Consider the following 220,544-nt stretch of genomic DNA (forward strand, 5'->3'; position numbering starts at 1 on the left):
CTGGGAATAAATCCCGCATCTTGGTGCAAAGATGCTCTCAGCAGTGGGAAGGCTGGGGTGGCGGGCGGAGGGAGGAGGGTCTCTTTTTTTTTTTTTTTTTTTGTATCTCCAGTCTGGGTGGGAAAGAGGGGTCCTCTTGCTTCCCTCTCTCTCCCTTCGGTCCCTTTTTCCTGTCTTCCTAGTGGTTATAAATCTTCCTTATTAAGGAGAACAGATCCTAGGCGGGCTGCTCTCGGTTCCGTGCTCAGCCCGGATTTAAAGAGACAGGAACTGCGTAATGTGGAGACTCCCAGAACAGAGCTCTCCCACCAGACGCTTAACCCACTACCTCCTTGGACACAGCAGGCTTATCTCACAAAACAGGCGGCGGGGTTAGCCTGCAGCAGGGTGTTTATTCATGGCAGGCTAGGATCTGTCAGCACAGAACCTAGAGGAAAAACAAACCCTCGGCCTTGTCTCCTTTATTTATTTGTTTATGTATTGCTGCCTCTACATTCCTCCCCTACCCTCCTCCCCAGATTTAATTGCTGGCTAGTCTGTACTTCTTGGACCCTGTTTAAAATAAAGGAGAGTCGATTTATCTTAACGTTACAGGGCCAGACATGTTGTTAACTCCCCACTGCAAAGTCTTGGGGCAAAAACTGCCTTTTGTACAGGGCCAAGCACACTGATAGTGCAAAAAGATATTATTAATTAGCTATCGGTTGTTATTGTTTAATGCAGACACCAGAGTCTGGGCTGTATTAATAAACCATCTGCCCTTCTGTTCAATTCATATTAAAGTTGTCTCTCTCCTAAACCCCATTTTACTTCATGACCATCCTTGCCCAATAAAAATGTGCACGAGAGCAAAGAACCAGCAACAAACACCAGGCACTTGTGGAATTCTTACAGGCTAGAAAACGTAAACATACTGTAGCTAGTCAAGACCATGCTCAGTGGAGCTGTAGTCACAGCAGCAGTGAATTCAGATCACACAAGGCTCTAATCCTGAAAAAGCATGTGCTTAATTTAAGTACCTGAGTATTCCTACTGGAGATACGTGCTTAAGTGTTGGCAGGATCAAGGTTTATGTTTTCATGGATTAAAAGCGGGCCTTTCAATTTCAGAAAATATATATATATATATTAATATTGTTCACATGAGCTGGAGCCTGGCAAAGCAGAATCTGGGAAGTGGGAGGGGGGGCAAGTGGAGGAGATCAGCCTCCTTCAGAAAATGTTTGCGATTTTGTTGACTCCCAGCCACATGCTTGAGTAATTGCATAGTCTTTCCACTCCTGCATTATTATTATTGTTTTATTTATTATTATTTTATGTATGTTATTCTTAATAATTAGTGATGGACCCCAGGCAAGATGCTGTTTGGATCTGGACTCAGATCTGATGCCCCAGTTCAGCAAAAAATGTAAGCATCTGCTTAACTTTAAACAAGTGTTTAAAGTCTCATTCAAATCTGTAGGATTTAGTGGCACATGTTCAAAGACAAGTAAATGCTTAAGTGCTCTGCTGAACAGAGATGGATTGCTGAACTGAGACCTGAGTCTATATTTGCCCAAGCTTGGGGAGGTTTCAGATGTAGGACTCCCATTTGGGTCCATCTTTATTAGTAATTTTTCACCCTATTCAGTATAGTAATATATTTTAATCTTTATTACATTCTAGTCTGTAAGAATATGTTTGGTAACCTTTAGCCTCTCATTCCTAATTATTCTAAGTTACTCCTTTGCATTAGAGTAGCATTTAGAGGCCTCAGCTAAGATCAAGGCCATATTGTGTTGGGCACTGTACAGACACACAACAAGAGACAGTCCCTGCAGCGAAGAACTTGCAGACTAACTGGATAAAGGGTTGGAGAAAGAGATTCAACCAGTGCAGATGGAACAATTTCTACTGAAACAGTTTTTTGATGGAAAATTGTTTGTTCAGCAAATTGGAAATTTTCACAAAAGAAATGCCTCTTTTCATCAACACTCTGTGGGTTTCCATCAAAAATGCAGAACCTGGAAAATAATTCAGTTTTTGGCAACCAAAAGATCAAACTTTTTGTTTTATTTCCAACAAGAACCCCAGAACAATTCCAAGGCCATTTTTGAGGAAAATGAAATTGGTTTACACTTTGTCACAAATTTTCAAGGGGAAAAAGGGATTTCCCTGCCAGCTCCAGATACAATATAAAAGCAGAGTGATGCCTGGCATGCATCACATCACTTCCACTTTTTCCTCCACCACGTTAAAGTATCTTCTGTGTATTTTCACATGTTAGCCTCCTACTTTTTAAATGTGAGAAGCCACTATTCCATTCCACCAGCTGATTCTAATGAGTCCCATACTCTATAGAAATCACCTGCCAGAGTATGCTCATCCACCCCAAAAGCCATGCGTAGCACAATCACTGAATAAATTCACTCTAAACAACATGTACGTAAGAACAGCCATACTGGGTCAGTCCATCTAGCCCAGTATCCTGTTTTCTGACAGTGGCCAATGCCAGGTGCCCCAGAGGGAATGAACAGAACAGGTAATCATCAGATGATCCATTCCTGCCCATCATAGCTAATGGCCACTGATGGATCAATCCTCCATTAACTTATCTAGTTCTTTTTTGAACCTGTTATAGTGTTGGTCTTCACAACATCCTCTGGCAAGAAGTTCCATAGGTTGACTGTGTATTGTATGAAAAAATACTTCCTTTTGTTTGTTTTAATCCTGCTGCCTATTAATTACATTTGGTGACCCCTGGTTCTTGTGTTACGAGAAGGAGTAAATAACATTTCCTTATTTACTTTCTCCACACCAATCATGATTTTATAGACCTCTATCATACCCCCCCCACCCTTAGTCGTCTCTTTTCTAAGCTGAAAAGTCCCAGTCTTATTAAACTCTCGTTATATGGCAGCTGTTCCATATTCCTAATCATTTTTGTTTCCCTTTTCTGAACCTTTTCCAGTCCAAAGAGATTTTTTTCTGAGATGGGGCAACCACATCTGCATGCAGTATTCAAGATGTTGGCATACTATGGATTTATATAGCGGCAATATGCTATTTCTGTCTTTTTTTCATCTTTCTCTTTAATGATTCCCAACATTCTGTTAGATTTTTTGAGTGCTGCTGCACATTGAGTGGATGTTTTTAGATAACTATCCACAGTGACTTCAAGATCTCTTTCTTGAGTGGTAACCTGTTAGGTTCACACCCTCTGGGGCACCTGGCATTGGCCACTGTCGGTAGACAGGATACTGGGCTGGATGGACCTTTGATCTGACCCAGTATGGCCATTCTTATGTTCTAATTTAGACCCCACAATTTTATATGTATAGCTGGGATTAAAAAACATTTAATGAAACCTTGTTTTAAAAAAATCAAGTTGGAATTTCTTTTAAAAAGTAATCAGTAATCTATTAATACTGCACTCAGACAAATTTAGGCCAAATAAATATTGCAGGGAGTTTATAGGTGTGAGGTTTAGTGATGGGGTTGTTTCTGTAGCTGGGCCATTTGGCATGCTTTCTGATTTTAAAACTGAATATTATTTTAGGTGCAGCACCCCAGTGGCCTCAGTGCTAGGGGCAATTTCTACCTTAATTTATTTCCCTGTCATTCTAAATCTATAGTTGCAGAACATGAGGCCAATGGGAAGGGCATTGGGTAAATGTTTTATTTCCATATTTTGATATCATTGGTCACTGCTTTTACTTGTTGGTACCATTGGATGAGCAGCGCATACTGCTAAGTAGTTTCTTTTGGGACGTGGCATCGTTAAAGAATGACAAATGCTCATTTCATGGCCATTTCTGCCGCACATCTGTTAGCACATCACTCTGTAGCTGATGAAGATCAGTGACACATCTACACAATGAAACTTCTCTTGCTCATTAACCCTATGGTGGATTTAGACTAAATGAAGTCCAGATCCAGTCCATGGAAAGCTCGCCCCCATGCAACCCATGCCTCTTGCTAAATTGCTTACAACACTCCTGACTCCCTATCCTGTGCATGCTGCGTCTGGCTCCCCTTCCTTTGACTTTATGGGTCCAAATGCCCCGTCCTAGTACAAGGCCCTGACCTGTGGAGGCTTCCTTAATCCACCTTATCTTGAAGCTAGCAGAAGGGAAGTAGAAAGCCTGGAAGGCAGTGTAACCATGGAGGGGCTGTCGGTTGGAAGGCAGGGGTTCCACCAATGGGGAGATGGCCTCTTTGCAAATTTCTTCACAGCTCCTCCCCAGGAGCTGGGGAGATGTGGCTGGTGTGGGTGCATTACTGCCAGGGGCGGCTCTGTTTTTTGCTGCCCTAAGCACGGCAGGCAGGCGGCTTTCGGCAGCACACCTGCAGGCGGTCCGCTGGTAACGCGGATTCGGCGGCATGCCTACAGGAGGTCCGCCGATGCCGTGCCATCAGCGTTCCTGCCACCAAATTGCCACCGAAGCCCTGGGACCAACGGACCTCCCGCAGGCGCACCACCAAAAGCCCTCTGCCTGTTGCCCTCACAGCGACTGGTAGGCTGCCCCCCGCGGCTTGCTGCCCCAGGCACGCGCTTGCTGTACTGGTGCCTGGAGCCACCCCTGATTACTGCATGGGTCCGCTGGTCAAAAGAACGCATGAGGGCAGGGCACAGCTGCAGCTTCTGTTTGTGGCCTTGAATCTCTGTGACCTGGGGAAGAGGGTTCAGGCATCCTTATTGGCCCAGAAAAGCCATGGCAAAGCCTGCTTACTCAGGTTTCGCTCAGTGGTTTAGCATGGAGAAAATGCTCACACTGAGCATGATCCCCTGCCCTCCTAATTACCTCTCAGGACCTCTCTGCCTGTCAGCTTCAGGCATTCTGGCTTCATTGGGTTGGGGGAGGTGCAGAAAGGAGTCATTGAAGCCTCTTTCTGTTGGATCACTTCCCACTTTCAGCCATCTACAGTTCGTGTAAGATGATGACTGATCTGGCCATCTTGGGGGGGGGTAGCAAACCTACCACTGAAGTTAATTAGGGAGGGTGAGTGAGATAATATCTTTTATTAGCCCAACTTCTGCTGGAGAGAGAAGCTTTCAAGCCACAGCTGTGTGTGCTCAAAAACTGTCTCTCTCACCAACAGAAGTTGGTCCAATAAAGTGTATTACTTCACCCACCTTGTCTCTCTAATATCCTGGGACCAACACAGCTACAACTACACTGCAGGCTGAAGTCAACGTCAGTTTCACCTGCCTAAATGCTGCCATATCAGGCCAACAGTGGGTATATTTCTTGAATACCAGGAATTATTTTGGGTGAGGTAATATCTTTTATTGGATCAACTTCTGTTGGTGAAAGAGACATGCTTTTGAACTCCACAGAGCTTTTCTCCAGGTTTGGGAAAGGTAGTCAGAGTGTAACTTGAAAGCTCATCTCTTTCACCAACAGAAGTTGCTCCAATAAAAAAATACCTCACCCACCTTGTGTCTCTGGGACCAACAGAGCTGCGGCAACACTGCAAACAGGAATTATTTTGGAATTTATTTGGTCAAATCTTGATACATTTCCCCAGTATATTAAAGGGGACTGTTACTGACTGAGCCTTAACTCAAGTTAGTGGGTTTCCACTTAACACTAATCATCTTATCTCGGATTACTAAACTACTAAATAAATAAAAATGAAATAGAATAATATAACACAACAAATAGCCAACAAATGTGTGATAATAACCAGCATCCAATGGATCAACCTGCTGAGCAGGGGTAAGGGGAGACTACCCAATGCTCAGACAGGATGTAAAATGCAAAAAGCAAAACCCACAGCAGTAAAGGATCGCCTGCCTCTGTTGTGCCATGTTTACAAATGACATGGGGCTCCTATCGTGCTGGGACGAGGCGTGTTTCACATCATTTCAGTGCTGTTCTTTGTGTGTATGGAGCCAGCATGGCATCTGTAAATAACAACATGTGAACAGAGGAGAAATCATTCTGCAGCTTGCTCTTGCTTTTGGCAAACAGGCTTTGTGGCATCGGAGTTGGTTCTCATCTGTCATTATAAGCTTTCCGTTACCAATCAGTTAGAGGTAATGCAGTTACACCTCTGCAAATGGGAAAATATCTTTCATTTAATTTCATGCGAGCAACAGCCAGTGTGATGTTGTATTGACTGAATACTGGAAAAAAAAAAACAAACCCAAACAGTATCTTATTCAGACTCATAAATTCTGAAGCTGGAAGGGATCACTGAGAAAATCCACTGTGACTCCTGCATAACACAAGCCATAGAACTGCCTCAAATTACTTCCTGTTTTAACTAGAGCAGATCTTTCAGAAGGACATCTAATCTAGATTTTCAAATCGCCAGTGATGGAGAATCTTTCTAATATCTGTTCTGTCACTGATATCTTCAAACCATTAGCATCATTTGTGCCTTGTGGAAAATATTAGAAGACATGTTGTTGTTTTAGAAACAGATCCTCAGATGTATTATATTTTCTGTGTTTTCTTGTGTTCCCAGTAACTGGGAAATCTTTAGCGTGTGATCCTACACTTAAAAGTGGCTCTATAAGGACAGCATTGTGGCGATCCGTGTTGACTGTGTCTCAAATGCTACAGATCAGATTTGCTGGCCTTAAAAGTGAAAGTATTTTTTTCTAACTTCATACTGCTGCTGGGATCTGAAAATCAAGCTGGAGTCTTTCCTTCTCACCCTCTGAAATACAGATTCTGTGAGCCAACTTCTGTTCTCCGTTATCCCTGTGGAACTCCATTGTCTTCAGATTGCACCCTCTGTTATGTGTGTGCAACACCAGTATATTTAGTGGGGTTACACAGTTGTAACTAATTGTAAGCAAGGTCCTCATTCACCTTCAGCGTATGTTTATATGGGAACAATGGGGTGTGCTTGCAGCTCAAGTAGTTCTACCTGAGCTAGCTTTCATCTAGCTAGCACAGGTACTGGAGCAGAGAAGCCGTTGCAATGCATACTGCAGCATGGGCTGTACAAACCCACCTGGAACCCTGGGTGACTATTTGTGGGACAGGCCCACACTGAAGTGTGCTGCTGTGGCTTTGCTGTTCAGGTATCTGAGCTAGCTAAATTAAAGATAGCATGGGCATGGCTACTCGAGCTGCAGTGACGCCCCAACACTGCAGTATAGACCAACTCTGATTTGGGAACCCTTTACACTTCCTGCTTTTTGATCCATAGAGTGCAGATCTCTATAGTATATTAAGCCCTTGCTCTGCAGGTGAAGTTCCCACTAATGTCTACGACCCAAGTGCATGGAATGGGCATTAGATATACACATTGTGGATCAGAGTTATCCATGGGGGAAGGGCGCAGGGAGTTTTGCTCTTTACATTCAAGGCAAAGTTCTGTCCATAGGCACTCTCCATTTAAAAACAAAACCCAAACCCAACCTTCCCCAGCAGCAGGGGCACAGAGTAGAAGTTAGTTGTCCCTCTTCTGCTCACCACAGATCTTCAGGGTGGTTGTTCTGTTGGCTTTCAGCCATAGGAGCTATGGGGAAGCATTCTGGAATGAGATAAGGAATGCCATGTGTTTATGCACTTGGACACAATCGCTGACAGATTGTGCAGACCCCCATCTGCATGGGGGGTCCATGAATAGTCTGCTGCCACTCACAAGACAGGTGCATATTAAAGTTACTTATGCAACATACAGGCCTGATTCCTTTCATTTACACCATAATTAGGAGTAACACTAGTGAAGCCAATGAAGCTACACCAGTGTCATACAGATGTCTGAGGGGCCTCTGGGTACATCCTTTTGAGGACTGCTTGGGCTACATATCCCACCCTGGCTAGAATGTGTCTGATAGCAATTCCCTAGCATAGATCAGTCTTGAATTACCTATGTTTTACCAGTTCTAATGACATCAGAATGGAAAAATATCTCTCCAGAGACTTGATTGCTTTTCATTTTAACTTTCTCTCCTCTTTCCCTGTCCCCAGTTAATAGTGTTTCATTAGATTAAAGTCAGCTGGAGTAGTCCCCAGGCTTTCCCTTATCTCTCTGGTCTCTAACTAATCTACCCCAAAAGACAACAGAATGATATTGTAACAAGCAGGATTGTTGCTAATCTCCCAGTAAATTACAGGTTATGAAAGCGATTTGAAATGATTGGAAATTTTATTATTGAAGGAGGTCCACATATGAGTCACAAGTCGCATTTTTCTGTCTTAATGTGTAACCACTTCAGTGCTAGTAATCTCTTCCCCAGGTCAAGATCTGAGTTAACCAGAAAAAGAAACTCTTGCATGTATTTGGGTTAATACTAGTTTGCTATGAGCTGTACAGAAAATGGGGAAATGTTTTACACTCCTTGTCCCTCCCGGAAATGTGTTTGGGGATAGAGAGTTAATGGCCGTGCTACATGTGTACAATAAATTAGCTTGATTGTTTTCTTTGTGCTGGGCCTGGGCTAAGTACATTTGCTGGTCACTGAATGTATCCCATTAGCTTGCTGTGCACAGTGTGCATCTGTTTATCCAGCCAATCACTGCAAATCTGATCTGCTTTATCCGGGTAAAAATAGAGCCAGTTTCTGTGAAGAAATCAAGAGGCACAAAAAACGGCAGCAAAGAAGCTGATCCCGATCAGCTGAGTGCAGAGAGGGCAGGAAGCTTTCTGCTGGTAATTGGAAGTATTTCGAAAGCTTGGTGTTTGTTTTGTTTTGAACATATGACAGAACGAATTGTTTTTCCTTAGGTCTTTGCTCAAGCCGGTACCCTTCATGCACACTTTGATAAATTGAGTAGGAGAGGGCTGGGAATGGAATGCAGAGCAGTAGAGACCTCATCTGGGCACTGATGTTTCATGCAATTTCAGAAGTGCCTCGTTTTATTGCAAGTGCCTGCCCTGGGTGAATGCCAGGCCAGTATAAAAAGCTAGTGGCTGTATTACAGTAGTTGTAAGAGGAAACATGATCTTGAGATTAAGGCACTAGACTGGGACTCGAGATCTGTATTCAGTTCCTGGCTCTTCCGCACACTGTGTGACCTTAGGCAAACTATTTAATCTCTCTTTGCCTCAGTTTCTTACTCTATATACTGGGAATAAGAGCAATTTCCTACCTCATAGGGATGGGGTGAGGATAAAGTCACTGTAGACTAGGAGGTGCCCATATGCTCTATTGATGGGCTCCGTATAAATACCAAGATGGACAGCCGTGTATTGTAAGGAAAGTAGGCAGTAAAATGGGTACATTTGGATAGTTATACCCAGAATGCCCTTTCAGCTCCTAGCTATTGCATTGAACTCTATGAACCAACCAAAAGGTTTGAGGGACATATGCAATGGCTCTTTATTTTGTGCGGCCAACAATTTACTAAGCAGCTCCTGAATGTAAAGTGATTCATATTAACTGTGTGCCACCACCATTGGAGAGAGCCTTAAAGGATCGTAGTGAAGTTGTTTAGGGAAAAAATTCAGGTCTTCTTTCACAAAACTCAAGTCTAAAGAGAGATTAGAATGATTTTAAAGAGAGAGGTTTTAAAGGGCAGTTTTTCATAAGTGTAGTTTTACTTCTATATGGGAGGGTTGTGCTCCAGTCAGGCCAATGGGCCAAATGTGTGCGTGAGGGGCAAATTTCACACTGTCTGAGGCTTATAGTTTGGAGGGGCAACACCCTCTCTTCCCCCCCCCATACTACGCCCATGTTTTTCATATATATTTAAATGCTGTCTTGCAGCATTGATCTTCAACCCATCAGAACAGTGCCAGTGCGAGACACCAAGTGCCTGGGTGTCCTGACTCATGTTTCTCCCTGCTTTAACCATTAGACCACACCACTTCTTTCTCTTGGCTGCCAGCAGTCAGGCTGGGAATATTGTGGGCTGATGTTCCCATGCTCTGTCTGTGGAGGGAGAGCAGCATTGCTCTTACAGCAGTTCCTGATCAATGCATTGATCCCAGACAGAGATGCCTTTCCACCATTCGGGAGTAAAGCATCAGATACTGACAGCATCTAGTAAGGCAGGGGATAGAATACAAGGACTGCATGAGCAGGAGAGAACTAGAAGAAAGTACCATGGTATTATCCTGACTTATGTGACCCAGATCTAGGATTTTTTGCAGGTCCCACCTCTCTCTCAAACCCACTCTGGTCAAAGTATTCACACAGCAAATCCTATACTTCCATATTAAGGGACTGATTCTGCAGTCTTCACATGGGAAATGTTCCCAGTGAATGTAGGATGGAGACATGCATTTAGGACTGGCTCCCAAAGTGCCAACTGATGTCTGCATGCTGGATGTGGGTGTCACACCTCCAAAAGTTGATCAGGGTATTACTGAACTGCTTGGAGAGGGAAAATTAAAAAGGTGTGGGGGTTGATTACATTCAAGTCACTATCTGAAATACTAACCTACTACAGCCACCGTCTTTCTCTAATACCCTTGAGCTGGTTTAGTTTATGTGGATATCTCCCAGCACTAAATCAGAGCACCGGCCCCCTCTCTTTCCCCCAAGCTGAGCATTACCACCCCTTGGGATATAGGGTGTCATATCTCAACCTTTCGCTTCCCCTCTCCTGTCTGTGATGGGGAAATGTTACTTCTGCTGATCCTACAATGCTGGATCTATCAGTCTCCTGATCCAGGCCACCATCCCCTGCCCAGCCTGACCACATGGGCGGAACAGGGAGAGGAGCCCAAGATGGGATTCAGGTGCAGTACAACAGGGCATGGCCTGTGAATTAGCTCTAAGGTGTAGAATGTCTTGGGAGTTGGGGATATGGCTGGTCAGGAGGAGATCTATTACAATACCTGTCTCTCTTCCAACCCTTATGACCTTTGCTAGGAATTGTCCCTTCAGGGTCTATCTGGACAGACTTAGGGTCCAGATTGTCCAGTTCAGAGTGCATGCCACAGGTTGTGGGGGCAGGCCCTGAAAGTCTGCAGGGAAGGGCTGTCACCAGCTTTATATCCCTACTTCCCTCTTTTGTGACACTTCCTTGGGGTATCCAGAAGCATAAGTCAACCCTTACCATAAGAGGGGTGTCTTGGTGCCATACTGTGTAGCAGCTCCCTGCCAGCCAAACAACTCCCTTAGAATTCTTCCAGTCCTGACCTTGCTTTGCAGATTAACCCTTGGTGTATGCGATGGATTGTCCACCCCACCTGAAGGAGCTAATGGAGGCCAGATGGGACAAATAACTTATTAGGCTGAAGGCTGAGTGGAAAGCCATAATTAGGGGAAGCTCACCTGTACGGGAACAGGTGAGGCTTCTGTAAAGCCAAGGAGCTGCTAGCAGAAAGGAGGAAGGTGTGTTTGGGACTATGGAGGGTGGTCCACAGTTACTCCCTGAGAGGAGGGAGTTGAGAGGCTGGCAAACCCAGAGAATGGGAGAGAGCCAGAAAAGTAGGAAAGGCTCAGGGGGAAAGCAGGAAGGTAGGACATTGCAGGCCTTGGCTGATGATTAGAGGGCCCATGAGCTGGAACCTGGAATAGAGGGTGGGCCTGGGTTCCCCTGCCAGCCACTGAGGACATGGCATAGACCACACAAAGGACAGATGACTGCCTGGGATGATTTGTTCCAGAAACACTTTGTTACCCACTCCTCCTCCCCACCCACCTCCACCCCAGAAGGGGGAACAACATAGTGACCTGGCCAGAGGGCCAAGTCACAAAGAGGAGGTTGCAGTTCCTGGAGAGAGAGGACAATGGGTAGGGTCAGAGGAGGGCAGCACCTCACAGAGCTAATCCCCAGGATGGCCAGGAGGAGGCACCACTAGTGGTTTCATATATCAGTATGGAGATGAACTGATAATAAAACAAGAAGATCTTTATTAATAAAGAACAGAGATGTAAGTGATACCAAGCAGAGAAAAAAGAAAACAAAAATGGTTACAAATAAAACCAAAAGTATAACATTCCCAAGAGTCCACATAGAAACTTAGCAGGCTCCAAGGTTTGTCTAAAGCAGTTTCTCACCTACAGCTGCTTCTCATCATCACCAACCCACATGGCTGGGGATCCACCATTCATAAATGCAAAGAGTGCCGACTTCTCTGTTCCCTCAGGGATGGATAACCAAAACATCTCTTGCTTCTCCTTATATTCCCCAAAGTTTATTGTCTTTGTCACCAGAGTCAGGATGATCCCCCTCACATTCACGCTCCGGTTTCTATCCATGCTGATTTCACATCCTCTTTGTAGTTTTGCTCCTCCTGTTTACTGCCAATGCAGATGAACTGGCCTTTGTCTCTGGCATCATCAGGCTCAATTTACATTAGAAACTGGGGGAATAATTGTCCGCCCTCTTGTCTGAAAGAAAACTTTTTCTCCCTTTGTTTCGTTACAGTCTTTAAAGAGTAATATTAGTGAATATCCATAATTCCTCAGATACTGTTAATACATCCATTCCATGACAATATTAATGACCAGTGTGTCACCAGCTTTCATGTGATATCTCACACGGCATTCCTTACAGATAAACACGATGACAGCAATGTGTTAGGTGTAGTTAGTTTGTCAGGCCTGATGAGAGTGGCTGACACAGGGAGTTTAACCACCGCCAGGCCTCTGTGTCACAGCTTTACCCTCCAAACACACTCTCTCTGTCTCACCAGCTCAGAAAGCAAACAAGCAATGTCTGTTTCACAGGACTCCAGGCTTCAGCGGGCTGAAGAGATGCATCAGCCTCCTGAAATCTTGTGTCCTGAAATGTCCTGCTCCCTGGCTTTCCCCTGACTGTGGGCTTTGAGACCAGTGTCTAAAATAGAAGAGATTAAAAAGCATAGAGCTGCCATAAGCATGTAATGAGTCATTACCTGTTTTCGGCAGGTCACTAAGTCAGCAGGAAAAGAGGAGAAGAGTTGAAAATCTTACTCAGGGCAGAATATCACAGCCCCTTCAAGTGGCAAAGAACTTCATGTTATTAAGGGCAGTTGAAAGATGTGTGGAGGGAACAGAGTGGGATTTGCAAAATCCTTCATGGTATTAGGTACAGCTATTGTAACGCCAAAGGAAAATATGTTTGCACAGATAAGAGGTTTCTTTGCAGCTGGTGAAGCTTTCTGCTATTCTCCTTATGCCATTGTTCTCCTCCTCCACCTTAATAAGTTGTGGGGTGAAAACAGCTGTAGACTCCTATCTATATCTGTCTATCCAACCACCCACTCACATCACTACAATATCTGAGTGCCTTAACTGGTGCTGAATGTACCTGGTAAAGTGCATCCAGGTAGGATGCACCCACCGTGCTGCTGAATGTAGCAAGTACACATTTAAAAAATAAGAATGACTGACTGATTGAATTGCATACTGGTGAAAGGTGCCAGCTTAACAGGCTTGGAAACTGCAACAGGTCCAAAATGAGTAATGGACATGCAAATTCCCCTCTCCTCCCCCCGCCCCCTACTCCCTTTTGTTGTCCTGTTAGTGGGCTGCAACCCTTCCTGAAGATGTCTCCTGGAGGGGTGAAGGAGTTAGGTGTCAGATTGTAGGGGAAGTCGTGTTTCTTTACTAAAATTTGATAAAATAAGCGTCATTATCCCCACAAATCCCAGAGATTTTCTGCTAAAATGATCGGGTTAAACAATGTTGCCAATTGCTGCACCATTGGGCTTCAGAGTTCATGCCCAACAGAGAGAAATGGGGAGCAGTTCACACCTCTCTCATGAGCAACTGGTGATGCCCACTCCGTCCTTCAATCCTTCCCCATGCAAAGCCCAGTTGCTAGGGGTCACCAGATGAAATTAATGGGCAGCAGGTTTAAAACTAATAAAAGGAAGTTCTTCTTCACACAGCGCACAGTCAACTTGTGGAACTCCTTGCCTGAGGAGGTTGTGAAGGCTAGGACTATAAGAGCATTTAAAAGGGAACTGGATAAATTCATGGAGGTTAAGTCCATTAATGGCTATTAGCCAGGATGGGTAAGGAATGATGTCCCTAGCCTCTGTTTGCCAGAGGGTGGGGATGGATGGCAGGAGAGAGATCACTTGATCATTACCTGTTAGGTTCATTCCCTCTGGGGCACCTGGCATTGGTCACTGTCGGTAGACAGGATACTGGGCAGGATGGACCTTTGGTCTGACCCAGTACAGCCGTTCTTATGTTCTTATGAAGGGAGAGGGCATCCCCTGCCCATACTGCTCTCAGACCTCTGATCTTGTAAACCCTACAAATAAAGACAGGGGAAAGGAGTATAGGGTCTCGGGAAAGCACTACCATTTCCCCCCAAGACACTCTACCTAACCTGCCGCTCTTTCCTGTTCTCAGCTTCTGAAGGTTTTACTTATATCCTGATGCTACCAAAAGCAAGAGTAATATTTTTCAGTAGATGAGAGATTCCAGAAAATAATACCAGGTATCCAGTCTTAGCCAAATGAAACATGGCCTGCATGTCAAGCCTTAACGTTCTCCTTTGAGTAGTTTATGTGTGAGACCCAGGAGAAGGAATGCTGGGATAATTAAGGGTGACATCTGTCACTTGTATGTGAGGCTATGTGGCTGACAAAGTGTGAAGAGAAGAATCTTTCTTTGGAAAATGTACTTGGACTTCATCGGTTATGTGTACAAAACCTGTTCACAACTAGAGATACTTAATCCTGCCTTGAGTGCAGGGGACTGAACTAGAAGACCTCTCGAGGTCCCTTCCAGTCCTATGATTCTATGGTAGAAAGTACCAACAAATGGTAAACCCAGCATAAGCAACTTTATTGTATTATAATATTTAGCATTTTACAGCTTTGTCAATTCCATGTGATCAAAAATCATGTCAGGCCCCTAGAATCATAAAGGGTTTATATATATATATATATATATATAAAAAATACACATTTTGGATTCTCTTTCTTTATTGTTGGGGTTTTTAGCCTTTAGTGGTCAAGTTTGCAAGAAACTTGCTTTTTATTTACTATACGAGAAGCTGAAATTCTCTCATAACCCCATGAATCCCAGAGCTGAGGCTTTGAGAAAAACAGCAGAAATCGTGACGCTCAATAAAATTGTGAGAATTGGAAATGCTGATTTTATTTATTTATTTATTTATTTTTTGGTACCATTCACCTGAAGATGCCAGGTGGGCAAGTATTAGTATTCCATTTTACATTATAGTAAAACGCATTTTGTTTGAATGGGCCCAGCGTAATGATGTGGATTGCTCTGTATAACTGCCCTGTCCTCCTTATTTACCACTTTGCCAATCTTTGAGTCATCTGCAAATTTCATTGCAGTGATTGTATATTTATCTCCAGATCATTAATATGTCGAATAGCGACTGATCCCTGTGGAAGCCCTGTTCAGGGAAGAGTCCCCTACTTTTTGAGATCGGTCAGTTCTTCACCGTATTATTATTATTTAAATTTTATATTAACGGAGGCCCTGAGCCCCAGTCATGGACTGAGACCCCACTGTGCTAGGTGCTGTACAAACACAGAACAGAAAGGTGGTCCCTCCCTGGTCCCTTCCAGATAATGTATTTTGACTGCACTAGCTTCTCATGATACCCTCCAACTAACGTCATGGTTAAAAATAAAAAAGGGGGCAATTTATGGGTGTTATGTCTCCCCATATGGCAACCTTTATAACAGTGTTTCCCAGAGGGTGGGTCCTGACCCACCAGTGGGTCATGGAAAGGTTTTAGATGGATCACCACATGCAGGGCCAGATTAACCCGTCACAGGGCCCTGGCGTAGGCAAACATACACGTCTCCTGGGTTGACACTTCTATTCCTGACTGGGCCGGGCCTAACCCGAGTGACGCAGCAACCTTGTGTACCGGGTTGCAATTCCTGGAGGAGGGCTCTGGACCCAGCCCCACAGGACAGAAGCTGCCATTGTGGGGTGAGTGTGGGGCAGGATCACTTTCCAACTCCCTCCCTGCCACCTTGGAGCCTCCTCACCAGGCTGGGATTATGGTTGTGGGGCCAGGCTGGAGGATATATATAATGTGTAATGGTGGTCACCCCAGGAAAAAGTTTGGGAACTGCTGCTTTATATAATTCACATGGTCTCTCTTGGCAGGAGGGCAGTAGGCAATTGAAAGCTACATTTTGCCACATTGTGGAAAAGAACCTTAGCACAATCTCAGGCCTAGAAAGCTGACCCCAGGAACAAACTGCAAGGCCAATTAGCAGCGCAAGGATTTGAACTGTGGCCTTTGGGAAGAACAGGTCTGAAACTGCAGCTTTAACCTTTAATGATTTACTGACCCATCAGCCAGCTGAAAGATTGCTGAGCAGATGTAAAGCATAGCAGTCTCCGGCATCCCACAGCAGCAGGATGTGCTGCAGTGAAATCTTTCAGCAGGTTGCATACCCAGCATTGTGACGCTATTACAAGTCTTTAGTATGAGCCTGGCACTCCCTCTGGTGCCTTCCATAGGAGGATCTCTAAGTGCTTTACAATCATTAAGTAACTATGAGGTGGGTCACTATTATTATCCCCATGTTACATATGGGGAAACTGAGGCATAGAGAACTGGAGTAACTTGTTCAAGGTCACACACAAAGTCAAAGGCAGAACTGGGACAAGAAGCCACATCTGCTTCCCAGCGCTGAGCTTTAACCACCAGGCCATCCTTCCCCTAGATGAACTTCCAAAAGGCCTGTTATATATTGGAATGGCATAAATCTATTTTATGTGCTGCTACCTGTAGTTACTCCGCGTCTCAGGCTGTAGTTCTCTATCACAATGTCCAGACTGTTGCAGGGCGTTAGTGTGTTTAGCTTGTTGTACCTTCCCCCGCCTTGGAAACGATTTAAGGGCTGTTATTCTCTGTACACTATTATGTGAAAATCAAAGTCTGCCTGTTTCCACCAAGTGAAGTAAATACAAGATAACTGACTGTAAATTCCATTTGTTAAACACCATTTGTCTCCATGTATGGCTTTGCGAAGGACACTGGCATTTGTGACTTTGACTGGGGCATGGCACATCCAGGCTGGCTAACTAGGAAAATAGTTGTTTTGATGGACAGACGGGTGGATAAGCAGCATATTAGGTCTCTGCAGGAATTAAAATCTGCATATTTACTGATGCACTGTGAGTATCTGTTCAGAGTTTTAAATCAATTTTGCTACTCCCTTTCATAATGCTTGCTAATTATAGGGTGCTTTTCACATTCAAGGTGCTATACAGACACCATCTAATTAATCCTCAGCACAGCAATGTGGAATTAACCTTTCTGCTTCAGTTTTCCCATCTATAGCACAACTAGGCCCATGGAGACCTATGTGTGGAGGCAGCTTTTCAGTGCTGGGATCGGAACTCAGGCATTGCTGATACCTGCTCCCGTGTCCAAACTGATAGACCATGCCTCTCATTCAGTCCTCGCTGCTTCTCAATGTGTTGTTTCATTCTCTTAACAGGAGACTGAGGAAATAGACTCCCTTATTTAGAAAAAAAATCCTGCAGTATTCTACAGAAATCCTATTGCTTGCAATAGAGTAACTACAGTTTGTTACTGCAGCATACTGTAATATTTTTAATGAGGGTTCCAACTTATCTTGGAATCTCCTAGACTGAAGGGATGTTTCTCACTTATTGCAAAGTGTGTGGTGTTCGGGAACCATCCTGGGGCCAAGGTACTTGCAAGAGATTCTCTTTAGTCAATGAGTAGTTCCAACTGCTTCTGCATAACACATGAAAAAAGAACAACTGCAGCACTTTTTCCTGTGACTTCCTGTCTCTGAAGCTAAACCACTTAAAGGTCCAATTCCCAAAACCACACATAGGCAACACTAAATGTGTTCAGAAAATCAGGAACATGGATAATCAGGTGTCAATAGACCAACAAGGCATGCTAATGCTCGATTAGAAAGAGAGGACTGCAGGTTCAGTTAATTGGATCCTATTGTAACTGTCTCTGTCCAGTCAATTGATCAATTTTTGGAAAGTGTTTTGAGGATGAAAAGTGCCGAGTGCTGCTGCTGTAACATTTTACAGAGTTGATAAAACCAACGCCAGGAGTTTCCTAGAACTGTTTGGACAGTGGCAAAGTGACTATATAACTCATGACTGTCTTTTTATTTATTTTCTTGAACAACTGGGAAACTGGAAAAATATATTAACTTGTTATTGCTAATATGATTGGATTTATTATTTAAGTGCACAACAGCGTACTAATAATTTGGATTCTGATCTAAAGATGGCACCGAATAAATATATTTATTACGATAAATGACATTTACACTAGGTTTACAGCTATTTTTATGAAATTATATCAAGCAAGAACAATCAAGAATCTTTTTTTTCTAAAGAGATCAGTGGCTATATGGAGATTTCTTCCATACCTTGATGTACTTTCCCAAACAAAGTTTTCTTTTTTAAGGCCCCAGTTCAGAACGCATTTAAGCACATGCTTAATATTAAGCGTATGATTAATCCCACTGAGGTCAATGTCACTATTCACATGCTTAAATTTAGGCATGTGCCCTACAGAATAAGAGCATTTGATAACTAAGATCAATTTGACTGACCCTTAGTCTATATGAAATCTGTTTACGGTACCTTAAATTTTAAAAAATTAGAGCAGAGATCAGCCTTAGCTGCAAGAAACCCAATAATTTGCTGGTTTCCCTTAATCTGTCAAAAATACATCTTCAAAGTTTACCACAAATTCAGTATCAAATCCTTATCATGATCACCTGCTGCTCAATAGAACAAACAGCAACCATAGAGCTGAACTCTGGTAAGATTTGGAAATCTACACATCAGATGTGTTTGGGGAACAAGGTTTGAGGGAATAGCAAAAGTCACTATTGGCTAGATTTTGTCACCCTTAGGTAGTAGCCCCAATGGGAGTACCCTCAGAGTGAAGGACTACTCACATAAATAACAGTGGCCCGAATACTGATTTGTTAGACAAATAAATCCTGATGCTTATGCCTTATGTCACAATTCAGGGCAACTGCACCTGTATTCCCCTTCTACATCTAGCAAGGGTACCCACTCTAGGCTTCCGGCTCCCCATCCGTCCCTACCTAAGCCAGACTGTCTAAGCAGACCTGCTTTCGTTTTCTTCTCAGAGATGGTGCATGGTGTGATTGCCCACAGTTGAGTTTCCACATAGCTCCTTCTCAGCAACCACATTTGTTTTTAAGGTAAAAGCATTACACAGAAATCGTACTAGAAACATCAACAAGCAAAATAAACCCTACACTTATGCTGATAAGTTTACCAGAGATCATCCCAACTCCAGCACAGACTCAGTGACCCAATGAACAGTCCTTCTAGTCCCACAAAGAGGGTTTTCTGTTGTCACAAATTCATAACAGCTGTTAGCTCAGAACAAGCACCCCCATGAATCTGTGAGTGCCTTCATTTTGGTTTTTTGATCTGTCCTCATGAAACAGGTGATCAGCAGATAAAAGGTCCTCCCCACACCTGTCAGGGCAAAGCTTCAGAAGACTGCGTTCTCATAGACTTTAAGGTCAGAAGGGACCATCCTGATCATCTAGTTTGATCTCTTGAACATTGCAGGCCACAGAACCTCACCCACGCACTCCTGTAATAGACCCCTAACCTCTTGCTGAATTACTGAAGTCCTCAAATTAGGGTTTACTGCAAGTTACAGAGAATTAACCATTTACACTAGTTTAAACCTGCAAGTGACCAGTGTCCCATGCTGCAGAAGAAGGTGAAACTCCCCTAGGGTCTCTGCCAATCTGACACAGGGGAAAATTCCTTCCTGATCCAAAATTCCATACCTCTCCTCCTAGAGATTTCCTAGGAAACCTTCTCTACTTTAAAAGTTCATTCTTGCCTTGACTGTTTCAAATAGCCCTTTAAAGCTCATAACACTTCACAATGTTAGACGCTACGTACAATCCCACAATACAGAAACATATGCAATTTTAAAGCAATGAACTCCTAAAATACTTGATCTTAATTCATCTAAATTTGTTCAGGATGTTGCAGGAAATTGCCATTTCTGTCATGCCTTTTGCCAAGAGGCAGTGTGGCATGGTGGATACGGCACAGGTCTGAGTTGTAAGCCCAGCTCTGCCCTTGTCCTGTTGTGTGATCTTGGGCACGCTTGGCCTCTACACACCCCTGTTTTCCTTCCCTCCCATTCTCCCTCTTGTCTGGTTAGATTGTAAGCCCGTTGGGGCAGGGACTACTTCTTACTCTGTGTTTGTGCAGTGCCATAATGGGGGCCCCATTTTGGTTGGGGCATCTAGGCTGGACTATAAGATAAATTTAATATAATCTCTTTAAATAATTTTGACGGTGTGTGACAAAGATCTGTGTAGAATAACTGTGCACATTAGCAGAGGAGATGCCTTGTGTACCATTTCAGAAAACAAACCTACCTCTATAGAAACAAAGCAAAATAGTATCAGATTTACTCTGCGGACAGGGAATGGCGGTCCCAGGGCCCCATACAAACAGGGCTTGCCGCGTATGAGGATATTGCTGTACACGGTGTAGTACAGCCTGACTGCAAACTGCTGAGGGTAGTGCTTGCTACGGACTGTATTCCCACTAGTGTTCATGCTTAGCTAAAGGAGGCATTGAAAACCCTAGGCCAAGAGCACTTTCTATTTGACTCACTTTTGCAAAGAGATTTGGTCAAATTTGTTTGCATTTTTCCCCCGTCTGTCCCCGTTTCAGGATTGTTGTTGGACGCAAGCAAGACAGTCGTCAAGCACTGCTGTCTGTACTGCTGATAGCTTTTGTCTCAGGCGTTGCTGCTTCAAGTTGTTGTGTGAGACGATATGCACCAGAAAGCACGTTTCCCTGACCTAGTGTGGCTAACTTCTTAATGCCTATTTCCCCTCCCCCACCTCCACCCCCTTTTTTAGCTTTGGATATTACAGCTAATGCTGGACCTACTCATGTGGGGATGGAGGAGAACGGCCATCCCTCCGCTCCTCTCCTCCAGTCTGACACTGGGCATGAAATTTAACTGTTCTGCAAACACGTTCTCTGGGCTTCCATGCTGTCTCTGCAAAACATGGACAAGGCTTTACCCACAGAAAACCATGACAGGTAACTCTTCACTGCTGCTGCTCCACTGCATTAACTAGGGGCAGGTTTCAATCTTTTGGGGTTAACAATCCAGAGGAGGAAATTCTGAGTGTCAGGGCAGATGGATTTGGGGAGACTCGGGACTGGAAGGGCTGTTGAGGTCACCCAACAAGGAGTCACTAGGCTGGTGGAAACCAGGGTGAGAAGCCAGGGTGCTTGCAGGCTGGTTAGTGGTGTCACGGCTCTGAGCCGCCCGCAGCAGCAGCATAGCATTAAGGCACCCAAAGCTACAAGGCAGCCAGTGACAGATGCCCTTACTGTTCTGGGTGATCCCCAAAACATCACAGCGGCAGAGGGGACTGGGAGGGTTAACCCGTTAGTGCTAGTAAAGCACTTCAAAGATCCTTAGATGGACATGCTTATAGAAAAGCAGAGTATTTACTAAGTCTAGCTAATTTTTTAATAACTCATATCCCCCAATCCGTTTTGTTTAAGTTGACGTACTCTCCTGTTTTAGCAAGAGGCTTTGTATAATAGGGGCACAGCAGGCTAGTCATCCCACCAGCACATCCTAAGAGATCTTCGCCTGTGCCTCACTGCTGACAACTCTTTTACAAAGGATTTATTCTGTTATGTCCACTCTCATTTCTTTCTGCACTGGTCTTCCTTTTAAAGGGGGCATCATCAAGTTAAGTCAAACGCTGGAAAGAAAAGCCTTACCTCTGCTAATGACACCTAAGATATGAAAATGTACATTTTAAAAAAAACCCTGTATTTTTCACTATTTATGCTGTTTTGTTTACTATTTTGCGTGTCCATCAGCTCAGAGTATGAAACTGGACTGGTCAGTTTCACTTTTGTTCATATTCAGTTTTGCTTCCTGTTTTGCAAACCCTATCACACACACCTAGATATAGAGATATATACGTTGTTTCACTGAAAATATTAATTCTCTTTGTATTAGATTTTACCAACCAAGCTCTGTTTTGTTTTGTTTTGTTTTGTTTCAAACAAAACATAAATATTGGATGTAAACTATTCAGCAGAGTCCCCTTATTTATTTTTTGGGTGGGGAGAGGTGAGCCATGACTGAGGGCCAGATTGTGTGATGTTATTCACTTGGGTAATACTTACACAAGTAGTCATATGACATCAGAATCTGGCCCTGAATTTATTACTTTCAGCTAGATAAAATAAGATGGCTGCTTCCCATAAATGGGTCTCCTTTGTATATGTTCGTGTTTTCAAGAGTGGTCGTAAGTAGGGTTCTGTGGCCTGCTTTGTGCAGGGGGTCGGACTAGATGATCACATTGGTCCCTTCTGACCCTAGAATCTATGAATCTATAAGTCCTTGGCCCACTGGAAGGCATTCTTCAGCTGTCTACAGATGCAGTATTAATGCTCTGTACTATCACAGCACAGGAGTTGTGTCTAGACACATTAACCCTTTGCTTCCCAAAAGTTTTAGTGGAAGAGCTGTAGTGCACATTCTAGAGTTTGCATTCAAAACAATTTCAGAATCAGCAAGAGGCTCAGATTCAGAAGAGGCTCGCAAAACATGGTTTTGTGTTGGCACTTGTACAAGTATTAGCCTTGTGTAAATGCCAACACAATACCATGTCTTGTTCACCTGCAGAGGTTAGAGGACACAATCACAGAAGAGCACGCTATCTAGAAATCAAAGTATGGGAATCCTAAATCATCAGCTTCTATTGGCTACTACAGTCACCTGAAACCACATATAAGATATTGGTGATGAGGAAAAGTGGTTGTTTGGAGAGGATTAAGCTGTGGGAGGTATTTGTGTGCCTAAGCCCAGACCTCTCTGTCTCCCAGTGCTGCAGTGGGACACTGGCCCTGGAAAGGCTGGACATTATTAGAGTTGGATCCAAACTAAAACCTTAATCTGAACACCCTGAACTTTGGGAAAATTTGGATCTGGATCTAAACTTTGCTGTTCGGGCCCACCCCTTGGCATGATGGGACACCAGCCATCATATCACCCTTCTCTGTTCCTTGTCTATTCCTTCTCCCTGTTATTTTCTTATCCTTCCTTCATTTCCAGCCTGGCATACAGCAACTAGGCCCTCATTTACCCATCCGCGAGTGCTATTAGCAAATTTCTCCAGTGACCGGAGATGGGACACTAGATGGGGAGGGCTCTGAATTACTACCGAGAATTCTTTCCCAGGTGTCTGGCTGGTGGGTCTTGCCCACATACTCAGAGTCTAACTGATCACCAGATCTGGGGTAAAGAAGGAATTTTCCCCTGGGTCAGATTGGCAGACTTTGGGGGGGGGTTCGTGCCCCATGCTGCAGAGGAAGGCAGGTCACTTACTGGTTTGATCTAGTGTCAGTGCTGGATTCTCTTATCACTTGACATCTGTAAACCAAGATTTGAGGACTTCAGTAACTCAAGCAGAGGTTATGGCCTATTACAGGAGTGGGTGGGTGAGGTCTTGTGGCCTATGAGGTGCGAGAGAGCAGACTAGATGATTAAGATGGTCCCTTTTGGCCTTAAAGTCTATGAGTCTATTTGTCTCCCACACTCTTTGAAATGTTCCTCTCCAGTTCTGCACAAATCTCTGACTACCCTTAACCCCCACTGTAGAGAGATCATTTTCTTTATTAACTGTTGTCTGTAGTTTAGCTAACATAGTCTGCACCTAAGCATAGTGACTAAGGCCAAAAAATTTGTAAGTGCTCCCTAATTATGGGTGTCTCATATTTGGGGGAGCCCAACGTGAGACAGGAGGCATCTCAGATCGGGTGCCCCCAAATCAGAGGCATTCAGAATGAATGGCCAGTTGAATCTTTTGGCTATAGTGTGTTATTCAGGATCTGTCATCACAGGCTTATAACTACAGGAACAGTACACTTTGCTCAAGATTTTTAAAATAAAATACAGGAGCCTAAAGTTAATTCCTGAAGCTCTGTTTAGGCACCTGCTTGATTTTCAAAATTGCTGAGTGCCCAGAAGCTCCCATGCAGGCCTATAGTTCTGAGCCCAGTAATTGTCCACGCTTCTGAGCGCCTCCTCCACTGTGCAAAGCATCCTTAGTGCCCGCTGGCGGCACTCAGCGTCCCACAGGATCTGTCCCTAAGTCTATAACTCAAGCTCCAAAGCACAGCTGCAATAGGCTGTCCTTCATTGTGGGGAGGGGGGAAACAAGGAGTGTGCCCCATAAAGGGTTAATCTAGCAAGGTGGAAAAACAAAATATCTGGGATGAAATCCTGGGCTTATTGAAGTCAATGAGAGTTTTAGCATTGATTTTACTGAGGTTAGGATTTCACCCCCTAGACTGTCAGTGACAACATGTCTTGTTTCACTGTCCTAAGCAGAACAGGCTGTTGCATATTGGCCATAGCTTTCATCAGGCTTGAGTATTTCTTAAGTTTAGTTTCCTGGGAAAGTCCCAGATTTGTTCATTATTGTACAGTGTACTCTGCTGACCTAAATTCTCCCAGCAGTTTCTATTGGATGAACTGCAACATTCTTTTGCGTTTCCTGTTATGTACCATTGACCAGCTGTCCCGTTCCACCCCTACAGTGAGCAAAATGACCCCAGTTTATATATAGTTAATAAAACACTTCGGGATCCTTTGGGATGAAAAGGTGATTCAGATTGGTAAGATGACACCATTAGTCATGTCAGTGGCAGTTTGCATAAGGATAGGACGACAACCTGGCAATTTTCTATTCCTGGCATATGAAATCAGAGGCTCAAAAGATATTATGTGAATTGGAGACTCAGATTAGAGCATGGCTTTTTCTTGTCCCCAAAGTAGGGCAATGAGATAACACCAAGAGACGTTATGGTGTCAATGGAAGTGCTCCATCTGGATCAGATGCAAACTGAACAGAAGTAACATTTCATCAATACAGAGTGTTCTTGCTATGCAAAAACCACAGCAGAAGGTCTGGAGCAGTTAGATCCCACTGAAAGTTCCAGAGAGAGGAAGGATGGTGTTATGCTTAGCGTACAGTTCCAGGAGTCAAGGGAGCTGGGTTTTATTGCTGGCTGGGTTGCAGAGTGGTGGTGTGACCTTGGGCAACAGACTTGCCCCTCTGTTCCTCAGTTTCCTCCGTGTAAAACAGGGATAATTTTCATCACCCAGACACTGAGGGATGAGGAACACTTTAGGCTTTTGGGCATCACACCCTTTCCAATCTGAGGCTCTGAGCTGCTACTGCTCTGTCTCACCAGCACATTGTAGACAGCTGGCTTGTAGCTTGCCTGCCTCTTGCACACCGTCTGATCCCTCTCTCTTGCTTTTGACACACAGCGTTCTGTTGTTTCTGCTTTGGGCTAGGGCCATTTCCTGCCTGACTCCACAGTAGCACAAAACAAGGATGAATAACGATTCAGACTGTATGGAAACCGCAAGTTGTAACACACACCACAACTTATTATTGTTGCCGCAAATTTGAGTGGCATTGTAACCCCGGGCGGCAGGTTGCAACACCTCTCTCTCAACTTAGGCCTAGCTGCCACTCCATCATGGTGGAGGGGATTTCATGGACAGGGAGCAGGGTGGGCTCTGGGTGGTGAAATAAATAAGACAGAGCTAGGAAGTTGGGGCGCAGATGCACAATGAAGCTGGCACTGCATTGTTGTGTGCCCATTTTGCAGGCATTTAAGTTTGAATTTGCAGCTCATAATTGTCCCCCATGCACTGTGGATGAGCAGGGGGGCTCAAGCAGACAGACCAAAGGAAACGATTTCTTCTTTTCTTTGAAAAATCTCATGATTTGTAGGCCACTCTCAGGATCTTTTGGATGCTGACTCAGGATTCTTGAACTGTTGATGCTGGTGATACTGCACTCTGCACTAGAATAGATGCCATGCTGAGAGGTGAGGAATCACATGGGAAAATCTATCTGGCCGTGGTTATATTCAGAGAGCTCGAAAACTGCGTGTGGCCTTCAGGTCACATGCTGGCCATGTCTGACAATAGATCTGAAGAAGCAATATTAAAATAATTCTTTGCACTTATAGAAGAAGTATTTCCATCCATGGGCCTCGAGGTCTCTTACAAACATGAATTAACACTTTGTGAGGCTGGAAGCATTATTAGACCCTTTTGCGCAAGGGATAATCTAAAGTATACGGTGGTTAAGAGACTTCCCCGAGATCGCACAGCAAGTCATTGGGAGAGTCATGGACAGAACACAAGAGTCTTGATTTCACATCCTCTGCTCTAATCTGTCTAGTTTAGACCAAACACTCAGAGAAGTAGTTACCTTGTGAACTCTAATTCCCAGAATGCATTGCATGCAGTAGCTACTAGCCCATTATTTACTGTTATTGTTAACAGTAGTATTTTGTTATTTCAGATTTATATTAAAACAGTGTCCAGAGGCCCAATCAGGATGAGGGATCCATTCCACTAGGCACGGTACATATTGAAAACACAGTCCCGGCCCTAAAGAGCTTATAGGCTAAGACAAAAAGGAGAAAAGAAATACTGGCAACGGAGTTGTACTTAGTAGCAAGTTGGGCATGGTGTGGAGGGGTACATGAAGTGAAGCCGTCCCAGTCAGCCCCTGGAATACACCTGGCCAGTCTACACTAGGAGCACTACAGTAACGCAGCTGTACCCATGCCATAGGCTGCTGTAGCGCAGTCTGGTGAAGACGCTCTATGCCGACGGAAGAGAGCTCTCCTGTTGGCATAATAAAACCACCTCTGTGAGCAGCGGTAGCTGTTGGCAGGAGAAGCTCTCCTGCCAACATAGCGCTGTTCACATCGGTGCTTAGGTCTGTGTACCTTACATCACTCGGGGGGTGGCTTATTCACACCCTTGAGCGACATAAGTTATACTGACATAACCTGCAGTGTAGACAACATTAAAGTCCTTGTGAACTCTGGGCTCTATAGCAACTTCTCTGCAACAGCAGCTTCCTGGCACCCTCTAATGGGAAAAAAGAGTCACTGAACCCCCACTTCACAGACAGCTTTTCATTCTGCATTTCTATTTTTAATCGACTATCATAGTAATAACTTCCAGGCGGATGAGGGACGCCCAGTGCCAACGCACGCCCAAAAGAATGTGCTGAATCAATGTCAAGGCCCCACTGGAGAACTGGAGGATGCCTGGCCAGACTTGCTCAGCTCTGGAAATTAGCACATAAACAGATTGCTGCCTTGAGTTATTTAAATGGAAAAAAACCTAAATCAGCTCTGCCTTTTGTGTCTTACTCATAAATTAAATACACATGCAAGGGACTCACTGTGTAACATTTGTCTTTAATGCAGCTTTTTCTTTCCTTACTCTTTGCATAAATGAATACAACCATATTCTCCGATAATGGCCCAAACGCTGTACTTATGACCAATGTTTTCAAACATAGGAGCTGAAAGCTACACTCCTAAGCTCATATATAGGTTTCTTTAAAAAGAAAGCTGTTTTGTTTTTGTTTTTGTTTTTTTTCCCCAAAAGTGCAGGGTACCAAGCAGCTCCTAATGAAATCATTGTTGAAAAACAGGTCACTTATTTAGGACCCCAAATTTAGTCTCCTATTTAAAAAAATCTCAGCCTTTGTTGGTGATTCTGCTGTAGTTTGGGTTGTTTCTGTAGATACTGCAGTTTGTTTTAAGAAGAGATGCCACTTTAATTATGAAATGCTTTGTGCAGCTGATTTAGCTCATTGCTTATAGGAAACTAATGCAATCAGCAAAGAAGTTCTGCACACAGACCATTGCAAGATATAACTGTCTCACATTTTTTACCAGGGATTGGACAGGACATTCAGAGAGATATAGAAAATCTGGGATGGTGGCATATACAATAATCAAGTGATGACCGAACTGTCTAATATAATGTATTAGATGTATGATCTAATAAGTGATAGTAGACAGTCTCGTCATTGCTGCACTACAGCCAGAGCTAGCACAATAAGCACTTGGCATTGTAAAAAAACACTGTCAAAGCAGAGAATGGCTAGGGTTATTCTAGTAGCTGACTGCAGTTTGGTGCTATCCTCCATTACATTTTGCTGTGCATAACTCTAGTTTGGTACAGGGGAACATAAAAAGGTACTGAAGTATTTCAGTGAGTCCTCTAAGGCATTTAACAATTCAATATTGTAAAGAACTGGCTAGTGTGTGTGTGAACTACTTTTCTCTGATGGACTGAATTTTTGAACGTGTGTGTCATGGGCTCTCTATTGCCAACAGCAAAGGGAGAGTCTCCTTTAGCTCAGGTGGTAGAATGATGTGCGTTTAGAGAAGAAGGTTCAGAGTCATAGCTTTCTGACCACCGTGAAGTTCCAAGGGGCTGCAAATGCATTATTATGACAATCACAAAATTCTAGGAGCCCATGGATTTGCTGCAGTATCCAGGAGTTTGCAGTCTGAATTGCAACAAATAGGATATATCACATGACAAAAAATAAATAAATAAAAATGTCAATTTGGCAAATGTATTGTGTTGAAACTGGGAGTTCAATAACACCAACTTAATCCAGGAATTTGCAGGCAAATATTTGTCACACTAGTTCTGTCAGTGCAATTCAGCCTTGTTCTCCTTCAAGTCTCTCCTCAGAATCCACTCACCCCTTCCGTAAGGTACAGAGGATGGCTGTACTGATCTCAAGGACTAAAAGAATTAAGGGTGGTTATAAACCCTTTCACTGTTGAACATTAAAACAGTGATACTTAGGTTTGGAATTTTTTTACCGAGGGCCTGGCATTTTGGCAAACACTCCAAAGCCTTCATTCTAAAGTTGAACGGTTATTGATCAAACACAAGAAAGAACAAAAAATTAAAACAAGCCTTTATATTGAAATTGAGTGATGATACAAAACAAAGTTAATTATAACTTATTAAAGTCTCTCTTATTGTGGAGGCAATATATCAGTGCCTTATTTTTATTAACCACCTTTCTTTGAATCGAAGGAAAGGGTCCGTTTTACTGGCTGTCCTGATGCGTGGAGGGTATTCACTTCCATTTTTAACAAACAGGCACAAGGTGGTGAAGAGACAGGATAGAAAAGGTGGGGGAAATGTGGCTTTTGTTGAGGTTTTAGGAACACTGGGCAGCCGATGCTTTGGCAGCAGCTGTCTGGTGGCTGCTCAAAGCATTTGCCCATTTCTGTGATAGCTGTTGCTTGTGCTCAGCCTTGCTTCCACCTTGTTACAGTCCTACCCCTGCCTCCTTCCTGCCTTGGATCCAGCCTTGCCCCTGACTTGTCTCTCCCCAGGTAAACCTGGCTCTGATTCCTGACTCCAGGTCTGGCCCCTGATGCTAGCTGTGACTGTGGACGCCTATTGCTGGCTACCGCCTCCTGCTCCAACCACTAGGCAAGACCGCTTATGTCCTGGTTCCTGACAGCTCCCCTCCATCTCACCGTGCCTGTTTGTATCACCAACCTGTTACATCTTCTCCTTTATACTGAAAGCTCTTTGGAACAAGGATTGTCAGATCTTATGTGTTTGTACAGTGTCAAGCACAACAAGGCCCAGCTTGGCCTGTCGGTGGTGCCACAATATAAATAGTCAATAGTAATTAGAAGAATCAACCCTGGGTCTCACTGTCCCATTGGGCTTCTGTGCTTTGTCCCCCCTTCCATTATTTTGCTATTGGATGGTGTTAGTCACCACGTGATGCCTGCTCCTTACCACTGACAGTCTGTTTCTTTTGTTGTCCCCATTCCATCCCGAGCGTGGCTTTTGCTCTGCTTTTGTTCTCAGGCCAGTGTTCCTGTTTCAAGCTGTGTCGAGATTTCTAGCCTCTTCCCGAGTCCAAAGGCAGCTACTGATCCAAAGCAAACACTGCAAGATAGGGATTTGGTGTGTCAGACTCTTCCCCTCCCCTGCTCCACACACATTTGGTATTTCAGTTAGCATCCATTTCCACCTCCCAGCCCACATGTCAAAATTAGCCAGCAGCTACCCCTGCTATTCCAGTCTTTGAGCAGAGAGTGACAACCATGCTGAAATCAATGTGCCAGAATGCATGAAGTGGTTTTGGGTTGCAGACCAGTGTCCCCTAGGGACTTGGTTGAGATCACCAACCTCATTTCATGGGAAACCTTAAGGTACAGTTGCACTCAGATCTCTGGAAGTGGAAGACTAGTGTATTAATCCAGCATGTCCCTTTAAAACTCTCATTGGAAACCTTTTACTTTTAGAATCCCCGTTTCCATAGCAACAACAGACCCAGCACACACTGCAGAATTTGGGGTCTATAAATACATTCTAGATCTATAGTTGTGATATTAGCTATGACGACTATAAAATTGCATGTGGTAATGAAGTAAAAAGATCAGTACTCAATGGAAACAAATTAGATGAGGTTCACAACTTGGTTCAGATTGTGGCCTGAAAAAAGAACTGAAAAATAATGCACAATACCTAAGAAGATCCTGTGTCTTAATTAGGATAATGTTATATTGATTTTAATTATAATTTTTGGAAATTATGGACTGCAATCTAAATCTCTCCCTCTCGGTCTCTGTGTATTTTAACTAGTTATTTATTTAGGAAGTTTTAACAGGTTTACAGATCCCTGGCCATGCAAATATCAGACAAAATAATCATTACAACAATGAGCTTTTGTTTAGATATACATTATATAGTCTTATAGTCATCAGATCTTTCTATTTAACAGGGTGTTACTATATTACACGAAGAGCAGCTTTACACTGTCTGTGACAAGTTTCTGGTTATTTTATTAATTTGAGTGAAATCTCTGATTAGGCTGTGTGTATTTTAAACACATTACTCTGTGGTTGTTTATGTAAATAGTTTTCTCTTTTTAAAATAGCCATTTTTGTGGAACTCACTTAAAAACACTGTGTGAACGCTTGCTGTTTGTGGAAAAGCAGCTAACTAGCTAACACTGAGCTAGATTTCGATACACTTACTCCTATGGCTCCATTAGTGGTCCCACTGGGTCTGATTCAGCAGTACAGTATCTTTATCCCTTAAGTGCATTCTAACTTTAAGTGAATTTAAGTTCCAAATGCTTTTCTGAATTGGGATCACTGCCTTCAATGGGCCCACTTGTGTAGGAAGATACTATTCAGTGTGTCAGGATACCAAAATTTGGCCCATGGTATCTAGAGATGTGTTGATGTTGCCCATGACACCAGAACACAAAGAAAGATGCAATCTAAACAGGGCAGATTAATATTAACTGCATTAGAAACACAGGGAAAATAAACGACTGCCATATTCACAAAGATCAGATTTGGCAAGAAAGAAAGTAATGTTACCTTCAAGGTTCTGACAGATTTGTATACAGTGGTCAGAGAGGAAAGAAAGAAAAGAAACTGAAACAAATATCAACAAGTTATTTGCAGTTTCCACCTCTAAAAAGAGAAGCTCCATGTTATTCAAAATACACTTTTTCATGCAATCAGTTTTCTTTTGTTTGTTTTTTAATGATGGTCTTAGAATGAAAATAAATTCCTTCCTGTGGCCCCTTTGTGGGCCTGATCCTAGCGGCTAGAGGGTCCATGTTACAAAAACAGCACCATGGTTGTTGATACTAATTATTGGCAGTCTGCACAGAGGTGTCCAGGAATGAATGGGCCATGGGCGATGAATTCATTCCATAGCAGTGCTTCCTCCTGGTCAGGATTGAGGTACAGCTCCCACTGGATCTTCTTGTCAAGATAGATGGCCCCTACTGTCCACACACATCTGCCAGGGCTTGGCCCGCTCATACAGGAAGTTTTCTGAGACATGCTGATAAAATAGTTGATTGCTGGGGAAGAAGTCAGTGCTGAACAATAGTGAGCCAATAAGTTCTATGGTGTGTGAAGTGCTATCTGTGTCGGTAAGTGGTTTCTGGAATACTTGACCCTGGACCTGTAGAACAGAGGCAGTAGACCATTAGCCAAGATCTGACTGCCAGATGCTGAGACAGGATGACAGGGGATGCATCATATGATAACTGCCCTGTTGTGTTCATTCCCTCTGAAGCATCTGGCATTGGCCACTGTCAGAAGACAAGATACTGGGCTAGATGGACCACTGGTCTGACACAGTATGGCCGTTCTTATGTTCTTACAAGGCAGGCTAACTTGAGAGTAACAAGCACACTACAGAATGGTAGTGGAAAAACTACTTACATTACTGGAGCTATTCTATCAGTACTTACCATCTACACTGGCACTGGATCATTGGAGACAGGCATGGTGAAGGATGACCTAGTGCAAGGGTGGGCAAACTATGGCCCAGGGGCCACATCCGGCCCTTCAGATGTTTTAAACTGGCCCTCAAGCTTGTGATGGGGAGCAGGATCTGGGGCTTGTCCTGCTCCACACGTGCTGTGGCTCTACATGGCTCCCAGAAGCAGCAGCATGTCCCCCTTCTGGCCCCTACGCGTAGGGGCAGCCAGGGGGCTCCGCACGCTGCCCTTGCTCCAAGCACCACCCCTGCAGCTCCCATTGGCCGGGAACCGTGAGCATTCATGGCCCACCATACAATTTTGATACCCAGATGTGGCCCTCTGGACAAAAAGTTTGCCCACCCCTGACCTAGTGTTTAGCCTTGCTTGAACTAAGACTGCTCCAAACAGTGTTTGTACACCCTTGTGAGCAATTTGATGGGCTGAAATTCCCCAGTGTGGAGAAGAGCTAGAAGGGCAATATGTGGCAGCTTGCTCTGCTGCTTTCTGTGTTCTGCTGTCCCATCTCCTCTGAGTAAACAGAGGACCTCACTCTTCAGAAAAGTCAATCCAGCACCTTTTACCAACACTAAATTACCATGAAATGCAATTCTATTCTGAGACATGATCTGTACATTAAACATTATGAATTTCCACGTTTATTGTGTCTCATTGACGTTAGATCAATTGTGCTTATATCAGAAGAGATGATTTATCTAGTTGCCACCACCACAGACTCAACCTGAGATCTGAGAATCAAGCTAGGTGCTTTCTGGCTTAAACATCTGTGATGAATGTGGGGCATTTTGGTAATATCTTTATGATTCCAAAGCACATCTTAGTTTCCTTTTGTGTTTCGTACTGCTATGCACTGAGAGTAAAGAGCAGGAGACGTGAGGTGTTTTGTCATGTAGCTGTCGATTCCTTTGCCAACTCTGTCAGGAAAAATGTTTGATGTTTGCGCTGCAATAATTGCAATGTTTGGTTAGAAGGGGAAATCATATGGGATTGTTTTGGTTCCAGATTGGATGGTTTATGTAACTAAGTGTACGTCTACACTATGGGATTATTCCGATTTTACATAAACCGGTTTTATAAAACAGATTATATAAAGTCGAGTGCACGCGGCCACACTAAGCACATTAATTCGGTGGTGTGCGTCCATGGTCCGAGGCTAGTGTCGATTTCTGGAGCATTGCACTGTGAGTAGCGTTCCCGCAGTCTCCCCCGCCCCTTGGAATTCTGGGTTGAGAGCCCAGTGCCTGATGGGGCAATAATCATTGTCGCGGGTGGTTCTGGGTACAGCCTCACCCCTCCCTTCGTGAAAACAGCAGACAACCATTTCGTGCCTTTTTTCCTGGGTGAACTGTGCAAACGCCATAGCACAGCAAGCATGGACCCTGCTCAGATCAATAACGCAATAGCGGACGTTGTAAACACTTCGCGCATTCTTGTGCAGTCTATGCTGAACTGGGACCTGCAAAGCCAGGCGAGGAGGAGGCGGTGGCTATGGCAGCATGGCGACGAGAGTGATGAAGACATGGACACAGAATTATCTCAAACCGCAGGCCCCTGCGCTTTGGAGATCCTGCTGGTAATGGGGGCAGGTTCTAGCCATTGAATGCCGATTTTGGGCCTGGGAAACAAGCACAGACTGGTGGGACAGCATAGTTTTGCAGGTGTGGGACGATTCCCAGTGGCTGCGAAACTTTCGCATGCGTAAAGGCACTTTCATGGAACTTTGTGACTTGCTTTCCCCTGCCCTGAAACGCCATAATACCAAGATGAGAGCAGCCCTCACAGTTGAGAAGCGAGTGGCAATAGCCCTCTGGAAGCTTGCAACGCCAGACAGGTACCAGTCAGTCAGGAATCAATTTGGAGTGGGAAAATCTACTGTGGGGGCTGCTGTGATGCAAGTAGCCAAAGCAATCATTAAGCTGCTGCTACGAAAGGTTGTGACTCTGGGAAACGTGCAGGTCATAGTGGATGGCTTTGCTGCAATGGGATTCCCTAACTGTGGGGGGGTGATAGATGGAACCCATATCCCTATCTTAGCACCAGAGCACCAGGGCACGCAGTACATAAAGCGCAAGGGGTACTTTTCAATGGTGCTGCAGGCACTGGTGGATCACAAGGGATGTTTCACCAACATCCACGTGGGATGGCCAGGAAGGGTTCATGACACTCGCGTCTTCAGAAGCACTGCCCTGTTTAAACTGCTGCAGCAAGGGAATTACTTCCCAGACCAGAAAATAACAGTTGGGGATGTGAGCCTATAGTTATCCTGGGTCACCCAGCCTACCCCTTGATGCCATGGCTCATGAAGCCATACACAGGCAGCCTGGACAGTGGTCAGGAGCTGTTCAGCTACAGGCTGAGCAAGTACAGGATGGTGGTAGAATGTGCATTTGGCCTTTTAAAGGCAAGCCGGCGCACATTACTGACTCGCTCAGACCTCAGCCAAACCAATGTCCCCTTAGTTATTGCTGCTTGCTGTGTGCTCCACAATCTCTGTGAGCGTAAGGGGGAGACCTTTATGGCGGGGTGGGAGGCGGAGGCAAATCACCTGGCCGCTGATTACGCGCAGCCAGACACCAGGGCGATTAGAAGAGCACACCATGAAGCGGTGCACATCAGAGAAGCTTGGAAAACGAGTTTCATCACGGGCCAGGGTACGGTGTGACTGCTGTGTTTGTTTCCCCTTCATGAACCACCCCCCCCTTATTGACTCCTTCCCTGTAAGCAACCCACCCTCTCCCACCCTCAATTACAGCTTGCTTAAGGAAATAAAGTCACTATCGTTTAAAAATAATGTATTCATTATTAAAAAGTAATTATAAAAAGAGGCAGAGAACTGGCAAGGTATACCGGGTGCGGTTTGGGAGGAGGATAGGAGGGAAGGAAAAGGCCATTAAACACATTTCAATGTAATGACAGCCTTTTGGTTGGACTGTCCACGGGGGTGGAGTGGGCAGGTGCACGAAGCCTTCCCCCACGCGTTCTTACACGTCTGAGTGAGGAAGATATGGAACATGGTGAGTGGTGAGAGTGGTTACACAGGGGCTGCAGCAGCACTCTGTGACCCCGCTGCTCTTCCTGAAGATCCACCAGACGTCGGAGGATATCAGTTTGATCATGTAGCAGCTCCAGCGTTGCATCCCGCCACCGCTGATCTTCCTGCCTACACCTCTGATCTTCCTGCCGCCACCTCTCATCTCGAGCGTCCCTCCTATCCTCACGTTCGTCCCTCCTATCCTCACGTTAGTCCCTCCTGTCCTCACGTTCACTGGCATCTTTCCTGTACTTTGCTATCACGTCCTTCCACTCATTCAGATGAGCTCTTTCATTGCGGGTTACTTCCATGATTTCTGAGAACATTTCGTCTTGCGTCTTCTTTTTCCTCCGCCTTATCTGAAACAGCCTTCGGGATGGAGTAGGGAGGCTTGAAAAATGTGCAGCTGCATAAGGGAGGGAAAAAAGGGAGAGAAGTATTTAAAAAGATACATTTACAGAACAATGGTTATACTCTTTCACAGTGAACAACACTATTCACCGTACATAGCACATGTGATTTCACTACAAGGTCGCATTTTGCATCTTAATATTGAGTGCCTGCGGCTCTGGTGTTACAGATCTCACAGACGCAGGTCCGGGCATCAGAATTCAGCTTGCATGTGGCCATGGTAAGCCATTGTCTTTTGGCTTCTCCAGCCTTCACATACACAGTGCCCTCTGATGCGTCTTTCCTGTTAACATGCAGCAGCAGAAGCCAACCCCCCCCCATCCAATTCTCTAGGATGATTGCTTTATCCCTCCCCCCACCACATGGCTGGTATCATGGAAGATCACTGCTAAGCACCCCCCTTTCTGCCCCCCACCGCGTGGCTGGTAGCTGGGAAGATTCCTGCTAGCCAAACGCAAAAAAGCTCAGCGCTATCCTTCCTCCCCTCCCTCCACTTGGCTACGTGCAGGAAGGATTTCTTTTAAGCAACAGCCCAGTAGGATAATGGCCATCTCTGTCCCCTTAATTAAATTCCTGAATTTCAACCAGGTTACCATGAACGATAGCACTCTGCTGAGGATCACAGAGCGAGATAGAGAATGGATGTTTCTTGAACGCCAGCAATCACCGGGATCATACGCAGCTATGCTTTGTCATGCAATGATACCCAATTGCTTGCTACATGCATGGCGTGGTAAAGTGTCCTACCATGGTGGACGGAACAAGGCTGCCTTGCCCAGAAACCTTCTGCAAAGGCTTTTGAAGTACCTCCAGGAGTGCTTCATGGAGATGTCCCTGGAGGATTTCCGCTCCATCCCCAGACATGTTAACAAACTTTTCCAGTAACTTTACTGGCCATGAATGCCTCCCAAGCCCTCATGGCAAATCAATCATTAAAAAACGGTTGCTTCTAAACCATATTTTATATTTACAAAGGTACACTCACCAGAGGTCGCTTCCATGGCTTCACTGTCTGGACTAGTGGCTTGGGAGGGCTGGGAGGGTAATTCCGTCGGGGTCACAAAAAGCTTCCAGCTGTTGGGGCTAACGGAGTGCTGTGTGCTTGCTGCAAGGTGGTCCTCCTTTTCCTCCTCCTCCTCCTCCTCCTCATCTTCCCCCTCCGCAGAATCCTCAGCCATGGTTGAGATTACAACCCCCACCTCGGACTCCACGGACAGGGGTGGGTAGTGGTGGCGCAGCCCCCTAAAATTGCATGTAGCTCAGCTTAGAAGCGGCATGTTTTCGGCCCTGACCCAGACCTTCCGTTTGCTGCTTTGGTTTTCTGGTAGGCTTGTCTGAGCTCCTTAACTTTCACTCTGCACTGCACTGAGTCCCTGGTGTGGCCTTTCTCCATCATAGCCTTGGAAATTTTTTCAAATATTTTTTCATTTCGTCTTTTGGAACGGAGTTCTGTTAGCACTGAATCCTCTCCCCATATAGCGATCAGATCCAGTACCTCCCGTGCGGTCCATGCTGGAGCTCTTTTTCGATTCTCAGGAGACTGCATTGCTACCTGTGCTGATGAGCTCTGTGTGGTCACTTGTGCTGATCACAGCTCCACGCTGGCCAAACAGGAAATGAAATTCAAAAGTTCGCGGGGCTTTTCCTGTATACCTGGCCAGTGCATCCGAGTTCAGATTGCTGTCCAGACCGGTCACAGTGGTGCACTGTGGGATACCGCCTGGAGGCCAAAACCGTCGATTTGCGGCCATACTAACCCTAATCCGATACGGTCATATAGATTTTAGCGCTACTCCTCTCGTCGGGGAGGAGTACAGAAGCCGATTTAAAGAGCCCTTTATATCGCTATAAAGGGCCTCGTAGTGTGAACGGGTGTGGCGTTAAATCGGTTTAACGCTGCTAAAATTGGTTTAAAGCGTAGTGTAGACCAGGCCTAAGTAATGCAGCAGAAATTTCAAGTGTTGCAATGGAAAAGAAAACTCTTCATTCATCTTTGGCAAATATTTGAGCTTAGAATTCACTCTCCATGAGCATTTAAACTAATCAAGCATGTTTATTAAAATATCAGCAGAAAGTATAGCCAGTAGGGATGTGAACACAGTCAAAGCAAGCTCATTTAAATATTCAAATAAACATTTGCAGAAGCACTTGTTTCCGGTGCTAGTAATTCTTTAGTTCTAGTGGAAGGTAAATGAATCTAGAGTGATGAGGTATTTGTGTAAGTTAATGTAAGGATCTGGACTCAGTACCTGAATAAAAGACTCTAGTACCTCCTCCCTAGGTGTGAGCATGCGTGCGCGCACACACACACACACACACACACACACACACACACACACACACACACACACACACACACACACACACACACACACACACACACACACACACACACACACACCCTACCTATTACAGCTATCAGCTAACCAGACACATGTGGCATAGAATTAGCAACTTTTGACTCCAAAAATACCTGGCATCTCTACTCAGAGAACAGCTGCACTAGCTCAACAAGAGGAGAGAGGTGCTACGAACACTTACAAAACAACCACGTATTGTATAGTGTCACCTAAAATATTTTCCAGAGTTAGACTGATAAAGAGGCGCTGAAGTAGAGAGGAATTCAGAGCTGAAACCATAAGAAAATTTGTGGCACACTGGATGGGACAATGAGATAGAGGAATACTTTTTCTGACGGCAGTAACTGCAGAGGAGAAGGTTGACGCTGTGTTAAAGGACAGAGACCAGAGCAGGGTGTAGATGAGGTTAATAGGTAGGCTGGAGCAAGACCATGAATGTTATGGAGGATCCTTGAGAAAAGTGTATTGGGAAAGGGAGCTCGTGGAAGTGTTTGAAGTTGGTGTTGATGTGGCTGTTTCTTTACACTAAGGCAAGCTGCAAGCAATGTTCTGAGGCCTTGGCTACACTGGTGCTTTACAGCGCCGCAACTTTCTCGCTCAGGGGTGTGAAAAAAACACACCCCTGAGTGCTGCAAGATACAGCGCTGTAAAGCCTCAGTGTAATCAGTGCCGCAGCGCTGCAAGCTACACCCGTAGAGGATGTGGTTTACGTGCAGCGCTGGGAGAGCTCTCTCCCAGCGCTGGCGCTGCGACCACACTTGCACTTCTCAAGAGTAGCCATGCCCAAAGAGAAAGGAAGAGTATAGTCAAGGCGAGAAGCAATAGGTGATTTCAGCAGAAGCGGGGCAGGGTTGTGGAAGTGGGGATGAGGAGCTTTATTGACATAGGAAATCTCGGAGGGGGAGAGTTTAGGGTTAACACTCTGAATCAAGGAGGGAGATGGATGAGATGGAGCTGTGTGTTGAGGCTGCTTTTGCCAGTGAGAAGCACGTCTCTGCATGACACATTTACGTAAAGAAAATTAAGAGGAATCCAGAAGTTTAAAGACATGAGTGGGTCTGACATTGTCCATCCACTGGAGGGCAGTAGCACACATGCACTCAAACCCCAACACATTACACAGTACTGTTAATTAACCTTTTTCAGCTTCAGTCTGATATTTTATATTGCAGAGCTCCACATGCTGCAACTGCTCCTTCTGCCACAACAACTCTGGCTCAAATGGAGTTTTTTAAATCTTAAAGGGACATTGTCACAACTTGAGGCCCAATATTGGGCCTAACTTTTTTTTGCAAAGTCCTTTAATTTTTTTGCATGTGTTTCAAAGCTTTTTTTTTTTTAAACAGCCCAGTATCCATGAGCAGTCCTGCAATAAATAACCAGTGTATGTATGAATAATGAGGAGAACATAATATAACATTAATCTCCTCTCTACAGCCACTTTAACAGCTTAGATCATACAGTGATGCCTATTTTAATTATTATTAAACATACCTGAATAGAATACAAAGGGGAATTTGTGTGAGGGGAAAATGCTAGGATCAAAGGGTTTCATAGCAGTCAAGATTGGGCAGTTGGGAATAGCTGCTGGAACTGGGTAGCTGGGAATCAGGGCAGGATGGAATTGGGAGCTTGGGGTAATGCAGTGTTAGCTGGTCAATTGGCAGGGCCTGATTTACAGCTTACGTGTCCCTAGGCACAGCATCGTCAGGGTCCCCCGCCTACAACTGACTTGTGTTGCACACAGTTTTAAAGAGGTAAGGTGCCCCTAGAGCATGTGCCTACTGTGCCTAATTGGAAATCCGTCCCTGCCAATTGGGAGTGGTATTTGGAATTGGGTGACCAGAACTGGGCATCAGGGTGAGCACAGCATCTACAGCAAAACTCAGGGGGAGTAATCAGTGAGGGAAACTTAGTGGGAAGCAGGGCAAAGCATATGAGAAGAACAGTGTCGGTGACATAAGCCTGTGTTGAAGGGAGGAAAAGCGATAGCTTTAAAGGAGCCAGTCGATCCAGGAAGAAAGTGAGGCCACAAAAAGTAAAACAGATCCCCCCAAAAGTATGTATTGTCTCACACTGTGCTGAGCAAATGAAAGGTTTGAACTACTGTCTGGCTTTCTTTCATTATTAATATATGTCTAATATGTTCATGCTTCCCTTAGACGATATTCCATCAGACGAACGGGAATTGGTTTCAAGGGGGTAGTGCCATGGTATTAATGTGTGGTCACAGCTAGCCTATATCAAGGCAGTGACAATTTTTGTCTATGCTTTGGAAGTTATTTTGCTTTGAGGCAGAGAATTTGCATGCTAAATTCCAGGCGGAAGTAATGAGGCTTAAACCACGTTTAGTGGTCCAAAGATTTCAGACTTTTGGTCCAGGATACGTACCTGCACAGTGTACCATCTGATGATGGCTGTGACTAGCCTAACAAGGGAAGTGTACAAAACCTCATGGATAGACTGGACAAAACTCTAAAAATTTACAGTAGGGAACAGTCCTGCATTGATAGGATGCTGGGACTGGATGATCTACAGGTCTCTTCACCACTAAGTTCTGTGACAAAGATACTACTCTAAGGCCTGGTCTACACTGGGGGAGGGAATCAATCTAAGTTACGCGACTGAAGCTGACGTACTTAGATTGACTTACTGTGGTATCTTCACTACAGTGAGTCGACTGCTGCCACTCCCCCCTCAACTCCGCCTGCACCTCTTGTGACGGTGGAGTACAGGAGTCAATGGGAGAGCGCTCGGGGATCAATTTATCGTGTCTAGATTAGACGTGATAGATCAACCCCTGCTGGATCGATCACTGCTCACCAATCTGGCGGGTAGTGTAGACATACCCTAATTTAAACTATTATTGGCTCTTAAATCTAATTGGATCCATAGATACTGGTACTGGGCCGCCAAGTGAAACATCTCTTTTAGGCTGGTCTTTTAAAAGGAACCTAAAGGAGTTAAATGCCTAAATGCCACTGAAATTCAGTATGAATTCAGAATCTAACTCCCCACTTCCCTCAGACACCTTTGAAAATACCAGCCTTAATGCCAATGACAGTGGCCCAAATTCATCCACGGAAGAAGTTATTCCATTAGGTTAATTTGTGTTTATGGAAGCCATGAGTTTCCTAACATATTATAAGAAAAAGGAGTCTTTGGGTTGACCAGATGGTTTAATAGGATCTAGGAGGAGGTAGTACAGAAATCAGACTGGAAGCTTTATAAGATAGGGATTGTCACACTGTCTGGAGTGGATCATGATGATGGGTTCCAACCTCAGGGCAGACTGTCAAGAAACAGGGCATGAACCCCAAACTGGTTGTGTTCTCTATTCTTAGATTTTACCAGCCAAGTAATAAGTGTGAACTCCTCAAGCAGCAGAACAGCCTTAACAGGGAGCCACAGACCATCCCCTTGGGTACTCTAAGTTGCCACCCTGGCAAGCCTGCCTTTGTGATAGATGGTCCCTTACACCAAAAATCACGATATTAAAATTACTCCAGTCCCAAAAGACAGTCACTTACCCCAGTCAACTATACTTGAGATCTCAAACTAAAGACAATGTTTGTAGCCAAGTATATAATAAACTATCTAAAGATTTATTAACTAAAAAGAAATTTAGAGTTATTCACAAGGTTAAAGCAGGTAAACATACACATGCACAAATGAGACACAGTCTTAGATTTGAAAAGATGAGAGTAGCTGCTATAATAAACCAGCTCTATATGTCCTTTCTGGCTAACCCAAGCATAGGTGCTGACCCCGTGAGTGCTCCAAGGCTGAAGCACTCACAGAAAAAAATTAGCGGGTTCTTAGCACCTACCAGCAACCTAGCTCCTCCCACCCCCAGCACCTCCCATCCACCAGCAGCCCTGCTGATCAACTCCTCCCCTACAGTGCCTCCTGCACCTGCAGAACAGCTCTGTGGCTGGAGGAGGTGCTGAGGGGGAGGGGAGGGGGAGGAATGGGGATGGGGTGTGCTCAGGGGGGGAAGAGGCGAGGCAGGGGTTGAGGCCTCAGGGATAGGGGCGGAGCAGGGGTGGGAAGAGGCAGGGATGGGAGTGGGGGCTTTGGGGAAGGGGTGGAGGTGGGGCCTGGGGCAGAATGGGGGCCTGGGGCAGTAGTGGGGGTTGAGCATCCCCCCGGGATAAAGAGGAAGTTGGCACCTATGAACCCAAGCTAAACAGCTGGGGACCCCCTACTTATGCTTAGGGATCTTCACCATCAGAGTTCAAGTGGGATAGGGATAACAATTTCTACTTAACAGGCATTTTATTCCCTTCCCCCACTGCACATTCCCTTTTCAGGGATGTGGGACAAGCAATCAACAAAGTCCACAATGACTCGTCTGAGGTCTGTAGACCTTCTTCTGCAAGGGAGGAGATAGTCTGTGGTAAACCAGTATTTCACACTTGGTAATGCTTCTCCCCTGACTGCAATGGGGGGAGTTTGCAGTCTTAGCAAACATTTTTATAGGTACACCGCTCACATTTAGACATGACCTTATAACACAGGATACAGATATTATAAGTAGGATTAATACATGCAGCATCCTACAAGCATCCCATAAAGTCTAAACACATTCTTATAACTCTAATATCTATTTTAACAATACTAACACACAGGTGAGCATAGCTGGAAACCAGTTTGCCATTTGTCAGTGCAGAGTGAGGACTGAGGCCTTGGCAGGAACTGGTACTGGATCACTGGGACCATGTTTTGATATGTTTATACAGCACCAAGCACCATGGGGCTCCAATCCTGTTTGTGAGTTCTGGGTGCTATTTTAATATAAATATAGTAATAGATTATGAGTATGTGGACAACAAAAAGAGAGTGAACTATCTTTTAGTTTAGCTACTGTTTACTGACTATTCCGATAAAGCCATCCAAGCTGTGCGTTTCAAACATGCACACTCATCATCCAGATAATTAACATTGGGCAAGAGAGAGAATGCAGGAAATAGGACAGTCTGGAAAAATATAGTTTTGGAGTCTAGAGAACTCAGCTTTCACAAAGAAACCCCCTTCCCCCAATACATACACACATCATTCGCTCCTCTAAGTGACCTTTAGCTGCCGCCTGTTCTCTTGTGCAAGTTGTAATATGAGCTGTTATAACTATGATTTATACCTCTCCATGTGGTTCTTTGCATTTTTCCATAGGCCAGCCATGGATTCTTGGTACCATGTCTCTGCTGTGACAGAATTCCTTTTGGTTTTTTAGGGCCTCATCCAAAGCCGTGAAGTCAAAGAAGACTCTCATTGACTTTAGATCAGGCCCGAGGCTTTTCTCCATCACCTATTAGGCGCTTAAAAGGTTTAAGTGTGTCAGTCAAAGGGCAAGTACTCATCTCCTTATTCTAGGGGTTGACCTTCCTCAGGGAAGAGAGCATTTCATCTCTTTTCTACTGAGCTTCTCTCCCAATGGCTAGCAGTTGGAAAGACATCAGAAGGAAATGCATATTGCCTTCCTCAACTTGTGGCTCACTGAAATGAACAGACAGAAGGGGAGACTATGGGAGTCACAAATATCCTTTCAAAGGTGTGTGGGGTGGGCACGGGCGCCTCCTGACATTTCGCCGCCCCAAGCACGGTGGCATGCCGCAGGGGGCACTCTGCCGGTCGCCAGAGAGGTCCACCGGAGCCGCAGGACCAGCAGACCCTCCGCAGGCATGTCGCCGAAGGCAGCCTGCCTGCCGCCCTCCCGGGCAGAACGCCCCCCGTGGCATGCTGCCCCAAGCATGCGCTTGGTGTGCTGGAGCCTGGAGCTGCCCCTGGTGTGAGGGAACTTTAGAATTATAAAGTGACACAGACTCATCACCATAAAAGTGATGCCATGTGACTGTATTATACATAACACTATGTATTCTTAATACTCTTCCTCTGGCTGCCTACCTTTGCATTTTGATGAGACTATTTCAATAAATGCAGCTGGTAAAATAAAAATCTTCTAAATGGCTTTTTTTTAAATGACAAATTACCAGTGCTGCTACAAACTACTGTGCAACAATTAATCTTAGCACTGTGTATAATGAAACTACCAATAAACCATTACCTAAAGGAATAAGTCTGTTTAATTCTTACTGCATCAGTATGTGAGAGTACACAAACACATGTAAGAGGAAGGGGCTTTCGTGTGGTTCCATGCACACATATCACGGAACTCACACGTGATGAACTCAGATCTAACAAGCTGTTTATAATGAGGAACAATTGTTATCCTTGTTTAGTATTCGTGAAGTGCTAATACTGTGCTTATCTTCAGAACTAGGTAAGTTCATGGAGGATAGGTCCAATCAACGGCTATTAGCTGAGATAGTTAGGGATGCAACCCCATGCTCTGAGTGTCCCTTGCCTCTGATTGCCAGAAGTTGGGAGTGGATGATTGGGGATGGATCACTCCATGATTGCCTGTTCTGTTCCTTCCTTTGGAAGAACCTGGCATTGGCCATTGTCAGAAGACAGAATAATGAGCTAGATGGACCACTGATGTGACCCAGTTTGGCAGTTCTTATATTCTTACTCTTCCATTAAGAGACAAATAAAGACATGGTCCCTGATCCAAGGAGATCATAATCTATAAGGGCAAGAAGTTTTTAAAAAAGAAAAGAAAATGCATCAGCATCCTATCATTGCCTAATTGATCACATCACAAAACACACAATTAAACCACATGGAAAAGTGTTATCAAAATATCATCTGTCTCTCTTGGCTGCTGGATGTTGTCCATAAAACCCGTAGGTAAATCCGGCACTGAAATCTCAGATTGTTTCAAAATCTGTAACATACACATTTAAGTCACAGGGAACTGCAGTTCAGAATGAAGTTGTTTGTAGAGGGAAGCGGGGATAAATTATCACTATATGGGGGCTTCACTGTCAGTTATGTTTTCATTCACACTACATGTAAAGACACGCCAGGCTCAAATGCCAAAATGTCCTTGACCATGGAGAGAGGGCTGATCTGATAGAGATGTTGTCAAGGTTAACATTAGTGGCAATAGCTTTATTTCACTTATAAGCTCATGCCATGCTATCTTTCTGATCTTACCTGTTTCATATATGCTTGGAACTTAGTATATTTCTCCATACTTTGCTATCTAAAACAAATTAAGCATGCCACTAACCACACCCTCCAACTCCTTTGCAGAACCACACTATTTCCCACCCTGCTAGATGGCCCCTTTGTGAGAAATAAGAGGAGATAAAACACCTTAGAAACCCAGGGAATGACTTCCCAATCCATATGACGCAGAAAATATTGAAACTGAAAGACACCATCTACTCCAATGTTCAGGAGAGGAGGAAATGTCAGAAAGAGGCTTTTTCAAATTATCTGACAATAAGAGAAGACTCCCTTCAAAGAGCGAGGAAAGAAAAGGAGGCATCATGTTGGGAGATAATGTACAGCAGGAGTTACAGCAAGGCCATCTGACATTACATTAAAAAGACAACACTAATATCGAACAGCTCCATGGCATGAAAATCCACTTCTGCAGCACCCCCTATCCTGAGCAGATGCTGGATTGTACGGGATTTGACTTGGATGCAGCAGTAGCCCTGTTTGATTAGAATTTATTGAAGGGGAACAGCCACATGTGAGAGGCCCCCGGCTCCCAGCTCCCCAGCCAGCCTGTGGAGCGGGGCAGCCAGGGCTCCCTTGTCTTGCTTCCTCCCCCCCAAGCAACAGGCTTCTGCTGTGCAGCCCTAGCCCAGAGGCTGCCTCTTTCCCAAGGGAGGAAGGGAGCCAGACAGGGCTGCCTTCCACAAGCCCAAATGCCTCCCCCGGAGCCAGCCTGGCCCCGTTCCCCCGTCCCAGCAGCCCCTCCCGAGCCAGCCTGGCCCCGTCCCAGCAGCCCCTCCCGAGCCAGCCTGGCCCCGCACTGCTCCCAGGCAGCACACGTGCAGGGGAGTCAAAAAGCAGCCACATACTGTCCCCACCTACTTCGCCCCGCCCCTGTCGCTCTTGGCCAGTCATCCAGAGGTGGGCGGGACTAAGACTCATGATTGACAGCCCGGCCTTCCGAGGGAGCGGCCCCCGCGCTCGGGAGGGAGGAGCCAATCGTAGCTCGGCCGACTGGGCCAGTCAATGGGCGGAGGTGGGGAAAGAGGGCGGGGCATCGCGTAGGGTTGGGCCGCGAGTGAGTGGGGAGGGGGGAGTGAGTTCCGGCCTCCTCCCTCCAGATCGGGGCTTGGGATTCCTCCGCCGGCTATTCACTTTCGCACACAGTCCCGTGTGCCTCCGCTCCGCTTGCTGCCGCCGGCGGGGATTATTTGTCGCGGTGGTGGCGGCTCGGGCGCTCCGGTGGCGGTTGAAGCCGGCGGGGGCGGCCGGGCTCGGGCGGCGCTCGTCAGCCGCGGAGAGCCAGCGGGAGGCGAGCCGGCGCGGGGCCCAGCCGCAGGAACAGGCTCGCGGAGGGGGCGCGGGGCCCCTCGGAGGATGGAGCGCGCGGGGCTGAAGCGGAGGGAAGGAGCCGCCCCGTGAGGGGAGCGGCCCAGAGGCCTGGTCCTGCCGAGCCGCCAGGGCAGGGACGCGGCGCTGCCCTCCGCCCGCTGATACCGGGGGCCTGGACCGGCATCCCCGGCTGCCCCCTGCATCCGCCCGGCCCCTGGGCCTGCTCCCCCGCCCGGCCGCGGGGAGTGAGAGGGCAGCGAGCCCCGCTTGCTCGGCCCGCGGAGCCCGGCCTCACCCGACTGCCTTCGCCCCGCGGCCGGCTCATCGCCCTGGGGTCCCGCCCGCCCCGGGCCCCTGCGTGTCCTGTCACCCCCCCCCCACTGACCCGCTCCCGGGCCCCTGGGTGTCTCCTCCCCCCCCCCCACTGACCCGCACCCGGGCCCCTGCGTGTCCTGTCACCCCCCCCCATCACTGACCCGCTCCCGGGCCCCTGGGTGTCCTGTCACCCCCCCCCCCCACTGACCCGCTCCCGGGCCCCTGCGTGTCCTGTCACCCCCCCATCAGTAACCCGCTCTTGGGCCCCTGGGTGTCCCGTCACCTCCCCCCCATCACTAGCCCCGGTCCCTGGGTGTCCCATCACCCCCCCCCATCACTAGCCCACTCCCGGGCCCCTGGGTGTCCTGTCACCTCCCCCCCATCACTAACCCGCTCCCGGGCCCCTGGGTGTCCCGTCACCTCCCCCTCATCACTAACCCGCTCCCGGGCCCCTGGCTGTCCCGTCACCTCCCCCCCCCATCACTAACCCACTCCCGGGCCCCTGGCTGTCCCGTCACCTCCCCCCCTCATCACTAACCCGCTCCCGGGCCCCTGGCTCTCCCGTCACCTTCCCCCCCCATCACTAACCCGCTCCTGGGCCCCTGGCTGTCCCGTCACCTCCCCCCCCCATCACTAACCCGCTCCCGGGCCCCTGGCTGTCCCGTCACCTTCCCCCCCCCATCACTAACCCCCTCCCGGGCCCCTGGCTGTCCCGTCACCTTCTCCCCCCATCACTAACCCGCTCCCGGGCCCCTGGCTGTCCCATCACCTCCCCCCCCCATCACTAACCCGCTCCCGGGCCCCTGGCTGTCCCGTCACCTCCCCCCCCCATCACTGACCCGCTCCCGGGCCCCTGGCTGTCCCGTCACCTCCCCCCGCATCACTAACCTGGGCCCCTGGCTGTCCCGTCACCTCCCCCCCCCATCACTAACCTGCTCCTGGGCCCCTGGCTGTCCCGTCACCTCCCCCCCCATCACTAACCCCCTCCCGGGCCCCTGGCTGTCCCGTCACCTCCCCCCCCCCCATCACTAACCCCCTCCCGGGCCCCTGGCTGTCCCGTCACCTCCCCCCCCCATCACTAACCTGCTTTCGGGCCCCTGCGTGTCCCATCACCCCCCCATCACTAACCCGCTCCGGGGCCCCTGCGTGTCCTTTGACCCCCAATCACTAACCCACTCCCAGCCCCCTGCGTGTCCTTTCACACACACCCCCCAGGCCCCTGCGTGTCCCGTCATACCCCGCACCCATCGCTAGCCCCCTCCCGGGCCCCTGCGTGTCCCATCATACCCCACCCCCATTGCTAGCCCCCTCCCACGTCCCTGCGTGTTCCGTCACCTCCCTCCCCATCGCTAACCCCCTCCCGGGTCCCTGCATGTCCTGTCACCCCCCCCCCCACATATCGCTAACCCCTTCCTGGGCCCCTGCGTGTCTGGTCACCCTCCATCACTAATCCCCAGGTGCTTTCGTGTCCCTACATCCCCATCAGTAACCCCTCCCTGAGTGTCCTCTCATCGCCCCATCAGAAACTTCTCCCTGGTGTCCTCCCTTCCCCCCTCCCAGAGTCCTTGCGTGTCTCCTCATCCCTACCATTGGAAGTCCTCGCCCCCGGGATCCTTGTGTGTCCCTACATCTGTAACCCCCCTAGGGTCCTTATATTTCACCTCTAATGCGAGCTCCCTGATTTTCACTATTTGGGACCCAGTGTGTGTTGCTCTTAGGGTGCCCCCTTCTTGTATTTGGGCACTTATCTCTCAGGGTCCCATTCCCCCACCTTTGTTTGGGCACTTTCCTTCACTCCCCAGTGTGTACCTCCCCTGTCCCTGGGGGTACCAGCACAGGTGGTGGTGGTGGTAGCTGCAGTAGCAACATGGTAGAGAAGCGGTGCCCACGGCTGCAGAGGGACAGTGTGTACCGCTGGTTCTCAGAACTGCCCTCCCCACAGCGGGTGGAATTTCTCTGTGGCCTCCTGGACTTGTGCATCCCACTTGAACTGCGCTTTCTAGGTGCCTGCTTAGAGGACTTGGCCCGCAAGGACTATCATTCCCTGCGTGACTCTGAAATCAAGGCCAACAACCCTGCTGACTTGGGAAGCCTCACTAACTTGACAGATGAGGTGGTACGTAGCAAACTGCTGGTCTCCCTTGCCTTGTTGGGGTCTGCACACCGAGAGGCAGCTGGAGTCCTCTTCCGCACACTTACCCACATTGATTCTGTCATCAACAACTATGGGCTGCAGCTCAATGAGGGCCGCACTGGGGATGAATTTCTCTTGCTCTTCACTATGGCGTCCAATCACCCTGCCTTCAGCTTCCACCAGAAGCAGGTACTGAGGCAAGAGCTTACCCAGATCCAAAACATCATGGCGAGCACCAGCAAGAATCCGAGCATCCCCGCTCTTGGCACCATGGCAACCTACCCTGGCTGCCATAAGGTGGGTATTGCAGCCTCGTACTCTTCCTTTCAGGGCTTGGGTAATATCTCAAACTGTTTTCTTGAAGGCTTAAACAACATAACCACATATTTTCTGCTTCCTACCCCTCAAACATTCTAGTGATAAGTGCCAACCTAAGAGAATAGTAAAAATCAATTGTCTAGTAGATGGGATGGTCAGGGATTCATCCAGGATCTTTGGGATTTCTGTCATATAATCAGAAGGGAGATGTTCATCAGTGAGTCACAAGTAGATCAACAGAAATGGGCTTGAGCTGACTGGACTGCCTCACTTCATGGGTAGCAGATCAAAGACTAGCGAGGGAGAAAGACATGGAAAATCTATCTGGAAATGGGAGTAAGCATCTGTATTCAAGGATTATGGACTGGAGGGGGTAGGGAAGTAGGTTTGTTAGAAGTGTCTGTCTGGTGGCAGTGAAATTTTGATGAGTCTAGGTCCCATTTAACCATAACTCTGAACAAAATTGTACTGGAGTTGTACTTAAAGTGGCTGCTTAACGGACCGATAAAACTCCTATTGAATTTAGTGGGAGTTGGATCTTTGCCTGAGATGGGAAGGTACGTATTGGAGGTGTCTTGTAACATAAGTTTCCTTCTAGTTGTACATTCCTTTGGATACTGCTGCCTTAAATTTGAAAGTTTTCATTTTTTGTTTTTTTTAATACTCGGCTGTGGACGTCTGGGTGATTTTTCTCAACATTTTGTTTCTTTTTCCCAGAGTACATGGAGCCAACAAGCAGAGGTTACAGGTTTACTTTTTGTTCAATTTAATTTTTTGTTGTGAATGAACTATAGATGGAAAAATACTTCAGTTCAGGCTATAAGGATATAATTAACTGCAGGCGGAGCCTCCATACGAATACTTAATTTTACAGTTTCTATTCTGCAGAAGAAGCATGACATCAAATCAAAATAAGGACTAGAACAAATATAGAGACTTCAGTTCCATCTTCTCCACACTCACCTTCTTCGTGGTTAAAAGTAAAATTTACTGCATGCAAAAGTTCTGTAGAAATAGGATCAGGACCAAGTGAATATGCATAAGGAATAAAGACATGAATGCCTCTTGGAGCATACCATTTTGGTCTTCACTAATAGTATACAATTTTTCAGCACCGTTTAAGCCATTGTAAGATGGATGGAGAATCCATTCTCCTGTTCTTCCTGGTAGCAATGAAAATTACCTTCTGGGTGGTCACTTGCCCACAGTGTTCAGAAGAACAATAACCTTTGTGGGGAGGGCAGTGCATTTTTAACATGGAATTGAAGAACACTGATAGTTTACGTTGTAACAAAATTCTCTTTAAGGGAGTACAAAAAATTAGTGTCACTTTACTGTATATATTTTCATTGTCTTTTGAAGTTAAGAAAATCCGTTTGAGACAAATTCAGACTTGTTTTTAAGTGAAGGCTGCTAAGCTGTTCAGATGCTAGTAGCTAGTTAATACTTTTTAGAACAAGAAGTTGGCTTAAATCTATAGTTGGACAAAGAGCATGGAAAAACAATACATTTCACTCAATCCAGCCACGTTTAATTGTGCACAATTAAATCCAAACATTGCAGACTTGGATGTTGTGATGATGTGACTTGATAACGTTTGCATGATCACATCACCACCCAGAAGAGTCAGCACAGGGGCCAGAAGAAGATAAGCCACACTGGGGCCCCAGCCATCAGAGCTCTGTAAGGACTTTCTCAGTGCTAGCCCTTCCCCATCATCTGTGCTTCTTTGTCTGAGCACAAGCTATGCTGGGTTGGTATTTGATGTCAGCTAAACTCTGAGAACAAACTCCTTTGGGTTCATCTTAAACACTGAGACTTCCCTTGTCACAAGATACAGTGGAACTACCTTAGACTTCCATGCTGTTGTTACAGTATATAATTTAAATAGCCTAATGACTTGTCTGAAGTGTCTGTGACTTTAAAAGGTTGTGGTTTTCTGGCCAAATTGAAACCACAGTTTAGTTTAGATTTTGTCTATATAAAATCTATTACTTTGCGTTAATGTAGTCTTTTATATAAATTCCTTGCTTTTTATATTTTGAAAAATTAAGAGCAACACTGAGTGAATGTTCTGTCATCAAAATAAGCAGCACAGGCGCTGTGCAGTTATGTATATCGACTTTTGAACACATAACTAGATAAATGCACTCTGTGCATACTTACATTGAGAGGGAAAACACACAGGCAGTGACTGCCATTTTCATTCATTTGTAACTTTGTAATGTTTTAGTGATTAGGAATTTTTATAGTTCAAATTTGAATTAAAAAATGAAAACACTTGAATTATCCATGAGCAGCAGTGTCTGAAAAATGTATTAATGCATGTATACCACCTTTATTTTTTTCGTGCTCAGGTAACTCAAAAGGAGTCTCACATAATTTTACTAAAATTCAAAAACAAACAGCTCACCTTCTTCCCCAATCCATTCTGGGCCATGAACAAGTATGAGAAACTTCAGGCTAAAGGAATAATTTTGGAAGGAACTATAAACCTCTGAAAATGCATTTATAATTAAAGTGACTCTTCTAGCACAAATATAACATCAGTGCTGTCATGGTACTTGAATGACATTTGTGTCATCATGTTAATGTTATTTCCCATACCAAGCAAGACACGTCTGGGAAGAAAAAAACTGTAGTTGTTATTGCTGAAATAATTACAATTTACAATCAGTGAAGTGTGCGCATATTTTGTAAGAATCAGGAAGAAAGGGATAATACCCATGAAATGATAAACTGATTACGTACAGGGTTCCATATTCTATGTTTACATCTGGAAGGAGATTGCATGTTCGGTCTGAGGTAGATCTAGATGTTGGACAGTTTTTTGATTCTGTGGATTGCTGATCCAATCTAGTCATTTAAGGTTGAGGGTGAACCATGTCGTATAAAACTTCTGATGTTCTCTGAGATAGTAAGTGCAACAAAATTGAACTAATTAATTCAATTTTCTGGGCGTCAAACAAGTTTTGCTTTAGATATCCCCTGATTTAGGATATATTTTTTTAAATTAATTATTTATTTTACTATAGATGAAAACAGGTTGATAATATCAATTTTACTTCCACCAATGCGGGGATGAGGGTTCGGGGTGGTGTATTTCAATAACTTTTCCTCCTCTACCTATCACTTACATAAAACAATTTTGAGCCAGGACTAAGAAATACTATACAATAGGGCAGGGGTCGGCAACCTTTCGGAAGTGGTGTGCCAAGTCTTCATTTATTCCCTCTAATTTAAGGTTTCGCGTGCCAGTGATACATGTTAATATTTTTAGAAGGTCTCTTTCTATAAGTCTATAATATATAACTAAAATATTGTTGTATGTACAGTAAATAAGGTTTTTAAAATGTCTATGAAGCTTCATTTAAAATTAAATTATAATGCAGAGCCCCCAGACCGGTGGCCAGGACCAGTGTGAGTGCCACTGAAAATCAGCTCGCGTGCTGCCTTCTTCACGCATGCCATAGGTTGCCTTCCCCTGCAATAGGGCATTCCAACAAACAGCAAAATAAGGCTCCTTTAGGTCAGTAACATTTTGGTCATCAGTCCTTCAACTGATTCCATGTTGAAGAATATTCTGGGGCTCTGTGCAGGTGTGTGGATCTTACTGTGTGGAGTCAGCTGCAGAATCAGAGCCTTTTACATAGTAGTTCAGGACATATTTTGTTTGCAGTTGCAAGGAAGTAACACATTCAGTGGTTCATATACTGTAGTTGTGTGATTCTGTTGCAAGTTGATATCTTATGAATGGTAGGCCAGTCAGCCTCTAATTTCTGTACCAACATCTCTGTTCTAAGAATGTAGCATATGATATCTATCAGTCATATTATTTAATATGCTCATTTAAAACTTTGGAAATAAACTGCTTAAGAGGATTTCTATATTGACTGCTGGATCTGGTTTTAGTGATAAGGTCTCACTTTCAGGTGCATGCAAAATAGTTTTGTTTTTATATTGTGTTGCTGCAGCTTATTGTAGGACCTGAGAATATTTTTGAGGAAACAGTAACTGAAATTTGTAATCCTTTTATGGAACCAGATTTTGAAAAAATACATTTAAAAAAAAATTTTTTTTTTGGGGGTGGGGAAGCTGAACCTGAGTCGTACAAGGAGCATATCTAGGAGCTCTCTGGCTTTATCCCAGTCTTGCAAAAGAAGGGTAATAACTGGATTATTCTTAACACTATTGGGTAACTCTGGTTTTAAACTGAATTTTTAGCCTCCAATCTGTCATGAGAAAGTATGTCTTGTTCAGTCATTTATTATGTTAATACCTGTCTAGGCTAGAAATTTGAAGTGTTCCTGTTCCTTTACCACATGACCCAGCCAGGGACTTCAAGACAAGTGGGTGGTACCCCAGATGGGACAAAGTGAACCCTAACTTTCTCCCTGGTCCTCTTTCATTTGTGATGGTAACGACATGGGTGGGTCATCAATGAACCTGCATGCAAATCCCTGTGTTCTAAAAGTGAGATCCTATGCTACATGAGCTAAAGGAGCAGTTCTCTTAGTTTCAAGGCAATGGCATACACAGACCTTTCTGTGGCCTAACCACTTGTGGATACAATGAGCCACACTGTATTAATGTGGCTTACACATAGGTACTGAGTTTCCAGGTTGGAAAGATGACACTCCCTACTTGGACTATCATAATTTATTAGACTTCTTGTTTTCTCTCACAAAAATGATTTAATAGGAAGAACCAGGAAGGTTTTTTTTTTTTTTTATAACTGCACAGGAAGGACTTGAAAGGAGTAAAGTAGTCTCCGTTAGTAGTATGTTCATTTTAATTAAATGAGTGTTGCCCAATTGTATAATGAATGTTAACATGAGACTCTAATTTAGGCATTTAAAATCAAGCTTATTTGGAAATTGGACTGAATATTCCATAGTGAGAAACCAAATAGAAAGACCCAAAAAACTTTCACTGAATTCATAATGATGTTGACTTCCCCCACTTTTTTTTAAATGCAGTCTATGATGATTTCTTCCCCCATGACATCATTGTGTTCAAGTCCTGTGTTTGTACACTAATTTTTTTCTAATTATCTACTGATTATCAATTACCAATTAAGCAAAATTGAAGTAGGACACACTTCATCTGAAATAAAAGTGTATGCTGTAGGAGACTGCACTGTTTTACCTGAACCAATCTCTAAACTTTTTTAGGTAAATCAGTGCTCACACTGTGTGTAAACCACCCATGGAAAAGCAAAGCTAGCAATTGTTAACCACACATAAACAAACATTCCAGTGTGCAACTTCAAAACTGTTGAACAGCAACCTTGTTTTAAAGTATTTAACCACTTGGTTAAAAATTTGTGTTTTTTGACTGTATGAGTTGAATTGCATAAGTTGAGATCCTGTGATTCTTTAGCTGGTTGTTGGAACAGGGCCTGTCTCTTTCTGTGTGTTTGTACAGCACCTAGCACAATGGGGCTCTGATCCTAATTGAGTCCTCTAATTATTACTCCAATATATCTAATAATAACTTTTCCCTTGAAGCCATGTCCTGAGTTTTAGAATATATTTTGTGTTTTGCCATTTTGAGGTTTTGTTGTTTTTGCTGAAAACAAAATAAGTGCTAATTCTAGAGATGCTATTCCCATGATTATAGGTAAGGGCTATTAGCGTTTCTGTTGTAGATTATTTTCACTGACATAACTTAGCAGTTAAAATTAGCTCTATATGAAACTTGGAAGAGAAGGTTTGGTTTGTTTTCCTTTGAAGTGTTCCATATTGGTAAAAGGGGAAAGAGAGCAGGATGAATCAAGAATTGTTTTGCCTGTTGGTAAGTTAGGAGACCTATAAAAGGCAGTAAAGACAATGGTGTTGGGCTCGCCCAAATCCATGTTTCCATATATGCATCTTGCATGAGTTTTGCATTGAGTATGTGGGGCAGCCACTGCTAACCTACTTAGCTTTTGGGTAACTGTTGAAAATATAATTATATACTTCAACAGTGTTTGAAATCACTGACACTTTTAAACTGAAATACTGCACAATATGCCGTTTTAAAGCCTTCATAACTAACTAAAAATGATCCAAAAGTAAACAGACCAATTGCTTAGGAATAACTTTTTAATTGAAGAGCTGTAGAATCAATGATATACTAGCAGTGGTATATTAGTAAATTTCGCTTTTAAACATCAACTGGCTTTCCCCATCCCCTATTTTCCTGTTTTATATGTGAATATTATCACTATCTAACAGCATTATTTAACCTATATCCACTGTTTTAAAATATGAATTTTATCTTGTTCATCTGTCCTTTTGAATTTGTGAGTTGTTAGTCGGTGAGACTAGAGTACCTGTGAATTGTTCCAGTGAAAAGGCAAACTAGAAGTCCGTTCACTGTCTGGTTTGCACTTCAACAAATGTAAGGCTTGTCTTTTCTTCTCTTCCCCTCTCACCTCTGAAATGTGATGCTGGGAGTTGGCAGCTGCAAAAGAAAGATAACACTATTTTGATGCCTAAGGCCTAGTCTACGCGACAGAGTTAGATCGACATAAGGTAGCGTACGTTGACCTAACTCTGTAAGCGTATACACTAAAATGTAGCTCTCACCAATGTAACTTGCTCACTACACCGACTTAATAACTCCACTTCTGCAAGAGGCATAGCGCTTAAGTTGATGTAGTTAGGTTGACACAGTGTCAGTGTACTCTGTGTTGCTTACATCAACTGTTGCTGCCTTTCAGAAACTGTTCCACAGTGCATCATGCTGGCAGTTAAATCAGTGCAAGCGTTCCTGGTGAGGATGTGCCCAGCCAACACAAGGAGCATTGTGTGGACATGTAAAACTGATTCAATTATTGTGATGGCTGTACATCAGCGTAACTTAGGTCAACTTAATTTTGTAGTGTAGACTTCCTTTCGAGTGTATCAGCCATAGAATCAACCAGTACTGTCACCTGTTCAGCTGAAACGGTGTTAGCACAGGTGGGAGTCTTAGCATAGAAAAGGCCTCAATGGCCAGATCATTTTTTAACCGCAGTGTTGATTAAACATGCTTTCAGTGGATTTAATTAAGTGGTGATAAAATCAGATCTGGCTGCAGGAGCCTTGTTCATGCTTTGGCCTCTATTACCACTGATGTTGGCTGGGAATTGTTTTATAAACTTTCCAAATTTAGAGATGGTCTAAAAGGTTTAGAGAGAGACGGAAAGACGAAAAGCCGTTGGATACTTTCAAGTGGACCAGTAAGATGGACTTGCATTGTACTTAGTGCAAGTGTAAATGCGTTTTGTTGCTTTCTTTGTAGATATGAATCTTATCGTGACTATCTGTAGCTACAGTTGTACACTTATGTGCTCTAATTGTACAGATGGTGGGTCCGCCTGTTGCTACTGGAGAGATTTTGCCTTTTTAAAAAAATTATATAAACAAAAGCCCTATTAAAATCATAAAGAGAAATCTATGCACATTTAATTATAAATTAAAATACTGTGTAGTTCAGGATAGAGACCTACATATCAGATAATGCTGATACGTGCCCAAGTCACAGTTAGTATTAAACTGTCTTCTGTTGACTGCTTTACTATTTAAAATAAAAATTATACTGGCAGAATATAGAAGTGATCTAAAGTCTATACTTGCATGAACTTTTTTCTGATCTCAAATGGAAAATCTAGAAAAGGCCTGAATCCTTTTAAATGGTTTATAAATTTGAAAAGATCTGACTCTCTTTTATGCAGTAGGTAACTAATTTAGGTGCTAAAAACTGCATTATGTATCAAATATTAGTGCCGATTCAGTGAGTGGAGGGGAAAGATCAACAGTATTTGCCATTTTATTCTGTCCCACCCCATAAATACTGTAATTCAGAATTGCATGAAAGCTGTAGAACTTCTGATCTTGTGCTGTTGTGTCCTCTTGCTGTTTAATGATGTATTTAAAAAAAACAAACTGAAGGCTTTCTAAGGAAGTTTTGTTTGCTTTACAGCAGTAGCTCAGATGTTGTGTGTTCTGGAAGATTCTGTGGCCAAGTGTGCATTATGGAATTTTAGTAAAGATTTCTGGACAAAGGAAATCTTTATTAAAGAGTAGGGCTGTCGATTAATCACAGTTAACTCGTGTGATTAACTCAAAAATATTAACCGATTAAAAAAACCACACAAATAATTGCACTGTTAAACAATAGAATACCAGTTGAAATTTATTAAATATTTTTGGATGTTTTTGTATATTTTCAAATACTGATTTCTGTTACAACACAGAATACAAAATATTCACTTTATATTATTATAAATATTTGCACTGTAAAAATAAGCAAAAGAAATAGTATTTTTCAGTTCACTTCATACGAGTACTGTAGTGCAATCTGTTTATTGTGAAAGTGTAACTTACAAATGTAGATTTTTTTTTTTTTTGGTTATGTAACTGCACTCAAAAACAAAACAGTGTAAAACGTTAGAGCCTACAAGTCCACTCAGTCCTCCTTCTTATTCAGCCAATTGCTAAGACAAACAAGTTTGTTTACATTTACAGGAGATAATGCTTGACTGCTTCTTATTTACAATGTCACCTGAAAGTGAGAACAGGCATTTGCGTGGCACTTTTGTAGCTGGCCTTGAAGGTATTTACATGCCAGATATGCTAAACTTTCATATTCCTCTTCATGCTTTGGCCACCGTTCCAGAGGACATGCTTCCATGCTGATGATGCTCATTTAAAAAAAAAATGTGTTAATTAAATTTGTGACTTAACTCTTTGGGGGAGAATTTTATGTCTCCTGTTCTGTTTTACCTCCATTCTGCCATATATTTCATGTTATAGCAATCTCGGATGATGACCAAGCACATGTTCGTTTTAAGAACACTTTCATAGCAGATTTGACAAAATGCAAAGGTACCAGTGTGAGATTTCTAAGGATAGATACAGCACTCGACCCAAGGTTTAAGAATCTGAAGTGCCTTTCAGAATCTGAGAGAGATGAGGCATGGAGAATGCTTTCAGAGCTCTTAAAAGAGCAACACTCCGATGTAGAAACTACAGAACCTGAACCACCAAAAAAGAAAATCAATCTTCTGCTGGTAGCATCAGACTCAGATGATGAAAATGAACATGCGTCGGTCAGCTCTGCTTTGGATCATTATTGAGCAGAACCTGTCATCAGCATGGACACGTGTCTTCTAGAATGGTGGTTGAAGCATGAAGGGACATATGAATCTTTAGCACATCTGGCACATAAATATCTTGCGATGCCCGCTGCAACAGTGCCGTGCGAACACCTTTTCTCACTTTCAGGTGACATAAACAAGATGTGGGCAGCATTATCTCCTGCAAATGGTAACTAAGTTTGTTTGTCTGAGCGGTTGGCTAAAGTAGGACTGAGTGGACTCGTAGGTTTTAAAGGTTTACATTGTTTTATTTTTGAAGGCAGTTATGTTTTGTACATAATTCTACATTTGTAAGTTCAACTTTCATTATAAAGAGATTGCACTACAGTACTTGTATTAGGTGAATTGAAATATACTATTTCTTTTGTTTTTTACAGTGCAAATACTTATAATAAAAATAAATATAAAGTGAGCACTGTACACTTTATATTCTGTGTTGTAATTAATTATATTTGAAAATGTAGAAAACCTCCAAAAATATTTAAATAAATGGTATTCTGTTATTGTTTAACGGTGTGATTAATCATGATTCATTTTTTTAATTGCTTGACAGCCCTATTAAAGAGTCATCATTCGCCACACCTTTGATTAAGGTCTTGTGAGCATATACTACACACACAGTCATAGAATTTACGGTGAGACTGGACCACCAGATCATCATTATGTGCTCTGTGATCTGCAGAATGTTGTCCAGCAACAGCAGGGATGACTAGACTTGACATTCATGGTATTTCTAAGGCCTTTTCTACACTGGAGATTTATCCCAATTCCAGCCATCGGTGAATAGCCCTCTGTGTAACTGTACTGGTATGAGCCCCTAGTTAGATAGGGCAAGCCAAGCAGTGATTTGCACCGTTAGAGATTACTGCGATTAAAACCAGGGTATACTGCTGCAGTGCAAATCACAGCTTTCCATTTCTATACTAGACTGGGGTTGCACAAGTGTTGCTACATTGGTGGCCAGAATTTCTAATGCAGAAAAGGCCTGAGATTTAAAACAAATGAACAAAAATCAGAAACACCTAAAAAGGCAGGGGCAGGAATTTATTTATGAATCATAAAAAACAGAGGAGGGCACAAGCCAGACTCTTTTAAAAAAAAACTTTTGCAGCTCACCTGTAAATCTTTCTGCATTTAAGAAACTGAAAGAGAGATTCCATCTCATGAGGGTTTATTCCAAGGGTGTGTATCTGGAATTTGACATGTTTAAACCAGCATTAATAGCCGGCCTCCAATGAAACTACACCGAGGCATACCCAAGTGTAGGCAAGGAAAGCCATGATTTGTGCCAATGAAGCTTGCCCCAGACAGTATTGGCCATTGATTGCTGGTTATGGACAAAATCCCAGTATAGACATTTCACTTTCTGAGGCATTTAAGCCCCAATCTAGCATAGATCTTAACTACATGTGTAAATTTAAGAAGATGAGCAGTGGTATCATGGATTTTTAAAGAGAAAAGCCTATATCTAAGATCAGTAATGCCCAGGTCTTGCAGACATACATGTGGATATAGTCCCTTTGACTTCATTGGGACTACTGGCATGCGTAAGGTTACTCACATGTGCAAAAGTTGGCGGAACTAGGGCCTCAGACAGCATCCTAAAGCCTAGCCCCTGGTTTTTATGCTTCATGGATCAAACTTAGAATGGTGACCTAGTCTCCTATTGCCCGTTAGGAAATTGACATAAGTAACACTGAGAGGGATGGATAGATTCTTTTTATTTTATTTTTTTAATTACTTGGAAGCCTAAGTCACTCAGGGTACACTTTTTAGAAGCAACTATGTACCTAAAAACCCAGAAAAGAGGAGAGACTGTCCCAATCTCCAGTCTTCAGCCGCAACATCTTTTGGTTGAGTGGGTGTTCTAAAACAGCACTGTAGTATCTGAATGACCCCTCAAAATTTAGCTCATGCTAATTAGAGATTGAAAGGACTACTATTTAAATTTTCCCCAGGCTTTATAAAAAATGGAACAAAATTGTTAACTATTCTCAATATGTGGCCCCAAACCTGAGAGGTCTGGAAATTAAAACAAATAAATAAATAAATAAATAAATAGAATTAGAGAAAGCTATCAGACAGTGTAATTTACAGGGTGACAAATTAGTGGAGCCCATTACTCTCTAGGATTCCTGCCTCCCCAGTCCTTAGTTATTTTTTCATATCTGCGACATTATGTGGATTTTTCCCTCAGCAATAAATAGAAATTGTTGTATTTGTTCATGCAGCTCTTGGGCTTGAAACCATTAGATGCCACCTAGTGCTATTCTCTTATCCAGCCTTCACTTTCTATGTTTTTAGTCTAATTATACTCTGAATATTTATTACTGAATAGGCAAGGAAATGAGTATTTTTTTTGCATAGAGTATTAGTGAAAAAACATCCTCCATGAAATTCCTTGTTCCTGAAAAAACACCTATGTAATCTTTTCATAAACTTGGAGAGTATAGGTAGTCATGTTACACATTAGATAGTGTTGGCTTTAATTCAATCCAGGCCAACAGATAGTTTTCCGTTAAACCATCTATATTTTGTGTTCTGGTTAGTTATTCTGAAAGGGAACAGATAATTACTGTTCTACTTAAATACTTACCAAGTTAAATTTCCTATTTATGAACCCTGCTGTTCTCATGAAAAGACTTGGTGTAGTAAATTGACTGTTATACGTTCTCACTGGGTAGCACAGCTAACAGTAAACCTGGCTTCAAAGATTTACCACGTCCCATACTTACTTGAACCATCCATGCATTAGTGAGAACGTTTTAGACTGGTAGATCTTATTACGTCTTGTACAGCTACAGTAGGGGTTGTCAGTATTTCCATTGTGAACTTATCTTTGTGCACTGTAATACATAGGAACCATGACATAAGAACCTGAACTCTGAATTTTCTTGCTATTTTAAATTTGTCAACTGTGACTCTGTTAACATGGTTTATACTTAATGAATCATTATATATAATTTCTGCACAGAACCTCCCTCAATGAGCCGCCGTGTATCCAGCTCCCCCCCCCCCCGAATCCTTATTGAGTTGCCTGCACCCAGATTGCCCCCCACGAAACCCTCTCACTCCTCACTTGGGTCCTCGCATACTAAGCCCCTCCATACTTGGATCCTGCTGAGCTGAGTCTGGCTGCCCACACCTGGTGTACCTGGCATGGAGGGGCAGGGCCCTGGGGTGTTTCAGGGGCAGGCCCTGCCCTTGCACTTTCTTAGGGTTGGGTGCAGCCTCACTGCAAAGTCTGTGTCCGGGGTGGGGTGTATGGGGAGGTGTTATATGGTGGTCTTCCATCTTCGTGCAACCAGTGGCTTGTGCCCCCCACTACTATGCTGGAGCCTCCACATTTATTTATTAACAAAATTTGCAGAATTTTAAAATATTGTGTGCAGAATTTTTATTTGCTTAGCGCAGAATTCCCTCAGGAGTAGTGTGGCTGTAAAAACATAATTGTGTGTAAATGTTGATATTTTTCATGTCAGTTTTCTTCTGGGACTGCAAGTTTCACAGTTCATGCAATCCTAGGATTTTGCAGTGTGTGTGGTCCAATCAAATATCACTTATAAAATAGCTGGCTGATCTGAAAATATTACTTACGTTACAAAACATTTTTATTGAAACTTTCCCTTTCTCTAGAAAAACTTCAATGATAAGCAATGTCAAAGGATATGGAAGTCAGTGGAAAAAAGTTATTTAAAATCTGCATGAAGACTTTTAAAAAGTCATAGTGAGCCTGACCATAACACCATTAGCTCCCTAACTAAAGTGCTCCATTTGGAACTGATCAGGGTGTTGTGGTTGAACGCCAGTTTAAATTTACTGTACTTTGATGTGAGAGTGAGTCAGATAACGTATGAGTTCAGCTAGTCAAGATGTGGGCTAAATTAATCTTTACCAAAAATAACAAAAGGATTTATGTCTTCCTGGGAAGAATTCAGATTTTACGTATAACCAAAAATGGGTGACAGCAATCCTTACTTGGGAAAACATCAATGTTTCTTGGGTTAAACTTTCCACTGCCAGCAGCAGGTTGGAGTCAGCAGAATGCCCAGCCCTCTGGAACGTCTCTCTCCAGCAATCCACCAGAGTCTGAGTTTAATGAGCTTCAGAAACAGTGCATGATTAGCTCTTCGATCAAGCCTTTGAAAAATCCTAGTTAGGGCATTGGGATTTGTGTGCGTGTGTGTCTGAGCTAAGGGTTTCATTCCTAGCCTTTTAATCTGAAAGCTTTGTGTTTCACTGTTTTTCAGTTGTTCTTATAGGTGTAAGACGTCTGCATGCTTGGCTGTGGAAATCCAAGTAAATGTCTGAATTAAAAAAGTAAAAGCAGTGTAGTGATGTTAAAGAGGAAGACAGGACTTGTAATCATTTCTGTTCCAGCATCTCTCAAGATTTTCTCCTATAATCTGTCTTTCCCTTTTGGGGGCCCTGGTGGTGTTTTTTAAAGCAGGTCGACTTCTCTAGCACAGGTGTAAACTGTCATAGTCTGAACAAATGAGCTTTTGAAAATCTACACTCATAATTCCTTCACTTGGGCACTTAGGTGTTAGAGCCTTAAAAGTGTGTGTGTGTCACACATGTGAAGGCCAAGGTTTTATGTGAACCTCACAAAGGAATAATTCTACAAAAACAGGGAGGAATTTATGCAAAATCTAAAACATGTAATTCAGTTAGTCACAATGTACTAGGCTACAGGTGCGCAAACTTTGTGGCCTGAGGGCCACATCGGGTTTCTGAAATTGTATGGAGGGCCAGTTAGGGGAGGCTGTACCTCCCCAAACAGCCAGGCATGGCCAGGCCCCTGATGCCCTCCCTGCACTTCTGCCCATCCAACCCCTCCCCGTTTCCCTGATGGCCTCCCATCCTGGGATTCCTTCCCCATCCACACACTACTGTCCCCGACCACCCCCCAGAACCCCCACCCCTGGCTGCCCCCTGCTGCCCCATCCAACCCCTTCTCTCATTCCTGACTGCCCCCGCCCTGGGACCCCTACCCCATCCAACCACCCCTTCTCCCTGACTGCCCCCAGAACACCTGCCCCTGACTGCCCCTCGCTGCCCCATCCAACCCCCCTCCTTCGTGACTGCCCCCCAAGATCCCTGCACCCATTCAACCTCCCCCGTTCCCTGCCCTCTGACTGCCCTAAACAATATCCACACTCCCACCCCCTGACACCCCGAACTCCCCTACCCTCTATCTCTCCCTGCCCCCTTACTGCGCTGCCTGGAGCACCAGGTCAGGCCATGGCTCGGCAGCTGCGCTGCCCAGCTGCCCAGAGCATTGCACCAGCAGCGTGGCATGCTGAGGTTGTGGGGGCCAGGGAACAGCAGGAGAGGGGCCGGGACCTAGCCGGCCAGGCAGGAGGGTCCTGCCGACCGGATGTGGCCTGCAGGCCATAGTTTGCCTACCTCTGTTCTAAGCTAACAGTGAGGTAGATTAGATGTTTTTTAAAAATTGCTTTCCTCCTCATGGTCCTGCCTGGAATCACTATATGATTGAACCTTACAGGAAATTGTAAACTCTGATGTTAGTTATCGTGAATAATGACTAGTTTCTTTTGTTACACTGAGATTACATTTTCCTCTCTTGTGATTTATGAAAGGATAGAACCTATGTTAAATTAGAATCCTACAGACGGATTTCTTGTTAATTCAAAATGTGGAAGTTGAATTTCAAGGAATGCATTTGTTAATATGAGTACTTTTTGTTGTAACCTATTTAAACACACATGTTTTTTGCCTTTCAGATACTTAAGCCCTACTGCTAATGTGACCATTTTCCATATCTGCTTCTTATTTTTTAGAAAATGTGAGAGACTAATTGACTTGCTTTAGGTGGCAAGTTCTTCACATTACACTACTAACAATAGGTGTTTCTCTACATTGTAGCACAAATGTGCGTATTGTTGTGGACAGCAACTAAAGTAGTTTAAATGTTCTGTTTTTCATATGATTTATGTTTGTTTTTCTAGCTCTTGAGTCATAGTGAAAATATGTTCCTTATGCTAAGTGCAGATTAAAGAGTACGTATTATGCTGTAAAGTTGTTTTTTGATGATGCAGCCTACTTTTTTTTCAGAATGAGTAATTTTTTATCAAAATATAGTCTTCAAATCTTGATGGCAAGCTCCCAAATTGCAAAGCCAACTGAGTCATTTTCTTACTGTTTTTTATCCTGAGAGGTGAAGTTGGTTTCTTATCTGTTGCAGTAATATTTAAGATCTATGACACAGCATAAAAGTGATTGTCCTTTGCTTGACATAGTAACCCAGGTTTGCTCGTAAAATTAACAAAAGAAGAGTTTATAAACTTGTTTAAAATGAACTGTTGCATAAGCATAACACTTTAAAAAAGAATGGTACTTCATGTATCACTGTGTGGATTATGAAGGCTAATTTTAGATTTACAAATAACTGACTAAAAAGTTCCTCCACCAAATTGTTACTTGCAATATACAGTATACTGAAAAATGTAGAACTGTTTTAGAATAGAATAGTAATGCTCTTGATAGCTCTTAACTCAATTTGAAACACTATTCACTTAGTAGAGGAAAATAAAATATTCCAGAGTTACATCAGCTTTATTTTTATTTTTTTCCAGGTCGCTCCAAGATCTGAGACCCCCATAAACAATGTCAGTAACAGTTTGGAAAATGCACTACATACGTCAGCACATTCCATTGAGGAGTCGTTACCCAAGAGGTCTTCAGGAAAACACTCCAAAGGTGGGTCCCAACTTGTTTTGCATAAGTCACATCATATATCTCTGATTGCTTTAAGGAAGTATTTTATAATCCTGACCCAAAATTGTAAATGTGTTTCTTTGCTAACTTGTTGAATTTAGCGAGGATAGCACACTGAATGTAGAATGGTCATTGGAGAAAGTCGTCATAGTTAAATTTATATAGTAAGAGACACATTCTGCTGGGCAGTTAACAAGAATGTTGCTTACAACTTAAAACCCTTTTAACTCTTTGGTCAAATGATGTCTTCCCGAAAACTAAATGTCTGCTGATTTGTTTAAATGGTTGGTAGTCCATATATCTTGTCTTTGTATAAGTAGTTAACTGACATATTTTAGTATAACAAAATGTTTGCTATGGTCAGTGTTGCTGTTCTTAGAGATAAGAAAATGGGTAGAAGAGCATCTGTGCTTTTTGGTGTTCTGTTTTGGTTTTCGAGAGGACACGCGTGCAGTGTGGAGGGTAGGAGAATCAGTCGACCCTTGGCACCCTCCTTCCCTCAGCTATACAACCCCTATTGTTCTGTTCATTTGCTAACTTTGAAAACAGAATGTTCATCCAAAATCACTAGGAGTTCAATTTAATGCTGCATTGCCAGTAGGTAATAATAAATGTACAGACCTTTCAGTGTCCAATATCTGTGTGTAAGTATACCTTTCATGTTGATATCGGTTATTTAAAAAAATGTTTGAGAATGTTGGTGGTGGATGGGGAGCTAACAGAGGTTGTGCTCACACTTTTAACATTTGTACTTTGTAGCAAACTGATACATCGTCATGGGTGTAGTCACCCTCATGGGGGGAGGGGTGGGTTGGTAGAAGAAGGAACAGTTCTAGTCATTTAATGGTACATTCAGTGGGGGCACAAGCAAAAAATAGGTTTCCTGAAATTTTGAGTTGTGGAGAGCAACGTCCCTTTCCACTCCCATCCCTTTGGTTTATGCTTAGAAATACTCAATCTCCTTTACTTTAGATCAGCAGCACCCAGAATATAAGTTTACTTTTTTTTTTTCATTGCAGGCAGAGAAATATGTGGCCCATGGTTATGCTGGGGAAAATTTTGAGCTCTGAGCTAATTGTAATGGGGTTTAATACTCTATACAGAGACTAAGGGAGTGAAGGAGCAGTATTGGAGGATCTGCTCAAAGGGGAATTCTGACAGTCAGGCAGAGAGTGGCGATGCAGGGGGGAATAGGAATGAAGAAGAGGCTGTCCAAAGGTAGGAAGACAGTTTTCAGTTTCTGGGGACAGAGCTATCCACAGGAGAAGGATCTGGATTGTGGGAGTAAACCACAACCAAGAGGGTAAGGGCCTGACCCTTTCTCCACCTCCACTCCCTGCTGAGATAGAATAATTGAACACTGGGAGGAGAGCGAGGGAATACTTATTTGACCATGTGGGCTGCTGAGACTGGGAACTCCCCACTGGAGTGGGGAGAGGACTGAAGAGAGAGCAGGAAGTTAGGAAGCAGCATGGGGGGGCTAGTTAGGTGCATTAGAAAGAGACAACTGAGGCACTTAATGCCACTCCCTTGGGACCCTTAGCTGAGACCGGTGGAGATGGAGGTCCTGGGTCCCACCTACTGGCTACCGCCAGGAGAACTCTGGGGCACTGGAAATGACTGAATGAAGCTTGACTGCTAGCCTTGCTGACTCCTATGCAAGCTCATCCCAGGATGCTGGGGTTGGAAGGACCATTGAGCTATGGCCTTCCTGCTACACCTGCTGGCTTCCAAGTAAAACCTGCCACTCTAGTTTTATACTTATGTAGAACAACTTTTGTTAATGCCTTTGTAGGATCTGTATAGAAGAAATAATGCTGATTAAATTACACAAATTGATTAATGCTAATATTTTGTCTTTAAATTTAGAATAGGATTCAAGTGTAACAACAAATCTAAGAAATTATGGTCTGAGTGATAAGTTTAAATAAAGAGCTGAAATCTAGTCATTTTGCTGGGGGCAATGTTGTGTAGTGGTTAGAGCAGTAGCCTGTAACCACTCCTGGGTTCTGTCATTTGCTGTGTAACCTTGGGTAAATCTCTCTCAACTGCTTTCTGCTTCAATTTCCCCATCTGCAAAATGAATCTAGTAATACCACTTTGAAATCCTTGATGAAAAGTGCTTTTACAAGTGCAGCACTATTTATTTGCTATAGAAGCAGAGGAGCCAAAATAGATTCAAAGTAATTGAAGATCCTGAGCAAAACTTCTTGGCTTGTCTCCACTGGAAACTCCTATTTTGTGATATACCCAACAATAATCCCAATAGCTATATGTAGCAGTAAGTTTACAGCCAAATAATGCTGTAAGTAGCTATTTCTTCAGCTGTAAAAAATGCAGCTCTCTGCAGAAACCTTCCAAGGTTTGTGACTTCCATCTGACAAAAATAGGACAGAGTTTGGCCTTGAATTTTCATTCTTGGACCATGATGGTTGTTCTAGCACTAGAAAAATGTGCCAAGACTAGTCATGGTACAGACTGAAATTAATTACAGTTTCTTCTTATACTTTTTTTATTCCATGAATTTTAGAATAGGATAACCAGTTTGTTTGCAGGGATGTTGTTTAATGTGTATGTTGCAAAATGCTCAGGGATCAAAAGAAATCATGGAACAAATACAGTTATTTGAGTAACTAGTATTCTAGTTTCTGGTTAACCAGCAACAATTCTGTTTCTGACCCCTCTTCCATGTATGACAGTCTGTCCTGTGGGATGATGGTCCTCTCCTTGCAGGTTGGAGTCAGATCTGAGATTGACAGCTAGTCTGGGGCCAGGACTGCCCCTCCGTGGAAAAGCCCCTGATTTCTCTGCCTCCACTCCTGGGTGGTCAGTTGACCAGGGATCTCTCCATTGTAGCAGAGGCTTTCAGGGATAGAACAACTCCAAAATTTTGAATTTCACTCTATTGGAGACTCCAGAAACAAGTGTAAATATTTTTTTTAATTCTGTCTTTTTTGGCCAGGCGTTTCTAACCAGCCTTTCCTCATAGATTGCTGCAAGAGAAGATTACAAATGCTCTAGTTCATCCTCTCTAGTCAGGAGCACTAAGCCAGACTGCCCCAGCCGCAGAGAGGAGCTTGTGTCTGAAACAGAGAGCAACCCAGAGGTGAAGGAGAGGGCCAGGTCTCCCTGAAGCACTCCAGACACTCTTGGTAGGCAGGAGGGCTAGGTCCTTACCAAGCCAGGGTATTGGGCTGTGGATAAAATTTGAAAATGATTTTCATCCTGACTCGCAGAAATCTTAGTAAACCATGCACTCTCTGGTTGTACTTGTTTTTAGCAGGATTTTCTTAGTCCTGGGAATATTGACAGTGGTTGTTAATTAACCCCCTACCCTTCATCCTTAGTATCCAGCTTTCAGTGCACTTGGATGTAGAAATATTACATACTCCTAGTTGGTGAAGGAGGCAAGAAAAGCAGTGGGCTATACTGTTATGCCTGCTGAATACTTCTTGGCGACGACCTAGTTTCAGTAATTCTGGTTTGTATAAATAGTGCAGTTAGTGTATTTGCAGTATTTTATATTGTCCTGGTTGGTTGGTTCGGTGGGGTTGTTTTTTTGTTTTTGTTTGCTTGGTCATGTGTGTGTCACAAGATGGTTAGCTGGAAACATTTATATATGAGAGAGAACATATATAGCTTAACTTAGTTTTTTTCACCTGGTTACTTGCCTAACATATATGTTACAGTTAGAACATCTAAACGTGTACTTTAGAACATCTAAAGTAGTTGTCCATCCCATCTGTGTAAAATATATCCTTGCTTTAAATAACAAATAAATGTCAGCCTTTAGAGATTTATAAGCCTTGCCTTTTTTCTTCATGCTAAGGTCCATAAATCTCTTACAATGAGGACTATGCCCTGTTTGCAACTTGGGGATAGAACCAGAGCCCACAGTCACTGGCAACAGGGGAATATCCTGTCCCTGTCCCTTGAAGTTCCCTTCATTTTTTTCCCCAGCTCTCACAATGGCATGCAGTCTCAGCCAGCCTTTCTTGCTGTCGGGGTTTTCTGAGGGGAATTCCAAACTTTATTTCAAATTTGTAGACTAACAATTTGGTTCAATAATGTCTCTCTCCAGTTCCCAGCCATATTCCAGGGCTGTATTTGGTTTTGGGAGAGATTGTCCCTTCAGCTTTGTTTCCTCCTCTGAGGTGTAGCTCACAAAGGAGGTCTGCTATTGCAAGACCACTTCTCCATCCAGGACCAGGTAGGTTTAAAATGAATACTTTGTTGAAATTATTGTTGGTCTCATGCACCCCAAAAGTGAAGTTAACCAATAGAACTTTTTCTACTGGGTAGTGCAAAGTCTATAGTTTAGTTACTATGTTAAACCAGTGAAATGTAGCCTCGAGCACCTCCTAGGAGGGTTTTGTTGTGAGTATATAAATGTCAAGTCTCTGTGGTAAGTACATTTCTATGCAGTTTCCAACATTAAATGCTTCCTTTGGGCATCAACCTTATTCCAACCCTGTAAGATCGTAGAGCACTACCTTGGAACCTCATTTTGTTCCTCACAGCAGTGTGGTGTGTAACCCCCTGCTGTTATACTTCCTATCCATTAGAGCAGTGGTTCCTAGACTTGTTCTATCTGGTTTTATTTGAAGTTGAGAACTTTCTCTAATTAGACCTGGTGGTGTACTTTTTTACACAAACAGGTATTCCTTGCAACTTTTGTAGCATTAATTCCCTAAATAAATCCAAGAAATATTCTTCTGGCTAAGCATCAGAGCATCTTTAGGAGCACTGACAGTTTCAAGGCAGAGTTGGCATGCCGTCTGTATTAGGATTTGCTAGATGTTCACATGGCCATCAATACTTAAGTTCACCAAGTTCTGCATATTGGTCATTCAATCTTAGCCAGCATCATTTAACATGTGTGCTTGCACACCTTGCTATGGATGCCTACATCTAAAGGATGATCCTACTTCCAACGCCGGAGGTGGCACTGCTATGAAAATTCCATCATAAAAGATTTGTGAACCTTAGCACAAAAAAGAGGAGATGAATTTATCCATGCTTACCTGAAAATTTCCCTTCTCAAGTAATAAGATCCACAGATCCGGTCCACGCTGGAAACAATGGATATCAGTTTTCATCTCTGTGCTGGATGATCCAGGTATTTGGGCTGCTTGTTGTGAGGTGGAATTTACCATGCTCTTCATAAGAGACATTGTAGTGCTTTTCCCTCAATATATTTTTAACACAATCTGTAATTTAGGAAAGTAGATTTTAATGGTCCTGGCTGTGGAAGTTGTCTCAGCTGGATGAAATGTTTGGTGGTAGACTATTTCCCTACTGCCAGTGAGCGAAATTTCTTTTTTTGCTCCCAAGCTGTAAGTAGGCCAATGTACCCGTTGTAGTGGGTCTGTTGAGCTTATTACTCAAAAAAAGGAAACTGTCAGGTAAGCACAAATAGACTTTCTTATTACACATTTGAATTTAGATTGCAGGGTGGAGGAAGGGGATAAGACATTATTGCTAGACCTCTGTCCTTCCTATCTTTCTATATTTATAAAACGTAGAGAGAGATTTTGTTTTCATTGTAGGAGAAATATGTTGCTTTCCATACTGATCCCAAAGAAAGCAACTGAATACAAATGAAGCTTGGATTTTTTGTTGCATGCGCATTACGTCTTAAGTGCCTTATTGTACTTCCCTTTAAACAGCCTCAAGGTTTTTTTCCACAGTTGTCAGTTTTTCTTTTACTACTATAAATGAAAAAGTGCCAGTGCTTGAATGGTTGATTCCAGTCTCAAAGGTGACATACTTCATGCTTGTAATTCAGTTTGCCTTCAGGACATATACTTTCATCATCAGTGCGTCTGTACAGGATTGGCCGTTTTGGTTTGGTAATTGTGTTTTGGAACATGACATTTGATTGAAGTCTTTGAGGACCCTAGTCTTTAGAATTATCACTATCGACAAAAGTCTTAGTTAAGTACTATGAAAGTTGTATGCGCTGTTGTAGCTGTATTGGGCCCAGGATATTGGAGAGACCGATAATATCTTTTATTGGACCAACTTCTGTTGGTGAGAGAGACAAGCTTTCAAGCTTACACACAGCTCTTCTTCAGACCAACCTTGTTTCTCTACTATGAAAGTTAATTTTTCTTCAAATAATTACTTTTTGTTATACTTTCTCTGTGTACAAAAACAGCTAGAGTGACAGCTCTGAACACTAAAGTTTTCTATTTTTGGAAGAGTCACAGCACAGATAGTGGAAATGTAGGTTTCCTCACCGTTTCAGTCCTGGCTGGGAAGGACCATCTGCTAAGAGTGTTATTGGTGGTACAATCTCCATGTCTATTCAATCCTTTTGTCACTGTCAATGAGGGGCTAATTCAGATTGCTTTACATTATGGATGCTTATCTGCAGTGAACTATGTCCTGGTTATTTATAGCGTGGACTGCTATCATAGGATCTAAGTCTAGAGAACTCATCTGGGACCACTAACTCATTTCTGATAGGTTATCAAATTGTAATATCGAGGCCAGTTCAGATGTAATTGAAAATTTTGAATGAGTTAGGTGCAAGAGGTGTAAGGTTCCCTGTCCTCTTGTTAATTCCACAAACACTTAAGTCTCCGCCCTGATTCTTTGAATTCATTTAGAGGCACTTTTGTACATGTCCAACATGGACAAAAATAGTAAAAATGTTACTTGTCACACATACATCATTTCATGTTTATTACCAGCAGTCACAAAGATGCAAAAAACTGTGGCTGATCAAATGACAAAGCCCATATAGCACGTAGATTTTTGCTACAGAGTGCTTATGCAAGTCATTTGTTCGTTTAAATGAGAAGGATTGACGGGAACATTTTCTGTTTAAGGTGTTATGCTATTCAGTTTGTAAATCTGGATACGTGTATTGTGGATATCTGCATTTCTACATTCCTATTAAAAATCAAATATAAGTGGGAAAGCAGAGCATTTTAATATGATCTTCACTTCAACTATAAAAGCATTAGTTAATGCACACTAGTACAAGACCTTTTCTGTTAGAGGCCAAGTGAAAGAGCTACTTAAGACAACACAGGGAGTCTTATTACAAGAAATAATATAATTTCCATAGGATAGATTTGGATTTCTTATGACAACAAAAAATACACCTGTCTGTATAGACTTTATAAAACAACAACAACAAAAAACATTACTAGTTGCATGACTGCTTGTCTTGAGTAAGAGAAGTGGTATTAGTTTCTTGATGCATAGTCTATCTTCATCTTTGCATCAAATTCCAGTTTATGTATTTTAACAGTATTCATAGTGCCTGTCACCAAATGCTGTACAAGAGCAATAACAATAGAGCTGGGGCCAGTGGCTGAGGGAAAGCCACCTGCTTTGCCAAAAGGGAAAAGTAATCCAAAAAGGAAGAGCCTTTTGACATCTATTGGAATTCCATGAATAGAACAAATGAGTAGCTAGCCCATAGGATGCAGTGAGTGCAGATTATTCAGAGTTATAAATATTCTGCTCTTATGTCTCAATTCCAGAAAGAACATTTGTGCAAGAGCTGATTAAATTGAAATGAAAACATCTCAGTTCATCATTTGGTAAACAATGTAGTAATTCCTAGAATTTTACCTCTTTCATCAGAGAAGTTATTAATGACCCGCACATGTTAATGCTCAAAACAAAGTGTTTCAGCTCTTAGATGGATAACACTTGTAGGCAATGAATACTGTTGCTCTGTGCATGTGACAATTTAGCAATTCACTAACCATGGTCAGTTACCACAGAATATTTTCCAAAAGCACAGTGGAATCAAGTACAGTAGACCAGATGTTGAAGTGCATAACAAAAGGCTCTTTATAATAAAGGCAATGTACTAAATATACTAAAACTGTAATCTTATTAGTGTCTTACTTCTCAGATTTCACTTGTACTTTGCTTGATATGTCGTTGCTCCTACCTCAGATTTTCTGTAGTGAAAGTTCTCTGTGGGTATTCATAAGATAAGTCACTGCTACAAGCTTTTGTGGGGGTCAAGTCAAGTTCCTTATCTTCCTTATCTTTCCTTTTTCTTCAGTATTGAAGCTGGCTTCCTGCACTGCCAGCCAGTTTCATTTTCTGGAGGTGGCAGAATTCCACTAGTCTTTGACCATTTTCCCCTGTATTCAATGTCTTCTCTCCTCCTTTCCCGTGCTACTACTAAAACACAAAAATGCAGCTTTTGTGGCCCAGTTTAACTTCAGATGAGACAACCATGATCTCTGCAATCTTTTCGCATAGAGAAGGTGAATCGCTGTTCCTCATTCCCAGCTGTGCACCCATGTTTTTGGGCGGACAAGCGGTTTGCACCTATGGACAAACTTAGTAAAACTTTAAAATGTAAAATGAGCATCAGGCCTGATTCTGTAACCCTTACTCAATCTAATAGCCCCACTGCATGAGTAAAGGCTGCATGATTGTTCCTTTAGTGAGTGCACCCTGTTCTTCTTTGAGTGCTTGCTCATATCCATTCTGGTTAGGTTTGTGCACTTGCACGGATGTCAGAAACTTTTCCCTAGCAGCTACCTGTCGGGCCAGCTGTGGAGCCCCCTGGAGTGGTGCCGATATGGCGCTCTATGTACGACCCTCCCGGCCCGACCCCACCCCCCTTCACTTCCTTCTACTGCCACTGACGGTTGTTGGAACAGTGGTCTCTTGCTCACACATGGTCCAGTAATCCCTAGCTCTTCTTCTTATCTTTGTATATAGTTACCCATTGTTAGTTAATTGTTCTATTTAGTTGTTAATAGTCATTAGCAGCAGGGGCGGCTCTAAGTATTTTGCCACCTCAAGCAGGGCAGGCAGGCTGCCTTCGGCGGCTTGCCTGCGGGAGGTCCCTGGTCCCGCGGATTCGGCGGCACGCCTGCGGGAGGTCTGCCGAAACCGCAGGACCAGCGGACCCTCCGCAGGTATGCCGCCAAAGGCAACCTACCTGCCGCCCTTGCAGCGTCTGGCAGAGTGCCCCCCATGGCTTGCCGCCCCAGGCATGCGCTTGGCTTGCTGGTGCCTGGAGGCGCTCCTGATTAGCAGATGTGGGGACTTCCCTTTAAATGTGCCCAGAGGCATATCTGTGCCCACAGACAATCCCCACGACTCCTGTCTCCACTGTCTGGGAGAATCTCATCAGGCGGATAAGTGCAAAATCTCCAAGGCCTTCAAGCCTCGCACTAGAAAGGAGAGGGACATTCACATGAAAGAGCTCCTCATGGAGTCTGCTCTCTGTCCACCACAAGACCTGGCCCGAGCGCCTTGGTGCGGAGCACTCCTCCGCCAGTACCATCCACGGCACCGAAAAAGGACTCAGCACGCCCTCCAAAAGCATTCCCCCTGGCACTGCTCCCTCTCTCCGACTGCCTGCAATAAACAGGGCAAGCTTCTACAGAGACTCGATGCAGGTACCGCAGCCCCAGCAGGGCACAATGGGGAACATGGGCCTACGGATGACAAACCCGCAGGTTGAGCTCAACCTGCAAGGGCCTTCATCTCTCCGGGAAGCCTCGTGCTCCTGGACTCCCTGCAGCTGCAAGTGGAGGAGTTCACACTACCCTCCACACCGGACACCTTTGAGGCCGCTAGGGGGCTCATCGAAATGATGGCACCCAAGTTCCTGGTCTTGAGGCCTCCACTGCCTCATGGCCTGGTACCATCAAGAGGCAAACCAGCAACGTTCAGGCTGTCTGCGCCCAGACCAGCATCTCCGCACCGCTCTGAGTCCTGGCACCGCACCTATGCATCACACCAGTCTGACTTATGGCGCTGGTCCAGTTCGCGGCACCACTCTTACAGCCCCAATCTTCAGAGCCGTTCCCGCTTGAGGTGGTCATCGGCTGATAGGTCGTGGTCTGTTCGAGGTCCAGATCCTGCTCTGAGACCTTGCGGCACCACTCTTACCGACCTTGGACTGCGTTCCCCAGTCCTCGCTTGATGGGCCAACACTACTCTGCACCGTAGCACCGCTCCCCGCCATAGCACCACTACCTGACACGCTCCCCATCACTTTCCGACGCTGGTTGATCTCCCAGTACTGTTCTCAACAATGGAACGGTCGGTCACCGTCCAGATCTCGCCATTCTCTACACCCGTTGGAGGATGCAGAGGCCTCCCTGGCACTGTCACGCACTGCCCCTCCTTGGCCATCCCACTCCTGGTCGCCCTCCCTCAGGTCGGGCAGAGTATCAAGGACATCGGAAGTACCCTGATCGGGTGCAGGAAGTCTCAGACAAGACACTTCAGTGCCACACTGGCAGCTTCAGTGGCAGTTCTGGGCCCAGGATGCCCCTCCTGATGTCCTGCCACCATCATGTTTGGGATCTCGCATCTCCGAGGCAACCATCAGCCACCCTCCTCAGAACCCCACACAAAATCCAGACCCAGCCCTGCTGCTGACGGAGGCTGCACCCACTGCCCAGGAGGAACAGGACCCTGCAGACCAGGAAGCTGTCATGGATCCGGCCCTGCTGGTTGTGTCCTCGTCTCCTGACAAGGCAGTAGCAGGTGCATCCATATCTGGCCCACCACCCATGGACTACAGGGCCCTGCAGGAACTCCTCTGTCAGGTGGCCCTGAACATGAACCTCCAGGTGGAGGAGGTAGTAGAGGAAGAGAACCCCATGAGGGACATTCTGACATCAGAAGGGCCCTCTAGGGTGGCCCTGCCCATTATAAAGACCATCCAGTCGAACGCCAAGACTATTTGGCAAATGCCTGCTTCCATTCCCCCTGTGGCCAAGGGGCTGAAAGAAATTGCTTCATTCCCACTAAGGGGTATGAATGCCTCTTCACCCACCCCCCTCTGTGCTCCCTGGTTGTGGAGGTGGTGAACAGGAAAGAGAGGCAAGGTCAGCAGGGGCCCACTCCCAAATCAAGAGACGCAAATCGCCTGAATTTATTTGGGGGAGGGGTTTATTCTATGGGGGGACTCTCCCTTCAGGTCGCTAATCAGCTTGTGATCCTTAGCAGATACAGTTACAACGTGTGGTCTGCAGTTCAGAAGTTTAAAGAGCTTCTCCCATTTGAAACAAGGAGGGCAGACTAGTGGCCCAGACTTCGATGCTGCGATGTGTCTGCATGTACTTTGGCATCCGGTATCACCATGAGATGCAACACCTGGCTTCAATCTCTGGGTCTTCCCCCGGAGGTGCAGCAGACAATCCAGGACCTCCCATTTGATGGTCAGGGCCTGTTCGCTCAACAAACCAACTCCAGACTGCATAGACTGAAAGATTCACATAATACCATTTAAGTCTTTTGGCATGCATACCCGGTGACACAAAGAAAACCCTTTAAACCCCAGCCCACCCAGCAGCAGTCCTTGCCTGCTAGACCCAGGCAGGACTTCTCCTGCAGGATGAGCAGATATACCCACGATAGACCTTCCTGCCCTCCTCTGGCACAAGGCCAAGGGCAGTCCAAGCCCCCTCTGGGCCCTAAGTGCCCCTTCTTAACATGCGATCAAGAACAGATTACCAGCCCACATCCTAGCCAGCTATCCTCCCTTTCTGAACCGTCTATCCTGCTTCTACCATGCCTGGTCCCTTATTACTTCAGACCATGAGTACTCCACATGGTAGAGGTGGGCTGTTCTATCCACTTCTGCTCCTTCCTGCCCTCCCAGCCCCCTTGCCTGTCCCTTTTCAGGAACCCCTCTCATGAGCAATTCCTCATCCAGGAGGTCCAGTCCCTCCTTGCTCTGGGAGTTGTGGAGGAGGTGCCCCAGGAGCTAAGAGGCAAGGGTTTCTACTTGTGCTGCTTCCTTGTCCCGAAGGCAAAAGGGGGCCTGCAGCTCTGTCCTGGTGCTCTGGGCGGCGCGGCTGTAGCATCGCCAGCTACCTGCGCTCCAGGCAGTGTGGTAAGGGGGCAGGGAGCAGGGGGGATTGAATAGAGGGCAGGGGAGTTTGGGGTGATGATCAGGGGGTGGGGCTGTGGATAGAGGTCAGGGCGGTCAGAAGGTGGGGAGTAGAGGGGTTGAATGAGGGCAGGCATCCCAGGGGGCAATCAGGAGCAGGGGCTCCGGGGGCAGTCAGAGAGAACGGGTGGTTGGATGGGGCAGGGGTCATGGGGTGGAGGGGGCAGTCAGGAATGAGAGGAGGTGTTGGATGGAGCAGTGGAGGGCAGTCAGGAGCGGGCGGCTCGAGGGGCAGGGAGGGGTGAATGGGACAGGGGTCCTGGGGGGGCATCAGGGGATAGGGAACAGGAGAGCTTGGACGGGGCTGGAGTCCCAGGGTGGCTATCAGGGGGCAAGAAGCGGGGGGGGGGGGTCAAATAGGGGGTGGGGGCCAGGCCACGCCGGGTTGTTTGAGGAGGCACAGCCTCCCCTAACCAGCCCTCCATACAATTTCAGAAACCCGATGTGACCCTCAGGACAAAAAGTTTGCCCTACCCTGCTTTGCAGGATACGCAGTAGTACTCACCCACCTATTTGATACCAGATCTGAGCCTGTTTTAAAGTAACTAATCTACTGACTTTGTCACCAAATAATTTCTAATTCATGGTCTTGTAGACATCATTAGTAGAAACTTTGGTAATTTTATTAAATCTAGGTACTTACTGAAGCAAAATTGTTCAGATCATCAGGGTTGTAATCTGTAAACTATTTTATATGTATGCACCCTTTATTTTGGTATTATTCTATTTCCATATTTTTGATGTACTATGTTTTCCGTTATTTTCTTTCTCTCTTATCAAAGTGGAACATTAGCATTGGTGTAGTTAATAATGAGACTAGTTTTTACTGTTTTAGCAACTGATTTTTTTTTCTGCACATGCTTACTTTTATTAACTTCTGGGTTTGGCAAGGGTTAGTGATTGAAATTTGAGTAGGTTACTGAAATACAGTTTCCCTTTAAAAAGAAAAATCACAACTTTTTTTTTGTATACACATGGGCTCAGACCATTGTTCTGATCTACCCAAATGGATATTACTGCCTCAGGATTGATCTCAGTTAGTTTGTGGCATCCACTGCCTTTTGGGGAAACAATATTACACCCTCCTCCTCCTCCCCCTCCTCCATTTCTCCCCCCCCCCCAAAAAAAAAGTTAAGGTAAGAACTCAACAGTGTGGTAGAGCCAAGTTGATGGACCCAGAGAAAGTAACTTGCACGTGTGCAGCATGAATTGGGACTCTGTCGCAAGGTGGAAAGACATCAGAATAACTGAGAGTCCAGGTGGCATGCTGTGGTCTTTGAACCCAAGCAGCACCCATGTACTATGAGTTGAGTCCAGCTGCTGGTAGTTCTGAGAATGTGTGTTGTGCACATGGGCTGCTTTATCTGCATTGTGCAGGGGCTCCTTATGGAAGATTTGCCCTGAAAGCATAGCTTCTGGTTCTGAGTTAACATCTTTGGGTACTGTATACTGTAGAATTACCTGTGTGTTCAGTCCCTTGTGTACAGTTTTATCATGTTACATAAAACAGATTAGAAAACTCTGTTGCTGACAAGCAACTTTATTCTACCTCCAGTATATTGGAAATCAAAATGAGTGAAATTCCACTGTTAATTTGTGGGTGGGAAGCAATAGTAGGAGGCATAAATTGGCATATAATAAGCTCCATCTTGTTGTGGGATGTATTAGGGAATAAGTTATTGTTTCCATTGGATGTACTCAGTGACTGAAAATGTAATTTCAGGAGATAAGTGTGTTCAGAATAACACTGGAAGTAATGTGGGTCATCACTGTATCTTATTTTAGGTTCTCTGAGCACTGTTTAAGTATCCGTTACTGCTGCATTCCTGATCAGTTTATGGTTGCCAAATAAATAGGATTATTTTCAATCTTTTATAGATATCCAAGATCTTAAAGGCAAAATTCTTATCATCACTGGGAGGCATTGAAGAATTTACAAGAGTTTGAAAGTAGATGTGGAACTGCTTGGAGAGTTTGAGTGATGGTTGGAAAGCTGTAGAGAATTCAGTGTTCTTGGGAATCAAGATTTGTGTGAGGAGGTGATTGAAATTCTTAGGGAAGCTGATGAGGAGTTGGGACTTGTTTGGTGGTAGCAGGAAGGATTTCTATGTTTGGGGGAAGAAAGGACAACAATTGGGACTCAGTGATGTTCCAACTTCTAGTATTTATGAGTTGGGTGATGAGAAAGGGCTGCTGATTAGAAAAAACTGATGAAAGAGATGTGGTGTCTGTGACTATGTAATTAAGCCATACTCAACAAGAAAAAATACTCTTTTAGTAATATTTAGTAAGATTCACATAGTATCATAACATCAACAAAAAATAAACAGTAACAATTCTGTCTCTGAAGTCAGTGATAGTTCAGCTGTCAGACACTGTTCCTTTGAGAGAAGGTAAAACAAGTTTTCAGAGCAGCATATGATGTCAGTGAACTGGTACATTGGATTTAAAAATAAGTATATACCAACTACTGTACCAATTTCTGGTGAAAAAGGCAGTTTTGAGACTACCAAGATTTAAAACCACTTCCATCTTAAGATTTTGAATTGTTAAATGACTATGTTGAAATAATGGGTATGTCTATGCTGCAGCTGGCAGTCATCTCCCAGCTTGGTTAGGCAGACTCATGCTAGCTCAGTCTGAGCTAGTGCACCAACAGTAGCAGTGTGGATGTTGCAACACCAGCAGAGGCTCAGGCTAGCCACCTGAATATGGACTCGGAGGCTGGGTGGGCATGAGAGCCTGAGCTGCTTCTCGAACTGCAACATCCATACTACTATTTTTAGTGTGCTAGCTCAAGCCAGCATGAGTCATTCTGTGCTGCTCACTGCAGTGTAGACATATCTGATAAGGCTGTCCATTTTCTTCAGTTCATATGGAGCGAATGTAAAATGTGGTGGGTTTATATATTTATTTATTTTAATTATGTCCTGGTAATGAGGAGTCTCCTTATAGCGATTCACACACTTTGTGGTTTAACAATTTGCTGATTTAAAAAACGAACAGTACAGAAATTGTCATTTTCAGCTGTCTCAGGTGAACAAGGTTTACTTTAGAGCAGTTTAAATTATTTGTAAGTCATTGTCATGTTATAGTACGTTTCTTTGTATGATTGTCAGAAATCTGTGGTACGATGAGCTATCCAGAACCTTCGTCTGTCATCTTATTTTGCTTCTGAGTGTTTTCCTTGGGCATTCTTGATATTGCCCTTTTCCTGCTCCCCTATCATTTTCTTACCATTCAGCCTTCCAGCCCACCCTGTCCCCACAAAAAACTGTGTTGCAGAAACCTTCCTTCTGGCAGGCAAAACTTAACAGGTCTTCTCCAGAGCTGCTTCACGCTGTTCATTTAGTCTGCCAGAGAGGAAGGGATTGGAAAGTGATAAAGAGCATTCTCAGGTCCTGCTGGTTTGGGATTCAAACTCAGCACTGGCACAAGACTCTGTGTCAGCAGTATGGATAATTTTTTTAATAAATTGTACAATTATATTAAATATTTATAGTTGGCTTTTGTATCTCCAAAGATTTGAGGTCCACCTTTGTAAGCCTAAATACATGTTTAAGTTCTATATATTATAATACTTCAGAAACGTTTTGAAGTTTAACCAAGTTTCTGTACCAACCCTACATCATTATTCAGATGTTTATATCTGTTTAGTTTATTTTGTTTTCACCTTTGATTAAGTAGAGCTCTGTTTCCAAACACTAGCAGAATAGATAAAACTGCCAGCCAAATTGGATCACACAGAAGACATTACTACATTCCAGCCTTATTTTACTCCCTCTGATATGCTAGCTGCTGTATGAGCATCAGGTATTTTGCAGTTAATTCTAGCTATTGAATCCAAGGATTAGTGTACTTTTAAAAATTAGTGTACCTTTGACATTCCATTTTTTCTTTTAGACTTAAACCTATTGTATATTAAGCAACTTTCTGAAGCTTATATACAGCATAAATCGTGAAATTCATTTTTCTTTACAAGGAGCTGGAGTTCAAGTTGAAGGAATTAAACTGGAATTAAGAAAAAAATTACAATCACATTTTAAATGTATGGACTTTTTTTTAAATTGGTCTATGGTCTATTGAAGGGAGTGTGGGAAAGCTGGCAATTCATTTTAGATATTTAACTAATTGTACAACCTTCTGTTATGTAGGCAAGGATATATCTCTATTTTACATCTAGGGAATCAGAGGTAGAGAAGCAGCAAAGGATCCTGTGGCACCTTATAGACTAACAGATGTTTTGGAGCATGAGCTTTCGTGGGTGAATACCCACTTCCTCAGATGCATGTAATGGAAATATCCAGGGGCAGGTATATATATGTGTGCTAGCAAGCAAGCTAGAGATAACGAGGTCAGTTCAATCAGGGAGGATGAGGCCCTGTTCTAGCAGTTGAGGTGTGAAAACCAAGAGAGGAGAAACTGGTTCTGTAATTGGCAAGCCATTCACAGTCTTTGTTCAATCCTGAGCTGATGGTGTCAAATTTGCAGATGAACTGAAGCTCAGCAGTTTCTCTTTGAAGTCTGGTCCTGAAGTTTTTTTGCTGCAGGATGGCCACCTTAAGGTCTGCTATAGTGTGGCCAGGGAGGTTGAAGTGCTCTCCTACAAGTTTTTGTATATTGCCATTCCTAATGTCTGACTTGTGTCCATTTATCCTTTTCCGTAGAGACTGTCCAGTTTGGCCGATGTACATAGCAGAGGGGCATTGCTGGCATATGATGGCGTATATTACATTGGTGGATGTGCAGGTGAATGAACCAGTGATGGTGTGGCTGATCTGGTTAGGTCCTGTGATGGTGTCGCTGGTGTAGATATGTGGGCAGAGTTGGCATCGAGGTTTGTTGCATGGATTGGTTCCTGAGCTAGAGTTATTATGGTGTGGTGTGCAGTTACTGGTGAGAATATGTTTCAGGTTGGCAGGTTGTCTGTGGGCAAGGATTGGTCTGCCACCCAAGGCCTGTGAAAGTGTGGGATCATTGTCCAGGATGGGTTGTAGATCCCTGATGATGCGTTGGAGGGGTTTTAGCTGGGGGCTGTATGTGATGGCCAGTGGAGTCCTGTTGGTTTCTCTCTTGGGTTTGTCTTGCAGTAGGAGGCTTCTGGGTACACGTCTGGCTCTGTTGATCTGTTTCCTTATTTCCTCGTGTGGGTATTGTAGTTTTGAGAATGCTTGGTGGAGATTTTGTAGGTGTTGGTCTCTGTCTGAGGGGTCAGAGCAGATGCGGTTGTACCTCAGTGCTTGGCTGTAGACAATGGATCGTGTGATGTGCCCGGGATGGAAGCTGGAGGCATGAAGGTAGGCATAGCGGTCGGTGGGTTTTCGATATAGGGTGGTGTTAATGTGACTATCACTTATTTGCACCGTGGTGTCAAGAAAGTGGACCTCCCGTGTAGATTGATCCAGGCTGAGGTTGATGGTGGGGTGGAAGCTGTTGAAATCATGGTGGAATTTTTCCAGAGTCTCCTTCCCATGGGTCCAGATGATGAAGATGTCATCAATGTAGCGTAGATAGAGAAGGGGTGTGAGTGGACGAGAGCTGAGGAAGCGTTGTTCCAGGTCGGCCATGAAGATATTGGCATATTGTGGGGCCATGCGGGTGCCCATAGCAGTGCCACTGATCTGGAAATATATATTGTCATCAAATTTGAAATAGTTGTGTGTAAGTATAAAGGCACAGAGCTCAGCAGCCAGTTGTGCTGTGGCATCATCAGGGATAGTGTTTCTGACAGCTTGTATTCCATCTGTGTGTGGGATGTTTGTGTAGAGAGCCTCTACATCCATGGTGGCTAGGATGGTGTTTTCTGGGAGGTCACCAATGCATTGTAGTTTCCTCAGGAAATCAGTGGTGTCGCGGAGATAGCTGGGAGTGCTGGTGGCATAGGGTCTGAGTAGAGAGTCCATATATCCAGACAGTCCTTCAGTGAGAGTGCCAATGCCCGAGATGATGGGGCGTCCAGGATTGCCGGGTTTGTGGATCTTGGGTAGTAGATAGAATAACCCTGGTCGGGGCTCTAGGGGTATGTTGATTTCTTCTGGTGTTAGTGTAGGGAGTGTCCTGAGTAGATGCTGTAGTTTCTTAGTGTATTCCTCAGTGGGATCTGAGGGAAGTGGCCTGTAGAATTTGGTATTGGAGAGTTGTCTGGCTGCCTCCTTTTGATAGTCAGACCTGTTCATAATGACAACGGCACCTCCTTTATCAGCCTCTTTGATGATAATGTCAGGGTGGTTTCTGAGGCTGTGGATGGCATTGCGTTCTGCACGACTTAGGTTGTGAGGCAAGCGATGTTGTTGTTCCACGATTTCTGCCTGTGCACGCCGGCGGAAGCATTCAATGTATAGGTCCAGGCTGTCATTTCGACCCTCAGGAGGAGTCCATGTGGAGTTCTTTTTCTTGTGCTGTTGGTGGGAGGGCACCCGTGTATCAGTGCACTGTTCAGTGTTGTCCTGGAAGTATTCTTTGAGTCGGAGACGGCGAAAGTAGGCTTCCAGATCGCCACAGAACTGTATCATGTTGGTGGGGGTGGCAGGGCAGAAAGAGAGTCCCCGAGATAGGACAGACTTTTCTTCTGGGCTGAGTGTGTAGTTGGATAGATTGACGATATTGCTGGGTGGGTTAGGGGTACCACTGTTGTGGCCCCATGTGGCAGGTAGGAGTTTAGACAGCTTACAGTCCTTTTTCCTGTGAAGAGAGGTGAAGTGAGTAATGTAGATCTCCTGTCTTATTCTAGTGAAGTCTGTTTGTATAGAAGTTTGGTTATTAATGAGAGTCTCCAGGTTGGAGAGCTCTTTTTTGATGTTTTCCTGTTTGCTGTATAGGATGCTGATCAGGTGGTTCCTCAGTTTTTTTGATAGAGTATGACATAATCTCTCACTGTGGTCTGTGTAGTATGTAGATAGCAGTGGATTTTTTACCTTTAGTCCATTTGGTATGATGTCCATCCGTTTGCATTTGGAAAGGAAGATGATATCTGTCTGTATTTGTGCAAGTTTCTTCATGAGGTTGATGGATTTCCATTCCATACGGCTAAATGCAGTGCCTTGCATGGTGTCAAGTATCAGAGGGTAGCCGTGTTAGTCTGGATCTGTAAAAGCAGCAAAGGATCCTGTGGCACCTTATAGACTAACAGATGTTTTGGAGCATGAGCTTTCGTGGGTGAATACCCACTTCCTCAGATGCATGTAATGGAAATATCCAGGGGCAGGTATATATATGTGTGCTAGCAAGCAAGCTAGAGAAGTAATTAGCCCAAGAACATTTTGGGAGTCTGTCAGGACTGGAATTAGAATTCAGAAATTCCTAGTCGTCTGCTTAGAGCTCAGTCAAAATCCTTGTTGCTAGATGGCTCTGTGGGTAAATGTGTTAATTTTGTACTTTGGAGATCTGAGTTAGTATTCGAGTTAGATGGCAAAATAAGTTGTTTGAAGTCATCCTCTTCACCCCTTTTTTCCACATCACAATGTGTGTCATGGTAATTTGCCATGGTTCAAGAGCGACCTGGGACTGGAATCGTAAAGGATTGGGGATCTGTTTTATGGAGTAGGTATGTTAGAGCTTTGTGGGGAAACTTTTACTGCCCTTAATTACAGTATACCTACTGGCGCAGGCTAGGAATCAGTCTTTCACTTACTGAGCACTAAACAATTTTTAAGTTTAAAATCAAAACAAAAAAACACCAAAACCCAAAAACTAGAATAAAGTCTGACATCTCAGTCCCCTTTATCTACTCTAGAACTGAATAAACCACAATGTTAGAGCTTGTCTATACTTGCCTACACTTGTAGTGGTGTGTACAGCACATGTAGCTACATGTCACAGTGAAAGGCAGGCTGCAGCTGCATTCACTATGGTTATCTCCTAGAGCCTTTTCCCACTTTCTCCTCCTGCCAGAGTCTTTTCCTGCAGCAGGGAAAGGCTCCAGCAGCAGTATAGATGTGGGAGGCATTGATTGGGTGTGTAGAGAGCAATGTACGATGTACATTATAGGCTCATTATAGGGCTCTCATGTCACCGAAGCAGTGCCTCACTGTCTACGTTGCCATTTATACCTGTGATAACTAGGCATGCAGTGTCTCTGCGCCTCACTGAAAGTGTAGATCTTGGTGTCTATGTAACATTAGACTGTTCTAGACCTTGGTCATAGTTGCAACATGTTTATTGAGTTGTAAATTTAACAAACTGAATGAATCATTCTATTTTCTGTAAAGAAATTCATTACTGTATCACTTTTAAAGAGAGACTCTAAACATCAAGCCTCCAAGCTAGAGGTGGGCAAACTGGGGCGCGCGGGCTCCTCCTGCCCGGCCCCTGAGCTCCTGGCCCAGGAGGCTAGCCCCTCGCTCCTCCCTTGCTGTTTCCCCTCCCCCACAGTCTCAGCTCACTGTGCCGCCTGCGCAATGCTCTGGGCAGCGGAGCTGCTCACTCTTGCCGGGCAGCGCAGCTGCAGAGCCATGGCCTCACCCAGTGCTCTGTGCTGCGTGGTGGTGTGGCTGGCTCCAGCTGGGTGGCAGGCTGCCTGTCCTGGTGCTCTGGCTGGTGCGGCTGCAGCGCTGCCAGTCACCAGTGCTCCAGGCAGTGCGGTAAGGGGGCAGGGAGCAGGGGGGGTTGAATAGAGGGCAGGGGAGTTTGGGTTGGTGGTCAGGGGGTGGGGGTGTGAATAGGAGTCAGGGCGGGGAATAGGAAGTTGAATGGGGGCACGGGTCCTGGGGGAGCAGTCAGGGGCAGGAGTTCCGGGGGCGGTCAGAGAGAAGGGTGGTTGGATGGGGCAGGGTCCTGGGGTGGGGGCAGTCAGGAATGAGAGGAGGTGTTGGATGGGGCAGTGGCGGGCAGTCAGGGCGGGGGATCCAGGGGCAGGAAGGGGTGGATGGGACAGGGGACTTGAGGGGGCCATCAGGGAACAGGGGAGGTTGGATAGGGCAGGAGTCCCAGGGGGGGCGTTGGATAGGGGGCTGGGGCTGGGCCATGCCTGGCTGTTTGGGGAGGCACAGCCTCCCCTGCCCGGCCCTCCATACAACTTCAGAAACCCGATGTGGCCCTCAGGCCAAAAAGCTTGCCTGCTCCTGCTGTAAGGTGCCTATTGCTGTGGTTCAGAAGTGACAACATTAGGTATCCCACACTATGCAACCAAGGCCCTTGCAGTCTATCAGCAACAGTCCTACAAAATATCTAAAAAGACGTCTCCCTACTGGTCAAGGACTGTGGTGAGCTGGTCTCAGTTGAAAGTTATGCTCTGTGTATTTAAGGTTGTTGTCTGAGCTCTTACCACAAGGGAATGTGTAATACAGTTTTCCCCACAGGCAACCTTCTACCACACTGCGTGCATATATTTAAAGACTACGTTTAGCAGGTTGTATGATGATCCAAAATAATGCATGTCAAATGTGCTTGTAGCAGTATCAACTCTTGAATTCTAATAATTTAGAAAGGAGAAAGTTGTCCCCTTTCTAAATTATTCTAACAATTTTCAGTTCTATTGTTCAGTACAATCATTAATACTAAAAGAGCATTAGAAAATCAAGCTACTGCGCAAAAAAACCAAAATAAAACTAAGGAACACTAAAGATGTGACTACAAGAGAGTCAGGAAATTCATAGACTCATAGACTCTAGGACTGGAAGGGACCTCGAGAGGTCATCGAGTCCAGTCCCCTGCCCTCATGGCAGGACCAAATACTGTCTAGACCATCCCTAATAGACATTTATCTAACCTACTCTTAAATATCTCCAGAGATGGAGATTCCACAACTTCCGTAGGCAATCTATTCCAGTGTTTAACTACCCTGACAGTTAGGAACTTTTTCCTAATGTCCAACCTAAATCTCCCTTGCTGCAGTTTAAGCCCATTGCTTCTTGTTCTATCATTGGAGGCTAAGGTGAACAAGTTTTCTCCCTCCTCCTGATGACACCCTTTTAGATACCTGAAAACTGCTATCATGTCCCCTCTCAGTCTTCTCTTTTCCAAACTAAACAAACCCAATTCCTTCAGCCTTCCTTCATAGGTCATGTTCTCAAGACCTTTAATCATTCTTGTTGCTCTTCTCTGGACCCTCTCCAATTTCTCCACATCTTTCTTGAAATGCGGTGCCCAGAACTGGACACAATACTCCAGTTGAGGCCTAACCAGTGCAGAGTAAAGCAGAAGAATGACAACAGGTGTGTTGTAAACAAGACACGAGAAGTCATTCTTCTGCTTTACTCTGCACTGGTTAGGCCTCAACTGGAGTATTGTGTCCAGTTCTGGGCACCGCATTTCAAGAAAGATGTGGAGAAATTGGAGAGGGTCCAGAGAAGAGCAACAAGAATGATTAAAGGTCTTGAGAACATGACCTATGAAGGAAGGCTGAAGGAATTGGGTTTGTTTAGTTTGGAAAAGAGAAGACTGAGAGGGGACATGATAGCAGTTTTCAGGTATCTAAAAGGGTGTCATCAGGAGGAGGGAGAAAACTTGTTCACCTTAGCCTCCAATGATAGAACAAGAAGCAATGGGCTTAAACTGCAGCAAGGGAGATTTAGGTTGGACATTAGGAAAAAGTTCCTAACTGTCAGGGTGGTTAAACACTGGAATAGATTGCCTAGGGACGTTGTGGAATCTCCATCTCTGGAGATATTTAAGAGTAGGTTAGATAAATGTCTATTAGGGATGGTCTAGACAGTATTTGGTCCTGCCATGAGGGCAGGGGACTGGACTCGATGACCTCTCGAGGTCCCTTCCAGTCCTAGAGTCTATGAGTCTATGAATTTCCTGACTCTCTTGCAGTCACATCTTTAGTGTTCCTTAGTTTTATTTTGGTTTTTTTGCGCAGTAGCTTGATTTTCTAATGCTCTTTTAGTATTAATGATTGTACTGAACAATAGAACTGAAAATTGTTAGAATAATTTAGAAAGGGGACAACTTTCTTCCAGGGTGCATTTGATTTAAATCACTAGTCAGGAAGACTCGATTTAATCATGGATTTCTACATAAAAGTGCATTCTCGTTGGTTGTTATAACCTTAATACATATTCTTCACAACTCAGAGATAGAAGTAGGTTTCATTTTTAGAAGGTACACATTGTACATTTTTAAGTGATTTATTTTGAAAACTGTTCGGATTAGTTTTACAGCTATATCAGAAAATGAATGATTGTTTGGCTATTTCATTTGCCAAAGGTAATTGAAGCAGATATTTATGAAGTCATTGGGAGGTGAACTATCTCCAATTCAACAGGTTAATCATTAATATTTTGAGGATTTTCTTGCCATGCTGTATTAGGAGGAGAACATCACCAAACAGACATTTAAATTGTTTTATTTAACTGAAAGAACAACGTTATGTATTCTGGATTTATTTCTTCAATAGCAAACATATATATGAATTTTTTAATTTAACTAAACATTCAAGTTTTTTTTTAAATTAGGTTTTTTTTTGTTAAAATTGTTTTTAACTAAAATAGTTAAATGATTTTTTTAAAAAAAATTAAATTGACTGTCAGTCAGGTCAACATGAGAAACGTAAAATATTAGCTTCTGCTGCTAACTCAGTCATCTTCACCTTCATTTTCCTGTTCGTTCATAATCTGGAAAAGAAGAATAAACTTTCCTGCTTTTTCAGGTCCCAAACAATTTCTCAATTTGGAATGAATTAGTCCAAAGGAAGAAAATATTCTATGCTGACAGAAGAAGCTACTGCTGTTAAAAGTGAGATTATCACTTCAACAGTCTCAGAATCCAAGTGCTTAAGTGACTTCCGTCAGTTCACTGGTGTGACTTTCTTTAAAACATCATCAGCAAACATTATTTATTGAGTATTGGAGGAGTAGCCATGTTAGTCTGGATCTGTAAAAGCAGCAAAGAATCCTGTGGCACTGTATAGACTAACAGATGTATTGGAGCATGAGCTTTTGTGGGTGAATACCCATTTTGTCGGATGCATGTCCATATATTTATTGAATGGTTCTTATTCCCAAACTGGGTCTCTTTTACGGCCTGCTGCCATTATAGGTTTTCCCTTCTAGTGAGAGAATGGTATGGTAGATCTCAAATCAATGAAGGCTACGCTCAGAAAGACCTCAAGACTTCTGGAATATGCTGATCAAATAGTTTCACTTTTATTTCTACTGCCTCTCCCTCCCTTGTCACATTTATCTCCAGACTTCTTCTCCTTGTCCAGATCTATTCTGCCCCCAGCAATCTTCTTTCATTCTTTGAACTTTTTTAAACTTTGCACTTTTAGAGAGAGGTAAGGGATTGACTCTGTGTACACAAATTTGCAGAGGAACAGTAGGGTTGAGGTCTGTTATTTCTCACCTCTATATATTATTTAGTTAGTTAGTTAAAAACATTTTTGCTGTTAACAAGCATATTATCTCAGGAAACTCAAATCCACAGCTTGAGAACTGCAAAAGTAAGCATCTCTGATGGTGTTTTCTAGACCAGTGCTTCTCAAAGCCAGTCCGCCACTTTTTCAGGGAAAGCCCCTGGCAGTCCGGGCAGGTTTGGCTGATTGGGCTCCCACATCCCTCAGCCCGCGCTGCTTCCCGCAGCCCCCATTGGCCTGGAACAGCAAACTGTGGCCAGTGGGAGCCGTGATCAGCCGAACCTGCTGATGCGGCAGGTAAACAAACCGGTCCGGACTGCCAGGGGCTTTCCCTGAACAAGCAGTGACTTGACTTTGAGAAGCACTATTCTAGACTGAGCACGGAGTCCCATTGTGTAGATAGAAAGATTAACCTAACTAATCTATACAGAAGTCCCTGGAACCCCATAAGATTGGGTCCCTAATCCATGAACTATTGGAACTGATTTACAAAACTTTTTTTAAACATTACATGAATATATTGTCTCATTCTGTAGATGTATAATCCCTATTCCATGATGAGATATCTTTGAGCTATAATGTCTCTTAATTAAAACTATCTTTAGATAGGTATTTTTTTTTCAAAAAGCATTTTATAAAAAAAATCCATATTTTTTTTAATCTTTATTGAGTATTTGGTAGAAATCAGAGTGAATAAAAAAGGATAGTGTGGATGGAAGGCTTGATCTTGAACATTGCTGAGCACTTTCAAGTCCTCTGCACAACGATTTCAAGGCTCAAACATTATAATCAAAATCAGGCTCACCATGAGTAATGAAAGCTTCAGTAGTATTGTGTGTCTGTCATAGGCAAATTTCAATAGGCCTGGACAAAATACCTCACCAAACATGTGTCCATTGCACAATCACACATGCAAGTCTTAACGATTATGTCAGATACAGCAAACTATACTATCCTACATGAACCCTTAATACTACACTTCTTGCCTTTTTCCCAGCTATTCAAAAACACAAGTGGCAAGACAAAGTATGCAAGCATATTCCTCCCTAAAGTTACTCTTTCACTCTGTTATATCACAGACTGTCAATGAGCCTCTGGCTGTGAAATCTTGGAAGTATCAGTTGCAGAATAATATATAGAGTTGCTCAGTCATATAAATCAACAGCCATTCCAGCCACAGCTATTGGAAGCATTGACACGAGTTTCTGATTATGTTGCAAAGCACTTAAGAAAAGTCAGTTTTAATTCAAAATTACTGTCATCAGCCAGAATCTTCATTCTGTCTTTAGTTTTCTTAAATTTTTAGACAAGTTTAATGCAGTGATTGCTATAGGCAGAGTCATGACATTGGTCACTATGTTACTTCTAACTTAATAAAGAGGGGTAAAATGGACAGTGGTTTTTCAAATTGATTATGTCCACAAAACTGAGTGGAACTTGCACTGATACCTAAATTTACATGTGATGAAAACTATTGTATATAACCATGTCTTTTGCTACCCATTTTTATAACAATAAAATCTGAGACAAATTTGGTGTAAAGTTGAAAAGTGTCGTACAGGACTTGTGTGTTACCAATATTACTGCCAACTCCCATCACCTTTGGCTTTGCCTCTGGTTATCTGCCTACTTCTACCTGATAGTATCTTGTCCCTGTGAGATGTGTTACTTTCTTTTGTCCTGACTCTTGACTGAAACTGTGCGGGGTGAGATCAAGAATCCAGAAGCTTTTTACCTTTCAGTACATGTCCTTAGAATTTATTAAGTTCTTTCCCTGGGAAAGTCTGCATGAAGTGACCCATACAACAGTAGTCTTAACAAATACAGGATTTATTAGAAATGGAGAAAACTGAATTAAAACAAAAGAAACTGTTTAGCATGTCTAGATTTACACTTCTTATAAACTGAATCAGATGAAGTATTTTCAGCCTAGCTACAGAGGAAAAACAAGAGAAAGCAGTAGCTTACATCCCTTGAATGCAATTTCCTCTTCCCAACCATTTGAACACAGCAAGGGAGTAACTATCTAGATGACAATGAAATGCCGACACTACCCAGAGTTGTCTCTTGTGAAGCTCCTGCAGCTGTGTCAGCTTGCAGGTCCAGGTGTGGGCTCCTTTGATCGAGAGTGGCTGAACCTTTTTCCCCAGTTTTCTCGAGTTACCTACACAGAGACTTATGTACACTATAAGGTTTAACTCATTGTTTTCTCTAAGAGATGGTGCACTAAGAGTACAAAAACCCTTAACAATGATTAATCACCATCTTTCAAAGGTTTAATGGCCAAGGTTGGAGACCATACTTCGCAGACCAGCCTGCATGTCTCTGTCCCAGCCATTGTCTATATTGTTCTTTCAAAAAGCCGATAGGATTTTCCTCAAAGCCAAACATTCCCACCCCCCCCATCCCTCTCATTTTCCATTGTTATGAATTAGAGACAAGAAGTCCAGACCATCAATCACAACACATAATTTGGTTTTAGAAATTCTTTTTTGTTTACAGTCAAGTAAATAGAAATTGGGAGTGTTGCCTGAGGTCAGAGGGATTTTCATTGTGATAGCCAGTATTGTCACCTCCAAGCATTCAAAATTCATGAGTCAGGCCCTGAAAAATCAAATTTTTAAGAAAAAAGCCAAAAGATTTTTATCTATCTTTGGTGTCTTATTTAAGGTTCACATTTTCAAATTTTTCTCTCTAAACATGAGAGCTAGAAACTTTTCTTTTAAATGAAAGCTGATATTCTCACATCATCATATGAACCCAGAAGCTGAGAGTGTAAGAAAAATACCAAATATCATGAGACTTGAGATAAAATTGCAAGACTTGGCACCACTGGAAATCACAAACCATATATTATGGATTCAGATAGTGAAATAAGCATCAGGAGGAGATGTAATATTTCCAGTAATGAACACTGACATGACAATGTTGGCCTGGTTTAAAAATGAGGAGGTGGGTGGAGGGGAAAGATAAGAACACTTCCTAAAAAGCTGTCTACTTTGGCACCAATTTTCTCTGCTTCCCTTGCTATTACTGCAAATATTTCTCTACTCTGCTCCCCTTCTTTTAAATTCTAAAGTGAATTTCTCTTGTGTTGGACAACAGTTTATTGCCATGGAAGTGGTCATGATTTCACACATTCAGTATTTGGCATAAGGAACAGGTGGACTGTGAGAAAGAAACAACCAGTGTAATCAAACTTGCACTAATGTCAGACCTCTTGCAAATGGTAACTTGTAAATTCAATTGAAGGACAAATGCTTTTAAAGAAGGAAGCTTTCACTTTTTAAAAATGTCCTGTTGCATTCTAAAGTCCAGCTGATGCCATTCCTGGGATTTGCATATCAGATATCTCAATGCACAAGATCAAAAATCATGGAACGTTTTCAGATTTGCAAGTGATTGAAGTGCAAATGTGACATGTTTTTCTGTGTCTTTTGATTTATAAATGTAGCACAGAAAATAATGTATGAAAGACAATGGGATGTAAAAATATAATTTATTTTTAGAAGATCCTCCAGTGTAAATGCTGTTCTTTAAAGGAGCCATTATAAGAGAAGGAAAGATGGTCTTGTGGTTTAGGCACAAGTCTGTCAGTCTACTGAGTTTTAGCCCTCGATGTATGACGGAACTTTCTGAATATGACCTTAGTCAGTGTCATAAACAGATAAGAAAAGTTAATAGCACAGAAGTACTTCATATCTCTTTGCCGGAAAAGGTTAACAAGAACAGTGAGCCTGGCTGTCACCTGACCAGAGGACCAATCAGAGGACAGGATACTTTCAAATCTTGAAGGAGGGAAGTTTTTGTGCTGTGCTGTTAGAATTTGGTGGTTGTTCATCTGGGGGCTCAGAGGGACCAGACGTGCAGCCAGGTTTCTATCCAATCTCTCCACTACAGGCTCTTATAAGTTCAGACTAGTGAGTACTAGATAGATAAAGCGAGTTAAGCTTATGTTTGTTTTCTTTATTTGCAAATGTGTATTTGGCTGAAAGGAGTTCAAATTTGTATTTTACTGAAAGGATTTTAATTTGTACTCGTATACTTAGGCTGGGAGAGTATTCCCAGTGTCTATAGCTGAAAGACCCTGTACCTCTTCCATTTTAAATTTACAAAGATAATTTTTACTGTTTTTTTCTTTCTTTAATTAAAAGCTTTTCTTGTTTAAGAACCTGATTGTTTTTTTTATTCTGGTGAGACCCCAGGGGACTGGGTCTGGATTCACCAGGGAATTGGTGGGGAGAAAGGAGGGAAGAGGGAGAGAGAGGCTGATTTCTCTCTGTGCCAGGATTACTTTCTCTCAGGAAGAGTCTGGGAGGGGGAAAGAGAAGGAGGGAGGAAGGTGAATTGTCCTCCCTGTTTTGTGATTCAAGGAGTTTGAATCACACAGTGATCTTCCAGGATAACCCAGGGAGGGGAAGCCTGGGAGAGGCAACGGTGGGGGAAAAGGTTTACTTTCCTTGTGTTGAGATCCAGAGGGTCTGGGTCTTGGGGGTCCCCAGGCAAGGTTTTGGGGGGACCATAGTGTACCAGGCACTGGAATTCCTGGTTGGTGGCAGCGCTACAGGTTCTAAGCTGGGATTGAGCTTAGAGGAATTCATGCTGGTACCCCATCTTTTGGACGCTAGGGTTCAGAGTGGGGATTATACCATGACAGTCAGTCACTTCTCTGTTTTCAGTTTTCCCGTCTATAAAATGGAGATAATGCCTCACATCTCTGACATACACAAAAAAAGCCCTTTTAAGTTAAGGTTGACTGTACATGTCATTAGTTTAAGGGTATAAAATAAATCCTTATATTAATGTTGCGTAATACATAAATACCAACTACTTATAGTGGAAATTTCAGAGTTAAGGTTAAACTTACAGGAAACCCAAATGTTTTTGAAAGCAGGAAAAAATAATCATTGAGGTATCGAAACTCCACCCTCTGTTGGTAACTCTTAGCTGGAAAATCTTTCAATATGTAATTATATTTAACAGTGCATATGACTAGAGCAGCGGTTCTCAAACTCCATGGCACTGTGACCCCCTTCTCACAACAAAAATTACTGCACTACCCCAAGAGGTGGGGACCTGAAGCCCAAGCTCACCCAAGCCCTGCCGCCCCAGATGAGGGGAAGGTGGATAAAGCTGAAGCCTTGGGCGGCGGGGGAGGCATGTAGCCTTAGCCCTGGGTTTGGGCTTGGGCTTCAGACTTGCTGGGGCCCAGGGCCAACGCCAGCCTTGGTGACCCCATTAAAATGGGGTTGTGACCCACTTGGGGTCCCAACCCATCTTGTGAGAACCCCTGGATTAGAGTAAAAATGATTTTACAGGACTGTTTTCCTGATTAAAAAATGGAGCTAATCAAAAAAGTCAGTGCTTCATTTTCCTTTCTAACTTGCTCTTTATGCCTCTGTTAAAGAGCAATGGATTTATTGCATTACCTCACCGCCTAGAGTGGATCAATTTCATCAGTGTATCATGCACATGCTATTTTTAACAGAACTGGAAGGGATAACCCTGCTGAAATTACATCATTAATATACACAGCTGAAAGGAAGTGGCACAAATCACAACAGTGCCCTAGAAGGATTATTCCTCTGTTGTATTTTCTGCCTCTTTGGATGAATTATTCAATTTGTATAGTTTACATGGCGATAGGATTGGCAACTAATGCTTATGAAGTGTTTGGGAAATAATTTCCTATAACCAGTCACATGAAGATGGGTATAAGAGTGGAAACAATTCATTTTGTTATAAAAGCAGGTTTGATATGACCTACTTCTTAATTGGTGTGTGGAGGGAGTTTAAAATAAATTAAACCTATTGTCTTCAGTCAAAACAATGGCATTCAATAGGCAGATATTAAAGAATTTGTAGAGGTCTTCCTATTGGTATCTGCTAGCAAGGCATGGTGGGAACAGAGGGTTTGAATTTAAAATGTGATTGTATCCATCACTTATCTTCAAGGCACAGCATAGTCTCGTGGTTAGAGAACAACCTCTTGGGACTTTAATCCCAGTTCCCAGGGATTCCCAGTGACTTTGACCCGTACAGTTTAAATCGCTACCTCAATTTCACCATAGGCTTTATCCCTTTTTTTTTCTTTCCATATCAGGATCACAGAGATGTTGTGAGGATTAATTATCTAATGGTTCTACCATGCACTGAAAAGATGACTTACAAATGCTGAGTATTAGCAAGTGAAATAAAATTGAATTATTGCCGTATCCCTACTGGGAACCAATGTGCAGTCATGCTTTATTGAACATAGGCTTGTGTTTTGTTTTGTTTTGTTTTTGTTTTTTTTACAAATTAGCATAAATCAGAATGTTGAGGCCTAAAGTTTTAGGAAAACGTGCACTTATGCACATGCAATACTGAAAATTAAGGATTTAAAATTTAAGTTGACAAATCCAGAAACTCTAGCTGATAGGAGCAGAAGCAGCCAAAGCAGGTACTCCTGCACTGGGGAAGAAGGGGGTTCAAGGACGTCCAACCAGAGCCCCTCATCTCCCCAACACCCCTCAGACCCGGACCTGTGGAGGAGATGCTCCATCAGGAAGATTGCCAACTCTCTACTCATACAAAACCAAACACCCTTGCCCCACCCCTGCCATGCCCATCATATGAGGCCACACCCCTTCTCCAATACCCAGCCCCTGCTCATTCCATCCCCCCTCCCTTTCACTCACCCTCCCCATCCTCCCTCCCTCCTTCCCTCATTTTCACCAAGCTGGCTCAGGGGGTTGGGGTGTGTGAGGAGGTGAGGGCTCTGGCTGAGGGTGCGGGCTCTGGGGTGGGGTTGGGGATGACGGGTTTGGGGTGCAGTAGGGGGCTCTGGGCTGAGATTGAGGGGTTTGGAGAGCGGGAGAGGGATTAGGGCTGGAGCAGGGGTCGCAGGAGGGGGTGCAGCTCCAGGCGACGCTTACTTCAGGCACTCCTCGAAGCAGCAGCATAGCTCCCCTCTGGCTCCTAAGTGAAGATGCGGCCAGGTGGGTCTGTGCACCTCCCCGTCCGCAGGCAGTGTCCCCGCAGCTCCCACTGGCCACGGTTCCTGGCCAATGGGAGCTAGGGTGGGGCAGCGCATGGAACCCCCTGCCTGCCCCTATGCCTAGGAGCTGGAGGGGGGACATGCTGCTGTTTCTGGGAGCCATGCAGAGCCAAGGCAGGCAGGCAGTCTGTCTTAGCCCTGCTGTGCTGCCAACCAGACTTTTAACAGCCTGATCAGTAGTGCTGACTGGAGCCACCAGCGTCCCTTTTCAAGCAGGTGTTCCGATCAGAAACCACATCCATCAGCAACAGAGGCACTGGGACCTATGTGATGCCTTCCCTTTCCTCTACCCCACCATATGGACTGGATAAATCTGCAGATACTCCAGCCAGTAGGAACAGGAGCAGCCAAAGCAGGGATGCTAAACATTCCGAAAACTTCCTAGTTTTGTCTGGACTTCCTCCACCCTGTACTGATGGGCTGTTTTGTTCCAACTTTCTCCCTCTACGTCCTTCAGACACTCTTTGCTTAGGCTTCATTTTATACCTGACTCTCTTCTCCCTTTCCAGGACCCCCTCATCTCCCTTCCCTTCCATTTGTCTTTTAAAATATCCCCTTCTAACTAGTCCCCTGCCCCTCCACACCCCAAAAATTGTGGCACTAACATATTCGTTGCCATTATATTCATTCTGCTTGTGTGTTATACCCATTCCCACAGTTGTCTGTCTTGTCTATTGAGATTGTAACCCCTTTGGGGCAGAGACCATCTACTACTGTGTTTGTGCAGTGCGTTGCATAATGGAGCCCCAATCTTCACTGGCCCTTAGGGACTACTGTAATAAATGTGATCAATAATAAATAATATGAACAAAAACTTGGAGTTTTTGCCTCTTGTAGGTTGGTCCCACAAAACTGGTGTTTAACTTGAAAAGATTAGCTTGAATAATTTTTTTGTTGGTGAGTTTGAAATACCTGCTCTTGCTCCATTTTGTTTCAGAACTATACAATTTTAACTTATTCAGAGCTGCAGAAATCATTCAGTAAAGATTTGAACAGGCTGCCATCTGCTCTTAATACTTTGGTCTTTTATCACCAGAAAGCACTACAAGCCAAGGCATGCTGTCCCAGCAGCTGCTGCATTGTAATCTCACTGACGTGGCCCCTTGTACGCTAACATGGCTATGTACTGCAGACCACATGCATGTTTTGAACATGTTGTAAATAAAAATATAAATAAAATAATCAGATCCTGATCTGGTGGATTCATCTTAGAACTTCGATCTGCACACCCTTTTCAGACCTGATTGAACACATTCATGTTTTTGTTTGAGATAATGGAACTCGAATAATTTTGTATGGAAAACAAAATTAACCTTATATGCTAGTTCCCCATTTATCTGAATGAATGTAGAACCTGGGGCGTTTATTGACTTAATCATGGTTTTGGATCAGAGGAGAAACTTTTAATGTAAGTTACGACTATCAGGCAACATAAGTTATTTAAAATAATATTTTGGGGTGTTTTAAAATAGGACTTTCTACTAATAATTCCATTCTCACAGAGCTGATATAGTTTGATTATGTTGGACCAGATTCTAATCCCTGTATGTGGGTGGAATAGCACTCTTATTTTACCAGTTGTTTCATTGTTTTTAAATGGGGCCATTCTAGTCATCGTGGCTAAAGGTGTAAGAATCTGGCCTTCTGAATTGAGGGTATTTCTTACAACCTAGGAGAATATCAGGGCTCAAAACATAACTCCCAGTTGCAGGGGGAACATAAATTTGGTTTACAGTGCTCTTCTGTGGATGAGTTCCTTCCAAAATGTGTCAGGATGGGTTGTCTCTTTATTCAGCTGACAGTACATATCTAGAAATTTGGCATCTTCAGTTGCAGTAGGTTTTTCCTCTTTGGGAGGTGGTGGGATTTTAGCATGGCCTTCGTTTTAGTACAATTTATGTATGTTGTGGGCACAGAGAGAGGCTAAATCCTAGTACAGCTAAGCTCGTACATATTTTTCCATAGAAAGTGACTCTCTTTGAGATTTGTTTTATACACCAAGTTATAAAACTTTTTGAACTAGGATTTATAGTCAACTAGTTACATTTTGTTTCCTGCTGAATTAAAGATTCCTGCCAAGGAGCAAACTCTCTGTAGGATAGACCTGTCCCTTTTTAAAAAACAAACAAACAAAAAAGCCTAGATCTCCTAATGTTCAGAGGCAGACCGAGTAAGAACATTAAATAAAACAATGCCTTGGTCATTTAGAACCAGACTGACAGTAAAGTGTAGTTTGGAGTTTGGGCACGTTACTTCTCCAAAAAATTATATATTTAATTTACAAACAAAGTTTTACATATCTACTCTCTTGTAGGTTACGCTAAAAGATATTTTTCACTGGTTTGGAATGTGTGATTAGATATGAAAAGCCTGCGCAAAAATATTCAGGTACCGAAACTGTTTGCAACTGAGCATTTATGCATACAGTCACAGTAATTTCATGAGCACACTTCTGAAAATCAGAATTTTACTCTGATTAGAGAAAATTACTATTTGTCTTCTAACTTGAAAACTAAGACAAAACATTGGGCCTGATTTTTAGGCAAATCAGGCATCCAGTTGCATGCGTAATTTACATGTATTCCCACATTTGTGTACGAATAGCTAATTAGATGCAGTTAGATGTAGAGTTACCCAGTTTGTGTACACAAATATGGTAATTATATGTTCAGATTAAGACCTCAATCCTGCACATGCTTAACTTTTATACACTGTGCAGTATAAGGCAGTAGGGAATTACTTCACAGTTCATGAAGGTATGGCCACACTTTCACATCTTTGCAGGCTTGGTGCCTGCCTACACATGCAACTGTGTGCCTGAAGAGTCTGAATAGTGTACTCCCTGCCACACACGCACTCTGTAAAAAAAAAGAGGGGCATGCAAGATTACTGTCCAGGTATTTTGTGCTTTTATAGAGGACATTTTTCCTTAAACCAGCTTTTGAAGAGTATTCTTCATAAAATAAAAACAAATATTTCCTCTGTAGCTGCAGTATCTGTAACTAATAAGAGAGGACTCTTGAAGCCTTCCTTGTCCTTGCTACACAGTTCAATTTTGTTGTCAGAAGTCTCCCCTCCTCCCTTCTTTTCTGCCTACCACATTATAGCTTTAGCTCTGGGTCCACGAGAAGTATACTTTCAAAGGAATAGCACCTGTCTAGTTTAGCATGTGACTGTTCTCACACTTCCTAAGAGTGCCAGGAGCTGATCTACAATACGTCTAGTACAGCAGCTCCTTTTGAATAAATTAATCAGTACAAATGTTTTAACTTTAAAAAAAAAAACAAGCAAACCTGTGGCAGCTGTCTGTAAAGTGAGTAAGCTATGTAGTTTTATGTTGGTAACACAAAACTTAGTGCTGGTAGCCCAAAATATTTGGTAAGAAAAACTTCAATTATTTAGGTTCTAGTGTTTGAACATATGTTTTTTTTCTGAAAACAGCTGAATGATATTCATCTGGGTTTTAGATTTTCCTCTCCAGATATGAGTCATCTCCCACGTTCAGTGCAGACAGTGAGATGTTTTTCCATAACCCCTTAAATATAACAAAATCCTGGAATGATTATGTAGGTAAACATTGTGGCCTTTTGTGGCTAGCTAAATGCTGACAGCACTATCTCTGTTCATTAAATTCATACATTGTTTAGATTTTAGCTTGTAAGAGCTAAAATATATGGACAAGGGTTTGGGTTATTTTTAATCTAGATCCTGTTTTGGAGAAACATGAAAGGGTTACTCAGAGTCTTCAAATTAAATGAACCAAACTGAGGAAATAGACAGGATTATGCTGAATAGTAGCCTTTTGAATGGAGGCAGGGGACACAGCCCATGAATATTGAGTTTTCCATATGCTGCCAAAAAATAAATTAACATTTTTTTTAAAGCTGTGTAATTCCTTCCTGTGGGATAATGCAGCCTGTAGGTTTCTGAGTGTTATTTTAAATTAAACTAGGATCACATTGTCACCAAAAAAACATGTGTACTGAGCCCAGTGCTAAACCCATTCTATTAACCGGAAGAAAGTCTTTAATTTCCAAGTAGCAAGGAAAAATGACAGTTCTCCTGAGCTTTCCACCATTAGCATTCTATGGACATCACTGTTGTTGACTGGGAAGTTATTTTCGCTGCACCAGGTTTCCAGCTACAGTGTGCTGCTGCTCTTCTAGGGTAGGTAGTGGAGACAATCAGAAGACCAGCTGTTTTGCTGCTGCTTTTCTGGCTATAGCTCCTTTTCTTCACAGCTCCAATATCCTCATTGTCTCAGGCTGCGTCTTCACTACCTGCCGTATCAGCGGGTAGCAATCGATTTCTCGGGGATCGATATATTGCGTCGCATCTAGACGTGATATATCCATCCCCGAATGCACTCCTGTCGACTCCTGAACTCCACTGCAGCAAGCGGCGTAGCGGAGTCGACGGGGGAGCCGCAACGTCGATCCCGCGCCGTGAGGACGGTAGGTAATTCGATCTAAGATACTTCGACTTCAGCTTCGTTATTCATGTAGCTGAAGTTGCGTATCTTAGATCGATCCCCTCCCCTAGTGTAGACCAGCCCTCTGAGGGAGCTCTCAACAGAGCAGCTCTTTGCTGCCTTATGGTGGGCATCTACAGAAAGACAATATGCCCCATTGTGAGACTGATTTGGATCCCACCATCATTTGACATTTTATCTACTAAGCTTTTTAGGATAGATAGTTCCCTCAGAGTAACTGTACACCTAGGGAAGTCTTCAGTAAAATGTTTGGGTTTGGGTTAAGAAGAGCTGAAGAAGACTCTGTGTAGCTTGAAAGCTTGTCTCTGTCCCAACAGAAGTTGGTCCAATAAAAAACATTACATCACCCATCTTGCATCTCTATTATCTTGGGACTGACCCAGCTACAAGAACACTGCATAGAGCTCTTAAGAACATTTTGAGTGTTCTGCTTTACAACTGTCTTTCTTCACTTCCACGTTGCTAAGTACATAATTGAGCTGCTGAGTAACGAGTGTACCAGGCTGCATCTAGAAGAATATAAGCATGAATTTAGTAGATTGATAACAGTATAAGACAAGGTGCTTTTACGCTGAAAAATCCAGTCATTGGGAAAGAACTCTACACAGTAACGTTAAGTAGTCATCTTATAATTGCCCCCAGATGAGGAGAGATTATCTCTTGTGATTCTATCTTCTGCTGCAGCTTCATAAGGACAGTTTTTCAGTCTGTCCATGTCAGAAGATCATACTACACTTTCATACCTTTCCAACAGCTATCATATTCTGCATTCCTTTATAAAGGGACATATAAGCTGTATATTAAATTATTACACAACTTGAGTACTTCTCAGCAGAAACATACTTTGCACTTGCATAAAGGCTGCAAGATCAGTTGACGTAATGTCCATGTTTCGTACCTTGATTAGATGGTGATTTATTTATTAGGTAACTTCTCACATGAAAGCAGGTTAATTCTCTGGCAGCAAATCACCCTACCCTTTCTGGTGATGTCTAAGTGACAAGATGTTTAATAATTTACATTTCATCACTAATATAACAATAAAAGGGATCATTCTTATGTGACAGATCAGCACGTGTTTAGCTATACATAATGAATTAAATTTTCATCCTTTTTGGAGTCAGCTTTGCTCTCTTAGCTACTTTTAGAGATTCTTCAAAAAGAAACACTGATTCGTAAATCTATCCTCCCTCACTCATTGTTAGGGTACCATCTCTTAGTTTTAGAGAGAGTAAAAAGGGTCTTTTAGTATACTTTACTTACTAATGTTCTTTTTTTCTAATGTTGGTATAATTAGCTACCATTTTTGTGAGTGATGTGCATTTGTTAATTTGTCAGTTTAGAACTTAATTTAGCATTTATGTAATTCTTGCAGTAATTTTTTTTTTATAAAATTGTCTGTTATCAAATTTTCAGCTTTTAGAAGTGATACAATGTGTATTTCTCCTCTTCTTCAGCTTCCCTTTCCTCTCCCAAAAGGAAAGATTCTGTAATTGTGCACATTCCTCTTCCCCCTCCTTCAAAAAAGGACACCCCTGTTTAAATACCTCACCCTTCACATTCTGCCTCAATGTTTCAGTGCAGATTGGATGGCTCCTGCTTTTGACAGTGCTCAGGAATGGTTGCTGAGTGAGTTAATGTGTGGCAAAAAAGTTGGAGATTTTCTTGCTGTTTGTTAAATGGAGCATAGTTTAAGTCTAAAGGTTTCTCTGTCATCCTTTTAATATTCAATGATACAGAACCCATCGGGTCATAAGTTTGAAAGTTCAACTGAACAATTTTATAAAATGTAGGGCCTCTGGGATACTCTTTTAAAAACAGAGGGTTCCTGTGGGGAGATATCAAGGACAGATCAATGTTTCTAATTGTCTCTGTTTGTAATCACAGCTCTGTTTATTTAGTATTAATGTTAAAAAAAAATTGAATCTACAATCAGATGACGTCACCAGTGATAGAGCCAGGTGACACTTGGTTTGCAAGGAGGCCATGTCCCTGTGGGATTTGCTATGATGATGATTGACTATTTAGAATTTTTGTTAAAAGGAGTTACAATGTAGATTTTCCTAAGCTTCCAGTCTGTGCTGTGTTTCTCATCTCCCACTTGTTACTGAATTTAATACACTGTTGCAAACTACTACCAGATTCTGAGTGCTCTATTCTGAAAGGTGCTGAGCCCTCAGTTCCCATCTATGTCAGCTTACTGGCCATGCTGGCCACCTTCTATAGTCCTGGCCACCTATTTCCATGTTGTCATGTATACACAAAATTGCGACTTTTTTTTTTTTAATTCTCTATGGAGCCCTCTTGGCTTACAGTATGTGAATCGTTGTGTGCTGAGTGGTAGAGAGCAGGTGAAATAAAATGTGATGGTAACTGGATCACAAAACTTAGCATTGTAAATTTGGCACAGCAGCAGATCCATTCATGTATTTGCTGGGATCTCATAATTCTATGGCATAAAATAGTGCCAACTTCAAGGGAAGTTGTCGTGTTCCACTACTCCCAGGATCCAGACAATAAATGATTTTAAGTGAGGGAAAATATCTGCTTTTTTTTTTTTAATTGAAACCATTGGGGTGCGGAGTGTTTAAAAAGAACTTTTAAAAGTTAAAGAAGTTAATTTATATTATGCACACATGAGTATTTTTTTACCACAGTTCTACTTTTCCTGGCATTCTACCAGTACTTTTAGGGATTCTTTTGTTTTAGAAAGGTACTCCTATATGATTTCTCTTTTCATTTTTTAAGTTACTGTACTATACATTTGTTTAAAAACTGTGAGCAAACAATGACTTGGAATGTGTTTTATTGATTGCTTAAGACAGGCACATATTTTAAACAAACATTTAATCAGCTGTACTTTTCTTTGAATGCTTCAGTGTTCCTGTAAGGAAACAAAGCTTCATGAATGAAGTTAATAGATTAAGACCACAAATGACTATTATGATCGTGTAGTTTGACCTCCTGCATAACATAGGGCATAGAATTTCACCTATGAGGTTGCTTATAGACTAACAGACGTTTTGGAGCATGAGCTTTCGTGGGTGAATACCCACTTCGTCAGATGCATGTAGTGGAAATTTCCAGGGGCAGGTATATATATATGCAAGCAAGCTAGAGATAATGAGGTTAGTTCAATCAGGGAGGATGAGGCCCTGTTCTAGCAGTTGAGGTGTGAAAACCAAGGGAGGAGAAACTGGTTCTATAGCTGGCAAGCCATTCACAGTCTTTGTTTAATCCTGAGCTGATGGTGTCAAATTTGCAGATGAACTGAAGCTCAGCAGTTTCTCTTTGAAGTCTGGTCCTGAAGTTTTTTGCTGCAGGATGGCCACCTTAAGGTCTGCTATAGTGTGGCCAGGGAGGTTGAAGTGTTAATTTGCTGCTTTTACAGACCCAGACAGGATTTACAGGATTCTTTGCTGCTTTTACAGATCCAGACTAACATGGCTACCCCTCTGATACTTGACCTATGAGATTTGCCTTTTTAATAGTTGTCTTGTAGCTTCTCTCATATTTATTTACTGAGTACTGATGGTGTGCTGGGTGCTGTATTAAAGTCAACACAGTCTCTGCCATGTGGATCTTACAATTTAAATTGTGTATCCACTATTCTACATACAACGTAAATTGAACCTATGTGCAGATAGTCTCTACCTATGTACTATAAAATACTCTTTTACACTGAGTGCATGGTTGTTTCTCACTGAAAGGCTTCCATAGCATTTGTTCTAAATGGAGAGTTTTTCATTTTGTAATTTTACCCTATAGAATCATAGGGTTAGAAGGAACCACGAGGGTGATTTAGTCTAATCCCTGATGGCTCAGCTCTGTTGCTTTGCTGTGTGAGATTTCCACACTCCTCTTTGCAGTCTAGTTATTCTTCTGTTAACCTTGTCTATATACAAAAATGTCTCAAAGACCTTCATCTATAACCAGTCTTTGATTTCAGGAAACATGACCGGAAATGTATCCTGAAGAAAGCATCAGCCTGTTTAAGCCGTCTGTGAAATAAAAAAAATGAAAACCAAGGCATTGTAAATTCTGTTAAGACCCTTAAAGTTAATTGTAAAAGGAGTCAAATGTTTGATTTTTCATATGCAGAGTTTACTTTTTAAAAATGTGGTTCTTATCTGTGTTACCCTTGCTGATATATGTTACATTGTTTATCCTTTTGAAGTCTTCATTGCTGTGATTGCTAATCTTGAATTTTTTAAAAATACCTTAACATTGGAATTGCCATTCTGGATCAGTTAAGTGGTCCATCTAGACCAGTTACCTGTGATTAACAGTGGCTAGTACCAAATCCTTAAAATGAAGGCACAAGAAACCCCATGGTAGACTGTTATGGAATGACCTGCCCCGAAAAGAAGCTTCCTCCTAAACACCACCATCTTTTCTTCTCCCCGTCCACTCCCATTTGCATGGCACGTAGAAGAGAAGAAGTTATTCAAGTAGTGATTCATATGAATGGTCAGCATTCCACTGGGTGCCAGTAATGAAGCTTCCTTGCTTTACCACTACCTTCATCACAACCAGCAAGCCAACTTTTGAGAGGTGGTTCAACAACCCTACTAGTCTGGTCCTGGACACTTCTTTTGCCCCAATTGCCAGTGAAAACAGGTGATGTTTTTGCTGTTGTGGACTGGATGTGTGTATCAGTCCGAATTGAAATCACTACTCATTCATTCTATGCAACAATATGTATTACAGCTATATCAATATGATCCTGATGACGGAGAGGGCGATTTCTGGCAAGGTACTACATGAAGCTCTAAATGTAATTTTAATGGTATAGCTCAGTTAACTCTCTGAGGCCTGGTCGATTTAACGCTGCGCCTGTCCACACTACACTGCTCTTTAGATCGATTTAAAGGGCTCTTTAAATCGATTTCTGTACTCCTACAAAACGAGAGGAGTAACTCTAAAATCGATATTACTATATCGGATTAGGGTTAGTGTGGACACAAATCGACGTTATTAGCCTCATTATTTAACAGTAGCTACCCACAGTGCACCGCTCCAGAAATCGACACTAGCCTCAGACCGTGGACGCACACCACCGAATTAATGTGCCTAATGTGGACGCGCACAATCGTCTTTATAATATCTGTTTTATAAAATTAGTTTAAGCTAATTCGAATTTATCCTGTAGTGTAGACGTAGCCTAAGTAATTCCTAGGGTTTTGAGTAAATGAGACAGATTCTGTGTTGTAATCTATCAAATAGCAAAGAAAGGGGAACAACTTCTTCTTCTTCGAGTGCTTGTTCATGTTGATTCCAAGTAGGTGTGCGTGTGCCACGTGCACAGTTGTCGGAAGGTTTTTCCTCTAGCGGTACCCGTCAGGTCGGCCATGTAGCCCCTTGGAGTCGCATCTTCATGTCAGTGTATATAGGTCCCTGTTGACCAGCTGCCTCTTCAGTTCCTTCTTGCCACTAGTGACGATCATTGAAGCAGCTCTCTTCTCTTGCTATGGTAATCCATCCCTTAGTGCAGGGGTCCCCAACGCGGTGCCCACGCGGTGCCCATGGGGCATCTAAATGTGCCCGCGTCCTGGCCGACAGTCGAGCATCCGCCAAAATTCGGCGGCATTTCGGCGGATGCTCGACCGCCACCATGGTCCTTCGTCTGGCATCTGCCAGATGAAAAGGTTGGGGGCCACTGCCTTAGTGGAATTTCCCTTGTTGTATCTGTAAATTGTTAATGTTAGGATTAGTTCGTTTTCATTAGTTCATAGTTAGTTAAGATAAGTTTTAACTGGGGGTTTCCCACCACCATGTTCTCCCCCTCCTGGGAACTGGGGCATGCCTCAGTATCAGGGATTCAAACCGTGCGGGTCCTGTCTGAAGCGCTATGCCAAAGGGAGACCCACATGACTCCTGTTTCAGTTGTTTGGGGGAAGCCCATTAGACTGAGGATATGTCTACACTACGAAATTAGGTCGATTTTATAGAAGTCGACTTTTGAAATTGATTTGATACAGTCGATTGTGTGTGTCCCCACTAAGTGCATTAAGTCGGTGGTGTGCATCCACAGTACTGAGGCTAGTCGACTTTCGGAATGTTGGACTGTGGTAGCTATCCCACAGTTCTCACAGTCTCCACCTTCAATTGGAATACTGGGTTGAGCTCCTAATGCCTCATGGGGCAAAAATATTGTTGCGGGTGGTTCTGGGTACATGTCGTCAGGCCCCCCTTCCTCCCTCCCTCCATGAAAGCAACAGCAAAAAATAGTTTCTCGCCTTTTTTCCTGGGTTACCCGTGCAGACAACATACCACGGAAAGCATGGAGCCCGGTCAACTCACTGTCACCGTATGTCTCCTGGGTGCTGCTGGCAGACGCGGTACTGCAGTGAAACACAGAGCATCCCCTTGCCTTGTCTTGCAGATGGTACAATACAACTGCTAGCCGTTGTCGTCCCATGCGTGCTCCTGGATGACCTCGGTTAGGTTGGTTGGGGGCACCTGGGCAGACGTGAGTGCTCCTGGCCAGTCTCTGTGAGGTCAGTTGGGAGCTCCTGGACAAAAATGGGAATGACTCCAGGTCATTCTCTTCTTTCAGTTTGGTCTAATGAGAGAGCTCCTGGAGGTCACTACCGTCGAATTGCGTCCACACTACCCCAAATTTGACCCAGCAGGGTCGATTTCAGCGCTAATCCCCTCGTCAGGGAGGAGTGCAGAAATCGATTTTAAGAGGCCTTTAAGTCTACAAAAATGGCTTTGTCGTGTGGATGGATGCCTGGTTAAATTGATTTGACACTGCTAAATTCGACCTAAGCTCGTAGTGTAGACCAGGGCTGAGAAGTGCAAAATCTGCAGAGACTTCTGCCCAAGGACTAAGAAGGAAAGGGACTTTAGGCTAAAATTGCCCATTCATCCCCAGCCAGCATAGGCAGTGTCTGACCCCAAACCCAACGTTTTGGTGAGGAGTGTGCCATCCTCAGTAAGAGAGGCAGAGAAATAAGAGTGCAGAGAAAGGACTTGGGCTCCAGAGACACAGTCCCATTCGCCAGTCCCACACAAGAAGTCGTCCAACAGAGGTTGCTCTCCCACTAGAGCAGAGCAAGGAGACACCCGACTCCGGCTCCAGCTCAGCTGGCACCATCCACTCCGACCTTGCAGGGAGGACCACTGAGTCCTGTTCTTGTGGAATCCCCAGTGCGGGAGTGTCAGGTGGAGGGTGCAACAGCAGGCAGTCCTCAGCCGCTACAGCTTTAACACATTTGTCCTGGAACACATTGTCCAAATTCAAGGATCTGCTTCTGGCTGACTCTTGTTGGGAGTTTGCTGCCGTTCTTGAGAAAGGCAAGGTCATTGCGAGAACCTCCTTACTGGCCTCCCTGCATTCTGCGGACTCGGCAGCCCGGACTACGTCAACAGCTATAGCTATGAGAAGGAACTCATGGCTTCAGGCATCAGGACTTCTGCTCAAAGTTCAGCAGACAATTCAAGATTTGCCTTTCAACGGCTCAGGGCTTTTCTTGGAGCAAACAGACTCTAAGCTCCACAGCCTTAAAGACTCATGGGCAACACTGAAGTCCCTGGGGCTTCATGCCCAACCCCACCCCGAAACATTTTCAGCTACAGCTTACCCCTTGCTTCTACCCTACTCCCCGCCCACACACCACAGACAGGACAATAGCAGGAAGTAGGGCAGGAGTAATAGATGGAGACCACCTGAGCCCTCCTCTAACAAGGGCCAGGGTTCAGCGAGGCAGCCCTCGGCCTCCAAGCCAAACTTTTGAGGATGCGATTCACCAGTCCAGATACTTCCCCTCCCTTCGTGAATCATCTATCCCATTCTACCATGCCTGGGCACAAATCACCTCAGACCAATGGGTCTTGAGCATGGTAGAATTGGGATATTCTCTTCAATTTTGTTTCCTCCCGCCTTTCCTTCCCCCCGCCACTTTCCCCATCCCTCTTCAGGGACCCCTCTCACGAGCAACTTCTCACACAGGAGGTGCAAATGCTCCTATAACTTGGGGTGGTAGAGGAGGTCCCTCTGGAATTCAGGGGCAGGGAGTTCTAGTCTTGGTATTTTGTAATCCCAAAGGTCAAGGGTGAGCTCAGACCTATTTTTAGACCTGCGAAACCTCAACAGATTCATGAAGAAGGTGAAGTTCTGCATCATCTCCCTGGCTTCCATTATCCCTTCCCTGGATCTGGGGACTGGTATGACAGCCTCAACTTGAAGGACGCATGCTTTCACGTGTCCAGAGTTCCGTCCCACAGACAGTTCCTCCGTTTCGTGGTCAACAGTATCTACTATCGGTTTAGGATTCTTCCCTTTGGCCTCTCGGCAGCCTCTTGGATGTTCATCAAGTACATATCCGTCATAGCCACCTTCCTGCAGAAGCAGCAGGTGCATAAATTCCCTTACCTAGACAATTGGCTAATCAAGGGCCACTCTAGGGCCCAAGTGGAGGACCACATGAGCCTGATTTGGGCGATGTTCGACAGGGTCAACCTGATACTGAATGTGGTGAAATCAGTCCTAAGTCTTACTCAGAGGATAGAGTTCATCGGAGCTCTCCTCGACTCTGGTCAAGCCAGGGCATTCCTTCCGGAAACATGCTTTCTTGCCATGGGCACCATCCTAGGGAACTCAGGAGATACCCCACCACTACAGTGCGAAATTGCCTGGAGCCGCTCGGCCATATATGTATGTAGTACAGCATGTTAGCTGCGGCTCCAACCCCTTCAACCTTGGCTAGCCTTGGTATACAGGCCGAGCCGAGACCACCTAGACAGGTTTGTCACACTCACTCCTCCATTTATCGAGGTCCTCCTGTGGTAGTTCAACCCACAAGTGCAGCAGTACCCTTCTCTGGGCCACAACCCTCGCTGTCTATAGTAACAGATGCATCAGCGATGGGTTGGGTTGCGCACCTAGGAAGAAGCAGGACTTCCGCTGCACATCAACATTAGGGAGCTATGTGTGGTTTGCCTTGCTTGCCAGATGTTTCAAACCCATCTAGAGGGCAGATGTGTATCAGTATTGACAGACAATACAACAGCAATGTTCCATATAAACTGATAGGGTGGTGCTCACTCCTCTCCCCTGTGCCAGGAAGCCCTCAAGCTGTGGGACTTCTCCATCACCCATTCGATGCATCTGGAGGCATCGTACCTTCTGGGCTCTCAGAATGAATTGGCCAGTCATCTCAGCAGGTCCGTTCACAATCACGAGTGGTCCCTCTGCCCACATGTCATGATCAACATCTTCCAAAGGTGGAGATTTCCTCTGACAGACTTGTTCACAACACAGCACCACAGGAAGTGTCAGCAGTTTTGTTCCTTCTTGAATCTGAGCCCGGGCTTACTCATGGATGCCATTCTCCTCCCTTGGAAGGGGGACCTGCTGTACACATTCCCGCCCTTTCTGCTCATGCACAAGATCCTGCTGAAAGTCCAAAGAGAGGGAGCATCAATGATCTTGATAGCACCGGCATGGCCACGTCAACACTAGTTCACCACACTTTTTTAGACCTGTTGGTGGATACACCTATAGCACTGCCCTGGTCCCAGACTTGATCACGTAGGACCACAACCATCTCCAGCATCCCAGTCTAGAGTCTCTCAAACTCACAGCATGGAAACTCCTTGGCTGAGCCCTTTAGAGCTCACATGCTCAGACTCTGTTAGGGAGGTTATCCTTGGCAGCAGGAATCCTCCAACTTGAGCCACTTATTTGGCCGAGTGGAAGAGATCCTTGATTTGGTCACTTCAAAAGGATAGTCCACCGTTACAGTCATTGATTCCCTTCATCCTGGACTATTTACTGCACCTGAAACTGGAAGACCTGGTGGTGTCATCAATAGAGGTACACCTGGCCGCCATCTCAGCTTTCCATTCTGTTTCTGCTAGTTGGTCATATTCACTAACCCCGTGGTTGGCTGCTTCCTCAAGGGACTAGATAGACTGTACCCTCAAGTAAGACTGCCAGTCCCCCCATGGAATGTCAACCTGGTGCTCTAGAGCAGGGGTGGGCAAACTACGGCTCGCAGGCTACATCCGGCCTGCCAGCTGATTTAATCTGGCCGTCGAGTGCCCGCTGGGAAGCAGGATTTGGGGCTTGCCCCCCTTCAGTTGGGGAGCAGGGTTGAGGGCTGCTCCGCGTGCGCATGCCATGGCTCTGTGCAGCTCCCGGAAACAGTGGCATGTCCCCCTTCCAGCTCTTATGTTTAGGGGCAACCGGAGGTTCCGCGCAGTGCCCCTGCCCCGAGCGCCATCCCTGCAGCACCCAGGGGCGCCACTTGCTGATGGGGCAGCGCGCAAAGCCACCGGGCCACGCCCCTGCTTTGGAACCGGGGAAAAGGACATATCACTGCTTCCAGGAGCTACTTGAGGTAAGCACCTCCTGGAGCCTGCACCCCTGAGCCCCTCCCATGCCCTGATCCCCCTCCTGCCCTCCAAACCCCCTTGATCCCAACCTAGACCACCCTCCTGCACCCCAAATCCTGCATCCCAAGCCCCAGCCCAGAGCCTGCACCCCCAGCCGGATACTTTCTCCCTTCCCCCCTGCACCCCAACCCCAGTTTTGTGAGCATTCATAGCCCGTCATACAATTTCCACACCTAGATGTGGCCTTGGGCCAAAAAGTTTGCCCACCCCTGCTCTAGAGGCTGATGGGCCCTTCTTTTGAGCCCCTAACAACATGCTCTCTCCTCTACCTTTCCTGGAAGGTGGCATTCCTGGTGGCTATAACTTCAGCCAGGAGGGTGTCTGAGTTTAAGGCCTTGACATCTGAGTCAACTTATACATTTTTTTATAAAGACAAAGTACAGTTGTGGTCACACACATCTTTCCTCCCAAAGGTAGTTTCTCAATTCCACACGAATCAGGACTAGCTGCACGGTAGTAACTCGGAATGGATGCTTCACTTCCTGGATGTCAGATGAGCATTAGCTTTTTGCATTGAGCGTACAGAGCCATTTCGAAAATCAACACAGCTCTTCATTGCAATTGCTGAGAGGATGAGGGGGCTCCCAGTGTTGTCCCAAAGGATCTCTTTATGAATCACAGCCTGTATTAGGATGTGCTATGGCCTAGCAAAGATACCTGCCCCAGCACTAACAGCGCACTCCACAAGAGCTCAGGCTTCCTCAGCAGCATTCCTGGCACAGGTCCCCATTCAGGACATCTGCAGGGCTGCGATGTGATCGTTTACCTTGCACTGTGCCATTACTCAGCAGACCAGAGATGATGCAGCATTTCGCAGAGCGGTGCTGCAGTCTGCAACTCGGAGAACTCTGACCTCTCCATCTAGGGAATACTTGAGAGTCACCTACTTGGAATCGTCATGAGCAAGCACTCGGAGAATTAAAAACATCGTAACTGGTGTTCTTCAAGATGTGTTGCTCATCTCCATTCCAAAATCCACCAGCCTGCCCCTCTGTCAGAGTACTCTGGCAAGAAGAGGCAGCAGATTGGCAGGGACCTATATATACCGCCATGAAGGCTCAACTCCAGAGGGCTCCACAGCTGACCTGACAGGTTCCGCTAGGAGAAAAACTTTCCGGCGACTGTGCATGTGGCGTGCACACACCTACTTGGAATGGACACATCTCGAAGAACAACAATTACGAGAGGTTGGTAACCATTTTTTCGTGATTGATAGATTGCTCCAAGTAGTTAGTCTTCACAGCAAATTTATGAAAGATTATTAAGCAATCCAGAGCTTTAAGATAAGTAATATCAACATATACTGGTGATGGGAGGTCCAGAAGTACAGATATGTGAATGGGTGACTGTCACAAGATTTCTGGACTTTTTTGTTTAGACCCGTGACATTTTTAATAACATTAACTAGATGGGGGAAAATTACTAGAATGTTAATATCTAAATAGGAAAACTCTGAAGACGATTGTGATGGATGCAGTATAGGAACATAACTTCTGTGCCCTGAACTGTATTGAATGCTCTAGAATAGATTGAATCTTACAGAATCCTATGAACCTGCCAATATAGTAGAATCCACTTAATCATCCGCTTGATAGATGGCACACCTTTTTAAATGGGTTGGTTGCTAGGGATGTATTCAGTGCAGTGCATTTAATTGACTCAGAACAGTGGATACTTGATATAACTGATATATCAACCAACACACCTAGTTTTGCATGTAGCCTCATCATGGTATGTTACGCAGGTGTTAGTTGGTATTGGCTAGGATAGGACTCCCACAGTGCAGGCTTTTGTGTTTTTTCAGGCTTCCTCCCTGTTATGTAGTATTACCTTAAAATAAATATATATTTTGTTGCTGTGCAATGTTTTTCTCTAAAGCAGTTTGAAATTAAAATGAATATTTCTCAGGAAAAGGTACTGTGTTCTGCTGAGAACCCAGAGAGTCCTGATCCTGCTGCATGAGTTCCTCCATTGATTTCATTAGTGGGAACAAGATTGGATAGTATGCTATTTATATTGTTCTGTTAGATTTAGTTCTTTTTTCCCCATAACAAATTAAGATCCTTTAGCAGTAGCTGATTATGGCTTATCTAAAGTGGGAAAATGAGTTATGCTATCCACATTAGGAATTTTTTCTACATACAATAGTTAGCATTTTATAATCCTAGTATAAGCAGCAAAAGTTGTAATTTTAACATGTTAGCTGGTTTAGGTGAAGAGAATTCATGGGAATACACATACATAAGTTCATATTCAAAAACGGTGTCAATAACCCAACTAGTAAAATGTATACAACTATTTTATTTTACAGCCGTGTACAGTCCTGTCTTGCTTGAATAACTCTAGCATTTGCTGGTATCTCTAGAGATGTTATCTGAATACTATAAAAACTGCAAGGAATGCAGAACAAAGCCAATATGGTAACACTTGATTGAAGATTTGAAGACAACTGAGTAACAGTTGCCAAATCTAAATGGCTTCCCTTTCCTCTGTCAATCTGTGAAGATGTGTATATTGCAGAAATTTATACCAGTCCTTCAACAAGTTTGTTCCTATTTTACCTTTATGCAGTTTTACCCAGCAAATAATGATCCACTCCAGTTAATGTTAATGTCTCTAACATTGCTTGCCAGTCATGATAAATCTCTAAGTGCATTTATTCCAGTCCATGTTCAATCTACAGCAATTCTGTGCTTTAGGGTGAATTGAACTTCTTTTAGAACATATATGGAGAGAAAAACATCTTACCCATTTTAAAGCATGTGTATATCTTCAAAGCAATGTACAGCCATCCTTTCAAAACCCTTTGGGAGATTACTTATTCTTAACGTGCCACATCTTCCACCTCCAAACTAAGGTGTTGAGGGTGCAACACTGTGATAAAATACAATAAAAATCATTACATTATGGTTTCAAAAAGGGCAGGGAAAAGTCTCTGAAAACTTTAAATTAAGATGGGCTCTAGAGTAGGAAAATGCAGTAAGTAATAAATACGAGGCAAACAGTAGCCACACTGAAAATGCATGGCAGGTATTTGTTTTTTGTTTGGTGGTGAGAGAGGGGGATTAAGTGGAGAAAGAATGGTTGAGCTGGAGTGTGTATGTGGGGGCTGGCAGTACCACAACTTAAACTGTTATCACAAAGGCATGATCATCAACTGACCTATGAAACAATTTTCGGATTCCTAAAAAGCATATGACTGAAGATGAGTCAGGACAAGGTTGCAGAATGACGAAGTTTCTAAAATAACCAGGGTCTAAACCAGCGGTTGGCAAACTTTTTGGTCCGAGGGCCACATCTGGGAATAGAAATTGTATGGCGGGCCATGAATGCTCACAAAATTGGGGTTGGGCTGTGGGAGGGGGGTGAGGGCTCTGGGAGTGGGGCCAGAAATGAGTTCAGGGTGCAGGAGGGGGCTCCAGGCTGGGATGGGAGAGTGGGGTGCTGGGGTGGTGGTGGTGAGGCCTCCGGCTGGAGGGTGCAGGCTTTGGGGTGGGGCTGGGGATGAGGAGTTTGGGGTGTAGGAGGGTGCTCTGGTCTGGGACCGAGGGGTTCAGAGTGCAGAAGGGGGATCAGGGCTGGGGGTTGGGGCATGGGGAGAGGCTTGGGGCGCAGGCTACCAGTGGCACTTACCTCAAGCAGATCCTGGAAGCAGCGGTATGTCCCTTTTCTGGCTCCAATGTGGAGGCACCGATAGGCGTCTCTGCATGCTGCCCTATCCGCAGGCACTGCCCCTGCAGCTCCCATTGAAGCACCGGAGGGGGCCATTGTCACATTTAGAAGCCGGAGAGGGGCCATGCCATGGCTTCCGGGAGCCACATGGTGCAGGCCTCGATCCTGCGCCCTGGCTGGAGCGGGGCCATGCTGCAGCTTCTGGGAGCCCTGCATGGTGCAACCCCCGACCCTGCTCCCTGGCTGGCACACCGGAGCGGGGCAAGCCCCAGACCCTGCTCCTTAGCAGGAGCTCGTGAGCTGACTTTAAACAGCTCGCCTGCCAGATCTGGCCCGCAGGCCATAGTTTGCCCACCATGATCTAAACTGTTACTGTCTTCAAAAACCGACAGGACCCAGCAAAAAGTATTTAATCAGCCAGAGTAAAGACTTCAAGAGGGGTCATGATTGTTGCAGCTAGCAAGAAAACAAGCTGCAAGTAAGTGATAAAATAGTACTGCTTGAAGCAATACAAGGAGAGAATATGAACGCGTTAAGCTTCTGTAATGTAGCCAGATACAATTTTACTGTTAAACGTTTTGTATTGTATTTGTTGTGTCCTGTGTATTATGTAAAATAGACTTACACAGTAAATATACTGCCAGGCTTACTAGTGATCCAGTGTATAAATAATTTTGAATAAGTATACAAGAACCTTGTTAAACTCTGTTCACCAGAAGCAAGGTGCTAGAGTTTTGGTAGGTGGATTTTGTTTGTTTGTTTGCATCCTGTCACCTGCAGCACCCACTGTTTGGACTGAAAATTCCAAGGAGGATGTTTTTGTCACAGTTTAATTGCTATCGGACCCCTAACACATTCTAAATATCCTTTTTAATGAAAAATTCCCTGTCTTTTTATATGTTTAGTCAAAAGGCAGTGGAAATTGTTGATAGAAATTTTGGAAGGTGATAGAAGAATGGTGAAAAGTGAGTACGTACACAGTTGAACTAGTTCTTTTTTGTGCAACTGATAAGGCAAGTAAGACTTCCATGGAGATAATGTGGCAAAAATTTGAAGTGCAGGATTGTCTTTTGTGGTAATGTGTCATAGGGGATGGTGGCAGCAATGCCAGTGAAGTTGTCTATCATCTTCCACTACTAGACCCTCTTTTCATTTGCTTAAATCTTTTTCAAATGTTAACTGTTCAGGCTGAAGTGTTCCCACTGTATGGGGGGGAGGGATAGCTCAGTGGTTTGAGCATTGGCCTGCTAAACCCAGGGTTGTGAGTTCAATCCTTGAGGGGGCAAAAATCTGTCTGGGGGATTGGTCCTGCTTTGAGCAGGGGATTAGACTAGATGACCTCCTAAGGTCCCTTCCAACCCTGATATTCTATGAGTAACTGAAATCAAATGGGAGCTGTGCTTGGAACATATAAAGTACTATAAAAATGCTAACCACTCTGAAAAAAGTCAGGCACTTAATATTAGTGGACCTTTTGACAATTTTCTCCTTAATCTCTGTGCCTCAGTTTTCCATCGGCAAAATGGGGATGATGATCTCTCTCTTCCTCACAGGGATGTTGTGAAGATAAACTCATTCGTGTTTGTGAAGAACTCTGATACTGTGGTTTTAAGTGCCACTGAAAGGCCATGAGCAAATAAAGAATTCTGTGTTCAATGCAGGGTTTGGGTGTTGTGCAGTAACTAAGTCACATGGAGCCACGTTGAATGATGAAAATTGGAAGAAATATTAAACAGCTACCCATTCAATGATCGCCATTCCTCCTGTGCACTGAATGAGGCAAATTTATTTTTGTATATACCTGTAATACTGCCATGCTTCACTCTCAAAACAAATTTTGCTGCTAGATAAGAATAACTAGTTTTCTCGGTGTTTGGGGACTTCCTTCTTATTCTTCTCATTTCTTTACTTTTAATAGTGAGTGTTGAAAAAGTGGAAGTAAAGGGATTGGCACACAAGAAGAATGAAAGAAATGTTGACTATTCCTTTGAGGTAAGTTTTGAGGATTTTTTTTTTTCTAATGGGATGAGAGAAAAGAAGAAAATACTTTAAAACATGAATGTGAAAGTTTGGAACAGTTAAGGAACATTCAGGCCAAACAGACAGATCTCAAAAAATAGTCATCGGTGGGGAATCATCATTAAATGGGAGTGGTTCTAGTGGGGTTCCACAAGGATTGGTACTAGGCTACAAAACATGAACTCCCAGTGTGATGTTGTGGCCAAAAAGGCTACTGCAATCATTGGATGTATAAACAGGAAAGTAGTGAATGAAAGTAGAGGTGATTTTTACCTTTGTATATGGCATTAGTGAGATTGATACTGGAATATTGTGTACTATTCTGTTGTCCACATTTTTTAATGGGATGTTGAAAAATTTGGAGAGAGCACAGAAAAGAGCTACAAAAATTACTTTGAGGGTTGGAGAAATGCCTTACAGTGTGAGACTTACTCAAACTGTTTAACTTATTAAAAAAGAAGACTGAGAGGTGACTTGATTAGTGTATAAATGCCTTCACAGGGAGAAATACCAGGTACTAAAGGGCTCTGTAATCTTCCCAGAAAGGCATAACAAGAACCGACGGCTGGAGGCTGAAGATGGACATATTCAAATTAGAAATTAGGCACAAATTTTTTAGATTGAGGATAATTACCCACTGGAACAAAACCACCAAGGGAAGGGGTGGATTCTTCATCTCTTGATGTCTTCAAACAGAGACAGGAAGCCTTTCCAAAAGATATACTTTAGCCAAATACAAGTAATGCTTTAGTCTAACGCAAGTTTTTGGGCTCAATATAGGAATTACTGAGTAAAATATGATGTCCTGTGATAAGTCCTTTAAAAAAATAAAAGTAGTCCTGGAACATTCCAGAATGGCCCAGAAGCAGAAGTGGAGGAGGAAGCCACCATCTCCTCACACTGTCACCTCCACCCCTTCTGCTTCAGGCCTGTTCTGGAAAGAGAGATGGCATCTCAGTAATGTGGGCAGGTTACTGAGCTGCCATCTCTCATTTCAGAGCAGGAAACCGAGTCAGAAATCCTGGAATGCCATTCCAGAGCATTCAAGCATGACTTGAGCACCGACAGGAGGTCAGACAAGATGATCTTATGGTTTCTTCTGGCCCTAAAGTCTATGAATCTGTGAATGTCTAGATTTAATTAATTTTTTGTCTTAATTCTGGTATGCCTGAGAAACCTCTGGTATGACACACCAAAAGCAGAATTTGATTTAGGGGTAGGTGGTTCTATTGTTTTGTCGATGTTCATGATCTAGCTCCTTATTGGGAAAAATAATTCCGTATGTTTAGGTAGCATTGCCTGTTCAAAATTGCACTCCTCATCTCTCTTTATCAACCAAAGCCACAAGGAGTTGGTTGCAGCTGCCTCGTTCAAAGCTGCACAGCCAATGGCAGAATGGGCGTGGCAGGGCTTCATTCTGCTGTGACCCATTGGCTTACATTGCAGATTGTGGGAAGGCTGTTGCAGGAGGCAGTGAAGTGGCATATGCAGCTCTCTCTCCACTCATGTAAAATTTCCTTGAACATGGGGAATTCTCTGGCTAGTTTAAAGCCATTTTACATTGTTCATATTGTACAAAAAGTGCCCTTAGCAGATTGAAGAATCTGGCCTTAGTTGATTTAGCCGCGGAATACCCTTGAGAGATCGGTATTATCCCTATTTTACAGGTGAGGAAACTAAGACACAGAGAAGTGACTTGCCCGGAGTCACATAGGGCATCTGTGGCAGAGCCAGGAATAAAATCCATCTCTCTTGATTCCCAGTCCTGTATGCTAATTACAAGAATGTTGTTCCTTAAATCTGTGGTAAATACTTAACTTTAGTTTTCTGTATGGTTTAGTTACCAAAATGCAATCTGTTTTCCTTTGCAAACAACTATACAGATGCTTGAAACTGCATTAAAGTTAAACTTCTACTTTATGGTTATTTGTGCTGTGTTTTAATGACAATAAGGTCTTATCTACACTGAAAAATAAAATATTTCACCACTGCACTACCACTGGTCCTAGCAACAGTGGGAACTTCAATATAGATAAGGTGTTAAAGGTTTCAGGAATTTTTATTGCTATGCCATCTAGATCTGCCCTCTCTGAACAGGGATAGACTGCATCATTTATCTGCCTTAAATCTTGCATTGGGGGATGTCATAAACAGATAAGTAAGAGTTAATAGAACAGAAGTACTTCATATCTCTTTTGCCTGGAAAGGGTTAACAAGATCAGTGATCCTGGCTGTCACCTGACCAGAGGACCAATCAGGGGACAGGATACTTTCAAATCTTGAGGGAGGGAAGTTTTTGTGTGTGCTGTTAGTGTTTGGTGGTTGTTCTCTCTGGGTTCTGAGAGTGACCAGACATGCAACCAGGTTTCTCTCCAATCTCTCTGATACAGTCTCTTATATGTCCAGAATAGTAAGTACTAGGTAGATAAAGCGAATTAGGCTTATGTTTGTTTTCTTTATTTGCAAATGTGTATTTGTCTGGAAGGAGTTCAAATGTGTATTTTGCTGAAAGGATTTTAATTTGTACTTGTATACTTAGGCTGGGAGGGTATTCCCAGTGTCTATAGCTGAAAGACCCTGTAACATATTCCATCTTAAATTTACAAAGATAATTTTTACTGTTTTCTCTTTCTTTAATTAAAAGCTTTTCTTGTTTAAGAACCTGATTGTTTTTTTATTCTGGTGAAACCCCAGGGGACTGGGTCTGGATCCACCAGGGAAGTGGTGGGGAGAAAGGAGGGAAGGGGGATAGAGAGGTTAATTTTCTCTCTCTGTGTTAGGATTACTTTCTCTCTCAGGGAGAGTCTGGGAGGGGGAGAGAGAAGGAGGGGGGAAGGTGAATTTTCCTCTCTGTTTTAAGATTCAAGGAGTTTGAATCACTGTAATCTTCCAGGGTAACCCAGGGAGGGGAAGCTTGGGAGGGGCAACGATGAGGGAAAGGGTTTACTTTCCTTGTGTTAAGATCCAGAGGCTCTGGGTCCTGGGGGTCCCCAGGCAAGGTTTTGGGGGGACCAGAGTGTACCAGGCACTGTAATTCCTGGTTGGTGACAGCGCTACAAGTACTAAGCTGGTAATTGAGCTTAGAGGAATTCATGCTGGTACCCTATCTTTTGGACGCTAAGGTTCAGAGTGGGGAATTATACCGTGACAGAGGAGCTTCAGTGATGGTAGTGCACTAGTGAGAAGTTTTAAGAAAAAGCTCAGTGTTAGACCCCACCTCAGACAACCCTCCTAGAAAGAATGTAGGTGATAAAACTCCATCATAGAATCTGCGGTTTGAAACCAAGATGAGCTCAGGAAGTGTCAGTAGTGGTGTCCAATCTTTCTCTTGCCCTTCTGGGGGTTTCTGTGAAACAGGACGGTTATATTTGCTCCACAGGATTCAGCAAATGAAGCCTTCCAGAATTGCACATCCACATGTTGGCATGTAAGCCAAGTTCGGACAATTGTGTACTTGACAAGGGCTTTAAAAAAAAAGTAAATTCTAATGTAAATTCAGACCCTTATGATATTGAGCAATATAGAGACATCTTCCATCTCTTGGTGGTTCAGAAGGTAATACTGCCAGTGTCAGTGTCTGACACAAGCTGATCATGCTGCTTTCTTTATGTGATAGATTTAACATCCATATCAGGGTTTTTTTTGGCCATACTCTTATTTAACTGAAATTCAGCAGCCTGTTTTCTTGAGTATTTTTCTTCCTCCGTTTTCTTTTTCCTTACTGCCTTTTTAGATTTGTGACCTCATTTTATAGTCAGAGAAATATCCTGAGTGTTGTATTAAGAATTCAAGAACACACATTAGTCATATTGGATGAGAGAGAAGCATTTTGCCACTCCTCATCTCAGGCACTGGAAACTGGGCTTGGTTTGTGGCTCATATCCACTCAGAATAAGGCCATAAACTCAGAGAGATTTTGGACAAGGCTAATTGATATTACATGAGGTTTCAAAATAAAACTTGGCTTTTCAAAGTGACACTACCAACTTGATTTTTTTTGATAGAGTATCCTTTAAACAATATCCTGAATTTTTAAAATTCCTTAATTTTTGGTATCAGAGGGGTAGCCATGTTAGTCTGGGTCTGTAAAAAGCGACAAAGAGTCCTGTGGCACCTTATAGACTAACAGTGCCACTGAAAATCAGCTCGCGTGCTGCCTTCGGCACATGTGCCATAGGTTGCCCACCCCTGATCTATGTAATAGCGATTAAAAAAAAGAAGTTGTAAGGACATTTTATAGAAAAGCAGCTAGGAAGAGAAGCCCATCTCATCTCTTAGCTTTTCTAGAGCATACACAAGGTGCTGTCTGAAGTGTGTACATAGAACAATAATGGCAGGCGTCAGTGTTAAGCCTCTGCTCTTTTGTATGGGACGTTTTCCTCGGAGCCTCAACTTTGCATTACATATGGAATTGATTGATTGCAAATGAGCATTGTAACATGCTGTGGTGTGTTGTTCAGATTCTACAAACGAGCTGTTCCAGTTAACAATGGGAGGAAAATGTTTCTCCAATCAGTGTTTCTCCAATTTGGTGTTAACATTTGCTATAGTTGGCAAGGCTTTATAAAATATAAAGTAGATTTTAAGAACTCTGAATAGTCTTAGCTATAATGGCAGTTAGCAGGAGTCAAATACTGCAAGAAGGGTAAGCAGCCATCTTCAGAATAAAAACAGTGAGCCGAGGGACTGTAACTGTGTTTGAACAAAAATGTTTATCGTGTATATGCCAAACATACAGATGGTCCAAGCCTTTATCCACATAATGGGTGAAATAAACATTGCTGTTTATTGAGTCCAGGCTGTTAGAGCTAACCATAGAGTTGTGTGCTTAGTTACTAACCGAACACCTTTCATTTCTTAAGGTCTTGTGGTCTGATTCTTCAGTGACATTGGTAACCAAATCTTCTACTGAAGTGACTGAATTTATTTCAAAGGTAAAAGACTTTAAAATACTTTACTTTGTACTTTGACCTTATATGTGGTTTTGTTCAATTGTATTTTAGAAGCACCCTAAGATAACATGAATAGATTGAACTCCATAAATGTGTAACTCATGAACTATTTCAGGGTCCTCAAATGACAAGTAACAGCCTTCTTTTCACCTATTTTTTCCAATTTATAATATCCTCTTCCTTTAGCTATCTCAGCTGTACCCAGAAGAAAACTTAGAGAAGTTCATTCCTTGCCTAGCTGGTCCAGATTCATTTTACCTGGAAAGGAACCACATGGACCTGGAATCGGATATTAGGTATGATTCTGAAAGCTAATTTTTACTTGCCGTATGGCTTCCTTGTCCAAGAGGGTTGGGGAGGGGAGAGAATCAGGAAATTAAAATGTAGACAAGATGTTCCTAACTACTTTCAAGAACTTTGAGCCTGATCCTACAAACATAGTTGCTTGTAATTCCACTAATTTCAATGTACAAGAGTTTTGACAAACTTGGACCCTATGTGTAGAAATAGACATGGTCACATTGCACTATGTTACACTTTCTGAAGAAATAAAAATCATGGGGTTCCTTGGTAGAAGCAAATAATGGATTACAGCCTTAAGGTGGAAAAAGTTCCTTGAAAAAGTGATCACATTTAGATCATTTCCAGTACAAAGTGAGTTAAGAGTGAAGTTTTAAGCTTGTTCAATATGGAATTTAAGAGAGGCCACACTTGAGTTAATCACTTGTAAGAAGTAGCAGGAAAAAAAGATGAAATTGTCAGCATTTTTGAAGATTGTGTTTTAGTTATACAGCCTTTTGTGATATTCACTCAAGATCTTATCTTGCAAATGGGAGTTTTGCCTGAGTAAGATCTGTAAAATTGGTCTGGGCCCTTAATGGAGAAACATAGCCAGAACTAGTAGAAAAATACAAGAAAATTGTTTTCTGGATAATTTATGTGAGGATGTCTTTTAAACACTTTCACAGCCCATTATGCTGTTGCTCATAGTTAACGTGAATCAAGTTGTTGTGATGTTACTGTTACTTTAAAGTAGAATAAGCAGCTATGCTCATGTAAAATGCTTGACTTGTTTGTCTGTAGAGCTAACCTATTTTCTAAGTCTCTTTATGATTTGTCCTCACACCTACTTGCAGTGGCATATAAATCCTATTAACAAAACCGTATTAATATATGGTGTTAAAAAGCTCTTCCCCACATGATTCACTTGGTCATTGTGGACCAACCACAATAGTTTAAAACTACACCTCTACCCCGATAAAACGCGGTCGTGAGGAGCCAAAAATCCCTACCGCATTAAAGGTGAAATGCCATTATATCGGGGTAGTGGTGGCAGGGCTGCAGCAGTGATTTAAAAACCCGGGTCTCCGGCCATGGGGAGCCCCAGGCCGTTTAAATTGCTGGCGGGCCCCGCTGCCGCAGCCCCGGGGTAGCAGCGTCCGGGCTCTGGCCGCTGCGGGGAGCCTGGGCCCTTTAAATCGCCGGTGGAGCCCCTCTGCTGCAGCCCCAGGATAGCGGCAGCAGGGCTCCAGTGGTGATTTAAAGGGTTCGGGGCTCCCCACAGCAGCCGGAACACTGGGCCCTTTAAATCTCCAGCAAGTCCCGGGGTAGCAGCAGCAGGGCTCCAGCGGTGATTTAAAGAGCTCTGGGCTCCCCGCGACAGCCGGAGCCCCAGACCCTTTAAAGCACTGCCGGCGCCCCGCTGCTACTGCGCTAAATGGGAACTCGTGCTGTGTCAGGTCACGCTATAGCGGGGTAGAGCTGTATCTAATTTGGAACACCATCAAGCAAAATGATGTCAGCAAGTACTTGGACTGCTCTGGATAGAAAGTGTTATTGGAAAACATGCTAATTAACATGTTAGTATGCTTGCCAAACACCTTGTTTTTCTAGTCAGGACAGAGCATTTTTTCTCCATTACTGTTGTTGGTGGAATGGCACTGGTGGACCCCATTTTGTCAGAGTAAAGGTAATAAATGTATGCTTAGATTGTAACAATAAATAATGTTGATATTTAAATAATCCCTTTTAGGCTTCATATCTTTGTCACTGCTTTTGTTTAGTTGGCAACAGTTTTCTGCAAGTCTAGGTTAACAGAGTAGCAGAGTCGCTTTACAAAGCAAAGGTTGTATCTTCACAACAGAGAAAGACAGACATTTATTTTTAAAAAGCTAAATACATTACAAAATAAAGATCCCCAGATTGCAATGTTTTCATTTTTCATATTAGTGATTTACTCATGTCTCTGTTATTGTAAACTATGAAAATAAACTGTGAACTTTCAGGATGGAAACTGTATATAGAAGTAACTTTTGACCCAATGTCTTTTTAGACATTACAAATATGAAGTGCAGTCAAAACATTTCCCCCGGTTTTTTCTTTACTTTTCAACAATTTTTTTAGTGCTTTCAAAATATGTATATGATTTGGCAGTTGAAAACCAAACAAATTTTTTTGCTTTGTAAGAAAAATTCTGGTAATGCACTTTAATATAATGTATGTTTTATACATTGTAAAGTTCTAGAAGATTGCCATCTTTAGATTCCAAGAAGAGGAATGAGCTTAGCAGAAAACATGTGACACGAGTTTTACAGCCTTTTTTACTATATTGCCAGGCGCTATATGTTCAAATGCCTGCTGTTCATTTGAAAGCTTAGCAGACAGCTATACTTTATGGGCTTTAGTTTCACAATTTTTAGAGGCAATTTTCAAGTTTATCCCTGTACACACACACTCTCGTAATTTTTCTCTGTTCCAACCTCTTGTATTCATAAGTCTGTAATTAGCTTTGAATGTAAACTATTGACCAGTATAAAGGAATAGCATGCCTATTGAATAATAGGCATTTAAAAAAAAGGTAAATGCAAATTTCACTCTTGATTTTGGTGTTGATTTCATGGTCAGTTGCAAAACAAACATAATTTTGTAAATTAACGTTTAGGTATTTGGCATCCTTACCTTCCCATGTGCTGAAAAATGACCATGTCAAGAAATTCTTCAGCACTTCATCTTCCTCCCAGCAACTTCAGAGTTCAAGTGAGTTTAAAGAAACAGTTTAAAATGCACATATTATTGACATAAATCTAGTAAACTGATGCCAGTCAAAACTTTTTTAATCTTCCTGTTGTTTAGGTCCTGGCAACCCCTCTCTCTATAAAGTAGTCACTACGCTGGGTGCATCTGGAAGGTGAGATACCTGACTTCTGTGTCCAATGTAGAGTTGTAGAATTCTTTCACTTAGGTAGTTATCTACATGCCCTTGTTTGAGAGAGGTTCTTTTTATATGCCATTGTATGCACTTGGGGGTGCGTGCTCACCTTGTTAATCTGTGGAACTCTCAGCGCAATGGACTCTGAAAGCTGTGGTTTCACTGACTTTGTCTATACTGAAGATTTTAGGAAATGTTAGCACTGGTGCACAGCCCTACTCATGCTAGCAGAGGTGGGAGCTCTAGCATAGATAAGCAGCTGGCATTTTTTGTGTGGTGTCTTTACCTGCTCTGAGCAAAATTGCTGAGAATGGTAAAACTGTGACAATCAGTTTACATCAGTACTTCTACTATTGTTAGAACCAGCTGACCCACAATGGTGGGAGAATTCCCTGTGATTATTGCTTATTATATTAGTCATACTTGTCTCACTGTTACCTCGCACTGCCCCAGCTGTGGCTTGTATCCAACTGTTGTTGCTTGCCCTCTGCTTTCATGGTGAGCTCTTCGGGGCAGGGGGCATTTTTTCTTTATATGCGGGGGTACCATATCTAGCACAATGGGGCCCTGATCCCTGATTGGAGTCTCCTTGACAGTACCAGAATACAAGTAGTAAATAATAATAATCCTCATGCAGCCATAATTACACAGCCATGGTCTTCTCTTATATCACCTAGGTGGTGTTAGAGGCCCATCATAGTGTTTCTTCCATTCTGTAGTTCAGTGTCTACCTTTAAGGGCAGTGTTTCTTAAACTGTGAATCTGGCTTTCCTGAGGGAGGACACTGATCTCTTCCAACAGAGGCTCAAGGCAGCCATAGGAGGAGAAGGAAAGACATATTCTTGCCTTTTTGCTTAGGATTTGACAAATCCAGAAATTGATTAATGAATACTTTACAGCTGAGGTGATTCTTGTTTCTTCACCTGGAAATGGAAAGACCAAGGGAGAAAATAATGTTAACTGAATAGATTCACTCACTCCACATGTGTAAAAACCATTTCACAATGGATTTTTTTATATATATTGCATTGATGAGGAAAGCTATGCCAATGTTGGAATCTCAACTTTAACGTTAGACATAACCTGTACTGTGTTCATTGTATTAGTAGTATAGGATTTTAAAAGTATAAATCAGTAACTTATAAAATAAGCAGTGTGTTGGATCCCTGAAACATGGTCCTTTATTTTATTGGTGAATGGGTGTGTGTGTGTGATCATACTGACTGAAATCTGCATGGCAGTAATTTGGTATGCTAAATCAAATTATTTTTCTCTTTTGCAGACCTGTATGTGGAGTAGCTGGTATTCAGTCTTCACAGAATCATGTACAGCACTCAGCTGTTTCTTCAGTTGCACTGCCCCATTGCTCTCATTCAGGGAGTACAGGCTCATCATTAGCCTACCGCTCCCAGATGGATACCTCTTCACCCATGTTGTCTTCCAGTTCACAGACGCCGCAGACCCAGGAGCAAAATGGGATTTTAGATTGGCTCAGGAAACTGCGGTTGCACAAGTATTATCCTGTCTTCAAACAACTCACAATGGAGAAGGTAAAGTGGTGGGCTAGATAGGAGAAAGGAATCTGTCTTTTAAATAAGCCATATATTCTCTAGCATGTATAGAAAATCGAAATGGTAAAATAGGCTAGTGTTTACATTTAGACTAGTAGATATTTGTAGCTAGAGCTGGGCAAACTATTTATAGGAACACTTTATTTGGTGAAATAGCCTCCTGTTTTTGTGGATGAACTATCTAGAGACTTACTTTAAATATTTCCTGGTTTGTTCAGAATTCTCAACATCTGGGTTTATTACAAACCCCCTTCGCTCTTCCTGTTCACTATTCATCCTTTGATGTGCAATAAGTCATCTAAGTCACATTTTATTCTCGTTCTTGATTTTTTTCCCTCCTATTTGTAAAAGTCTTGGTTATCCAAATGCATGTCAAGATTCACTCCTGAAGTGAGCTTCTGTGTGGGTAAACATGCATGAGTGTTGGATGCTTTCATTTTCCACAAACGTTGTGAACAAAAATCACTTGCGTTGCATGAATGTTTGCATAAAAAGTGTCATGAATGCCATTGAAGTACATTGGCTTTTAATCAGATGAATGTAAGTACTTGTTTAATACCCAGTTCTATCTGTAATATACATGTTGTAAAATTAATCTCCTTCTTCTCTTACTATATTTGAACTTTGAGTGCCCTCTGGTGGATTAAATACTTATTCTGATTCTTTTAAGTCATGGCTCTGAATTGCAATGATTTTTTTCAGCACTGCAGCATGGCTTGAAAGATATTATTTCAATGACTATGGCCTAAGGCCACAGTTTTCTAATTTGATTTTCCTCATTCAGGAAAAATAGGTATAGTCATTTTTCCGTTTACTGACAAAATTGTGCATATTTTAATGTTTGACTTTTTTTTTTCCAAACAACTGCTGTGCTTATATTGGTATGTATATTCTGTTGAAAAATATTCACAGTACCTTTGCAACTAGATTGACCCATGCAACAAAACTGAACTCTGCTCTAGATGTGATAGCTAAATGATTTCTATGTTAAATGACACATTTAGGGAAAATAAATTACATTTTAACTTTTGATAACCAACTGGTGTACTCTGGATTGTCAGCCGAAATAAAGCAGCAGTAATCAGCATGACTTTTTCAGCAGCAGGTCTTTTATCAGTGTAAATCAAAAACAATTTATCATAAACAAAACAAACAGAACCAAAAGAATCCCCAACCTACAGTTCACTCCTCTCTCACCACCTTGGCACCGGCATCATTCCGCTTCTGACATTACAACAGCCCTCCTTGTGTGCTAGGAAGTAGTTAATGGCCCTGCATTCTGCTACAGTCTTACCCTCATTGAGCTAGTGGTAATGCTATGGATATTAAGTATTCATTGAAGGGAGGAGTGGTAGACATTTTCAACCTTAATCTGCCTCTTACAACTTGTCCTTCCCAAAATTTGTCAAATATTTCTTGCACCAGATTGACTAGTCCCAAAATTACCTGTTTCCTGTATTCTATGTTATTCCTATAGTTGCCAGATAATTATTAGATACCTTGGGGAGAAGTCTCAAAATGTCAGGGTTTTTCTTTAGGGAACCAGAACTTAAAACTTTATTTGGCTCATTTATGATACAAAATTGCCTTTCGTATGCACATGGACTATGTTGTCTTTATTGTGAATGATCAATATGGGCAAATATTTTAGCAGTATATTTGTAATTAATCTAAAAAACCTCTTTAATATCCAAGTCCTCCATTTTTATACTGCCCTAAATCTTTAGTTTAAAACTGCAATAAAACTTATTAAAATTCACATACATGTGTAAAACAAGAGTCTTCGAGGTGCTTCTCAGAATTGGAAATCACTGAGAATACAGTAGGGTCATTTGAAATGTATGTATCCATATATTGCACACTGTAAAATCAGCTCCATATTTCCTCCTATAAAAGTTTCTGAGCCTTACTGAAGAAGATCTGAATAAGTTTGAATCCCTCACCATGGGAGCAAAGAAAAAACTCAAGACCCAGCTGGAACTGGAAAAGTAAGTATGTGTGTTGTGGGGAAGGGTGTGTAGTCTGTCTGGCTTTTTCAGTTGGTAGAATATGGTTAGATGGCACTAGAATTGTACAAACTCCTGAATTTAATCCCAGTTTTTCTCTTGGTTTTGCTCCGAGGACAGAGCAAATTGTTAAACCTTCCAGGCTTTCCCTATGTGTAAATCTGGATTGTCCTTCTTTTTCATAGGGGTATGGAGGCATAATTAGTTTGAAAAGCACTTCAAAAATGTGGATTATGTATATTTAGTACTTAATGTTTTGTTATTGATTATTCAAGGCCGATGAGATAAGCACATAAAAGAATTGGTGAACTCAACTTCAAAGGGGACACTGTCAGCTTTAACCATTAAGTAAACAAATTCCTTGAACTATGCTACTAATTACTTTTTAAATTATTAACACTGGAAGAATTTTAAAAATCCACATTACTTTTCACTATTTGTGCTCTTACTGTTTTCTAATTTATCTCAGCTTGGACAAGGAAAGTCACTTTCAATTTTAGGTTTTCAGAATTGCAGTATTTGAATCCTAGACATTGTAGGATAGATGTGTAAACTTCATGAGGGCCACGTTCCATTTTAAATTGTAACCTGGAGCATAAATTTAGGATTACCTACTCCCCTCAATGACCATGGTACAGCAACTCATGTCAGTGGGATATTTGCATCAAGATCAAAGGTGGCATATGCCCTGTATATAGTAACTAAACTCCTACCTGTCTTCAATATTATTAAGATTGAATTCAGCATCACTCAGTGGCAAAACATTCTCATCATTAGCAACAATGCACTTTCTGTCCTGTGTTTCTCTCCTTTCCCTATCCTCCTTCTCTTTTTTTTCTTTCCTCCTTTCTTTTCTCTTCATTTTCTTCCCTGCAGCAACTTCAAAACCGCTTCATCCCTGTGCTTCGCTTTCACTTGGTTTCCATCCCGTCTGATTAAATGACCTGTAAATAAATAGTTGTTGGCACGGAGCTTTGGGACTACCCCCCAAACCAGATTAATGCAGAAGTGAGGGGGTTCACATTTATGCATCGTTCATCTGCGCTCTCTACAGACTCAGGCAAACAACACTGCATTGGTTACAGTTGGTTTACATTTGAAAGGTTCACTCTGTGGAATCCAGATATGCCAAGTGGGCCACATAAATGCATCTAGTTGACCATGTATTTGATGTCTCTTCTGCAGGGAAATATTTATTTTAAAACTGTTCCAGTGTTTAGGTGCACACACTACACTACACTCCCAACATGTTTATTAGTTGAAGGCCATGTCTACACTACAAACTTTGGTTGACACAAGTTACATTGGTATGCAGCCACTGAAGCTTTTATGTCACTTGGGCACATGCGTACTTGGTTGTTTGCGTTGGCACTGCACATATGCGCCAGGAGTGTTTGTGTCGATGCAAAGTGCAGTGCACCATGGGTAGATATCCCAGTGTGCCATGCACTACTCTTCAGTTCAAAGCCTGATGGGAACTTTTCGCAATATGTTGTGAGGTAGAAATTAGTTGTGCAGGGATCTCTGGGAGAGAGGTGTCAAGTTCCCAGCATGCAGCTCTCTCCACCCCATAATACCATCCATATCCCATCATTTTCATGACTTTTTAAAAAAAATTCCACAAACCTGCTCAGCACTTCTCAGAGTCCACCATCTCTGACAGAAGCATGGAGCCCACAGAGCTCTGTGCTATTCTCATGGACGCCGCAAGTACAGGACGCATGATCCTTCTATATCTGCACCCTCGCAGGAAGTACCTCAACAATTGAAGACATCAGGATTTTTTTGAGGACAGTTTGCTGAGACAGCGAAAAACAATCCAAGGTTGTTGGTGGCATTCATGGAGCAGCTTCAGATGGTGGAGCACAGCTTTTGGGTCCACGAAACAAGCACTGAATGGTTGGATCACAGTGTAATGCAGGTTTAAGACAATGAGAAGTGGTTGCAGAACTTTTGGATGCAAAAAAACCATGTTCTTGCATCTGTATGCTGAGTTCACCCCAGCGCTCCAGCACAGGGATACCAGAATTGAACAAAACTCAATGGCTGGGCAACAAAAAGGCAGATGAAATTCAGTGTTGAGAAATGCAAAGTAATGCACATTGGAAAACATTAGCTTTACATTTGAAAGGGTAGCTCTGTAGAATCCAAATATGCCAAGTGGACCACATAAATGCATCTAGCTGACCATATATTTAATGTCTCTGCTGCCGGGAAATGTTTGTTTTTAAACTGTTCTAGTGTTTTTTTGAAAATGTCCACTCAATGTGTAGTGGTAGTCAAAAAAGCTAACAGAATGCTAGGAACCATTAGAAAACAGAGAGATGATATGATAGAAAATATCATAATACCACTACACTGGACCCCCACTAGAATGTGGGGTTTTGGATCCTTGCACAGTCCCACGTTAACTCGAGGACCACGTTACCATGGATTCCAATTAAGGTAATTAAATTTGGGATCCATGCACAGTCCCATGTTTATAACCAAATTTCCACTGTAAAGACGCATGTTCTAGCGAGGGTCTGCTGTATATAAATCCATGCTATGCCCATTCCCTGAATATTGTATGCAGCTCTGGTTGCCCCATCTCAAAAAAGATATATTAGAAATGGAAAAGATATAAAGAAGGGCAACAAAAATGATTGGGGTGAGAAGAGAGTTAAAAAACTGGGATTGTTCATCTTGGACAAGTGATGACTAAGGGAAGATATATAAATCCTGACCAGGATGGAGAAAGTGAATAAGGAAGTGTTCCTTACTCCTTCACATAACTCAAGAACCAGAGGTCCCTTACCCTTCATTGGACTCCTCCAGGTTGGCTGGCAGGACTGGTTAGAGTGTGGTGGAGTCTCCAACAGGTCCTGGCTTGTGGCATTGCTGCCTCCCCCTGCTACATCTCCCCCCTTCTCCTCCTCACTGTTCACAGTGGAGGTCTCTGTTTTGGGCTCCTGTGAGGTATCCATAGTGGTTTGCAGGGTGTTGATGGGGTCTCTACCAAGTATGGCAAGTAGCTCATAAAAGCAACAGGTCTGTGGCTCAGCACCAGATCATTTGTTGGCCTCCCTGATGATGTGGTATACCAGCCACAGTTCCTTTGCTTTCATGCGGCATTGCTGCTGATCCCTGTTGTACGCCTTTGGTACTTGCATCCCCTGTGCCATCTGTTTGTAGATGATCATGTTTCTACAGCTCGTCCGTAGCTGTGCTGTCTACTCCAGGCAGAAGTGCTTCTAGTGTGTGGAGCCAGCATGGTGTATTGGGCAGTTGTACACATCAAGGGAGAACAGCTAAGGTGGGCAATCAGGAAAACGCATTTCAAAAATATGCAGAGGGTTTTAAAATGGGGAGGCTTTTGCCATTTACAGTGGTGACCAAAGCAGTCACTGTTGCAGGGAATGGGGCACTGTGGGACAGCTGATGGAGGACTGTTTGGGTTGACACAGGGTGTGCAGTGTCTGCACTCACACTGCATCAACCTTAGTAGGTCGACCATGGCTCCGTGCTGTTCGGGGAGGTGGTGTTACTCATTGCCATAACAGGCCACTTTTCTTGGCGAGAGACAGTATAAACTCATGCACGGTGAGGCTGATGCGCAGGGACTTACATCAACCTAACTTTGTAGTGTAGACCAGGCCTTAGGTTTTGTAATGTTTGAATCACATTTAACTTCTCTCTTAAATTCTCTGCATTTAGCTTCCTCTTCATTTTTGGAATGAAGGGCTAGCTCTCTGTTCGCTGTATTTAGTTAATCACATAGAATTCAATGTCTCCTTTTGTGATGTTTTATCCTCAATACCTCGTACAAATAAGTGGCTCAGTATGATACCATATAACAAGAAAGACCAATGTAAGTGCTGGCAAGAAGCAGTGGCTAATATTGATTTAATTTCCAGATATTCATATTTGTGCATTTTAAATTAGCATAATCTTTGTACTGCGATTACTGAGTTAGACAACATAGACCCCATCTGCCTCAATTTCATTCAAAACGCTGTTTAAGTACCAAATTGTTTTAACCAATTGTTTTTTCCCCTCCACCCGATTCACTGTAGAGAAAAATCAGAGAAACGGTGCCTAAATCCAGGAACACCTTCTTCAGTTACCAGCAGTGGAGTGGCCAGGGTCCCTCCTACTACTCATGTAGGGCCTATCCAGAGTATTCGTGGCAACCATGCTGCAGGTAAATAAGCAATACAAAGAACAGTGCACCATCATAAGCTATAAGGTAGAGGATGGATGTGTTCTCACACAACAGCAAGCTCATAGCTTAACTGCCCCAACCTCAAATTAAAACTGAATTGCTTTGTTTGTGTCAGTCCTTTGTGATCATGTTCTTCCAGAGCTTAGTTGTTTGCATGACGAATCTTGTTCCTGGTGATATTTGAGTGAAACAAACATACAATTATCATTCCATGATTTGCATATGAAGAGCTGTTTGAGCTGTTGCGTAACCATTACTTTTCTGGACTCCAGTTCCTCAGGCCAATGTGAATCCCCAGTACCCTGTAGCATCTTTGTATATTAAGGGTAGGAGGATAGCAGGAGACACATTCATAAACTGCAGTATTGTACCAGGCTTTTGTCATCTAGATGACAATTTTGCAAACAGTTTTCATGTTTTCTAACTGATTTATCATGCATACTTTATCCCTAGAGCTGCGTGTAGATGTGGATCAGCCAGCCCACCCGCTTCCCCGAGAAGGTAGTTCTTCTGAGTACTCAAGTTCCTCTTCCAGCCCCATGGGGATCCAGACCAGGGAAGAGAGCTCAGATAGTGCTGAGGAGAATGAGAGACGTAAGGAAAACCAAGCAAAGCTTATTTTTGTGTTGATCCTGTCCAGTGAAGCAGCTGTATTTATAGATTTTTCTGTTTCTAGGTTTAGAGATTCACTTGGACAGTTCAGAAAAGGAGAAGCCAGTAATGTTACTAAATCATTTCACTTCAAGCTCTGCCAGACCCACAGCCCAGGTTCTACCAGTGCAGAATGATGCAGGCTCCAGTCCTTCTGGCCACCATATCTTGCCAATGCAAATGATGACAGCAGCCTCCACCCACATCAGCCCTATTCGAATGCTAAATGCGATGCACAAGTCAGAGCGAAATACAGACATGAAGCTACTTTCCTCTTCTGTGCATTCACTTTTGTCTCTAGAAGAAAGAAATAAAGCTTCACCTGGACCTAGAAGCAGCATTAAAATGGAAAAGAGCTTTGGGAATACAGTGGTTGATGTGATGCCCACATCATCTCCCCATCAGCCCCTGCAAGTACTTTCAGGAGTTCCTGAAAACAGTTCTTCATCTTCTGTTAACTATGGTCCTCGAACCAAAGTTGTACATGCTTCAACTCTGGACAGAGTGATAAAAACAACTCAACAGACATCATTAATAGCGGAAGCAAGTACTGCTGCCCCTGTAACATCCAGCACAGTCTTCCATATGGCACGTCCACCCATCAAGCTCCTAGTATCTTCTTCTGTTCCTACGGATTCTGCCACTGCTGGACAAACTTCCTGCTCCAGCAATATGCAAATAAGTGTCTCTCCTGCAATAATCAATCCCCGGACTGCTCTATATACAGCCAACACCAAAGTTGCCTTTTCTGCAATGAGCAGTATGCCAGTGGCTCCGATGCCAGGCAGCTTCTGTGCAAACAGTAACACTGCCTCTTCTAGCAGCCACCCATCCACATCATTTGCAAACATGGCAAATTTGCCCAGTTGTCCTGCCCCCAGTTCTAGCCCCACAATTTCGTCTGTTGCTGAGAACAATTTCTATAGCAGCAGCAGTAGTGGTGGATCTGCAGGGAGTATCCCAATACCAAATCAGAATCATCACCACCACCACCACCAGCAGCAACCGCCTGGGTGTATGGTGTGTAGTTCCTGTGGGTGTAGTGGGAACTGTGGTTCAGGTGGTATGACTGTCAGTTATGCTAACTATTTCCAGCACCCATTTTCAGGTTCCTCAATGTTTACCTTTCCATTTTTACCCTTCAATCCTTTATGTAGCAATGGCTACATCAACACACAGCAGTACAACGGCAGCACGACTTTTCCAATGGTTCATTCTCCCTACAACAGTGGTTTAACACCGGATTCTGTAATGAGTGGGCAGTCCACATTTGCAGTGCCCCCAATGCAGAACTTTATGGCAGGAACAGCAGGGGTGTATCAGGCACAAGGAATGATGGGAAACAGCAATGGTTCAAGCCACAAAAAAAATGGGAACCTTTCCTGTTACAACTGTGGGGCCAGTGGTCACCGAGCTCAGGATTGCAAACAGCCACCAATGGATTTCAATAGGCAAGGTAAGAAGCGGGTGGTGGTACTGATGTGGGGCTCCTTAGTCTGTGTGCAGAACTGTGTGTTGATCTGAATGGGAGTTACCTATATGGGTGGGGATGTGACCGAAATCTAATGATGGTACCTTTTATCAAGTTTTCATTTAATTACAGAAAAATATCATGTTTTAAGCCAGTGTCCTTGAAAAGAGAGAGAGACTCTGGGCTAACTTCACAGAAGATTAAGTTGACTCCTGTGTGTACCCCATGTTCCCTGCTTTAGGGCATAAGTGCTGTTATAAGTCTTGTGTTGGCCTTCTGCATAGGAGTGATTTTCCCTTTGAAGGTTGGAGGGGCTGAACTTTATTGACTGATTGCAATAGTGTTGCAGCTGCTTATACTGTCTGTGAATTTGGGCCCTGAGCCATTGTCTGTTTCTTATTTTGAAGGTTATCTTCAAAGTTCATAAATTTTTTTTAAAAGTACATAAGTAGAGTGCAACATCTGTAATGAAGTGTCTGCATCCTCTTGAAGGACTTGGCTTGTGGTTAATGAAAATGAAGGGTTCCATGGCATTCATGTATTTTCCAGTATTGTAGCAAAAGCACCTCCAAAAGAGATTTTAAATCATTGGATCAGGACAGGGCACATTTGAGAGTGAACTGTTACTTTACCAAAAGCCTGTTCAGGTCATAATTTTCTTTTCCTGATGTTCTGTGTTTAAAATAATAGTGTGTGTAGTATAACTTTCCAGAATGAAATACAGACTTTTGGCTAGAACTAGCGATACTAAAGTGATACCTTGCCCACTTTGTTAATCTGGAATGTAATATCTTTTATTGAACCAACTTTTGTGAGTGAAAGGGACAAGCTTTTGCGCTTATGTAGAGCTTGTTTTCAGATGACCTAATGATACGCTTGAAAACTTGTCTTTCACCAACGGAAGTTGGTCCATAAAAGCTATTACCTCACCCACCTTGTCTCTCTAATATCTTGGGACTGACACGGCTACAGCACTGCAAACCGTATTTTAGGTTGTGCTTTGTCTATGTTTAGATGGTGCAGAGAATGTCATCAGAACTTATCCTTTTTTTTTCTTTTTTTCTTTTTTTTTTTTAGAATAGGCAGAGTTTTCCAGCAGTGTTAAAAATATAAATAATAATTACTGTTGTTTCTAGAACTTAGTATTTTGATAGTGGCAGATCAGAAAATTGTGGCACTGCCTCAGTCAATCCTAGGCCAATAGCTGACTTCTGAGGCTTTGTCTACATTAGCACTTTGGTTGGCAAAATGTTTGTTGGTCAGGGGTGTGGAAAAAGCACCCCCCTGACTGACATAAGTTTCACCAACAAAAGCACCAGTGTGGACAGTGCTGTTGGCAGGAGACGGCAGGAGAGCTCTCTCCCATTGGCATAGAGTGGCTACACAGGAGACTATACAGCAGCGCAGTTGCAGCAGTAAAACTGTGCCGCTGTAAGGTCTGTAGTATAGACACAGCCTTAGTCTAAAAAACTAGAATGGTGCTGTTTAATGTATGTTAAAACTGCATTTTATCAACTCCTTTAAAACTGCCCTGAATTACTGCAGTGTTGAATATCTTAAAACTTCTGCTGCCCCGAAGTTGCATCTTAGCCAGAGCAGCATTCTGGGTTGTGCTGTGTATTTATTCCCCATTCATCCTGCCTACAGTAGACGGCTCCCTGTCAACTTCACACGAGTGAGGGTGGCTGCTGCTTTTATTGTGTAAGAGGATGGATTTATTTAAATCAAAATGATATAATAACTGATTTAAATCGTGATTTATATCAGCAAGCAGGAAACTTGGATTAATATGATCAGTTTTGTTTTGCATTTGTACTTCAGTTATTTTCCTAAAGAGAGGCTGATTTTCATTGATTGGTATAATTTGGCACTTTTTTGTTAACCAGGTGGTTACATTACATCTATACATTTATTTAAGCATATGTAGTTTAACATATATTTATTCACATTCTTAGTTATTTACATTTTTATGTAATGGTGAATGATTCATTCTTTATTACATACAGGGAAAAGGAAGTTTATAAAAAAAGCACATTTAAAACTTTTTTTAACTAGTAGTAGTATCTGATTACTGCTGGTCATGAGGTCTTCAAGATTTTAGAACTAGGAGATGTCATCCTCTCATACTTAGTTTTTACTCATATATTAGAAGAGGAAAACAAATTTTCCTGCATTTTCAGTTATCAGTCCATCTCTTAACTTAGAATGAACAAGTTACTGAACTTAACTAGTTGAATAAACTGAAATGAATGAAAATATTCTCTCTGTGGCTGAGGCTACTGCTGTCAAAAGCTGGCTTAGTACTTTATCTAGAACCAGGTTGTTGCTTAGCCAGTGACTTCCATCAGTTCAGTGGCTTGACTTTCTGTAAAACTTAAGGCGGGTCTACACTACGGCTTAAGTCAATCTAATTTACGTCTTTCAGGGGTGTGAAAAAGACCCCCCTGAGCAACACAAGTTACAGCAACCTAAGCACTGTCCACACTGGCGCTATGTTGGTGGGAGATGCTTTCCCGCCAACATAGTTTCCGCCTTTCGCAGAGCGGCAGTAATTATGTCAACAGGAGAGCGCTCTCCAGTCAGCATAGAGCATCTTCACCAGACACGCTACAATGGTGCAGATGTGCCGATGTAGCACTTCTAGTGTAGACCGACCCAAACGTAGCAAACGTAGTGCATTTGGTATTTAATTTTAAATGACTTTATAGATTATACTAAATGTAGGCCTTGACATGGGTTATTTTTAAAAGAAAAGTATTTAATTTAAATGTTAAAAAATCAATTTTTTTTAATTATAGCATTTTACAATGCTGTTGCATAATCTGTAAGAAGCAGATATTTAAAATGCTGTGAGAGAGAACTGCTAAAAAAGGTGTGCATTGTTGACTTCCTTTCCCTCTTCTACAGGTACTTTTAGGCTGAAATATGCCCCTCCAGCTGAAAGTCTTGACTCCACAGACTGATACTTTTTCTGCCAAGAGTAAGCCATGGAGATAAGGAATTTTAAATACAAAACTGAGAAGTCCATTGCTGTTAAGTTTTAATGAGTTTTTTAATCCAAAGGTGCTTTACTTTACTAGACTAGGTAGAAAATCTAGCTTAGGGGTGCATCAAACCCATTTTTGATCACCAAAATTCAAGTTTAGATCTTGGGAGATAGAACTTGCCTAATACGTATCATGCAATTGATGCGCAGTGGATGGCAGGTGAAGCTGGCCAGCTACATTTTCTGTTGCAAATGCAAAAAAAGCAACCACCCTGCACACTTCTGCTGAAGAATGTTGCCATCTTTGGACCTTCTACAATGAAAAGGATAACTCCAGGGCAGCTACTTACAGTGAGAGCTGGAGATTGAAGGTATGAGTGGCTGTGTGCCAGCCAGCCTCTGAAACCCTGGGCTAAGGAAAATGGCTACTTTTTTTCAAAAGTAATCAGGCACTAATCTCTGGGATTTTTCAGGACTGCACTACAGAAGAATGTAAAACTATTCAGGCACTTTTAGCAGATTAGTGTCACTCTGAGACCAGTGCAAGAGGCAAAGAAGTTCCAACATTTAAACTTTGGCACCAGCAGGCTATGTGATTTACTACACAATAAAACTCTCTTAAATAATTCTCTCCTTTCCCTTCCAAAAGAACACACATGGCAGTTTCAATTCCTTGTGGAAGCAACCTTACTCTCACTGTCACCATTATTACTAATTAGAAGTGGGTTACTAGCAGTGAAATGAACTTAGTTTTCCAAGGGTCCAAGTCCCAGAGACTCCAGGGCCATAAAGGCTTCACAAAGAGGGGTTTTTTTATGTAATACATGAAACACCTTTTAAGTTCTGTTACTGTATATAGGTATCTTTCACAGAAACCTTACTACTCTGCTTTTGTAAATGAATTTTAAACCATCCTAAAAATAAACTCTGGCAGCAGAGTTAGCAAGCTATTGCTCTACTTTATGTAATGAAACTCTGACTTGTACCCGAGGGCTTTTGCTACAGGAGTCAGAGGGGTAGAATTCAAACATGTAAAGTGTAGTAAACGTCATTATTTTAAAGACTCTGAAGGATTTACTGTCAGCCTCCTTTGTGGCAGTAGACTACAGATTACTAATTTTGGTGTTAACTACCCAGAGTACATAATTTTGAGTTGGCAAGTTCAATTAAGAGTTAGGAGGAAGCCAAACAAAGCTCATGTTGCTGAATTGAAAAGGTCTTGTCCTGTCTTGCCCAAGGAATTCCACACACTGCAATGGGTGTGGCCTTTTTTAAAAAATGGCCTGAAATTTAAAGTGATTCTTGTTTTGCAGATTAGAGTATGCAATTTTAATATCTGAGGCCTTGTTTCTCTTGTGGGATTTTTTTACACCAGTATAGCTATATCAGTGCAAACTGGAAGGTAGATGTTCTACACCAGAATAAATAGCATTTGTGTTGGTGCATCTTGCTCTGGTTCTAAAGCAAGGAAAGCCATACCAGTGCAAGACAGTTTTTATGTGGTGCAAAGCTCCTCAGGGTAGATCTGGCATTAACTACTGAAGTGTTGATTTAAGTAGTTAATCCAATAAATTGTCAGTCAAGATTTGAATGGCAAATGTTAGAAGTTAAATGTCTGGGCCATCTTTTAGTTCTGTTTTGTCAAAACTGTCAGCCTCACTCGAAAGCAACAACAGGCCAGGACAATATGATAAATTAGTATTGATAAAGAGGCATTGTAACACAAGATGGCAGGACACTAAACTTGTCCCAGTTTTTCTTTGGAGGTCTCACAGTTTTTTGGCTTCATGGAAACCAAAGCCTGAAGTTGTGTAACATTTGGTTTCTTAAAAATAACAAGATTTCTGTTTTCTTATTTCTATACAATGAAGAAACGCCATACTTCTGTATCCTCAGCTCCATTCACACTACACCGTATCTATAGACAGTGTTGAAACAATTGTTTGCTATGTCTGTATTTTGAGGTGGTTACATATAATGGTCTCAAGCAACTTTCAAATCTGCAACACTAACGTGATGAGAACTGACAATGCAATTTACTTTGTCTTAATGAGCTTGAAACAATAGTACAAAAAAAGCTGTCATACCATATTATGTTAAAGGGAACTTGCAGTTTTCACTTACAATCCTGTAGCAAACATTTTGATGGTCTCTCCAGTATCCTGGAACATGTGCTGAAAGCCAAACTTTCACATTTTTTCACTTTTTTTAAACAAAAGAATATTTTAAAATTGAATTGTATTTAAACTATTTCAACACACATGCAAGTACTAAAAGCCGTCTCTCAAACTAGCAAAAACCAATAGCAAAAAAAATTCTTGTTTTCTATACCAATTGCATTTTGTTTCCTGGGCAAGGCTGGGAAGTATAGTCGTGTCTGTTTAATATTCACTACAAATAAAAAAGTAACAAGGATTATTAAACTGAACTTTTATCCAGTTAGCATCTTCAAAAATGGTTTCATTCCTGCGTTCAGAATTCTTGTCTTCAATAATGTTTCCTTTTTGTAAAGTTATGGCTGATATTTCCCAGACTGATTAACGTGCACTTAACTATCTTTAAAAATTACCTTCTAAGTCTGATTTCAAATTCAAACTAAGAAAAGCCTGAGTAAATGGAAGGAAGTGGAGCTTAATGTAGATGTTTGAAGAGCCGGTACTGTTTATAGAGCTTTTTCCTAAATCATCAACCTGAGTTGTAACTTCTGATTTGCTAGTGTAATCTGTTCAGTTTGTACCAAGAACAACCAAAGTTGGTGAGCCTAAACAGAGCACTTTAATTATATAATCCCTTTTAAAAGGCACATGTCTATCTCTTTCCTCTCAAATTAGTCTGTCTAGAGTGACTGAAAGAACCAGCTCATAATACCATTTCTGTATGTCGAAATATGGAAAATAGACACAGAATAAGCTTTTTATTCATATCTTTGCCCTGGTAGTGTAAGACTATCTAGTTCACAAAGTGGATTGCACTATAGGGTAACTGACAGTTTTTAAAATGCAAAAGAGGGACAAACTCCTTGTCATTCTCTGCTTTTAATCTCAGCACTATAGGAATGTGAAAGAAGGTTATAACTTTCCCCTTCCTTACCAGAGGGAATATATAGCATATAGTGCAATTTCACAATAGTCTTTCTGATTTTAAAGTATTGGTGATGGAAGTGTTAGGAAGAGAATGAAACCAGAATTGCCAACAAACTCCTCTGACAGTAGCAGTCCAATTTGAAATTAAGCATTAGAGGTTAGTTTGTGTGGTGTTAACATTTGTCAGGAAGTTCAACAAGGAAGATTCATATCAGGAAGCAGGTATTAATAGGATTCCATAGTGATATCAGGTTTCATGTTATGTGAAACTTCCTAAACTGTGTATTAAAACATGACCAGTAAAAATTTAGTCAGAAAATAAGTGACGGACTTCCTGAAATAATAGTATAAACCAACCCTGTTACCTCAGTTTCAGTTTCATGCCATTTACTGCTTGTTAGTATTGACACTAAAATTTAGTTTATGGTATTTGGCAGAAAAGCCACACTAATCCCACTGCCCCAAATGAAAATAGATTAGTTCTTTCAGTTTCACAATGGCATCAGTCCTACAGAACGTGCATCAGAGGTCACTTACACTTAAAAGCCATGGATTCTGGGAGTGGTCTAGAATTCCTTTGTAAATCCAGTGAGTCCTGTTTTGTTGGAAGTAAATGTACTTACCACTTGCAAGATTCTGGAAAACCATATTGCTGGTTGAGGCCAAAGGTAAGTTACTACAATACAAACCCTTGGGACTATTTAAATTCTTACACAAGTAAAGATGCTTTGGTACAGAAACAAAGCAAATCTTATGTTCTGAAGTGTAGTTTAACAGCTTCTCTTGGATATAATTTTCCACTGGGAATGAAGGAAACTCCTACTCCAATTTGAGCCATTTCCCTTATTTCAGTCAATTTAGTATTAAAAATTGTGCATGTAACTTTATAAATATTTTTAAAATAGTTTTGTAAATATTTAATATTCAGCTAATTTGATTTTGAATTGTAAATGTCAAGTATTCTGGTATTGGAATTTTTATGTTTTATTATACTTTGTTAAAGGTAAAATTGTACATTTTTAGAATGTTTTTATCTAAGTAAATTTAATGTATGGAAAATAAAAAAATTCAAGTCCTTACATGCTTTTAAAAGGCTTTATCCCTTTTAGTTTTCTCCCAACCTAAATTGAGAACTATTTTAGAAATACATTCAAAACAACTTTACAATTAAAGACACCCTCAAACTACACTCATCTCACAATGAATCAGATAGATCGTACATTGTTTGTCTCTATGCAACTGCTATTCTCTAATAATTAAAATGTGAGGGACAAACTTTGCCTTAGTCAAGGACAACTGAGGTTACTCTGCAAGGTACTGCTGTCCACAACTTGACCCTTCACTCCTGGAGCTCATTGCAGCAGCCTGACTGTTGGGCTAGTAAGCAGGGGGTTCTGCAGTATTTATAAACTGGGACCATGCTGTGACTTAAAGAATTACTGGTGAAAGACAAGTGGAACTGCTGAACACAGCCTTAGCCCTTAAAGCCACTATTAACACACTGTTTTGGAAGAATGGCATTTCATGCTGTAAGCTACACAGAAACTGCTGTCTGCTTATTGCTTTCTTGCTAGATCCATGCCATTGCAACCCTAGTTGAGTCTCAATACCTATTCATACACTTCTGAATTGTTTATTAAATAAGGGGGGCAGAATCCAGCCCTTCACTAATGCCTGTAGCAGTACCTTACTAGTCATAGTCCCAGTAAAGTCAGTGGGGATTACTCATGGAGTAAGGGGTGTAGAATCTAACCTCAAATTAAAAATATGATTTCTTTAAACTTATCTGTTACTATAAACTCAGAAAAAAAGGTAGATTGAGGGAAGTTTTAATTAAAATCTTGGATGAGATGGGAACAGCTGTTTTCCATGCAGAAAATATTCAAGCTATTTTATTAGTATGATTTTGTGTGGGTAGTTAATTGTGTCTTTGCTATGGGAAACATAATGCATCCTTCCCCACTAACAACTAAATTGCAATGGGACTGCATTTTCCCTCCCACAAGCCTCTCCTATTTCTAACTTTTCCCTTTCTTTTGTGACAGGGCTTCTCCATTCTACAGAGTTATTTTAATATGGTTGTTCAGATTGCTAATCCACAGTGGGATCAACTGCCAGACAAACCTATCATTCAACGGCCTTTGACACATCTGTTTGCCCTGCTCTAGGAATGGCTGCTGCATTAAAATTAGAAGAAAGCAGTCTCTAAATTACCATTCAAGGTGTGACTGAGTTATATCAGCACTGTATTAATTAAAAAAATGCAACATTTGTACAGGAATCAGTCATTGATCACACAGTAATTACAAGAATGGCTGTCATGAGTTTAACAGGATGGCTTTACACAAAAAACATAAGACAAGCTGCTTTTAAAGTTTACAATAAGTAAAAAACAATGAATATTTAAAAATTAAATAAGTATTGTGAACAAGATGCATGCAAAAAGCTGCAGGTACAAATTGTACACCTTGATGTACAGAGTGCCAAGATGCAGTAGTATTGCTTCTCTCCTCCCCTTCTCCCTGGTAGTAAGTTAACTTCTACTAACAGACAGATGTAATTAATTCACACACATGATATACAAGGGTAAATCTTAGCCTGCGATACTTAACATTACAACAGCTCTAAAGGCAGGACACTGATCCTACTTGGAACCCTCTGCATAGGATTCATCCCTATTCATGATAACAGTAACACCGAATTTTTAAACTCCATGCAGTGGGCAGGAAGCTTCAGTGATAGAAGTTGTTCCTCAGAACTTTATCAACTCCTGAATGTGAAATGATTTTATAAAGCACTTCCCCCATCAGTTATGACATGAATGAACAAACAAGCGACAGACAATTTCAATGCAAGTTTGAATCCAATGTTTTCAGTAGAACTGTGTATAAACAAAGCAGTTTGACTTCCAGCCCTAAAGAGTTCATATACAACTGCTTTGCTGAATATAGAGAACAGTAATGAAGAACAAATTAGGCAGAATGGTGCATGGAGTAAAACCAATAAGATTTTAAAGACCAAGATCACTATGGGGGCATTACCCATTTTTAGTGGCTGCATCTACCACCCAGTCATGTTTTATGGAAATAATTTCTTTTAATCAAAAAAAACCCTATTATGCTCTGGAAAAGCAGCCCCTCAGAGTAGGAGGGACTATCCACTGAAAGTCAGCTCACATGGAGCAGCCATTTGTGTCAGTGAAACCAGAAAGCAGTGACAATTTGTAATAGATTGAAGTTTCTCTTAACTGTCCAGGAGCTAACCTGGAATCATCTTAAAATATATACTTGCTATAATTAGAATAAAGCTGTGGGGTTTGGTATGAATAATGTCCAGGAATCCGGCATCTTATCTTATACAGTAGCAGTACTATGAAACTATTCCCCCACCACCACTTGCCCTGACTTTCTGCAAATACTGAGGCAAATGATTCCCTAGTTAGACTAAAGATTTAATATGCACAAACTTTCACTTTAGACCCTTACATGTTTGCTCCATGATGGAAAAAGGAAGCCTTTCCCTGAAAAGGAGCACTTTCTAGGAACAGTAAGGAATTAACAGAAAGATGTCCCAAACACTTTTGTTCACTACTGGAAACTGGTGCCAGTTCCTGTGTCACTGAAGTCAGTCAAGTGTTTCTTGTGTTGGCAATCTGAATGTGCAAGGTATGGTTCCATTCAGGAAGTCCAGAGACTTAAAACAAGTGTGCCTATGTGAAATATGACAGCAGGTTTTCAAAGCTAGATCTATGCTTGTCTGTACTGGCACTCAGCTGTTTAATATTCACAAACAAGGCAAGGTAAGAGGAGGACACCTGCTAAAGCAAGACTATGCTAAGGTATGAGAGAAGTCGGTGACATCCCTTTCTTTTTCCTGGGGTGGGGATGGGGGGTAGAAGGTAAAACCAAAATCCTAGGCTAAAAGCCACTTGAATGGTTTACACAGAAGACTGCACTCCAAAAGTTTCCTGAGAGGCATATACCATGTACAGGAATCCATCTTCGTCCTTTTCGCTTTCATACACTTCTGATATGGGGGTTGACACGCTCACCATGCTGTGTCCATTCACCAGTAAGAAGAAAGCCTGAGTGGAGTTCAGCTGCAGGCGTCGTCTGTTAAAGAAAGAGGAGGAAAGTGCTATGGTCATGGAATTATGTGTTACCCCAGCATCGTCTAACAAAGGCTCATTTAGGGCATGTCCACATGCTGCGTTAATGAGCAACATGCTGGTGCACATTATACTCCTGTGGGAATTCTGCGCATCCACAGATGCACAGAATTCATCTGTCTTGCATAAAAATTTTGTATTTTCCCACATAAAACACATTTTGCCTACAAAGTGCTGCAGTTCTGCCTTTTACCCACCAGAGGCCACTGTGGTGCCGGAACAGCCAGCTGCGTTCATGCCACTGTTCTGGTGCCACAGAGGCCTCTGGTGGGCAAAAGGTAAAATTGCAGCACTTCAGACAAAATGTATTTTATGCAGGAAAATGCAAAATGCTATGCCCGCTGCACAGCTCCCACCCACATCTGACACCCTCCAGATTCATGCCTAGGCTCCTTCCCTCTCACTCAGCTCTTCCAGTGCTCAACTCCCCAAAGTCTTTGCACTGCTTCTGACAGGAAATACAGTTCTGTATTGTAATTTAAATGAATTACACAAAATTATGTATTAATATGCCTAGTAAGGAATTTATCAATAAAAAATTACCAGAACTTTTTTTGTCTGTATTGTTACAGACATACTTGCTGACAGATATTTTGAAGTAAATTACCAAAATAACTAACTGGCATTATAATATTGTGTTACTTTGACAAATTCTACAAATTGTACTTTTGAATACTGTGTGCCGAATTTTTTATATTTTGGTGCAGAATTCCCCCAGGAGTAACACTAACTGTCCTTGCAGACCTACTGGCATGCACTAAAAATTTCCTAGTGAGAATAATGTAATCCTGTAAGCAGTACTACATCAGGCATGCCAGAAACAGTCAGTGTGTGCTAGCACTGTTAGTGTGCCAGAGAACTTACATTCAAGGTGTTTTGCACTAACACCATGTAGACAAGCCCTGAAACAGAGGCTGAGGCTATGTCTACACTACCACAGTAAGTCAACCCATGCTACACTAAACGCCAGCCACGTGAATAACGTAGCTGGAGTCGACATACCTTATGTCAAGTTACAGCAGGGTCTATGCCATGGGAGGGTCAACGGGAGAAAATCTCCCGTCGACTTCTTACTCTTCTCGTCAAGGGTAGAGTACAAGGGTTGACTGGAGAGCAATCTGCAGTTGATTTGGCAGGCCTTTACTAGACCCGCTAAATCGACCGCCAATGGATAGATCTTAGGGTGTCAATCCCTGCTGTAGCGTAGACCTGCCCATAGTCTCTTGTACAAGGTCTACAACAGAGTTGCCAGGTACACCAGTGGGATTATAACAGCATAGTTATACTGCTACAAACCTATCTGTGTAGACACTTATTCCGGTATAAAAGTGCCATTTTCAGCTTAGCTTGTCACTTAGGAAGGGGTTTAAACTAAAAGAGGCACTCTGACACTCAAAAGTGTCTAAACAGAGGTTACAGAATAACTATAATTATACCAATAGAACCGCAAACATTTTTCTATGTAGACAAGGCCCAGAAGACTTTTGTATTTAGACTTAGTTAAGGAACCTCTCACTGTAATGGTATGAAACTGAGGCACCTGAACCCCCATGGGTAGCTGGCAGGGTGTTCTCCATTAGGGCCCTATACCTTTGGAACTCACTTTAGCATGCACATTGAAGACATGATAAGGCCCACCTTGCCCCCTGCCTGTGGGGAGACAGGTGTTTTCGGAGAGCTGACAGGGTAAACCCCCTGGCACTGTGTACTGTTACCTTCTGTTGTATTTGTTGTCCTTTGATTATCCATTTGATAGGGGGAACTGAAGAGCTGTTTAGTATATTTTTAAAGATTGTCAAGAGTGCCCAGGGGTTCTTATTGTAGTTGGTAAAAATCCAAAAGTGCAGAAATTGCTCATTTACTTAAATCACATAACTGCAAGCATGAGATTAGAACTGTTTATCTGCACGCTCAGTTTGGGAAAAGTCAGGCCCTAGAGCCTTCAAAGCTGTGGAATAGGAAAGCCAGGTTAGACACCGACAGAATGAAGGATGGAATTATGACTTTTACAAGCACTTGGAGAATCCAGGCTGAGCCTAACCTGAGAAGCTTTTCATTTCATATTCTCTGGAAAGCCCCTGACATTTTAAAACAAGTTGGCCTTTACAAGGTTACAGAGGAGGGGCCCAAACAGCCTTCCGTGGGACTATCAGGAAGGCTAGGATTTTGGCACAAGATCAGTGTTCGTGGTTATTGTGAATCTGAATAAATCTCTGATTCCTGCAGCTCCTGTGGCCTCCAGGTGTTGCAACCTGGCATACATGGTTGCAGCGCTGCTCAGATTTGGTGCATCCAGCTCTCCAATACCAATCAAATTTGGCCCCGCCGCCTCCATTGCAATGCCTGGAGTGGGGAGCCAGGCTCAGCCTTGTGGGACAGGAATATCTAATGCGGGGTTAGCTCACTCTCCAGCCCCTCCCCACCCTTTGTGACATATCCCTGTTTTCCCCCACATCTCTGCTATGACATGCATTACAATTTTCAGTGGAAAAAAACCATAGCTTTGCCCATAAACATGAGGACTGAAGCAAGAAAAACATGCTTATTCTTAAGACTGGGCTTTGGAGTACACAGCCATCTGCACTAGAGCAGATACATGCAGGACTTAAGCGAGGAGAACTGGGGAGCTTGAAAAGGAATTAATGGGTTGTCATTCTGTTCCTGTATGAGTATAGCACTGAGGAGTCAGACTGCTGTCCACAGTAGCCAGCAGCACATAAATACTCGTTCTACTGCTCTGAGTCATTGAGGCCAGAGCTGCTTCCTGCCAACTCTGCTTTTGGCTCTAGCAGCTGCAGATCTCTCAACAGAAGATTCCTTTACTCTTTTAGCTACAGCACAGTAGAAGAGCCAGCTTGAGCTCAAATTCTAACCACTCGGGTACAAAAGGTTTACTGAATGTAGTAGCCAATGGACAGCACAGGAGGACGTTCCCACAGAGTGGCTACAGTTTGGTATATGCAAAAGCGCATGGATAAGACCAAAACCAACTGTACAAAGTCAGTCAGCACAAAAATGGACAAAAAGACTGAGTAGCAAGAAGGCCTTTCAGCTAAGGCCTTGTCTATCCAAGGAGACAAGAAAATTAATCTAAATTAACTGTCTGTGAATTTAAACTGGATTAGTTAAACAGCCTTAAATCCATGTGTGGATGCTCTTATTTAGAATTAAGGTGGCTTTAATCTGTTTTCTCTTAATTCACTTCCAAACTGAATTAAAGTAAACCAATAGGGAAGTTATTTTGGTTTTTCTTAATTCACTTCTATATTGGTCTACCTTATTCCGTTTGGAAGTGAATTAAAAGAAATCAAATTAAAGCCACCTTAATTCCGAATCCACAAAGGATTTTAATATACTTTAGGTGTGAATGTAAAATAGATTAGTTAAGTATTAATTTGGATTAAGTTGTCCTGTGTGTCTCTGTGTAGACAAGTCCAACTGCTAAAGTATGATCTTAATTAAAAAGTCTTTCAAACTGATCCAAAATACTTTGGGCCCCTAATTCTGAACTCAGTTCCCAATTTTAGTTGTTCTTATGTAAGAATCTGGATTACGCTATGACATTAACAATCCCATAAGGGGGATTTTTACAGTGACATATGGGGAAGGTCTCTATTCTACTATTTGTCCCAAACAGCACTCTAAAAGAAGAAGCTCACATCTACAGTTCAGCCAGAGAAACAGCCACTCTATTCTTTAGAACAGTGCTTCTCAAACTGCGGTCCATGGACCCAAGGGGTCACCAAGAGTACTCCAGGGGGTTCACTGACCCTGCTGATCTATTCCTCCACCTCCTCCCCTCAACTCCTCCCCCTCCCTCTATCTGCTGGAGGCTACTGAAGCCAAACTGGAAGATATTATGTGCTAAAAGTCCAGCAGCACAGCAGGGCTAAGGCAGGCCCGGGGTCTCTGTGCACTGCCCCCACCCCAAGCACCAACTCTGCAGCTCCCATTGGCTGGGAACTGTGGCCCCCTCCCCACCTAGAAGCCGCTGCCAGAGAGATGTGCCGGTCATTTTCAGGAGGCACCCAAGGTAAGCACCGCCCGGCCAGAGCATGCACCCCTCCCTTATCCCAACCCAACCCCCTGCCTCATCCCAGAGCCCGCACCTCATCCCCTCTGAAACCCAAACCCGATCCCTGAGCCCATACCTCACCCCCTCCCACACCCAAACTCCATCCCAGAGCCCACACCTCCTGCACCCCAACCCCCTGCCCCAGCCTGGTGAAAGTAAGTGAGGATAGGGGAGAGCAAGCAACAACGGGAGGGTGGAGTGAGCAGGAAGGGGTGGGGTGGAGGCGGGGCCCCGAAAAATTTTAAAATGGGGGTCCTCAGGTTGCTAAGGTTTGAGAACTGCTGCTTTAGAACAAACTAAACTCAAATGGTGAATGATACTCAACACTGATGACTACTTACTACCTCTAATCAAATATTCCCTGCTTACATTAAGATAGGGAACTGTACATGGATCTCCTCTGCTGCATAGGAATGTCATTATGATACAATGTAACATATTAAGGTTTTTTTTTTTCCTTCTAACTTCACCTTTGACTTTCCTCTGAAGCAACGCAAAGCAAAAGCATTACAATACTCAGCCACAGTCTCAGTAAGAAGCATGGATATCAAAGCACCACAGTTTATGAATCTGTATTATGGGATTCAACATTTTCACTTAGGGCCTGTCCACACACAAGTTGTGCTGCTTTAATTAGACCCAACATACTTAAAGTGCTTTGGCCCCCTAGTCTGGATGCAGCTATAGTGGTAGAAAGATGCTTTATGGCAGTATAGCTATATTCTCAAATGCAAAAGGGAAACCATATTGATAAAACTTCATCTCCACCAGCAGTTGTACTGGTATAGCAATTTGGATAAAAAATTTACACCCCTAACTAATATTGGTACAAAAAACTGTATAGTTTGTTTAAAGGGTGGCTGGTCCCTTAAAGTGGAGCCAGGGCTCAGTCTGCTCATTACAGACTTAAAGGAGAACAAGCCAGTAACATAGTGGGGGAAAAAATAAGTGGGTAAACTAACCTAAACTCCATCTTCCTCAAGTATGAAAGGGGTAAACTCTGTTTACCCACCTTTCTCCTTCACACACTATTGGAACCAGCCATCTCAGGACACTTGTAAGCAGTTAATTAACATCACCTAGGCAATTAATTAATGAGTGCCTAGGCCTGATAAAAGGCTACCAGTGCTCAGTTGGAGGGAACTAGTGCTAGAGTGAAGAGCTACCCAAGACTCTAGGAGAAGGATGACAATTTTGACCTTGCCAAGTGGACAAATGAAAGCAGTAAGTAAAAAGAGACTAGCTGAGAAGCTGAGGGCTACAGCTGGCCTGAACTGTAATGCTACTCCAAGGGGAGAGCTGTGGATGCCTTACCAGATGTGCTTGACTTTATTCTGCATGCTAATCCAGGAGACACGCTAGGGACTCCTGAAGTTGAGAGAACATACTTGTTGGTATTAACCCCGGGGCTGAAGGGTTGGACTTCAGGGTACAAATGGGTGGGGTGGGGGTGGTGGAGAGAGGGACTGTGGAATCTTAACACTCACCCTCCTCCCCCCTCAAATACAACTGAGACATCTTGTCCTTGGTCCCTGGGTTTGAGTAAGTCACTGAAAGACCCAGAGCAGGAGAGAGAGGGCAGCAGGCCCACAAGGTCATCCTGTGCCACAAGGAGGCAAGCTTGAGGGCATTGTCCTATCACAGTTTTCCAAAGCATTCACTAGCTAGCAGATTAACACTGAACTATGATTTTGTTTTAATCCACCTTGTACTCAACCCTTAACATACCTGATAATTTTGATTAGTTCGCTCATGTTGACATGATCTGGTACCAGGAACTTAGTTTTATCCAGAACTGGAAGCTGCTTCTCACCCTTGTACCTTTCAATTATCACCTGGAAGGAAAAAAGCTCTGAAATAGCAGTTACAAGGCGGTGCAGGGGCTTGTCTCTGCTTATTCTATAACTAAACATTCAAGAGTAGAACATACTGAAGAACTGTGTTGGTAAGTACCACCATAGCCTAGTTGTAGATAATTATGTTCCTGTTCAGTCCCGTCTACTCATTTAAACATGGGTCTTGTTATATTAGTATTTTTCTTATCTAGTGGCAGAGAGGACCTTTCTTCAATCAGAAAGAAGAATGGAACTAGTTTGGTTATAGTGAAATCAATGTAGTGCAGGAACAGTCATCCACACAAGCTATTTCTGTTTTCCATTTTGTTTTAAGTGGCAAACCAGCTCTGTTGTATAACAGTCTTCTGGGCTACTTTCTAGTGAAGTGCAAGAACAGTGGAAGGAGGGGGAGGAAGGAGGTGTTTGTTTTTAAGCCACTTTATAGAGGAATTTCAACTGCCTATGTCATCAGTCTTCAGCACTGGGAAACAGCTGAGAGCAAAGACCTCAAATTAAGTTATCCCCTAATTAAATTACTGCTGTTGATTTCAGAGAAACAAGGTGCCTCCCACACTTTACTAACACCCCCCTAAAGATCATTTTACACCATGACAAGGAGGAAAGGCAATTTTCATGCAGAGAATGGTAAATTAAGAAAAATTATTAGCATCATGTTATTCTTGCTGGCATAGCTTCCTTTTGATTTTAAACTAGGATGGCTGTGTTTGGTTTTGCTTTGCAGTTGCAAAGTCAAGATCAAGGCTACCCATATGGTAGTCTGGACAGGAGTCCTGACTGGCCTGAGTTACTACTGAGCAAGTCTAGAGAACATGGTAGCTCTCCCACCACTGATGAAGCTGCATCCATAGCAGTAAGAGTCAAAAAATAAAGACTAAGTCTAGTTTAGAGAGGCCATTTGGCCCATCAGCCAAAGTGAAATGGAGTTGGCAGGACCAGTGGCTAACAGATGCTTCCAGCATGAGTCACCTTTCCTTAGATGTAATTCAAATCAAAGCATAATTTAGCCCTTGTTTAGGGTTACACTCTGGACAGGAGTTACAGAGTACTCTATTAGAAAGACAGGTCTTCAGTTTTTCCATCTAAAGAGTTGCACCTAGGACTCATTGGACTCAGTCTGACTTGTTCTGTTACAAGTTGCATTATACAATATACACACACACAAGTAGCCCATATTTTGCCTGATTAGCAGTTGCCACCAGCTAGCACGTTGGTCATTGGTTGCCAGGCTCAGGATTATTTTCTGAAGTTCAGGCCACCCCTGAAAGGATAATATTTTATTACTACAGACCCAGAGATTCCTAATACCTTTTGGCCTTTCTTCCTTTCTGTGGTGAGAAAGGTAAAGTTATTAATCACTTACTGGTATTTTTGTTGGATGTTGATCTCTAATCAGTCGCACATCTTCTACTCTTTGCTCTGTGGGAGGAAAAAATATTGCCCAAGTAAATGCTCAGATACACACTACATGGATTTTGTTCTAAGCCTCAGGGATACAAAGTATGCTATTTCCTTGGGCTCTTACTTGCTAGTAGGTTTTTTGCTATTGGAAAAAGTGAGGTAAAGAAGTTTCTAAAAGAGGAAAGAACCAGTTCAGTCCAGGCAATTGTTTAAATAAAGCAATAGATATCTCCAATTATTTATTTATCTCATAGAGCTGGAAGAGACCCTGAAGGGTCATTGAGTCCAGCCCCTTACCTTCACCAGCAGGCCAAGTACTGATTTTGCCCCAGATCCCTAGGTGGCCCCCTCAAGGATTGAGCTTACAACCCTGGGTTTATCCAGGCCAATGGTCAAACCAATGAGCTATCCCTCCCCCCCTCAGGGATGACTGTTCTGTTCTTTAACCAGCAAGATGACAAACTAGTTTTGGCTGAGAATCCTATTGTGTTAATGCAGAATGAGATGCCCACTAAAGCAAAGGACATTTAATCGCATGATTTTGCTGCATCCAGTCATGTTATCCATTATCCGACATTCCTGTTTAGGAAACTTAACATGAGACTGTCCTAGGTTTAATCTTGTGTTCCTGAAGAGGGAGTTGCTGGCTAGACTGGCATGTTTCAGGGAGTCCTAGCTCTTAGATCAATGTCAGCTTAACACTGTACATTTGAATATTAGTTATCAATTTTCTATTAATTGAATACTATGTCATCCATGCTGATAGTGCTGTTCTTCTAAAATCTGGTTTGTTCAGTATTTACCCATCCCAGTTTGCAAGACAAGGTTAGTTTCCTTTTAAAGGAAACTATTAGTAGCACAGACTTCACTCTGGACAAAACAGAAGTCAGACCTGGTGTAAACTGACTCAATTACTTTAAAGCCAGTTATGCTGCTTACACCAGGCCTGAATTTGGACTTGCCATGAACTCAGACTTTATCTCCACCTCTCTCTGCTTTATGGGCCATGTCCCTCTATAAATACCTCTTGCAGAAAATGGACTGAATGCTACAGTACAGCCTTGACGCATTAGCAGACTCCTGTAATAAGAACAAATCTTCAGGGATGTTGCTGACAGCACTTATTCTCCCATCAACCCAGCCCATTACTTTTATTCTGAGGTAAAGACAGATTACCTGGCCTGTCATTCAATAAACTGCTTTTCACAGCTATCCTTTGATCATCCATATTCTAGGATCTCATGCATCCACCAATTACTATACATGCAAGCTTACTGTGTGATTAGTAAGGACATGCAGCATGTGACTCATGATTTTCAAATCAAATTAGTCTGACAAGAATCAAGCAAAACTAAAGCTTCTAAAAAGCAGGTCTGCAGTGATATGTGGGAACTAATGACTTCCCAAAACTTAAGATCTTTATTACAAAACTTCCTGTTGCTCAAGATCCTAAATACCAAAATTAACTTTCAATAGAGACCAGTTCTAATTCACTGGGAATTCAAGAGTTCCAGATATACCCACAGTCCTTAGGGCCCATCATCACCATGTCTGAGGACAGAAGTATGCCATTAAGCAATATCTAATATTGAATTTAGCAGAAATAGGAGAGTTATACAGGGAGAGAGCAGGAATAGTAATCCTCAACCAACCAAATAAACTTAGTTTTAGTAACTTTTTCTATTGAAACAGATGAGTTTTGACATGGGATTTTTTTTCCTAGCACTATTAGTGTGGAGTAGAAGCAGCAAAAAACGGGAGCCAGACACAACTGATTACTGTGTATGGCATGTTCAAAATCAGGCCTCAGTCAGTTGCAGATAAAAGCTGTACTCTGACCACATTAGTTGTAGTGGCAACTAATTGGCTGCCATCGTAGCTGAACTTAATACCTGGGGCTGAAGCTGTTGATAGACATGGGGGGGGGGGGAGGAATGGCTTTTGGAGGGAAGTTGTTGGTATTTGAAGCCTCAGAAAAAAGGACAGATTAGATTGGTAAAATTTGCCAGCAACATCAGTACAGGCACTAGCTCAAGTACAAGGGAGTGACTGGTGGGGAGGCTGCTGAGTATAGTTTGACTCCAATCAGAGACAGATGGGGGTGGAGGGAGAGTCTGGATCAATTATTTCCATCAATTTTATTTTGCATAGAAAACTTTGTACTTCAAGTGGAAGAGGCTATGCAGCCAATTTTTGTTGTTTTAAGAAAGTGGAGGCTCTGGGAACAATAAAGGAGATGGCATTCCAGTCTTCCTCTCTGATCTATATGAACAGACTAAACAATGCAGCCCTTCAATCTTTCTGACTCCATCTTAGCCAGGAAGCGTGTTGACACCATTCTAGCAAACTGTGTTTACTGAAAGAGACTAAGCTGTTTTCCCCAGCGAACATTAAACAGGATATTTTATGCTCTGCTGCCTTTGAAGAACTGAACAGGGATGCAAGGAATGCATTTTAGTCAGTTCAGACTCCTAGGTGGATAACTATTTCCACGTTAGAATCAAAACTGAAAGTGGAATTTAAATCTCATGTCAACAGCATACCGGAAGTTAAATACTCAACACTGACAGGAAGGGGTTACATGCTTAATTCCAGGCATACAAGGAAGAGAGATGTTTTCTAGCATCTGGGAGTCCTGCAGTCAATAATGGATTATGCAGACACACTATATTGCCAGCCCAAGAATCTAATTCTGCAGTGCATTTCATCCTTTTATGGTGCAAGTCTCAACACCACCATGCCACAAAACTCCTCTAACCAATAGCTTTCAGCGTCCCACTCCATTTGAAAGTGTGGCCTTGTTGCTACCATACTTGCCAACCCACAGGTTTCCCTGCTTGCTGATGTGGAACAAGTACCACACCATACAAAATGAAAACAAACCACACAATAACCTTTGCTTTCATTTTCTGCCTGGTGGCAGAAAGACAAAGCTATGATTCTTGTTCCAGTTGAGCAAGCAGGGAAACCACTTGAGACGCAAGTGCAACAACAGAAAGCCTCTAATCTTGTCCCTGCTTTAAAAAAAAAAAAAAAGAGAGAGAGGAGTGGCATTTTAAAGTCAAGCCTCCAAAGCCAGCTGCAGTGCCAACCTTTCTTAGGTATCTTAAGCGGCCCAGCAATACATCTTTGGGTAGCCTTTTGTTGCAACTCCTTGTAACAATGTGGTTATCTGACTCCCTCACTAATTCCTTTTCAAAATTAGGGCACTGCCATCCCATGCAGTTCCTCCAGCTCTGTCAGGGTCAGGTCCCACTTGGAGAAGTATTGGATCAACAAGGATTTAAAAAAAAAAAAACGTAGTCCAGTGAATCACCAGTACTTGAATCCTTCGCGCCCCCCCACCCTCCGCCCCTCGAGGACTTAGTGGAGAGAAGTGACACCAGGTCTGAGCTGCGGCTGGAGGAGGATGACGCGGTTGCTTCACTTCAACACAACAACACGGCACGGCCGCTCGGAGCAGGCAGATCCCCAGCGCTGCTGGGCGCCGGGCCCAAGAGCGATGCTGGCCCGGGGCGGGCACAGCACGTTCGCTGGGGTCCCCCCATCTCTCCCCACCTACAGTGGGGGAGGGGGCTCTGCGCCCGGTACCATTACCCCCGCTCCATGCCCCCCCAACATACACCGCAGCGCCCCCCGGGGCGGGGGGGATGGGCCCCTGGCACCCCCCCACCCCCGGCTGGGCTGAGGAAGCGGGGCGGGGGGGATGGGCCCCTGGCACCCCCCCATCCCCGGCTGGGCTGAGGAAGCGGGGGGGGCCCCTGGCACCCCCCCACCCCGGCTGGGCTGAGGAAGCGGGGGGGCCCCTGACACCCCCGCCCGGCTGGGCTGAGGAAGCGGGCCTCTGCGCGGACACCCGCCTCCCCCGAGTGGCCCTGCCGGCCCCTCATTCCCCGCGGGCCCGGCCCTTACCGAAGGTGCGGCGCTGCTTGAAGCTCTTCTCGGAGGGCATGGCGGCGGCGCGGCTCGGCTCGGCCCAGCCCGGCCCGGCTCCAACGGCTACTGGCTGCGCCGCTCCGCCCCCAGCTCGACCACCCCCAGCAGCGCCCGCTGGCCCTCGCGTCACAGGGGGCGGGGCCCGCGCGGACGCGCCCCGCGCCTGCCCCCGTCGCCATCTTGAGTGTGGCGGAGCGTGGGGGTGCCCTGCGCGCGTGCGCGCAACAGAGGGAACGGGGCGGTGCTGAGCCGCGGGGCCGCTCCCGCCCGTTGCGTGCGGCCTGAGGAACAAACCGCCTCCCGAGGGCCGTGGCGGTGCTGCGTGCGCACCAGGCTGCTCCCGCTTGTGCAGTGTGGGCGGAGTTCGCCCAAAGGCCGCCCCGCGATCCCAGCAGCCGCAGCCACATACGTGCTCTCAGCTCTGCCCCCCACCTCCATCACAACGCTCCCCTCGGGAGCCACAGCTCACCCCATGAGCCTGGCCAGGCCCCGCCACCATACCCCCATCGCTCGCCCGCACCCCACACTTTCTCACCAGCTCCCCTACTGCCCTACCAACCCCAGCCGCACACGCACCCCATGTGCACCATGCTGCCCCCGCATGTTACCTGCTCACCACACCCATGCCAGCCACAGCCACTCCCACGATACCCCCACCAGCACCTCTTTGTGTGCTGCCTCCCACCCCACCTGTGTCACAACCCACATGTACAGTGTCCCCTCCTCCCAGCACCACACTGACCACAATCCATCCCCTGGCATCGCACCAACCACCGACATCCACCACCACCAAACGCCAGCGCCTTGGTACTCCCATGCCCACAGAAATATCCCCATGACAACCATGGCCCCCTCCATGTAATTTCCTCCCACAGGCATAAACTAGCAAAACCCCAGCCATGCTGGCTGGGTTCAGCAAATACTGTAACTGGATGCCACAATATGAGTTAGTTTATACCATATGGGGACCACTCGGACCTTGTCTATGTTAGCATCATCCTTAAGTTTCCAACCAGTGCAGCTCTGTTTGTGCTTGAATAGTATAGACCAGACACTGGCAGTTTAAGCATTGTGTGATTACTTGTCCTCCTCTATAATCTGATCAAGATAGGATATGAGTTTGTTACAGCCCCTAGTTACTGAGCCTGGCTCTTTATGTCTTTATAACTAGTGAGACTTGTGCTTTCGGCCCTAGAGGTCCCTCCCAGGTTCAATCCCTGGTTAGCAGAGATGGTGTTTCTCACTCTAACACCTGGTAGCATCAGAATACCAATAAATACTTGTGTACACACAGTTTCTGGGGCTAACCTCAGTTTGTTTCCCAGTCCACAAGGGCATCTCCTGCAGCTAAACAATAGCTAAAACAATTCACTCCTCCCCATTCAATTCCCCTCTTCAGAGGTCACCTGCTCATCCCTACCCCACCCCACCATGTACACACACTCACTACATCTGAGAGAGCAGGTGTAAATTGCACAACCTAAATGGCACCCTTAAAATGCAGATGCTATTATGACAAACCTGATCAGCAGTCCTCCCATCTAGCCATTGTTTTGTCCTTCCCAGACCCTTTACCTAAGGGTGAGTGATTACATAAAACAAGCAAGAAAGGGTCCTTTCTGGGAAAAGAGAGGTCTCAAATTCTTCAGAGACATGAAGAATATTGATAAATGCAAGTAATGCACGTTGGAAAACATAATCCCTACTATACGTATAAAATGATGGGGTCTAAATTAGCTGTTAACGCTCCAGACAGAAATTGGAGTCACTATGGATAGTTCTCTGAAAACATCCACTCAATGTGCAGCGGCAGTCACAAGTGGACAGAATGTTGGGAATCATTAAGAAAGGGATAGATAATAAGACAGAAAATATCATATTGCCTCTATATAAATCCATAGTATGTTCACATCTTGAATACTGCATGCAGATGTGGTCACCCCATCTCAAAAAGATATATTGCAATTGGAAAAGGACAACAAAAATGATTAGGGGTATGAAGGGTGACAAGATAGCAAGTGTAAAAAATTGGGACAGGGGGTGGAGGGTAATAGGAGCCTATGTAAGAAAACCCCCCAAATATCAGGATTGTCCCTATAAAATCGGGACATCTGGTCACCCTAGGGGTATATGACTACCATATGAGGAGAGATTAATAAGTCTATGACTTCAGTTTGGAAAAGAGATGACAAGGGTGGGGGTATGATCAAGGACTATAAACTCATGACTGGGATGGGGAAAGTAAATAAGGAGGTGTTGTTTACTCTCTCATAACAAGAACTAGGGGCCACTAAATTAAGTTAATAGGCAGGAGGTTTAAAACAAACAAAAGGAAGTATCTCTTCACACAACGCACAGCCAACTTGTGGAACTCCTTGCCAGAAGATGGTGTGAAGGCCAGAACTATAACGGGGTTCAAAAAAAAACTAGATAAATTCATGGAGGACTGGTCCATCAATGGCTATTAGCCAGGATGGGCAGGGATGGTGCCCCTAGCCTCTGTTTTCCAGAAACTGGGATGGGGTGATAGGGGATGGATCACTTGATGACTACGTGTTCTATTCATTCCCTCTAGGTTACCTGGCTTTAACCACTGTCATAAGACAGGATACTGGGCTAGATGGATCTTTGGTCTGACCCAGTATGGCCATCTTTATGTTCTTATGACATTAAGCAACAATCCCAGTCCCAGTCAGGCTTGGTAATATGGGCTGTGTCCCCACAACTCTATCAAAACACCATCAATGGCATTATTTAAGTTTAAGTCTGCAAGGACCCCCCAAATCATCTACTTTGATCTGTATATCACAGGCCACCCACACCACTCAACACCACCACCTGCGCACTAAACCCAACAACTGAAATTAGACCAAAATATTACAGCCCATGAGAGACTATATGCTATTATGTGCCATAGGCAAAGAATAAGAGGGATTGGAGTGCACCATTGCATGAGGCCCCCTGCAATGACAGGGAAATGATTGAGATATACCCAGATAATCCTGGCAAGTCACCTGTACCCACTTGCTGCAAAGGAAAGCAAAAACAAAAACAACAACAAAAAAACCCAACCCCTCCACCCCCAAGGTCACTGCCAATCTGACCCGAGAGGGAAATTCCTTCCTGACCCCACGTAAGGCAATATGTGAGCGAGAACCAGCCAGGGAAGCACCAAGAGAAAGAATGCTCAGTGCCAACTCAGAGCCTTGTTCCTCCCTGTCCAATGTCCCTTCTCCAGCTATGGCCATCACATGCTTCAGAGGACGCACACACACATACACTCTCTCTCTCTCTCTCTTATCCTTCCTGCCCTCTGCAGGTGACCAGCTGAAATCATTAAGCAACAAACTGGAAGTGAGCCCCAGGGCTGTTGAGTCCTGCCCCCTACCAACACAGTTTCTGCTTCTGAGAGAACAGCCACCTACCAAGTTAGAACAATATTCAGGACATTTGATTTATAATACAAAGCAAAAATAAGAGTATTTCCTCCACTCTTATAACCCAAAACAGCTGAACCATTGTAGCCTAAATTTTCAAAATACATCCTCTCTTGGGGTGGGATGGAACCAAGAAAGGTTTCGTTCTAAGGGACTTTTTTGTTTGTAGAACTGAACACAGGAATTTATTATGAAAATTGCCTTCTCATAGCCTTAGCATTGTCCCGAGCTTAGTTTAATATGCATTTTTATTTATTCCTATTAACATAGACTGCATAAAAATAGTTTAGCTTGTCAAGGAGATGGGGGCGGACAAGGGGTAGGAGACTTTAAGGTCAGGACGAAGTTTATTTTAAGTATAAGCAAGTTGCATGATTCAGTATTTCCCTGGTACGTTTAGGCTTTGTCTATACCAAGGGCTTATCTCCATGTACAGTGATACAACTGCACCTGTGCAGTTGTGCTGATGTAGTGCTTTAGTGAAGAGACTCGTTTGCTGATGGGAGGGCTTCTCCTATCAGCATAGTTAATCCACCTCCCTGAGAGGCGGTAGCTGTGTTGGTGGGAGAAGGTGTCACATCGACATAGCGCTATCTGCACAGGGGGGTTAGGTCTGTATAACTATGTCACTCAGGAGGTGGATTTTTCACATCCTTGAACAACTTCATTATACTGATGTAGGTCTGCAGTGTAGATCTGGCCTAAGGAACTGCAACTGTATCTCACATGTTCAGCTGCAAATGCTAGCATACAATTGCTGTGCCTCACCTAGAGAATTTTAGAAGGTGATTATCAGGTACAGCTAAGTAACTCAGTCTGACATCACACCTTTAAATTCTACTCTAGACAAATCTTCATTGTGAAACCTGGAACAAGCCATATCAATGTATCAAACTTGCTAGAATTGTAGCAGAACCCAAACAATTTCAGTTGCAAACCCAGTTTTCATTTATACCTGCCACAGCCACCAGCCTCTGCTAAAGTCAAACTGTTTTTAATTTTAACTGCCTTATACTGTAAGCTATCAGGGTGACCCATGACCTTGCCATGATGGTGCATTAAAGTCAGTGCTCCTTCTGCAGCCAGTCAGACAACATTCTGAACAAGATGAGAATACTTCAGTACATTGGAAATCGCTGAATTAACTGGTTGATGAGTTGGTGATTACTTGTAGCATGTTTACTATTTCTAGGAAGGAAATATAAATTAAAATTACAGGATGCCCTGTTCTCATTTTGAAAGGAAGACTCAGTAAACACCTTATGATTCAAGGCCAAGTATTTCCGGTAGCTATATAATCATAGGATGAGATCACTGCAAAACACGACTGACTGCTCTGAGAAAGACAGCCCTGAGGTCTATAATGTTTCCATCTATCATACAGAAAAGAGCAGCTGAAACAAGTTGGCTGATCATCATCAGGGAGGTTGGTGTCCATTTAAAACCTAAACTACAGGAATAGAATCTATGCTCGACCCCTCTGCCCACAGATTGAAGAATAGAGAGATCCCTTTTAAAGAGACAGCTTTTAAAATCTGCTCACAGCACGTGGCTCACTTTTGGAGCCACTCCATCTGTGAATAAGAAAAATCATCCTTAGCTTTAAACATTACACAGAATTAGAATTCACTATGTTCTTTGAAGTGCTGTTCTCTCAGGGACTGCAGGCAGCGGTATAGGAAATACCAATGCCACTAGCACTTTTGGGGCCAGATGTCCAAAAGTAATCAGCACTCAGCAGCTTTTACTATTCTCAGAGAGAGTTAGTGGGTACAGAGCTCTTTTGAAAATTGGAGTATTGATTTGGTGCCTAAATGGGAGAAAAGCCCTTTTGAAAATCTGACCCATATAACACCTTTAACACATAGATCTTAATGCACTTCACAGATGGGGCAATAGAGGACAGAAAGGCGAGGTGACTTACCCTACTCTGCAGCTCAGTGGCAGAGCTGGGCCTAGCTCTGATCCCCATTCCCATGTCCTATCCACCAGGTCACATGAGCTGTCAATCTGAAATAGAACACACTAAGCATTGGCCATGGTGTCATTTGTTAGAAGGCAGCTCTGTGCAGGATTACAGAGGCCCACATTCAGAGAATCCTATGCCAGCCAAGACTCTCTTTCCTGTAGACTGCAGCAGAATATTTCAGTCCAGGGAGAGATATTATGTATTAGCTTTGATTCCAACTTACATAGATTCCATTGATTGAGTCTCAAAGTCTACAGGGACCATACAAGCAAAGTGAACCAATACGGAGACAGCAAAAAACACCTTTACCTGTCTGCTATACAATAGCAGATCCCTTAGACGAGGGAATATTTTCCCTGTTGGGACCTGCTGCTGGGAAAAAGCTGATCCTGTACAATTCCTTAACTGCCCTCTTTTTAGAGCAATAATATATTTAAATTAAAGACGTTAGAATGGCAGAGAATAGCCACCCACCTCTGCCTTTATCCAACCAGTCATAGGTCAAAGCCCACAATCATTCTCCCTTAGAAAGTGATTATCACATATCAGTAATGATAAGTTGCCTTCTGAGGTAATGTCCCATCTTTTCATATGCTGTGTATTTATACCTCAGTACTGTATTTTCCACTCCATGCATTTGATGAAGTAGGTTTTGAGCCCATGAAAGCTTATGCCCAAGTAAATTTGTTAGTCTCTAAGGTGCCACAAGGACTCCTCATTGTTTTTGTTGATACAGACTAACACGGCTACCAGTCTGAAACCTCTCCCCTAGGACACTCGCTTGGTGTCCTGCCCCACTGCTTTCTCTCCAACATGCCCTGGATAAAACCTTGTTGTTTCAGGAGGAAGCTATCTGCTTGTCTGTCCCAGCAGAACTGTCTGGGCCAACACATTATCTGCCCTTGTGCCTACAGTTATGGCTTTCCTGGTCTCCTCTTCCCCTTGTCAACCAGCTTCCTCTGCTATAGAATAAGCCATTCCTCAAGCATTTGTCTGGGCCACCACTGTTTATTTTCCCTCCTCCCAGTATTGTCCAGGAGTGATCTTTCCCCCAGACTCACCTGCCCCAGAGGAATCTCCTAATCACAAGCCTTTTCTTGTTAAAGTCTTAGCTGTTATCCTCCAGAATGGTTTGCTAAATCTTTGACTAGAACAAACATAACGAAGAGTACTTCACACAACACATAGTCAACCTGTGGAACTCATTGCCAGGGGATGTTGTGAAGGCTAAATGTATAACTGGGTTAAAAATGAATTAGACAAGTTCATGGAAGATAGATTGTCACGGAGTGTGGGGGAGTCCGGCCCTGCACCCCTCTTCCTGGGACCCACAGTGACTCTCGGCCAGCCAGTACAACAGAAGGTTTATTGGACAACAGGAACACAGGTTACAGCAGAGCTTGCAGGCACAGTCAGGACCCCTCCACCGAGTCCTTCTGGGCTTTCAGGGTGCTTGGATCCTAGCTAGGATACCCTGAATTCCACCCACACAGCCCCAAGCCCAAACTCAAACTGCTTCCCTCCTGCCACTCCCTTCCTTTGTCCCCTTCCCGGGCAAAGGTGTTGACCTTTCCCCTCCCTTACCTAGCTCAGGTTACAGGCTCTGGCATCGTCCATCTCCTAAAGTCCTCCCCTGCTCTCCCACTCCCCACACAGACAGTCCCTACTGCATCACATAGATCCATCAAGGGCTATTAGCCAAGATGATCTGGGATTGAACCCCATGCTCTGGGTATGCCTAAACCTCAAATTGCCAGAAGCTGGGAGTGGATGACAAACAGGGCCAGCTCTCGGTTTTTTGCTGCCCCAAACAAAAAGATTTTTGGCTGCCCCAGGGGGAGCGGAATCCCAGAGCCCCACATGGCAGAGCCCCGCCCCCTATGGCCCCGCTGGTGCTGCTGCTTCTGGCCACCCTGCTGCAGTCCCTGGGGAGCTTGGGCTGCTTCACCCAGCCCCAGCTGCAACGCTGGGGGGTGGCCACCCTGTGGCACCTGCAGGCGGCTCCGTGTGCCCCATAGGGTGGCCCCCAGCCCTTGTGTTCCCCCGCTTGGAGCCTGCCCGGCCCAGCCACAAGGTGCAGGCGCTGCTCCCCCTCGGTGCGAACCGCAGCAGCCCCAGGGCACCGCCGGCACACGACGTGCTGCTGCTGCCAGGGCTGGCTCTAGGCTTTTGCGGCTCAAAGCAAAAAAAAAAAAAAAAAAAAAAAAAAAAAAGTAGATGGCCAGAATGCTGCCCCTGAAAATGTGCCGCCCCAAGCACATGCTTGGTTTTCTGGTGCCTAGAGCCGGCCCTGATGACAGAGGATGGATCGCTGGAAATTACCCTGTTCTGTTTATTTCCTCTGAAACATCTCACACTAGCTGCTGTCAGAAAACAGGATATTGGCCTAGATGGCCCACTAGTCTAACATAGTGTGGTGTTTTTTATGTTCTTAGGGCTAGCCCATCACCACTGCAGACTTGGAGGGGCACTTTTTAAATCAATATTCTTGACATTTGAGCTACAGTTACTATCTTAAAACAAAAAATCTCTGTGTATAGTCTACTCTCATAAAACCCAAGTTGGAAAGCAGTGACTAACTCCCTCCTTTAAATCAAGCAGGCCTTTCATGGTGGTCACCTGAGGAAAGCTCACCTCCCAGGACTCAGTCAGATTTCCATATGAGCTAAGTGACAGCACATTGAAATATATTTCACAGTCAGAATTACAAATCCATTCCAAACTTCCCTGGTGTTTAAAAGGATTTTATACTGTATGAGAGAAGTTTATTCCTTTGCTCTAAGGACTGCACTTCTTCTATTGCTAAATAGAGGGTGTTAGTCTCCAGAGTTGTCAGGTCAGTACCTGACACCAACAGTAAATTCACACACATTGAGGGGAAAAACATTAAAGAACTTTACAGGTGAAAGTCCATAAAATGAAGGGAAGGAAACTATTGCACTCTATCGCTGGTCACTACAGTGCGGTTTACTGTTTAACCAATGTCCTTGCTCAGAAAAAATGTGGCAATTTGTTTCTTCCTCCCCTTCGCTTCCCTTTCCCCACCCCTCTCCCCAAAAGAAAGAGAAAGTTCAGGTAACTAGTGTGAACAGGAAAAAGTGGGGGTAACAGATGGAGCTGGTGAGAGAGTCTCTGAATGTTTGTGAATTATCTAGTGTTTTTATTGATCTAAACCTGACCCTTTTCATTAGTCAAAGGTCATTGACGGTCTTAAATATATTGAGTAGAAGGATGCAGCCATTCTCCAATTTATACAGATTTTCTGGTACCAGGATTGAGACAACTAGTGTTTGTTATAATTTAGAATGGTTCTGCTGAGAACTGTAGCCCCTACATTTGCCTTAACATTGTTACAGGAACTCTTCACTTAACATTGTAGTTATGTTCCTGAAAAATGCAACGTTAAGTGAAACGATGTTAAACAAATCCTATTTTCCCATAAGATTTAATGTAAATGCAGTCGGTTAGGTTCCAAGGAAATTTTTTTAGGGCAGACAAAAAGCATTATCTACTGTACTGTGCTGTACTGTACTGTGGTTGGAAAATGCCCCTGGCTTACCTCACACAGGCACTGATGCTAGGAAGCACCTTTGCAGCAGCAGCAGCAGCAGCTTCCCTGGAGAAGAACAGGCACTGACTTTGCCCAGGGATGCTCCAGACCCGCCTCTTCCTGTCCCTGCTCCACTCCAGGCCCACCTCTTCCCACCCCAGCCACATCCCAGAAAGTGCTAAGCGCCACCAAACAGCTGTTTGGTGGTGGGGGAAGCACTGGGAGGGAGGCAGAGAAGAGGAACTTGTATGATGTTCTCTTATAAAGTCGCTGCTCTTCCAGCCAAACAATGTTATAAGAGAGCATTGCACAACTTTAAATGAGCATGTTCCCTAATTGAGCAGCAATGTAACTTTGAAGCAACATTAAGCAGGAGGACATTAAGTGAGATGTTACTGTATAGTCCTGTGAGGAAAATCCTCAGGAGTTTAAATTTCTTCTTGGAAAACATCCTCTGCCCCACAACTTTTGCACTTGCTCAGCAAGGAATTAAGAAAAACAAAAAGCAATAGTGATTCTTCTGGGGAGTGCAAAACAGTAATGTTTTGTGCTCCCCAAGCTGGCTCTGCAGAAGGTGTAAAAAGCATGCTCTCTGGTACCACATATATTGACATCAGTTAATGATGCTGGTGCTCGAGCAAACATTTCTTGGCCTCAGAAATCACTTTTGAAGATGAAGTTGTTTTCCATGAAAACACTGGGAGTCAGCTGATCTTTGGCATCTGGGAAAGAATAATTTACATTTATATAGCGCTGGTCATCCTGAAAGTGGAACACTCCCTTTGCAAGCACGATAAACTGTATACTCTGCATGTGTGGGTTTGTGGCATAATGGCTGAAATAATATTTTACACTCTGTTTAGTACACCTTGAATTCAAGGATCTCCCAACACTTTACAAATAATAATAAAGTCTCACAACTGCCTGTGTGGTGGGTAAATATCATTCTCATTTTACAGACTGAGAAGTTGAGGCATGGACAAGTTCATGACTTGCCCACAAATACATAACTGTTACTCTGTAGTATAGCCAATAATAGAACCTAGAACACCTGACTCCCAGCCCCATGATCTAAACGCTACATAATGCTTCTCTGAACTGAACCTGCTGCAGGATTTAGACAGGCAGAATGTAATTACTCAGACTGGAATCTGGCCAAGACACCACAAATAACAATCCTTTGCCTGTGAGATTGCCACAGTCTTTAATGACTGCACATGATTAGGACCACAGGTGATCAATCAGTCTTACAGCTCATTAGACAAACAGCACCTCCTTAAATTCAGCAACCCATTGCACCATGCAATGGCATTTGGCTCAGCATTGACTCAAAGAGAAAAAAGCCACGGAGTCATCAACTGTAATTTCTGCAGCACTCTGGGTTTTCCCTGGAGATCCCCCATCTGGACATTGACCAGCTTATCCTGCAAGGTTGGATGAGATCAGAGCCCAGCTAGAATACCAAAAGGTGGTGACTGCTAAACTCAGGAGGAGAAAAGCTGTTTCCCAGAAAATTAGGAACATCTGGAATCAAGATGTAAAAACAAAACTGTGCCGTCCTTGAGGATGTATTCCTAGTCTGGAGTGATGAGCCATAGATGGCTGTTCACCAAAGAATCCCCTCCCCAAGGCCACATAATACAAGGCAGAAACTGCAGTGCAGGCTTACACCATGAGATGCACTGTTACAATCATTGTGGAGAGTAGGGGTTGCAAAGAAGACTTGTCCGTTGGTCTCTGCCTGGTTTACAGCCTTCCTTTTTCGCTTGCCAACTGGCAAATAAATAATCCTCTGGCATAGTTAGTCAGATTATAATTGGCCGGTTATTTCATCAGTCAGCAGTTCATCCTGTCACAGAGCCAGGGAAGGTGTAGACACCTGTCGGATTCCAGAAAATTGGAATTCGGGGCCTGGTTCAAAGCCCTTTAAAGTCTATGGAAAGACTTTAACTGACTGCAGTGGGAGCTATATCAGGCCCTTTATTGCTAGAGAGAAATGAAACAGACATGTTTCCCCTTTCAGCACATCCGTTATTCAAAAGTACTACAGTAACAGCTCCAAGCACTGCAGCCTGTAATAACTAAACTGAAGCATTAGGGGCTATTACTCCAGAACGCGGCAATCATTTTTTGTGCCAGGCATTAAGTATGTTCAAGTTCTTGGTAGTACCAGAGAGCATGTGAGCGATGTAAGTGAATAATACAGCATATTTATCCTTACCGCTGCCTGCAAAAGTAAGGACGATAGCATTCAGATAAGGGACCTAGATAACGTAGCAGGGAATGTCCATTTGATAACCTGACAGCAGGGAGTTAAGCCTCCAGAGGAGGTGCTGAGGAGGTTCAAATATAAGGGTTCTGGTCCTACACCTGACCCAACTTGCCCCCACTACTCCCATCTCCTTGGCCCATCCCCATAATTCCTCTCTCCCTGTAGCAACATCAGGAGCTGTCACCTGAATCGCTTGCCAGCTAGGGCTCCAAGTGGACAACCTCACAAGACCCTCCAGCTAGGTCCTCGACCCTGGGCTGACTTCAATGGGAGTTACTCCTATCCTGTGTGTTGCAAAGGCATGGAGTTCCTCGTGTTCCAAACCACCACTGCATCTGAGTAGGGAGACAACAGTCATCCTTAGCACTGGCAGAGTACTTTGTATCTTTAGCTGCAGTCTTCGATCCCTCATCCCTATGGGGGAGGATTTAAAAATCCTTATATTTTATACAGATTGGGAGGCCAAATGGCTGGTCCAAGATCACATAGGGCCTCATCTAAAGCTGTCTGCCTGCCATTGATTTCACTGGGTTTTGGATTCAGCCCCGGGTGCGAGGAGCACTCATGTATTCTTAGCTCCCAGGTCCATGCGCATACCCCTAAGCCAGGCTACCTGTCAGGTGAAACAAATGCAGACTGGAGACCACCGCCACCTCTTTGTTAGTGAATCATTTCCTCTCTCTCCTTTGCCTTCTTCTGCTTCAGCTCATAAGAAGCCACCTGGTGTCACCATGGACCAACCTGCCCTCTGCTGGCTTGAACAGTTTTAGGGGGTGAAATTGAAGGAAGGTGCTTCATAGATGACAATCCCAGTTATTAAGAGACTTGGGAAAAAGAGGCAGCTCTGATCATTGAGTGATGGATAGCTCCTTGTAGCCAAAGGGATGTTGAGGATAAAATTATATTGGAGCCAGGGAGATGACTGTGGGGGTCAGGTGTGACAGGGTAGGGATATGGTAGGGAGCAGGGTCAGAGGAGAGAGAGAAGAAAATAGAGGCAAAACCAGAAAAACTGAAGGAGGAAGGACTCATTAGCCTTGTACTGCAAAGTTTCAGCATGGAATAATGGCACAAGGCTACCCTTTGTTTTAGTCTCCAACTGAGTTCTTGCCATCTGTCTCTTTGCTGCTTTTCCCCTGAGCCCTGTGGCCCTAACTGGCTACATAGTGGCTACAAAATCCTCTAGACCAGCAGCACCAGAACTCTTGTGCATCTCTGTGTGGGGACTGGAGGGTAGCATGATGAATGAAGAGGGTCATGTGATTTGATCCATATAGAAAGCAAATGTTTGGCTCCCCCATCCCTCTTATGCCTCCCATGCAGCCACATTTCCAAAAGTGGATACTGGTTTGGGGTGACTCAGGCTCTGGGTGCCCAACTTAATGTCCACTTGGGCCTGACTTTCAGAAGTTTACAGCACCTGCAGCTTCCATGCATTGAAATCAGAGCTATGGAGGCCCAGCTTGTCTGAAAATCAAGCCCCAAACTTTCAAGCTAGGCACCCAAAATCAGTGGCTATTTTTGAAAATGTTGGCCTTATTTCACAGACAAGCTCAGCTGCCTCTTCAGCGTCTGACGCAGGAGCATGCAACCGAAAACAAAATGCATGTTCCAAGCCTATTTGAGTTGCATCCTCCACAATAGCTCCCATCAACAGAGCATCTGCCTCCTCCTATCAAAATGTCCAGCAATCCCACTCATGCCTGCCCGCTCACAGGCCTGTTGCATTTTGGTTGAGTTCCTGAGCTAGTGTTTTGTTTGTAAATGAGCATGGGGGAGATGGCAGCATTATGGAAGTAACTGTTATTTCTCCATCTAGGTCGCCTCCAGCCATCAATGTATACGGTGAGGAGATAATGATCCAGTATATTAAGTGTGGGTTATTATTATTATTATTTATTTATTGGCAGCTCTGAAAGACCTTAATTAGGGGAGAAATCTTGGCTAGGATTTCCCTCTATAAACCCTATTGTACTAAACATTATACCAACAATGACCGTAAAGTTTGTTCCTGCTCCAGAGAGATCAAAATCTAATACTGACTCTTCACGAGGTGAAGCAAACATAAGATTAATTTTAATTTTTAATGTTTAAATGGAAACCACCCAGTTTCCTTGCAAATAATATTAATAGGTATCCTAAAGCATTGTGCTTCCTCTCTGCAGAGAGCTGCTGCCCAGGTATTCCTGAGCACCCACAGCCCTCCTTTAAGTAGCAAAAAATGTTTGAATGCCTGGAAATTACAAAGGGAAAAGAATTCTTCCCAAAAAGCCACAGCAAGGGAAGGAGTCTTTTGCAAAAGCAGAGCCCTCTCTCAGCATTTCAGTGTTATTTATGATCACTGGAGAGCTCATGTACTAAATAGATAACAAATAAAGATAATCTAATCCATCCATTAGGGAAACTAAGATTAAATGATCTCTTTGAGGGCTATTTTCTCAAGGAGCCTCGTTAGCGCAGTAGGTAGCGCGTCAGTCTCATAATCTGAAGGTCGTGAGTTCGATCCTCACACGGGGCAGGCTCAGTTCTTTTTTTTATCCCCAGGGCTGTTATATTTGTTATGTAGCTAGTACGAGCAAGGCTGCTCCTCCTTATCTGCAGGCAGCGGCAGAGGAGAGGCGATGTCAAAAGTTTTTGTGCTGCCGGGAGGAAAGACACGAGACCAGCAATGCAGCGGCCCTAACTCCCTGCTTTCCAAGCAGCAAACAGGCCTGCAGAGACTGTTGCAAAAGGCGGGTGTGAAAACCAGTGCAGGGGGATCCCCCTTTTCCGCACCCCTGAGCACCCTAATTATAAATCAGGGGAGGAGGCAGACAGCTCCCAGCCCCGCAAAGCTGGTGCACAGGGCCAGCTGCTGGCTTGCAGGGTGAGCTGCTAAAATGGGGAGAAGATATCAGCCAGTGTGCAGAGCAGTCTCTGGCCCCAGTGTGGCTGGCCCGCTGGGGCAACACAGAAGTTCCCCTCAGTTCTGCTGCCGGGGGGCAGTGCAGAGTCAGCAGGCGTGTTTGGCTCCCTGCCCTGGAGGAGGCAGGGGGAAGCTCCACAGGCATAGCCCCCAGCCTGTCCTCGCTGAGGGCCATGCCATGCACTTCCTTGGGGCTGCAGGGCTTATTGCTCAGGGCCTGGGCTTCTCTTTGGGATCAGATGTGGCAAGGAACCTTCCAAACAGAAGCCGGTGGGCTTTCCTGTGACCCTCAGTGAGGGGCCCAGATCCATAACCCCGGGGGGGGGGGCCGGGCTGTTATAGACCCCGGGGGGAGGGGCCGGGTCCGTGTAACCCCTGGGGCGGCTGTTATAGACCCCGGGGGGAGGGGCCGGGTCCGTGTAACCCCTGGGGCGGCTGTTACAGACCCCGGGGGGAGGGGCCGGGTCCGTGTAACCCCTGGGGCGGCTGTTATAGACCCCGGGGGGGGGCCGGGTCCGTGTAACCCCTGGGGCGGCTGTTATAGACCCCGGGGGGGGCCGGGTCCGTGTAACCCCTGGGGCGGCTGTTACAGACCCCGGGGGGAGGGGCCGGGTCCGTGTAACCCCTGGGGCGGCTGTTATAGACCCCGGGGGGAGGGGCCGGGTCCGTGTAACCCCTGGGGCGGCTGTTATAGACCCCGGGGGGAGGGCCGGGTCCGTGTAACCCCTGGGGCGGCAGTTATAGAGCCCGGGGGGAGGGGCCGGGTCCGTGTAACCCCTGGGGCGGCTGTTACAGACCCCGGGGGGGGGAGGGGCGGGGTCCGTGTAACCTCTGGGGCGGCTGTTACAGACCCCGGGGGGAGGGGCCGGGTCCGTGTAACCCCTGGGGCGGCAGTTATAGAGCCCGGGGGGAGGGGCCGGGTCCGTGTAACCCCTGGGGCGGCAGTTACAGACCCCGGGGGGAGGGGCCGGGTCCGTGTAACCCCTGGGGCGGCTGTTATAGACCCCGGGGGGAGGGGCCGGGTCCGTGTAACCCCTGGGGCGGCAGTTATAGAGCCCGGGGGGAGGGGCCGGGTCCGTGTAACCCCTGGGGCGGCTGTTACAGACCCCGGGGGGGAGGGGCGGGGTCCGTGTAACCCCTGGGGCGGCAGTTACAGACCCCGGGGGGAGGGGCCGGGTCCGTGTAACCCCTGGGGCGGCTGTTACAGACCCCGGGGGGGAGGGGCGGGGTCCGTGTAACCCCTGGGGCGGCTGTTATAGACCCCGGGGGAGGGGCCGGGTCCGGGTAACCCCTGGGGCGGCTGTTATAGACCCCGGGGGGAGGGCCGGGTCCGTGTAACCCCTGGGGCGGCTGTTACAGACCCCGGGGGGGAGGGGCGGGGTCCGTGTAACCCCTGGGGCGGCAGTTACAGACCCCGGGGGGGAGGGGCCGGGTCCGTGTAACCCCTGGGGCGGCTGTTATAGACCCCGGGGGGGAGGGGCCGGGTCCGTGTAACCCCTGGGGCGGCAGTTATAGAGCCCGGGGGGGAGGGGCGGGGTCCGTGTAACCCCTGGGGCGGCTGTTATAGACCCCGGGGGAGGGGCCCGGTCCGGGTAACCTCTGGGGCGGCTGTTATAGACCCCGGGGGGGAGGGGCCGGGTCTGTGCAATGGGGACTTAGTGTGAACAAGGCGGTAACACAGCCCCCAGGGGGCGTGGTGTGCCCCTCGCTGGGCGCAGTCGCTAGTTGTGGGCGGGGTCAATGTGACGGCAGGGTTGGAGACGGTTAGTACGTATGCCAAAAGTGACAGCGGGCGTGGTTACGTCTGTAAGGGGCGTGTCGCCGTCTGCGGCGCGCCGGGGTCATTGCCCGAGCGCGGGCGATGATTGGCCAAGCCCGGCGGTGGGCGGGTCCTGCGCCTGCGGGCCGCCGCCGTCAGCCGCCCTCCGCCAGTCGCCGGCCGGCCATGGCGGTGTGCGCGCGGCTGTGCGGGGTGGGGCCGGCGCGGGGCTGCCGGCGGCGCGGGGCGCAGCGGGAGCAGCGGCAGGAGGGCCCGGCCGACAGCGAGCCCGACACGGATTCCGAGGAGGAGCGGATCGAGGGAGCCCGGCTGGGACAAGGGGAGGCTCCGGCCCCCGGCCCGGCCGCCCGGGCCCCGCTCTCCCTGCTGGAGCTGCCCCCCGAGCTCCTGGTGCAGATCTTCGGCTCCCTGCCCGGCACTGACCTGCCCAGCCTGGCCCGGGTCTGCAGCACCTTCCGCCGCATCCTCCGCACCGACACCATCTGGCGGCGGCGCTGCCGGGAAGGTACCGCTGGGATGAGGGGTCCCCGTGGGGGCACTAGACGTGGGGATGTTGGATCTCCCGATGGACCAGGCCCGGGCACGGGGCACTGGGGACGAGGGGTCCCCATGGGGGCACTAGACGTGGGGATGTGGGATCTCTAGTGGGGCCAGGCCCGGGGAGGTGGCACTGGGGACGAGGGGTCCCCATGGGGGCACTAGACGTGGGGGTGTGGGATCTCTAGTGGGGCCAGGCCCGGGGAGGTGGCACTGGGGACGAGGGGTCCCCATGGGGGCACTAGACGTGGGGGTGTGGGATCTCTAGTGGGGCCAGGCCCGGGGAGGTGGCACTGGGGACAAAGGGTCCCCATGGGGGCACTAGACGTGGGGATGTGGGATCTCTAGGGCCAGGCCCGGGCACGGGGCGCTGGGGACGAGGGGTCCCCATGGGGGCACTAGACGTGGGGGTGTGGGATCTCTAGTGGGGCCAGGCCCGGGGAGGTGGCACTGGGGACGAGGTGTCCCCATGGGTACACTGCACAGGGCTGACTCTGCAGGTGTGAGGCTCTGGAAAGGCCCACTGGGACAGAAGCATGGGGGAAAGTAGCCTCTGGGAGTGGAGAGCTGAGAAGGGTAGTGGGCTGTGGGTAAAGTAGGGGCATCCTGGGATGAAGTGTGTGTGTGAGGGGTGTTGACACGAGCTGCTGGGATTGGGCTGGGTTGGTTGTCAGCCCTGTAGCAAGGGGAATGGTACCGGCTTCTGGTTGGTGCTGGTGAGTGGGTCACAGCCTGGTTGACAGTCCTCCCGTCTTCCTAGGGCATCTCTGTACCACTTCCCCTGTAGAGACACCCTGCTGCATATTTAGTGACATGTCCATCTTCAGAGCCGCAGTCCTTTCTTACCAAAATGTAATGCATGCTTTTTACTCCTTACCCTTTGCTTTGCAGGCACCTCACTGCATGTCCCTTGTCTGCTAACCCAGCTGCCCTGACACCCTCCAAGTTGCTTAACTTGCTTCTGCTTCTCCCAGCATGGTACTCATCACATCTCTTGCTGTGTGGTGCATTTGTGGCCAGCTATGATGTCATACATATAAACATTTTGGACCTGCCAGCAAGCGCATCTTGTTGGAGTGTCTGAGCACACTAGGCAGCTGCACTCTGTGCCATCAAACAGAAGGCAGTGCTCAGATGCATTAATGATAGGGGATGGATGGTTCCTTATTTGCACTTGAGGGCAGCTTAGGGTGCTTGTCAGAACTGATGAGAACCCTAGATCGCATAAAGCACTGAAGAGTGTTCCCAAGAAGTTGCAGGCTGTTTTCTCAGCCTAGCATGATCCTTCTTGTCCAAGGATATCGTTCTGGGGAGGAGAAGGTAAATTTCACACACAAATTGCTTCTAGGTCATAAAGATTTGGTTTTTGTGGGTTGTGGCCTTGACAAAGGCATCTAGTCTGACCTGCACAATGCAGGCCACAGAATCTCACCCACCCACTCCTGTATCAAACCTGTGTCTGAGCCATTGAAGTCCTCAAATCATGGTTTAAAGACTTCAGGGTGCAGAGAATCTTCCAGCAAGTGACCCATGCCCCACGCTGCAGAGGAAGGCAAAAAACCCTTGGGGCTTCTGCCAGTCTGCCCTGGAGGAAAATTCCTTCCCGACCCCAAATATGGCAATCAGCTAAACCCTGAGCATGTGGGCAAGACTCACCAGCCAGACACTCAGGAAATAATTCTCTGTAGTAACTCAGATCCCACCCTATCTAACTTCCCATCACAAGCCATTTGGGCATATTTACCGCTAGTAGTCAAAGATGAATTAATTGCCAAAATTAGGCTATCCGATTATACCATTCCCTCCCTAAACTTATCAAGTTTATTCTTGAAGCCAGATATACATTTTGCCCCCACTACTCCCCTTGGAAGGCTGTTCCAGAACTTCACTCCTCTAATGGTTAGAATCCTTTGTCCAATCTCAAGTCTAAACTTCTTGATGGCCAGTTTATATGCATTTGTTCATGTGTCCACATTGGTACTGAGCTTAAATAATTCCTCTCCCTTCCTGGTATTTATCTTTCTGATATATTTATAGAGAGCAATCATATTTCCCCTAAGCCTTCTTTTGGTTAGGCTAAACAAGCCAAGCTCTTTGAGTCTCCTTTCATAAGACGGCTTTTCCATTCCTCGGATGATCCTAGTAGCTCTTCTCTGAACCTGTTCCAGTTTGAATTCACCCTTATAATACAAAGAGACACTCAATAATATTAAAAGAAACCAAATTTAAAACTGATACAAGGAAGTATATCTCTTTAGACAACTCATAAATGACTTCTGAATCTCATTGTCACTATGTATCATTGAGACTAAGAACTTGGTCTCATTTTCCTTTGAATACTACTGTGTATGACAAGAGCATCCACAGTTGCATTAGATAGGATTGAAAACTTTTGTATATAACAACCCCTCCCTTCAGGGCATAAACCAAACGGTATCTAGCAAGGTGTAGAAAGAAACTACTTCTACTGACACATTACGTAACTCTCCATTACATTTCCTTGTTTTCTCTTAAGCGTCTGATTCCGGCCACTGTCAGAGATAGGATGCTGAATTAGATCAACCCGATGTCTGATCCACTGGAGCACTTCCTATACCAAAACTGTAATCTTGAATTTTCAGACTGCACAAGTATAAAATCTCATTGATAACTTTGTGTTAGGGTAATTACTTCACCATCTCTTGGTCTCTTAGTAGTACCATTGCATATATTCAAATAATGCTCTCTTTGTATATGAGAATATACATTCAAATAAATACATGCTCTGGGTTTAATTGAATTCCTGATCATAGGAATAAATCAGCTGCTTGGAAATGTGTGGAGTTCCATGTAGTGTTGTAGCCATGTCAGACTCATGTTCATATATGTGTATATTTGGAGCTCTGTCCTCATACGTTGTCTCCATGTAGTAGTGAGTATAAGGTTGCATGACTTTCAAACCTCTATAAGGGAAGACAGAGTCCTGGGTAGGTGTGATTATATAAAAATAAGCATCAGTTTGGGCTGAGAGCTAGCATATGACAATTTAGGCAGAAAAGTGTAATTTTTGTGAAATTATAAGGGCCTAGTAATAGAGCAAAGGGGTGAATTTAATTCAGTAACATGCTCCTATTCCCAACAATAACATATTAACTCTGAGCGCATCACAGACCTGTACTTCCTGATGTCAGTTGTGCAAGTCTGCCTTCTTGGTTGCTTGTGTAGTTATCCACTTGTGCATGCACAAATGGCCAGTTAAACAAGGGACAGATGGTTGTGCAAGTGCTTTAAACACTTTCTCTGCTAAAAGAACAGGAGTACTTGTGGCACCTTAGAGACTAACACATTTATTTGAGCATAAGCTTTCTGTATTTTATTGTATTTTCCATTACATCCATCCAATGAAGTAGGCAGTAGCCCACGAAAGCTTATACTTAAATAAATTTGTTCGTCTCTAAGGTGCCACAAGTACTCTTGTTTTTTTGAGGATACAGAGTAACACGGCTGCTACTCTGAAACCTTTCTCTGCTAAGAGTGCAGTGCTACATAATTGTCTAGTTTTACCCTTGATTTTTGTGCATACCTGCTTTTGTCATGAGATCACTGCTGTGGATCAAGGGTTATAAACGGCCCGAACTTTGTAGCCATAGATTATAATTAAAATTGTAAATCAGCCCATTCAACCAAATGAGTGTTGACACCTTGGTTTAGTGTGACTTGCTGGCAGACTCAATTTTATTGCATTCCCTGGAGCAGTATTTTCGGTAGGGGGGATCCCCCCTTCAGGCTACAAGCAGTTGCTTTTGGCTGTGGCTTTGAAACTGGAGAATGATGTGGGGAAACTTTCGCTAGTTACACAACGTTTGTAGCCAGATACTTTTGGGATTATGCCCTTTTATCATTGTGACTGTTTGGGATAAACTGTTTTTCTGACCTGCTTGTTTGGCAAGAGGAGTGTTGCAATCACTTTCCTGCACACTCTGGCTTTTGACTTGACTTGCCTTGATTAACCCATGACCATGTATGCTTGTAGTTTAAGTGGTCACCAGTTTTATACTGAAATAACACACCACATCAGGGCACCTGTCTAGGAAATTTCACTGATGGTTCGTAGTAACCAGATCTAGAATTCACAAATTTAAAATACCTTAATGTTTTGTTTTTGTTTAAATGGGGTTGGGGAGAAAATATAAGTTGTTAAATAGTCATCATGGGGCAGGCTTTGTGTTACATTTAACACCTATAGATTAGTCTCTTGTAGATCTCAGAACACTTTACAATGGTGGGCATCTGTTCTACAGATGTGGACGCTGAGTCACATGGAGGGGAAGAGCTGGGGAGTGATCTAGAGCTGTGAATAGAAGCCAGGTCTCCCCATTCCCAATGCAAATGTTGGGCTGCTAATGTTGTGCTTATGTAGGCATAGAATTAAAAGACTTAGTTGCCAGTAACAGTTAGCCTTAGTGTGGCATAAAAGTGGAGAATGAACTTTGGTGTCCTTGGTTCTTTAGGTTCACAAATATGTTTTTTTGTGTAAAGACATTACCTTACCTGCTCCAGTGTCTGTTCCCTTGCTGTCTACTAAAGATTTGCTTGAAAAGCACTTCCAGAGTCTTCATGACTTTTCAGGAGGGTAGTGGCAATACCTGCTGCAATTCCAATTCTTTACTGTAGGAAGAAATTAGTTGTTGTGGAGAGGGTAGCGAACATAAGGTGCAGAAAGGAATATAATTGTGGGGGAGGAGAAGTGCAAACAGAAAATTGCAGAATAAAATATGCCATGATTATTAGAGAAGAGAAGGTAGAGTGAAACCAGGAAGGGAATAGAGCATTATATAAAAGCAAAAGATACAGTACACTGCACTTACAAATGTGCAACTAGGAAGCTGACAGTCTTACGCTTAAGTGCAGGCCATAATAAACAGTGTACTGTTTAATACTTTAAATTCCACAGGGCATGGCAACGCTGGTATATTTATCACGTGTTAAGTAAATCTTCCGAGTCCTGCCTGTTAACCTAAGAGAACAACCTTCCTAGCTAGTAGAATGAGAATTTCATAACCAAGTTCTATCTTTCCTTTTGAGTAGGATTATGAGCAACCACTCTCACTGTGGTTGTGAATTTTCATCCATATTAACGAGTTAGAACATTTTCAATATTTAATTTCCTTGGTGAACTGACACATTGAGAATTTCCCTTAAAAGAGCCTTAATTGCAGTGAAGCAGGATTTACTGGAAACCTCTCATTTGATTGTCAGGGAAAGCAAAACAATATATTTTTTTCCCTGAAGCTGAATTGCTGCATTACATAGCTCTTAACCTCCCCTATATCCTTTCCAGCATCAAGAATGAATAGTGCTGTCCATGCACTGGTGAGCTTTCTTGCCTTTAATAATAGTTGGGATTTGGATGTGGGAGTGGTAGGGGAGTTCAGTCTTTACCATCTATAATTTTGTACCTTTCACCACCATGACAGCCCTTCAAGAAAAAACTGAAGTGTTCTACCCATCCACAGTTAAGCAAAGCCAGTATGGGCTTTTGGTTGTAGTTTAGATCACTGAGTAGACGAGGATTATGACTTGTAGGAATTTCACCAGCTAAAATTACATTCTTGCTAGCAAACAAGACGAGATTATTGCAGGACTTGCATGGCTAATGTCAGATGGCAATGAAAATCGCACTAGAATTGTTTTTAGGAATTTGCTAATGTTTGAGAATATGCTGACTCTTTTGGGAAAGATCCAATGAACCCAAACTGTGAAACTTGTAAAATACACCAGACCTAGTGATAGTTCTGCTTTTAGGTAGTCTCTCTGTCTCAGACTAGTTGACAAGGCCACTTGTTGGATCTTTGTTCCATTGGATGATTTTTTCCAATTTACCTCGTGATTTCTTTGTATGACAATCTGTGTTTCCACGAATTCAGACTGGATTGGCACCTCTTAGATACTATAATGACGAGCATTTGAGAATTTTGGGGCATCAGGAGCAGGTGACCTGGAGGAAGAGGGAATGTTATCCCACAAACATCCTGACTAATAAAGAACAAAACAGAAAAATGACATTTGGGCAGAATTGTCTTGATGATTTGGGGAACCTATGTAGAACTTAGGCATTCTGATAGATTCTATGAAGTTATTACTGGGGCTCACGGAAAGGGTGAGTTTAAGCTACAGAGATGGTCTGAGGGGTCAGCACTGGTTCTGAGGGCTGGACAGGGGGCCATGTGATTACAGTTGTTGGGGGGAGGGTGCCAAAGAGAAGATCTGCACCTTAAGAGTGCACCTAGAGACCTTAAGACAGTGGCAGTACCTGGACTCTGTTCAGACTGTAGGGGCTTAAAACACCTGCAGGGTTCGGAGGTGGCATCCCCACGTAGCAGTCTGGTAAGTGGCCAAAAGTGGCACTCAGCTGGACCTGTGACATCCTTTCGTGTTTTTTTTCCAATGCAGTCTCTGACTTCAGATTGCAGTATCCAGTTTAATCCAGCTGCATTGCTTGCTGCAGTAAGTGTGCAGCCTGACGTTAGCAGGCCCCTTGTTGGCTTTGTAGGCTGGTGAAGTTCTTTAGCATAAGAACCAGCTGTTCTCCAAACTACAGGCTGTGACAACATTGCTTCTCGCCTATCCTGAAGACCTGTAATTTCCTGAATCGCAGATCAGCTGCAAAAGCCTATTGCTTTTAACATGTCCCTGATATTATTTTTATCAAACAAGACACAGGCTAGCATTAAAAGCGGTATAATGTCTGATCGGCTGGCGGGAGGGATGTTGGATCATTTGTGGGGTGGGTCCAAATTTCCAGCTTTGATTTCACAAATCTGCAGAATTGCTGCATACGCTCGGTTGGCTCTAGCCCAGCAGTAAATAGCTTGTTTTGTGCTAGGCTGGAAGTGTATTCCTGGAGGCTTTGCTGTCTGCTCACTAGCTAATTGTACTCCCTCTCATCTCATATCCTAAACAACTAGGGCTTCATCCTGCTCTTGCTCATGTCTGTGGCAAGCTTCCCCTCACATCAATAGAAGTTTTTAGGGAGGGGAAGCTGTGTTTTCCCACTTGTTACCTTTCTGTCTTTATTCAACTCACTTCTCATAGCAAGAGACTGTTCACATTCATTCCTGCTGTATGTCAACCTTACAAAACACATGTGGTCTTGTGTGTGCTCCGTCAAGCTACATTGCATACCCAAGTAAAACATGTATGTACATAGAGCATATGTATAGTAAGAACATAACTGAGTTGAGCCAAGCAGATGTCTGCTTTCTCTCATTTGGCCTATAATTGAAATCAGAGTACAGAGCAAGTTATTAGGAATAGATATCGGTAACAGGCAGCAATAGTTAATCATAAATTCAAGGAAGCTTGATCGACACGGTTCCTTGTGTGAGGGTGGGTTTCAGATCAGATGGCTTCCCTGGGGTTCTTTAGGGACATGCTTGGTATCAGATATCTAGCAGGTGCGGGGAGCTATCAGGTGGTTTAATCTTCTGCTAAAGGAATCTGGTGTCTGATTTTTAGCAGATGCATTTGAGATTTTTCGGAGTGTGGATTTTCCCTTCTGAGGACTATAAGGGTCTCTGCAACTGATTTGCTTTTGGCACTAAACTCTATTTTTGTTGCTGTTTGATACATTTTTCCCTTTCCCTTGGTGTTACAGGATTTCTTCCATTGAATTGTTTGTTAGTAGTTGTCTGCTATATTTTTAGGAATTCAGGTTTAATGCCTTCAGAACCTGCACTGAAGTCTCTCATTTCCGGCTTTAAAGTTACTTTTAAAATTTTGAAAAGACTTTTATGATCCCTGCATCACTAACAGAATGTATTGAAAACAAAACAGTCAAAGGCATCTGCAAAGAATGGGCCAATTTCAGTCTGATTTGTTTGCAAGTGTATTTGTACATGCAGACACGTTACATTCTCTTAACAGTTTGGGGCTATGAACATACTTATTCTTTTAAAATAATCTTAGCTGTAGATCTTTCAGGACTCTGAAATGTGGCCATTTTCCGCGAGTCTTAATAAACACTTTTGCTTGTTGGACAAATTAGTGGGAGTAAATAACTCCTAGTTGCAATGATAGTTAGCTCTACTAACAAAGATTCCAAGTTTGGATGGGTCATTTTCCCCACTTCATGCCACCCCCTATTCTATATGCAAGTGTCTGTAATTTATCAGCAAGGAGTTGTCATAATATATTGCAAGCAGCCATCACGGTAAAATGTACTAGGGAATCTGAAAATCTAGTCTGGAAAGAAATACCATCCAACTTTCCTCTAGTGCTTCTGGAGAACAGCAACAAGAATATTTGCTAACAAATACAGCAATTTGCAAGATTGTTCTTTAAATAAAATACATTAGATTGAATTTAAAGCTGCCTAAATTCTTGCTGCAGTTGTAGGTATCCTGGAGCTCTGTGGACAAGCAAAAACCTTTTCACACAATCACTCATTTTATTACCTCTTAACCCCTTTCTGCCTGTCACTACAGAGTATGGTGTCTGTGAGAACTTACGGAAACTGGAGATCACTGGAGTGTCCTGTCGAGATGTCTATGCCAAACGTAAGTGATGAAGTTAGTGCAGGTCTGTATGCTCCTGTTCTTGTTTAGTTCCATTTTTAAAAGTGAATTTGCACTGAATCTTTATCCTGGGCATTTGAAACACAGACTCTGTATTTCATGGCAGAGATTTCATCTCTAAAGCTATAACGAGTTTGACTACCATAGCCTTCTAATGCCAGACAGATATCAAGAATCGCAGTTGCCTCTCAATACCCTTTGATTGGAAGAAACCACAGAGTCTGAGGGTTTCTGGAAATAGCTATTAGTTTGTGGCTAGCAACTGGTAACCGCTCACCCAAATCTGAGGACAGTTTTTAATCTGTCAGTAGGATTTAAAAAATACCTTCAACTGTTTGGCTCCCAATCACCAGCTAGGTCCGGTTCAGGGAGAAGTTTATTTAAAATAACTCTGCTCACATATACAGAATGTTTTTCTGACCCCAAAGGGTCAGCCATGTTACCAGGTCAGTATAGGTTTGGATCTTACCCAAAATACCACTCTGCCAGCCAGTTCTTTAGTGTCTAAAACTAAAGGTTTATTATAAAGAAAAAAGAGAGATGTTAAATGGCGAAACAGTCACATACGTCCAAAGACTTCAAAGTCCATATATCAGGTTCCTACCAGTATTGGTGACTTTGCTGGCTTGCAAGTCCCTCTGGAACACATCCACAGCTTGGATGGGTCATTCAGTCCTTTGTTCGGAGCTTCAGTTTGTAGCAAAGTTCCTCCAGAGGTAAGAAACACAATTGAAGACATGGAGAAGATGCAGCTGCCCTTTATAGTTGTTTGCTATGTGGCCTGTGCTTTCTTTGTTTCGAACACAAGCTGCCCAGCACATGTCTTAAAACCCTTAGAGTTCTGTCCATAGGCATGTCCCTGTGTGCCTTGCTGAGTCATAAGGTGTGTCTGCCTTCTCTCAATAGGTCAGTGGTGTGGCTGATGGTCCTTAATGGGCCATCAAGCAGGCTAGGCAGTGCTGATGCCAAAATGACGGGGGGTGTCACCCAAAGTGTAGCACAAATCTGAAATACAGACAGACTTAGTTATCTAATAACTCATAATACAAACACATAAATGAAATGATCATATCTGACCAATTATAACATTTTTGCAGATACCTTACATGGCCTAACGCATTAATCTTTTACAATATTGATATTCATAATATCCTTAAGTGTCCCCCAGATTCCATATAGCATCACAACTCATTTCCAGAACACATTTCCAAATAAGCAGCCACAGCCCATGCGTTATGATGAATGTTGCCACTTGCACGTGAGTGCTTTACAAACACAAACTCCTTGGTCAGCACAAGCCCCCTGGGAGGTAATGAGTTTCATCCCCATTTTACAGGGGGTGGGGGAGAACAGGCAAATTAGGGACTTGACCCTGAACTTGCATTTGAATATAGGAGTCCCCTGCTTATCCAGATCAAGCTGCCTCTCATGCTAAGGGGTCAGAGGCTACATTGGCTGTTTATCGCAGGAGCTGATTCAGCCGCAGGTACCAGCTGAGAGAGCTTTGCAACAACCCCAGCAGCAGCCTGGATGACACAAGCCCCGCAGTAGTGAATTGATGTGTCCTTGCCACCAAAATCAAGAGACCCAGGTGTTTCATGGTCCCAAAGGCTGATGCTGAATTGATCTAGCAGGTGATGGAACAACCCAGGATCTTTAAGAAATCAGCAATGACAAACCATTGGCTCCAGTAGCTGGTCTGCGATTCCATGGCCCTTTACAAGAAGCAGAACTCAGCTTGTTAAAAATGAGAGTATTTGTCTTTGTAGGTCACCAGAGTGAGTGTCCTGAGTGTGCTTTGCTGGCCCCAGGATGTCTGGCTCCTTTCAAATGGACTTTGTGCTTTACTTTACTGTCAGAGGCAGTGGTGGCCTGGTGTATTGAACCTCGTGTTGGGAGCCAGGAATCCTGAATTCTGATCCCAGCTCTGAGACCATTGCTGTGTGGCCTTGACCCAAGTAACTTCACCTTCCCATGCCTTAGTTTCCCTCTCTGTAAAATGGGAATGGTACCACTTACTTCCCTGGGAGACCATGCAGGGAACTCGAGTGTATGCAATGCTTTGAAAATGTCTAAGGAAACCTCAGTCACTTCAGACCCTTTTTTGCTGTGCAGTATGACTTTCATTGTAGAATGGTGGTATAGTTACAAATTATCTATTAATTATGTACCTGATATGGTCCTGGTTTTGCAACTTTTTCCACTGATTCTTTACACTTCAAAGTACCTCTTAATATAATTGACATCTTTAGTCTCTTTCAACTGCAATAGGTCCTTGGTGAGCATTTAGCCCCATAGAACATAGTGTTTTACCTGTAGAGAGCATGCCATACGCTCTATTCCATTTGCAAATAAAGAATCTCTTACCACACATCTGAATCCTGACCTGTGCATGTCTCCAGACTTCTGCAGAGTCAAAACACTTGTCAGCTCATTCATCCTTTCCTGAACCTTACCCTGTTTTGCAGGGATATGAAATCCTTGGTTTGCGGTCAGTTTAGATTCAACAAACATCTCTGTTTACAAACCTACTGGTACTTCCCTGCTCAGCTTTCCTGAAAGGATTGCCTGGTGGTGTGTCCTCCATCTCTAGTGTCATGCAGAACTCTTGGCAGAATTCAGGCTTGAAGGTGCAAACAATGAAAGTTTGTTCTATTACATGCTACACTAAGACAAGGGGGAATAAAGCCAAACCCAAGATCTTAGAGGGCATAATGAAACAGATGCTTGAAGGTGTTTTGAAAACAATTAGCTGGATTGAAGAGTGAAAAGAGCAAAAAGCCTTTGGTGGTTCTTCTCCTGCGTATACTGACATAAGCTCAGCCTTCACTCGAATTTGTTTGGTGACATCAATAACTTATGAGGGAATCATAAAATGTGCCGAATTCTTCTGAGTGGCTGATCTGGGCTAGGGGCTGAAGAAGTGCGCCTTAAGTCAACAAGGCACTTGACCTTCCTGTTTGGTTCAGATTAATGTTATGTGATGGTCAGAGGGGAATCATCTTCTCTGGTACTTACCCTGCTGTGTCTGTCCAGGTATAAATCCACGAGTGAAGTCGGGGCGTTTTATGAAAATCCTTCCCGACTACGAACACATGGAGTACAGAGATGTTTACACCTGCCGTACGTACCTCCCATTAGCAAACGCTTTCTCCACTGAGCACACATGTGGCGCTGCATGGCGTGTGAAGTTACTGCAAGCAGCTACCTCGGGGCAGAATAAGAGCTGTCACCCAGGCTTTCCCGTGACTTGGTTCTCATGCACTTTGTTCTGACCCTCTAAGGTGACACTTTAGGTAGTTGTAACATAGGGATAATAGTACTCACCCCTCTGGTGAAGTGCTTGGTGTTAGACAGCATCCTATCCAGGGTTGGCACTGGTGGAAAGTAACTAGGCACAGGTAGCAGATGCTTTCCAGGGCAGTGGGCTTGAGTGTACTGTGGAGATAACACATTCCAGCTTGCCATTAGGGGAAGGAGGAGGGCTGCTTGCATTGCTCTTGGACCAACTCCACCCAGCCCCAGAAATGACACTAATAGGCTCTAGATCCGTGGTTCTCAACCTATTTACCATTGAGGGCCACATCCAATACTACCTATATGGCCTTGAGGATGTCACATGGGCCACAGCTGTGTGCTGACTAGTCTGGAAGCTGAAAACCACTTCTCTAGATAGACAAAACAAGGAATATGGGTGTTAATTAGTTAGCTTTTTCTTGGGTGTGGGCAGAGATGTCCCCTTTTTGTCCCTCTGGATGAGTCTAAATGTTGTCAGTTCTGAAAGTTTCCCATAGATTTCTCTGAACTGTAGTCCGTCTCTCTCTCTCTGATATCTAGGGGGGAGATCACTGAACTCCAACAGCCCAGGAATCATTGCTGGAGGCATGTCATTTACAGAGGGGAATTCCTTCTTGCTCCCTCCCCCCAATAAAATAAAAAGCACTCTGGACTTCAGGATTCTTTTTTAATCCTAACAAAGGGAAGTTTCATAAGAACGGCTATACTGGGTCATGCAGTGCCACTATCTAGCCCAGTCTTTGGACAGTGCCCAGTGCCAAATGCTTCAGAGGGAATGAATGGAACAGGGCAATTACTGAGGGATCCATCCTCTGTCATCCAGCCCCAGCTTCTGGCAGTCTGAGGTTTAGGGACTCAGAGCATGGGTTTGCATCCCAGACCATCTTGGCTAATAGCCACTGCTTGACCTACCCTCCTTCTGTAGGGAGAGATCCTGAAATGTAACCTTGATAGAATGTGAACTCTGCTGGTGTCTGAATGAGCACTGGGGGTCTCTGCTTATGTACACCCTGAAAATCTTAACCTGTTTAGAAATCAAAATTATGCTAGAAAGCCCCATGATTCTGCTGCTCATGGGACCTTTAGACTCGAGTTTCCTTGGATGCATGTAGCTTAGTGAAAATATTGAAAAAACAACGAGGAGTTCTTGTGACACCTTGGAGACTAACACGTTTATTTGGGCATAAGCTTCTGTGGGCTAAAATGGATGGTTCACTACAGAAACTAAATACTAATTTCCCCAACTGTTACTCTCACTTTCTTGTCATCTGTTTGAAAGGGGCCACCTTGATTGCCACTATAAAATTGATTTTTCCTCCTGTTGATAATAGCCAACTTCCTGTTTAGTTGAATTGTCTTGTTAGAACTGACCCCCCACTTGGTAAGGCAACTCCCATCTTTTCAAGTACTGTGTATATATATGTTCCTACTGTATTTTCCACTCCATGCATCTGATGAAGTGGGTTTTAGCCCACGAAAGCTTATGCCCAGATAAATATGTTGGTCTCTAAGGTGCCACAAGGACTCCTCGTTGTTTTTGCTGATACAGACTAACACAGCTACAACTCTGAAACCTGAAAATACTGAGTGATTGTGGAGTAATCAGCTGTGGTTGGCTCATAGACAGTACGTTAGGGATCACCTTTACTTTGGTGTCTTCTAGTGCAGCCTGCAGACCAAACATAACCCCAAATTCTGTGCTGTAATTAGGCTTGAAAAGGTTAGTGTTTTATCAGTAAATGATCTACCATACGCATGCAAGCCAATGAAAAAATATTTCCAATGATGCTGATAGAAATTTACAGATAGGCCAAAAAAAAAAAAAAAAGACTGCTTGAGAATTTCTTAGAGTTCGATTGAAGGATATTTACTTTGTCTATTTTGATGTGTGATATTGACATTTTGTGTGTTAACTTGCAGTGTAGCTTTTTGAATCTCAGCATGTATTCAGAGGGGTAGCCATGTTAGTCTGGATCTGTAAAAAGCAACAAAGTCCTGTGGCACCTTATAGACTAACAGACATATTGGAGCATAAACTTTCCTGGGTGAACACCCACTTCATCAGACCCACGAAAGCTTATGCTTCAATACAACTGTTAGTCTATAAGGTGCCACAGGACTCTTTGTTGCCTTCAACATCTATTGTCATCTGTTCTTACTAAATAAAGATTGTCCAACCCCACCCCATAAATTTTCACTGTCACAGGAAATTAACTCAATGAAAAATGCTTAAAACCCAAAACTTTGCACGGTTGTGAAATTTTAAATGAATACAAATCAGAAGAAGATTTAAAAATATTAACAGTCAAAACTGTAAAAAAGACAAACAAAAAAAGAAAACTAATCCTACCCTCCGGGATTTTGCTAAGCCTAGTTAGTCTATGGCCATCTTTGCTTTTAATGGAGAGAGTGTTCCGATACCATGGTGAGGGATGCAGTATAAGAACCTGAATAGATGTATGGAGATTGTAGGCTCCTGCTTGCTATACTCAGACTTGATCTGAATGATCTGATTTATGTCACTTTATCCAAATCAAGTGCCATCCTTGTGCTATTGGAAAACTACAAATTCAGCCTTTATTGTTGCAAAATTTGAGAGTCCCTGTACCGTCATCTGCTCTGTTATCACACTTCCCAGTATGCCAGAATACCGTTCCGTGCCCTGTGCTGCAAACAGCTCCAAAGAAAGCAGGTCTCTGTAGTATTTCAGAGCCTGTGATGTACATCTCCCATGGAGCAGCTACGCCCAACAAACAGTCCTTTCTCCTTGAGTGTACATAACTCACCATTGTTAATGTATCAAGGAAAGAATAGCAAGGCCCGAGGGTCTAATGCTCTGGGTCTGGAACATGGTGGGACTTTGATCTAATGCAGGGGTAGGCAACCTATGGCACACGTGCTGAAGGCAGCATGCGAGCTGATTTTCAGTGACACTCACACTGCCCTGGTCCTGGCCACCAGTCCGTGGGGCTCTGCATTTTAGTTTAATTTTAAATGAAACTTCTGAAACATTTCAGAAACCTTATTTACTTTACATTCGACAATAGTTTAGTTCAGGGGTTGGCAACCTTTCAGAAGTGGTGTGCCGAGTCTTCATTTATTCACTCTAATTTAAGGTTTCATGTGCTGGTAATACATTTTAATGTTTTTAGAAGGTCTCTTTCTATAAGTCTGTAATATAGAACTAAACTATTGTTGTATGTAAAGTAAATAAGGTTTTTGAAATGTTTAAGAAGCTTCATTTAAAATTAAACTAAAATGCAGGGGCCCCTGAACCGGTGGCCAGGACCTAGGCAGTGAGAGTGCCACTGAAAATCAGCTTGCGTGCTGCCTTCGGCACCCGTGCCATAGTTTGTCTACCCCTGTTACATTATAGGCTTATAGAAAGAGACCTTCTGAAAACATTAAAATGTATTACTGGCACATGAAACCTTAAATTAGAGTGAATAAATGAAAACTCAGCACACCACTTCTGAAAGGTTGCCGACCTCCAATCTAATGAATGAAATTGAGTGAGAAAAACCAGTTTTGCTTTGTCCTTGGGGGTATGTATAAAGCCACCTCTGCTATCAGTGGGATGATAGCATAGTTATTTTGTAGAGGAGGGTAATGCAGGATGGAGTTACTAACTCACTGGCGCTTGGGAGTGCGGTTTCATGGCATGTGCTAACGTGGTGTGGATGCTATGGACTCACCTGCACTAAAGCTTTAAAGGCAGCCATTGGATTTCAGCCTACGAGGGTTTGAAGCAGCCCTGGAGCTGGTGACTTCACTGTGAGCTAGGATGAGTGAATTAGCCTGGCAAAGCAGTGACTGTTTCATAACAGGAACCTGTGGCCATCATGTCCGAGTTGGACCCTCTGATGCACCCACTAGCCCAGTTCTTCACTTGGAATGAAATAAAACGACTTTGCCACGCTGCATAGCAGGAATCAGAATTGCTTTACTCATTTAGTGAATAACTGATATAGCAAGTTTGTTGTTTTCAGCAGCTCTGAACTTGCATTTCAGGCTGTTTCCCTAATGGTGAACTGCTTGGTTGTTTCCCCACCCTCCCAAATTGCTGACGTCTGATGCCTGTTTCCTCTGTAGGTGAGCCTCAAAGCAGTAGTTCTCAAAGCCGGTCTGCCTCTTGTTCAGGGAAAGCCACTAGTGGGCCAGGTCGGTTTGTTTACCTGCCATGTCCGCAGCTTCCGCTGATCCCAGCTTCCACTGGTCGCGGTCCCCCGCTCCAGGCCAGTGGGGGCTGCAGGAAGTGGTGCGGGCCAAGGGATGTGCTGGCTGCCTCTTCCCACAGCCCCCATTGGCCAGGAGCGGTGAACTGCGGCCACTGGGAGCCGCGATCGGCCAAACCTGCAGATGCAGTAGGTAAACAAACCGGCCCGGCCCGCCAGGGGCTTTCCCTAAACAAGTAACGGACTGTCTTTGAGAACCACTGCTTTAAAGAATTGCAGACACAGCTGTGACGGGTCATTGATTTAGCTTCCTTTCATTCATTCCCAACTCCCCTTGCTCTGGAGATTGCAGATTTCACAGAAAACTCGAGTACCTAGTATTTGTGTTTTAAAGTCACTAGGTGGTAGAAGCCAGATGCTGGTGATAAGAGACTATTTACTTAACGTTCATGGCGTTTGAAGTGGTCTCCATCCCCTTCTGAAGAATATCTCCAGGGCTGTAACAGCATCGCTGTGCTGTCCTCTGTGGCGTGTCCCAGCTGCGTAGATCTCGCTTGGTTGAATTGCATGGGATGGACTCGGTAGCATTCTCTATATTTCTCTTATCTCACCATAGCTGGATAACACTGATATTGGAGCTTGCCAGAGCAAACTCCCTCCTAAGGGAGTTGGGGGAATGTGCCGCCTCCTGCCTGTTCCCTGACTGAATACCGTCCCTTTTTCAAATGGCCTCCAATCTGATGGCTGTCTGGTGGCCCTGTGAATGATGGGTCATAGTCAGTTTCCAGCAGATGCATCCTTGGGTTTGTCTACATGAGGGAATAGCTACCCTGCTTTAAACTCTCACTCCAGCTTACTTCACAATAGTGTCCCTATGTAGACAAGCCCTCTTTTGCAGATATTGCCATAGTTGATGCTAATTGGCTATCCGTTGTTGGCTACCTGAATGAGCTGCTGAGACTGGACACATCAATCACAGTACTGGAGGTAACCTCTCCTGACCAGGGACAGCATGCATTGGAGCCAGAAAAGCTGACCCTGGGCCAGGACAACCAGAGGGAAATCCCTACACACATCCCCTTGATGGGGAGAGGGGCCTATATCCCAAAGGGATCTCTTCTTAGGGACCATCTCTATCTCCCCCACCTCTTTGAAGGCACAAAGAGAGGAGGGGAGTCCATTGGAAAGGAGAGGTGTGGTGCTTCCATCCAGAATTGGGGGATTGCTGCCAAGCTCATCCCTAATCTCCCTCTGACTCCCTTTTTGGAGTCAGAACTGTAACTAACCAGGTCTTGATTGCAGGGAATGCACCTGCTGAGCTGACAGGCTCAGGCATTGCAGTGCTGCTCACAATCTGAAATGAAGCCCAAAGGTTACCATTTTCCTGGAGACTTCCTTTTAAAAAATACAAAGCCCCCCACCCCAAGATGCAGACCATCTGCTGTCCATCTGAGACACTTTGCCTGCCTCTGAAAGGGGTTGTTGGAAAGTTCCAGGGAGAGGATGGGGAGACTGCAGTTAGTTTTCAATGCTGCTCAGGTTGCAAGTTCTGTCTGGGAACAGTCTATTCCTATTCAGCTGATTAGGGAGTTTTCTGGCTCTGAACAGCTGTTAAAAAGCCATTCACATTACTGGTGAGAGAAGGGCATCTAAGCCTCTGACTGCTCGGTTAGATTCGCCTGCCATTGGAAGGCTGAACAGATTTTAATCCAAGTTCAAGGGTGATTGTGTCAGACGCTCTGATCTGGATGTTGCTATGACTCAGCCACTTTCCCTAAGCAAACATGGCCTTCCTTGAACTAATCTGTAGCTGGCTGATTACCCAAGAACTGAGTTTATGAACCCTGTTCAGTACAAGTCTCTCCTCTTTTGAACAGGCACTTTCTTGTATTTAAAAGTCTGGCATTAAGACAAGACTGTTATTTGTAGCATTAGCCCTGAAGATGGTTCTAATGGAAGAGCTTTTCTTCCTCCAGTTCAGTGCTGTCTGCGTTCAACAGCTGTCAGGTTTTCAATTCTAATCTTAAAAGCCACTGGCATTTATCAGCTGTGTACACAAACAGGGTGGAGGAGGCAGGTATCAGTGAGTGGGGATTCTTGTGTATTAAATGGTATGTGCATAGTAACTGCACTTAGACTATTTTAAATCTGGTCCACTGTGTATCCTTCATGCAGTTTGCTATTTGCGCTTGACTCCATGGGCTGAGTGACATTGGGCCAAACGTTCTTACTTCTTGTTTCTCCTGTGTCGCTTTCCAGTTCTTCCCTAGCATGGGGCTGTTTGGGATTTAAACAGCACTCAGCAGTGTCCTTGATCCCAGATACGGCTCTTTGCTTTGGCATTTAAATAATGAAAATATTCCTGTTTAGTTCTATACAAATACTTTTTAACATGTCCACTTTGGGATTAAACTTTTCCAGTAACAGGATTCACTCCATCTCAGTCTGGCCTAGTTAAATTAAAAATTTCCAATCTGAATTTGTCCATCTTCAACTTCCAGCCATTGGATCGTGTTAGATCTTTCTCAGCTATGCTGAAGAGCCCATTATAAAATATTTGTTTCCCATGTAGATACTTACAGATCAAGTCACCCCTTAACCTTCTGTTTGTTAAGCTACACAGATTGAGCTCCTTGAGTTTATCACTATCAAGCAGGTTTTCTAATTCCTTAATCATTCTCATGGCTCTTCTCTGAACTCTCTCCAGTTTATCAACATCCTTCAATTGTGAACACCTGAACTTGATGCAGGATTCCAGCTGTGGCCATTCCAGTGCCAAATACAGAAATAAAATAACCTCTCTACTCCTCCGATGGCTCGGTTGCCTGTGATGGAGCGGGCTGGACGTGGTAACCCAGGAGGTCCCTTCCAGTCCTATGTCCTTTGTTCACATCAGGCCATTAAATGTACTCTCATATTATGGGTCAGCTGGTGCTTATCTTTAGAATCTGAGATGAACAGCCTCTATTCTTCATGGAAGGCAGGCATGTGATGTAGTGGATACCTTCAGTTCCTTATGACTCCTGTCTGCATGTATCGGTGTTCAAAGAATCACTTGTGTTTGCAGTTTGTGGAAAACTTTCCTACTTCTGTTCTCTTTTTCAGTAGGCTTTAAATCTTAATTAGCTCCGAGAAGAGGATCCAAAGTACAAGATATGCTCCAGTACACGATGCAGCTTTGAGGAAATGTTGAAATGCAGTAACCTATTGAGATTTCTCCAAGGCCTTCTGTATGTGTTGAATCTGTAATGACACCTGTTCCTCTGGATGCTGTGCTCAGGAACTATGGGGCATGTGTGCTGCCATCTTAGTGGCTGAATCCCACGAGGATCAGGTGCTTAAGTGGAGTCAGGGGTGCATCTGTCTGGTACGACAAGAAGGGGATGGTCTCTTAAAGCGAATGCTGTTTGCTTTCCCTGCTCTCCCCTACTTGTAAGTTTCAGATCCCCCCACATTCACGCCTCTGTGAAATCAGAGGTGTCTGGTGTCAAGAACATCTTACTTGTGGTCAGGGAGGTGGATAGCCTGCACCTGTAAGCTCCAAGCAGAGCATGTGATGCTTATCAACAGATCTCAATGAGAGGATTTTCTGATGGAAAGTTGCTTGCTAGTTGGGTCCTTGAATCTCTGCCTTGGTGAATCCTTGAAAAGCTAGCTCTTGCCACTGCTCCCGGCCGGGCGTGCAGCTGTGCAGGAGACTAGTGTGCGTTTGCTGTAGGCTTCACGTAACAGCTTTTTGAAAGTCTTCAGAATTGGCCCCTCTCTCTGGGTTTGGGAGAACTGGGATTCTCTCTCTCCCAATCCCAGTGAGAACCCTGTTTGAAGGGGTGTCAGTTAACAATCTGTGCAATTCTATGGCAGCCTCCTCCTCTCCCCTCAGATCCCTCTTGCTGCATTCATTGTGAAATGTCTTGCTTTGTCTCCTATTCCCTAGTGCTTCACCGATACCGACACATCTTGGGACTGTGGCAGCCAGACATTGGGCCGTACGGGGGACTGCTGAACGTGGTGGTGAGTACAGAGATGTCCCAGAAGTTTGTTGCATCAGCTTCTGGCAACAATTTCATACAAGTTCCTTTAAAACTTTTATGCTTCCGCCTTTGGCGTAAGTTGGCATTCGCTGCATTGCATTAGGAACAGTTTGGAAAAGACACTCCATCTGCAGTTCACTTGGCTGCCTCATAGCCTCGTTGCCACAGTATGTGATATGTTTACTTGCATAGTGACTAGTCCCTAAAGAGCAGTACATGAGACATGATACTGACAGAGGGTCTGAGCCAAAGCCGCTGAATTCAGTGGGAATGTTTCCACTGACTTCAGTGAGCTTTGGGTTAGGACCACAGTGAGACCAAGACTAGAGAAGCAGAAGAGCTGCTGAATGTCATTTTGCCTCTCTAGTTTTAGGATTATTGGTATTACTCTGAGAGGCTGAGGATAGAGGCTTGCCTGATGCCCTCTGATATCGTTTGGCACCTCTGCACCAAGGATCAAGGGTTGGCTGGTTTAACATACTAAATCCATTGAGTTTGTTAACCTTTGAGCCCAAGGCTGTCCTGTAGAAATGTATGTTCCAGAGCCTGATATCCAGGGCATCTGGCTGCAGCAGTGTGACTGTACCAGAGCTCCATGGGGAGTGTACAGGGGGAGGGCAGTTACAGCGTGATCCACTCCATCTCTTACTCATGGTTTCTGGCAGCCTGATGTTTAGGGTCACCCCAAGCGTGGGGTTGCATCCCTGACCATCTTGGCTAATAGCCCTCAATGGACCTATCGCCCATGAGCTTATCTAGTTCTCTCTTTTTTTTTTTTTTTTTTTTAACCCATTTATGGTTTTTGCCATCACAACATTCCCTGTCAAGGAGTTCCATCGGTTTAGTTGTTCACTACTGTTAGCTTGTGAAGAGAGACCGCAGTGCCAATCTCTCTTTGTTTCTTCGGGAGAAATTTCCATTACAGAATACTTGCTCTTCAAAGCCGCTTTCCCTTTGTGGGGTGAGGATTCGATGAGGTTTGCAGGAAGAGAGGTGGGAAGAGAGGCTGGCTCTTTCATGTGTCTTAGCAAGTGAAGGGGATTGTTGCTTTCCTTACTGGCAATGAGAAATAGCGCACAATTCATCATCCAAAAGCCAGACATAATTATGGAGACTAGAAGTCCTTCCTGTAAGAGGATCACTGGCAGCATGAGCTCATCACAAACCAATTAGCACTTGACTAGCCTCAGCGTAATCTCGCTCTCCAGAGCCTAGTGCGTATCTGGCACCAAGCTGCTTGCAGTAATGACGTGAATGCTTATCCCATGAAACAAAGCCCTATAAAGGGTGGTTCTTCCCCCTCACAGAGGCTGCACTCTGTCTATTTGGGCGGGGATCCTGGCACTGGGAAGCAGCTATCTAGCACTGGAAATGCATCTGATTGTTGAGAACAGCTCTTCAGTGCTTTGGGGAGAGCCACCTTACTCCCTAACTGGAGAGGTTCTGGGGCTGAGGCAACAGCTGCTGCCCAATGAATGAAGGACGGGGGAGCATTAACGCCATTTGTTTCTCCCACCTCTTCACAGGTAGATGGCTTGTTTATCATTGGCTGGATGTACTTGCCCCCTCATGACCCTCATGTGGATGACCCAATGAGGTTCAAGCCCCTTTTCCGAATTCACTTAATGGAGAGGAAAAGTGCGACTGTTGAGTGTATGTACGGCCACAAGGGGCCCCACAATGGCCATATCCAGGTAAGCTCCAGCCTGTGCCTCCCTCCCCTCCCCACAGACAAGTGAGTCTGGCTGCTTAACCTGGGCACCAGGCACTGAGGAAGAGTTTGTATTCCCTGGGCCTGTAAACAAAAGTACCCAGTGGTAGAGAATGTGACATTACTACCGTGATGAGTCACGCGCAAGGCTTTTCTCTGTCCATCTCTCAATCGGCTTTCCTTTAGTGACTGCAAGGGATCACTTAAGCCAGTGGTTCTCAACCAGGGGTACGTGTATCCCAGGGTTACTTCAACTCTTCTAGTCTTACAAAAAGCTACATAAAAAACACTAGCAAAGTCAGCACAAACTAAAATTTCATACCGACAAGGACTTTTTTATACTGCTCTACATACTATACACTGAAATGTAACTACAATATTTACATTCCAATTGATTTCTGATTATATGGTAAAAATGAGAAGGTCAGCAATAGTGTGCTGGGAGACTTCTTAGCATTTTTATGACTGCTTTTGTAAGCATAGAGTTTTTTAGTAAGGTGAAACTTGGGGGTACACAAGACAAATCAGACTCTTGAAAGGGGCACAGTAGTCTGGTAAAAGTTGAGAGCCACTGATTTAGGCCATCTCCTGGTCAGTTCTGATCTCTAGACTGATCGCACATTGAGGCCTTGCGTTCAATTGGTGCCCCTGCATTGGTGAGGCTGGATCAGCCAGCGTGGGGGCACTAGTTATAAAGCAGCCTGGGGGAGTCAAGGGAAGGGGTGTATAAAAATGGTCCCATGCACTGACATGTCCAAGTGTGCACCATGACCTGTCATCCCCTGTAGGGGCCTTGGAGAGTGTACTTGGGATAAGCCATGGGGTAGGTGGGATATTTAAGGAACAAACTCCAGGGAGATCCTGTTCCTTGAAACAAGAGGCTCAATTGCAGAAGGCAGCTTGACATTGGGATTCTCCCTTGGAATGACGCCTGCTCGCTCCCTTTCCTCAGAGCACGGAGCTGCTGCATTAAGAGGCTGAAGCACTTGGGCCTCCATTATCTCTAGCGGTCACCTATTGAGTCCCACTGCCTCGTCAGTGCAGCTAGGGGAGGGGGTGGCAAACTGCGTAAATCTTGCCATCCAGCTTGTCGCATTAGGATTCTGTTTGAGGCAGCCTTTGTTACATTGCTGCGTCGGCCTGCTGCTAACTTGAGCTCACGGACTCTCCTCCCCAATAACTGCAGATCGTAAAGAAGGACGAATTCTCCACAAAGTGCAACCAGACAGATCACCATCGAATGTCAGGAGGAAGGCAGGAGGTAACAGCGTCCCTTCCAGCCTGGCTGGAAAGAGTCCTTCACTTGAATGTCCATCTAAATGCACTGGGGTTAACTGCGTTTGTGAGGCACAGCAGGGTGTGGCGTTACTGTCTGGTCCAAAATCTTTGTGATCTGTGTGGTCATGATGGGAGCTGGGATACAACCCCTAAGGTGCCCACTTGTGTATAATTTTACAGGTATTGGAAAAAAACAAAGCTGCTGATCAGTGGCAGTTTCTGTCCTTGGGGCTTTTCTAATGGATAGAAATAACTTGTGGTTTGAATTTGCTGGTGGTAAAACTTGTAGCAGACCAAATTTATCCTCCTCCTGCTGATGCAGGGAGACCATCAGGTACAGGCTGCACTTGGCCCTTGGGCTGCCCCTTGAAAATTGTCACACGCAGATTTTGTGTTGTGCATCGCACAATCCAAAGGAACCTCTTCTGTCACTGGGTAAGGCCTGGCTTCAGACTCCAGTTCACTGGACCGGCTCAGTACTCAGACTATACAACCACCTTGTTGGGAGACCTCTGTAATACTGGAGCACTATTGGTTGCTTTGCCGCACCATATGTGCTGCAATAGCCAAACACAGCGGAGTGCGTGAAGGACCATTTCTGACTGTGTACCAAGGTTACAAGACAATGAACAACCCTGAGCTCCCCACTCCTTAGCATGTGGCAAGATTTAAGCCACTATGTCCTTGTTCTTCCTATGCCATGTCTGACCCCTCAGGTTGTGTTTCCAGTCTGGAATAAGACAAGCAGCCTTTGCGTTCTTCACAGCTCTCACAGGGTGCTGAGACCTGTGTGAAGTTGGGCCTGTCACAAACAGGCATGATATTAAATATCAGCCATGCTTGCGTGCCTCGTTTTCTTGTAATTATGGCAAGAGGGGTTCCTTTTACTGCCTGTCTGCCGAGATGAGGGATTAAAACCTTGGTTAGCAGTGCAGGAGTAATAGAATTAAATACAGCAGCTCTGCCTGTCGAGGAAAAAGCAGATGCATCATGACAGAGCTTCTCTGTTAACTGCTGCACAATGTAGAGATGCTCATTGTTGAGAAGTTCAGTTAGGAGTCCATCTAGTTCAAATCTGACACTCTGAGTTTTCATGCTTCAAACTGTTCCATCTGTGAAGCTGAAAAATCAACCCTTTCCCCCAGTGGTTTCCCAGTAGAGGGCTAATATATTGCAGAGGTAAGTTTTTGGTCAGTTCCGTAGCAGATGAATAATGTGTGCACAGTCCTTTGGAAACAGTGTGTTGGGTAAGAGTGAGAGTGTGGAAACTGGAGGTTCTGTATTGAGAAGGTAAAGAATGCAGGCTCAGAAGATCACTTGAGAGGCTGATATCTTTAATGGGGATGCTGTTGTCATGAAATTGTAACTCACCTTAGAGTAGTAGCTTTTCAGAGATTGCTCAGAGCTGCTGTTGAGACACTTTGGGGAGGTTTCTCAGAGCTCATGAAGGATACTACAAGTCCATAGAATTTATTTTCCTCCATCTGTTAGTGTTTTTGCCTCTTTCTCCTTTCTGATGATCAGTACGCCATGTAGTATGATCCAGAGGATGGGATACAGGACCAAGACAACAAGGACTTGGGTCCCATTCCCAGTCTGACAAGTCACTTCCACTCTGTGCCCCAGTTTCTTTGTCATTAACATGGAGGTAGTGGTCCTGCTCCCCTTTCATGAAGGGCCGTGAGGGCAGGAGATGGGAAGGACTGTATAAAGTAATAGGTATTTTTGTTTCTGTAACTAGCTGGGCACATGAGCTTTTTCCTCGCTGACTGTCTACATGAATTCTGTTGCATGGCCAAGAGTGATGCTGTGCAGTTAAGGCACCATCATAATTATAAAGTGTCTGTGAGTGGCTCGTTGGTTTTACGTGTCTCTGTGTGCGCTGCAGGAATTCCGGACATGGCTGCGGGAAGAATGGGGCCGGACTTTGGAGGATATCTTCCATGAGCACATGCAAGAGCTCATCTTGATGAAATTCATCTACACCAGCCAATATGAGTAAGGGGAGCAGCTCTTTTCTAAACATTGGGGTTGGGGACATCTGAACTTGGCCCAGAACACTGCTGTTTTGTTGGTTCAGTCTTCCTGGTTAACTGATGATGTTGCTGCAACACATGTGAATGGATCTTTTTCCTTCCACAGACTTCTGTTTTAGGGATCTCTGCTGTGTTTGTAGAGAGGGTGGTATTATCTGCACAGAAAATGAACGTATGTAATAGTCCTCATCAGGTCCATTATCAGGATTACGATAGTGCCCCAGGACCTTATTTTGGATTGGGCCCTGTTTCACTGAGCAGTGTACAAACACGTGGTAAGACAGTCCCTTCCTGTAAGCATAGTGAAAGGTAAGATGCAGCTTGGGGACATGGTGATAGGCCATACGGTTACTCAGAATAGCTGTGTGCCCAGTAGATGGCTTTGGGTCATTTGATTTTGTGTAATCTTAAAATTGTACAAGCCTTCCCACCACAGCAAGGTGCAGTCCCCAGTGCAGGATTCTGTGAATGGCTCTGAAAGACACTCATTAAAACACCAAGCAGAGAGATCTCCCTTGTGATTGAGGACCTGGATGTGAAAGTTGGAGCTGTAAGCTGTCATAAAGTAGTGAGAAACAATGGTCTGGGTTTACAAAGGAGTGAGGAAGGGGTTTAGTTGAGTTCTGCTGCTGTAGTCAGCTGGTCCTTACAAACACCATCTTCACCCAACGCACTAGACGCTTATGCACCTGGATGTCACCTGACAGTATAGCCAGGAACCAAATTGACTAGGTAACGATGTAGCAATGAAGAGGATTCAGTGTCTGTGTCGGGGAACTCTTGGTGCTAACTACCAGAGGACACTGGATGCGTAAGGCTTCCAGAAATCCCCTGGGTCTGGGATCTATGTACTAGTTCACCACAGTGTTGTGTAAGTTCTCTACTGAAAGCCTGTGTCACACTGGTCATCACTGTCATTGTGAAATGTATGTACAGATAATATGTAAGGGGTGTGTGTGCGCGCATACGCTGGAAATCATCTTTATAAGGTCTGTGAGTTGGGGCCAGCCCCAGAAGTGGTAAACGAGTTTCTTTCAGGCAGAAGTTTATCTGTGTAGACAGACTATTGTATACTTCATTGTGAAGTATTTACAGGGGATATTTACACTCTGAGCAAAATGCTAATCAAGTGATCACGAAGTCTCCAGGGGAAATTACAAACAGGAAAACACAAGCAGGGTTATCCTGTTTGCAAGTGAAAACAATGGATTTTTTCGGACTATAACTGCAGGTAAAGAGACTCAATCTGAATCTTTCACCTAGGAGGTAAGTTGTTTCATTAAAAAAGGACCATAGCCAGGAGAAGTGCTGGGGGAAGAATTTGGGTAAGATAGATTTCATTAGTGTGGCATCCTGCTCAGGACATCCAGGACTGTGAACCACTTGTTACCCCTCTGCCTCAGCTTTGCTGCCACTAAGCTATATCGGCTCCCTGACACGCCAGCCTGTCTGCCTTGCCAGCAAACTCTTCAAGATGCAGCTTACCTTGCAGGTAACAATCTGAGTTCCTCCAGAGATGTGTGTCTGCAGTGTCCAGACCTTCTTGCTGGACACGTGGAAATTATTAGATTTGTTGCTTCCAAAGAGAGAGAGCACCCATCAGCTTGTTAGGTTAGCTGGAGATTCAGATTTCGCTTTAATACACAGCACTGAGATGATTTTGTAATAAAACAAGAATAAGTTTATTAACAGAGATTTAAGTGATACTAAGCAAGAGAAAAAGAGGTATGGTTACAGACAAAACAAAATAAAGCACATTTTCTAGTCACTAAAGCTTAATCCTAGCAAGTTTCAGTCTTGGCCTAAGCAGTTTTCTTATTCGCATCAAGTTACCAGAATCCCCAGCCCTCTAGGTTCCCCAAGTGATAGAGAACTCAAATGTCTAATTGTTCCCTTTATATTACCCAAAATCCATTGTCTGTGTCTCAAGAGCCAGGAATTTGTCCTGATATGCAGACTTTGTCCCCCGGTGTTCTTACTAAACTGCCGCTTGTTGGCTTTGTTTACTGTATATGTAAAGAAACTTTCATTGTCCTTTGCCTCCAGTCAGAGGGGAGAATCCACATTCCTTTGTCTAGATAGGCTCCATGTATGCACTGCCTCCCAAAGGCATTTTAAGAACCTATTTCCAGCTCACACACATTACTCTTCGTGCACTACCCATACCTTCGTCACACAATGATTTCTGTGACCAGTGTGTCACCAGTGTATGTGTGGTATCTTACATGACGCCTCTTAGACACACTACGACTTCAATGTATTCAGGGTAATGAGTGTGTCAGGCCTGATGTGAGTTGCACTACAGTGGGCCCTCTGCCAGTGGCTCTTAGGGTCACAGTTAGACAGCAGGGCATCTTGTGAGTTAAGTTTAGGCTCTAGGATGCAAGTTATGATTGTATCTTCTATGTAACTCTTTGTTTCCAGTACATTTGAATCTCTGTTCTTTGTTAAGCTTGCTTTCGCTACCAACAAATTTAAGTGCTATGTGCTAAGCAGAGCGGAGTTCTGCAGTGTATCTGGTAAGCTGAGGTGTCCTGTTCCTCTTGGGAACAGAGGATCTGAGAATTCTGTAAGTGTCTGGTGCATCAAGGGTGGGGCACTGCAGGAGATGCTTGGAGGACTCAAGGGTTGGTGGGTGCCTCTTGACCTGTGAAGAGAGAGTAATGCCTATGGAGGCCTGGAGGGCAGGGCTTGTGTTGTCAGAGCCTGATGGAGTTGGAACTGACCCACGGCAGGCGCAGACAAGGGCAGGTGGTAGCAAGGTGCCTCACAGCCCTGGGAAGTGTCACGGTCTAATGGATAAAGACTTTCCCGAGTGCAGACCATGTGGGTCAGGCAGTCACTTGTTAGCCTCAAACATAAAATGAAAACTTGAAAGATAAGACATTTGGCAGGTCCACTACATTTGGATCTGTCCAAAATCAATGAAAACTACAGGACTTCCGTCCAGAACAGGTTTGAGGCATTGGCACAGGAGAAAGAGGAGGACACCCCAAACACACTTTGGAATAAAATGAAAACTCATGTTCAAAGCTGCCAAAGCACATGTTCTGAAAAATCAGCATTGGATCGCAGCATGGCTGACTGAGAAAATCTTTGAGCTGGCAGGATAACAATGCAGAGTGAAAAAGAATGGCTTAGAGAGACTGAAAAACGAAGATATAAGGATGAAGAACTGAGCAGATGCCTCCAAAAGCAGATTAGATGAGACAAGAGCAAATAGAGAAGGGCAAAATGCACAGAGGTTGAGAGTCACAAAGAGGAATACAAAAGAGACGTTTACAGTGGTTAGACTTCCCTATCATCAAACCCAATAAAAGATCATGACGGCGGAACCCTACTGAAGGTGATGTTATCAAATGCCAGTGGAGAGATTACTGCGCCAGTCTGTATCTCAGAGCCACTCCTAATACAGGACAACAGAAAGGAGTATGGAGGTGGAGCCATTGATCCTGGGAGAACAAATCGTGCATAGTAATGTGAAAGTGAAACCAGGGAAAGCACCAGGGGTAGACAGCATACCAACAGAACTGTTGGAAGTGATTGATGACTGCGTGTTTTTTGTTTGTTTGTTTTTTAAGAAAGGTAAGACACTTTATTGAATTTGTTGATAAATTACGAAAATCATTAGGAACCAGACTTGTACAGATCACACGGTGCCTGTAAACAGAGATACTGGATCCTTTTCATGGAAAGCCTGACAGAGTGCTCTGTATTGATCTCATGGTAAATTTGCAGTGCTGTGCGGATGACTAGAAATTGGCTGGACAAAGGGAATCAATCTTACCAAAGAGAGATTACATAACAGTGTAATAAGAATAGTATCATTTTGTTATCATACACAAGTCAAATTTTGCCCTAGATAATCCAAGATTGCACAAAACAAAGGATAAAAGCAGAATTTCCATCACAACAGGATGGTTTCAGAGAGGGATGAGGCACGCATGATCAAATCATGAACATCTGTTGCATCATTGAAAAGTGTAGGAAGTATAATCTCCCACTGAGGTGATGACACAGTTCTCTTTGCTACAACCACTGAGGGAATGCAAGGCATGTTGGAGTCTGTTTTTAATATAGACTGTCCCTGAATGAGGTGAAAATGAAATGCATGCACATTGACATGATTGACAAAAATGGAATGCATGTGGACAACACAATGAAGTCAAGTTGTAGAGGCACTAGCTGAATTAAACTATCTGGGATCATACATATCCAACCAAGAAGAATGTTCCAAAAAAAATCAGAAGACAACGAGGAACAGCTCATCAGCAATGGCCTCCCTTACAAAAGTTTGGAAAAAACATGATGCTTCAATATATGAAGGTTTAACTGGAGAAAAGCTTAATTTTCTCAATAGCAACCTATGGATGTGAATCATGGGAAACTAATGTTGCTGACCAGAAGAAAATGGAAGCTTTTGAGATGTGGTGCTGGCGAAGACTTGCATATCTTCTGGATGGAGAAAACAGATGTTTATTATAGAAATACTCTTGGAGAGAAGCCGCCCCTCCTCTTGGAAATCAACAGGCGCAAACTTATGTATTTGGGTTACGTCAGGCATGGAGATGAAAATAACCTTGAGAAAATGATCATGGAAGGAATGATGATGGGTCATCGTCGTAGGGGACAACCAGTTAGGAGATAAAAAGAGGATGTGCAGTAGCTGCTGAGTGTTCAAAGCTAGCAGTGGTTTGAGAAGGCTTCCAAAAGGTCTACTCTGATGTCACCAATGTTCAGACATGAATAAATGTATCTTACTGAATTTTAAAATGGTGTGAATATCAACCATCCCTACAGGCCATCTGCTGATTATATTTTTTAGCAGGAAATATACTTTATACCACACTTGACACAAATGACACAGTCCCAGCTTCTGGGAACGTAACAACTAACAGTAAATGTCATTTTCAGAGCTATCAGAAGTTAATTGCTTTAACAGATATTTAACTAGGCTCCACTCACCTTGGGTTCTCCAGAAATAGGAGTGGGTTGACATGCTGTAGCTTAGGTACAAGTGCAGCCTTTGCCAGTTCTACAGATCTCTTAGCCAAATGGACTTTTGGAGGTAGGAAAAGGGGGTTGAGGAGGATGTGTGCTATTCAAAATCTGGAGTGCTTTTTAAAATGCCAGAAAGTGAAGATCTTGACCCTTTTGTTAAAGAATCTCTTTAGAAGATCCAAGGCAGGCAAGGGGAGTGGAGCGTATCTAAAGTTCTTGGTGAAGAATCAATATCTCGTTGTTCTCTTGTAAACTGCCTGACTAGCTTCTGTTCCACAGCAACTGCTTGACGTACCGACGCATCTACCTCCCTCCTAGCAACGCTGATGACCTCTTAAAGCCAGGTCTCTTTAAGGGAACTTACGGGAGCCACGGCCTGGAGATTGTCATGCTGAGTTTTCATGGGAAGAAAGCTAAAGGGACTAAAATAACTGTGAGTGTTTTTTTTCTCTCTCCCGAGCTCCCTGACAGGTTCCAACTGTCGTGGAATCAGGGTAGTAAACTGCAGCCCTTCTCACTCTCCCTTGCGTCAGGGATCTATGTGACGGAGGTGGTTGCCTATGTCCCTGCCAGCATGTATATGGGATCTTGGGGAGCAATTACCACACAGGTGGGGTGCCAATTAATTTTTTTATTAAAGGAAAAAGGAAGTGATGGGAATTTAACAATGAAATACGATGGGATGGGGTATATAGGGTGTTTACAATAGACAATGATGGGGGGGTTCTTCTTGAACAGTGTAGGGAGTTCTAACAGTGGGGTACAGTAAGTGGGATTCAGCACAATGGGGTACAGTACAGTCAATAAGCGTATCAAAAAGACATGCAAAATAAAATGGTAGCTTCTATATAAAATGGTCAACAATCTTAGATAGAATGTATTAAGTGGTTATACACAATGTAACACAATGGTATCAATGCAAATACAAAGTATATCAGAAAAGTGGAAGCAACCAATGGGGTGTTACAAGTAAAATGTGAATATAAGTGAACTTATGCAATGTAACGGTATAAAAGAAAAGTAATGACTTAATTTGTGAGGCTAGGATAGCAGATAATCTGTCAAGGAACAGGAGGGGGGAGGCGAGTGAATGATTAGTGGCAACTGATGAGAGGAGAGTGCGGCTGGAAGCAGCGAGAGACTCTGAAGCCCTGCAGGGTAAGGACAATGGAGCAGTGTGATGGTGATCTTCGGTAGGGGAGGGGCAGCAGAGAAGTGCAAAGAAGGGCTAGAGAGAGGTTTAAGCAACAAGCGGACACCAAAAACAAAGGAAAAAAAGCGGCAAAGGGTTTGGGAAGTTTCACAGGGGGAGAAGCAGCAAGGGGTTTGAGGAGTTCGGAGGGTGATGCAGACGCGGGGGGGGGGGAAGTTGGGAGGTTCGGAGAGAGTGCAGATGCGGGGAAGAAAGCAGCAAAGGGTTTGGGAAGTTTATACAGCGGGAGAAGCAGCAAGGAGTTTGGGAGGTTCGGAGAGTGATGCAGACGCGGGAGGGGGGCAGCAAGGAGTTGAAGTTTGGAGAGAGTGCAGATGTGGGGGAAAAAGCAGCAAAGGGTTATAACAGGGAGACACGGAGAAGCACACAGAGGGGGAGATTGGAGCAGGGGGAAAAACAGACATGGGAAAGGTCAGGGAGAGATCGGGACTGCGGGAAGACGAATTTAAGCAGCAAAACCTTATCTATAGACACAGAGGAGTACACAGAAGGGTGGATTGGAGCGGGGGAAAAACAGACACAGGAAAGTTCAGGGAGAGATCGGGACTGCGGGAAGACGAATTTAAGCAGCAAAACCTTATCTATAGACACGGAGGAGTACACAGAAGGGTGGATTGGAGCGGGGGAAAAACAGACACAGGAAAGTTCAGGGAGAGATCGGGACAGCGGGGAGACGAATTCAAGCAGCAAAAACCTTATCTATCTTAATCAACGACTAGGCAAAACAACAAATATCACAACTCTAAGCAAAACTATAACAAGCAACTATACGGAGCAACAAAACAGTAAACTATAACAAGGCAGGTGAACTTACAAGCTCTACAATCTTAACAAACTATGACTTATTAAACTAAAAAAACAGAACCTATGGTGCACCTTATGCTATGGGGAAGTCACAGAGGACAGAGTGGTATGTGCCTAGGATACAGCTCCCAAGGAAGCCAAGGGATACAGCTGAAAGCAGGGAGCCCCGAGGCAAAGCCCACAGGACCAGAGCTTAGCAGCGGCACAAACTTATTTTTAGCAGCAAAGCGCTGCGGAGTTTAAGCAAGGTTTTAAGACACAGACCAAGGTTTAGCTTGAGTCTGTGTGCTGGGGAAACAGAGCCAGCAGCTAAAATAATAAAATAAAAGTAGGGAACGTTTCACAGAGAGATTCTTACCAGTCCCCAAGGCAGCAGCAAAGGTAGAAGCAGCAGCAACATCAGAAGAAGCAAGGAGGGCTTGGTACAGTCTCAATAATCAGGAGATCTCTCAGGTAGCAATTCGTTCTTCGTGGGGGGGGGTTCAAAAAATGGGAGTACGTTCCAAAAATAAAACGAGAGCGGAGAAAGGACCCCCCAGAACCCCTGGCTGATCAGACCAGGCAGCAATGCAGGAACCTTTCTGAGGTGTGTTTCAAAAATGTCTGTTTTTAAAGGCAAACTTGAGCAGTTTCCCGCCAGTAATCCTGATAGGCTCCCTCTGTCACAGGGGAGTAGGCACAGGGAGAAAACTGCAGGTGAGCACAGAAACATGTCTGGGCAGAGTCCTGTGCAATAGGTGACTCAAAAGCACATGAGGCCTATGACTCATGCCCAGGATCTTAAAAACACAATAGGTCTTGCAGCTCTGGACATTGCCTGCCTTATACCGAGCCCAGGTTCAACGAGGTGATAACAGGACTAACCCTTTGAACAGGGCAGTGGTCCCATTTAGCACGCAGCACAAGTGGCCATCCCTTTGAGAAGGGCAATGGCTCTTGTTAAACAACTTAAGGGGCCCTCCCTTTGAGAAGGGCAGTGGCCCTGGTAAACAACTTAATAGCCAGGGCAGGGCGGCCACAGGAGGAGAACAAAAACAAAATGGAGTATGGGGACAGCTGTAAGAAACAAAATGGAATAGGAGGATAGCTATAACAGACAGCCTAGAGTAGAGAGAGGATGATTCAGTGGTTAGGGCACAAGCCTAGGATCTGGGAGACCTGAGTTCCATTACCTGCTTGCCAGACAGCCTGTGTGACCTTGGACACGTCACTAAGGCCCAGATTCTCAAAGGTATTTGGGCTCCTAGCTTCCATTGATTTTGCTGGGGTCTGAGTATTACACTGACTTGTTCCTCAGTTTCTTATCTGTAAAATGGGGATAACAGCACTGGGATGCTGTGAGAATAAGGTGGTTAAGACACTATGGGGATTGGGGTCAGATAAGTAACTTAGAGAAGGAAATAATAACTTTGTCACAGCAGAACCAACTTACTGGGGGGATTGATGGGAACAAATTCATTATGTAGGAGCACGTACAATTTCCTGGGGTGGGGACACTTGTTAGCCTGGCTGTTCTCAGCCTTTGGGGAAATGCCATCTAGGCAAATAGTCCAGTGCCAAGATTTTTCAGAATGCTGAGCTATCTTGTCTTCTGTCTGCACAGCAGTGAAATCCTACCATGCAGAGCGTCGTCTGGCCTGTGAAATTCTTTTGAATCTAGACTGCCTTCCGCCCACCCCAGTCCATTCTGTGGGAATATCTGGTTATGAGCAGATTACCTGTATCTGAGATTCTTCTCTTCCCCTCCTCCCCCAACCCAGCGCTGGCAGCCATGCACTGAGACCAGCTGATAAACTCTCTTCCTTCCCCCTGCAGGGGGTGGTCGTGATTGAAAGCAACTCTGAAATTGACTATCCTCTTCAACTTTGCAGGGCTACCCTGCCGCGTCACCAGCCACTCAGTTTGTCCCATCTGTTCTGAACAAGTCTCCACATACAGGTTGGGCCTTGGTGCTGTATCCCAGGTGCAAGGGGGTGATGCAGGCAGCTCCAGGGGCATGTGCTGCTGGGATTTGGGTGGGACCTTTTAATTGACAAGCAGGGGGGTGCTGCTGTGGAACTGGGCATTGCCAGGGTGGAGGAAACTTGTTAGTCAGCTGCAGCGGTACAGGTGTCTGAGCTTTTGGCATCAGCTATGTTCCGTAGTGTCCTGAAGCATGATTTCCGTTCCTTGCTGCAGGGAGATCCCAATATCCCAGCTGGCCAGCAGACAGTGGAGATCGACCTGGCGCACCCCATCCAGCTCCCTGACATCGAGAACCTGTGCAACTTCAATGAGCTCTCCCGCATTGTCCTGGAGGTGCAGGAGCAGGTGCGCCGGGAGCAGCAAGAGGAGGAGGAAGGGCAGGACGAAGAGGAGGGCGGCTCCCGACAGGGCGACTCGCAGCAAGTGGAGCAGCCTGTGCAGAGGGACGATGCTGGGGCTGAGGGGACTGAGGCTGCAGGGGTAGCAGCAGCTCAGGAGTCGGCGCTGACCTCGCAGCCTTTTGTGCTGCCCGTGGGAGTCATATCAAGGAACGAGGATTATCCCCGGACCTGCCGGATGTGGTAAATGAATGTTGTTAATCAGCCTTTCCTACACACCCTGTCCCACGCAGGCAGCTGAGACCTGCTCAGGAAAGAGGCTCCGTTATTAGCACTGCTCTCTCATCGCTCCTCCCCTGTCCAGACGGGACATCCAACCTGAACCCAAGGGGAAAATATAGGGGCGAAAACCCCTAGAGCCTTTCTGCACTGACCCCGAAGCATGTGCTGTGATCTTCACCCCCCTGCCCCAGCGCTCAGTCCGAGCTTACCTTCTCTCATCAGTACTCCGTCCTCTGTAACTCCATCTAGTGCGATCTCCTTTGCTCCTTTTACCTCCTGGCAGATAGCGAGCGGTGGGAGAGGGGTTGTGTCCCTATCTCATCTCTCCTGCAGATCCTGCCCCGATGGTGCCCTGGGGCATAATCCCTCCTGTATTTTCCCATTATTGTTCTGATTCTCCGTGAGCCACTTGCTCCTTTTCTCCCTGTTTCTCAGGATCCTCCCTAGCTGGGTCCTACCTGTGCATCACACTTGTCTCCTGAGACCATGGGAATGTGCTGCCCTTTCCCGCTGACTGCTTCAGGGCTTATGCGCTTTGGGCCCAATCCTGCAAGGTGCTCAGCACCCTCAGTGAATGGGAGCTGTGGGGATGCAGAGCACCTTGCTGCATGATTGAGCCTTTTATTTTCGGATAGTGCGGGTGCCATCTTCAGTGAGGCACGTTGCTAAATGAAGGGATGGGGGAAAGAGTCTGGATCTAAACAGAAATGACCCTCAGCCAAACATCCTGTGCTAACTAACTCGCAGCGGGTCGTTCCAGCAATCCACAAAGGCCCGTTTCCAAGCTAGAAGCAACATGCTGTTCAGATGTGCCCTCCCCACTGCGTGCCAAGGGCTTTGCTCTGAACTTTACCCGCCTTTCCTCCACAGCCAGAGTGTGGCCTGGTTACACACGTCTCATGCCCCAGGCCTATCAGCCTTTGTTTAGTCTGGTTTGATCCTTGAAACTGAAGTCAAATCCTTGTGTGCATAGCTGCAGGGATGTTAGGTTAGCTCCCATGTACCAATCTTTAGCTGAGGCCTTGGCTACACTGGCACTTTACAGCGCTGCAACTTTCGCGCTCAGGGGTGTGAAAAAACACCCCCCTGAGCGCTGCAAGATACAGCGCTGTAAAGCCGCAGTGTAATCAGTGCCGCAGTGCTGGGAGCGCGGCTCCCAGCGCTGCAAGCTACACCCATAGAGGATGTGGTTTACGTGCAGCGCTGGGAGAGCTCTCTCCCAGCGCTGGCGCTCTGACCACGCTCACAGAAATTTCAAGTGTAGCCATACCCTCAGATACTGTAGCTGCACTTAAAGGAGCAGGTGAGTGTTTGTAGCATTGTTCTCATGCTTGTGAAGATGGAGGCAATGGCACTTTCTGCTGCAGGGCATGAGCTGATTGCTTCAAAGTCAGCAGGTAAAACTCCCCCCTTTGTGCAGCATGGCATATCTACTCAAGTGCATTCTGGGGTCGTTTGATTTTCCTCTGAACCATCAGGTCCTAGACGCCGGTGGCTTGTCTAGATGGACCTCAGGTTTGCTCTGGTACAGTAAATTCATCTTAAACTGCCACAGTGATGCAGTCAGAGGCTTTTTCATGTTGTTCTTTTCTCTGCTTTTCTCTCCCTCTCTGTAGTTTTTATGGCACGGGGCTCATTGCCGGACACGGCTTCACCAGCCCTGAGCGAACGCCGGGCATCTTCATTCTCTTCGATGATGATCGTTTTGGGTTCATCTGGCTGGAGCTGAAATCCTTCAGCCTCTACAGCCGGATCAAGGTCTCTTTCCAGAATGCCGAGGCGCCATCCCGAGAGGCCTTTGATGAAATGCTCAAAAACATTCAGTCGATGACGACTTGACAGGCGGCCCCTTGTGGACAGAGGGGGGATTGCGAAGAAGGCTTCTGCTCTCTCCTGCCAAGGACAGAACCCCTGCCTGTGGTACCTCTGAACAAAAGCATGCACTTTTCAATAAGGCCTTTTTGCCAAAATCTACACATCCCTGTTAGAATATAAACAGAATCCCCACGCTGCTCCCTGGCAGTACTTTCTATATAGTCTGCGACACCAGTCTGCATAGTGGAAGGGAACCTGCACAGGAGGGAAATGAGCATGCTCGCATTTTTAAAAGAATGTATCAGAGCAAAATTCCTTAGAGGCCAACATTGAGGAACATGTAAATAATCTATATAGGAGATATAATGTATACGTGCTCTCTGCTCTAGCCATTGGCAGATCCCTGCAGAAGGCAAACCCTTCAGCGAAGTGTCATGTTCAATCTTTCCTGCAACCGGCCCAATCTAATAATTTGAAGACTTGATCACCCCCAAAAACCCAACATCCCCACCTGCCAATTTATTGCGTGGCTCAAAAGTGACTAATTGTGTTTTGCCCCCCTCCAAGGCCCTTCCTCATAATGCAGCCTTGATGGAAAAACAGACCCGAGGTAGCTCTGCCCTTGATTTGGGAATTAAAGTGGGATTCAACAGTAAGAGAGGGGATTTCCACTGCAAACAGCTCCACTGGTACTCTCATGCTGTCTCCCAAAGCTCACTGCCCCCATGACCCTCTTGGACTGTAGTCTGAATCTGACTAGAAGCCAAGCGGGAATCATAGCTACCTTTATAGGGACCAGTATGGAACTCCAGACAAAACCAGTTCAGATTGGAGGAGAAACTTCTGCAGTTTTAGCTCATTTTAAATGGATCTTTTAAAAGACTTTTTTAAAGTTCTCATTTTAAAGAACTAAAAATCCTCTAAATATGGTAAACTACTGACCTTCACACTTGCTGGATGACAGCCGCTGTGAAATGTAATTTCTGACTAGGCCAGTGCCTGTGATGTGGTATTTCCCCCTGTGCAGCGTAAAGGAAGCTGTTGTTCATTCTGATGCCTCTCAATGGCTTTTCTGACACTTCCCGGGGAACATTTGTTTATTTTTCAGTGGCCTCTGTAGACGTCTGTCTCTGGCTTCCCCATCCCTGTACTGCAGGGTTCTTGTATTCTTTCCCCTACCTAATACGGATTTCTCTTCCAGTGACACCATCTCAGAAAGCTTTTGCACTGAATTTCCCTTAGCTACTCTTAACATAGCTATCTGAGCGCTATTGGAAGGTGCAGGTAGGTGGGAAGAAGTCCAGAATTCCAACTATCATCTTCTATCTGGCAGAGTTCTGCTTCAAAAGCAAAGGAGCTGCTTGCCTCAGAAACCCGGTAGGTGACTGTAGGTCAGGCAGTAGCTAACTGTGCAGCAGAAGGATTATGGTTCGGGCTCTATGTCTGTTATCCACCGTATCACAAGTTTTCCAGACACTTTTGTTTTCATTAGTCTTGAGTAGGAAGAGACGCAGGAATCCCCAGCTGAACGAAGAAGGAGTCAAGGTGTAATGTATCAGGGGAACTGCCTTCCTTTTCCAGTTTCCTCCATCTCTTTGACCTGAGTCTGGGATCAGGGGCTGGGAGAACCGCAGCCATGAGGCAGCTAATGGATAACTCTGGGCCTTTCTAATATCTCTCCTGCTATTTATCACTTGTCAGCTATTATAGAAGCAATTTCCCAACAGTTTCTTTTGGGGGCAGATTGTGGGGGTTGAGGGGCGGAGGAAAGGCTTGACTCCAAGTGAAATCTGCGTTCTTTGTCCTAATCCCTTTTGGAGAAGAGGAAGACTGTTAAAGATTGCATCTTTCAGCTCCCATGAGGGCGCCTCCATTGGTGGGACGACACCTTGTCTCGCAAGTTCTCCCTCTTTCCACCTTTGACAGTGGAGTGGGATGATTTTGTGCTGCTTTCGAGGGAAAGACTCACTTCTTGGCTGATTTCACTGATAACTGCAACAGGAGGGGATAAGTTTCCTGTTTTGTTGCTGCTGCTCCGACTTCAGCCTTCATGTCATTCCCTTCCTGAGCTGCATGTGAACAGTGTCCCTCAGTGCCTCAGAGCAGCAGGTTGTGTCACTCACAGGACTAATCCCTATCATATCAAGTTGCATGAATCTATATGGATCAGAAAGCAATTCTGGGAACTTCTTCCCTTCCTACCCAATCATCCCTAACGTGAACCATACCAAGGTATACATCAGAGTGAGAGGGCCTCTGGAATGTTAGTACTGTTCATTTGAGCCTGCCTCGTTTGTGTAGCTTATCCAACGTAGCTCTTTACATGGGGGAGGGGCTATGCCTCTTTCTACCCCAGCAGGAGGGAGAATTTGCTTTCTTCTCACACCATTGCTAAGGCTGTGGAATGCTGGCAGGGTGTTTATTTCTCTGGTCACTGGTCCGTGGGCACAGGCTAAAACCAGCTTCTCAACCTTAGCTCTTAAATTTCCTTTTTGCCATTCACACCAGACGCTCAGAGCTGCACCTGTGCAAATGCACAAGCAAAAAGGAGCACTGGCTATTGCAGGTGCAATTGTGCAGGCTAATTAGGTGTCCTGCGGGTGTGAGTTGCCTGGTGGGCATGTGAGCAGCCAGTTTCAGGTCTAATTTCTAAGGCAAAAATGTGTCCATAACTGCCCTAATTTACATAAGCAAATCAAAAATCTGGCCTTTAAAGTTTTGACAGACTCTCCTAAATTGTTTCTACAGTAGCACTTAAAAATGAACCTGCATTTAATACAATATGGACACTTGACTTGAGAGACTCATGACTCCAGTGGTGTTGTTCCATCAATCATGTAAATACAAACATAGACCCTTACATTGACTTGGTAGCTGATCTCAGAGTAGAACAAATCTCTCATGCATTCTTACCCAGATGGGGGAATGTGTGAAGATAACATGTACACTAAGATTTATTAAAATAATGTTATGGGTTGTGATTGCCGTTTAGACTGCCCTGTATTTCTGAGTCTGGCTGCGGAGTGGGGTGGTGGAGTAACCCTGCATTTGTTACCTGTGGCCCTCAGACATCATGCAGTGGGAAACTGGGGGTCTTTTCACAAATATAGTCTCAATGCTTGTGTTTGAATCCTTTTCTTAGGCTGTCAGCACCTGCCCAGCAGTGTCTGATCTCCAGACTGGTGCAATGCCCCCACTTGGAGCGTGTCTCTCCATAATATTTTAATGGCAGCTTTCAAGTTCTTCCATGGATGCCCTTTGAACTCTAGATGTGCTTGGCAGGATGGCTAGCTCCTCACCCAGTGAGAGGGCTGTGCAGAGATCTGCATATGCCGCAGCTGCTTTTCAGAGACTTTCAGAAGCTCCTCTCATTTATAGGATGCCCGACTAACTTCAGTGTCAGAATGTACCAGACTGAACTGCTGGTACATCGTGGTTTTTATTCTTTTGCTGGAGAATAGACAGTGACTGGAATCTGGGCTAATGCCAAAAAAAGGCCTTCAGGCTTGTGACATTTCAGAAGCGAATTCCTTTCGTCTGGCCCTGTGTGAATGGAAAGTTGGCAGAGGTCTGAAGCCATGGAAACTGGTACTTCACCTCTGGGGAGCAGTGGCCTTCCACGCTACAGTATGTATAGGGGCCTTTGGATCAAGGTGTATCCATGTTTTGCAGGGGAAGGTAGAATAAAGAAAAGCTGCTGTGAAGAGTTTGACCCAACAGCTTTCAGAGTCAGGCTGCAGAAGGGCAGAGTGAGAGAGAGGAGTGGCACTTAGTAGATGTAAGCTATACAAAAAAGAAAAACATCAGGTTCAGCGGTGCAGTCTCATTGGTGGAGTGGTAATTTTAAGCAGTGTCTTGACAGCGTGCACAAGTAATAGTGTCCGAGGTCTAGTCTGGCTGTACTAATTCATGCAGGCTGTGACATGCCCTGGAGAGTGAGATTTTATATCATGTGCCCTGCTAGCCTCCTGAGCCCTACTGGCAACGTAGCCTTTGACAAATCAAGATATTTTTTCCCCTGGAGAATGCCACTTACTGCAAAAGGGGCCCAGCAAGACCCTCTGCTTGTGTGAAAGCTGAGTGTGGGAAGCTACCACAGAACAAGCCTGTTGCACCTGGCAGCCTAAGTTTCTCTAGTGAGAGCTTTATGCAGCGGGATTCCCTTGCCAACTTTCAGTGGAGGCGGGTGACACCTGGGTTGGCAAAACTGATGTGTGACCGCTGGCGTAGTCACAAGTAAATGGACTTTACCCCCCTTCTTGTTTGGGAAATATGGAGTTTAGGTTATTTACCCACTTTTTTTGCCGTACGCCACTGTGTGTAACGATGCATCCAGCGCCAATTATAGCAGTTTCTAGTGCTGATGCATTTGAGGATAGACATCAATACAGAGTTACTGTAGCGCTCTTCAGAATGAGCCCTCCCTTTTGTAATGTACACTTCCGGTCTGCCCAAAAGTGAATGCCACTGATGAAGCTAGGGTGGCTGAGTGATGGAGGTGTTTGTATCACTGTGAAATCTTAAAGCTGCGGATAGGGTTGATCCCTGACAACAGTTTTTACAACAATAGGAAAACAGCATCACTCCTGGTGGGGGAAGCTTCTTGCTAGGGATCATCTCCCTAGTGTTACAGTGCCTGCATCATAGCAAAGCAGCGGGACTGAAATGATGATGCTTGCGCAGACCCATCACTTGCAGATGGAGTATGGTCTGTTGTGTCCCTGAATACTGGGGTGTGAAACCCCTATTTAAATGATGGCATAACCGCTCTACTGTAGGTCAGCTTGAAAAACTTACTGGTCTCTCCACCTGACCTGATCACTGGGAGGTGGGGAAATAGATAGTCTTATTCCAAGCTCTCCTCCTGTTCAGTAGACCCCTTGCTTTTAGTTCAAATCAAGGTGATCTTTCACCCAGCATTAACAGGAGTTTGCACCAGTCTAGTTCCTCCAAGCCAATGATCTCCAAGCATTTTATCGAAAGCCGTTACAAGCCCTCTGTGCTCAGGGGACCAATCCAAAGCCCATTGGAGTTGATGAAAAGACTCCCATGGACTTCGGTGGGTTTTGGCTTATGCACAGAATGCTTGCAGGATTGAGCCCTCTCTGAGTGGCTCCAAATGCCTCCGCTAATCCTCTGCTTCACCTGCGGGGAGCTTGTATAAAAGCAGGGTTGGCTGTTGTGGCTGTTAGCACGGGAGACCTTCTCAAGGTTGTCTGAATCTGCAGCGGGGGAAGTGAGCGTGTTCCATGTTTGTACAGTGCCCAGCATGGTGGGGTCCTGCTCCATGACTGGGGCTCCTAGATACTGTGATAATCCCAATAACCATCTGTGCTACAGAGGCATAGTGAAAGCTGGAGTGTGGAAGTGTGTGGTTGTGGGAAGAGGTTTTCTCTAAATAGCAATGATGTGTAGCATAAGTCCATTTCAAGTGTGTGGAATCCTGTCCCTTGACATTGGGAGGTTGATGGGCCCCTTTTATGGGTTAGTTGAAGAATTGTCATTGGGCAGGAGGTGGTACCATGTTTCCAGGCTCTTGTGTTCCTCTGGGGTGAAGGCGCTTGTCTTTTGGAGGAGCAATTACCAGGGAGAGGTCTGCGTGTCTGAGCTGGCCCAAGATGAGGAGCCTTGTGGTGGAGTTTGCATCTTCTAGGGTGCGACAGAGTTCCCACCTCTTTGGGGGCATCTCTGTTTCCCAGTGTTCATGCACTGTCCTACGAGTGGTGCTTGCACGGCAACACCTGTTAGGAGGCTGAGCCTTGGTCTACACTAGGGGAGGGATCGATCTAAGTTACGCAACTATGCCACTTGAATAACGTAGCTGAAGTTGACGTACTTAGATCGACTTACCTTGGGGTCTTCACCGCGGTGAGTCGACTGCTGCCGCTCCCCTGTTGACTCCGCCTGTGACTCTCACGGTGGTGGAGAACAGGAGTCGACAGGGAGAGCGCTCGGGGGTTGATTTATCGTGTCCACGGACAGGAAATAGACTCCGGCTGGTCAGTCTGTTGGTCTAGGAATGCTCTGCTGGCAGTAGCACCAGGGAATACAAAAACCAAACCCCTGCAATCTGCACTGCAATCTGCACTGCAACCTAACCTAGCAGCTGCCAGACAAACTATGGCTCAGCATCCTCTAACAAGTGTTTCCATACAAGCATGCTTAGGACAGTGCATGAACATTAGGAAACAGAGATGCCGATGAAGCAGCTGGAAACTCTGTCACATCCTTGGAGACTTTCCTGAATGTGGATTTATTTCTAGCTCAGTGTCATATCCAGCAAACTTCATAGAGTCTGTAACAACCAGTAGGATGTCCATGTGTTGGGCTGGAATTTTTTTAGCTGTAAACTGCTGTGACTTGACAGGACTCTCCACTGGTACAGAAGGTTTTTGGTAGTCCAGACAGACTTGTAAAGTTCTGTTTACTTAGGGAGAATACAAATGTGTAGTTTTAGGTATCCACTTTTGCCGTGTGGTTGCTGTATGTTTCTAACAGTGTGGCTGCAGCAATTCTGGCACAAGGTATTAAGGGAAGGGATGCAGCTCATTAAGAAACCATAACTGGGAAAGAAGGTAACTTTATAGAAGACTTGCTGTGGAGAAGTGAACAGCTGGAGAAAAATGAAACAGGCTCAATGTTCACTTGTACCAGATGACTCTTTTAATTTAAGTAGCTTTTTTTAATTTAAAACTGATCACTGAGCATAATGCAACTGCTGGCTTCACGTGTTGAAACAGGGCTGTTTGATCTCAGATTGCTAGCTTAGAAGATAATATATAATTTTGTGTGTATAGACGACTACTCACATGGCCAAACTTCTTTCGTTGTGTCCAGCTGCCACAGGATTGCATGTTGGTCTTTGTGGTTCAGGGCAGATAAACAGTGGAACGTACAAGTTTCTTGAGATCAATAGAAGAATGAGGTAACTTATGTAAATGTGAGTGCGACTGATTTTTGTGTGTGTATGCTAAATTAAAATTATGTAATTATGTGTGGTTTTTTAAATTTGGGTTGCATTCTAATTTTCAATCTTGATAAAGAAAAAAGCACTTAAATTAGTTGTGTTCATTTGCTTTGTCAAAGCAATATGCCCTTTGTTGGTTGCTTTTCCCCCTTCCTTCCCCTAAATAGTTTTTCCCCTATTCCTATGTGTATCCTTCATTAACAATTTCATATGGCACAGATTGCAGTCTCCACCTGGCCTTTCAGAGAGAGGTTTGTATCTGGTGTCAATACCATTGTCGTCTTAAGTGTTTGTAAAGTGCCATGTGCATCCATGACACCATATAAATAACAGCCAGCTATCTGCCTTCTACAAATGGTAGCAGAGAGAGGAAAGGTGAACTTTCTTTCTGAAATGCCACTTGATCCTCCATTTCTGGCACTTAAACATCTTATGCTACAAACATTAACATGGAAAATCAGAACTGCAGTTTAAACAATGCACCTGTCCCAGTTTGTGTCCTTTTGGGGGGGGGCAGAGGGGGATTTTTTCCTCTGCTTGTATTTGGTTTGGGGAGGAAAGGAGTGGTTCTGCAAAAAAAAAAAAAAAAAAAGTGATTTTGCAGCACTTGCCCACTGCATCTCAGGTGTCGGATAGCAAGCTGTGTGAACAAAGTGTGTGTGTGACTTTTACACCGATCATGATTACCCAAGGAGCCTTTTCCAATTTAAAATAATAAAAATGAAAGCTTTGTGAACTTAGTCATGTCTGTTTTTTCCATAGAAATGTGGCTGTGAACTTTCAGACCTTTAAATGTGCAGAATGCATGTTACCCCAATGTCTGTATTTCCCCTGGACTCAGATGAGGGGTGGAGCAGTTGATGCAAGGGGATCCATAAAATTTGTTCAATGCCTAAACTTTTAAGAGTGACTACTAATTTTATTTGGGTATCTAGTTTGAGATATCTTTTTAAAGGCACCTAATTTTCAGAGGATAGGTTATCAGCACTTTGAATGGGGCCTGATTTTCAAAAGGTGCCATAAGCATCCAAAACTCTGGAAGATGTAAGTCTACAGTATGTATTTTGGTTTGGTATTAAAAGTTGCTCTTTAGAAAGAGCTTTAAAATGGCAAGAGTTATAGGACTAAACATGGACCTCTGCCTTGCCAAGGAAATACAGTGGGGGTGGTAGCACTATTATATAAAGCTTAAGACTAGCATACTATTTAACTGCTAACTATTTTCCCCCAAGTGCTCTAATATCCACATGCATACTCCAATTATCTTGAAATTTGCGTTGCCTCATTGAGACTCCTGGGATTTGTGATTCAAATTTGGGCGTATTTGAGCAGAGTGCCAAGTTACCATCCCCCTAAATTGCATGACATCAACATTTTACCATTCTTCTATCTTTTCGCACCTACTGGGGCAAAAACCAGGCTTTGGATCCTTGCCACACTGATATCATCCACTCAGGTTTGACCTCAGCTGATTTCCAGAGCTTAATGCTATTTTGGGGAAGCAACATTTCAAAGTCATTCAGAACAAAATTGGACTCTCCAGTGGGGCTCAGGCTAAGCTGACGTATTAATCATGTGCTTGTCTGCAGCAGGACAGGAGCTCCACTGCAAGCCAGAATGTTGGCAGGTAGCTTGATGTCAGAGTAAGTGGGTAGCTTAAGGTGACAGGCTGTGGCCCTTGAACCTGAGTCATGCTCACATACAGTTCGAGTCCTGCCTGGGGCAGCTTTCTGAGAGCATGTTGTGCACACAGGTTACATTCTGCAGGGCCGCCTTTGGTAGGCTGACTAGATAACCAGTGTAAAGAATTGGGACAGAGGGTGGGAGGTAATAGGTGCCTATATAAGAAAAAGCCCCCAAAATTGGGACTGTCCCTATAAAATCAGGACATCTGGTCACCTTGTTCTTTGGGGAGTTTTGCCGCAAGAGCAAAGCTTCTGGTTTAAGGGACGATAATTTAAAACATATGTAGTAGTGATGCAAGTCGTAGTGATGGGGTCGTTTAATCCAGGGGTTCCTCAGATACAGGGTGCCCAATAAGGAACGGTGTTCAATTTTCAAATGGCTCTCAAATCCATGTGCATGGGGGAAATTGTCTTGAAAACTGGTATTCAACAACAAGGGTAGGACAGAGTTTGTGGCAAAAATGTGGGGTCATTTGGTCAAGGGGTGACTTCAATACAGTCTCCCAACAACGAATTGCTCGTTACATTTTCTGATTCTTAAACTATTTTTGATGCAGAGCTATGGAAAAATCTGATCCTCTGGCCCTCATGAAATTGTCATGAACTTCCCCTGCAATCACCTACTGATTGACTAGTTTGGAAGTGTTTCAAGTGATGCCACTCTAAGAGGTTTAGCACCTCTGTTTAGACAGTTTGCCTCTGAAAGCTATTGTTTTCTCATGGTCCTTGCTGACTGACTCACTGAGTAGTATATTCACATGGTATCTTAGCGGAGCAAGCACTGCCCTTGAATAGAAGGGCCATGAGTTCAGATTCTCTCCTCTAGAGTTGAGCCTTTCTCTTGGTGTTTGGGGCCACCATGAAAGTCCCTTGGAAATGGTGAATGGTGTGTTACTCCCAATGCCATCCCCACATCCTGTCCTGGGCAGTACTGTTCTGGATATTTAGCCAGGATGAGTCCTGGCCATGATCGATCAGTTCTCTACCCCTGAAATGTTTTCTGAATGGTTGCAAAGTCTGGGCTGCAATGTGGCTCCTGCTCTCCCGGCCCTGAAAGTATGATAACTCTCAAGCTGGGGTGGGACTTGTCAAAGTTCGATCTATGTGAATTGCCGAAAGGAGACACTTCACACAGGGGCTAGTGCAGATATTCCAGATTCCATTGGGCGGTTCTTTGAGCTTAATTGGTCTCCTAGAGAGACCCTGCTCAGTGGGACCTGAACGTGCCTCGGGCCAGGCTGGACTCCACTGGCCTGCGGCCTTTCCAGTTGAGTAATAGAAGTAAGTGGTGGTATCTCCCAAACTCCAGCCACTTGTGACACCAAAATGAGCCATCTCTTGCTGTGCCCCTCCCTTCTTCCTTGCCACGAGGAATGGACTAGTGATGTCAACATTTAAATGATCCTCATTAGGCCTGATTTGCTGCTACTTTGAGACGATGGACCAGCTCACACTGCTCAGAGGTTGGGGATGGTGCTGGGTGAGCTACAGACAGAGAAATGCATGCAGCCTGCCCCCTGAGCCATCTGCCCAAGAATGGAGAACGTGGCTTCGGTCCAGACATGAACTTCCAGCACAGACAGGTTCCTTTGGTCAGACCTGGCAACCACTCAAGGTCCCTTACAGGCTTACATTTCTGTGACATATTGTGTTTTTATTTTCCGCCTGTCAAACGTATAAAAGCTTTTGGAGATGTGATTTACTACCGGCCATTGCCATGAAAGAAAACGGCCCCCACGTGTACAGTTGTAGATGAAGTAACTATAGGGAGAGAGCCAAAGGGTTCAGGTTTTTCTATGGGAAGATGGTTGCTATCGACACAACAGCGTTCCACATTGGCTTGGTGGCTCCCTAAGCATTAGACCTCAGTGTCTTATGGGCAGCCAGCTGCATTATTTTGTTTGGGCTGGTTCTTTCTATTTGTCTCATCTCTGTCATACAAATTCTTTGTTGCTTTCTGAAGCCCACAATTCAAGAAGGATGTTGATTGATTGGAGAGGGTTCAGAGAAGAGCCACTAGAATTAAAGGATTAGAAAACCTGCCTTCTAGTGATAACCTAAATTTGTTGATCTCTTTGAGCCTAACAAAGAGAAGCATAAGGGGTGATTTGATCAGTCTTTAAGTATCAACATAGGGAACAAGTACTTAATAATGGGCTCTTCAATTTAGCAGAGAAAGTCTAACACCATCCAATGGCTGGAAATTGAAGCGAGACAAATTCAGACTGGAAATAAAGTGTAATTTTTTTTACCAGTGAGGATAATTAACCATTGGAACACTTTTATCAAGGGTTGTGGTGGATTCTCGATCACTGACCATTTTAAAACCAAGATAGGATGTTTTTTATTAAAAGATCTGCTCTGGGAATTGTTTTTGGGGAATTCTCTGGCCTGTGCTAAACGGGCTCAGGCTGGACGATCCCTTCTAGCCTTGGGGTCTATGAATTCTGAACCTGAGCCTGGATTCCTTCTTCATGGAGCAGGCCCAGAGGCATCGGTTGGAGCATCTGAATAAGGCTGACAGGAGTGGGGCTCTTTCTTATGAATACACCATTTATAAGTCCCAGTGTGAGCTACCCCGAATTCTGGCCATGATGAGTGATGCAGGTACCTAGGGGGCAGATACAGGTAGCATCGGCCTTTCCTCTCCCAGAGATTTTTACCAGAACAAGACTCAAAATGGGGAA

General features: G+C 44.2%; 3 protein-coding genes, 2 long non-coding RNA genes and 1 other non-coding gene across 14 annotated transcripts; 3 read left to right on the plus strand and 3 right to left on the minus strand.

Annotated features, from left to right (window-relative positions):
• Positions 1–46,927: 46,927 nt before the first annotated feature.
• LOC127034121 (uncharacterized) lies at positions 46,928–47,635 on the minus strand. The gene is made up of 4 exons (XR_007769305.1): positions 47,581–47,635; positions 47,317–47,435; positions 47,116–47,215; positions 46,928–46,967 (listed from the first exon to the last, which is right to left on the minus strand). It is a non-coding gene; the product is annotated as an uncharacterized LOC127034121 (long non-coding RNA).
• ZCCHC14 (zinc finger CCHC-type containing 14) lies at positions 47,604–137,814 on the plus strand. 2 transcript variants are annotated; one of them, XM_050922592.1, is made up of 14 exons: positions 47,604–48,978; positions 49,717–49,740; positions 64,726–64,849; positions 116,590–116,663; positions 121,553–121,624; positions 121,829–121,938; positions 124,584–124,678; positions 124,775–124,829; positions 126,133–126,400; positions 128,318–128,409; positions 132,483–132,610; positions 133,085–133,225; positions 133,308–134,738; positions 137,661–137,814. In XM_050922592.1, the coding sequence occupies exons 1-14, from the start codon at positions 48,415–48,417 to the stop codon at positions 137,714–137,716; spliced, it is 3,234 nt and encodes a 1,077-aa protein (XP_050778549.1). In that variant the 5' UTR covers positions 47,604–48,414; the 3' UTR covers positions 137,717–137,814. The 2 variants fall into 2 exon arrangements, with proteins under 2 accessions (XP_050778549.1, XP_050778550.1); XM_050922593.1 differs by lacking the exon at positions 49,717–49,740 and having other exon boundaries at positions 47,606–48,978.
• On the minus strand, positions 100,134–115,212 carry LOC127034122 (uncharacterized). Of its 3 annotated transcripts, none has more exons than XR_007769308.1 (3): positions 114,633–115,212; positions 113,748–113,873; positions 100,134–101,104 (listed from the first exon to the last, which is right to left on the minus strand). It is a non-coding gene; the product is annotated as an uncharacterized LOC127034122 (long non-coding RNA). The 3 variants fall into 3 exon arrangements; XR_007769306.1 differs by lacking the exon at positions 100,134–101,104 and adding an exon at positions 103,385–103,479 and having other exon boundaries at positions 114,633–115,210; XR_007769307.1 differs by lacking the exon at positions 100,134–101,104 and adding an exon at positions 105,700–107,110 and having other exon boundaries at positions 114,633–115,211.
• Positions 137,815–143,038: 5,224 nt separating the features above from the next.
• On the minus strand, positions 143,039–156,352 carry MAP1LC3B (microtubule associated protein 1 light chain 3 beta). The gene is made up of 4 exons (XM_050922632.1): positions 156,232–156,352; positions 152,282–152,337; positions 150,794–150,900; positions 143,039–144,934 (listed from the first exon to the last, which is right to left on the minus strand). Exons 1-4 carry the CDS (start codon positions 156,269–156,271, stop codon positions 144,760–144,762), a joined length of 378 nt encoding a protein of 125 aa, XP_050778589.1. The 5' UTR covers positions 156,272–156,352; the 3' UTR covers positions 143,039–144,759.
• Positions 156,353–169,927: 13,575 nt separating this feature from the next.
• Positions 169,928–170,000, plus strand: TRNAM-CAU (transfer RNA methionine (anticodon CAU)). Its single transcript has one exon. It is a non-coding gene; the product is annotated as a tRNA-Met (tRNA).
• A 2-nt stretch (positions 170,001–170,002) lies between these two features.
• FBXO31 (F-box protein 31) lies at positions 170,003–211,210 on the plus strand. Of its 6 annotated transcripts, none has more exons than XM_050923348.1 (10): positions 170,003–170,218; positions 181,170–181,241; positions 184,296–184,382; positions 192,666–192,742; positions 194,289–194,456; positions 195,660–195,734; positions 197,640–197,749; positions 203,068–203,221; positions 206,984–207,351; positions 209,007–211,210. In XM_050923348.1, the coding sequence occupies exons 1-10, from the start codon at positions 170,104–170,106 to the stop codon at positions 209,227–209,229; spliced, it is 1,449 nt and encodes a 482-aa protein (XP_050779305.1). In that variant the 5' UTR covers positions 170,003–170,103; the 3' UTR covers positions 209,230–211,210. The 6 variants fall into 6 exon arrangements, with proteins under 6 accessions (XP_050779305.1, XP_050779306.1, XP_050779307.1 ...); XM_050923346.1 differs by lacking the exon at positions 170,003–170,218 and adding an exon at positions 172,333–172,672; XM_050923349.1 differs by lacking the exon at positions 184,296–184,382.
• Positions 211,211–220,544: the final 9,334 nt, after the last annotated feature.

Source organism: Gopherus flavomarginatus, chromosome 14 (assembly GCF_025201925.1).
Source record: "Gopherus flavomarginatus isolate rGopFla2 chromosome 14, rGopFla2.mat.asm, whole genome shotgun sequence".
Lineage (NCBI taxonomy): Eukaryota > Metazoa > Chordata > Testudines > Testudinidae > Gopherus > Gopherus flavomarginatus.

Coding starts and splice junctions, on each gene's coding strand:
- MAP1LC3B (XM_050922632.1), bottom strand. CDS start 156,271: ATGCCCTCCGAGAAGAGCTTCAAGCAGCGCCGCACCTTCG. Junction 152,338..156,231: donor CAAGCAGCGCCGCACCTTCG/GTAAGGGCCGGG, acceptor TTCCTCCCACAG/AGCAAAGAGTAGAAGATGTG. Junction 144,935..150,793: donor GAACTAATCAAAATTATCAG/GTATGTTAAGGG, acceptor TTTCTTTAACAG/ACGACGCCTGCAGCTGAACT.
- FBXO31 (XM_050923346.1), top strand. CDS start 172,333: ATGGCGGTGTGCGCGCGGCTGTGCGGGGTGGGGCCGGCGCGGGGCTGC. Junction 195,735..197,639: donor TGTCAGGAGGAAGGCAGGAG/GTAACAGCGTCC, acceptor TGTGCGCTGCAG/GAATTCCGGACATGGCTGCG. Junction 197,750..203,067: donor ATCTACACCAGCCAATATGA/GTAAGGGGAGCA, acceptor TCTGTTCCACAG/CAACTGCTTGACGTACCGAC.
- ZCCHC14 (XM_050922592.1), top strand. CDS start 48,415: ATGGTAGAGAAGCGGTGCCCACGGCTGCAGAGGGACAGTGTGTACCGC. Junction 121,625..121,828: donor TGACTGAATTTATTTCAAAG/GTAAAAGACTTT, acceptor CTCTTCCTTTAG/CTATCTCAGCTGTACCCAGA. Junction 133,226..133,307: donor TGCTGAGGAGAATGAGAGAC/GTAAGGAAAACC, acceptor TTCTGTTTCTAG/GTTTAGAGATTCACTTGGAC.